At 43.7% G+C, this 288,358-nt stretch overlaps 9 protein-coding genes, 2 long non-coding RNA genes, 1 other non-coding gene and 2 pseudogenes across 26 annotated transcripts in view; 2 read left to right on the top strand and 12 right to left on the bottom strand.

The window, feature by feature from the left end:
* Positions 1 to 115,787: 115,787 nt before the first annotated feature.
* Positions 115,788 to 128,397, bottom strand: LOC139576160 (uncharacterized). Its single transcript, XR_011675073.1, has 3 exons — positions 127,939 to 128,397; positions 119,534 to 119,641; positions 115,788 to 116,848 (listed from the first exon to the last, which is right to left on the bottom strand). It is a non-coding gene; the product is annotated as an uncharacterized lncRNA (long non-coding RNA).
* A 4,779-nt stretch (positions 128,398 to 133,176) lies between these two features.
* LOC139576158 (forkhead box protein F1) lies at positions 133,177 to 137,193 on the top strand. The gene is made up of 2 exons (XM_071401896.1): positions 133,177 to 134,486; positions 135,987 to 137,193. The coding sequence occupies exons 1-2, from the start codon at positions 133,514 to 133,516 to the stop codon at positions 136,148 to 136,150; spliced, it is 1,137 nt and encodes a 378-aa protein (XP_071257997.1). The 5' UTR covers positions 133,177 to 133,513; the 3' UTR covers positions 136,151 to 137,193.
* Positions 137,194 to 139,944: 2,751 nt separating this feature from the next.
* On the bottom strand, positions 139,945 to 148,386 carry LOC139576157 (methenyltetrahydrofolate synthase domain-containing protein-like). 2 transcript variants are annotated; one of them, XM_071401895.1, is made up of 8 exons: positions 148,198 to 148,386; positions 147,941 to 148,044; positions 144,462 to 144,575; positions 144,027 to 144,140; positions 142,891 to 142,981; positions 142,659 to 142,771; positions 142,403 to 142,528; positions 139,945 to 141,240 (listed from the first exon to the last, which is right to left on the bottom strand). In XM_071401895.1, the coding sequence occupies exons 1-8, from the start codon at positions 148,223 to 148,225 to the stop codon at positions 140,326 to 140,328; spliced, it is 1,605 nt and encodes a 534-aa protein (XP_071257996.1). In that variant the 5' UTR covers positions 148,226 to 148,386; the 3' UTR covers positions 139,945 to 140,325. The 2 variants fall into 2 exon arrangements, with proteins under 2 accessions (XP_071257996.1, XP_071257995.1); XM_071401894.1 differs by lacking the exon at positions 144,462 to 144,575 and adding an exon at positions 144,292 to 144,405.
* A 290-nt stretch (positions 148,387 to 148,676) lies between these two features.
* Positions 148,677 to 156,363, bottom strand: LOC139575296 (fatty acyl-CoA hydrolase precursor, medium chain-like; annotated as a pseudogene).
* Positions 156,364 to 163,284: 6,921 nt separating this feature from the next.
* LOC139576159 (putative nuclease HARBI1) lies at positions 163,285 to 167,034 on the bottom strand. Of its 8 annotated transcripts, none has more exons than XM_071401899.1 (10): positions 166,269 to 167,034; positions 166,005 to 166,181; positions 165,853 to 165,914; positions 165,684 to 165,770; positions 165,313 to 165,596; positions 165,198 to 165,233; positions 164,545 to 165,099; positions 164,360 to 164,475; positions 164,152 to 164,263; positions 163,285 to 164,057 (listed from the first exon to the last, which is right to left on the bottom strand). In XM_071401899.1, exons 7-10 carry the CDS (start codon positions 165,014 to 165,016, stop codon positions 163,687 to 163,689), a joined length of 1,071 nt encoding a protein of 356 aa, XP_071258000.1. In that variant the 5' UTR covers positions 165,017 to 165,099; positions 165,198 to 165,233; positions 165,313 to 165,596; positions 165,684 to 165,770; positions 165,853 to 165,914; positions 166,005 to 166,181; positions 166,269 to 167,034; the 3' UTR covers positions 163,285 to 163,686. The 8 variants fall into 8 exon arrangements, with proteins under 8 accessions (XP_071258000.1, XP_071258002.1, XP_071258006.1 ...); XM_071401901.1 differs by having other exon boundaries at positions 164,545 to 165,233; positions 165,313 to 165,486; positions 165,555 to 165,596; XM_071401905.1 differs by having other exon boundaries at positions 164,545 to 164,714; positions 164,820 to 165,233; positions 166,269 to 167,033.
* Positions 167,035 to 175,902: 8,868 nt separating this feature from the next.
* Positions 175,903 to 184,443, bottom strand: LOC139576156 (dynein regulatory complex subunit 4-like). Of its 2 annotated transcripts, none has more exons than XM_071401892.1 (11): positions 184,217 to 184,443; positions 183,628 to 183,720; positions 180,459 to 180,656; positions 180,131 to 180,337; positions 179,933 to 179,987; positions 179,609 to 179,814; positions 179,090 to 179,257; positions 178,743 to 178,829; positions 177,135 to 177,344; positions 176,477 to 176,542; positions 175,903 to 176,275 (listed from the first exon to the last, which is right to left on the bottom strand). In XM_071401892.1, the coding sequence occupies exons 1-11, from the start codon at positions 184,217 to 184,219 to the stop codon at positions 176,126 to 176,128; spliced, it is 1,443 nt and encodes a 480-aa protein (XP_071257993.1). In that variant the 5' UTR covers positions 184,220 to 184,443; the 3' UTR covers positions 175,903 to 176,125. The 2 variants fall into 2 exon arrangements, with proteins under 2 accessions (XP_071257993.1, XP_071257994.1); XM_071401893.1 differs by lacking the exon at positions 184,217 to 184,443 and adding an exon at positions 183,871 to 184,136.
* A 569-nt stretch (positions 184,444 to 185,012) lies between these two features.
* Positions 185,013 to 185,085, bottom strand: trnav-cac (transfer RNA valine (anticodon CAC)). Its single transcript has one exon. It is a non-coding gene; the product is annotated as a tRNA-Val (tRNA).
* A 5,515-nt stretch (positions 185,086 to 190,600) lies between these two features.
* Positions 190,601 to 220,222, top strand: LOC139576154 (dysbindin domain-containing protein 1-like). 2 transcript variants are annotated; one of them, XM_071401891.1, is made up of 4 exons: positions 190,601 to 191,024; positions 198,818 to 198,961; positions 205,346 to 205,483; positions 219,102 to 220,222. In XM_071401891.1, exons 1-4 carry the CDS (start codon positions 190,994 to 190,996, stop codon positions 219,257 to 219,259), a joined length of 471 nt encoding a protein of 156 aa, XP_071257992.1. In that variant the 5' UTR covers positions 190,601 to 190,993; the 3' UTR covers positions 219,260 to 220,222. The 2 variants fall into 2 exon arrangements, with proteins under 2 accessions (XP_071257992.1, XP_071257991.1); XM_071401890.1 differs by having other exon boundaries at positions 198,818 to 198,973.
* Positions 208,959 to 209,747, bottom strand: LOC139576155 (uncharacterized). Its single transcript, XR_011675072.1, has 2 exons — positions 209,177 to 209,747; positions 208,959 to 209,049 (listed from the first exon to the last, which is right to left on the bottom strand). It is a non-coding gene; the product is annotated as an uncharacterized lncRNA (long non-coding RNA).
* Positions 220,223 to 221,581: 1,359 nt separating the features above from the next.
* LOC139576151 (mitochondrial inner membrane m-AAA protease component AFG3L1-like) lies at positions 221,582 to 234,194 on the bottom strand (annotated as a pseudogene).
* Positions 234,195 to 234,302: 108 nt separating this feature from the next.
* LOC139576152 (differentially expressed in FDCP 8 homolog) lies at positions 234,303 to 255,934 on the bottom strand. 5 transcript variants are annotated; one of them, XM_071401884.1, is made up of 12 exons: positions 255,609 to 255,930; positions 251,819 to 251,941; positions 249,612 to 249,709; positions 249,231 to 249,392; positions 246,902 to 247,043; positions 246,394 to 246,558; positions 245,584 to 245,711; positions 244,998 to 245,111; positions 244,390 to 244,470; positions 236,917 to 237,057; positions 236,661 to 236,770; positions 234,303 to 236,377 (listed from the first exon to the last, which is right to left on the bottom strand). In XM_071401884.1, the coding sequence occupies exons 1-12, from the start codon at positions 255,679 to 255,681 to the stop codon at positions 236,284 to 236,286; spliced, it is 1,431 nt and encodes a 476-aa protein (XP_071257985.1). In that variant the 5' UTR covers positions 255,682 to 255,930; the 3' UTR covers positions 234,303 to 236,283. The 5 variants fall into 5 exon arrangements, with proteins under 5 accessions (XP_071257985.1, XP_071257986.1, XP_071257987.1 ...); XM_071401885.1 differs by having other exon boundaries at positions 249,231 to 249,380; positions 255,609 to 255,927; XM_071401886.1 differs by lacking the exon at positions 255,609 to 255,930 and adding an exon at positions 254,605 to 254,744.
* A 6,197-nt stretch (positions 255,935 to 262,131) lies between these two features.
* Positions 262,132 to 269,284, bottom strand: LOC139576150 (tubulin beta-3 chain). The gene is made up of 4 exons (XM_071401883.1): positions 269,043 to 269,284; positions 264,169 to 264,277; positions 263,818 to 263,928; positions 262,132 to 263,523 (listed from the first exon to the last, which is right to left on the bottom strand). Exons 1-4 carry the CDS (start codon positions 269,097 to 269,099, stop codon positions 262,451 to 262,453), a joined length of 1,350 nt encoding a protein of 449 aa, XP_071257984.1. The 5' UTR covers positions 269,100 to 269,284; the 3' UTR covers positions 262,132 to 262,450.
* A 7,971-nt stretch (positions 269,285 to 277,255) lies between these two features.
* On the bottom strand, positions 277,256 to 278,648 carry LOC139576176 (melanocyte-stimulating hormone receptor-like). Its single transcript, XM_071401931.1, has 2 exons — positions 278,538 to 278,648; positions 277,256 to 278,388 (listed from the first exon to the last, which is right to left on the bottom strand). Exon 2 carries the CDS (start codon positions 278,361 to 278,363, stop codon positions 277,347 to 277,349), a length of 1,017 nt encoding a protein of 338 aa, XP_071258032.1. The 5' UTR covers positions 278,364 to 278,388; positions 278,538 to 278,648; the 3' UTR covers positions 277,256 to 277,346.
* A 7,288-nt stretch (positions 278,649 to 285,936) lies between these two features.
* LOC139576175 (ribosome quality control complex subunit TCF25-like) overlaps positions 285,937 to 288,358 on the bottom strand; it is a 38,246-nt gene continuing 35,824 nt past the window's right edge. Inside the window, exon 18 of the mRNA XM_071401930.1 lies at positions 285,937 to 287,184. Coding sequence (XP_071258031.1) covers positions 287,017 to 287,184 — 168 coding nt within the window. The 3' untranslated portion in view covers positions 285,937 to 287,016. The remainder of the gene's footprint in view (positions 287,185 to 288,358) is intronic.

Below are 288,358 nucleotides of genomic sequence, written 5' to 3'. Positions count from 1 at the left end.
TATAAGCATTGAAAAGGTCAAATTAGACACTGACAGATACACCTTCACTCATTCACACACTATATCCAAGAGAGCTCGCCTCTTCCTGTGTCATACACACAGACCCAACTGACCTACTGTGGCCTCATGTTTGTTTCTGTGTGTGTGTGTGTGTGTGTGTGTGTGTGTGTGTGTGTGTGTGTGTGTGTGTGTGTGTGTGTGTGTGTGTGTGTGTGTGTGTGTGTGTGTGTGTGTGTGTGTGTGTGTGTGTGTGTGTGTGTGTGTGTGTGTGTGTGTGTGTGTGTGTGTGTGACTGAGTGAGTGAGTGAGTGAGTGAGTGAGTGAGGGGACCTGTTAGGTAAACTGTTTGACATGGACGTGGAGGAAGTGATAAACAGGAAGTAAGGACCTCCCGCAGTGCTGACGCCCACACGCCTGGGTCACACCAAACATCCCAGTCATAAACACATGTTATATGTGGTTGTAAATATAGGAATATATATCCTGCCAGAATTTCATGTCAAGAGAGACAGAAACCTCACATACTGTGCCTTCAGGAAGTATTCAGACCCCTTGACTTATTCCACGTTTTGTTGTGTTACAGTATGAATTCAAAATGGATTACATTTTTTTCTCACATATCGACACACAATACCCCATAGTGACAAATTGAAACATGTTTATAGGCATTTTTGCTAATTTATTGAAAATGAAATACAGAAAATATCATTTACATAAGTATTCACACCCCTGAGTGTGAATACGATTACAGTTGTGAGTCGTTCTGCGTAAGTCTCTAAGTGCTTTGCACACTGGGATGCACACTGGGATGTTCAATATTTGCACATTAATCTTTAAAAAAATATTAAAGCTTTGTCAAGTTGGTAGTTGATCATTGCTAGACAGACATTTTCAAGTTTTGCCATAGATTTTCAAGCCAATTTAAGTAAAAACTGTAACCAGGCCACTCAGGAACATTCAATGTCATCTCAGTAAGCAAATCCAGTGTATATTTGGCCTTGTGTTTTAGGTGAATTTGTAAATTTAGGTGAATTTGTCTCCCAGTGTCTGTTGGAAAGCAGACTGAACCAGGTTTTCCTCTAGGATTTTTCCTCTGCTTGGCTCTATTCCATAAATGTTATCCAAAATCCCTAGTCCCTGCCGATGACAAGCATACCCATAACATGATGCAGCCTCCACCATGCTTGAAAATATGAAGATCGATACTCAGCGGTGTATTATGTTGGATTTGCCCTAAATATAACACCTTGTGTTCAGGACATGAAATTCATTTCTTTGCCACCTTTCTTGCAGGTTTACTTGAGTGCCTTATTGCAAACAGGATGCATGTTTTGGAGAAAATAAATATTCTTTACAGGCTTCCTTCTTTTCACTCTGTCATTTAGGTTAGTATTGTGGTGTAAGTGCAATATTGTTGATCAATCCTCAGTTTTCTCCTATCTGTCCTTAGGGTGAAATTCCTGAGCAATTTTCTTCCTCTCTGACAACTGAGTTAGAAAGGATGCCTGTATCGCTGATGCGAATCGGTGCATTTATACACCATCCAAAGTGTAATTAATAACTTCACCATGCTCAAAGGGATATTCAATGTCCGCTTTTTTTACCCATCTACCAATAGGTTCCCTTCTTTGCGAAGCATTGGAAAACCTCCCTGTTTTTTGTGGTTGAATCTGTTTTTGAAACTCACTGCTCGACTAAGGGACCTTACAGATAATTGTGGGGCGCAGAGATGAGGTAGTAATAACAAATTACATTAAACACTATTATTGCACACAGAGTGAGTTCATGCAACTTATTATGTGACTTGTTAAGCACATTTTTACTGCTGAACTTATTTAGGCTTGCCATAACAAAAGGGTTGAATACTTATTGACTCAAGACATTTCAGCTTTTACAATTGATATTAATTATTAAAATGATCTAAAAACATAATTCCACTTTTACATTATGGGGTATTGTGTGTAAGCCAGTGACACAAAATCTCAATTTAATAAATGTTCAATTTAGGCTGTAGCACAACAAAATGTGGAAAAAGTCAAGGGGTGTGAATACTTTCTGAAGGCACTGTATCTGTCAGACACTGATTAGCAGACCCAGCTGGGTCCCCATATTGTACTTCATCATCAGCATAATGTATATTCTGTAATATCTTCACTAATATGCTTCTCTGAATATGGTATTATTTACATACAGTGCATTCGTAAAGTATTCAGACCCATTGACTTATTCCCCATTTTGTTAAGTTACAGCTTTATTCTAAAATGTATTAAATCATTTTTTCCCCTCATCAATCTACACACAATAACTGATAATAACAAAGCAAAAATAGTTGTACTTTTTTTTTTGCAAATGTATAAACGGAAAAAAAAGAAATATCACATTTACATAAGTATTCTGACCCTTTACTCAGTACTTTATTGAAGCACCTTTGGCAGCGATTAAAGCCTCGAGTCTTCTTGGGTATGAAACTACAAGCTTGGCACACCTGTATTTGGGGTGTTCCTCCCATTCTTCTCTGCAGATCCTCTCAAGCTCTGTCAGAGTGGATGGGGAGCATCGCTGCACAGCTATTTTCAGGTCTTTCTAGAGATGTTTGATCACGTTCAAGTCAAGGCTCTGGCTGGGCCACTCAAGGACATTCAGAGACTTGTCCCGAAGCCACGCATGCGTTGTCTTGGCTGTGTGCTTAGGGTCGTTGTCCTGTTGGAAGGTGAACCTTCGCCCCAGTCTGAGGTCCTGAGCACTACGGAGCAGGTTTTCATCAAGGATCTCTCTGTACTTTGCTCCATTTATTTTTCCGTAGATCCTGACTAGTCTCCCAGTCCCTGCCGCTGAAAAACATCCCCACAGCATGCTGCTGCCACCACCATGCTTCACCGTAGGGATGGTGCCAGGTTTCCTCCAGACGTGATGCTTGGCATTGAGGGCAAAGAGTTCAATCTTGGTTTCATCAGACCAGAGAATCTTGTTTCTCATGGTCTGAGAGTCCTTTACGTGCCTTTTGTCAAACTCCAACCGGGCTGTCATGTGCCTTTTACTGAGGAGTGGCTTTCCGTCTGGCCACTCTACCATAAAGGCCTGATTGGTGGAGTGCTGCAGAGATGGTTGTCCTACTAGAAGGTTCTCCCATCACCACAGAGATGGGGACCTTCAATGATGCAGAAATGTTCTGGTAGCCTTCTCCAGATCTGTGCCTCGACACAATCGTGTCTACGGACAATTCCTTCATCCTCATGGCTTGGTTTTTGCTCTGACATGCACGGTCAACTGTGGGACCTTATATAGACAGGTGTGTGCCTTTGCAAATCAAGTCTGAATCCTTATGTAAAAGTAGTATTTCTGTTTTTTAAATTTTTGTTTATTTTTGTTTTGTCATTATGGGGTATTGTGTTTTTCTTATAAAATCCATTTTAGAATAAGGCTGTAACGTAACAAAATGTAGAAAAAGTCAAGGGTCCTGAATACTTTCCGAATGCATTGTGCATGTATGAAATGTCTATCAACCATAGCAGTCAATGAACTCAGCACATTTTATCAGTTGTGCTTCGATCAACTAACAAGTATAATCAGTATACAGTATAATCATGCCAGAAAGCTAGAGTAAGCTAATTGTCTTCTTGTATCTTATTTTCTACAGTAACATTTTATCTGGCATAGTATGAATTCTGCCCAGTGTGTACAAGAGTAAATTATGGGGCAGACTCCCCATCCTGTCATTGGTGTATATAGGCAGAGGGAAAGGGAAAAACAAAGGCTCCTTGGCTCTGAGGCCTGTTTTTGTGTGTGGCACCACGTCACTCTTCTCTGGCAGTCATGTGGTAAATATTGTGTTTCCTGTCTCCTCCTTAACTGTTTTGGAAATTGGCTTGTGTTAACCCTGTGACCTCATGACCCCAGGCCTGGCAGGAGGCGAGGGGATTTCTGTAGGCTGGAGGGGATTTGTGTGTGTGTGTGTGTGTGTGTGTGTGTGTGTGTGTGTGTGTGTGTGTGTGTGTGTGTGTGTGTGTGTGTGTGTGTGTGTGTGTGTGTGTGTGTGTGTGTGTGTGTGTGTGTGTGTGTGTGTGTGTGTGTGTGTGTGTGTGTGTGTGTGTGTGTGTGTGTGTTTGGGTGTGTGAGAAGGTGCATGCATGTGTGTGTATGTGGCAGTTGCAGTACGAGGGAGCAGGCCCTGGCGCTAGCTAGCTCACAATGCCCTCCCCTGTCTCCCTGGCCATAGTCAGGGCTGCCTGAGACATGGTTTACAGAGATAAGTGATCCCTGCTCTGCTCTGACTGCTCCATTCTCAGGCCATTTCAGAAGGCTATGCCAACTGACCACCTCCACCCAACTCCCCAGGCAGGGACCTCCTAGTAGAAGGAAAGACCTGAACCAAACAATGGAGAGAGGAGGGAGATTATCTCCATGTTGCTAAGATTGCCACTATAAAAATTACAAAATGATTGACTGTCCAGAGACTGACTACAACATTCTCTACTGTGCTGGTTACTGTCAATTGTGTTTTTCATGTTTTGTATACTAAATGTTTGAAACAAAATGACATTCTAAATGCTATGCTTACACACTATACAATCAAGCTGTCTTTTGGCAGGTCTATTGTACGTCTAATATACGTATGTGCATGTGTGTATGTACTGTAGTTAGTGACAGGAGGGCAGAAATCAAGGGCTAAAGAAGAGGAGCAATTAACCTCCCTGAGTGGTTGGATACAGAACAAATTAGTCATTAGGGAACTCCTCTGTGACCTCCTCTCCTCCTTTCATCCCTGTATCCAGATTAGATTGCCTGTGATGTGCTAACAAGCAGGGAACATGATAATGTTCTCTCTCTCTCTCTCTCTCTCTCTCTCTCTCTCTCTCTCTCTCTCTCTCTCTCTCTCTCTCTCTCTCTCTCTCTCTCTCTCTCTCTGTCTCTCTCTCTCTCTTACACACACAAAACATTACAGTTCTGTCAATTGTATGAACACTAATTTCCTGAAGTTGGAAGACAGTCTATTTTCTCCTGAGAGAAGGCCTTCAGACGAGAACACATAATGTGCTGAATACCACACAGACTCATGGGCATGCTAAGCACACACTCATGTCACCTGAATAATGTACTGAAAACAAATCACTGTCTTCTCACCAGTTCTTCATCCAGGCCATTGTTTCAGAAAAACCTCTATTCTGATCAAGGAGTCACCTCCAGAGCCAAAATAAGCATACATATCCTAGGTCTCAGTGATCAATGTGTGTTTATGCATACTGTATGCAAGTGTGTGAATGTGTAAGTGTGTGTATGTGAGCAAAAATGACATCACAGTGGGCCAGGTGGCCAAAAGTGTGCCGTCTCAGTCAGTGTCCGATTAAGTTGCGGTAACTTCCACCCTGACTTCCGGCTGAATTAGAGAGACACGGAGACACGGAGACACGGAGCAGCGTCCAAACACAACATCTCTCTGTTTCTACTGGCACCCTCCATACTGCAGCCCTGGACAACTCTCATCAGCTATCAACTCTCTTACAGTACACAGCTGTGTGTGTGTGTGTGCGCGCGTGTGTGTGTTTGTGTTCAGTGCATTCGGAAAGTATCCCCTTGACTTTTTCAAAATGTTGTTACGTTTCAGCCTTATTCTAAAATGGATTCAATTGTTTTTTTCCCTCATCTACACACAATACCCCATAATGACAAAGCAACAAAAAAAAATTGCAAAACAGAAATATCACATTTACGTAAGTATTCAGAACCATTACTAAGTACTTTATTGAAGCACCTTTGGCAGCGATTATAGCCCAGCTATTTTCAGGTCTCTCCAGAGATGTTCGATCGGGTTCAAGTCCCGGCTCTGGCTGGGCCACTCAAGGACAATAAGAGACTTGTCCCGAAGCCACTCCTGCGTTGTCTTGGCTGTGTGCTTAGGGTCATTGTCCTGTTGGAAGGTGAACCTTCGTCCCAGTCTGAGGTCCTGAGCGCTCTGGAGCAGGTTTTCATCAAAGATCTCTCTGTACTTTGCTCCGTTCATCTTTCCCTCATCCTGACTAGTCTCCCAGTCTCTGCCACTGAAAAACATCCCCACAGCATGATGCTGCCACCACCATGCTTCACCGTAGGGAGGGTGCCAGGTTTCCTAGAGACGTGACGCTTGGCATTCAGGCCAAAGAGTTCAATCTTGGTTTCATCAGACCAGAGAATCTTGTTTCTCATGGTCTGAGAGTCCTTTAGGTGTCTTTTGGCAAACTCCAAGCGGGCTGTCATGTGCCTTTTACTGAGGAGTGGATTCCGCCTGGCCACACTACCATAAAGGTCTGATTAGTGGAGTGCTGCAGAGATGGTTGTCCTGCTGGAAGGTTCTCCCATCACCACAAAGGAACTCTGGAGCTCTGTCAGAGTGACCATTGAGTTCTTGGTCACCTCCCTGACCAAGGCCCTTCTCCCCCGATTGCTCAGTTTGGCCGGGCAGCCAGCTCTAGGAAGAGTCTTAGTGGTTCCAAACTTCTTCTATTTAAGAGTGATGGAGGCCACTGTGTTCCACTTCTTGTGGACCTTCAATGCTGCAGAAATGTTTTGGTACCCTTCCCCAGATCTGTGCCTTGACACAATCCTGTCTCTGAGCTCCACGGACAATTCCTTCGACCTCATGGCTCTTTGCTCCAACATGCAATGCCAACTGTGGGACCTTATATAGACAGGTGTGTGCCTTTCCAAATAATGTCCAATCAATTGAATTTACCACAGGTGGACTCCAATCAAGTTGTAGAAACACCTCAAGGATGATCAATGGAAACAGGATGCACCTGAGCTCAATTTAGAGTCGCATAGCAAAGAGTCTGAATACTTATGTAAATAAGGTATTTCTGTTTTTATTTTTTATAAATTTTTATAACTGTCATTATGGGGTATTGTGTGCAGATTGATGTGAAGTGAAATACTGTATGTAGTTATCATTTACCCAAAGCAATCACAGTACTCATTACCAAGGGGAGGGTGATCTCACACATGTCAAAATAAATATTTGTGTCTGTGTGTAAGTGTAAGTGTGTGTGTGTGTTTGTACATGCCTGTGTTTGTGCGTGTTTACAGAAAGCAGAGTAGCATGTAGCCTATGTGGTGTGTGCATCTGTTACATTCCCACAGTGAGTTAGAATGGATTTTCCGCGATTCAGAGAGAAATTGTGCTGATGTCGAAAGCAATTGGCGAGTTTGAGTGCATTTTCCAACCCCCAAGGAATTGACATGCCATTGTTGATCAAAAGAGTCTCTGTAAGTTATACCAGACCTGGACAAGCAGGAAGCGACTACCTACCTGGCAAACAACTCTGTCAATATGCTTCTACTTTCTGGAATGAACAGTTTTCAAGATGCAAGTACTAACTATATATTTTGGTTAGCAATTCAGAGAACTTCTCTAACCCCCTCTTCATCACCATCACTTTGTCCATTATACGAGGGTTGGTTGTAAACAAGGCCTAACAGAGCGGTTGTGAACAGTATGGGTAGTCTGGTCTACATATGTTCCCTCTCTAACTGCTAAACTAATGCACTAGTAGGCACGTCATCACGCTAGGCATTACATTAGTCTCAGTGGATTCAATCAGTCTGTGTGATGGGAAAAACCCATGATGGTCTGAACCTAGTGACTCACCATTGGCCTAGTTATTCACGTACATGCACCACTTAGTGATAGTGACGCAAAATGATTCTCAACAGTACATTTATCACCAAGAATTCCCTGGATGTCACCATTGCCAAACAGCGTAAACAATTGAGAAAACAACGAGTCATCCTTTCGTGACAACCCAGTGTTTCTCCATGGCAAGTACTTCTTTAGGGCAGAGGAATGGGGTATTAGTGCCGTCCCATAGGGACAGCAGTGATATGAGGAGGACGAGTATTTGTAATTTCAGAATAGAAGAACCCCAGAGTGTAAACAGGGGCTGTGTGTTAGGACAGGACAAGGCTCGGCTCCTGCCAAGAGACAAGGCTCTCTGAGCTCACAGACTACTATTAAACAACCTACACTCAGAGAGAGAGAGAGAGAGAGAGAGAGAGAGAGAGAGAGAGAGAGAGAGAGAGAGAGAGAGAGAGAGAGAGAGAGAGAGAGAGAGAGAGAGAGAGAGAGAGAGAGAGAGAGAGAGAGAGAGAGAGAGAGAGAGAGAGAGAGAGAGAGAGAGAGAGAGAGAGAGAGAGAGAGAGAGAGAGAGAGAGAGAGAGAGCCTATGCCCTCCGCCCCACGTCCTCCTGGGTGGTCCCTGTTTCAGGGAGTATAAAAGACTGACAAACAGGCCGACTGTAAACTGTAAACCAGCCCCACAATACACTGGGCCAAAACACAGCTAGGACTGGCCATGGAAACACTAGCTGCTGCTGGTGAGGGCGGGGGAAAGAAGTGACCGAGAAACAGAGAAGGAGAACAATAATATACCTGACCCAACTGTAATGGAAGAAGACAGGGAGGATCGGGAAAAATAAGTAGAGAAAGATATAGCAGAGGCATCAAGTTCTGTCCAGGTTCTGCTTAATGCCTCTATTCAGACAACTGTGTGTTGTAGACCAATTAACATCACATACAGTACAGTAAAAGTACCACCTCAACAACTACCTGCAGGCCTGTTGTTATACTGTAATGTAGAATCAGGCCTGGTACACACTGGACTGCAGAGGGGAGGAAATTACACAATTTGCCCCTGATTCCAACTGTCAAACATGAGGATGTGGAGAGATGTTGACCCTTAAGATGAAAGCGAGCAGGGTAAGTCAGAGTAGTCGCCTAACTACTGTACCCTGTATGTCTGTAGTCTGTGGTTAGGGTTGGGGTTAGGACTCTGCCTCTGGGATAGATTTGGGGCGGCTCAATGACAATAGTTCATAGTTTAGGCTTCCCTGGTGGATATACGACCCCGGAACTACAATGTGTGGTTAGATTATTTCTGTTCCTCTGAATCTGATAGCTCAGTGGTCTGGAATGGGAGACATGGTTGGGAATGGGAGTTGATCATTCAGAAATGTCTCGACTCCCCCAGTGGATACCCAGGTTGTAGTTGTGAAAGAGGATTGGTTCTCATTGACTTCCTAAAGTGCAAAATGTAGTTAACACATGACACAAGAAGATGTCAGCTTGAGAGGCTGAAGAGCAGGTAGGCAGGCGCTCATTCTCCCTTACCACAGGACATTAAAACAAACCAGCAGAACCTCACATCCTGCCCACCAGGCCATGCCATGCTCTGTCACACACGGAGGAGAACATCACAGGACCAACAGAGCATTCTCTGTGTGTGTGCGTGTGTGTGTGTGTGCCAAACCCTAACCAGGGTGGAGGTTTCCAAATGGTCGGACCGAAAAAGACTAGTGTCTCTTGGTCCTGGTTGTGTCGCCTTGACAACAATGAAGCCATATTCAACATGACAGCTGGATTCTAGTCCTTTGCCACCCAGAGGGACACTGGAAACAAACACACACACACGAACACACACACACACACACACACAAACACACACACACGAACACACACACACTAAAGCACACGCACCACAATTTGTAATGGTTCAATTCAAATGTATTTTGTTTTATTTCTTTAATGTATTCATAATACAATAAGAACTGTTCTTTTATATATTTTTCCAGCTCATGCAGGTGCTGGCTGTGTTCAGACCCTGGCCATGTGTCTGAGCTGGAATGTCCTTGACACCCGGCCGTCCGCCTCCACCTGACCTGTCCATGATGCCACAGTCCATGCTACAGCCTGGACAAATAGCTGGATAAATTTGCTTATTTTTTTATTAAATGGATCAATCTTAGCAGAAGCAAGTCACACTTCTAGTCTGTGCTTTGTTGTCCCCCACGATGAAATCAGGGAGGGGACTGTTGATCTGTCTCCGTCGTCTTTTTGATCGTACTTTAGTCACATGTGATATCTCAGACCGCACTGGCCTGATTTTGACGAAACTTAAGTGAATGATGCATGTTGCCATAGAGATCTGGCATTCACAAAATTACACTGAATGGCCCAAGGTGGGAACTAGAGTAATTAACTGAAATTTGTTGGTCACACGCAATATCTCAATTGGCCCAAGGGGGGCGCTGCATCATTCGTGGGAGATGACATCTAATGTTAGCACTGCATCATATTCAGTCACACAAACACAAACGCACGTCTCTTCATAGACTTCAATCACTATGACAGCCATGCAGACCTTTCTAACTGTTTGAGTCTCTGTGTTGAACAAACCAGCCTTTCCTCTTTCCCTTCTAGTTGTCCTGCTTTCCTCCTCTTATTCTCCTCCCTAATTCCTCCCCTTTTCCTCTTCCTCCTCTTTCTCCACCTCCCCCTCAGGGGCTCTCAGGTTACCCCACGTTACAGGGCCAGATGAGATGGGGATTCTTTCAACAAGCAAATTACAGGCAATTAGGAGCCCAAAGGATAACATTCAGAATGCAGGGGAGGGATGGGGAGAGGACTGGGGAGAGGACTGGGGATAGGACGGGGGACAGGGCTGGGGAGAGGACTGAGGAGAGGACTGGGGAGAGGACTGTGGAGAGGACTGGGGAGAGGACTGGGGAGAGGACGGGGGACAGGGCTGGGGAGAGGACTGGGGAGAGGACTGGGGAGAGGACGGGGGAGAGGACTGGGGAGAGGACTGGGGAGAGGACGGGGGAGAGGACTGGGGAGAGGACTGGGGAGAGGACTGGGGAGAGGACGGGGGAGAGGACTGGGGAGAGGACGGGGGACAGGTCTGGGGAGAGGACTGGGGAGAGGACTGGGGAGAGGACGGGGGAGAGGACTGGGGACAGGTCTGGGGAGAGGGCTGGGGAGAGGACTGGGGAGAGGACGGGGACAGGTCTGGGGAGAGGGCTGGGGAGAGGACTGGGGAGAGGACGGGGGAGAGGACTGGGGAGAGGACGGGGGAGAGGACTGGGGAGAGGACGGGGGAGAGGTCCGGGGAGAGGACTGGGGAGAGGACTGGGGAGAGGACGGGGGACAGGTCTGGGGAGAGGACTGGGGAGAGGACTGGAGAGAGGACGAAGGACAGGGCTGGGGAGAGGGCTGAGGAGAGGGCTGGGGAGAGGACTGGAGAGAGGACGGAGGACAGGGCTGGGGAGAGGACTGGGGAGAGGATGGAGGACAGGGCTGGGGAAAGGGCTGAGGAGAGGGCTGGGGAGAGGACTGGGGAGAGGACGGAGGACAGGGCTCGGGAGAGGACGGAGGACAGGGCTGGGGAGAGGGCTGGGGAGAAGACTGGGGAGAGGGCTGAGGAGAGGGCTGGGGTGGGCTGGGGAGAGGGCTGGGGAGAGGACTCGGGACAGGGCTGGCGAGAGGGCTTGGGAGAGGGCTGGGGAGAGTGTGGGGAGAGGACTGGGAGAGGACTGGGGCGAGGGCTGGGGAGAGTGTGGGGAGAGGGCTGGGGAGAGTGTGGGGAGAGGGCTGAGGAGAGGACTGGGGAGAGGACTGAGGACAGGGCTGGGGAGAGGGCTGGGGAGAGGACTGAGGAGAGGACTGGGTAGAGGACGGAGGACAGGGCTCGGGAGAGGACGGAGGACAGGGCTGGGGAGAGGGCTGGGGAGAAGACTGGGGAGAGGGCTGAGGAGAGGGCTGGGGTGGGCTGGGGAGAGGGCTGGGGAGAGGACTCGGGACAGGGCTGGCGAGAGGGCTTGGGAGAGGGCTGGGGAGAGTGTGGGGAGAGGACTGGGAGAGGACTGGGGCGAGGGCTGGGGAGAGTGTGGGGAGAGGGCTGGGGAGAGTGTGGGGAGAGGGCTGAGGAGAGGACTGGGGAGAGGACTGAGGACAGGGCTGGGGAGAGGGCTGGGGAGAGGGCTGGGGAGAGGACTGAGGAGAGGACTGGGTAGAGGACTGAGGACAGGGCTGGGGAGAGGGCTGGGGTGAGGACTGGGGAGAGGATGAAGGACAGGGCTGGGGAGAGGGCTGAGGAGAGGGCTGGGGAGAGGACTGGAGAGAGGACGGAGGACAGGGCTGGGGAGAGGGCTGGGGAGAGGACTGGGGAGAGGACGGAGGACAGGGCTGGGGGGAGGGCTGGGGAGAGGACTGAGGAGAGGACTGGGTAGAGGACTGAGGACAGGGCTGGGGAGAGGGCTGGGGAGAGGACTGGGGAGAGGACGAAGGACAGGGCTGGGGAGAGGGCTGAGGAGAGGGCTGGTGAGAGGACTGGAGAGGGGACGGAGGACAGGGCTGGGGAGAGGGCTGGGGAGAGGACTGGGGAGAGGACGGAGGACAGGGCTCGGGAGAGGACGGAGGACAGGGCTGGGGAGAGTGCTGGGGAGAAGACTGGGGAGAGGGCTGAGGAGAGGGCTGGGGTGGGCTGGGGAGAGGGCTGGGGAGAGGACTCGGGACAGGGCTGGGGAGAGGGCTTGAGAGAGGGCTGGGGCGAGTGTGGGGAGAGGACTCGGGAGAGGACTGGGGCTAGGGCTGGGGAGAGTGTGGGGAGAGGACTGCTGCTGAACACTCAGACCCTCAGCAGAGAGAGCACAGGGAGAGATAGCCCCTCTGTGTGTGTGTGTGTGTGTGTGTGTGTGTGTGTGTGTGTGTGTGTGTGTGTGTGTGTGTGTGTGTGTGTGTGTGTGTGTGTGTGTGTGTGTGTGTGTGTGTGTGTGTGTGTGTGTGTGTGTGTGTGTGTGTGTGTGTGTGTGTCAGCCTGTGCTGACAGAGGGCAGAGAATGACCCCTCCTAACCTCCCCTCAGGCACTGAGGACATGGCCATTGCCCTGCCAACGACCCCAGAGCGGACACACGGACCTACACACCGCGCCAGTGCCAGATAAGATAACCAGGCCAATGTCTGAGGGCATTATGACACACACATTTGTCTGTGTACTGGGAATGGTACATTATCCAATCAGCGCTAAATGGAAATATATAAATAAGGACTGTCACACACATGATGACACTGCTAACTACCATATAAGAAACTGATGATGGCCCAAAAGAAATGGGTGTACATCCCCATACACACACCACTTCTGGTCAATAGCACACAAACATCCCCAAAAAATATTCACTTCACGTGATCAGCTGTTTGTCAGCTCTCTATTTACACTATGGATGTCAAATAGAACAATTTACAGTTGTTTAATGTAATTCTGTTAAATTACTGTAATTTCAGTGATTAATTAATATGATAAACATAAATGTTATAGCAAAAATCTCTGACAACAAAAACCTTCAAAAAATACAGCACCAAGGGTGGTTAGAGAGAATCTAGACCTAAAACAACCAAAGAAAATCGACAGAAACAGAGAATGAAAGTACAGATGTAGGATCTTAATTTGATCACTCTTTTGTTGCTGGGAGATTCCCAGCAACAAACATTTAAACTTGTTTTGTGTTCAAGGTTTAAAAAGGCTTCTAAAGTTTGTCATTTCCACTTTAAAATGTTTGACTTGATTTGCCCTAATGAAAAATATATCAACCCCTACAAAAAATATCCATTCATGAAATAATCAACATAATAACTCACATTTCCTGTTGCTGCAAGATTATTTTCCTGATGTTGCAAACATGCTAAAATTAAGATCCTACATCTGTAAAAGTCATAAGAATAGGTCTCCCACACAAAAGAGGCTGTAATGTTGCAACATGGAGGCCTGAACCACACTGGAGTAAACCGAGGCATTCTTCAGAGCTGAGACGACTGGAAACTAACATGCTCCTGGGTTAGCAATGTGTGTTCACAGCCGTCACAAATGTATCATTGTGAAACATCAGCGAGCAAAGTTTCAGGAGATTAGATCAAAGATGTGGATATATAATGAGAAGGGATGGAAAAATGTAGCTCACCATGGCTATGCTGCAGCTCTCTCAACAGCTCAAATGAGTCCAATTATGCCACAAGAGCTTTGTGGAGTTAGTGCTAAATGCCCAGTTGGTTTGTGTTCCGTCTGACTCGGGTGCAGAAGGTCATTCTCATCTCACTGATCACTGCTAATGAGAAGTTTCATCAAACAATAGGGAAAATACAGGGATACAAGCAAACGACTCCAGATGCTCATCCCTATTAGTCAGCATGCTTTGTGTACAGCGTCTACCTTTCAACAAAACTACATCTCTCCGCATTGTTTCACACAAACACAAAACATACTGGGAAGTTTCGTTGCCAGAAATGTGTTGGTGGGTGGGCCTGCAGCTAACCATTTTATACATGTTGCCATGGGGCAAAGAGAAAGATTTGCTGTTTTGAATGTAATTTCCTGCAATTCTACACATTTTGCCATGGGGCAGAGAGGAAAATGTGCAGTTTCATAGCTCATCTCATGTTATTCTACACAAAAGTTTAGCATTTTTAAAGCTAATTAAAGCAAACATATAGGTGTTGACTGTGATAAAGGCATTGGATTATGAGCTGTCTTGTTCACTAAATGAACAAATTAAATAGGCAGTGGCATAGAAGCATAGTGACATATGCCTGAATGCAGTCCTATTTGTGGCTTATTGGGGGTGTGACTTTCAGTTAGTTATTTTTGGCAACCCATGCCGTGAGATTGAATGTCATTCCAGTTCATCAGTTCTGTTATATTTCATCTAACCCTGTGCACTGCTTGCTATGGATTCTATCTGAGGGTGTTTGCATGTTTAGGTAAAAAGACAATGTCCAGGATGGATTTTTGGGTTTTTTTGTTCAGTCTGATTGGGTGGGCCCAGCTTCCCAGTGCCTATGCCCCTTGTACACATGTGGATGCCAGTCATTTGGCACGGTGTCTGTAAAGTGTTAAACATGTCCATTCTTCTGTTGGGGAATTAGAGAGCTCTTAAAACTGATCCCTGTGGATCCCTTGAGAGGTCTGAAGTGTTAGGAATAGGCACAGTAAAGTCTGTCTGAAGTTCACTAAACACAGTATGTGTGTGTGTGTGTGTGTGTGTGTGTGTGTGTGTGTGTGTGTGTGTGTGTGTGTGTGTGTGTGTGTGTGTGTGTGTGTGTGTGTGTGTGTGTGTGTGTGCGTGCGTGCGTGCGTGCGTGCGTGCGTGCGTGCGTGCGTGCGTGCGTGCGTGCGTGCGTGCGTGTGTGTAAGAGAGCCGAGAAAGAGTGAGAGAGAGAGAGAGAGAACTCTGCACACACCAATCCCACGAGGAGCCAAAAACATAATTCCAGGCCTATCATTGTAATCACAGCTCCATCAGAAAATGGATTTTGTCAGAGCACGTCAAGTCCATTAAGAACTGCCTCAGCAAGATGCTGAGCAGCTGTGTGCACTCTCTGTCTCTCTATCTTTGACTCTCTCTCTCTTTCTCACTCCCTCGTTCTCCCAGGGCTTAGGATACAGCCAGGTCACCCGTGAAACAAGTCAGTATTCGACGTTCATCCATGTCTGAGGACATCGGGAGATGATGTGGAAATTGGACACAGTCAGAGCTGTTACCTTCAAGTAGGTTTTGCGGATGAGGATGGCGGATGGGTGTAAACATCTGCCTCTGATTCTGTAAACATCTGCCTCTGATTCCAAAGGCTGCAAGATCGAATCCAGCGATAGGAAGTTGTTTTTTAGATTTTTTTTATATAACCTTTATTTAACTAGGCAAGTCAGTTAAGAACAAATTCTTTTTTACAATGACGGCCTACCGGGGAACAGTGGGTTAACTGCCTTGTTCAAGAGCAGAACGACAGATTTTTACCTTGTCAGCTCGGGGATTCGATGCAGCAACTTTTCGGCCCAACGCTCTAACCACTAGGCTACCTGCAGCCCCTTTAAATTAAACCTTGCCTTAACCATTCAGAGTTAATGCCTAACCTTAACCCTAAACAATTTTAAATGTAACATTTACAACAACTTAAAAATGTGACATTTGAGAAACATGGATGAACGACTAATTCTGACATGAGACTGTGATCTGACGTAAGGCTGTGAGAGCTAGTTGCAGGATGAGGGGGCTTGTTTACTTGTATGCAATTGTTGTTGTCTGTTGGATCGTCTGTATGTGTGTGTTGTGTGTCTGTGTGTGTGTGCATGCATGTGTAGCGAGGGAGAGAGGGAGAGGGAGTGAGGGAGAGAGAGGTGCAGGCTGGGGCTGGTTTAGATTAGCTTTGTGTCCTGTTGAATCTGACAGTGGTGACATGTGGCCTGCCCCGGTGGCCTCAGCCAGTAACAACAGTGTGTGTATGTATGTGTGTGCGTCAGGCAGATCGCTCAAGAGTGAAATTGGATGTCTATACTTGTCCTGAGGTTGTTGGGAAATGCCTTCAATACCGGACACTAGGAACAACAGTGAGTGCTATAACCATTTTGCTAAGGCGTTGTGAGTGGAGATGGTGAATGGGTGTAATCCCATGTCTCCGGATTACACACACGGATCAGTCACATGTTCAATCCCAGTGGTGGACACTCATTTTGATTTTTTTGTTGAACACTATTTTAACCCTATCCCAAACCTTAACCCTTAACTTCGAAATGGGATGTTTGGAGAAACGTGGATAAACTTCTAATTCTGCAATGAGACTGTGAGAGCTTCTTGGTGTGTGTGGTGTGTGTGTGTGTACCTCCTGCTTCACTGCCGGCCATACTGAATGCATGGAATGCTTCTGGCTCTGACCCCACCCCTGTCCTGTTGGCCCGGCCCGGCCCATTCCAGAGGGACAAGGGGGGGGGTCAGAGCCAGAAGCATTCCATGCATTCAGTATGGCCGGCAGTGAAGCAGGAGGTACACACACACACACCACACACACCAAGAAGCTCTCACAGTCTCATTGCAGAATTAGAAGTTTATCCACGTTTCTCCAAACATCCCATTTCGAAGTTAAGGGTTAAGGTTTGGGATAGGGTTAAAATAGTGTTCAACAAAAAAATCAAAATGAGTGTCCACCACTGGGATTGAACATGTGACTGATCCGTGTGTGTAATCCGGAGACATGGGATTACACCCATTCACCATCTCCACTCACAACGCCTTAGCAAAATGGTTATAGCACTCACTGTTGTTCCTAGTGTTCCTAGGGGGGGGGGGGGGGGGGGTAGCAGTGACAGCTCAGTAACACTCACCAGAGCCTGCCATCCCCCATCGCAGAGTGGCATTGCCCACCCTTTGCCAAAAGGGAGAGTTTTTGCTCCTGCTCTCCCCAGTGCCGGCCATAGAGGACCACCGAGCACGGGGCCCCTCTCCCTCTCTGCCTCTGCCCTGCCCCTCCACTCTCCTCCACTCCCCTGGCCCGGAAAGAGATTTATTGGGGGAAAACTAAAGAAAAAATATCTGTGACCTCCACTTAGCCAGGAGTAAACACATGACTGGTGTGGTTTAATCAGAAGAGCACAGTCTTCCCTCAGCGCTAGAGCACCAGGTTTATGGGACAGTTGTAAACAGGTTGTAATATGTGTTTCTCTGGCACAGACTGGGGATGTGAAGATGTTGGAGCTGTAATGACTACACTGCCATTTACAGTGGATGGTGAAAGTATTCACCCTCATTGGCATTTTTCCAATTTTGTTGCCTTACAACCTGGAATTAAAATGGAGGGGTTTGTATCATTTGATTTACACAACATGCCTACCACTTTGAAGATGCAAAATATATTTTCTTGTGAAACAAACAAGAAATAAGACAAAACAACTGAAAACTTGAGCATGCATAACTATTCACCCTCCCAAAGTCAATACTTTGTAGAGCCACCTTTTGCAGCAATTACAGCTGCAAGTCTCTTGGGGTATGTCTCTATAAGCTTGGCACATCTAGCCACTGGGATTTTTGCCCATTCTTCAAGGCAAAACTGCTCCAGCTCCTTCAAGTTGGATGGGTTCTGCTGGTGTACAGCAATCTTTAAGTCATAACACATATTCTCAATTGGATTGAGGTCTGGGCTTTGACTAGGCCATTCCAAGACATTTAAATGTTTCCCCCTAAACCACTTGAGTGTTGCTTTAGCAGTATGCTTAGGGTCATTGTCCTGCTGGAAGGTGAACCTCCGTCCCAGTCTCAAATCTCTGAAGACTGAAACAGGTTTCCCTCAAGAATTTCCCTGTATTTAGTGCCTTCCATCATTCCTTCAATTCTGACCAGTTTTCCAGGCCCTGCCGATAAAAAACATCCCCACAGCATGATGCTGCCACCACCATGCTTCACTGTGTGGAGGGTGTTCTCGGAGTGATGAAAGGTGTTGAGTTTGCGCAGGACATAGCATTTTCCTTGATGGACAAAAAGCAACATTTTAGTCTCATCTGACCAGAGTACCTTCTTCCATGTGTTTTTTTATTTTTTTATTTTTTATTTCACCTTTATTTAACCAGGTAGGCCAGTTGAGAACAAGTTCTCATTTACAACTGCGACCTGGCCAAGATAAAGAAAAGCAGTGCGACAAAAACAACAACACAGAGTTACACATGGGATAAACAAACATACAGTCAATAACACAATAGAAAAAGGCTATGTACAGTGTGTGCAAATGTAGTAAGATAAGGGAGGTAAGGCAATAAATAGGCCAAAGAGGCGAAATAATTACAATTTAGCATTAACACTGGAGTGATAGATGTGCAGATAATGATGTGCAAGTAGAGATACTGGGGTGCAAAAGAGCAACAAAAACAATAACAATATGGGAATGAGGTAGTTGGGTGTGCTATTTACAGATGGGGATTTTGGGGAGTCTTCCACATGTCTTTTGGAGAACACCAGTGTTTGCTTATTTTTTTCTTCAAGCAATAGCTTTTTTCTGGCCACTCTTCCGTAAAGCACAGCTCTGTGGATTCTACGGCTTAAAGTGGTCCTATGGACAGACACCAATCTCCGCTGTGGAGCTTTGCAGCTCCTTCAGGGTTATCTTTGGTCTCTTTGTTGCACCTCTGATTAATGCCCTCCTTGCCTGGTTGTGAGTTTTGGTGGGCTTTTGGCAGGTTTGTTGTGGTGCCATATTCTTTCCATTTTTTAATAATGGATTTAATGGGGCTCCATGGGATGTTCAAAGTTTTGGATATTTTTTTATAACCCAACCCTGATCTGTACTTCTCCACAACTTTGACCCTGACCTGTTTGGAAAGCTCACTTGGTCTTCATTGTGCCGTTTGCTTGCTGGTGCCCCTTGCTTAGCAGGGGTTCAGACTCTGGGGCCTTTCAGAACAGGTGTATATACAGTGGGGAGAACAAGTATTTGATACACTGCCGATTTTGCAGGTTTTCCTACTTACAAAGCATGTAGAGGTCTGTAATTTTTTATCATAGGTACACTTCAACTGTGAGAGACGGAAGTGGCCTAGCCAGTCTCCAGACCTTAACCCAATAGAAAATCTTTGGAGGGAGCTGAAAGTCCGTATTGCCCAGCGACAGCCCCGAAACCTGAAGGATCTGGAGAAGGTCTGTATGGAGGAGTGGGACAAAATCCCTGCTGCAGTGTGTGCAAACCTGGTCAAGAACTACAGGAAACGAATGATCTCTGTAATTGCAAACAAAGGTTTCTGTACCAAATATTAAGTTCTGCTTTTCTGATGTATCAAATACTTATGTCATGCAATAAAATGCAAATTAATTACTTAAAAATCATACAATGTAATTTTCTGGATTTTTGTTTTAGATTCCGTCTCTCGCAGTTGAAGTGTACTATGATAAAAATTACAGACCTCTACATGCTTTGTAAGTAGGAAAACCTGCAAAATCGGCAGTGTCTCAAATACTTGTTCTCCCCACTGTATATACTGAGATCATGTGACAGATCATGTGACACTTTGATTGCACACAGGTGGACTTTATTTAAATAATTGTGTGACTTCTGAAGGTAATTGGTTGCACCAGATCTTATTTTGGGGCTTCATAGCAAAGGGGGTGAATACATATGCACGCACCACTTTTCAGTTTCCTTTTTTGTTGAATTTTTGAAGTCATTTTTTTTCATTTCACTTCAACAATTGTTACTATTTTGTGTATGTCCATTACATGAAATCCAAATAAAAATCTATTTAAATTACAGGTTGTAATGCAACAAAATATGAAAAACGCCAATGGGATGAATACTTTTGTAAGGCACTGTAGTAGGCATTTATATCATATTTTTGGTGGGTGGTGGTTTTCTGTTTTTCTCTAAGCAAAGTGTGTGTAGATATACTCAGTCACCTCACACTAGTCCTTACATCTGGAATTAAAGTGATGCTCCAAAGGTTTTGTATAATTTCAGTGTTCACTAGCCAAAACGGGTCCCCAAAAATTGTGCACAATTGTGTACTACGTTTTATTTATTTTTTTATACGAATTCCAATTCATACAATATTGTACGCATTTGTAAGTGCTTAAGATCCCGGACTGCATCTTTAAGTAAGGCTAAAATAATTCTAACTATACTATAATCCTAAATTGAAGGTGATATGTTACGGTTATGGATTTCAGTCACATCAGTTCAAGCTCTTGCTTGCTTATAGTTATAGCTTTGTAAAATAGGACTACCAATCATTCAGAGTATCTCCCTCGGAAATCAAATCCAATCTTCCTGTCTGACAATTAAAACACATGGTTGATGACTATCTCTTTGACATCATATTTATTTGACATGGGGGAATGCCCTACCACTTGTTTGGCTTGTAAAATCCAGTGCTCAAAGAGTAGGCTTGGACTGTGTTTTCTCTAGACCTGTGGTTCCTCCAGCATCCCAGATGCCTTTGCAGCAGGGATAGGACTGATACTTTGTAATTACATTATATATTATACTTCAATAACCTATGAATAGTACCTAAACTGAGTTTTGGCAAAAAACATATGGTGACGAAATGATTTGGTGTCACAGAAATGTACAACGTTAAACACAAACCGATGCCAAAAAGTTAGTTATTCCAACAGGATGTCAAGAAAACAGGTGTGAATACATATTGATACACTGAGTGGGAGTGAGATGAGATATTGTGTTAACCGACTGTTATTACACAACTACTCATACCAATGCCAGTGATTACACAATTAGGAACAGTTAGTCAGACAGTTCAGTGGAAGAATGCAGATTCTCTGGACTATTGATTTAGCTCCCCACTCTGCTCTCCTTCCCTTCCTCCTCCTTTCCATCTTTCTTCTCCTCTTCTACTCCTCTCTTCTCTTCTCTTCTCTTCTCTTCTCTTCTCTTCTCTTCTCTTCTCTTCTCTTCTATTGTCCTCTCCTTTCTCCTCTTGTCCTCTTCTCTCCTCACTCTGACCTCAGTCTCTGACAGCTTCTCGGCTCTGGGACCAATCAGCAAACATGAGGACAGACATCTCTTCTGAGAAAGCTCAGTGTGAGAATCCTGTGAATAGAGCTGAAGCATGAATAAGCCATTTTGAACAAACAGACTGTGGGTACATACAGTACACAACTAGGGCAAAACAAACAGCATGCTGCCTCCCAGGGGCTCGGCAAGCGCTGACCCAGCCCCAAGATCAGCTCCCTCAACAGGGCCATGGTTGTGTGGGGCTAGGCATGGTCCTTCCTGTCTAGACCAGGGGAGATAGGGTTAATGAAATGCTCAACGCCGTCTGAGCGCTGTCTGTGGCATCCATCCTCAGCTCGTTCCCTCTGAAGCAGACCGTCACAGCTAGGGAGCCAGACACACACACCTCCGTCTCTTTCTCCCTTGGTCTCTTTCCCTCGCTCTCTCTCTCTCTATTTCACCCCCATCTCCTCTCCATCCCCTCCACCCTCCTTACACTCTGTTTCATTGTGGAATTCTAACTCCCCTCCAGACGCCTACACCTCTCTCTCCTCTCTGGCCTCTCTTCTCTCTTCCCCCTCTCCATCTCTCTGTCAGTGAAGAAGCATCGTTTATGATAGTCTGAGAATAAGAATAAATGGTGGTCAATAGTTCAGCGTGTTGGCTCGTCCAGCTTTGTAAATATGGATGACTGGGCCCAGCCACGGTGGGGAAATGTGTGTGTCTCAAGAAGCAGCAACAGTGGGCGGTGGGTGGCCAGGCCTGCCAACAGAGCACCTGGACGGTGTTAATCATAGCATAGCATAAACACTGCCCCGGACCGGCCCGCCTCGGCCCCAGACACCCAACATACGGCCCAGCGAGCTGTTCCTCCTTTACTGCATACACACGCATCCAAGCAAGCATGTAGCGTTGCACATACAATAACATGCATCTACACACACATGTACAAGTACGCATGCATATCAATACACACACACGGACACATGTACAGATACCGACATACTGCACACATACAGATACATATTTAACATCTGGCTTATCATTTTATACAGATGTAGGATCTTCATTTGATCCCCCTTCATTTAATTTCCAATTTTACATTTCAGACTTGATTTTCCGTTACGAAAAAGGTATCAACCACTACAAAAATGTCCATTCATTATAATCCATGTATTAATTCACATTTCCTGTTGCTGCAGGATTATTTTCCAGCTGTAGCAAAACGGCAAAAAAATATTAAGATCATATACCTGTAGTACAAGTCATGTTAATTTCACATTTTACATACCAAATGTACAACATATCAAATATACAACATGCCAAATACACAACATACCAAATATACAACATACCAAATACAGGACATATATCAGAAAGCTGCTGAAGGTAATGTCTTACAGTATCTTCACTTCAAGTGCATCAGTCTGAGCAAAGCAGACTGTCTGTCCACCATTTGGATCCCAGAGGGCAGACATCAGGAGGAAACAAGGCTTCATTTCAGAGAGGATCCATTTTGTGCTCCAATGCCCAGCAGTAGAGACCTCCTCCATTAACTAAGAATGCCATTACAGTCCCACTACCCAAGTACCCACTGCTAAGCACTTCTGGGCAGTGGAAGGCAGTGTGTACAGCACTATATGTGGCTCAATGGCATAGTGTACCATTTAGTATGAAAGTATATTAAAACTTAAAATCTGATTTAGATGGAGTCGATAAATTAGTGGATTTGTAGTGGTATCGCTGTGCTTTGTTTGGCTGTTTTGATGAATCCCATGAAATTGTAATAGTTTATTTTTATACAACTTTTTATGTATGCTCTTTTGGGGAAAGGATACCAAATGAACTTCTAAAAATGTGAATCTGATTTCATTGGACCTCAACTCGCAGCTCAGTCATTTCATTCAGGGTAAGTGGAGATAGCCGTGAGTACGCCTGCCCACAGGACAGGTTAGTTCTGAAGGATTCATTGCCATAGAAGTGTAGCTGGCTAAAAGGTGAGCCACTTTTGTATGACCGGTTATCCAGAGTTTAACTCAGCGTTGACCAAAGTTACCTCACTAACTCCTCAAACCTGCTTCGTAGGATACCCCTCTAGTCTTCTTCAAGTCCGCATATGTTGGTTCCAGTTTCAGAGCTGAATGTAAGTATTTTAAGTAGCTCTCTCACACACTACCTAACCTCACCAACACTATTGTTTCACTATCAGAGACATTTCCTTCCCTGTCACAAAATGAAATACAGCCGTTTTCAGTGTCATATTTCACACACACACACACACACACACACACACACACACACACACACACACACACACACACACACACACACACACACACACACACACACACACACACACACACACACACACACACACACACACACACACACACACACACACACACACACAAACACACACACACACACACACACACACACACACACACACAGGCACGCATGAACACACACAAAAAGCGCACACACACAGACACACATTCACACAGAGGAAAAATACCTTTTCGCTGAGCTCCTCACTTTAACCTCGCCTGACCAAAACAGTGTAAATCATCACGGTGGCTCACAGCCACAACAGTGTTTATCTCTGTGAGTCCTGGAGAAGGATAATGTATCATCATCACTGTCACTTTGCATAAAGTCAACCTTTTAATAACTAAACACACAGCCACACTCACAGAGGAATACACATCAGACAGCCAGGACTCTCCACGCTCTCCAGAGGAGGGGGCCCTTGGTCAAGTGCAGCTCCCCAGGATAGGGGAGGGTTTCTGGGGTAGAGGAGTGTCCATGCTTTATTGCAGTGTGTCTGGGATGGGGTAAACACAGTCAACCTGCCATGCGAGGGAGGAGATGTGTGTGTGTGTGTGTGTGTGTGTGTGTGTGTGTGTGTGTGTGTGTGTGTGTGTGTGTGTGTGTGTGTGTGTGTGTGTGTGTGTGTGTGTGTGTGTGTGTGTGTGTGTGTGTGTGTGTGCTGGGGTGTATGTGTGTGTGTGCTGGCGTGTATGTGTGTGTACCATATGGGGGAGATGTATTATCTGTTTACACTGCCTCAGCACAGCTTGGCCACACAGCAGGCCAGCAGATTATTACAATCTTACACAACCTGCACCCCTCTCATATCTGCCATAGTTAACATTTTTGGAGGAGCACAACTGTTGGATTACATTCCCTATGAGTCAATGATCCAACCTGTCAGTGTGTGACAGAGTGGCCCATGCAACCAAACCTACTCCCAGTCTAGCTTCATCTGTCTATGCTGCTGTGAAGAGAGACCAAGGCCCTGTTAAACAAAGTCCTGTATTCACAACTACCATCCCCCATAATCCTGAGCTCATCCATCTTTCCAGCCTGACCTGACTAAAGGGACAAGATGCTGTATATTTCTCCTCAGGAGTCTGAAGGTACATTCTAGGAATTGTTTGGTTTCCCTCCTATGGGAATAACCCATCAATCTGGCAACCGCAGCGTCCAGCCATAAACCTGGCAACTGCAGCATCCCGACCACAACCACACAACACCAGGCAGACCTCAGTTTGCAGGACAGAGGAAAAGACCCACAGCTTTCTGTGGATGGAGATGATGAGAGTGAAAGGGGGGAAAGGGAGCCGAGAAAGAGAGAGAGAGAGAGAGAGAGAGAGAGAGAGAGAGAGAGAGAGAGAGAGAGAGAGAGAGAGAGAGAGAGAGAGAGAGAGAGAGAGGGAAAGAGAGAGAAAGAGAGGGAAAGAGAGGGAAAGAGAGAGAAAGAGAGAGAGGGGGGGGAAGGAATGAGGGAAGATCTGAGCCACGCAGGTAATTTTAGCAAAATATCTGATTTCCTAGCAAAAGACATAGGGAGGGGTGGGGGCGAAGGGGTTGGATGTTGGATTACCGTCAGTGGAATAAGAATTGGGTAGAGCTGAGAAGAGTCATCGACAATATAGAAGGGGAGGTGAACACATATGATTTTTACACCTCTTCTCCACTGCCATCTCAAAGCAGCTGCAGTACCTTGCTCTCAGCCCATTGGAGCATCTTCACTAATGCCCCACATTGATGCAGTACACTCAGAGTCATCACTGATACCCCACATTGATGCAGTACACTCAGAGTCATCACTGATAACCCACATTGATGCAGTACACTCAGAGTCATCACTAATACCCTACATTGATGCAGTACACTCAGAGTCATCACTGATATCCCACATTGATGCAGTACACTCAGAGTCATCACTGATACCCCACATTGATGCAGTACACTCAGAGTCATCACTGATACCCCACATTGATGCAGTACACTCAGAGTCATCACTGATACCCCACTTTGATGCAGTACACTCAGAGTCATCACTGATACCTCACATTGATGCAGTACACTCAGAGTCATCACTGATACCCCACATTGATGCAGTACACTCAGAGTCATCACTGATACCCCACATTGATGCAGTACACTCAGAGTCATCACTGATACCCCACATTGATGCAGTACACTCAGAGTCATCACTGATACCCCACATTGATGCAGTACACACAGAGTCATCACTGATACCCCACATTGATGCAGTACACTCAAAGTCATCACTGATACCCCACATTGATGCAGTACACTCAGAGTCATCACTGATACCCCACATTGATGCAGTACACTCAGAGTCATCACTGATACCCTACATTGATGCAGTACACTCAGAGCCATCACTAATACCCTACATTGATGCAGTACACTCAGAGTCATCACTGATACCCCACATTGATGCAGTACACTCAGAGTCATCACTAATACCCTACATTGATGCAGTACACTCAGAGTCATCACTGATACCCCACATTGATGCAGTACACTCAGAGTCATCACTGATACCCCACATTGATGCAGTACACTCAGAGTCTTCACTGATACCCTACATTGATGCAGTACACTCAGAGTCATCACTGATACCCTACATTGATGCAGTACACTCAGAGTCATCACTGATAACCCACAAGCACAGGGCAGTGTCTACCACAGATTACATGTCTCACACACATCTTCTGCACCCTCTCAGCCGACAAGGTTAAGCTCCAGAGGTTGCATATCTGTAACACACACACACACACACACACACACACACACACACACACACACACACACACACACACACACACACACACACACACACACACACACACACACAGTGACCCGTATAGCTGTGAGCCCCAGCCCTGCTCCATCCACTCACACATTGATTAACCCTGCGAGTGTTTGCCCATTAGAGCCTGATCTGCACAAATCAAACCAATATGTGAACTCTGTGATTAGAGTCAGAAGTATTAACACGCTTTTCACTCAGAAACCAGAGCCAGGCGCATTCCATTGGCTCTCGCCTATCTTTGGAATAAAATACAAATATGTCACGATGAGGGAGGGAAAATGTTGGGGGGTGGTGGACTTTATCAGGTGGTACATTTTTATGATTTGGGAGCACACACACACATACACACACATACACACACATACACACACATGCACACATGACCAGAACCCCCCCCCCCCCCCACACACACACACACACACACACATACACACACATACACACACATGACCAGAACCCCCCCCACCCCCCCACCCCCCACCCCCACACACGCACACACACACTGACACATAATCAGTTGTGAAAATATTTTTCTCATGTCAACTATCCAGAGGCCACTTAAGCTGCGCTGCTCTCCCAAGTGGGCTCCAGATCAGAGGAGAACACTGTAGTTTACCCCACCTTCTCTGCTGACAGACCTCCCTGAAACCCACCAGCCTGCCCTGGCCAGACCTGGCTGCCTTTCACCTGTAAAGACTCTGGCTGCTCTAGAATACGAGCCAATAACCCTGCAGGGCGAAGGGAAGCCATACAACAGTCTTTCTTAGTGTACAGACAGAGACCCCGACACTGAGATACTGCCAAAGACATAAATGCCCTTTGTATCGTTTACACTGTCCAAAAACCTCAAGCAAAAGAAAATAGGGAGAGAGGGAGACATTGGAGTACAATGGCTGCATAGTGAAGTAAAGGGGAGGTAAGGGGGAAGTTGTTTGACCACACTGTGTGGGTGAGGCCACAGAGACGTTAGGCTACAATGGCAAAGTGAGGATGTGTATTTACTCTGGGGGAGATATTCCTCTGCCCTTCCTCATCCACACGCTGACTCAATGGCTAATATGAGTGGAAACTATTGGCCATTCACTCTCTTTCCGTCTCCTTTCTACCACACCCGTATTTTAACCCCTCAATTGACTTGTCTGCGACTTAAAAATCTGTTTGCTATCTTGAATCAAAGCGAAAATATGGTGTATTCCCACTTCAGAATAGTTCTCTTTTTTCCTTTTTTAAATGGTGCAAATTGAAGAGTCATATTTTGGCGATGGACTGATATGATGATATCACCCATCTCCAAGAAAGCTGGTTGGCATGGATGTTAGACTGAACGGGAAGTGAGCATTAGGAACAAATTGGTAAGAGGAAGGAAATGTTTAAGTCCAGAGATGATAGCTCGCTGGTGATTCTCCTGCAGCATATCAGATTGTTACACAACCATTTAGTTCATCTGGAGGCCAGTAACGTGCCTCAGATAAGAGCAATACACACAACCTAGTACTTGAAAAAATTGCAATATACAGCAATGTTGTACGTGATTGTTCAAGGTACGATACCATCACAAAGAGATTCATGCAAGTTGGAAAAACGTGGACGGATTTTGATTTGTTAAATTATTTTAGTTTATTTCTGCAGAACAGGACTGTACATATTTCTGCAGCACAGGGCTCAAAGTGAAATAAAATAAGATAATTAAGCAAATCAACATTCGAGCGGTCCACTTTTGTCATTTTATGCAAGTTGAGGATAACAAGGTAATTTATGTTAACAAAACAAGTTAATTCTCTCCGTTCAATATCTAACTTCACCAGTGCTTTGATGTAACCTCCTATTTCATCCACTAGGAACACCTTAGATCCTCATAGATCCTCAACACCTTAGATCCTCATAGATCCTCAACACCTTAGATCCTCATAGATCCTCAACACCATAGATCCTCATAGATCCTCAACACCTTAGATCCTCATAGATCCTCAACACCTTAGATCCTCATAGATCCTCAACACCTTAGATCCTCATAGATCCTCAACACCTTAGATCCTCATAGATCCTCAACACCTTAGATCCTCATAGATCCTCAACACCTTAGATCCTCATAGATCCTCAACACCTTAGATCCTCATAGATCCTCAACACCTTAGATCCTCATAGATCCTCAACACCTTAGATCCTCATAGATCCTCAACACCTTAGATCCTCATAGATCCTCAACACCTTAGATCCTCATAGATCCTCAACACCTTAGATCCTCATAGATCCTCAACACCTTAGATCCTCATAGATCCTCAACACCTTAGATCCTCATAGACCCCCCACTTCTGGAACCATCACCCATTCTCCGGATCCCCTACCTCCCCCTTTCTCCCTCCATGGGGTGGCCAGCCGAAACGTGTCCCATCAGCCAGCACGGTGAATGGGAATGGGAGGACACGCTAAGGTCTGGCACTGCTCTCCGTTTACACGTTCATTCAGGTGGATTTGGATCCTTGGCCAGATACCGTATGTACGCTGGACACCGACACCAAAACACTTCACGTATGACTGGACTGAACATCCCTACCCACACTCAACCCACACTGCTTTTTCCTTTCTCTCGTACCTTTACTACCTACAGTTCCTATATCCCTGCCAGCCTCCTACACTCTGACTGACTGGGAGATTCCATTGACCTCTGTGCTGTGGCACCGGGGGGTAAACGATCATGGCATTAAAGTGCATAGCAAGGTTGAGCATGGTAGGTCAACCAACTACCATTGATGGCTCAGCAAACAACTGAACAACACCATATCAAACCATGAGGGTATGTAGTGTCAAGCTCCACACTAAGGGCTAATAGGCTAACATCAGTGGTGGGCCGTCAGGGCCTGCAAGGCCTTCTCTGCTGGCCTAAACATCATCAGAATATAATTTTTTTTAAAATATATTTTCCCACAAATATGTATTAAATTATTCCCCAGAGTAAGAGTTATACTCTTCATTTCATAGCTTTCCTCTTGGTTGCACTGCTTCCAGCCCCAGGTTGAGATTTGGAGGGCTGGTCTTTATGTTAGATCTTTTATCCAATCATATTCAGCCATCATGTGTTGCCAGGGGTCTAAAATCTGCCCTCAGGCCTTCAGAATCAACAGTGCGGGCGCTTGTAGCTTATAGTGAATGGAAATGAAAATTTAGTGTCAACCAATCAGCTTTAGAGTTGGCTATTGTACGCCTGCTAGCTGGCTCCAGTGTTACACAGGAGCCAGCTAGCAGGCGTAGTGCGTGCACGTCTTTTGATTGGATTACCAATATTGAGAGGCAGGTCCTATGGGCAGGTCTATGCAGATCTAGGAAACTGAATTTGATAAACGAATTAATTCACGTACTACTAAGCTGTTTTTTCAACCCACAATGGCGGAAGGAGGAGAAGATATCGATTTGGTCGAGGATATAATTATAACGCCATTCTCAAGACGAACTTTTCAAGAAAAGTAAGGAGAGGTCGCCCGACGCCACAAAACCTGTCACAGGCGGGAAAGCCACTTTCAAAGTTTCAACTACGAGCGCTGTCAATGGCTCACAGGCTCCGAGAAGCACTGCAAACTGTACTGCTGGGAATGCCTATTATTTGCAAGTGATCGATTTGGTGTTTGGAGCCACACTGGCTTTGCAAACTTGAGTTGTCTAACCAAGGCAGCAACGAGACTCCAAAGTACGGCTGGGCACTTACAAGCAATTGTGCTTTTGAAAGCTTTTGGGGACACCGGAGTGGATCTACAGCTCAAAAAACAAGCGCACAGGGCAACGGAGCTGCACAATGAAAAGGTGAAGGGAAATATTGAAAAGACTCATTGATTGTGTCATGTTTTTGGGTAAACACTGTTTACCCAAAAATGTCAATTTGTCAATTTCAAGGTGACGCAACGCCTGGTTATACTGCGTTTCTGTCTAAATGTATAGTGTCTAGAGCCATGGCATCATAATGATGGTAATAAGAGGTGGATTAATTCGGGCGGGACTGTGTAGTACCTCACTGAAGGCCCAGGCCCCAGGCCCACGGCACGCCACTGGCTAACATACAGTAGCCTAAATGAAGTCAAAGTGACACATTACGTAAAGGCTACAAGGCTAACGCTGATGTTATGACCCACACAGTCAGTCTCTACCTCTGTTATTCCAGGAGGGGAAAAAGTTGGAGTCAGTCTACCAAACAAAAGACGTATTTACAGTTGTCTGCCCTAACCACCGTTTCCCCCTGAACCCTTTTCCCCTACCCCTCCCTCACCAGTGTGACGCAACATTCCTACCTTATTGACAAGTTTTAGTTGCAGATGGGATGTGTAACGTGGCGTGCCCACCCGAGTGGGCGGTAAGGTGCACATGTGGGCAGCAGCCCTGTAGAGGAGGCAGTCAGGCCTGTAGCTGTGGAGTTCTGGAGAATCTTTCTCCACACAGGTTTAGTCTAGCAGCCCGGTGGCCCCACATCTGGCCACTCTGACCACCAACACCATCATCACAACCACCACCTCCACAACTACTTCCACCACAGTAAGGCACGTGTGACCCTCTACCCAGCCCTGAGCAGCCTAGCTCAGCCCATACAACCCCTTCCCTGCTCCATTATCAAGACACACTTATAATAAGAAGATTGTGGTTGCAGCTTTTGACATCATCGATCATAGTCTGCTGTTACGACTTTACATCAATAACATGCCTGTCAATCTCTCCTGGCTTAAAGAAAAGGAGAGATTGACTGCATCACTACTTGTCTTTGTGAGAGGTATTGACATGTTGAAAGCACTGAGCTGTCTGTTTAAACAGCTCAGACATCCATACATACAATGTTTGACTTTAGAATGTTGTTGCTAAGAGTCAGAGTTAGTGTTGATCTGAAACCAGTCTATTTCATTTCCATGATGATTCTAAATCATAAGAATACAGCACATTGATATTTGAGTAATGATATACAGTGTAATTATTTATTTTGTTGTAGTGGAAGTAAGATAAGATTCAACATGATAGGATGAGATAAGATATATTATCAATTTCTTTATGAATACCTTGTTAAAAAATCTATTATTTTATTTAACTATTAAAAACAGTGGTGTGTCTTTTTTGAATATGTGTGTGTGTGTGTGTGTGTGTGTGTGTGTGTGTGTGTGTGTGTGTGTGTGTGTGTGTGTGTGTGTGTGTGTGTGTGTGTGTGTGTGTGTGTGTGTGTGTGTGTGTGTGTGTGTGTGTGTGTGTGTGTGTGTGTGTGTGTGTGTAAGCAGTAGCAGTGAGGGCTCAGTGAGGGTGTATGGGGTTATAAACAGGGATTGAGCGGAGCCGTCTCTCATGGTCTGCATGTGTCCAGGCCTCTCACAGTTCAGCACACACAGCACACGAGGGACAACATTCTGAACCTGCTCCCATACACTCCCTATCTCCCTCTTTCCATCTCTCCCTCCATCTCTCTCACACTCTCTCCGGTAATCCTATTCCTTACTACATCCCAACCTACCCAGTCCTCAACCCAATGGTCAACTATTTAGCATACAGTGAGGGAAAAAAGTATTTGATCCCCTGCTGATTTTGTACGTTTGCCCACTGACAAAGAAATGATCCGTCTATAATTTTAATGGTAGGTATATTTGAACAGTGAGAGACAGAATAACAACAAAAAAATCCAGAAAAATGCATGTCAAAAAAGTTAGAAATTGATTTGCATTTTAATGAGGGAAATAAGTATTTGACCCCTCTGCAAAACATGACTTAGTACTTGGTGGCAAAACCCTTGTTGGCAATCACAGAGGTCAGACGTTTCTTGTAGTTGGCCACCAGGTTTGCACACATCTCAGGAGGGATTTTGTCCCACTCCTCTTTGCAGATCTTCTCCAAGTCATTAAGGTTTCGAGGCTGACGTTTGGCAACTCGAACCTTCAGCTCCCTCCACAGATTTTCTATGGGATTAAGGTCTGGAGACTGGCTAGGCCACTCCAGGACCTTAATGTGCTTCTTCTTGAGCCACTCCTTTGTTGCCTTGGCCGTGTGTTTTGGGTCAATGTCATGCTGGAATACCCATCCATGACCCATTTTCAATGCCCTGGCTGAGGGAAGGAGGTTCTCACCCAAGATTTGACGGTACATGGCCCCGTCCATCGTCCCTTTGATGCGGTGAAGTTGTCCTGTCCCCTTAGCAGAAAAACACCCCCAAAGCATAATGTTTCCACCTCCATGTTTGACAGTGGGGATGGTATTATTGGGGTCATAGGCAGCATTCCTCCTCCTCCAAACACGGCGAGTTGAGTTGATGCCAAAGAGCACCATTTTGGTCTCATCTGACCACAACACTTTCACCCAGTTGTCCTCTGAATCATTCAGATGTTCATTGGCAAACTTCAGACGGGCATGTATATGTGCTTTCTTGAGCAGGGGACCTTGCGGGCGCTGCAGGATTTCAGTCCTTCACGGCGTAGTATGTTATCAATTGTTTTCTTGGTGACTATGGTCCCAGCTGCCTTGAGATCATTGACAAGATCCTCCCGTGTAGTTCTGGGCTGATTCCTCACCGTTCTCATGATCATTGCAACTCCACGAGGTGAGATCTTGCATGGAGCCCCAAGCCAAGGGAGATTGACAGTTCTTTTGTGTTTCTTCCATTTGCGAATAATCGCACCAACTGTTGTCACCTTCTCACCAAGCTGCTTTGCGATGGTCTTGTAGCCCAATCCAGCCTTATGTAGGTCTACAATCTTGTCCCTGACATCCTTGGAGAGCTCTTTGGTCTTGGCCATGGTGGAGAGTTTGGAATCTGATTGATTGATTGCTTCTGTGGACAGGTGTCTTTTATACAGGTAACAAACTGAGATTAGGAGCATTCCCTTTAAGACTGTGCTCCTAATCTCAGCTCGTTACCTGTATAAAAGACACCTGGGAGCCAGAAATCTTTCTGATTGAGAGGGGGTCAAATACTTATTTCCCTCATTAAAATGCAAATCAATTTATAACTTTTTTGACATGCGTTTTTCAGGATTTTTTTGTTGTTATTCTGTCTCTCACTGTTCAAATAAACCTACCATTAAAATTATAGACAGATAATTTCTTTGTCAGTGGGCAAACGTACAAAATCAGCAGGGGATCAAATACTTTTTTCCCTCACTGTACTTGAAGGCATTACTGATAAATACATCAGAAATATACAGTATTTTTTATATATTATATGAGAATGCACTTCTGTAAATATAAGATAAGCTGGGACCCCCCCCGCCACCCCCCCCCCCCCCCCCCACACACCCATCTTCCTCCTCAAAGTGTGTATTTCCCCCAGTCACCTCACACATAAGACTTATGTTCCAGAACCTCTTTTTCCCAGTCATCAGATCATTTTCCACTACCCTCCATCCCGCCTGAGTCTCCTCTCACATACACACGGGAGATCGGGAGTGCCGGGGCTCACATGCAATGGCAGAATTCCAGCTGTGTTGTTCGGATGTCCTCTCTTCCTGCTATTCTATACATGTCACCAGGCTGTTCTGTATGGTGCTCTTATGGGAGACGAGCTGGCGAGAGGTTTGTCTGCGTCAAGCCCTGAGAGGTGCTCATACACACACACACACATAGCCCCTGAGGGGGGAACAGTGAGTGATCCGTCACTGGTCCCAGGTCTGTTGTAGCTGCAGGCCTGGTGTCTCCAGCCTGATGGCTTACTCTGTCTGAGTCCCTGACTTACAACATGGAAAGGCCAGCCTGGGAGATCCCTGGTCTCTGGCTGATGGCTGATGTGATAGGTCAAGGCAGAATGTGTTTCCAGTGGCAGGGTTCTAACCTCACGACACAACAGGCTGAAGAACCTGTCGAGGAAGTTCTCATCACCCTATGGCCCTCTCTGTCTCATTGGAGTGTGTTACTCCATGGCGTAACAGTAGTCCAATGTTGGACATGTTTCCTACCAAAGGTCTCTACCTCAAGTGTGTTATATCTCCACCGACTAGTTATAGATCTATCAGCATTTGGCATTGAGCTCAATGTTGACAGAACATCACAGCCAGATTTCTCTTTCTACCTCTGACCATGTTCAACATTTATTATGTTAACAGGAATCTATATACAGCATCTGACAGCCTATAAGAACAGTAAAGTACCATACGGTGTTATATTGGCCAGACGAGTCTAGCAGGAGTCAGACAGTGTTGTAATAGATGTCATTTCTCCCTGTAGCTCTCTATAAATCATAAAGGCTCGTTATTCATCAATCATTTCCATTCAAAAGCCGTCCGGCGTTTTAATTGTTCCCATCTCGCTGCGGGCTGAGTTCCTCTGACAGGAATATGAATCGCTCCTGTGGTTAATGAGCTCTGACCATCCATCCCAGCCTAAGAAACACGCACAGCCCCATGCCTTCACTCATGTATTCCTACCTCTCTTTTTTTTCTATATTTCTCGCTTTCTCTGTATCCCTCTCTCTCACTTTCTCTCTCTCCATACCCCTCTCTCTTTTTCTTTTTTGTACCCCTCTCTCTCCCTCCTGTACCTCTCCCTCTCGCCCCGGCCTGCTGATAGAATTAGGCAGCTCTTGAACCATACTGATCACACTTCCTGATGCAATTACCGTTAACCTGTGTGGGCCAGTCGTCCCAGCATGCCCTGGGCTCAGGGGGGGGGTGTTTAAACAGCGCTCTGCAGGGAGCAGCGTGCCACCCACCCACAGGAGGAGCGTGGAAAACACTTCAGCAGACAGAAAGAGTTTCATCAGGGGATGGAGAGAGAATGGCGCTGGAGGTGAGGAGGGGCGAGGGGGCACTGATCTGTTTTCACAGGGTGAGAGCAGTCAGGAATTACCCACTTGGAATGAAATGTTAGGAAATGTTACATTACAGACAGATGTCCTTCAGTCTTATGTGGAAACCCTGGGGTCCAGTTACACACACTGTATACAGAGAGACAGGGAAGGAACCAGAGATGAAGGGAGAGAGGGAGAGAGAATGAGAGAGAGATAGAGAGAGAAAGAGATAGAGAGCGAGAACGAGAGAGAGAGAGAGAGATGGAGGGCTTTTGAGGTGTAACGAAAACCAGGATTCTTTAAATTCCCAGTCATTTGGGTGTTGCTTACAGAAGAGAGATTCCCCCCTCGGTAGTGTATGCATGTTTTTGTAATTATACCTGAGAAACTACCATACAGGTCGGAAAGCTGAGTTCTGAGGTATGACATTAAGCTACTACTATGTCAAAATGTCAGAATGGCTCCAAGTGCATAACAACAGAATGTATTTTATTAACCGTTTAGAGCCTCAGGTTAGTTCTCTAGCGCTCTATATTCAGGACATTATCCAGATAGTCATATGTAGAGCTCTATATTCAGGACATCATCCAGATAGTCATATGTAGAGCTCTATATTCAGGACATCATACAGATAGTCATATGTAGAGCTCTATATTCAGGACATCATCCAGATGGTCAAATGTAGAGCTCTATATTCAGGACATCATACAGATAGTCATATGTAGAGCTCTATATTCAGGACATCATACAGATAGTCATATGTATAGCTCTATATTCAGGACATCATACAGATAGTCATATGTATAGCTCTATATTCAGGACATCATACAGATAGTCATATGTATAGCTCTATATTCAGGACATCATACAGATAGTCATATGTATAGCTCTATATTCAGGACATCATACAGATAGTCATATGTAGAGCTCTATATTCAGGACATCATCCAGATGGTCATATGTAGAGCTCTATATTCAGGACATCATCCAGATAGTCATATGTAGAACTCTATATTCAGGACATCATCCAGATGGTCATATGTAGAGCTCTATATTCAGGACATCATCCAGATAGTCATATGTAGAACTCTATATTCAGGACATCATCCAGATGGTCATATGTAGAGCTCTATATTCAGGACATCATCCAGATAGTCATATGTAGAGCTCTATATTCAGGACATCATCCAGATGGTCATATGTAGAGCTCTATATTCAGGACATCATCCAGATAGTCAAATGTAGAGCTCTATATTCAGGACATCATACAGATAGTCATATGTAGAGCTCTATATTCAGGACATCATACAGATAGTCATATGTATAGCTCTATATTCAGGACATCATACAGATAGTCATATGTATAGCTCTATATTCAGGACATCATACAGATAGTCATATGTAGAGCTCTATATTCAGGACATCATCCAGATGGTCATATGTAGAGCTCTATATTCAGGACATCATCCAGATAGTCATATGTAGAGCTCTATATTCAGGACATCATCCAGATGGTCATATGTAGAGCTCTATATTCAGGACATCATCCAGATAGTCATATGTAGAGCTCTATATTCAGGACATCATACAGATAGTCATATGTAGAACTCTATATTCAGGACATCATCCAGATGGTCATATGTAGAGCTCTATATTCAGGACATCATCCAGATGGTCATATGTAGAGCTCTATATTCAGGACATCATACAGATGGTCATATCGTCGTGGGTAGATGCGTATTTCATCCATTAATTCAGACAAAATATTTAAATATTCAAACAGGTCTTTAGAATACTATGCAAAAACTGGCAATCATATGTAATAGCTCAAATCTTCCAGCAAATAGAAAATATACAAAAAAAATTGTTTAGGGCGTTTTCACATGAAATTCGGTTTGTGAGATTTCTACAAAATACTTTTTACTTTCACAATACCTGACTATAACCGGTTTAGAGTACAATTTGCGAAACGCACATTCTACAAGCTAGCTTGTTTACAACAGTCAAAAATGTCCACACTACCTGGTTCTCAGATCCTGGATATTGGACCGGCTACTCACGCAGATCCAGGATTTGTTTCAGCCAGGGTTTGTTTGCATATGACACATGCTTATTAACGCGGATCAGGGTACCAAATGCTCTGGAATCGAGATCATACCTGGGATATGTGAAACAAAATCTCTCCAGTCCTGTCATTTAGCCAGTCTCCTCCAAATCAGCGTATCGCTTTATTCATTATCACACTCCACTGGACCAACTTAAATATTATCAGGCTGTTTGTTTTCGGAGCGGTCTGCTTTCAATCTAATTAGCACAGCATCATGATGGCCACTCAGAGCCAGCTGAATCCCCTGCAGCCTCGGACCAGGACCGGACCAGGAAGCAGGGGAATGCGATCCCCAGAGGTCAGCGTTCCAGTCTCCTGGGTTACGGGTTCTGCTGCGCCGGGGCGGGGTCGAAGGTCAGCAAAGGCTGGCTCATTCTGCTCTGCCCTGGCGCCTGCCGGCACAGCCCTCAATTTGTAAAGAGGCAGAGGGCAACCCCAGAGGGCCTCCCTAAGCTTTCCTGGCCAAACACAGGGCTTAAACACTACCTCCTGTCTTTACCCTTGCCTCCCCCTACCTCCCCTCTGTCCTCTCCATGTCTTCTCAAGCCCTAAAACCAGTCTAGAGCCAACCCCCCCCCACTCCCATACCAAACCACCCTTAATAAGAGGACTTACCCCAGGCAGGGGGCAGGGTGGGGGGTGAGGGGGGCAGGGTAGGGGGTAAGGGGGTAAGGGGGGCAGGTATGCCGGTGTTTCCGCCTCATTACTCAGTAGATTTACGAAGGATTGTATATTCTGTGTGTGGTGGCACACTCGGCCGCTTAACTCCTTGACCCGCACTGTAAATAAGGAAATTAATAAATAGGAAGTTAATCTATCTGGGGATACACAGCTCTAATACACCAGGGAGAAGAGCAACACACATCTCACAATATTTCAGCAGATTTTGTGCGTTTTGTGTGGCTTAATTTGTGTAAAAATACAATAATTTTTTTAGACTTAATTCATAGGAAAATACCTTTTTGGGGGCCAAACTTCAGAACAATCTTTTGAAAGTTATTAGAGCAGTGCATGATGGGCAATGGTGTTCTACACTGCCTTTTTTGTGTCCCACATTTATATTTAAAAAAAAACTTGTTAACAACCCAATATTGTTAATCAACCAGGTTATCATCAAAATAATTGGAACATGTAACGATTGTCCTGGGAAGAAGGAGTGGACCAAAACGCAGCGTGGTAAGTGTCCATGTTAATATTTATTTTAACTCAGAACACTAAGACAAAATAACAAAAATAGACCAACACGCAACAGTTCTGTCTGGTGCAGACACAGAGACAGAAAATGACTACCCACAAAACCCATGTAGGCAAGAGCTACCTAGGTATGGTTCTCAATCAGAGACAACGATAGACAGCTGCCTCTGATTGAGAACCACACCCGGCCAACCAACAAAGAAACACAAAACATAGAACACAGAACATAGAATGCCCACCCCAACTCACGCCCTGACCAAACCAAAATAGAGACATAAAAAGGATCTCTAAGGTCAGGGCGTGACAGTACCCCCCCCCCCCCCCCCCCAAAGGTGCGGACTCCGGCCGCAAAACCTAAATCTATAGGGGAGGGTCTGGGTGGGCATCTATCCACGGTGGCGGCTCTGGTGCGGGACGTGGACCCCGCTCCACCTTAGGCTTGGCCCACTTAGGTGGCGCCTCTGGAGCAGGGATCCTCGCCGCCGACCCTGGACTGGGGACCCTCGCCGCGGGCTCCGGACATGGGGGCGACTCCGGCGGCTCCGGACAGGAGGGTGACTCCGGCGGCTCCGGACAGGAGGGCGTCGCTGGAGGCTCCGGACTGAAAGGCGTCGCTGGAGGCTTCTTGCCATGGATCATCACTGGAGGCTTCGTGCCATGGATCCTCACTGGAGGCTTCGTGCCATGGATCATCACTGGAGGCTTTGTGCCATGGATCATCACTGGAGTGGAGAGACACACAGGATGCTTGGCTCTGATAGAAGGCACAGGACTCACCAGGCTGGGGAGACATGCAGGAGGGTTAGGGCTTAGCACAGGCACAGGACTCACCAGGCTGGGGAGACATGCAGGAGGCCTTGTCCTTGGCCGAGGCACCGGATACACTGGGCCGTGGAGGCGCACTGGAGGTCTTGAGCAAAGAGCCTGCACAACCCGTCCTGGCTGGATGGTGACTTTGGCCCTGCACGTGCGGGGCGCAGGCACAGGACGCACTGGGCTGTGCAGACGCACTGGAGACACAGTGCGCAGAGCCGGCGCATGATATCCTGGGCCGTAGAGATGTACCTGAGGTCTGGAGAGCAGGGCTGGCACAATCCTTCCTGGCTGGATGCTCACCCTAGCCCGGCAGATTCCAGGAGCTGGGATATAGCGCACCGGGCTAAGAACACGTACTGGAGACACTGTGCGCTCCACCGCATAACACGGTGCCTGACCAGTACGACGCCCGCCACGGTAAGCACGGGGAGTTGGCTCAGGTCTCCAACCTGGCTCAGCCAATCTCCCCGTGTGCCCCCCCAAACATTTTTTGGGGGCTGCCTCTCGGGCTTCCTTGCCAGCCGTGTTCCCTCATAACGCCAGTTCCCTTTTCCTGCAGCCTCCGCTCTCCTGGCTGCCTCCACCTGTTCCCATGGAAGGCGATCCCTTCCAGCCAGGATCTCCTCCCATGTGTAGGATCCCTTGCCGTCCAGGATGTCCTCCCATGTCCAGTCCTCTCTTCCACGCTGCTTGGTCCTGTATTGGTGGGTAGTTCTGTAACGATCGTCCTGGGAAGAAGGAGTGGACCAAAACACAGCGTGGTAAGTGTCCATGTTAATATTTATTTTAACTCAGAACACTAAGACAAAATAACAAAAATAGACCAACACGAAACAGTTCTGTCTGGTGCAGACAGAGACAGAAAACAACTACCCACAAAACCCATGTGGGCAAGAGCTACCTAAGTATGGTTCTCAATCAGAGACAACGATAGACAGCTGCCTCTGATTGAGAACCACACCCGGCCAACCAACAAAGAAATACAAAACATAGAACACAGAACATAGAATGCCCACCCCAACTCACGCCCTGACCAAACCAAAATAGAGACATAAAAAGGATCTCTAAGGTTAGGGCGTGACAGAACATAACAGTAGCCTTAAGTCGTTTTTTTCTTTTATTACTGCCAATACTGTTTTCTAGGATTGTATTCTCTTAACACTTTGGGATACTGGTGCACTTGTAGTCAGAAAGGCCTTTTTTCCGTGTAGGCAACAGTAGGTCTACACGATTTTCTTCATAACGCATTTCATATTTCATGTAGCCTACATTACAACATATTCTTCATAATGCATTTAATACAAGGCTCCACCTCTTCGCGTACATTACACCATCTCTTTCATAATGCATTTTATACAAAAGCTATGTCGATTTTTATGAGGGTTGCCAGATTGGAGAAAAAATACAGATAATTATTTTGTATAATTTTTTTGTATCGATGAAGGTATTTGATTGGGGAATGGTGATACATTTTTATGATGGGAAATTATAGTACAGACCATAATACACACACACACACACACACACACTTACACACATATACACACACTTTGTTTGTACTCATGTTATAGCCAACTCTTGACTTTTGTATGAATTATTTATAAAAAATATTTGTATCAAGTTATCATGTATTCATTATCTTAAATGTTTGTAGTTTGCATGTTTCAGTAATGATTAACATGGTTAAATAGTCGTAAATCTCTGCATGATTTAGCTTTTGGTATATTTGGCATTTTTATACATATTCTGTATTTCCAGTGAGGAAAGCAATAATTAATCATCACACTATCCCAAAATACACTATCCCATCACACTATCCCAAAATTATCACACTATCCCATCACACTATCACACTAACGGGTAGTGTCCATTTATCCCAAAGTATTAAACGAAAGCAAGCACAGAAAACAGCATTGGCATTAATCAAAAACAAAATAAAAATGTAAGGCTGTCACGCCCTGGCCTTAGTTATCTTTGTTTTCTTTATTATTTTAGTTAGGTCAGGGTGTGACATGGGGGATGTATGTGTTTTTGGCATGTCTAGGGGTTTTGTATGTTTATGGGGTTTCGTCTAGTCTAGGTGTTTGTATGTCTATGGCTGCCTAGATTGGTTCTCAATTAGAGGCAGCTGTTAATCATTGTCTCTGATTGGGAACCATATTTAGGCAGCCATATTCATTGGGTATGTCGTGGGTGATTGTCTATGTGTAAGTTGCCTGTGTTTGCACTTGTTTAAATTATAGCTTCACGTTCGTTTGTTGTTTGTAAGTCTGCTTAAGTATTCTTCGTTACGTTATAATAAATAGAAGAATGTATTTATATCACGCTGCGCCTTGGTCCTCTCTTCCACATTACGACGAACGTGACAAAGGCTACTATTATATTATAAGTATTTCGGTGACAACCTGGTTGATTAACAATATTGGGTTGTTAACACGTTTATTTTTTAATATAAATAAATGTGGGACCATTGCCCAAAATGCATTGCTCCAATAGCTTTCAAAAGATTGTTCCCGAAGTTTGACAAACAAAAAATGTAATTTCCTATGAATGAAGTCGCTATTGGAGCGATGCAGAGCAAGAGCATGTTTTTCAGGAAATTGGTCTTCTCACGAAAATGTGACCTACAAACCACTCTATGGAAAAGGAAGATTCTCACGAACATGATGGTGTTCTCGTTTTGCTCTACTGGTTGAAAAAAATGTATGGAAGTATGAAGGTAGTTTTGCGCCTACCCCCAAAAGCGGTTAAATATATGTAAAAAAAATATATATATATAGAGTACCAGTCAAAAGTTTGGACACACCTACTCATTCAAGGGTTTTTCTTTATTTTACTATATTCTAAATTGTAGAATAATAGTGAAGACATTTTAGATTTTAGATTCTTCAAAGTAACCACCCTTTGCCTTGATGACAGCTTTGCACACTCTTGGCATTCTCTCAACCAGCTTCACCTGGAATGCTTTTCCAACAGTCTTGAAGCAGTTCCCACATATGCTGAGCACTTGTTGGCTGCTTTTTCTTCACTCTGGAGTCCAACTCATCCCAGACCATCTCATTTGGGTTGAGGTTGGGTGATTGTGGAGGCCAGGTCATCTGATGCAGCACTCCATCACTCCTCTTCTTGGTCAAATAGCCCTTACACAGCCTGGAGGTGTGTTGGGTCATTGTCCTGTTGAAAAATAAATGATAGTCCCACTAAAAGCAAACCAGATGGGATGGCGTATCGCTGCAGAATGCTGTGGTAGCCTTGCTGGTTAAGTGTGCCTTGAAATCTAAATAAATCACAGACAGCATCACTAGCAAGGCACCCCCACACCATCACACCTCCTCAACTATGCTTCACAGTGGGAACCACACATGCAGAGATCATCCGTTCACCTTCTCTGCGTCTCACAAAGACACGGCAGTTGGAACCACAAAATCTCAAATTTGGACTCACCAGACCAAAGGAATGATTTCCACTGGTCTAATGTCCATTGCTCGTGTTTCTTGGCCCAAGCAAGTCTCTTCTTATTATTGGTGTCCTTTAGTGGTGGTTTCTTTGCAGCAATTCGACCATGAAGGCCTGATTCACGCAGTCTTCTCTGAACAGTTGATGTTGAGATGTGTCTGTTACTAGCATTTATTTGGCCTGCAATCTGAGGTGCAGTTAACTACAATGAATGTATCCTCTGCAGCAGAGGTAACTCTGGGTCTTCCTTTCCTGTGGCAGTCCTCATGCGAGCAAGTTTCATCATAGCGCTTGATGGTTTTTGCGACTGCATTTGAAGAAACTTTCAAAGTTATTGAAATTTTCCGTATTGACTGACCTTCATGTCTTAAAGTAATGATGAACTGTCATTTCTCTTTGCTTATTTGAGCTGTTCTTGCCGTAATATGGACTTGGTCTTTTAACAAATATGGCTATGTTCTGTATACCACCCCTACCTTGTCACAACACAACTGATTGTCTCAAACGCATTAAGAAGGAAAGAAATTCCACAAATGAACTTTAAACAATGCACACCTGTTAATTGAAATGCATTACCTGATGAAGTTGGTTGAGAGAATGCCAAGCGTGTGCAAAGCTGTCATCAAGGCAAAGGGTGGCTACTTTGAAGAATCTAAAATGTTAAATATATTTCGATTTGTTTAACACTTTTTTGGTTACTACATGATTCCGTATGTGTTCTTTCATAGTTTTGATGTCGTCACTATTATTCTACAATGTAGAAAATAGTAAAAATAGAGAAAACAAGCAATCTATAATGTAGAGAATCATTGTACCATCCAAACTGCTGTGAAACATCTTTTCAATAACCCAAAATATTGTATTTTCAACTGTTTGAAGCTGCTGTGCAAAACCGAAAGGAAAAGATGCATAGAATGGGAAAGCATAGAAATAGTGCACATAGAGCATATCTACCGCTTCTAATACTTGCTTTCAACGAGAATGAAAGATGTATAACTCACATTTCTATGTGAATTTGGTCAGGACTTCCAAAAAGTTACACATTGAAGCTGTAAGTGCCAAATAAAAAAACAGTGTTCACCATAACTGGGTTGACAATTTAGTCTTAAATCAATACGTACCCTAGTGACCAGCAGCGATTCTACCCCCCCCCCAAATAGCACCATTCTGCACTAACTGTAATTGTTATTCAGACATTTGGGGAACAACACAAATAAATAATCATAACATTTAAAACTGTATAAATATCAAAATATATACAAAAATAAGACTCGCAAATATCAAAAAGAAGTAACAAAACAAATGGAAACAAATTGCAGTATATAAATGCAAATAAAAAAAGAGAATCGAATTATTACACTATTACCCTATTGCTAAAAAACACACAAATAAAACTAAATTGCACAAATCCCATATCACACAAATACACAAATAGAATAACACACTTGTAAAGAAGAGAACCTGATTACTACACTATAGCCCTTCAAACAAGAAACACACTAACTAAATTGCACAACTAATTGCATTACTAATTGCATTAGTACTGTACAAAGTTAGAGGTGCGCTTTTGATAGACTCCCCACCTCCCCCTACCTTGGGCTTCCAGTGGGGAGACCTGAAGTCAACCTACCACCACCCCCACCCCATCGCGTACTTCTGACTGGGAGACCTTCCCAGGCAGTAGCCTGCCTAGCTCACAAACTAGAATCAGGGCGCCCACTCCGACATGGTTAATTGGCCCACAGTTCCACACGGTGACATGATATCATTGACGCGATGTGCAAATGAGTGATTGAAAACCGATCAAGCAAATGTCACCATTCGGAATATTTTTGGTATTTTGTATATTTTTATTTAAAAGAATTGTGCGGGTGCCCCATGCCGCCCCTGGCAAGATTCCGCCCTGGGCGGCTGCCCATGTTGCCTATGCCTAAATCCGCCACTGCTAGTGACAGGGGGAATTGAAGCTTGTTGTGTGAAACAGGGAGTGGCAATTGAATGCAAGATTCACTCCCCCCCGCCAAAAAAATTGACATTTCTAGCCTGTCTATAGGTAACATGGTTGACGTGTTATGCTCGACCCAGTCAGTTTTCCACCACAAAACACCAGACAATGGCCAAAAAGAGTAGAACCAGCTCACCTGCTTTGACACTAGGATTTGACCATTAGATGTTCAATGTTTCTTTGGAAAGAAAAATGTTTTAAAGGAATAGATTCACCATATTAAAACGAGAGTTACAGTTCATGTAACAGGGTGGACTTTAAAATGAGGGACAGACGTAAATTAATCACTAATCACATGAAACAAATAATCATCTTTAGGAATGACTTTGTCAAAATAACTTCAATGATGGTGTTGGGGTTAAGTGGGTTAAAATCTTCCTAGAAGTCACAGAGTGTGCACAGAGGGACATGTCAAAATGCTGAATTTTGGCACTTCAGCATGTCTTTATTCATATAAAACATCTGATTGATTAAAGGCTCAGGGCATTCGAAAACTAGATTTTCCTATGTTTTATATATATTTCCACACTATGAGGTTGGAAGAATACTGTGAAATTGTGAAAATAAGAATGCCTGAATTCCAGCCTGTTTCAGTGGGATGGAGTTTTGGCCGGCCGGGTGACATGTTTTTAACCTGTATTTTACTAAGCAAGTCAGTTAAAGTTAAGAACAAACTCTTATTTTAATGACGGCCTGGGAACAGTGGGTGTTCAGGCGCAGAACAACACATTTCTACCTTGTCAGCTCGGGCATTGAACTTTCAACCTTGCGGTTACTAGACCAACGCTCTAACCACTAGGCTACCCTGCCGCTTCCAAAATCACAAGGCTGTAAATTATGACCCGATTCAGACTTAGGAAATGTACACTTTTCCTACACACGCCTTTCTTATGAAAACCCCACAAGAAAATTTGTTGGCCAGCAAGTGGGAGGGTATTCAGTGGTTGAACTACATTTATTCAGTGTGCGCAAAGGAACCATACCTGCAAAGCCGGTTAATTAGGCCTACCTGTATAAAGGCATCTGCATGCTTCCAAGCCGAAACAGTTCGGAAGACATCAGGCATAAATTATGACGACATTTTGTGACGTTTATGTTCGTTATGGCACCTGACATTTTTCCTAGAGGCAAGCCAAAGTTCGGAGCCGAAGTCTATGCCCCTTCACTGGTGATTAGTCAACAGTAGGGATTCATCAATAAAGTATTTGTTGTCATTCAATGAGGCATGACTCGTTTTCCTACAGATGTTTTTATTGAGAAATACTGCACCCAACATCTTAGTTAGATGTAAAATTGGGTGACTGAGATCTCCTCAACAAATATGTAAAAATTAATGACAGATTTCTTGAGTTATTTTAGATTCATTCTGACTATTATGAGGAAGCATATATTGGCTATGGGTTTTTCAAGCAACGGTATTTTAAGGGAGTATGCAAGTACACTCTGAAAGGTAAGTCTGAATACCAACTACTGAGAAGTGCATTCAACAGGGTTTTCATTACATTTATTTAAAGCCATCCTTTTAAATTTGGTGTACCTTTAATTAGAATTTTCTCGACAGACTCGAATATATGGAGAGAACAGTTTAGAATATTAGGGATCAATGAAAGAAAGACATGTAAATACAGGTATATTCATCTCCTTTCTTGTATATTATTTAGGGTGATGAAATTATTTATGAAAAAAACAGGTTTGGAAAGCCTTTAGTGCGAAATATATTGGTGATTCAAAAATACAGTGGTTTGACTTGTCCTGAAAGTTGACATAATCAATTGTTCAATTCATGAAATATTGTAAGGTGAGAAAAGTGTACAATAAGGGTTGAACAGTAGTCCTATAAATAAACCCTAGTAATCCTCACTAATCATGGAACTGTGATGACAAAGGTCCAGTTGTCCTGAACCCTGTGCCAGACTCCAGGTTTAATGGTCTGCGTTCCATAATGATTCAAATAGGCTACGTGTCCCAAATTATTGCACAACTTGTAATAAGTTAGCCTAATACTGTATTAGGCTATCAGGAACCACCACAGGAACGTGACAGAGAAAAGAAAGGTAAACTGACGATGCAATGGAATGATGCAAAATGTAAGGAAACGAACACTAAAGTGACAGCTAGAAATGTCTGTGGGTTTAACTGATGGTGGCTAACGTGATATGTTGATGTACTGTACTTCAGTTTGCTGCATTGTGACTGGTTTCACATTTGTCTCCAGCGATCATAAGGTCAAATTCTATCAGGAAGAAAAATATTAGATGTCCCATGAGGGTATTAAGTCAAGGTCAGAATATGGCCATGACTTAAGACCCCCCCCCCCCCCCTCAAGGACAAAATACACATAGAGAGAAATATGCATAAAAAGGGAATTACGTTCCATTTCTGCGATCGTAAATCGGGTCGGAATAACAGTTCGTCTTCAGTTTTCCCCTCCACACTCAGACCACTCCCAGACAGTACCACTCCCAGACAGTGCTAGATACATTTTTGCTTGAGAACTTTTTCATAGCTAAGAAGATATATATATATTTTTTTTTAAACATTTTATTGAAAACATTCAGAGTAAGGTACTTAGTTGTAAACCAGAAATGATTTGATATTGCGGTAAAGACGGCTGCATTGGACCTTCTCCATGTGGTCTGTATTAAAGGACACTTCATTTAATATAACAGGCTTTTAAAATTCCATATTTGTGCACAATTTCTACTTAAAATATCACAGGGAAGCAGAAGGCACTAATTTTGTGGAGTGACCCATCTATTATAACAGGGAAAGTATAATATTGCTAGTATTATGTCTGTATTTTGTCAGTCATTTTTTTACCACATCTAAGCAGCCAAACCAGCAGACAAGCAAAACATTTCCCCATTGAAAAGAACTCTATGGCTTTGGTAAAAAGACTATTGTATGGTAAACCTCCACCTCGCCTTCTCCATTTCTGAATGTGATGTCAGGCTGTGTGTTTCCCTGAAAGAGATGCAGGGTACTGACTGTTTCTGATACTTTCTGTTACAGCTACATCAATTACCCTAGCCAATGAAGACTGGCCTCTGACAACATAATTACAGACACAGAGGCACTGCTCACAGCACAGCAACCATATGCCTGGCTATGGTACGACTCTATCAGTCATAGACTAAAGTACAGGGGATGGAAGGGAGAGAGAGAGGTGGCATGTGAAGGGATTGGAGGCACCCTGATCCACCAGGGGCCCCTGTAGCTGTCTTGTCCCAGGCCAAGGGGCCGCTCCCCGGGCTGAAACGGGCCGGGGGCTGGGGCCTGATTTGGCCCAGCTGCAGGAAGCGGGCGATCAGAGTTCAGTTGGTGCAGATAGAGCTAAAGTAAACAGCCGTGGTCACTGGGCAGGCCGTTAGCAGGCCTCGGACAGATGAGCGGGGGACCAGGAGGACCACACACACACAACACACAGTCAGACCACACAGGGGCTGGGGGGGCGGGGCTCCGGGGCCTATGAACGCAAGCGCACGCCCCATCGGCAGGGCTCCCCCATGGGCAGAAGCAAGCTGCAGATCAGGGTGGAGCGGAGGAGACCATTGAGGAACAATCGACTGGCATGGATGTGATCTGACATTACACGCCCTCAACTTTCACATGTTCATCTCAATATGAAGAAAACATAGTAATGGAGGATCTCCTCTGTTTTTCCCATCGTAGCAGAGAGAGATGTGATGGTCAACACAAACAGGAAGAGGATCATGAGTGAACCGCTCGGCTGCCAGATCTTAAAGTGTTGCTTAGAGAATAAGGCTCCAAGACAGAGACACTCAGTCTATTCTGTAGGACACACACAGGGTGGGAAACATATGGAAGGCTCAAACTGAACCAGACCACAGAGGCAGACTAAATAAGTACGATCATTTATTTGTGTCCAAAATGTTGTCTCCAATTCAAGTGTTATTTTATCGAAAATAAACAAGAAAATTTGAGTATGATAAATATATATTGCTACAAGTGCTACTAAATATAAGCTCCACAATATCACCAAACAAAATTCTGTGATATTTGTCATGCTTGAAAATTCCCATGTTGTGAGGAATTGTTCTATTTTTGAATGTACTTTCGTGTAAGGTAGTTGTGTTGTAACCCCCTTAAAACATCCCACACAAAACCTTTTACACACACTGTAAATCATAAGCAAACACATTCACACGGAGGTTGAACACACACACACCCACCAAACACACAAGCATAAATACGCTGTGGTGAAGGTTCTACAGGCCGCATGGACATCAGTCTTCCAGTTTATCTGGACAGTGTCAGAATAACCCATGGGGGAGACTGACGAGAGTGTGTGTGTGTGTGTGTGTGTGTGTGTGTGTGTGTGTGTGTGTGTGTGTGTGTGTGTGTGTGTGTGTGTGTGTGTGTGTGTGTGTGTGTGTGTGTGTGTGTGTGTGTGTGTGTGTGTGTGTGTGTGTGTGTGTGTGTGTGTGTGTGTGTGTGTGTGTCAGGCTGACCTAGAGGGCAGAGTGAGGAGTAATGCTCTCAATCATAATTACTCCCCTCCGCCACAAATCACACCATCTGCCTCTCTTCACCTCAATACACACACACACACACACACACACACACGCACACACACACACACACACACACACACACAGTCAGAATTTCTGTGAAAGATGTGCTGTCAGTGAGAAGGAGGTAGAAAGAATCCAAACTCACCTCGGTAGTTTGTCTAGTAATGGACACAGGGCTGCAGCCAGAGAAGGGCAGGGTTAGAGAAGGGCAGAGTAGCCACCACACACTCTTCTGGGCATCAATAACTCTCTACACCCTCCCTCCATCGCCTTTCATCACTTATCCCCTTATTAAATATCACATTTATGATCAAATATGACAGCAGGTATGGACTGTGATCACTCCTCATCACGCCGTCATTTCATAATGGTACGGCCTGCATTTTTCCCCAAGGCATAAGCTGCTCTAACGGCTGATAAATCCTCAATGCAGGGTGGGCCAACAACTCACTAAAATACTTTCTGGCTGTATGAGGAACAGTTGAGAAATAAGTGGTGGTTTTCACCATATGAAATATTTGTGGTGTTTCTGTGTTCGTTAAACAGGTTGCTGTGTGTATGTATATGTGTGTGTGTGTGTGTGTGTGTGTGGGGGGGGGTTCTTATATATATTGGTTAGAGGATAGACATAGACAGGGTCATTTTGGCCAATTCCGTTCTACATCAATCCCAAAAGGGTTAGCACTTTCCTGTGCAATTGTGGTCATTTTAGGTGTGTGTAAGTTGTTTGAACACTTGTGAAATTGACTGTGTGTGTCCAGGGATCAGGGTTGACAAGGACACCGGGGTACTTTAGTGTCTGGACAGAAGGCGGGGTCAGGGTGTCTAGTCTGGGGGTCACAATTGGCCAGGGTCCTGGATGTCTGAGTTGAATAGGTTATCAGGATGAGCAGGAGGGTAAGGGCTACGTGTGGGGGGTTGAAGAGGCTGGGGCTTGGGCTGGGGTCCTATATGTCCCTGGATGTGTGGGTCTGGTGCTACATGGGGCTGTGGGTGTGGGGTCCTGTCAGGTCCTGGGTCTGAGGTCCTGGCTCTGTCTCTGTGGGGGAGCAGGGAACTTGTCTGTGTGCTGGTGAACTGGTGAGCTGGTTAAGGTCAGAGAACAGAGCAGAGCAGCAGTGAAATATGGCTGTCTGTCAGGTAGAGGGGAAGAATAACACAGACTCTGTCCTTCCTGCAGCACCGCAATCGTGTCTGGGTCCCCGCCGGGCGGCATGGGGGTCATGCCCCGCTCCACACTGCAAGGCACTGCTGCTCACACACACACACACACACACACACGCACACACACACACACACACACACGCACACACACATGCGCGCACACACACACACACACACACACACACACACACACACAGAGAGAAATCACAGGGAAATCACAGTTTCTCACACCAACTAGCTCACATTGAAACACACACACTCTGTGGAAAATAAAATACTTGCTCACACACACTCTCACACACCATGGGAACTAAAGGGTAACTCAAAAGCCATATCTTAACTTTTTGCAACTTTGCAACTGTGTACAGGATGATTTACATTGTTGGTGACCGGGTTACTCACAAGGATGTTGTATCCAATTTAGTTTTCACTTGCAATGTTCATAATGAATGTGTAATAAAAATTCATGTTTATCACAAATATATATTTACAGTAGACTATTTAATATATACAATGCATAATTAAATATCATGTGGTACAAATTAATACATTTTACAATACACGTTAATTAATTATAGCAATGGGGAAATAAAGAATGGATAGCATTTTTATAAATGTATATATTTTCTCATTTCATTCTAGTATAAACAGTAAACTTACTGAAAATATATACATTTTTTGTAGGCCTAATGCTTAAATGTTCCCTTTTATTTTTAGTATTGTATATATTATTCTAGTAGGCCTATTGAACATTTAACGGAAAAGTATTGTCACTTTTGTATTACATAAGATAACTACTTCAAGAGGTGATCTCCTGTAATTCATTACATACATGTTTATTAAATGCATCTTTCATATAATTAAACTAATTCAATATAGAATCAGAATACATCCGTGTATGGGATTTCAGAATAGTGTTGAATATTAGGAAATATTAAAAACAACATTAATCACATCAATCTGATATAATATATATATTTATTTTTGAAATAACAAGATAGCCTATTGCTGTAAATTGTATAATTTGAAAACTTACAAGTTAAAGTACTTTTTGGTATGGTATATTTGAAATTATGAAGTTAGCATTTTATTCGAAAGATTTTGAATAGGATGTTGTTAATACCTTAATTAATATGTTTTAAAAAATCTGAAACGAATTAAATCAGAAACCTGCGTTTTAAAGTATCAAATGGACGACGATAGGCCTAATGTAGGCCTGCTTCTTTCTTGACCGTGTGTGTTATATCATTCGTATAGCCCATAGTGGAGCTGGCTTAGTGCCATCTATTGTTTTATATCGCGGGCGGCAGTAAAATTGGCTACTTGACATTTTCTGGCTCTCTGAAACAACGCAGTCTGAGGCTCGCACATACTTTCCCTTGACCCTGCGCTCAGGGGAGATCTCGAGGCCTGTCGTGCGGAAAAGGCGGCCCAACTGGCTAGGAAACCTCGGGTAAGAGAGAACCGCGACGCAGGAAGACTTAAGGAAGTGGTGACTCGCTTTCTTGTTTTAATTTTGACATTTTGTTCTGCTGAAAAATGTTTCGCGATTCCTTTGTCTGTGACCACGCGTGAACTCAGGAACTGCGTCCATGCCAATGGTTCTCCGTAGCGTGATACCAGTGGCCCTGCGAGGTGCGCGTGGCTGACCTCCGGTTTGTGAAACACAGACAGACATATTTTGAGACGGATGACCATGATGCCTCTGCTTTAGCACAGAGTTAGTGAAATAAGCCTATATGTTTGTCATTTATTATCGAAAGCATTGCATATTGGAAATATCGAGAAGAAATGTAGGAATGAATGTAGTAGAAACAATTCATTTCGAAGCGCAACACAGTTATTATATGTATGATTGTTTATCTAAATTCAATAAAAAGGACAAGCTGTTTCCTGAGTATTGTGGTCATTGGAAATAAATTCATGCATCATACTTAATCATCATCATGTAGGGCCCAGCCTATAGGCTATCATTCTCAACTTTCAATTGGAAGACATTATTTGTATGCATTATTATTATTATTATTATTAGACTATATCAAATGCATTAACAGTAATATCGTTAGAATGAGTATAGCCGATATAACCGTAATCCCCAGATTACCTGGCTAGTAGGACAAATTAAATATGCCCTTAATCAATCTGGATATTTTGTTCAACTGGGGTAAAAATACTGTAATAATATTGTATTGAGTTAATACTTTCAATCATATCATACAGTGAAAGTTTGTTTTGATACACTGATATTTTACAGATTAATAGATTTTATATCAATGCCTATATCATTTGGAATGACATTTTATGGGTTTACCAATCCCAAATATTGGAAACTGTTTATTAACATGAATATGTCAAATCGACACTTATATTTTATATGGACCACAATAAATGGAAAACCATGCATGTGGGACTAAATAATGCGGTTAGAAGAAGATATTCCTACATAAAACTGTCTGACAGCCTTGAACATCCACGGAGAGAGAAAGTCCGACTGCGGCCCACGTCTGGCTACGACCGGTGAAAACGTTGTCCAACTTTCACTACTTTCCAGATGATGGGTCTTCTGTGTTTATTTTGGTGCAGGTGGCGCCTGGTCTCTCGGGATCTTTCTGACAGCCACAAAAGCCGATCCAACTACCCGGGGAGGCTTCGCACGGGTTATCGCCAATACGTCATAAAAAATAAACAATGTTTAAAAAATCACCTGTTTTATTATGGAAGATGCTTCGTGCTTACAGGTTCGTAAGCCCATCCTAAAAATGGAGTGTGTCAAATATTAGGGCTTATGACTTTTGCTGGGCTGTAGGTTGGATTGTTGGCATTGCATATATTCATACATCTATATTTTTACTATCGTGTTTTATACTTTTCAGTTTAGAACAAGTTGCAGATTTCCAATAACGTTGAATTTAGGCCCATATACTATATGTCTACAAAATTAAATAGGCCTATTATATAACTTTAGTAGAACATATAGGCCTACCTGAGAGAAAAAAATCGACAGCAAGAAATACATTTTAAAAAACTCCATGATTCTAAAAAAGCATTCGAGGAGAGGTGAAATTAACAGGCCATGGAACCTAGGCATATCTTTATTTTAAAATGAGCAAACATTATTATTGTTCCTCTGAATTTGTTGGCATATAAAATATCGATTGATTTGTTTAATACTTTTACAAATAGGCCTATTAGTGCGTTTCTCTTTGCATTTCTTCATTGCCGTTGCGTCAAACTTTGCACCGGAGGGAGTTGGCTAACAGAGGTCCAGTAAAGTCTAAATAGCTCGCTTTAAACAATTCCTTTTCGGATGTAAACATTCTGACAGCCAAGAAGAGTAGCGCTCAGAAAAAGGGTATCCCTCCCTCGAACCTCGGTTATTTTTAAAGCTCATGTAGACAAATCGACGGAAACGCGTTTCCACCATGCTCTAAATAGCTGGGCTGTTGGAGTGCTTGGTGTGTGGCGCGAATTGGAGTGGGCCCACACACACAAACACACACAACCCACTTACCACCCACGCTGGTATTACAACTCCCCCAACTCCACACACACACACATACACACATACACACACACACACACACATATATATATATATATAAAATACAGGGAGGGTATTATTGGGCGTGCTGCTCTACTGATAAATCCCTCCAGATGGCGTTAATCCACTTCACAGGGTTTTAACTTTAGTACTGATTAACAGCTCATTTGATGCAACAGCAAATAGGAACTCGTGTTATATGTACCCTGAGAACAGACAATTTTTTTATCAGCTGAAGCAGAAGTAGAAAAACTGTTCCATTAAACAATATCACTCACTCACTCACTCACTCACTCAATCACTCACTCAATCACTCACTCACTCACTCACTCACTCACTCACTCACTCACTCTCCTCTCTCTCTCTCTCTCTCTCTCTCTCTCTCTCTCTCTCTCTCTCTCTCTCTCTCTCTCTCTCTCTCTCTCTCTCTCTCTCTCTCTCTCTCTCTCTCTCTCACTCACTCACTCACTCACCCTCCTCTCTCACTCAGCTGATGCACACGCACACCAAATCAAATCAAATGTTATTTGACATATGCCTTTGTAAACTACAGGTGTGGACTAACAGTGAAATGTTTACATAAGTGTCCTTTTCCAACAATGTGGAGTTAAGATAAAACAGATACACTGTATATAGAAATAGTAACAGGAGGACTAAATACACAATGAATAATGAATAACAATAACGAGTAAAAGTAAAATGGCTATATAGGGAGTACCAGAACTGAGTTGATGTGTAGGGGTACGAGGTAATTGAGGTAGCTATGTACATATAGTAAGGGTAAAGTGACTAGGAAACAGGATAGATAATAGACAGTAGCAGCAGCATATGTGGTGAGTGTGTGTGTGTGCGTGTGTGTGTGTGTGTGTGCGTGTGTGTGTGTGTGTGTGTGTGTGTGTGTGTGTGTGTGTGTGTGTGTGTGTGTGTGTGTGTGTGTGTGTGTGTGTGTGTGTGTGTGTGTGTGTGTGTGTGTGTGTGTGTGTGTGTGTGTGTGTGTGTGGCGTTAGTATGCATGTGTGTGGGCATATGTAGTGTGTGTATGTACAGTACCAGTCAAAAGTTTGGACACACTTACTCATTCAAGGGTTTTTCTTTATTTGTACTATTTTCTACATTGTAGAATAATAGTGAAGACATCAAAACTATGAAACAACACATATGGAATCATGAGGTAACCAAGAAAATAAATCAAATATATATTTTATGTTTGAGATTCTTGAAAGAAGCCACACTTTGCCTTGATGACAGCCTTGCACACTCTTGGCATTCTCTCAACCAGCTTCATGAGGTAATCACCTGGAATGCATTTCAATTAACAGGTGAGCCTTGTTAAAAGTTAATTTGTGGAATTTCTTTCCTTCTTAGTGCATTTGAGCCAATCAGTTATGTTGTGACAAGGTAGGGCTGGTATACAGAAGATATCCCTATTTGGTAAAATACCAAGTCCATATTATGGCAAGAACAGCTCAAATAAACAAAGAGAAATTACAGTCCATCAGGTCAGTATATACAGAAAATGCCAAAAACGTTGAAAGTTTCTTCAAGTGCAGTCACAAAAACCAGTAAAAACCAGTAAGCACTATGATGAAACTGGCTCTCATGAGGACCGCCACAGGAAAGGAAGACCCAGAGTTAGAAATTGCAGCCCAAATAAATGTGACCGACCGACTTGATTTGGTCTTATGTACAAAATGTAAAATTGGATACATTGGATAAAAGCAGAGACACAGAGCTACAAAATGGTATTTCATACACTGCATTTGAGGAACAATGGGAAAGTAATTCTGCTTTGAAAGTTGATAAACTTTTAATCTCACTTTTGAGAAAATGGCCTTTGAATCTTTTGGTACCTACTGGAGAGCTGTTCTTGGTTAACACTGATTCAGCATCGTTCACACACTCTTAAGCTTTACCCCCACCCATCTCTTTAAGTGTTGATCCGAGCGTTCTGTCCTAACATCAACAGTCAAGCACCCAAGCTAACTGGCTAACATTGGCTAGCTTGCTAGCTACTTCCAGACACAAATGAAAGAACAGCTCACTGACCATTTTACTCACCCTAGCAGAGCTGGTTAGGCTGTTTTTATGTTATCCAGAGCGTTGATGACTGCAACTGAGCTGCTGGCAACAATTTATGTTTTTTTGCCAATGTTTACTGACACCGGCCATATTCAACGGGTGTTGAGCGTTTTGTAAATTCGTCAGTTGTTCTGCACTCTGACACACTCAGACGAGAGTGCTGTGAAATCAGAGTAGATAGCAAGAGCGAATTTACCAGCTACGTCTATCAACAGTTGTCGCAGTGACATTCTATTGAAATGGATACTTGCATAGTGGAGTCTTTTGTTAAGACATGTAGCTAGCTAGCTCAACAATGAACCATAATCCCAACTCATGATGTTACTACCTTGCATGAACCTGCAGGTAGCTAACCAAGCAGGTTCAATGTTAGCTAGCTAACATTAGGCTATAACTACCAAAGCAAATGGCTTTGAGATACAAATAATAAGAGGATACGTGTATCGTTAGCCAGCAAGCCAGCCAGCTAATGTTAGCTAGCTAGCTAATGTTAGCTAGCTAGCTAACAATACACTTTGACTTGAAATGAAAACAACTTTCTGTCAAAATTAGAAATGTGTAATATCTAAAATTGTAGCTAGCTAGACTATCTTACCCATATACATAATGGATGGACGGTTCTCCCGGTCCCGGATGCCATGGTTGCCCTTAGTTTGAAGATGTAATCCGGAGACAGGTGTTTTCTCCATCTCCTTAGCTATCATACTCTAATTCCACTGATTTCAAAACTTGGCCCTCCAGAAAGTGGAGAGCAACACTTATGCAGTTCTACTCCATGATACATTTTTAAATAAAACATCGTTAGACAGTATTACCTACACATACTGACCAGCTCAGATCGAGAGAAGCGTGCTATAAGGCAGAGCAATCCGAACTCATCTCTCAGCATGTCCAGCCCACTCATTATCTCAGCCAATCATGGCTAGCAGGAAGGTTACTGACTTTTGTGTGGCTTATTAACCAACTAGGCTCGTAATTTAACAATTTTATTTATATTTACTGATGACATACAAGTCTGTTATAAAGGCACATGAAAGTTCACATGTTCCAGAAGGCATTTCTGCCAAAAATGCATTTTGATTAAAAAATAAGTACGTTCAAATGGCTCTCCTATGAAGTAGCAACCCGCGACATACGCCTAGTTTCCAAGTAACAGACACATCTCAGCATCAACTGTTCAGAGGAGACTGTGTGAATCAGGCCTTCATAGTCGAATTGCTGCAAAGAAACCACTACTAAAGGATATCAATAAGAAGACTTGCTTGGGCCAAGAGTCACGAGCAGTGGACATTAGACCGGTGGAAATCTTTCCTTGGGTCTGATGAGTCCAAATTTGAGATTTTGGTTCCAACCGCCGTGTCTTTGTGATTTAAAATTCAAGCCACACTTAAAAACTTCTTAGGGCTAGGCCCCTTTTCTCTCAATTTCCGCCTGAATGACGTGCCAAAAGTAAACTGCCAGTTGCTCAGGCCCTGAAGCCAGGATATGCATATAATTGGTACCATTGGAAATAAAACACTTTGAAGTTTGTAGAAATGTTAAAATAATGTAGGAGAATATAACACAATAGATATGGTAGGAGAAAATCCAAAGAAAAAACAACCAGATGTATTATGTTTTTGAGAGCCCATGCTCTAAGAAATGGAAAGTTTAGGGGCATACTGAATTCTGGCTTCCACAGGGTGTCAGCAGTCTATGTTCAAGGTTTCATGCTTGTAACTTCCAAAACGAATAAGAAATATGAGTTTTAGTACAGGGACACAGTCTTGGAAATGTGTGTATGTGTGCGCAATGAAGACAGAACGCACCTGACAAAATCGGTTTCCTATTGAACATACTTCTTTCCGTAAGAAATATTCTAGTTTGATTACATTTTAGGGTATCTGAGGAGTACATAGAAACGTATTTTGACTTGTTGAAACAAAGTTTAGGGGTAGATTTTCAGGTTCCTTTCTTTGCATGTTGAACGAGTGGATTACTCAAATCGATGGTGCCAACTAAACAGACTTGTTGGGATATAAAGAAGGATTTTATCTAACAAAACGACACTACATGTTATAGCTGGGACCCTTAAGATGACAAATCAGAAGATGATTTTAAAAAAGTAAGTTAATTTTTAATCGCTATTTGTGAATTTATGAAACCTGTGCCGGTGGAAAAATAATTTGATATGGGGCGCTGTCCTCAAACAATCGCATGGCATGCTTTCGCTGTAATGGCTACTGTAAATCGGACAGTGCAGTTAGATTAACAAGAATTAAAGCTTTCAACCGATATAAGACACTTGTATGTACCTAAATGTTTAATATCCATAATGTCTATGATTATTTATTTGAATTGCGTGCCCTCCAGTTTCACAGGAAGTTGCCCAGCTAGTGGGACACTTTGCCCAAACAGGTTCCACCAAGGCTACCACAGCATTCTGCAGCGATACGCCATCCCATCTGGTTTGCGCTTAGTGGGACTATCATTTGTTTTTCAACAGGACAATGACCCAACACATCTCCAGGCTGTGTAAGGGCTATTTGACCAAGAAGGAGAGTGATGGAGTGCTGCATCAGATGACCTGGCCTCCACAATCACCCGACCTCAACCCAATTGAGATGGTTTGGGATGAGTTGAACCAAGTGAAGGAAAAGCAGCCAACAGGAGCTCAGCATATATGGGAACTCCTTCAAGACTGTTGGAAAAGCATTCCAGGTGAAGCTGGTTGAGAAAATGTCAAGAGTGTGTAAAGCTGTCATCAAGGCAAAGGGTGGTTACTTTGAAGAATCTCAAATCTCAAATATATGTTGATTTGTTTAACAATTTTTTGCTTACTACATGATTCCATATGTGTTATTTCATAGTTTTGATGTCTTAAATGTCTTAATAAAGAAAAACCCTTGAATGAGTAGGTGTGTCCAAATGTTTGACTGGTACTGTATGTGCGTGTTAAGATATCAGTGTAAGTATGTGTTAATTTTTAATTCATTTTATTTTTATTTCACCTTTATTTAATCAGGTAGGCTAGTTGAGAACAAGTTCTCATTTACAACTGCGACCTGGCCAAGATAAAGCACAGCAGTTCGACACATACAACAACACAGAGTTACACATGGAATAAACAAACATACAGTCAATAATACAGTGGAAAAAGAAAAATATATTTACAGTGAGTGCAAATGAGGTAAGACAAGGGAGGTAAGGCAATAAATAGGCCGTGGTGGCGAAGTAATTACAATATAGCAATTAGACACTGGAATGGTAGATGTGCAGAAGATTAATGTTGCAAGTAGAGATACTGGGGTGCAAAGGAGCAAGATAAATAAATAAATAAATAAATACAGTATCGGGATGAGGCAGTTGGATGGGCTGTTTACAGATGGGCTATGTACAGGTGCTGTGATCTGTGAGCTGCTCTGACAGCTGGTGCTTAAAGCTAGGGAGGGAGATATGGGTCTCCAGCTTCAGTGATTCTTGCAGTTCGTTCCAGTCATTGGCAGCAGAGAACTGGAAGGAAAGGCGGCCAAAGGAGAAATTGGCTTTGGGGGTGACCAGTGAGATATATCTGTTGGAGCGCGTGCTACGGGTGGGTGCTGCTATGGTGACCAGTGAGCTTAGATAAGGCAGGGCTTTACCTAGCAGAGACTTGTAGATGACCTGGAGCCAGTGGGTTTGGCGACGAGTATGTAGCGATGGCCAGCCAACGAGAGCGTACAGGTCGCAGTGGTGGGTAATATATGGGGCTTTGGTGACAAAACGGATGGCACTGTGATAAACCTCATACAATTTGTTGAGTATAGTGTTGGAGGCTATTTTATAGATGACATCGCCGAAGTTGAGGAAAAACTGATGGTCAGTTTTACGAGAGTATGTTTGGCAAAATGAGTGAAGGATGCTTTGTTGTGAAATAGGAAGCCGATTCTAGATTTAATTTTGGATTGGAGATGCTTAATGTGAGTCTGGAAGGAGAGTTTACAGTCTAGCCAGACACCTAGGTATTTGTAGTTGTCCACATATTCTAAGTCAGAACCGTCAACAGTAGTGATGCTGGACGGGCGGGCAGATGCGGACAGTGATCAGTTGAAGAGCATGCACTTAGTTTTACTTGCATTTATGAGCAGTTGGAGGCCACGGAAGGAGAGTTGTATGGCATTGTGTATGGCATTGAAGCTCGTCTGGAGGTTAGTTAACCTGTTAGTGAATAGGGGGTGCTATTTTCACTTTGGGAAAAAATATCGTGCCCAAATTAAACGGCCTCGTACTCTGTTCTAGATCATACAATATGCATATTATTATTACTATTGGATAGAAAACACTCTGAAGTTTCTAAAACTGTTTGAATTATATATGTGAGTAAAACATAACTAATTTGGCAGCAAACTTCCAAACAGGAAGTGAAAATTCTGAAAATGGGGCTCTGTGTCAGGGCATGCCTATTCAACTGGCTTATATTTATGGATCTGTATGCACTTCATACGCCTTCCACTAGATATCAACAGGCAGTAGAATGTTGAATGGGGTGTCTAGCTTGATGTGAGACCGAATGAGAGCTTTTAGAGTGACAGGTCCGCTCTATTGGCAGTATTCAACTGCGCACCAGGGAACCCCACGTTAGGTATACACGACGAAATGCTCCAGCTCGGATTTTATTGGATACATATGAGAAAAACATCATAAAGTTGGATTTTCAACCGAGTTTGACCAGTTTATTCGACGTTTATTGGGACTTTTGGAATTTTTTGTTCCATGCGCTAAGAGTTCTTGGACATGTGCCCTCCACATGGCTAGCCAAAGTTGCTAATTCGACAGAAGAAATGGACATTATAAAACAAAACAACGATTTATTCTGGAACTAGGACTCCTTGCACTACATTCTGATGGAAGATCATCAAAGGTAAGAGAATATTTATGATGTTATTTCGTATTTTTGTGGTTTATGTTGGCTCCAACAAGGCGGAGAAGTGTTGGGCGCTGTCTCACAATATTGCATGCTGTACGTTGTACTAAAGTTATTTTAAAAAATCTAACACAGCGGTTGCATTAAGAACCAGTGTATCTTTCATTTGCTGTACAACATGTATTTTTTAGTAAAGTTTATGATGAGTTTTTTGGTTAGATTACGTGACTGTCCAAAATTTCTCCGGACAATTTGGTGCATTATGGCTACGTATTCACAAGGTAAAACCACGATTTGTACCTCTAAATATGCAAATTTTCGAACAAAACATAAATGTATTGTATAACATGATGTTATAAGACTGTCATCTGATTTACATTTACATTTACATTTAAGTCATTTAGCAGACGCTCTTATCCAGAGCGACTTACAAATCTGATGAAGTTGTTCAAAGGTTAGTGATTAATTTTATCTCTATTTGTGGGTTTTGTGAAAGCTATGTTGGCGGTGAATAAATGGCGTTGTGTGTTTGGCTATTGTGGTGAGCTAATGTAAATATATATTGTGTTTTCGCTGTAAAACAATTTAAAAATCGGACATGTTGGCTGGATTCACAAGATGTTTATCTTTCATTTGCTGTATTGGATATATTTTTGAATTTCGCATGCTGCGAAGGCAGCGGAATGTTGTGGGTGTTCCGCTAGCGGAACCCCGGGGCGAGAAAGGTTAACACAGTGTCCAAAGAAGGGCCAGAAGTATACAGAATGGTGTTGTCTGCGTAGAGGTGGATCAGAGAATCACCAGCAGCGAGAGCAACATCATTGATGTATTCAGAGAAGAGAGTCGGCCTGAGAATTGAACCCTGTGGCACCCCCATAGAGACTGCAAGAGGTCCGGACAACAGGCCCTCCGATTTAACACACTGAACTTTACCAGAGAAGTAGTTGGTGAACCAGGCGAAGTAATCATTTGAGAAACGAAGGCTGTTGAGTCTGTCAATAAGAATGTGGTGATTGACAGAGTCGAAAGCCTTGGCCAAGTCGATGAATATGGCTGCACAGTAATGTCTCTTATCAATGGCGGTTATGATATCGTTTAGGACCTTGAGCGTGGCTGAGGTGGACACATGACCAGCTCTGAAACCAGATTGCATAGCGGAGAAGGTACGGTGGGATTCGAAATGGTCGGTGATCTGTTTGTTGACTTGGCTTTCGAAGACTTTAGAAAGGCAGGGTAGGATAGATATAGGTCTGTAGCAATTTGGGTCTAGAGTGTCTCCCCCTTTGAAGAGGGGGATGACCGCGGCAGCTTTCCAATCTTTGGGAATCTCAGACGATACGAAGGAAATGTTGAACAGGCTAGTAATAGGGGTTGCAACAATTTCGGCAGATAATTTTAAAAAGAGAGGGTCCAGATTGTCTAGCCCGGCTGATTTTTAGGGGTCCAGGTTTTGCAGTTCTTTAAGAACATCAGCTATCTGGATTTGGGTGAAGGAGAAATAGGGGAGGCTTGGGCGAGTTGCTGTGGGGAGTGCAATTTGGGTGAAGGAGAAATAGGGGAGGCTTGGGCGAGTTGCTGTGGGGAGTGCAGAGGTGTTGACCGGGGTAGGGGTAGCCAGGTGGAAAGCATGGTCAGCCGTAGAAAAATGCTTATTGAAATTCTCAATTATAGTGGATTTATCGGTGGTGACAGTGTTTCCTAGCCTCAGTGCCATGGGCAGCTGGGAGGAGGTGCTCTTATTCTCCATGGACTTTACAGTGTCCCAGAACTTTTTTGAGTTTGTGCTACAGGATGCAAATTTCTGCTTGAATAAGCTAGCCTTAGCTTTCCTAACTGCCTGTGTGTATTTGTTCCTGACATCCCTGAAAAGTTGCATATCACGGGCGCCACAGGATGTTTTTGTGCTGGTCAAAGGCAGTCAGGTCTGTAGAGAACCAAGGGAACCAAGAACCATCTGTTCTTGGTTCAACATTTTTTGAAAGGGGCATGCTTATTTAAGATGGTGAGGAAGGCACATTTAAAGAATGACCAGGCATCCTCTACTGACGGGATGAGGTCAAAATCCTTACAGGATACCCGGGCAAGGTCGATTAGGAAGGCCTGCTCGCTGATGTGTTTTAGGGAGCTTTTGACAGTGATGAGGGGTGGTCGTTTGACCGCAGACCCGTTACGGATGCAGGCAACGAGGCAGTGATCGCTGAGATCTTGGTTGAAAACAGCAGAGGTGTATTTGGAGGGCAAGATCAAATCAAATCAAATCAAATGTATTTATATAGCCCTTCTTACATCAGCTGATATCTCAAAGTGCTGTACAGAAACCCAGCCTAAAACCCCAAACAGCAAGCAATGCAGGTGTAGAAGCACGGTGGCTAGGAAAAACTCCCTAGAAAGGCAAAAACCTAGGAAGAAACCTAGAGAGGAACCAGGCTATGAGGGGTGACCAGTCCTCTTCTGGCTGTGCCGGGTGGAGTTTATAACAGAACATGGCCAAGATGTTCAAATGTTCATAAATGACCAGCATGGTCAAATAATAATAATCACAGTAGTTGTCGAGGGTGCAGCAAGTCAGCTCCTCAGGAGTAAATGTCAGTTGGCTTTTCATAGCCGATCATTAAGAGTATCTCTACCGCTCCTGCTGTCTCTAGAGAGTTGAAAACAGCAGGTCTGTGACAGGTAGCACGTCCGGTGAACAGGTCAGGGTTCCATAGCCGCAGGCAGAACAGTTGAAACTGGAGCAGCAGCACGGCCAGGTGGATTGGGGACAGCAAGGAGTCATCATGCCAGGTAGTCCTGAGGCATGGTCCTAGGGCTCAGGTCCTCCGAGAGAGAGAAAGAAAGAGAGAAAGAGAGAATTAGAGAGAGCATACTTAAATTCACACAGGACACCGGATAAGACAGGAGAAGTACTCCAGATATAACAAACTGACCCTAGCCCCCCGACACAAACTACTGCAGCATAAATACTGGAGGCTGAGACAGGAGGGGCCAGGAGACACTGTGGCCCCATCCGATGATACCCCCGGACAGGGCCAAACAGGAAGGATATAACCCCTCCCACTTTGCCAAAGCACAGCCCCCACACCACTAGAGGGATATCTTCAACCACCAACTTACCATCCTGAGACAAGGCCGAGTATAGCCCACAAAGATCTCCGCCACGGCACAACCCAAGGGGGGGCGCCAACCCAGACAGGAAGATCACGTCAGTGACTCAACCCACTCAAGTGACGCACCCCTCCTAGGGACGGCATGAAAGAGCACCAGTAAGCCAGTGACTCTCAACCCCTGTAATAAGGTTAGAGGCAGAGAATCCCAGTGGAGAGAGGGGAACCGGCCAGGCAGAGACAGCAAGGCCGGTTCGTTGCTCCAGAGCCTTTCCGTTCACCTTCACACTCCTGGGCCAGACTACACTCAATCATATGACCCACTGAAGAGATGAGTCTTCAGTAAAGACTTAAAAGTTGAGACCGAGTCTGCGTCTCTCACATGGGTAGGCAGACTATTCCATAAAAATTGAGCTCTATAGGAGAAAGCCCTGCCTCCAGCTGTTTGCTTAGAAATTCTAGGGACAATTAGGAGGCCTGCGTCTTGTGACCGTAGCGTACGTGTAGGTATGTACGGCAGGACCAAATCGGAAAGATAGGTAGGAGCAAGCCCATGTAATGCTTTGTATGTTAGCAGTAAAACCTTGAAATTAGCCCTTGCATTATCAGGAAGCCAGTGTAGGGAGGCTAGCACTGGAGTAATATGATCAAATTTTTGTGTTCAAGTCAGGATTCTAGCAGCTGTATTTAGCACTAACTGAAGTTTATTTAGTGCTTTATCCGGCTAGCCAGAAAGTAGAGCATTGCAGTAGTCTAACCTATAAGTAACAAAAGCATGGATACATTTTTCTGCATCATTTTTGGACATAAAGTTTCTGATTTTTGCAATGTTACGTAGATGGAAAAAAGCTGTCCTTGAAACTGTCTTGATATGTTCGTCAAAAGAGAGATCATGGTCCAGAGTAACGCCGAGGTTCTTCACAGTTTTATTTGAGACGACTTTACAACCATCAAGATTAATTGTCAGATTCAACAGAAGATCTCTTTGTTTCTTGGGACCTAGAACAAGCATCTCTGTTTTGTCCGAGTTTAAAAGTAGAAAGTTTGCAGCCATCCACTTCCTTGTGTCTGAAACACAGGCTTCTAGCGAGGGCAAGTTTCATTGAAATGTACAGCTGTGTGTCATCCGCATAGCAGTGAAAGTTAACATTATGTTTTCGAATGACAACCCCAAGAGGTAAAATATATAGTGAAAACAATAGTGGTCCAAAAACGGAACCTTGAGGAACACCGAAATGTACAGTTGATTAGTCAGAGGACAAACCATTCACAGAGACAAACTGATATCTTTCCGACAGATAAGATCTATACCAGGCCAGAACTTGTCCGTGTAGACCAATTTGGGTTTCCAATCTCTCCAAAAGAATGTGGTGATCGATGGTATCAAAGGCAGCACTAAGGTCTAGGAGCACGAGGACAGATGCAGAGCCTTGATCTGACGCCATTAAAAGGTAATTTACCACCTTCACAAGTGCAGTCTCAGTGCTATAATGGGGTCTAAAACCAGACTGAAGCATTTCGTATACATTGTTTGTCTTCAGGAAGGCAGTGAGTTGCTGTGCAACATCTTTTTCTAAAATTTTTGAGAGGAATGGAAGATTCGATATAGGCTTTTTCAAGAGAGGCTTTATTACTGCCACTTTTAGTGAGTTTGGTACACATCCGGTGGATAGAGAGCCGTTTATTATTTTCAACATAGGAGGGCCGAGCACAGGAAGCAGCTCTTTCAGTAGTTTAGTTGGAATAGGGTCCAGTATGCAGATTGAAGGTTTAGAGGCCATTATTATTTTCATCATTGTGTCAAGAGATATAGTACTAAAACACTTGAGTGTCTCTCTTGATCCTAGGTCCTGGCAGAGTTGTGCAGACTCAGAACAGCTGAGCTTAGGAGGAATACGCAGATTTAAAGAGGAGTCCGTAATTTGCTTTCTAATGATCATGATCTTTTCCTCAAAGAAGTTCATGAATTTATTACTGCTGAAGTGAAAGCCATCCTCACTTGGGGAATGCTGCTTTTTAGTTAGCTTTGCGACAGTATCAAAAAGACATTTCGGATTGTTCTTATTTTCCTCAATTAATTTGGAAAAATAGGATGATCGAGCAGCAGTGAGGGCTCTTCGATACTGCACGGTACTGCCTTTCCAAGCTAGTCGGAAGACTTCCATTTTGATGTGGCACCATTTCCGTTCCAATTTTCTGGAAGCTTGCTTCAGAGCTCGGGTATTGTCTGTATACCAGGGAGCTAGTTTCTTATGACAAATGTTTTTAGTTTTTAGGGGTGCAACTGCATCTAGGGTATTGCGCAAGGTTAAATTGAGTTCCTCAGTTAGGTGGTTAACTGATTTTTGTCCTCTGACGTCCTTGGGTAGGCAGAGGGAGTCTGGAAGGGCATCAAGGAATCTTTGTGTTGTCTGAGAATTTATAGCACGACTTTTGATGCTCCTTGGTTGGGGTCTGAGCAGATTATTTGTTGCGATTGCAAACGTAATAAAATGGTGGTCCGATAGTCCAGGATTATGAGGAAAAACATTAAGATCTACAACATTTATTCCATGGGACAAAACTAGGTCCAGAGTATGACTTTGACAGTGAGTAGGTCCAGAGACATGTTGGACAAAACCCACTGAGTCGATGATGGCTCCGAAAGCCTTTTGGAGTGGGTCTGTGGACTTTTCCATGTGAATATTAAAATCACCAAAAATTTGAATATTATCTGCTATGACTACAATGTCCGATAGGAATTCAGGGAACTCAGTGAGGAACGCTGTATATGGCCCAGGAGGCCTGTAAACAGTAGCTATAAAAAGTGATTGAGCAGGCTGCATAGATTTCATGACTAGAAGCTCAAAAGACGAAAACGTATTTTTTTGGGTTAGGATGATATCTATGAGGGTGCTCATGTTTACGGATTTGGGGTTGTACCTGGTGGGTTCATTGATCATTTGTGAGAGATTGACGGCATCAAGCTTAGATTTTAGAATGGCCGGGGTGTTAAGCATGTCTCAGTTTAGGTCACCTAGCAGCACTAGCTCTGAAGATAGATGGGGGCAATCAGTTCACATATGGTGTCCAGGGAACTGCTGGGGGCAGAGGGTGGTCTATAGCAAGCGGCAATGGTGAGAGACTTGTTTCGGGAAAGGTGGATTTTTAAAAGTAGAAGCTCGAATTGTTTGGGTACAGACCTGGATAGTAAGACAGAACTCTGCAGGCTCTCTCTGCAGTAGATTGCAACACCGCCCCCTTTGGCAGTTCTATCTTGTCGGAAAATGTTGTAGTTATGGATGGAAATTTCAGTTTTTTTTGTGGTCTTCCTGAGCCAGGATTCAGACATAGCTAGGACATCCGGGTTGGCAGATTGTGCTAGGGCAGTGAATAAAACAAACTTAGGGAGGAGGCTTCTAATGTTAACATGCATGAAATCAAGGCTTTTACGGTTACAGAAGTCAGCAAATGATAGCGCCTGAGGAATGGGAGTGGAGCTAGGCACTGCAGGGCCTGGATTAACCTCCACATCACCTGAGGAACAGAGGAGGAGTAGGATAAGGGTACCGCTAAAGGCTAAAATAACTGGTTGTCTAGTACGTTCAGAACAGAGAGTAAAAGGAGCAGATATATGGGCACGGTAGAATAGATTCAAGGCATAATGTACAGACAAAGGTATGGTAGGATGTGGATACAGTGAGGGTAAACCTGCGCATAGAGTGATGATGAAAGATATATTGTCCCTAGAAATATAATTCAAACCAGGTGATGTCACCGCATGTGTGGTAGGTGGAACTAAAGTCTTAAATAAGGCATATTGAGCAGGGCTAGAGGCTCTACAGTGAAATAAGGCAATAAATACTAACCAAAACAGCAATGGACAAGGCATATTGACGTTAGCGAGAGGCATGCGTAGCCGAGTGATCATAGGTATATTGTCCCTAGAAATATAATTCAAACCAGGTGATGTCACCGCATGTGTGGTAGGTGGAACTAAAGTCTTAAATAAGGCATATTGAGCAGGGCTAGAGGCTCTACAGTGAAATAAGGCAATAAATACTAACCAAAACAGCAATGGACAAGGCATATTGACGTTAGCGAGAGGCATGCGTAGCCGAGTGATCATAGGAGTCCAGTGAGTGGCTTCAGGCAGCTTGCGGGCAGGGGCTAGCAAGCTGACAGAAGGGCCTTGGAGGGACGTCGCGACGGAAGAAAGTCTGTTGTGGCCCCCTCGTGCTATTACATCGGCAGATGGATCAGCAGGGCTCCGTGTGGTAAACCAGGCCAATTGGCAGAATAAGTATAGTGGCCAAAGAATTTGTCCGGTGGGCCTCTTAAGCTAACAGTCCGAATGTGTGGGTGGAGTCCAGTGTGTTTGCATAGAGTCAGTGCAAGAGAGTTAGTGCAACAAAGGGTAAATGCAGGTAGTCCGTGTAGCCATTTGATTAACTATTTGGCAGTTTTGTTTAGCAGTCTTATGGCTTGGGAGTAGAAGCTGTTTAGAGTTCTGTTGGTTCCAGACTTGGTGCACTGACACCGCTTGCTGTGCGGCAGCAGAAAGAATAGTCTCTGGCTTGGGTGGATGGAGTCTTTGACAATTTTTCTCTGACCACACACACACACACACACACACACAGAGAAAGATACTGGTGACCGGGGCATGTAGGAGAGACACTTTAGTGTTCCTGTTGCCCTTTCATCTATCTGCTCCACTAAATGGTCATAATTGATGCATCTTTCTTTCTGTTGGAAGCACATGATTTGGCTGGGCCTGTCTCTGGGGACCCCAATAGCCTTCCAGACCCTCATTCCATGCTTTCAGACTTCTGAATGTCCAGAGTCACAATCTACAGTTCCAGAATTTTGTAGTTAAAGGGCCAGTTTTCCGAACCCAGATTAGGCGTTTCCCAAGAATACACTGAAATGGAGAGTTCCTTGCAGAATTGTATTGTTCCAGAGTTGTGTGTCCGTGAGCAGACACAGGGCTCAGAGCGAGCCAGGTTTCACCCACCCAGAGGAAGAGGAACAGTGCTCACTGTGGACCAAATAACAGCACAACATAGTCCTGCTCCACAGCCAAACTATCTGTTGATAAGAATCTGCTTGCTAAGGTTACGGTCAGGGTTAGGTTTAGGTTTAGAATAAGGTTTAGGGGGCTGCCGAGTGGCGCAGAGGTCTAAGGCAGTGCATCTCAGTGAAAGAGGCGTCACTACAGTCCCTGGTTCAAATCCAGTATCACATCTGGCCGTGATTGTGAGTCCCATAGGGCGGTGCACAATTGGACCAGCGTTGTCTGGGTTTGGCCAGGGTAGGTTACTGATAGTCTGTATATAGAGCATCTACAGATACAGACTATCCAAATAAAGACATACCAGCAATTTATATAGCCAGGAATCCAGTGCTTTAAGAGATAGCTACCATAAAGTGTGTTGCATTGACCTTATGGAGCAATAAATGAGAAAGAGGAGATAGTTGGACTGGGCTGTTCTCATGCTACAAACAGGCGTCTGGCTGTTTACGAGGGGGGTTCTGGATGCTTTTGGTAAGGACCTGATGGAGTGTGCTGAGAGGGTTTTTTGGGGGGGGGGGGGGGGGGTGTCCATGGAAAACAGTAACCAGAGAGTGTCCCTGGAGCATTCGAGGTAGAGGGGGGCTCCTGTGACCCATCACTGAGGCAGTGTAGATGACAAGGAGCCCTTATAACAGTGCTGTCACAAATTAACAAGTACAACGTTCTACACACACACACACATTCTAACTCTCTCAGCCCGTGCCCTGTGCCCCTCACAATCCATTGTAGGTTTGCCAAACAGAGCTGTGAAAGGGCTGCTTTCCTCTACAGTGAGTTTCTGTGTCAACGGCTGTTTTCCCTCCATACATCACGGCCAGGAACAAAGACGGACTAACTATCCACGACTCTATTTGTTATTCATCCATCTATCTATTTCCTGAATCAGCAGAGCAACACGTAGGCACATGCACACATACAGCTGGACATAGATGAGTTTTAAGCATAACCAGGTTCGACTGAAGCCAAAAGCAACCATTAAGAAATTAGAGGCCATTAACGTGTGAAAATGATGGCGAAAGATGTGTGCAAGTTGGGGAAATACTTTCCTAAGGAAAAAGTTCAGATTTTTGAGTGTGATAAGTCTGAACAGATGGAGATTGATGTTAAGGAGGTCTCAGTTTTTCCAAATTCTAAGTTTTCCAAAACAGTATTTTCATTGAAATCCCACACAAGGATAATATAAATATGAAGCAGGCCCATTAAATTCAGATTGAACTCAAGTTATATGAATATTACATGTAAAATCGAGCACAGGAAACATAGATGTGTGTGTGTGTTTGTTTGTGTGTTTGTTTGTGTGTGCGTGCATGCATGCATGTGTGCATGTACATGTGTGCATGTGTATGCATGTGCGTGTGAATGTGTGTGTGCACCCACCCACGTGCATGTGTCTGCTATAAGTGGGGGGCACAGCATCAGGACTCAGGGCTTAGTTAGAAAGCTAATCAGAGAGTGCTCAAATGTCCTCTTTCGTGACGTGTGATCCATAAATATTTTAAGTGGGGCTGCGCTGTGATGGAGGGCAAATCAAATTAACCCACATCTTCCTCAGGGTTCCCCCTGTCTGTGCAGCCTACCTGGGTGTCTCCAACATTGCAAATTCACCTCCCTAAAAGGGTTTAACTCCTGAATTAAACCACTCAAACCGTTATACATAAATCAGTCAAGTTTAATAAAGAGCTGATTTAATCAGCAATGAAGCTGACAAGAAGTAGTTGAGGGAAAGAAATGCAGATTTTTGGCTTCCTATGTCCGAGCTTTTATGTTATAGATGTGATTCAATAGTTAGTCATCACATAATCATGAAGTTGGCTTACAAATACAATCCCTTAAACATCAAGCAGTTTTCAGACCTAATATTAACTGAATATTAATATGAATGTGAACTTCTGGTCATAAAGTACCGTGTCATATTTCTCTTGGCACAGAGGTCCATCAGATGATATCCTGCATTTACACAACACAACCTCTGTGGTGAAACAGAAAAGAAAGGCAAAGACAACCATGTAATCCCTCTCCCCTCATCCCTCTCCCCTCATCCCTCTCCCCTCATCCCTCTCCCCTCATCCCTCTCTCCATCCCTCTGTCTAATCATCATCATTCTATTCTCCATATTCCATTCAATCTATCACATTCTCTTATCCATCTCTCTTTTAGGAAGTTTCATTGATCACTCCCCACCCACCCTCCATCCATCTATCTCTCTATCACAATCCTAATATCATCCAATCATCCGCATATCTTTTTCTCTATCCTTCCCCCTCTCATTCCCCACCCTGATCCTTCTCTGTGACTTGCTATCCCTAATAATCTCCTTCTCCCCTGTCAGAAAACACATGATTTCCAATAACCGACTCCTGCCACTTCTAAGACAGAACCCAGCCCTTTTAACAAGACCTAAGGCCTTTCCTCCATAGAGACACAGCAGTGGCTAGACAGTACTGGAGAGCCCAGCGAAAACATTGGCTTTGGTGAGGATGTAAAGGAAATAAATAGCAGTGTGCCAGTCTCATTCCTGAGGCCTGGGGTTGCTGATTTCATTAGAGAGCAACACACTATTAGAGCTGCCTCAGTTTGCTTTGCTGCTGCACACAGAACCCCACATTTCCATAATGCAGCCGGAGATACGGTTTCACCCAAGTGGGCCAAACACAAACCACTTCCGCTGCAAACCGCTCTCTTTGGTTATTATATATTCTCACAATAAATACGATGGAGAATGCGGCGAGCGTCTCGATGACGGGGTTCACTTTGGACTCGGGTCAACGCAGACTGTTCTGTAATGTGTGCTGTACAGGGCCCTCATTATATAAAGGGAAAATCATTCAAAGTATTAGCAGTTTGGCTCTCAATATTTTTCAAGTTTTGTCTTAAGATGTCAGTTTGTCTGTCTATGTTTCAGTGGAAACATACTACGTCCACAGTAGTATACATTAGTATTTACACTCAAATAGGTTCAAATAAGGTGACCTAACTGCTGGCGCTCATCTGACACTATATTGTCCTCCTTAAATGCCAGCCGCATACCACCCTGCATACCACTGCTGGCTTGCTTCTGAAGCTAAGCAGGGTTGGTGCTGGTCAGTCCCTGGATGGGAGACCAGATGCTGCTGGAAGTGGTGTTGGAGGGCCAGTAGGAGGCACTCTTTCCTCTGGTCTAAAAAATATCCCAATGCCCCAGGGCAGTGATTGGGGACACTGCCCTGTGTAGGGTGCTGTCTTTCAGATGGGATGTTAAATGGGTGTCCTGACTCTCTGAGGTCATTAAAGATCCCATGGCACTTATTGTAAGAGTAGGGGTGTTAACCCTGGTGTACTGACTAAATTCCAAATCTGGCCCTCAAACCATCATGGTCACCTAATAATCCCCAGTTTATAATTGGCTCATTCATCCTCCTCTCCCCTGTAAATATTCCCCAGGTTGTTGCTGTAAATGAGAATGTGTTCTCAGTCAACTTACCAGGTAAAATAACAGAGAATTAAAAAATATGTCTCCTAGGACCAATAACCTCATAGGATATTACACCACTACTGGTTGGGGCTCCACAACCACCTGACAACAGTTATTTAACCCCCAGCCAGAGCACTAGCTCCTGCTCCCCAGCCCTGCCAGATGTTCCAACACAAGATAAGAGGGGAGAATTAGATGAGACCTTGAATCAAAAGGCATTACACATTACACAAGGCATATAGTGAGCTTCCTCATAACCCTTTAAAGTGGTATTCCATTTCACTGCATACCACCACCAGGGCACTACAGAAGCAGGGGATTGGAGAAGTGAGAGGGACCAATTAGGAACTGTTTAACTGGGGTGAGGAGTCTCAGAACAATGTAGCCTTTCTTCAGTCTTGCCAGTAGCAGGGTTAGGGTAATAGCAGTAGTATTTCCATGGGTGTGTAAGTAGGGCCTTGCAGCGTGGCGATGGAGTTATGTGAGCGACGCACGTTAGCTAACAGGGAGAAGAAGAAGTGTGTTTCTTCTCCTCTGCTGACGTGTTGTCCTGACATGGCCAGCGATGATTCAGTGCAACCCTCCATCCATCTCACACACACTCAGCCATAGTCAGAGTGGTTACAGTACAGGCAGCTCAATGTGCCAAACTAGAGGAATGAGGGTTCACAATGAGATCATCAATGTTGGCAGAGATTTGTTTTAATCTAGACTTTTTTAATTCTGCTTTTTAGCAGAATAATGAAACTGAGTCTCAATTCAGCTTTAATCATACTAACCTGAACACAGCAACTCAACAGGAGTCTAAGGTTATAAAACAATGGCTATGGCCAGGTATATCAAACTATGTTTTATCCCTACTGCTATAGCCTCTGTACCAGCCTATCTAATGAACCGCTTGGCGTAGTTACAGGAACTAGGAACGTTTCATCAGTCTCCATGCTTGAGTCTAATGAAGGCAAACACTTTCAATGTAGTTATTTTTGAGAAATGAAAGGTAACAATGACTTGTTTAGTCTAAGAGGCCAGTCCAGTCAGACCACCCCAGGCCCTGTGGAGAGAGAGAGAGAGAGAGAGAGAGAGAGAGAGAGAGAGAGAGAGAGAGAGAGAGAGAGAGAGAGAGAGAGAGAGAGAGAGAGAGAGAGAGAGAGAGAGAGAGAGGGGAATGTACAGGCGGAGTGTACAGGGGTGCACTATTTGCTTATGTCTGTGGGTCCCCCAGTGACAGCGGTCCACTTCATTGTGTACAGTAGTCAGAGGAAGTGCACTTTGTCCAAAGGATTTGTGAATCTTAATAGCTTTCTATTAACACAATATTTACTACCACAGGGCAGATGCCAATTAATCACCAAGCCTTATGGACTCACACTATACCCCTCTAACGCAGTGGGCATTTGTGTGTGACCAGTGACCACCAACTTGTTCTGGTTCTAGATGTTGGTGTTCCGCCCTGTGTCTGAATTTGCATCGGTGGGAACGTGAATGAATCACTGGGGTGTAAACAATGGCGTGACGGTGAGATGGCATGAAAGACTTTCCCAGGCCAAACCCACACTCTGGCCAGTCTAACAGTTACAGCACAATCACACATCAGCACCCTAACAAATACACAGTAAAAGGAGGGAAATAGCACATCTTAAGTTGTAAGATAAAAAACTATTTTCTTATTTGACTGATAACAGTGACAAGCTTCAAAGCACTTCTTTGTAGATAGTACTGTAAAATGGCTTTAACCAGCTCCTGAAAACAATACCCAAATGGGTAAAAAATTATCTGTCTAACAATAATGTTCTACCCTTCTCTCTCTCTCTCTCTCTCTCTCTCTCTCTCTCTCTCTCTCTCTCTCTCTCTCTCTCTCTCTCTCTCTCTCTCTCTCTCTCTCTCTCTCTCTCTCTCTCTCTCTCTCTCTCTCTCTCCCTCCCTCCCTCCCTCCCTCCTCCTCCTCTGCCTCCTTCCCCTGGTTTATCTGGAGGTATTGCTAGATGGCGAGACAGTGACAGATCATAGAGGGAAATAGAGGCCTTGCATGCCATGGAATCCAGTCAGATAAGGACCCACAGTGGCTGTGTGTGTGCGTGTTTAGCATGGGGTAGTCTGGCTTCTGATTGCTAGTACCAGGCTTCCCACATGAAAGTGGGCCTCTGCCCCAGGGAAGAGATTCCTGGCTGTTTGGCAAAAAGAGGGGGGGGGGGGGGGGCTGGGAGAAGGGAGTAAAGTGTGTGTGGAAGGGGAGAGTGGAGTAAGGGGCAGGGAAGGAATTAGGTGAAGGAGGGTTGCCCAAAATGACACACAGACACATACACAAAGACAAACACACACAGGGACACAAACCCACACACACACACAAACACACACACCCTACCCGCCTCCCCTCCATACCCCCCCGCCACATGTTGCTAAGTGAGGACCGCACAGGGGCTTGCCCCCCTCCCAACCGCCCCCTCCCCACATCCCGTCCCTCTCTTCCCCCTCTCAGCTTTAATTGAGAAGACAAATGGATCTTTCAGAGCCCACTACTGCGTCCCCATACATCAGTCATGACAATGTTAGCTTTATGACGAGACGCTTGCCTTGACCTGAGCCATATGTTTCAGCCCGCGCCACACGCACGCACACTCACCTCCGTACCATGCTAATGGCTCCTTGGTAATTGCCTGTTGTTTTATTATTAAAGGTAATTTAGGCCTAATGCAATTCATTCAACTTTGTGCAGCGGCCCCACCCTGGCTGGCTGGCTGGCCCTACTTTGTGGTTGTGTTACAGAGGCTTTTCCTGTGCTATGGATCAACAGCCTCTCTATGTATTAGAACACAATACCATATCAGTCTACATGACCAAAGAAAACATATACACCATATATACAAAAGTATGTGGACACCCCTTCAAAATAGTAGATTCAGCTGTTTCAGCCACACCCGTTGCTGACAGGTGTATAAAATCGAGCACACCGCCATGTAATCTCCATAGACAAACTTTGGCTGTAGAATGGCCTTACTGAAGAGACTTTCAAAGTGGCACTGTCATAGGATGCCACCTTTCCAACAAGTCAGTTTGTCTTCCCCTGCCCTGCTAGAGCTGCCCCGGTCAACTGTAAGTGCTGTTATTGTGAAGTGGAAACGTCTAGGAGTAACAACAGCTCAGGCCTGAAGTGGTAGGCCACACAAGATCACAGAACTGGACAACTGAGTGCTGAAGTGCGTAGCGCGTAAAAATCGTCTGTCCTCGGTTGTAACACTCACTACCGAGTTCCAAACTGCCTCTGGAAGCAATGTCAGCACAAGAACTGTTCGTCGGGAGCTTCATGAAATGGGTTTCCATGGCCGAACTGCCGCACACAAACCTAAGATCACCATGCGCAATGCCAAGCATCGGCTGGAGTGGTGTAAACCTTGCCGCCATTGGACTATGGAGCAGCAGAAACGCGTTCTCCGGAGTGATGAATAACACTTCACCATCTGGCAGTCTGACGGATTAATCCTGGGTTTAGCGGATGCTAGGAGAATGTTACCTTCCCCAATGCATAGTGCCAACTGTAAAGTTGGTGGAGGAGGAATAAAGGTCTGGGGCTGTTTTTCATGGTCCAGGCTAGGACCCTTAGTTCCAGTGAAGGGAAATGTAAACGCTACAGCATACAATGACATTCTAGACAATTCTGTACTTCCAACTTTGTAGCAACAGTTTTGGGAAGGCCCTTTCCTGTTTCAGCATGACAATGCCCCCGTGCACAAAGCGAGGTCCATACAGAAATGGTTTGTCGAGATCAGTGTGGAAGAACTTGACTGGCCTGCACAGACCCCTTATCTCAACCCCATCGAACAGCTTTGGGATGATTTTAGACACTGACTGCGAGCCAGGCCAAATCGCCCAACATCAGTGCCCGACCTCACTAATGCTCTTGTGGCTGAATGGAAGCAAGTTCCATCAGCAATGTTCCAACATCTAGTGGAAGCTTCCCCAGAAGAGTGGAGGCTGGTATAGCAGCAAAGGGGGAACCAACTCCATATTAATGCCCATGATTTTGGAATGAGATGTTCGACGAGCAGGTGTTCACATACTTTTCATGTAGTGTACCATCCATATGGCATTACATTACTAAAAGCTGAGTCATCATAGATAACTTCTTGTGAATAGGGGGCGCTGTTTTCACTTTGGGAAAAAATCGTGCCCAATTTCAACGGCCTCGTACTCTATTCTATATCGTACAATATGCATATTATTATTACTATTGGATAGAAAACACTCTCAAGTTTCTAAAACTGTTTGAATTATATCTGTGAGTAAAACAGAACTCATTTTGCAGCAAACTTCCAGACAGGAAGTGAAAAATCTGAAAACGATGCTCTGTTCCAGGGCCTGCCTATTCAATTGCCTATATTTATGGATATGCATGCACTGCATACGCCTTCCACTAGATGTCAACAGGCAGTGGAAGGTGGAATGGGGTGTCTAGCTTGATCTGAGGTCGAACAAGAGCTCTTGGAATGACGTGACCAGAATTTCCTTTCTCTACCTAGGCGCGGGAAGTGCCTCCATGGTGTCTTATGATAAGCGTTCAGTATACACGGCTAATATCTCCGGCTCTGTTTTTATTTGATAGATATTAGAAAAACATCATAAAGTAGGTTTTTTCAACCGAGTTTCATCAGTTTATTCAACGTTTAATGGGACTTTTGGAGTTTTCCGTTCTCTGCGTCGAGAGAAATTGGGAACGTCATCAACATTGGCTAGCCTTGTGGAGCGAATTCGACAGGAGAGAAGGACATTCTAAAACCAAACAATGATTTATTCTGGACATAGGACTCCTTGTACAAGATTCTGATGGAAGCTCAGCAAAAGTAAGAACAATTTATGATGTTATTTCGTATTTCTGTGGAAAATGTTGAGTCCTATTATTCACCCTTTTTGCGGGCACTGTCTCGCTATAACGTAAGCTGTTTGTTATGGTAAAGTTATTTTTTTAAATCTAACACGGCGGTTGCATTAAGAACTAGTGTATCTTTCATTTGATGTCCAACATGTATTTTTTAGTAAAGTTTATGATGAGTTCTTTGGTCAGATTAGGTGAGTGTCCAAAATATCTCCGGACAATTTGGTGAATCGATGCTACATATTCACAATGTATAACCACGGTTTGCAGCTCTAAATATGCACATTTTCGAACAAAACATAAGTGTATTGTATAACCTGATGTTATAAGACTGTCATCTGATGAAGTTGGTCAAGGTTAGTGATTAATTTTATTAACCTTTTGCTGATTTTTGCGAATGCTATCTATACGGTGAATAAATGCGGTTGTGTGTTTGGCTATTGTGGTAAGCTAATATAATGCTATATTGTGTTTTCGCTGTAAAACACTTAAAAAATCGGAAATATTGGCTGGATTCACAAGAAGGTTATCTTTCATTTGCTGTTAACCATGTATTTTTCATAAATGTTTTATGATGAGTATTTAGGTATTTCACGTTGCTCTCTGTAATTATTCTGGCTGCTTTGGTGATATTTTTGATGGTAGCTGCAATGTAAAACTATGACTTATACCTCAAATATGCACATTTTCGAACAAAACATAAATTTATTGTATAACATGTTATAAGACTGTCATCTGATGAAGTTGTTTCTTGGTTAGTGACTAATTATATCTCTATTTGGTCGGTTTTGTGATAGCTACCTATGCGGTAGAAAAATGGTGAAAATCGTTTGCTATTGTGGTTAGCTAATAGAAATACATATTGTGTTTTCGCTGTAAAACATTTTAAAAATCGGAAATGATGGCTGGATTCACAAGATGTTTATCTTTCATTTGCTGTATTGGACTTGTGATTTCATGAAAATTATATTATATGATATCCCTGTCGCGTTAGGCTAGGCTATGCTAGTCAGCTTTATTGATGAGGAGGATCCCGGATCCAGGAGAGAGAAGCGGTAGAGGATAATACACTTGATCACTATCAGTTTACAAATGAGGAACTGCAGCGTGAGTGTTTGTGTGACATGGTTGTTGAGATGAGGAAAAGAAAGAAGTGAGAGTGAGAGAGAGAGAGAGAGAGAGAGAGAGAGAGAGAGAGAGAGAGAGAGAGAGAGAGAGAGAGAGAGAGAGAGAGAGAGAGAGAGGGAGGGAGAGAGAGAGAGAGAGGAGAGAGGGAGAGAGAGAGCGAGAGAGGGTGAGTTGAGGTGTGTAACACTGAACTAGAAACAAGCTAGTGATGTAGTACTATATAGCTCACTGACAGTGTGGATTGTGGAATCTACACTAGATAGATGTGATTCAGTGCAACCAGGCCAGTGCAGTCAGTTAGTGGGTGACTTATGACAGGGTAGATACAGGAACAGTCATGTGAACATGATAACTCCGAATACTTCCTGCCTAGCCTCTCCGATACAACAACACTGGGGTCACCATCTTAAAGAAAAACAGATAGTCTCTGGTCGTGTGAGAGAATTCCAGATATGATCTACAGACCCAGATTGTAACACACATACAGTATATCTAAATATGAACGTGGTCTAGTATGATGGAGCTCCTTTCCCCTATCATGAATGACCTTATTTTGATCTCTGTCAGGATGGAAGAGGGTCAGGAAAAAAGTTCATACATTATGCAGGAAATAAAGAGGAGCGCTAGGGAGGGTCTTGGTCTGGTCTCCTGGGTTGCATTTCAATAGTTTCAAGTGGATTCCTCTTCTTGTCTTATGTTCTATATCTACACTGGTTGAAAGAAAAGTCCCCATTTGGCAACCACCTATTGTCTTCACCAACCTGTATTTTCAGATCAGTGCAGTTCAGGGAGAAAAAACTAGAGAGAGAAGATAACTTCAGACAATGGTGATGCAGTCTGTGCAGTAGTGCTTACTCACTCTGTCCCGCCTTGCCCCTGAGAAAGGAGTCATCGCTCTGTCTGTCACTGTTCAGCCAAGAAACACATACACACACAAACACAGGCATGCTCACACACACACACACACACACACACACACACACACACACACACACACACACACACACACACACACACACACACACACACACACACACACACACACACACACACACACACACACACACACACACACACACACACACACACACACACACACACACACACACACTGTGTTCTCCCCAGGGTTCACTGTCCTCTTTCCCCTCATTCCCTTCCTCTCTCCTTTCTTAAAATAGATTCTCCACCCCTTTTCCTCTCTCTCTCTCTCTCTCTCTTCCTCTCGTTATCAGTCTATTCCTCTTTTCCCCATTCTTCTTCTATACCTTCCCCCATTCCTTCTCCCTCTTTTTCTGTTTCATTTTCTTGTACTCTCTCTCTCTCTTTCAATGGTTTTATAACTTTTATGTTATGTCTCACTCAGTTTTTTCCGGGATGTTCTTCCTGGTCACCTCAGGGTCTCTGCTGTCCGGATCTCAGTAGCTTCCAGCATGCCTATCTTCTGACAGACACCCTACTCTCATCTGAGGCCAAAAACACTCAAATAGACCTCCTTCTTCCCTTCATAGAGTCTTTCCCCCGCTTTCAACTCCCTGGAAGTCTCCTAGTGACATAGTTCCCTGAAAGACTCATGAGATATTCTCATGGGACGGTCATTGGTCATCCTGACCTCCAGATCATGTGATGTCCACATTATATCATGTCTGTTAGGTACACTCTTAGGAAAAAAGGTGCTATCTAGAACCTAAAATGGTTATTCAGCTGTCCCCATATGATAACCGTTTGAAGAATCATTTTTGGTTCCAGGTAGAACCCTTTTGGGTTGCATGTAGGACCCTTTCCAAAGAGGGTTCTACGTGGAACAAAAATGGGTTCTCCCTGGAACAAAAAGGGTTCTCCTATTGGGACAGCTTAAGAGCCCTTTTGGAACCCTTTTTTCTAAGAGTGTGGTGTGAGCGTTAGCTGGTGGAGTAGTGATTCCCATCTCTCTCTCTCTCTCTCTCTCTCTCTCTCTCTCTCTCTCTCTCTCTCTCTCTCTCTCTCTCTCTCTCTCTCTCTCTCTCTCTCTCTCTCTCACCCCCACCCTCTCTCTCTCTCTCTCTCTCTCTCTCTCTCTCTCTCACCCCCACCCTCTCTCTCTCTCTCTCTCTCTCCCTCGCCCCCACCCTCTCTCTCTCTCTCTCTCTCACTCTCTCTCTCTTTCTCTCTCGCCCCCACCCTCTTTCTCTCTATCTCTCTCTCTCTCCCTCGCCCCCACCCCCTCTCTCTCTCTGTTCCCAGCAGTGGGTGAACCCCGGCCAGGCTTTTATCAGAGGATTCCAGCTCCAGTAGAGCTCAGAGCTCTGTCCGGCTAGCGTTGTGCTTTCCCAGGAGAGGAGACTACAGGAAGTCGTAGGATGATAAAACTGGGCCATTAGAGGGCCAGCTCAGGCCCCCGGGGTTCATTAAACCCAACCCCTAATCTCACATAACACAGGCCGAGGAATCCTGAACGCGCCTCTAATTCACATATCATAAGGAACTCTGAACAGGCCTTAATCAAATATAAACTCCCTGTACATATTAAAACTCAAAGTATACTCTGTCTGTAGTACTTGAAGGTTTTAGAAGGTTTAGTTATGGATGCATTCTTGTGAAAACAGATATAAGAGACTTTGAAGAGTCCAACTGCTGGATGTTAAACTTATTTTTTTTTTGTGGAATACAAAATAATGTTGCATGAGATTCATACTAAAACAACATGACCAAGCCTTCAAAGGAAACAGTGGCTGAGACTGGTACACAGACATTATCATAGTTACTTGTTTTCCTCCCCTCAGAAACAGCAAGGCGAGTTGGTCCTGTTATCTTGTTGTCATCTGCGTTTCATTCAGCCTCACTAGGACAGAGGTCTTCCAGTTGAGAAAACAAGGAAGTGAATCTGAGGCAAAGATGACATCACAGCAACCATATTATAATGTATTACACAGCTGCATCAGAGGTGATGTCACACTCCCAGAACACCACAGGGACATATTCATTAGGGAGCAACGGTACAGAACATTTGAATAGATACAGTATATCTAGCTGTAATAGAAGTGACTCTCAATGGGAAGTCCAGAGGTTCCAGGAGTGATGACAGCTGATAGAGAGAGGAGCTGGTAGTGACAGCTGATAGAGAGAGCAGCTGGTAGTGACAGCTCCCTCAGACCACAGCACACTGCACCACTCAACAACAACACACTGACTGACAACACAGCAAAACACACAGCGAGGGAGGGAGGCAGGGAGCGAGGCTGGGAGGGAGGCCTCAAATAGTAGGAAGAAATGAAAAACTCCCTTGGAGCGAAAGTCATTGACTCAGTGGGACTAGAGCTGTAGCTACTGTCTCTATTACACTCACTACATAGTAGGTAGGCTACATTCACACACACATCAATAATGTTTCAAGAGTTCTGAAGTAGTACATATAGAGATATTGCTGGTTTGAATCAATCACACATATCTATGACAGTAGCTTACAGCCAGTAGAGGGGCTCATGCCACCCTCTAGTCTGTTTATGTGTTCATGACTACAGTTAATGATGCACACACACACACACACACACACACACACGCACACGCACATGCACACGCACGCACGCACGCACACACACACACACACACACACACACACACACACACACACACACACACACACACACACACACACACACACACACACACACACACACACACACACACACACACACACACACACACACACACACACACACACACAGTCCTGTTTCCTCCCTGTTGTGCTGATCTCTAACTGACGAGGCACTGACATTCCTTCCACAGGCCTGGGAGAGGGCTGACAAATGAGCCCATGTTCCCCTGGTGTTGCCTGGGCCTCCTTATCCTCCTTATCCCTGTTATCCTCCATGCCAACAGATTAGCCCAGGGCTCAGGGCTGCCTGGGAGAATGCCAGTCACCACTCTTATCTCAACTGCACTCAATTAGCCCTCGGCACAGAGAACATTTGAAGCCTCTCACCAGGGGACAGACCAGGGGTCACCAAGGGCCGCGGTGAGGGGGTGGGGGGAGCGGGCTGAGCTAGGGAGGTTATAATGGCCCTTTAACCCCTCCAAATACAGAGATAAGGGATGAGAATGAGTGTGTGTGTGTGTGTGTGTGTGTGTGTGTGTGTGTGTGTGTGTGTGTGTGTGTGTGTGTGTGTGTGTGTGTGTGTGTGTGTGTGTGTGTGTGTGTGTGTGTGTGTGTGTGTGTGTGTGTGTGTGTGTGTGTGTGTGTGTGTGTGTGTGTGTGTGTGTGTGTGTGTGTGTGTGTGCAATGATTCCCTGCGTCATGAGATAATGCCTAGGAAATGTGGAGAGAAGTTATTTCAGAGAGATTTCTTCGATATTTCCCTGCTCTCCCTCTCAGTAACATTGAAATCCAGATGCCCCCTATGCTCCTGAGCCCTAAGCAGGCCGTTTCCTTCCACCCACTGTCCCAGCACAACCTATTCCCACAACAACACCCACAAACACTAGAACTTTCTGCTCAGACAGTTTATGAGCAGGCCAGCTCAAGAAAATCCAGAGTCCATTTAAGGCCTAACAGTAATGGTGGGGGGGTTAGAAGTGGGCACAGGGCTAAGCGATGCTAGTCCCTTGACCGACTCCTCGAAAAGAGATTCCAGTAAGCAGAACAGAAAAACACAGTCAGAAACAGACCCTGTACTATACTAGCTAGTCTTCAGAGTTGGGTAACTCTCCCACAGTGTTACTGGAAGACATAAAACTAAGTATAACCCCATGGACAAAATAAACAGGAGCTAACTTCTGTCTAGTCAGACATTTTCTTGTTCAGCTCAGAGGCCTCTGGAGAGGTAGAGCATTCATTTAATGAATTCCTCTTTCCTTCAGGCCAATCTAAGGTTATCTGCACCCACAATATGTGCAATATTCCCCTTCTGCGAGTTGAAGTCATTACCAGGACAAATTCCAACACATCTACTTGCAGTAGGGACATAAAAGGGATACAGTCAAAAAACTAAGCTATTATTGCAGTGAGAGCAGGGTGGGGAGAGTTCACTCAGTGTGCCCAGAGCATAGTGGCTCTGTCTGACTGGGTAGAGTAGGGTAGAGTACAAGGTGTTTGGACTGAAGACCTGTCCTGTCCTATGCCTAATGTACTCCTCCAGGGAAACACTGGCTTCTATTCTGGGGAACAGCATGTATCAGCTTGCTGATGGGAGACAGCAGGAGAGAGAGAGAGGGAGGGAGGGAGGGAGGGAGGGAGGGAGGGAGGGAGGGAGGGAGGGAGGGAGGGAGGGAGGGAGGGGACGGGGAAGAGAGAAAAAGAGAGGAGAGGAGTACGAAGGAAGAAGGCAGATATGACAAATAGAGAAACAGGGATAAAAGGGGACAGAGAGAAAGCGGTAAGAAAGAGAGAGAAGAGAGAGAACTTACCCTCTGGCAGGTCTCAGTGTGTCTGGCGGATGTTCCCCTCCTTGTAAGGCAGTGGTGATGCTCTGATGCTCAGCTCTGTAGCGGTGCAGCTGTGAAGAGCTGTGAAGGGCTGTGAAAAGAAAGCTCACACTTACCAACTTCTACACTGCTCTTAATCCCCCCCCTACCACCCTCCAATCCATCAACCCATCACTTCAGATTCTCTGCAACCCAGCCTCCACCCCATCACGGCATCTTCTCTCCTCCACCCCTCTAACCCACTACTGCTCATCCATCTCTCCATCCCTCCATCATTCAGACACACCTCTGAGGAGGGTGAGTAGGTTCTATTATGCCACTCCATCACTTTATCGTCCAGAGATATGCCCTTATCATTCTGTCAACACCTCCATGTTGGTATCAACCATCCCTCTCCCATCTATCCACCTATCATAGATCAGCTGTACTGTGAAATCACCTGGAGTCAATGAGTAAGTCTAAATTTGTTCATTTTTTATTCAGCCTTTATTTAGCTAGGCAATTCGGTTAAGAACAAATTCTTATTTACAATGACGGCCTACCCCGACCAAACCCGGACGACGCTGGGTCAATTGTGAGCTGACCTATAGGACTCCCAACTCCCAATGTGATACAGCCTGGATTCGAACCAAGGACTGTAGTGACTGAGATGCAGTGCCTTAGACCGCTGCGCCACTCAGGCGCAAATGAACACCCTAATCTTATGAGGTGGCTCTGGTCAGAGGTAATGTACTGTTGGGATGGAATAGAGTGAGATTAGAGATACAGCAAGATTGACACCCACTGATTAGAGAAGAGAAGAGAGGAGAGGAGAGGAGAGGAGAGGAGAGGAGAGGAGAGGAGAGGAGAGGAGAGGAGAGGAGAGGAGAGGAGAGGAGAGGAGAGGAGAGGAGAGGAGAGGAGAGGAGAGGAGAGGAGAGGGTAAAGGAACTGAGACCAGGTGCTAGTGACCTGCTGTGTTTCATCCTCAATCAGCCTGACACTCTGACTGAACAAAAGAGCTGATGACAGAAGCCGAGGACTGCCTCTTGAACATGTCTTCAAGTAGGAGCACTGTCACAGTGAGACAGTGTAATACTGGAACACCCCAAATCATCTAACATGGTATTGTCCTGCAAATTATTAAGCATTTTACATTTTTGGAAAATGTTGAATACGTGAGCAAAGCCAATGGATTTATCAGATGAACCTGCCACTTGTTACAGTAGTACCTCAGATGGAGAGAATCTGATTATATAATAGGACCCGAAAGAATGAGGTAGGATGATTAAAAAATATATATATATATTTCACCTTTATTTAACCAGGTAGGCCAGTTGAGAACAAGTTCTCATTTACAACTGTGACCTGGCCAAGATAAAGCAAATCAGTACGACAAAAACAACAACACAGAGTTACACATGGAATAAACAAATGTACAGTTAATAACACAATAGAAAAATCTGTATACAGTGTGTGCAAATGAAGTAAGGAGGTAAGGCAATAAATAGACCAATAGTGGCGAAGTAATTACAATTTAGACATTAACACTGGAGTGAAATATGTGCAGATGAGGATGTGCAAGTAGAAATACTGGTGTGCAAAAGAGCAGAAAAACAAAAACAAATATGGGGATGAGGTAGGTAGTTGGTTGGATGAGCTATTTACAGATGGGCTGTGTACACCTGCAGCAATCGGTAAGCTGCTCTGACAGCTGACGGTTAAACTGAGTGAGGGAGATATAAGTCTCCAACTTCAGGGATTTTTGCAATTCGTTCCAGTCATTGGCAGCAGAGAACTGGAAGGAAAGGCGGCCAAAGGAAGTGTTGGCTTTGGGGATGACCAGTGAAATATACCTGCTGGAGCGCGTCCAGCATGAGTGAAGGATGCTTTGTTGCGAAATAGGAAGCCAATTCTAGATTTAACTTTGGATTGGAGATGCTTAATGTGAACCTGGAAGGAGAGTTTACAGTCAAGCCAGACACCTTGGTATTTATAGTTGTCCACATATTCTAAGTCAGAACCGTCCAGAGTAGTGAAGCTAGTCGGGCGGGCGGGTGTGGGTTGAAGAGCATGCATTTAGTTTTACTAGCATTTAAGAGCAGTTGGAGGCCACGGAAGGAGTGTTGTATGGCGTTGAAGCTCATTTGGAGGTTTGTTAACACTGTGTCCAAAGAAGGACCAGATGTATATAGAATGGTGTCGTCTGCGTAGAGGTGGATCAGAGAATCACCAGCAGCAAGAGCAACATCATTGATATAAACAGAGAAAAGAGTCGGCACGAGAATTGAACCCTGTGGCACCCCCATAGAGACTGCCAGAGGTCCGGGCAACAGAACCTCCGATTTGACACACTGATCTCTATCTGAGAAGTAGTTAGTGAACCAGGCGAAGCAGTCATTAGAGAAACCAAGGCGATTGAGTCTGCCGATAAGAATACGGTGATTGACAGAGTCAAAAGCCTTGGCCAGGTCGATGAAGACGGCTGCACAGTACTGTCTATTATCGATGGCGGTTATGATATCGTTTAGGACCTTGGGCGTGGGTGAGGTGACCCATGACCAGCTCGGAAACCAGATTGCATAGCGGAGAAGGTACGGTGGGATTCGAAATGATCGGTGATCTGTTTGTTGACTTGGCTTTCGAAGATTTTAGAAAGGCAGGGCAGGATGGATATAGGTCTGTAGCAGTTTGGGTCTAGAGTGTCTCCCCCTTTGAAGAGGGGGATGACCGCTGCTGCTTTCCAATCTTTAGGAATCTCAGACGATATGAAAGAGAGGTTGAACAGACTAGTAATAGGGGTTGCAACAATGGCGACGGATGTCACTTGCACATCGTATAGCAAGCTAGCCAACTAGATTAGGTTGGCCGTTAATAGTTAGTTGATAGAAACAAAACCATCAGTACCACCAGGCCCAATAGCATTTTAATTAATATTTTTGCCTCAAATTTCCAACTTCAATAGGATCAACCAAGTTGACAACCAGCAGAATAAGTTCAAATCAAATGACAGTTTATTCAACATTCTGACTTGTATGGACTTCAAGGGGATCTTTCTATTTTCGGGCATCTAGCTATTTAGCGAGGAGTGCGAAAGGCTAGGCCTACATTACGTTGGACATTTCCCTCCATTTCTCCCCACACAGGCTGATTGTTTGGTACAAACATTGTTGATTAGGGTATTTTGCTAACCTAACTACGCTATCGCTAGTCCCTTCAAATATCCTTTATTATACCATGTAAAATAACAAACGCCAGAGTCTGGTTATCATTATCATTTACTTACACACGTTTAGCATTGTTTAGTCTTTGTTTGTTATACCAACCCGCTAGGCTACTCACCAACTCCCCTGTGAACCAGCTCCTAGGTGAGCACACAACATCACGTTCAAGGCTTTATACCACAAGTTTATTTATTTAATTTAAACTTTATTTTAACAGGGAGTCATGCTGAGAAGGTCTCTTTCACAGATGAGCTCTGTATGCACATCAACACACATCAATATACACATCAATACTAACATCAATACACATCAATATACACATCAATACTAACATCAACACACATCAATATACACATCAATACTAACATCAACACACATCAATATAGACATCAATACTAACATCAACACACATCAATATACACATCAATATACACATCAATACTAACATCAATACACATCAATACTAACATCAACACACATCAATACTAACATCAACACACATCAATATACACATCAATACTAACATCAATACACATCAATATACACATCAATACTAACATCAATACACATCAATATACACATCAATACTAACATCAACACACATCAATATACACATCAATACTAACATCAACACACATCAATATACACATCAATATACACATCAATACTAACATCAATACACATCAATATACACAGCAATACTAACATCAACACACATCAATATACACATCAATACTAACATCAATACACATCAATATACACATCAATACTAACATCAATACACATCAATATACACATCAATACTAACATCAATACACATCAATATACACATCAATACTAACATCAACACACATCAATATACACATCAATATACACATCAATACTAACATCAATACACATCAATATACACATCAATACTAACATCAACACACATCAATATACACATCAATACTAACATCAATACACATCAATATACACATCAATACTAACATCAATACACATCAATATACACATCAATACTAACATCAATACACATCAATATACACATCAATACTAACATCAACACACATCAATATACACATCAATATACACATCAATACTAACATCAATACACATCAATATACACATCAATACTAACATCAATACACATCAATATACACATCAATACTAACATCAACACACATCAATATACACATCAATATACACATCAATACTAGCATCAATACACATCAATATACACATCAATACTAACATCAACACACATCAATATACACATCAATACTAACATCAATACACGAAAAGCAAAACACAATTATAGAAAACAAACACATCAAATCAAATCAAATGTATTGGTGACATACAAACAATTATTTAGCAGATGTTATTGCGGGTGTAGCGAAATTCTTGTGTTCCTAGCTCCAACGGTGCAGTAGTATCTAACAGTTGACAGCAATACACACTAATCTTGGGTAAAAGGTCCCCGATCAGCCTTCTGAATTACCCTAGAAGCCCTAGGTTGCATGCCTCTCGTGGTTTCTTCCATTTCAGAGGTGTTTACGAAGTTTATTATAAACACTCATATTAATACAAATTATACCTTTGTTTTCATTAACATGTTAATATTGATCATTGTAATGTAAAGTGTGTATTGCCGTTAGTGTATTAGAACTGTTCATTGAGAATGTACCTGTTTAACTGTGTGAATGTTCCATGTCAGGTTATGGCAGGCCCTTTTAGGAGGCTTGCGGTCTTCTCATTCAGGTGAGCTGCTTCATAACATGCTGTTACTAAAGCTGCCATACACAGACATGTGAGTTTATGCGGGTTTGGCCCCGTGTTTGAGGTGCTTAACCTTTTTATTCGAGTCAAGGTAACTTGCTATTGGCCAATTTATTATTTTGCAACAAGTTAATGGTCAAAATTTGTTCCATTCTTTTATTTATTATTAAACCTAGATTTTGTAAATAATGTCTGGACCCTGTCCTGATCGTCACCTGGACTCTAAAGAAGCAACACTTATTTCTCCAGAGGTTAGGACAGGTGGAGAGGATTTTGAACGTTCCTCTTAGTAAGGCTGAGTGCTTCAGTGTGTTAATGCAGCAACGTTTAAACAACTTTATAAAAACACACACTTCAGTCTCAGCTCTCTCTGAGACATTACAGGGAAATGTTTCTCTTCTTCCCTTCAAAGGTTCTCTGAGCAGAAAGGTTTCATTAAAAACACATTTCCCACTGGACAGCATTCGCTGTATATACCAGACTTACACCAGTCTATTTTCAGACAGACTTTTATCTCTGAGGAAAATGAATGAAAGAAGAATTAGAGGTGGTGGTGTCAGACAATACCTTTGTCATTATACTGTATTACTACAATATTATGTTGGTGTGTATATGTGTGCGTGTGTGCGTGTATGCTTTCACTCATGCCAGTGTGTGTGTGTAAGTGTGCGTGTGTGCTTGCGGGCATGTGTGCTTTCACTCGTGCCTGTGTGTGTGTGTGTGTGTGTGTGTGTGTGTGTGTGTGTGTGTGTGTGTGTGTGTGTGTGTGTGTGTGTGTGTGTGTGTGTGTGTGTGTGTGTGTGTGTGTGTGTGTGTGTGTGTGTGTGTGTGTGTGTGTGTGTGTGTGTGTGTGTGTGTGTGTGTGTGTGTGTGTGTGTGTGTGTGTGTATAAAACATAGTGATTGTGGCAGTAGCCTCAGCCCTCTTAGCTTCATGTGTGTTCCACGTGTTCCAGCCACATTCTTACAAATATTTATGCCTGGTGTGAAACGCTCTTGATCTCTCTCCTCTATTTACTCTCCTCCTCTTTTACTCTCCCACTCTCACACTGACCTTTATTCATCCTGACTGAGACTGACAGGAGGAGGAGGGGAGAGAGGGACAAACAGAGGGGGAGAGAGAGAGCGAGAAAGAGAGAGAGAGAGAGAGAGAGAGAGAGAGAGAGAGAGAGAGAGAGAGAGAGAGAGAGAGAGAGAGAGAGAGAGAGAGAGAGAGAGAGAGAGAGAGAGAGAGAGAGAGAGAGAGAGAGAGAGAGAGAGAGAGAGAGAGAGAGAGAGAGAGAAAGCAAGTGAGAGGGGAGAGAGTGATGAGGAAAGTAGAGAGAGAAAAAGCAAGTGAGAGGGGAGAGAGTGATGAGGAAAGTAGAGAGAGAAAGATAAAGAGAAAGCACACTGATGGAGTGAGAGCCAGAAGAAGGAGGGGGAGGAGTGCTCACTTTGATGGATGACTTGTCATCTCGGAGAAATCAAAAGCCCAATCGAGTGAGCCCTCTTTTAGAGAAAACCACACAGTGCGGCAGCCCCGCAATGAGGCCCATTGGGCTAATTGTAGAGTAATTGAACATGTGTTGACGTCTGACTGAGTGTTAGGTATGGAGGGAGCCGAGAGGGTGCCGGTGTAATGATCCCCACTTGATTTCTAAATTGTACACTGTCAGACGATACACTGATGCCCTGCTTCAATGCACCATGCAGGCCGATACACTGATGCCCTGCTTCAATGCACCATGCAGGCCGATATACTGATGCCCTGCTTCAATGCACCATGCAGGCCAATACACTGATGCCCAGCTTCAATGCACCATGCAGGCCTCTGGAGTTGGAGGAAACATAGTGATTGAGTTACAAGACAGACACTGGTGGATTCTGATCAATGAGGCCCCAGGTGATGTTTAACCATAGTGAGTGATTGTGTTTTCTAAACCCCATCAATTGTGTCAGTGTGTGGCCCCTGTGTAACACTCCGGAGAGGTCCTGTCATTGGGAATGGAGCTGGGGCTTGACTCCCTCTTTAATCCCACTTCATCTAGCTAGTGCTCAAGGCATAAAGGTGTCTTTTGGTCATGTGTCATCTGAGGGGTGGGAAAGTGTATTCTCATAAACATAGAAATCATGTAATATATATCTAGAATGTAGAGGAAGCCAGTTAACAGTATTGAAATGCAGCCCTATGTGAGCACAGATATTCCGTATGATATTCCGTTCTGGGCAGTCACTCTACTTGTCTGTACCATATCAGGCTAGAGGGGGGTGTTGGGGAGGGGAGGGGGGTGATAATCCCCAGTATGTTTACATGAGGACAGCTCCCTGTGGAGAGACAGAGGACCTCCAGGTCAGGCCCCCCACAGTGGGAAAGAGAGACCTCAGCTCTGTAAGCTCTGGCCTGGGGAGAGGTTATTGGTGTTCCCCATGGCTCCACTGTAAGTGCCCTCAGTGCAGTGATACTGTGACTTCTGAAGGGTTACTGCACTCTGTAAGGTCCTTCTCTCTAGGGGATGCTGTAGCTTATCTACTGCACTGCTGTAGATGATGATAGGGTTTCTCTCTCTATTGTACAGAAATATGCTACTGTATTCCATCAGATGAAAACACGATTCTCCTCTCCCTATCCAGTCTGCAGCCTCTGCATGTGTTCTGGGCCTCTCACAGTAAGCCAGATGTAGCAGCTGAATTCCTCTCCTATGTGTTGGCTGGCTGTGGATCAGGCCTTATGATCATTAGTGGACCTGGTATGGGAAACCCAGGGATCTCTGCTAACACTCTGCCGTTATTCACCAAGAAAGAACACAGCTATTCTCTGATTTTAATCGCTGCCATTTTATTCTGTTTTAAATGGCAGCTGTCAAAATATCAGGCCGTTGTGAGGGGTGCAGAGCACGCTCCAAACCTCTGCCCATAAACGGTGGGCTGACCACGGTATGTTGGAGACCAACATCCTCCAACATCCTCCTCCATCAGCCCGACCTTGCTGGAGGGCTATGGGAGACACGCACTGCACACAATGAATCTACGTCAATGAGACGTTTGCACCCCTATACTCACTCCGCTACCCCTTCTCTGTAGTGTCTTTGTGAACAGTTGGCCTTCAACCCACCTCCAACAACCACCAGATGGAGGTGCTCATGTCAGAGACAAAAGAGAGAGAGGGAGTCGGAGTGAGAGAATAGGAGGATCAGAAAGGGGGAGATGGAGAGAGAGCGAAGGAAAGCGGGAGAGATAGAGAGAGAAGCTGTTCTCTCTTTGTGCCAGCACATGACATCACAGCACTCCCAGCTTCCATTAGAGCCTAATAAATGAAGGCCTAACGAGGCAGAGTGGGTGGGAAACAAGAGAGGGGAGGAGAGGGGGAGTGGGGTGGAACCCTGCCACCCCACGCCTCTGTCAACCTCATCAGGAACACTCAAAGGAGGGGGAAGGAGTATGGAAGGGGGGGAGAGGGGCGATGCGAGGGTGGGGCGAGGTGAAAAACCTCTCGACCCGTTAGAGAAATCAGGCCGGGACTCTAAAAACACCCGGGGAGCAGAGGGGCTGAGTCGCGCTGGTGTAAACAGTGGGTGGGTGGCAGCCCCCGAGCGCTCTGACGGCCAGCGGCGGCCATGATGGATCTGTGGAGTTATCTCATTTTCCACTGTTTTAATTAGAGGCCAGGCTGAGCCCCGGCAGCTGGTTCCGCTGTACCGACTCCTGCTGCCTGACAGAGAAAAATGTCTGCCGACTACACTGCCAAGCTCAGGCTGAGGTTCGGACTGTACAGAGAAAAAAACACAACTTATGGGATGCAGAACCTAAGGTTTCCGGGCAGAGTGCACATGTTCTTTGTTTCTCTTTCTATTTCTTTATTTTCTTTGATTTCTGTTGTTTTGTTAATCTCTTTCACAATGTGTTTTGCTTTTCAGAATATTGTTTAAATGAGAAAACCCTGTGATCATAATTAGGATAGTGAGGGAGCAATTACCTGTAGCTATACGGCTAAATAAAGCTACGCCACTTTGGAGACAATGACAGGATGATTAAAGGTATCAGGTGTCTGACCACACTATGTCCTCACGGTCATATGCATAAAGATACCCTATCATTAGATGGCACACGCAGGTGGTTAGATGGTGGAGCACAATGCCAACCCGCTGGCATGTTTATAAAGCCATAGAGATGGGAGTCAAATGAGGTTCTGAGACAAGGGGTTAAATGCCTCACACAGTGGTACAGGTCAGAGAACGGGTACTCATTGGAAGGGTAGTGTAGAAACAGGCACCTCTCTCACCCATCAAATAAAATGTATTTATGCCAGAGAAATAAATACATCTCAAAAATGTTAACTTGATCCTGTGACTTGTTAACACAGGTATAAACAGATCATTCGTTTGGTATCATTTAAACTTCAATACCAATGTTATTTATGAAACTAATGACCACACTCATTCATTTACTTATTTTCTAATGTTTTCATGATTAATGTTGGTTGTTTTAATTAATTACAATAAAGGAAACCCTTACATTATCATAATCATTAATTATCATTTTGTAATATTCATTATCACAGTAATAAATACAAAGCAGTTCACCGGAGTTTTTGCAAAAGGGGATGACCTGAAAATCACCAGGTACATTTTCAGAAGTATCACATCAAGTCCATGCCTGGAGCCATTAAGCTTGATAAATACGTCTGCGTTACCCAAACAGAACTGAGGCAGCACTCCTTATGATGATGAACTTAGCTTGTCTGGGTAAAAAAAGACTCGGAGGCAGCAAACCTGAACTTTGTTGTAAATATGTGTAGTGTCCATGCAATTAATTTGAGCTGCGACGTTGCCAATAAATTCACTCCTTTGGATCAGGGGTAGAGAGGATAGTGGGTGTGGGAGGATAGTGGGTGTGGGAGGATAGTGGGTGTGGGAGGATAGTGGGTGTGGGAGGATAGTGGGTGTGGGAGGATAGTGGGTGTGGGAGGATAGACGGCTTTAGAGAGCGGTTGGCTCTCCCCATAAAACCTGTTGACATCTGACTTCAGCTCTATTCATGATCTGTTATTCTGAGGTGATGGGATGAAATGTTCAACTAGACCGCTTCGGCCAGAAAACGGGATAGCAAGCAATTATTGAAATGCTGCATTTCTCGCTCGCTGAAAAAGGGAGAGAATAAAGGGATGGGTGAGGAAGAGTGTAAAAGTTTTACAGAACACTGGAGAGACGGAGGAAAATAAAATCCTTCCGTCGTTGTTTACACTGGACCCGCCAAATTATGGAGTGTGTGTGTGTTCCATTGGCTTCCACAGGAGCTACATGAGGGTCAACACTGACTTAGGCTTCTGGGGGATATCTGCAGTACACCACAGTCAGAAAATCACTGAAAATTATATTGTTCATCAAAGTATTGATTGCAACAAAATAATTGTGATAATTCTGAATTTGAACATGGCAAATGTTTACTTTCTTTGGTAGGCAAAATACAGAGAAAAAGGAACATTGTCACGGCTGTTTAAAGAAGTGGACCAAGGTGCAGCGTGGTGAGCGTACATTTTCATTTATTTAAGAAAAATGACACCAACAAAACAACAAACGAGAAACAACCGTGAAGCTAAAGGCTATAGTGCCAACAACATAGACAACTTCCCACAAAGACAGGTGGAAAAAAAGGGCTACCTAAGTATGGTTCTCAATCAGAGACAACGATAGACAGCTACCTCTGATTGAGAACCACACCCGGCCAAACACAAAGAAATACACAACATAGAACATAGAATACCCACCCCAACTCACGCCCTGACCAAACCAAAATAGACATAAAAAGGATCTCTAAGGTCAGGGCGTGACAAACATGCTTTTCAGGCATGGTTAGGGTAAGTATAGTTTACTTCACATTCACTTTAGAAATGAAATGGAACGTAGAATTACGTAATTTGACAGTAACCATAATGAAGATAGCTAAGACCAAACAAAAGATGTGAGCCATAATTGAGATTATTCTGTAAATTACTAGATACAGTACATTCGAATGGTCATTCATGCAGCACCAACAGCTGCTCTAGCCCGGCGACATATACATCCAAACAGCAGAGAGATCCATCATCTTTAACATGTGGGGACAGCTGGACACTTACTTTAGGCAGAGTGCTAATTCAAATCAAACATGTTTATCAAGGAAGACACACAAGCACAAATTGCATACTAAAGAAGTCATGGGCTTCACTAAAACCGCTTATTTAAAGCCATGATGCGTACATGCGCACACACAAACACACACACACATCCTGGGGACAGGTGCTTTATGACCTTAGGGAGGTTATTAATGTGTGTATCGACCTTCACCATGTAGTGGACTTCCTGCTCTCCCAGTCAGTCCAGGAACCTGCATCAACACAACAATACAATAACTGGACTGTAACCTTTACACAAACCCAACCTTACACTTTACTCCCCCACCTTATCACTGGTCAACCATGCCCAAGCACCAAGCACTCCCTCCCCCTCCCTACAGTACCTCCCTGTTACCTCCCTCCATCCCCTTTCCATCCTTTCCTCCCTCTCTCCCTTCAGAATGAATGACTCTTATCTCTCTCCAAGGGAGACCTTGAACACTACATCTTTCCCCCTAAACCTTAACCAGTATAGAAATATGCGGCCACTGTTGCACTAGCAGTAAAGCCACGTTGTGGAGTATCCCACATACATTTGAACTTGGGGATCCCAAAGAAAATCACATTCCCAGGGCCTTTTACACAATGGAAGAATTTGCACATACTAAAACAGCTACTGTGTGACTCAATGACGCACACACACACACACACACACGCACGCACGCACGCACGCACGGCACACACACACACACGCACGCACGCACGCACGGCACACACACACACGCACGCACGCACGCACGCACGCACGCACGGCACACACACACACACACACACACACACACACACACACACACACACACACACACACACACACACACACACACACACACACACACACACACACACACACACACACACACACACACACACACACACACACACACACACACACACACACGTTCAGTAAAGAACATCCAGTAAAGATGAGCAGTAGTCTAAGAGAGTACATCTTGCTCTGTACCACTGAATTCCAAACAGCCCAGTGTTATGACAGAGGTTTACTGATGAATGCCCTTAAACTGGGAGGAGCGCACACACACACACACACACACACACACACACACACACACACACACACACACACACACACACACACACACACACACACACACACACACACACACACACACACACACACACACACACACACACACACACACACACACACACATCCCACTGATATCTTCCTCCTTAATGCTGGGTGTCCAGATGGGGCTCATCCCTGCCAGAGGACTTCATTTTCACTGTTTATTTCTCTTTATCTGGCCTTTGTTAAGGCCTGCCTACCTCTATTAATAGACTGGGATAGCTACATGTGTTTAGAGAGAGAGATGTGTGTGTATGTGTGTGTGTCCGTACGTGCGTACGTGTATCTGCATGGGTGTGTGTGTGTTTGTGGCCATTGGCCTGTTTCAGAGTTTGAACTTGCTGACCTGTGCAGGTGTGCCTCTCCTCTCCTCAGCCCCGTCCTGCCTGGTCCAGACATCTGTTTGTACACATGAAGAGTTACTGTCAGCCACAGCAGGATGTTTAGTGTCTGGAAGTGTGTGTATGTGCACATATTTTTGCAGCGTGCAATGTGTGTGTTTGTAAGTATGTGTGTGTGTATGTCTGTCTGGTCTGTGTGTTTAGGACCAGCGAACCAAGATAATTTTTGGATGTTGTAATTTGGTGGACGTAAGGGAAATTACTCTCTCTTCATCTCCCTCCATCTTTTGTCCCCTTTGTGTCATGGGAGTCATATGGTCAACTAGGAGGAGTAGTGTGAATTCATTGAAGTCGATGATGTCTCCTAAATGCATTGCTACCATCATAATGGCTCAAGAGGGAAAAAACACATTTGAAGCTGAGAAAACGGTGGAACAATTTAATGGGGGGGATGTAGTGAGGAGGAGTTGAGACTAATTTGACCATTGTCTTCCTCTTCACATTTTCCACATTTACCGTGTAGCTCCTTTGATGCCTGGTGGAAGAATGCTGGGTGAGAGAGAGAGAGAGAGGAGAGAGAGAGAGAGAGAGAGAGAGAGAGAGAGAGAGAGAGAGAGAGAGAGAGAGAGAGAGAGAGAGAGAGAGAGAGAGAGAGAGAGAGAGAGAGAGAGAGAATAAGCAGAGAGTGAGTTAGCTCCCTGGGCGTCCTCACTCTGTGTGCGATCATTTGGGTTGATTTGGATTAATGCTTTAATTGGGAAACACACACAGACCGTGAACATCTGCACCCCATAGCTCTCGAGCCGCCAAGACAAACCCTTGCTGCGTCACACTGCCAGACTTCCCCCAGAAACACAGGCACTTAGAGAAAAGGTCTCGTGTGAGAGACACAGGGGCGTAATGACAGTACAGACAGGCTGACCTTTGGGGATGGAATCAGGATCATTATGGTGGCACTGCCAACCCACAGCTAAAATCACACACACACACACACATACTACAGTTTTAATTCACACAGATGCCCACTCACACATGCATGTGCATGAACACATACACACATTCACACCGACCATGTCTTACAGAGGACCCCAGTGCCAGAGCAGAATATCTGCACATCTGTTTTCACAGTGGTTTCTCAATGCCACTCTGGCCCGCCCATACAAAAGGAATCCAGCTCTGATTCATTTACAGTTCCCTTAAATGACATTAGCTTGTTAAATGCAGTAGCCCTTAAACTTTACCATTTCTATTAAATAATTTCACTGTTTTCATTCCTGGGAACAAGTCTAGTGAAAAAAGACAGTCGGCAAGGAGGCCTGAGGGGTCAAAGGTCAAACAAACATTTTATTTCCAAGATGGCTGCCCATATGGTTAGAGCCAGATGGGGCTGTATGAGGCATGGCTGGTCCCTGGAGCTTCACACACTGGGGCATATAAAAGTTTACAGCAAAGTTTACACATTCCCCATGGACCCGGCTGTAATTCTTTATGATACAGTCAAACTGCTGAGGAAGGATATGCTGTCTGGGAGTCTGGCTACAGTCAGCTGTCTGTATCTACACTTAGTGACCAAACATTAGGAACACCTTCTCTTTCCATGACATAGACTGACCAGGTGAATCCAGTTGAAAGCTATGATCCCTTATTGATGTCACCTGTTACACCCACTTCAATCAGCGTAGATGAAGGGGAGGAGACTGGTTAAAGAATAATTTTTTAAGCCTGGAGACAACTGAGACATGGATTGTGTATGTGTGCTATTCAGAGGGTGAATGGGCGAGACAAAAGATGTAAGTGCCTTTGGTAGTTTGGTAGTAGATGCAGGTGGTATGGTAGTAGGAGCCAGGCGCACCGCTTTGAGTGTGTCAAGAACTTCAATGTTGCTGGGTTTTTCACGCGCAACAGTTGTGTATCAAGAATGGTCCACCACTCAAAGGACATCCAGTCAACATGGGCCAGCGTCCCTGTGGAACGCTTTTGACACCTTGTATTGGTGCAGTTCTGAGGGCAAGGAGGTGCAAATAAATATTAGAAAGGTGTTCCTAATGTTTTGTGCACTCAGTGTATATTAGGAGAGAATGAGGGCTTATCTCCAGGTGTTTCAGTGCACCACAAGAGGGTGGGCTCCGCCAGTGAATTCTGCTACTAATTCCGTTAATCCAATTGCATGAACAAATCAAACAAATCAAATGGAATTGCTTTCTTGAAAGGTAAAATCCAACCAAAAATGTTGGTTATGTAAAGTGCCTTCAGAAAGAATTCACACCCCTTGACTTTTTCTACATTTTGCTGTGTAAAAGCCAGAATTTAAAATGTATTACATTGAGATTGAGTGTCATTGGCCAACACACAATACCCCATAATGGACTTTTGTTTTCAGAAATGTTGACAAATGAATTAAAATTAAAATCTGAAATGTCTGGAGTCAATAAGTATTCAACTCCTTTGTTATGGCAAGCCTAAATAAGTTAAGGGGTAAATAATAATGAGTTTAACAAGTCACATCATAAGTTGCATAGACTCACTCTGTGTGCAATAATAGTGTTTAACATGATTTTTGAATGACTTCCTCATCTCTGTGCCCCCCACACACAATTATCTGTAACGTCCCTCAGTCGAGCAGTGAATTTCAAACACAGATTCAACCAGAAAGACCACAGAGGTTTTCCAATGCCTCACATAGAAAGGCACCTATTGGTAAAAAAAAGCAGACATTGAATATCCCGATGAGCATGGTTGTCAAGGATTCCCCCGGTACTGCTGCCCTCTCGTCCTGTGTATTTGTTAGAGGTTTTACCTCGCTCTTTTGTTTGGGTTACATCCCTGTGTTTTTGTATATGTGTGTGTTTTGGGCTTCATCCCCGTGCCTTTTCATGGCATGCTGTATATTTTGGGTGGAGTATTAAACCCACCTACTACGGATTCCTGCACCTGTCTCCAATCATTTATACAACATGCCAATGGTGAAGTTATTAATTACACTTTGGATGGTGTATCAATACATCCAGTCACTACAAATGTACAGGCGTCCTTCCTATCTCAGTTGCTGAAGAGGAAGGAAACCGCTCAGGGCCAATGGTGACATTAAAACAGTTACAGAGTTTAATGGCTGTCATAGGAGAACTGAGGACGAATCAACAACGTTGTAGTTACTCCACAATACAAACCTAAATGACAGATTGAAAATAAGGAGGCTTATAAAAAATATTCCAAAACATGTATCCTGTTTGCAATAACACTGAATACAAAGTGTTATGTTTTGGGCAAAAACACAACACATCACTGAGTACCACTCTTCATATTTTCAATCGTGGTGGCTGCATCATGTTCTAGCTTGTCATTAGCAAGAACTAGGGAGTTTTTTTAGGATAAAAAAAACAGATTAGAGTTAAGCACAGGCAAAATCCTAGAGGAAAACCTGGTTCAATCTGCTTTCCATCAGACACTGGAAGACAAATTTACCTTTCAGTAGGACTCTGAAGACTTATGTAAATGAGATATTTCTGTATTTAATTTTTAATACATTTGCAAAAATATTGAAAAACATATGAATATGATTATGGTGTATTGTGTGAGAAATAAACTCAATGTAATCCATTTCTAATTCAGGCTGTAACACAACAAAATGTGGAATAAGTCAAGGGGTATGAACACTTTCTGAAGGCAATGTATGTCGCCGTCTTTTTGACCTCTCCATCTCCTTCTACACCTCTCCTCCTCTGTGGTCTTCTAGTGGTGTATGATGGCATCCACATATCTGTCAGACACAACATGGGAAGACACAACTGAATAACTCTGACACACACCCTTCCATAATCCCATGTTCCACACACACACACACACACACACACACACACACACACACACACACACACACACACACACACACACACACACACACACACACACACACACACACACACACACACACACACACACACACACACACACACACACACACACACACACACACACACCACACTCTTCATCGTTGTCCCTGGTCGCTGGAGCCCCATGGTGCCCATAAAGAGAGGGGCAGTAAAAAGTTAAACGGTTAAATGGGAAGTTAGTGGCCTGTCTCTCTAAGTGCATCTGAAACGTTACCTCTGTGGCCACTCATGACCAGGCCTTTCTCTCTTTTACTACAGGCTGCTTTACTAACTCTGTTTGATAGCCAAGCAGTAAGACCATCTGATGCTTTTGTTTCTCAGACTCTCTCTCTCACCACCTATGGGTTTGTAAAATGGTTGAAAAGGTTTGGGGGAACTGAGCCGGTTATGTTCTGAACAGAGGGATAGGGTTTTGTTTAAAGCAGGTGACTCTGCACCAACACACACACACTCATACTCAGAGACAATCGTGAGCACGCTGTGTAATGTGAGCACAAATAAGGGTGTGTTTCCTCTGCTACGCTGCCTGTCTATATGAGTCAGAGACCCCAGAGAAATGTGTGTCCATGTGTGGCCCTCATGCCCAGTCCAGACTGGCGACCCCAAATCATGAGGATGACCTCCTTTATCATACCTGTCTATCACAGAGTTCACACCTACTGTACACACACTCCTCTCACTCTCTCTCTCTCATAAACACACACTTCTGATAAAAGAACATACAGTGTGAAAGCCTGTTAACACGCACGAGGCAAACAGGAGACAGAGAGAAGAGAGTCAGGTGTCAAGGCCTGAGCCTCAGAGCAGCAGGCCAAGAAATCAGACCTTGTGGACGGAGATTAATACAGCAGAAAGTCTGGGCTTTGGAAGTGACCACAGCATCCAGACTGTATTACAGCTAGCCTTGGACAGGCACACACAGAGGGAACGGCTTCTCTCACCCAGTCTGACTGCCAAGTCAGCTCTCCCCTCTGCTCCCTGTACGGTTTCACTCCACAGCCCTGTACGGTTTCACTCCACAGCCCTGTACGGTTTCACTCCACAGCGTTTGATCATATGAGCCTGTCACACACTCACATCACTGCATCTAATCAACAGCGAATGGAATAATATGCATACTGTATGCGTGCACATACGCATGCCCGTGCGCATGAAGACACAGATTCTTGCATGCATACACACATACAGTACCTCTCAGTCAGCTGGGCTGTCCCACACCAATGCAGAGTTGAGATGGTCGCCTCGCTTCACGTTCTTAAGAAACTATGCAGTATTTTGTTTTTTTATGTATTATCTCTTACATTGTTACCCCAGGAAATCTTAAGTCTTATTACATACAGCCTGGAAGAACTATTGGATATAAGAGCAACGTCAACTTACCAACATTACAACCAGGAATACGACTTTCCCGAAGCAGATCCTCTCTTCAGACCACCATCCAGGACAATGGACCTAATCCCAGCAGCTGACCGAAAACAACAGCGACGCAGAAGGGGCAGACGGAGCGGTCTTCTGGTCAGGCTTCGGAAACGGGCACATCTCTCTCCGGTCCCGAGTATAACACTCGGCAATGTCCAGACTCTTGACAACAAGGTAGACGGAATTTGAGCGAGGGTTGCCTTCCAGAGTGACATCCGAGATTGTAACATTCTCTGTTACACAGAAACATGGCTCTCTCGAGATATGTTGTCGGAATTGGTTCAGCCACTGGGCTTCTCCATGCATCGCGCCGACAGAGATAAACACCTCTCTGGGAAGAGGAAGGGCGGGAGTGTATGCTTCATGATTAACAACTCATGGTGTACTCATAACAACATACAGGAACTCAAGTCCTTCTGCTCACCCGACCTAGAATTCCTTACAATCAAATGACGGCCATTCGACCTACCAAGAGAATTCTCGTCAGTTATAGTCACAGCAGTGTACATCCCCCCTCAAGTGAAAACCAAGACGGCCCTCAGGGAACTTCACTCGACTTCACTTCACTCGTAAACTGGAAACTATATATCTGGAGGCTGCATTTATTGTAGCTGGGGATTTTAACAAAGCAAATTTGAGAACAATGCTACCTAAATTTTATCAGCATATTGATTGCACGACAGGTAGGGCTAATACTCTCGACCCCTGCTACTCTAACTTCCGCGATGCATACAAAGCCCTCCCCCGCCCTGCCTTCGGCAAATCCGACCACGACGCCATCTTGCTCGTCCCGGCTTATAGGCAGAAACTCAAACAGGATATACCAGTGATGAGAACCATTCAACGCTGGTCTGACCAATCGGAAGCCACGTGCCAAGATTGTTTTGATCACGCGGACTGGAATATGTTCCGATCAGCCTCAGAGGACAACATTGACCTATACGCTGACTCTGTGAGTGTGTTTATAAATAAGTGCATTGGAGACGTCGTACCCACTGTGACCATTAAAACCTACCCTAACCAGAAACTGTGGATTGATGGCGGCATTCACGTAAAACTGAAAGCGCAATCCACTGCATTTAACCATGTAAAGAGGTCTGGAGATATGGCTGAATATAAACAGTGTAATTATTCCCTCCGCAAGGCAATCAAACAAGCGAAATGCCGGTACAGGGACAAGGTGGAGTCACAATTCAACGGCTCAAACACGAGACGTATGTGTTCTACAGGAAATCATGGAATACAAAAACAAAAACAGCCACATCACGGACACCGACGTCATGCTTCCAGACAAACGAAACACCTTCTTTGCCCACTTTGAGGATAATACAGTGCCACCGTCGCAGATCTCTAACAAAGACTGCGCCTCCCCCCTCTCCTTCTCAGTGGCTGACGTGAGTAAAACATTCAAACTTGTTAACCCTCGCAAGGATGCTGGCCCAGACGACATCCCTAGCCGCGTCCTCAGAGCATGCGCAGACCAGCTGGCTGGTGTGTTTACAGACATATTCAATTTCTCCCTATCCCGGTCTGTTGTCCACACATGCTTCAAGATGGTTACCATTGTTCTTGTTCCCAAGAATGCAAAGATAACTGAACTAAATTACTACCGCCCCGTAGCACTCACTTCTGTCATCGTGAAGTGCTTTGAGAGGCTAGTCAAGGATCATATCACCGCCACCTTACCGGCCACCCTAGACCCACTTCAGTTTGCATACCGCCCCAACAGGTCCACAGATGACGCAATCACCATCACACTGCCCTATCCCATCTGGACAAAAATAATACCTATGTAACAATGCTGTTCATTGACTACAGCTTAGCATTCAACACCATAGTACCCTCCAAGCTCATCATCAAGCTGGAGGCCCTGGGTCTCAACCCCTCCCTGTGCAACTGGGCCCTGGACTTTCTGACTGGCCACCCCCAGGTGGTGAAGGTAGGAAACAACATCTCCACTTCGCTGACCCTCACCACTGGGGCCCCACAAGGGTGTGTGCTCAGCCCTCTCCTGTACTCCCTGTTCACCCACGACTGCTTGGCCAATCATCAAGTTTGCAGACTACACAACAGTAGTGGGCTTGATCACCAACAACGACGAGACAGCCTACAGGGAGGAGGAGAGGGCACTCGGAGTGTGGTGTCAGGAAAACAACCTCTCACTCAACGTCAACAAAGCAAAGGAGATGATCGCGGACTTCAGGAAACAGCAGAGGGAGCACCCCCCTATCCACATCGAAGGGACAGCAGTGGAGAAGGTGGAAAGTTTTAAGTTCCTGGGCGTACACATTATAGACAAACTGAAATGGTCCACCCACACAGACAGTGTGGTGAAGAAGGCGCAACAGTGCCTCTTCAACCTCTGGAGGCTGAAGAAATTTGGCCTGTCACCCAAAACCCTGACAAACTTTTAGAGATGCACATTCAACAGCATCCTGTCGGGCTGTATCACAGCCTGGTACGGCAACTGCACCGCCCTCAACCGGAATGCTCTCCAGAGGGTGGTGCGGTCTGCACAACGCATCACCGGGGGCAAACTACCTACCCTCCATGACAACTATAGCACCCCATGTCACAGGGAGGCCATAAAGATCATCAAGGACAACAACTACCCGAGCCACTGCCTGTTCACACCGCTATTTACATTTACATTTAAGTCATTTAGCAGACGCTCTTATCCAGAGCGACTTACAAATTGGTGCATTCACCTTATGATATCCAGTGGAACAACCACTTTACAATAGTGCATCTAACTCTTTTAAGGGGGGGGGGTTAGAAGGATTACTTTATCCTATCCTAGGTAATCATCCAGAAGCTATCATCCAGAAGGCGAGGTCAGTACAGGTGCATCAAAGCTGGGACCGAGAGATTGATAAACAGCTTCTATCTCAAGGCCATCAGACTGTATAATAGACATAACTAACTCAGAGAGGCTGCTGCCTACACTGAGACCCAATCACTGGACACTTTAATAAATGGATCACTAGTCACTTTAACTTTTTAGGGATAGGGGGCAGCATTTCCACTTTGGATGAATCACGTGCCCATAGTGAACTGCCTCCTACTCTGTCCCAGATACTAATATATGCATATTATTATTACTATTGGATAGAAAACACTATGAAGTCTCTAAAACTGTTTGAATTATGTCTGTGAGTATAACAGAACTCATATGGCAGGCAAACTTCCAAACAGGAAGTGGAAATTCTGGGGCTGGTTGATGTTAAACTCATCGTCTATTCACATCCCAGTAAGATTTGGATCTGTTCGCACTTCCTACGCCTTCCACTAGATGTCAACAGTCAGTAGAACGTGGAATGAAGCCTCTAGTGTGATGTGGGGCCGGATGGCAGCTATTTGAGTCAGTGGTCTGGCAGAATGCTAGTTCCTGGTCACGCGCGCTAGTCATGATATGGCCATGTGTTCCATTACTCTGTAGACAAAAAATGAATGCTCCGGTTGGAACTTTATTGGATATATATGATAACAACATCCTGAAGATTGATTCTCTACTTAATTTGACCAGTTTTTTGGACCTGGAATATAACTTCTTTTTTTTTCTTCTTTTTTTATCCCCTTTTCTCCCCAATTTTCGTGGTATCCAATCGCTAGTAATTACTATCTTGTCTTATCGCTACAACTCCCGTACGGGCTCGGGAGAGACGAAGGTCGAAAGCCATGCGTCCTCCGAAGCACAACCCAACCAAGCCGCACTGCTTCTTAACACAGCGCGCCCCCAACCCGGAAGCCAGACGCACCAATGTGTCGGAGGAAACACCGTGCACCCGGCCCCCTCGGTTAGCGCGCACTGCGCCCGGCCCGCCACAGGAGTCGCTGGAGCGCGATGAGACAAGGATATCCCTACCGGCCAAACCCTCCCTAACCCGGACGACGCTAGGCCAATTGTGCGTCGCCCCACGGACCTCCCGGTCGCGGCCGGCTGCGACAGAGCCTGGGCGCGAACCCAGAGACTCTGGTGGCGCAGCTAGCACTGCGATGCAGTGCCCTAGACCACTGCGCCACCCGGGAGGCCCCTGAATATAACTTTTTGAAGTTTTCGTCCGAGTTCGCCTGGACCGGCGCCAGCGTTTGGACATGTGAACTAAACTATCGAACAAAACAACGATTTATTGTTGAACTAGGATTCCTGGCACTGCATTCTGATGAAAGATCATCAAAGGTAAGGGAATATTTATGATGTAATTTCGTATTTCTGTTGACTCCGACATGGCGGAGAAATGTTGTGTATTTCTGAGCGCCGTCTCAGATTATTGCATGGTATGCTTTTTCCGTAAAGTTTTTTTAAATCTGACACAGCGGTTGCATTAAGAACAAGTGTATCTTTAATTATATGTAAAACATGTATCTTTCATTAAAGTTTATGATGAGTATTTCTGTTATTTGACGTGGCTCTCTGTAATTGGTGATCTAACATAAATATATTTTGTGTTTTCGCTGTAAAATATTTTAAAAATCGGACACGATGGGTAGATTAACAAGATGTTTATCTTTCATTTGCTGTATTGGACTTGTTAATGTGTGAAAGTTAAATATTTCTAAAAAATATTTTTGAATTTCCCGCGCTGCCTTTTCAGCGGAATGTTGGGGGGAGGTTCCGCTAGCGGAACGTGTGTCCTAGAAAGGTTAAACAACGTCACTTTAAATAATGCCGCTTTAATAATGTTTACATATCTTACATTACTCATTACTCATATCACATGTGTATACTGTATTTTCTACCATCTACTGCACCTTGTCTATGCCGCTCGTCCATCGCTCATCCATACACTTATATATACATTGTCACGTTTCTGACCTTATTTCCTTTGTTTAGTCTTTATTTAGTTGGTCAGGACGTGAGCTGGGTGGGTATTATCTATGTTGTCTGTTTCTATGTGGGGTTTCTGGTTTGGCCTGATATGGTTCTCAATCAGAGGCAGGTGTTAGTCATTGTCTCTGATTGGGAACCATATTTAGGTAGCCTGTTATGTAGTGTGTTTTGTGGGTGAATGTTCCTGTTCGTGTGTTCATCTGGTCTGTGTTCACTAGTTCGGGATTGTAGCGTCTTCGGTTCTTTCTGTCAGTTTGTTGTTTTTGTTCGTTGTTTAAGTAGCCTATTAAAATATGGATTATCATCACGCTGCAGTTTGGTCCTCCTCTCTTTCACCCGAAGACAGCCGTTACATACATATTCTCATTCAACCCTTTAGATTTGTGTGTATTAGGTAGTTGTTGGGGAATTGTTAGATTACTTGTTAGATATTACCGCACTGCTGGAACTAGAAGCACAAGCATTTCGCTACACTTGCATTAACATCTGCTAACCATGTGTATGTGACCAATACAATTTGATTTGATTTGATTTGACTCTCACACACATATACACATACACACACACACTCTCCTAACCTAACCCTAACCTGGGTTCATGTCCCAGTAGGTCTGCCAATCAGAGCTCTGTATTGTTCAGGATAATTAAACCTGTCACCTCAGACACGAATGGAAACCAACAGCACAACAAACACATCAAAGGAGGAAAAGAGGCAGCAACGGTTTGAGAGCCAATAAGGAGTTCATGGAGCAAAGACCTTGAGATGTTTACTCTTCACAGTGAAACACTCTACGGACTCTGGATCTGTTGTAGGAGATCAGGGTCCCCTATCAAAACAACTTGAGGGTGTTCAATATGGTGAAGACGAGAGAGAGAGAGAGAGAGAGAGAGAGAGAGAGAGAGAGAGAGGGAGAGAGAGAGAGAGAGAGAGAGAGAGAGAGAGAGAGAGAGAGAGAGAGAGAGAGAGAGAGAGAGAGAGAGAGAGAGAGAGAGAGAGAGCAAAACAGAGGTCTCTGACAACTTCATGACAGTTTAATGGCTGCCCTTCTCTCCCACAGTGTAACCACTTCTCTCCACACAACTACAGCAAGCCATGTCTACTACCCTTAGTTCCCTCTGAGGGGAATGTAGGAGAGCCCACCCCGAACCTCACTGTACCCCTCTCTGGGGCTGGGCTTCATAAACCCCTCTCCCTCTCTGGGGCTGGGCTTCACTCCATAAGTGTAAAAATATAGCATACCATTACATGCCTTGTTAGAGGGAATGTTTACAACACATCTGAAACCAGACAGATTTGGAATAATCACAATATGGGGAAATTACCACCTCTTTCTAAGCTCCCGTCCTCAGCAGCAACACATTCAATAACTGAAATAATTTACTCTTGGTTTGTTTAGTTTTCCTGGCTGGGCTTGGGGCCAAGGGCATGCCTGCTGTTCCAGTGGAGCGGCTAGCACTGTCTGATTAGGGCCATCATTAACTTAATGATGCGGCCTGTTCGCTCTGAGTTCCGCCGTAATGGATTGACTTGGAGGATGAGGGAAAATATACAGTTAGAGAGGAGAGTCGGCCGTCTGTACGTCTGTCTGTCTGTCCGTCTCTCTGTCTCTCTGCCTGTGTGTCTGTTCTCTGTGGTCAGCAGCAGTGTCCCCCTCATCCACCAGAGAGAGGAGACAGAGAGGAGGCCCCTAAGTGTAAACAGTCTAGTGGGCGAAATTACGGGTGTCAAAAAGAGGCAGACGGAGGCGGTTAGTCTGTGCCCATTTCCTCTCCTAAAAATATGCTACCCGAAGGCTTGAGTGCCCGCTGTGGTGTCAATGGAGGCTTGATTAATGATCAACACCTTAAGTACAGGAACAAATCCACCCTCACCTTATATAACTTAAGTCAACACATAGGCAATGGTAGATCACAAAAGTCCACATATTAACAGAAAAAAAGAAGGTAATCCCTTTACATACCATTAAGACTTTTAATTAAAAATAACTAAATGCACAGTCAACCAGTCAAACCTCTTCTAGCAATATGAAAAAAGTTTGAGGATATTGATCATGTGTTACCATGAGTCCAAATGCACTGAGAGAGTTTGTTACTGTATATTACCTTATTAATGTCTGTATTTACGTATGTGTAGGTCCTTTGAGAGGTTTACATAGTAGAGCTAATAGGATAACTCAGGCAGGACGAGGAGCAACAAACTTAGAAACAGGTGTTTATCTTGTCAAAGCTGTTGTGAATAGTCGACCTCTAACCCCTGTTTCTGAGCCAAATGAGAAATATAAAGGAGAAGTAGGAGTAATAACAGTCAGTCTGCAGGGGTAAACACACAGGCCTTACAGTGTATGAACAGCAATTATACACACAGGAAAGGTCAGGAGGAAGATGAGTCATTTCACAGGCATTTCCCAGAATGCTTCACTTCCCCTCTCCCGTGCCCTTCGGCAGCCCTCATTGGAGAGTGGGAGAGAGGGAGAGTGGGAGATGAAGAAAGAGAGAGTGGCAAAGTGAGAGAGCGAAAGGAAGAGCGAGAAGAAGAGGGATAGAGGCAGAGAAACTGTAAACTGGGGTCCCTAGTGGTCTGTGGGGGTGGGGGGCTAGGAGCCCCTCTGTGTGGGGTCTGGCGTGCGTGCAGCGCTGGAGTCTGGTTATTGATTTTCAGGCATGAAGCAGGAATATTGTCCAATGTTTACTCTGTTTGCCAAGCCTCTCCCCACCCAGCCTCCTCCCTTTACACACCGGCCTCAGACACTCTAGCGCTTCAATCATACAAAAACATATAACAAAAATCTATCCTTCTCTCTCACATACAACATAACCGCCTACACACACACACACACACGCACACGCGCACACGCACACGCACACGCACACGCACACGCACACACACACACATACACACACACACACACATATTGCCACAGTTAGCCTCTCACATTGGTCAAGGAGAGGAATCATTTGGAGAGCAGGGAGGAATCCTGAAACGTCAGGCTAATCAGGGCTGGTGTTCAGCATGCAAGTGAATACAGATGTGAGAACTTTTTAGACACTTTGATTTGAATTACAGAATGTACTACCAGACACACACGTCTGTGAGCAGCACCGGGCTAAAAATAACACCATCGAGCCTCACCTTGAGCATAATAACATCACACAATTCTAAAACAACACACGTGTACACACACATTCGTATACACACATTCATACCCACGTATATATAAGCATGCAATCATACACACAGATACACACACCACCACCACCAGCCCAATGTCTACATAATAATCCATCATATTCCGTTTCTCTTTACGATGGGGGAGATCATTTAACACTGAAGCGATGGTTACTCCCTCATAAGAACCCTCTTACAGGAACATGAAAGCAGCAAGAAGGAAGACAGGATGCTGCCACAACGCTCAAAGAACCTGCTGAAAAATGTGTGGCCACTCCACACATACCAGGGGCCAGAAATAACACTGGTTGGTCTGTGAGGTGGGAGAAAATCCTTCATGTTCATACTTCCACACATCTCACACTGTGTGTGTGTGTGAGAGAGAGAGAGAGAGAGAGAGAGAGAGAGAGAGAGAGAGAGAGAGAGAGAGAGAGAGAGAGAGAGAGAGAGAGAGAGAGAGAGAGAGAGAGAGAGAGAGAGAGAGAGAGAGAGAGAGTGTCAGCCTGGCAAGCAGCTCACAGACTGCCAGCCTTCTCAGGCGTGACTGTAGTGAAGTAGTGTTGTATTGATCTAGTCACACACCACGGCCCACATCTCTCAGACTGGTCTAATTCACTCTGACACGGTGTGGTCATCAAACAGAGTTTTAATGGTAGAATCATGAAATGTCCAGAGGGCAGGACATTGAGTGAGATGTCCTACAGCAAATAGGATATGAATCATACCAACGTAGCTTCTCATCATATCTGTCCACTTTTGTTTTCCTTTTTCTAATCAAGAATGCAGGCGTGCACACACACACACACACACACACACACACACACACACACACACACACACACACACACACACACACACACACACACACACACACACACACACACACACACACACACACACACACACACACACACACACACACACACACACACACACACACACAAACACTCCGAAATGTAAAAACAATCTCTTTTAGAAGCTGGGTGGTAAATTAGGCTAAGCCAGAGAGTCTCTCTCCAGAGTAATCTCCTAGTTGTGGAGGGTTGGGGAGAGCAGGCCAGTGTTGCTGTGGCCAGAGGGCTGAGGGGCAGATCTGGGGCTGGGCTGATAATGAGAGGGGGGATCAGGGAGAGTTATGGAGGTCTTAACACCCTGTGCCCCCAGGGTCATACTGAACTGCTGGTGGTCAGACACCACACACCACAGACCCTAGTGCGTGATTTATTGATTATATGATTCAGGACTGATTCATTTATAATTCATCTATGTTACACTCTTAGAATAAATATGCTATCTAGAACCTAAAATGGTTATCCTATGGGGACAGCCGAAGGACACTTTTGAGTGTATCGTCCTCTGGGAAACAATTGTCACTGTTTCCCAGAGTCCTTGAATCAAAACAGACACAAGCTAAACCTCTGGGCTGTATCCGCTTTGGGAGTGGACATCAAATCAAACTTTATTTGTCACATGAGCTGAATACAACAAATGTAGACTTTACTGTGAAACGCTTACTTACAAGCCCTTAACAGTGCAGTTCAAGAAGAAGAACATATTTACCAGGTAGACTAAAATAAAAAGTCACAATATGTCGTACACCCAGGTAGGGTGACTCTGGTGGGGGTCAGCAGACCATAGGCTGCCCCGAGGCCATGAGACCCACTCAGCACTCATCCGTTGAGACCTGGCTGTAGCTCTGCAGGTTAGCTGGCAGGCTGGGTGGCTGGCTGGGTGGTGGTCAGAGAGTTATGGAGGTTTAACCTGGTGTTGTGGTGGTCAGACCTGAGGCTGTGATTTGTTAACATGCTCAGACAACAGACTGACGATACTCAGAGTAAATCACTCCCCTGGCACCAGTGACAAAAGTTAGGCTGTCAGTCCCCCAGTCCCTTCTTTAATCACTCTATTCACCTCTCTTCATTAACTTCAACTCTACCCATGCAGAGACACACACACACACACACACACACTACTCCAGCCAAGTCAAACAGGGCTGCACCATTGAGCATGTTTACCCTCCCACTCATGGATCTGAAGCTGTAGTAACTAAGACCTGGCTCTACCACCTCCCTCTCCTCCTCCAGACCAATGACCACACACACACACACACACACACACACAAACACACACAAACACAAACACACGCACACACGCACAAACTCACGCACGCAAGTACTCATGCACGCACACACGCACACTCACACACACACAAACTCACACACACACTCTCATCCAAATCCCAGCACAATTAAACCAACACCCCTTGTTCTCTCATCATTAGTCCATGGCTCCTCTGGGCCAACAACATCTCTCTGTGTGCCATTCAGAGAGAGAAGAGAAAGTCCTGAGGGGTGCCATTTTATTTTCCTTAAGGGCTAACCAACCTCCTGTACCGTGAGACGTATTAGCAGAGCTGGGCCTAGTTTGGACTGGCACAAAGAAAATAGGAACAGTGGAACGTGTGTGAACACACGAGAGAGAAGAGGGTCAGTTTTACAAGGTGAGGGAGCCAGGATGAGGCAAGCGTGGATTGTCTTACCATTACTATTCTAACTCTAGGCAGAGTACAGCCACGTAGGTTGATGAAAAGATCAATTGGAGGAGATTAAAAAGCCATTTGATCCTTCTGAGATTGATTTAATGACCTGTTTAACACAAACAAATATCGTCTGCGCTTAAAATAGGAGCGCTGTGATCAAGAACAGAGCTTCTCTGTCATAATGGCTTTGATTTAACTTGTAAAGCACTCTAACACAATAAAGAAGAGTAGCGATGCAGAATAAAATCCTACATAGAATGTCTCGCACAACAAAGGGATGAACACAGAATTCCACTGCTAAAGACTCCCAGCCGAAGTTCATCAATGTTTCCTTGGCGACTGATACATAACACAGCAGACAAAACATGAGCGGGACTTGTTTTCTTCGTGTGTGTGTGTGAGAGAGAGCGTGTGTCTGCGTGTGTGTGTGCGTGTGCGTACGTGAGTGTGTCCGTATGTCTCCCATTATGGGTGTACTTTGACAATCGAAAAACCCTGACTGCTTGCCATTGCTTTATTTATTTTTCTAACTTTCATCTGCAGGCCACTTCCAATCTTCCTTACCAGACAAACCTCTTCTGTCAGTCCCAGAGGTGTCATTAAGGATGGATCCCCATGTTTCACCAGACACATGAAAGGGCCTATGGCTGTCTGACTGTCTGACTGACTGTCTATGTGGTTGTCTCTGTCTGACTGTCTGTTCTTCACAACACCTGTTCCTAGAACTGAAAATGTGACTCACATTGTCCCACACAATTTGAGCTGAAGTTTCCCCATTCAATAGATAAAGGATAACACACACAAACGCGGTCTACTGGCCTGGTTGGTGGGCCTGCCTGTGTTTCAATGGGGTACAGTAGGCTGGGCTGGGGGTGGAGGGCAGATCAAAATAACGGGCTAACTACAGAACGGATCACTTTCCAACACAACATGCTCCCAGACGTCTGAGGATAACACACAACCACCCATACTGGAGATTCACTTCAACAAGGTCTTTCATCAGGCTTCATCAGATCAGCTTGCTCTCAACATTCATTCACACAAGACTATGTGAGAGGTGTAGACTGTTATGTATGGCTGTGTTGTTGTTGTGGTATTTTAACTAGCTGTCATTAACTGGGTTCTAACACAGACAGCACAAAGCAACTGGAGCCTTCTGTATTTCTACACATCCTTGAGCGTAGTAGGCTACTATTTATTCAGTATTAGAGGCCAGAATGATAAATTAAGCAAAAAGGGAACTCCACTCATATCTGATTCGAGATAGCGGCCTGAAGGGGCTCCTGTGTTTATCCCAACTCTAATTATTTCTCCTGATGCTAAAACGTTTTCTAATGAAGCGTATCCACTTAACCAAGACGAGCAAACAGTTCAGGTCTCCACTATAGACCTTGTTCAGGTTCTATTTTCCCCCTACACGCTACAAAACCAATAAATGTCCAAATCCTGCCATAATAAATAACTACAGTGTAAACACTGATCCGCTCTACGTTCTCCTCTCCTAAGGAGAAATTCACCAGAAGCAGACGTTTAAAGTGTGTTTGAATTCCTGTGCTTTCCGTGACCTTTTTGGACTGCGAAAAAAGGAGTTATACCAAGGTAGTAGAATCCAACCCCTCACTGATCACATGTCCTGAGATGTTTGCAGCCACAGGTCGTTTATGATCATCGTACATCACACTGCATTAATGTGGGAACAGGATGCACAGCCAAGTCTTCATACTGTTTAAAAGGAGGGAAGGGTTTGTAGTTCTACTCCGTTCAGTAAGATACGTATTAGGGACTATAGGCTGCAGATGTCTACTGGTGTGAGAGGGCAGAAGGTCAATACCTTAGACAGGTCCTAGTGGTAATAGAGTTAAAGTAAACATGGGACCACCAGAATGTTTCATTAGTGTTGAATTTATTCCAGCCTATGTTTATCTTATAGCCCAAACACATTTGCAGAAAGACAGGGAATTTATCGTCAGATCCCTAAGTGTCTCTTTCCCCCAGTTAGACAAAAATACTAGAGAACGAGGAGGAAGCCAGGGACCACTGACGTGCAATTCATTAAATTAGACACGTAAACAAATACACACTTTGCACGCACACACAACCAGGGAAAAGCCCATGGTGGTATTTTAAAACATATGCATGTACTGTATGTTGTCTTATTCACATATTTTCAGTTATTTTGTTTTGCTTGTTCGGAGTTCACAAAATACAAACCTAAACTGAAATGAACAATAATTTTTGTTCAAATGAGTAATTACCTGTAAATTATTCACTTTATTTAGTACACAGTGTACATTAAAAAAAGGCCAGTACTTTTCTAAGGAGGGAATGCATTAATGACGTTATCTACAATTCCGTATCACCAAATCTCTTTTTATGAAACCAACTCCTAGTCTGCCTGCCCACCTGCACTCTTCCCCACCTGTGGTACTTCAACATATCACTCATTATAGTGGTTCGGAATTAGCAAGAATATTCTTTACCTCTTATCCCAGATGTTCATCCTCAACACCCTCCTCTCTCATTGGCTCGTTAAAAGCCATGTGTAGCCGTGCTTAGCAGTGTGTTGCACCTACACCGACGATCCTACATGAAACATCTGCCACTTGACTGATTCCTGAATCAAATCGGCCATAGCAACAGAATGAGCTGGGGCTTTTAAAAGAGCCATTTTGTCCTAATACATGGCCCATTGCCAAATGGCCAATCATCAAATGAACCCTGCCTCCAGAAGAGAAACCTGGCAGGGACCTCCTGAATAGTGTCACAGGGCTCTCTCTGCTTTCTCACTGTCTCCAGTCAGGACACACTCAGCATGTCCGCTGTGGCACCACTGTGTTTACCTCTGGGGTATACAGACAGATGCAGGCCAGCCGGACAGGCAGAGCTTCAGGCCATAGCTGCCAACCTGGGTGAGAACAGGAGACCCAGGCTGCTGCCTCACAGAATTTGGAGGGGGTTTTCCTACATAATATGTTGTAAACATTCCCTTGGGGGAAATAAAGTTGTAAGATTTCTAAGATAGAATATTAAAATAGGCTTGGGCTTCGTTTTAAGAAATTACTAGTGAAATAAAGAGCTACCATTACAGGGGAGTATTCCATGTTGTTACTGTATGGATATAATATGTCATCGTGGTTGCATTTGTCTTCTCTCACAGAGACCCAAGTGTAGCCATAAACTCAGTGGTGGACAGACACACAGATTCTCCTGGTCACTAAGGTCCACTGTGGAAAAGAATACAAATATAAACACACTGTCTCACACACATTCAAAAAACACAAAACTATGTTTTTTTACAGGACTCAAAAAATAAACACTTATCCCAAGTCTTTAATTATAATGAACTGTGGTGAGCATGATTACTTAATAATATGGTGATAAACACAACTATCAATCAAACCGCCTGACAGTCCTTAGAATTCAGGAGAGACTGTCCAAAATAAGAGCTGCTGACTCTCTCATTGTGGCTGTGTGTGTGTGTGTGTGTGTGTGTGTGTGTGTGTGTGTGTGTGTGTGTGTGTGTGTGTGTGTGTGTGTGTGTGTGTGTGTGTGTGTGTGTGTGTGTGTGTGTGTGTGTGTGTGTGTGTGTGTGTGTGTGTGTGTGTGTGTGTGTGTGTGTGTGTGTGAGAGAGAGGTGGAGACACTGGTCAGTGATGATGTTCTCCTCTCCAATATAAGGATGAAAGAAAGTAACAGAGGATGAATTGTCAGCTCGGAGCACATATTTATTTACAGAGTAAAACTAACAGGGGCACTTGCTCAAAAACAACAATTGCGCAATCACACAAGCCCACGGTGTGGAAGGCTACAGCGTGACGGTAGGCCAGGACATTGTATTTTAATCACAGGCGTTGGCCACAGTTGCATACTCATTTCAGTTTCAACAGTTTCAAGAGCTCAATGTAAGTTCAAGATTAAAACAATGTATTTGGGAGTGCAGAGATTTCTCCTTCAAAGCATATTGCAAGGGATCTTCCAGATATAATCTATATCTTGGAGTCAGAAATATATTGCAATAAATTATTATTAAATAGAAAAATCACATACACATAATTTATGATTGTTGCATGAGACAAAGGAAAATACTAAATCTCTCCAAATTTCATTGGGCATAGCAACAAAAATGACTGCAACAAACAACAGAAAATGATGACAAAAACAATACATGTTCGGTCTATTAGCAACATATTACACAGTGATAGCAAAAATAAGTTGTATCCACATACTGCAGTACATGGATCATTTCACTCAATGAGTTGGGGTACGGATCAGACTTCAATTACAGAATTACACTATTAATCTCATACCTTATATTTTCATACAGTACGCTATATTGTAGACTTACTCCCTGTTTTGGCTGATCTGTAGCTAGTCTCCCTACAGTAGTGAATAGGTTAAATAAACCCAGTGTAACGGTACAAGAGGCCAGTCACAGTGAGATGAATCAGGGCTCTGCTCTAATACTGCTGCTATTCTCTCTCACTTTGCCACTTTTAGAAGACCGTGCCTTATTTCCTTCCTTGCGTGACTCCAGAAGGTAAACACACTGCTGGAGTGACTCATTACGATTTCTCACGTTGATGACCTGATACAAACACAGGCCGGGGTCAGGGGTCAACTAGGAGGATTATGAGACGTTACAAGGTACAGTAAGCCCCCCCCCCCCCCCCCCCCAAGTCGCATTCTGGGCCCTGACACCCTCTGTTCTTCAAGGAATTCACGGCTTCCTGTGGGCAAACCCGCACGTCTGCCCACTCCAGCCTACAAAGATAGAGAAAAACAGAACGTTAGAAAAAAATAAACATTTGGGGTGATGGATCACCCTCTTCGCCAGGCCACTGTTCGGCGAAACGGAAAGAATGCTGTCCTGATGAGCGTGTATCTATTTTCTGCCCAGAGCCCCGGGGCCTGCCGAGAGAGAGGGAGCAGCCGGAGGCAAGGTGGGGCGTCTCTGGGCTCGGGTTCAACCGTCTGCGTGGCGTAAATGAGCTTCATCCTGTTTCATGTAGTGGTGAATTGATTTACGAGTAGTGAAAAGCCTGTTTACCACCGCCTGCCAAGTTGCCTTTTCGGGCGATTGGCTCTTTTTAAAAAAGGGATCTGGGAGAAAGGCCTGATCAGCACTTTGCCCTCTGCTAAGCCCAGTGTTAGAGGGAGAGGAGGTGGAGATGGTAGTGGAGGGGGTTGTAGTGTTGGTGGTGGTAGGGGGGGGGGGGGGGGGGGGGTTATGCTGCTGTTAGCAACTTCCCTTCAAAGGCCCCTATCTGAAAAAGGGCCAAACACAATCTAGCATCAATCTCTGTGCTGTCACCCTGCACTCTGCTGCCTTTCCAGCACCATTGTTATAGAGCAGACCAACGGAAAGAGGCCGGGAGCAGGTGGAAATAAAAAGCCCTTTGACGACTGGAGGGGAAAGATTCCTCCTGAGATCCTCACGACATTTACACAAGCCCCAGGGAGCAGGGACTGGCTGTCCACGCCAGTCTGGATACACACACACCAATTCATAGGTCTGGACAAACACACACACACACACTGACACTGACAGATATACTGTACTGTCCAATTTCAGCCGCAAAACCTGTCTGCTTCACACTTTTCAACACTGTCTGGTCTACTGCTCTCAACCAAAGTATTAATCACTGTTACCGTTGCTTAGTATCACGTGTTACTAAGCAAAGTTATATTTCAGGCCTTCAGTTAACTGGATATACTCAGAATCATTCTGACATGCCTGTGCTGTGCCAAAATATTCACTACATTGTCTTTGCTGTGGTGAGAAGGTACAGTCTTTTAGAATGTATGTAGGATACCCAACACTGCTGCACAGATTATTGCAGGTCTTTCAGTAGCAGTGGTCTAAGAACTCCCAGTCTTCCACGTGGTCTCAGTGACCTCTCTGGAGACCTTGACAGTATATACTGTTTATTCCTCACAGATACAGTGGAAGGCACTTTGTTGTGGGCAGAAATTAGAGACTGTGAAGTCCTCTTCATGAAAGTCGTAGTATAACACACTCAGACACTCATCCAAACCCAGCCAGCCAGCCAGCCAGCCAGCCAGCCAGTCCAGACTGCATTACTTCACTCAGGGGAAATTAAAGATGTACGTTTTAGCAGAATGTGCCTCTCCCCCTGACTCCCCTTTAATGCCTCCAACCTCATCCCTCTCTCATCCCAATGCTTCCCTCTCACCTCACCCCTCTGTCTTTCTTGCGTATCCCCCTCTCTTCTGTTCCAGCTTCACCCTCCTCTCCCCTACCGCATCCTTCTCCTCCAATCGGGATCATGGGCTCAGGCCTGGCGGGATCCCCGTCACATGATGCCAGTGAAGTGTGATGCTTCGCTGGGACCCCCCTCTGTTCAGGAAATGCTCTTGGCCTTTTTCCCCACCCTAGCCTTCCGCTGTGTTACCATTCCAAAGCATTCCTGACTGATTCCGACCACTGCTGGGCTATGGGTTCCCACAGACAAGGAGGATCTGCTCCCCAACTCAAACAGTGGAGTGGAGGCAGGGGTATCATGTTGTGGGCTGCCAAGCCTGTTTATGGTAGAATAGCAAGGCCTAAGCTCCACAATAGGCAATTACCATCCCCACTTAGCCCACACCCCACAAACCACCTCCCCATAGTTTCAATTTGTGGTTTGTATGTAGGTTGGTTCTGCTCTCTGGGCGGATTAAATATAGCCGGGGACCGTTTCAGAGGAACACCGTAAGGGACTGACTTGGATTCGGGACTTGCATTGCAGAACGACGTCTCCTATTGTTGTGCACTGTTGGGAATTCTTAATAGCTTTTTCCGAAGCGGCTCGCCACAGGAAAATCCTCCTTCAGAATGGGGGGGGGGGGAGGAGAGAGAGAGAGAGAGAGAGAGAGAGAGAGAGAGAGAGAGAGAGAGAGAGAGAGAGAGAGAGAGAGAGAGAGAGAGAGAGAGAGAGAGAGAGAGAGAGAGAGAGATGGTGGGCTGTGAGTAAACACGCATCATATAAATCTGAGTACGCTCCAATCAAAGTCCCATCAGCAACTATCAAAGCCTCTGTAACTAACCTGTATCAGAGCTGGCTGTGGCCTGACTTCCCTTTCTCTGTTATGTCCTACTCTGACCGTTTCTTCTGGTTGGGTTCTCCCTGCTGATATATTCCCTGGCATCTGTAACAAACTGCCCTGGACTGGCCCTGTGTTGTGTGTGAGGCTGAGGGAAGGGGGACACCAAAGGAGGTTGCGCACACACAGTGACATTACCCATTCACTCTCTGCCCTGTGTGGGGCAGGCTGGGAGGCCTCCAGCAGCAATATAGTATAGAGCAGAGTAGAAGCATGGAGTGTAGAACAGTGCAGGACTAAGCAGGGCGGTGGTGAGAGGGGAACATGGTCATCTCATAGCGGTTTCTCTGGTTTTCCGCTGGAGGAGAGATTACAGCCATACTCAATCTTTTCGATCCGTACCTCTCAATTATCATTAGCACTGTCTGACAGACGCAATCCCCCGGTGGAGGTCTGGTTGTCATAGGAACTGTTGCCATCACTGGAAGACCTTCTCTCCCTCACAGAGGGCTGAAATGGGAAAAAGAAGAGTTGTGTTGGTTATATGAGCAAACTTTCATTAAACTGTACATTATATAGATATGATAAGAAGCAGGGTTGTGAATTATTAAAAGAAACAATAACATGACCGTATGGGGAAAATGAAAAGGAACACCTGATCATTGAGTAGGTCTATTGAAATGCAATCCATATTTCAAATGTACTGAAACTCCATTTAATTTCAAACAGTTGAACTGTTATGTGGTTCATCAAAGACATTAAAGAAAGGTGTCTATTACATTAGCTTGAGGGCTATTGAGGATTATTATAATTTAGTTCAATGACTGGATGTGCTTTTAGGCTGATTTTAAATGACCATAATGGTCTGTTATAGTGGATGAGTCAGAAGAGATGCAGCTCTGGTTGAAAACATGGGCATCAATAGGGGGGTATAGCTGAGAGGTAATCAGACATTAGGCAGCACTCTGGTTTGGTTCAGCGCTATTTAGCTCTAGGAATGGCACACTAAGTTAATAATAGTGTGCAGAAAATAATAAATGCCTTGTCAGATGTCTCACTGTTAAACGATCTTGATTAAAGCATGCAGCTACTGTCCTGACTTGGCAATATTGTAAGGCAGACATAAGTAGAAAATAAACATTTGAAAAAATACATATGAAAAACGTTAAACATCTAGAGGGACTATTGTACTTTAATTACTTAAGCGACTATATCAGGTATAGTTTACAGATCGAGAAACTGGAGATAAACAAGAGTTGACAAAAGCACTTGAAAATAAGTGCAATAATATACAAAACCCTGCCACAATGGAAACAAAATCCACAATCACAAAAACGAAACGTTTCTGGTGTTTTTCTTTATCACAATGAGCTTCAAAAAGTCTCAAATTAAAAAAGAATAAGGACTAAAAGAATAAGGACTAAATTGTTGTTTTAGTGACCATCTTCTTCCTTATGACGATTACAAATTAGTTTAGTCTTCTTTTGTCCTATAAACATGCTGTCAGTCAGTGGCTAAAACGTCAATCGCAGATATTTGACATGTTGGAACATTTTCCTTCTCGCAATGACCACATTTGGACAGTTTTGAGTTTGTAAAACTTCTGGAACTGACAACTCTTCAACACTCGTGTCCTTCAGTCATGTCAAATAATGTTGTGGTAGTGTAAACCGAGCTTGTGTGATCACAAAATAAGACAGAAGGAATATTACATATGCCTTTATTCATATTTTTATTCCCTGAAAGCCGTATTTCCCTCTGAAAATACGGCTGTCAAAAATGATTCAAAGTTCAGAGAACATGAGGACTATGTTACGAATAAAATACGCAGTTGAAGCCTATTGAGAGGAATAAGTGGAGCGGTTTACGGATTGACAATACCTCAGGGACGGTTGGGTGAGGGTTGTTGTTTGGTTGGCGCGCCAAACTTTCCTGGGAAGCCCGGGGTTCTCACACAGCATAATCGCTGCGCGCACAAAATGACTCATCTCGTGTATTTGGGGTTTGCGGGTTCTCTATATTTAAGGATAACAATACAGAGTTTATTGTAGCTTAACGAGCATAAAAACGAAATAATTTGCCAGTCTCAAATGAACCAAAACATTAAGGATATAAACAAACTGTGCAACTGAGTTCCAGGGGCTATGTAGAGAACGCATAGGGTGGTATATATTCATGTAGCCTATTTTTAAATGTAAGAGTTCTTGTTTTGGTTTTGGTTTCTGGGTGATAATTAATCGAAAGCCGGCTAATATTCTCTCTCATATTGATAATCTTACGAATTGGCCTACCTAACTCACTCACACAAAACATAGGCTATAAACAAATACAGTTCACATGATTAGCTATCAATGTCGTGCAGAACAAACAAAATGTCAACCAGCTATAAAAAAAATTAAAATAATAATAAAGATGATGATGAACTTTTCAGGTTAACCTGCATTGAATAGGAATTATTTTGTTTGATAAAATGTAATATGACAATGCATATTTAATTATTGCATTATAAATAGTTAGTTATCCAAGAGACACTTCAGGTGAATGCAGCTGAAACTGCGAAATATACCTTGATAAGGGAAATGTCAGCACTGAACAGCGCATGAGGGCGAACGAGTGTCCAAAGCGAAATCCAAAATCCAATGTCTCTCAATCATCAACAACAAATTACCATGCCAACAGAATATAAGACCTACAAATATTGAATGAATGTATTTTCCATCTCTCGAATAATGCAGTTTTAATTACATTTTGACTTCTAAAACGGGTCACACATTCTCCATTTCATGCGTCTGATCACAAAAACAATCAGTTGCATTTACTGATCAGTTAACTAAAGGCCCATTATCTCAAGTTAATTATAATTCATGTCAGTAGCCTCAGTCAATAGTTGAAATAAATTGACAAATAGAGCTTTCATATAAATCTATAAATGCAAGATTTTTCAATAGGAGAATTTGCCCACACACCGAACACACAACACAGTGCAACATGAGATTCCTGTTTTAGTTCGAGACATGAATGACCAATGGACATGTCACACACTGTAGTAGGCCACCATGAAGAATCCTCGTCTTGGACTCTTTTTGCATGTTAAGCCTTCTAAACAAAGAGATGGAGAGCAAGGCGAGGTGATAGGAATATGACTGAAGAGTGTCAGATACGAGATTAATATGTGCCCAAGAGCGGAAACTGACCATTGAACTGAAAGGGTCTGTTGTGTGCCATGTGCTTATTGGCTCCCTAATTCTAATCAGAAAAAAGGTGTAGGGCCTTCTATTAACCAATCCCCATCTGGATGAACCAGTAACATCTTACTGTGGGATGCATTGCAAATAAAATAGGTCCTGCTCATAGGCTAAACGGCAAGCGTATCAGCAACGATATCTGAATACCTTTATCACCGACAACTTCACTAAGAAGATAATGCTATGGAATTAACAGAAAGCTGGAATGGCCTGAAACATCCCACCCTCCACACCACGTTATTTCAAAGTGGAAATGTGGGTAATTTATCGTTGAGATGTTGATCAATGAGATTTCAAACATTATTCGCCCAAAAAGACAGGCAGAAGTTTGTTGATTTCCCAATGTGTTATCACTATGCTTTAACCTATCTAAAAGCACAACCACATTCTAAACGTCAAAACAATGTATGATTTATTTTATTTTAGTTGTCATCTAAATGTCGAGAGTTTGGGGCTATAAGGTTATATGTTCAGTAATATGACTCAGAGATAGAGATAGATAGATAGAGTTCTGAAACCTCATTGGTGTCAGCAATATTTTTTTTATCTAGTATTCTTTTGAACTTGACATGCATTGGGGGTATTTAAAGTACTCTATAGGTAGAGAACATTGAACAGAACAAGGCTATGACAATAATTACATTTAGACAAAAATGCAGATAGAACCTTATAGTCCCAAGCTCTCCATGTGTTATCATTGCACTTTCAACCATTTAAAAGCACAACAATTCAAATGGGAATACAATGTCATTTTTGTATTTATACAACTGCTTAAATCGTTATCATTGTGCTTCATCTAATAGCACAACAGAATGACCTGGATTGTATTTGTATTACATTAAAAGTGCATAGTGCAAGTGATCAATGCTGTTTGAGATTTTTCACAGATATTTATATTGTGAAGTTCTCCACAGAGCTGGGATCTTGAACATGCTATGAACATGCACGCTTTCTATGATGACATAATGAGACTTTTAGAGTTACAGTAACCTCAACATGTGGCCATGGATGTGTTACTCATTTTAAGGTTGAATAAAAACTGTTAAATTAGTTTGTAAGATGGCCTTCATTTTAGGCTATTTACTATCTTACACAAGTCATATTGAATTGTATTAGGTTGGCAAGCAACCAAATATCAACATTTATAGGAGACATATCTAATGCTGGGATAGCTTCAATTGAGCCACTGGCGTAATCATATTCTTTCACTTTTATTTTAGTTGGAGATGTGAATTCAACATATTTGTTAAGTTAATATACTATTTACTATATTGCAAAAGTGATATTGAATTGTGTTTGGTTGTCAACACAACCAAATTACATTAGAAGGAGATGTATATTTTGTGCCACTGACTTAGTCTGACTAATTCCAGTTTTTCTACAAATTAATAATTTATATGTTGGATTCATGTCTCCATCTCTACCAAAAATCTAAGTTAAAGAATATAACTAAATCAAATCCAACTTTAAATGCACTTTAAAACAGTTTGATTTGATTTACTCCTATTCTTTAACTTAGATTTTTGGTTGAAATGGAGAAGTGAATCCAACATATTCATTATTAACTTGAAGATTAAATTTGACATCAACCAAAGCTTGAAATCCTAGGCCTATGTATTGTCTGTTTTTAGTTGAACAGTGTGTTGAATTGAAACAATAGCTGTTGATGACTTCACAAATGCTATATAGGCCTAAATAGTCTCATTGATGATGTAAGACTTATAGAGAGAGTATGGTTACATTTCATTTGCTCTAATTACCCTTCAGAATGACTTCAATAGCAACAGTTTATATATTTAGTTAAGATATCTCTCAATAGTCATTATCACTATAGCACATTGGTAGTAGTCAGTGGAAAATATCAAAGCTAAGCTGGGCTTGGTTAAAACACTGGATGGGAGATCTAATAGATAGCTGTAGACAGATCAACTCTCCTGTAGGAGGTGCTGCCCAGCCTATTGTTTTATGTTTTTTCTGATAGTGGATATAATGTTGAAGATCTGATGTTGTTCCAAAAGGTACAAATTCAACATAGACAAACCTTGTTGAAAATTGGTTAACATTATGACAATTATAGTAACCTGGTACACCCTGTAAATAGCCTCGTTATTGTTATGTTATTGTGTTACTTTTAATTATTTTTTACTTTACTTTATTTAGTACATATTTTCTTAACTCTTCATGAACTGGTTGGTTAAGGGCTTGTAAGTAAGCATTTCACAGTAAGGTCTACACTTGTTGTATTTGGGGCATGTGACAAATAAAGTTCGATTTTTTATTTTATTTGAATTATGTGGTTGAAATTTCACTCTCAAATCAACTGTTTATGTTCATGACTTTTTGCAAATCCAATGTATTTTCCAGGTCGATTCAACGTCACAATATGTTGACAAATTACTTTTAAACAAAGTTGACTCAACGAGTTTGTGCCCAGTGGGATATGGTGTATTCGTTTTCTTCATGGTAGATGTGTGTGCGTCCTGTTTTAGCCTATATACCGTGGGTAGTGTCCTCGGTATAGTGGAAAACTGAAGTTACAGCACCAAAAGGACTCCCGTCTCCCTCGCCTTTACGCACACCGGCGCGCACCTTGGAGGTCCAGCAGCGAGATCTTGCCAAGTAAATTAAAAAGTCGTAGAACGCGATTCTATAGTTCTGTTGATTGCATGAAAGGGTGGGGCCCCTCAACTATACCGTTCAGATCAATGTAGCGGCCCAATGAGCGCAATCAGCGGTCTGCTAGCAATCCAGTCCTTTCTCATTCACATAAACACCACTTGAACAAAAATATACACGGCCACCTACCGCGCCAGAGAAAGTGATGAGGGGGGTGCACACACCTCGACATTATACTGTTTTCAATTAAAACGACAACGCTAGATGGCCTAAGCGACGCATGAGACGGAGATATCTAGTTTCAGACCATTGGAAATGGAAATCTGCAGTAATGTATATACTGATGATGCATTGTTCCGAAAATAGCCACGAGTGTAAAAGGGAATCAACATTGTTTGTGTTCTTGGGACAATGACAGGTGAAATGTCGCCCAAAATTGCTTAAAATTCAACTTTACATTCATGTGTATATTTTATATTGTGCTTTGTCCATGAAAGTAAATCAGAATATTACTGAAAGGACAAATTGTTGTTGATATTACAACGATTTTCTTAAATGTGGCTAGTCATAAAACAAAAGGAAAAAAACAAATTATGCATACCTTTGTTGATTTCGTTGTTGGATTTCAAATTGTACATTAACAAATAGGCTACACATGTGGCCACGGAAAGTATGAATGAGTATTTTCATTGTAATGTATCAAGATATCTGCACTCGTTCTTGAAAAACGAAATACTTATAGGCCTTGGCCAAATGATGCATTGTGTAATGATTGTTTTAAAAGACATGTGCTGGGAACAAAGACAACATTTTCAATTGTTGAACTGTTTTCCATAAAGTGCATTACAGCAACATAATGTGCATGTTATATGTACCCTCCACGTATCCTGCTGGTATTGTACACTGGATGCTTCTGTACGTAATTAGGCTACATAACGGCATTACCTGACTGAGCGCATGTGCATATTTTTCCTCTCTTTGTTACCATGTTTCCCTTTAACTACTCATTAAGAAATATATCACATGTAAATATTGGACAAAAGTATATATACCCATAGGCCTACATATTTGGCAATATGGATAGCCAGGTTTAAAACATGTATTTGCCTTGGCATTCTCACACAACGCCCTGAGTTACATAACATGCACAATATGTGTTTTATTACAAATATGCGTATTATTTCATGTAAGATATAATATGTTGGTTTCAGGATTTCAGAATACAATTTTACCAAACTATTACTTCCATTGTTGTTCAAATTGAGATCTTGTATTCATTTAATAACCTTTATTTACTCAGAACCATTTTGAGAATGATATATCTACATTTAGCAGCGGCTACAGAAAGAATTCACACCTTCCCTTTTTCCACATTTTGTTGTGTTACAGACTGAATTTAAATTGATTAAATCGAGATTTTTGGTTTGTTACTGGCGTATACACACAATACCCCATAACATCAAAGTGGAATTATGTTTTTGGACATTTTTTTTAAATTATCCAAACATGAAAATGTAATGTCTTGAGTCTAAGTATTCAACCCCTTTGTTATGGCAAGCCTAAATAAGTTCAACAGTAAAAATGTGCTTAACAAGTCACATAAGTTGCATGGACTCTGTGTGCAATAATAGTGTTTAACATGATTTTGACTACCTCATCGCTGCACCCCACAGATACAAATATCTATAAGGCCCCTCAGACGAGCAGTGAATTTCAAACACAGATTCAACCACAAAGACCAGGGAGGTTTTCCATTGACTTACAAAGAAGGGCACCTATTGGTAGATGGGTAAAAATATATGGTGAAGTTAATAATTACACGTTGAATGGTGTATTAATACACCCAGTCACTACAAAGATACAGGTGTCCTTTCTAACTCAGTTGCCGGAGAGGAAGGAAACCAGTCAGGGATTTCACCATGAGGCCAATGGGGATTTTAAAACAGTTACAGAGTTTAATGTCTGTGACAGGAGAAAACTGAGGATGGATCAACAACATTGTAGCTACTCTACAATATTAACCTAATTGACAGAGTGAAAAGAAGGAAGTCTGTACAGAATAAAAATATTCCAAAACATGCACCCTGTTTGACACAAGGCACTAAAGTAATACTGCAAAAACTGTGGCTAAGCAATTAACTTTATGTCTGGAATACAGTGTTATGTTCAGGGAAAATCCAATACAACACATTACTGAGTACCACTCTCCATATTTGCAAGCATATTGGTGGCAGAATCATGGTATGGTTGTCATTGTTAAGGACTGGGCAGTTTTTCAGGATAACAAAAGAAACGGAATGGAGCTAAGCACAGGACAATAACCTAAATCACAAGGCCAAATCTACACTGGAGTTGCTTACCAAGACAGTGAATGTTCCTAAGTGGCCAAGTTACAGTTTTGACATAGGGTTTTTCTTTATTTTTTACTATTTTCTACGTTGTCAAATAATAGTAAAAATTTTGACACACCTACTCTTTCAAGGGTTTTTCTTTATTTTACTACTTTTCTACATTGTAGAATAATAAAAGACATCAAAACGATGAAATAACACCTATGGAATCATGTAGTAACAAATAAAAATATATTTTATATTTGAGATTCTTCAAAGTAGCCACCCTTTGCCTTGATGACAGCTTTGCACACTCTTGGCATTCTCTCAACCAGCTTCATGAGGTAGTCACCTGGAATGCATTTCAATTAACAGATGTGCCTTGTTAAAAGTTAATTTGTGGAATTTTGTTCCTTCTTAATGCGTTTGAGCCAATCAGTTGTGTTGTGACAAGGTAGGGGTAGTATACAGAAGATTTCCTTATTTGGTAAAAGACCAAGTCCATATTATGGCAAGAACAGCTCAAATAAGCAAAGAGAAATTACACTCCATCATTACTTTAAGACAAGGTCAGTCAATTTGGAACACTTCAAGAACTTTGTGCAGATGCAAAAACCATCAAGTGCTATGATGAAACTGGCTCTCACGAGGACCGCCACAGGAAAGGAAGATCCAGAGTTACCTCTGCTGCAGAGGATAAATACACTAGAGTTAACTGCACCTCAGATTGCAGCCCAAATAAATGCTTCACAGAGTTCAAGTAACAGACACATCTCAACATCAACTGTTCAGAGGAGACTGTGTGAATCAGGCCTTCATGGTCGAATTGCTGAAAAGAAACCACTACTAAAGGAAAGTGATGGAGTGCTGCATCAGATGACCTGGCCTCCACACTCACCCAACCTCAACCCAATTGAGATGGTTTGGGATGAGTTGGACAGCAGAGTGAAGGAAAAGCAGCCAACAAGTGCTCAGCATATGTGGGAACTCCTTCAAGACTGTTGGAAAAGCATTCCAGGTGAAGCTGTTTGAGAGAATGCCAAGAGTGTGCAAAGCTGTCATCAAGGCAAAGGGTGGCTACTTTGAAGAATCTAAAATATATTTTGTTATATTTAACACTTTTTGGGCCTACTACATGACTCCATATGTGTTATTTCATAGTTTTGATGTCTTCACTATTACTCTACAATGTAGAAAATAGTACAAATAAAGAAAAACCCTTGAATGAGTAGGTGTCCAAAATTTTGACTGGTACTGTATATAAATATTTGTTTTTACAAATGTTTGAATTTTTCTTCCACTTTGACAGAGTATTTTGTGTAGATCGTTGACAAAAAATGACAATTACATACATTTTTATCTAACTTCGTAACAAAATGTGGGAAAAGTCAAGGGGTGTGAATACTTTCTGTAATGACATTTGCATAGTACTAGCATTATGGGCTTTACATTAGGTTATTTTGTGTGATCACGTTGGTTAATTGACCAAGATGCAAGAGCCCATAGCCCAGCCCAGAAATGGGTCAAATAAGAGAAAGGTCAGAACTGCAAAGCGTAATTGATATTCTGCAGTAAATCATTGAATAATAATATTTAGGCATGGCACAACTATACCCTAATATTTTTTTTCAACATTATCCTATATTTAGCATCAAAACAAATGCATCTCTTGACTTTTAGAAAATGCTTTAATAAGTAAACAAGCATAATTCCAAATCATGCACTCAAGGTTCTCTTCTAAAATCCTGAGGCGTGCAAAGAAGCGACTTCAAGTGCATCCAGATCCAATGAACTTGCGGCTCTAAGGTGCAGCTATACATTTGATCGATCAATTGTCACAAAGCTCTCCAAACAACTCTGCTGCAGCCTTTTGGTGACCCTCCCCGTCTCCACTCCAACACTGAAGCGGTAACACACTGATGTCTCAGTGTCGAGACCGTCATTTCAGTTTCTAAACAAACTCAGGACTAATTTTGTTTATCAATTATATATTCCCAAATGGCCTATAAGACTAATTACAACAGTAGTTTGTTAAACGTCCAGTAGCCTATACAGTTTTTTTTTGTTTTTTTTAATGACCCCTTCATCAATAACAATTAATTTCTGTTCTGGAGTCTCGTTTTCCCATCACCAAGTTTTCTGAATGGTTATGGCAGCTGCAAAAAAAACAAAGAATAAAGTTTAAATAAATAATCTTTATATCTAAAAATATTTTTATCAGATTTGGCACAGTGGTTGTGTTGGGTAAAACAGTATGTGACATGCTGAGGTTTCTCTCTAATAGCATTGTCGAGGAATCACCTCACAGTCACATTAACTACAGACAGTAGCAGTTCTAATGTATAACTGGGTGAGTCTTGGACAAGCTATGATAGGCTATATGATATAAAGTAAGTAGGCTAATTCAAGGTTTAGGCTGAATTACATCTCCCTCGCAGTGACTGCAAGATAAATAGACTCCGAGTGTATCACCGTACGATGCACAGCTTCAGCAGTATGCCGATCACCGTTGATTGAAATGTCCAGGCACAGAGTGCTGTAGTTGTACAACAAAGGTTGCTAAAATAAAGGCCATGTGTTTAAAACGTGTGGTGTGTGCATGTACAGAAAAAAAATCAAAACCACCCTCAACAACATAATGCATCATTACGTCCATATAAAATAAGATAAAATATTAAGTCCATGTAAAATAAAATAAAATAGGCCTTTGGGTCAAATTTCGTCGATTGGATAACAATAAGACCATTTGGAGAGGCTCTCTGTTGAGACAAAAACGCATACTGCTGGGCTGGCCGAATGATGTGGAATTCCTCCACCTAAGTGGTCGAACATTCCCGAGGATGCAACGCTGTCAAATATTTCATTGGAGGACGTCATGGAAAAAGTACATGAAATAAACTACGAGGGGCAAGTGGTGACCTCGGATTGCCATAAAATGCCGACAAACACAATCCTCCAACAGTGACATTACAAGCGTAAATCTATACCATTGGAGTTAACCCTTTCCTCGCGCTTTACAATACGTCCATGTAATCATTAGGCTGCATGTTATCTAAGAAACATATATTTCATAGAAGAGATATAGCCAATGTGACTTCAGCCAATGTTGTATAATAACTGAATTATACAATGTACTATGGAAAGAAATCAATAGAATTTAGAGGACACCATAACTCGTTTAAAACCACGTAGTAACAATAATTTGACTGACGGAAAATCGTCTATAATATCAACTGAGAGTCCAGAGGGACCATTAATAATTATGCGTAGCTGTCAACGGCTTTTTGCGGAGGGGTTTAACAACGCGCCAGTCATCGGAGCGTCCCCCTTCAAAGATCAATGGAGCAACTCGCGTCCCACTAGTTTGGGTAAACATTTAGGGATCAATTAGCCGTGGACATTAGTTTTTCAAAGTGCATGTCAAAGATGAGTGGCGGGGTTAAAGTGTGTGAGAGGGCCATTCGGCGTGGGGACGGGCACGACGTGTTGAAACAAGGCGTGATTCTCAGAATGAAGTCATCAACGTAATTAAATGCAGGGGGAAAGAGAGGACGCAAGCGCGCCTGCCCCCTCTCTCTGCGCGCTGGGTGGTCCGCTCCCCTGAAAAATGCGTGGGCCTCATTCCAAGCGAGCGCCCGGTGTAGGGACCGGTTAAAACAATACTACTACCTATATACATTTCTTTACCTAGGTTCCAAACTCAGCCGCAACAGCAAATCTCACCATTTGTACCTCTCGCATGCCCTGTGTAATTGACAACGGAGATTCTAATCTTTTCTTATTTTCCTTTGGCAAAAACGTCACGAAGGAGCCAAGCCAACAACGGCATTTACGGCGGTTTGTTGGATAACAGGCTGTCCTGTTATGTAGGCCTATACACGCTTCAGAACATCATCTTACGGTTTAGATAGGCCACATCAAAATGACATGATTTTAGTTTTCGAAGTTTGATAAAAATTAGTAGGCCTAAATAGCCTCCTCTAGACGCATATTTGCAGGACCACTACAGTTGATTGTAGAATATTTTAATTCCAAAGACTGTTCAAAACTCTTAGTCAAGAAAAAACAGTAGCCTGTATAACCTACTTTTATGACACCCAAAATGTATTAAGACATTTAGTATTTACAATTTGCCAAAGTATCTGTGACTGATTTGCGTTATTGCCTATCTAATATGTGCATTCATTACAAGATTGCAATAGAATATAATAAAATTGTCTAACAACCCGGCAAAACCAAAACAGCAGAACCACCCGGGAGAGTGAACCCGCGCACCAGGAGCGCCTGAGTGAGGGTTGGGGGGTTGAGGGGCTGAAGGCTTGTGCGCTCTCCGGGGAACAATGAACAGTCTACTGTCAACAGATTTAGTCTATGGACCGGCGGCTCTCCACTACACACATACATATAGCCTACCGGTTCAAGGCTTAAATTAATAGCCAAAAACTGGTTACATTTAGAATGGTGGATGAGGTGCAATGAAGCGCTTGAAGACCTATAGTAAAAAGTCCTGCTTAAAACATTACATTTTCTAAATGTAGCCTAATTAATAATTTTCTTATTCTAATTTTCTAAATGATAAGCCTGCAAATTATGAGCCTAAAACAGTTCTTTGTTAATAAGGAATGCGCTTCGAACTTTTCAAAAAGGAAAATAAAGTAGACCTATGTGCTACATCGCTTAACTTTGTAACTCAGATGATATTTGTTACTATTTTTCTGTGACACTATAGTCTGGTTAGGCTGCCCACCACATTACAATCAAATGACTAATTAGACCATCATATGGCGTCCAATCTAATTCGCACTTCTAACTGCACAACAGGTCTAGTAAATCTCGATTGGAACTAAATTGAGACGACGGCCCGCAGCCATATCGCTGTCTTGTTTTAACTGACAAAAGTTTAAAGTGACTTACCTTGATTCGAGCACCATTCTGAGGGGAGAGAGTTTGGTGGGCGTCGATCTGAAGTCCTCATCCGAGTTTCAGTGCCCAGTATTCGGCTAGGCTCAGGGAGCTGTTACCCTCAGTTCTACTGTGTGAACATAATAATTATACATGATTGAAATCCCTTTCTGCATTTACGTTGAAAAGTCCTATCCATACACAAGGAGCTGTCTAAAACGGACATAATGCATCAGATTGAGTATGAGCTGATCTAGCGGGGCTTTTTGCTTGATTTTTTATTTAAAGAAGGCCAGGGAAAATGTTTACATTTTGCAGTATAAACATCCTGCCCATGTTCCTGTCTATCGTTTAAAGAAATCAGCTGCGTGGTCTTGAATAGAGGCATTTTCTTTCAAATAAGCGTATTTTAAGCAACATTTTAAACATACTTCACACTTTAATAGGTCAAAGTCAGTGAAATGTGCTATGGTGAGGTTGGCCTGCTGTATCTGTCAAGTGGAAAACCAGTTTTATATATCACGGTAGTTGTGCATACAAGCTTACTAAAAACATACATTTTCAAAAACACTGTTTGGAAGAAATATTGTCGTTGCGAAAATAAAGACTATTCAACGTTGCAAAGTTCAAGCATAGGCCTCTGTAGCCTGTTGTATTAGGCTACCATTTACATTCTGAAAACAGATATTCTAGTTGGCTATGTCCTATATTTGAAAATAAGTCCTGTTTCACGCCATTCAATTTTAAAAAATGATAATTTTCTGTTCAATAAAATGTCATTTTGAGTGTTAAGAAAGACCCACTTCACTGATTCTGAGTTGGAAAAAAACTGCTCCCAGACAAACTAAAGCCAGGCAGATGTGTGTGAGTGGGAGGGGACTGGGCGGGCCCGGTGCGCCAATGACGTCCTGATGGTCAAGCGCTCGAGCTAGCAAGGCGCTGATGGCAACGGATAAGTAAAAGGCGAGCTCCTCCGGACGCACGAGAACACACCGACTGAAGTTGAAGTAGCTCCCGTTTCTCCACGATTTCAATTTGGACAATCGCTACGGATTTCAGGGTTCACATTGGCTAAGGAATTTAGGCACCAAAAGGAAGAGCGCAACAACGCACGGTTTACAGAAATTCAGCTTTGCATTTGACCGTGCGTAGTTCCACAGCATCGAGATTATTGGTAACCATCTTAAACTTTTCTTTGATTATTTATACGAAGTTTCTAGTACTACTTCAAAACGAGGACGTGGATATTTTTGTCAAACTTTTTTGCCATTGCGCTGATAGTCTAACTAATGACGGCAGAGGTCCAGCAGCCCCCAGCGCAGACTCCTGCCCAGAGCAGCCCGATGTCTGCCCCGGAGAAGCCCCACGGACAGACCACTGTGATGGAGACCGCCTCCTCCACCACCAAAACCAAAAAGACCAACGCGGGGATCCGCCGCCCAGAGAAGCCCCCCTACTCTTACATTGCGCTGATAGTCATGGCTATCCAGAGCTCTCCCACCAAACGCCTGACGCTCAGTGAAATTTACCAGTTCCTACAGAGCCGCTTCCCGTTTTTCAGAGGCTCTTACCAAGGATGGAAGAATTCCGTGCGTCACAACTTGTCCCTGAATGAGTGCTTCATAAAGCTGCCCAAGGGGCTCGGGCGGCCCGGGAAGGGCCACTACTGGACTATCGACCCAGCCAGTGAGTTCATGTTCGAGGAGGGATCCTTCCGCAGGAGGCCGCGGGGCTTCAGGCGTAAATGCCAGGCGCTGAAGCCCATGTACAGCATGATGAACGGCCTGGGATTCAACCACCTCCCCGAGTCCTATAACTTCCAGGGGAGCGGCGGGGGCCTGTCCTGTCCGCCCAACGGCTTGTCTCTGGACAGCGGGATTGGGATGATGAATGGACACTTGGCAGGCAACATGGAGGGGATGGGTCTGGCCGGGCACTCCATGTCCCACTTGTCGGCCAACAGCGGACATTCCTACATGGGAAGCTGCACAGGATCCACGGGGGGCGAGTACCCCCACCACGACAATTCAGGCTCGCCCCTCCTCACCAGCGGGGGAGTGATGGAGCCGCATCCCGTCTACTCAAGCTCGGCCTGGGCTCAAGCGCCTTCATCCTCTCTGAATAACGGAGGTTCTTACATCAAGCAGCAGCCACTGTCTCCCTGCAACCCCGGGGCGAACCCGCTGCAGCCCAGTTTACCCACGCATTCCCTAGACCAGTATAATCTTCATCAGAACGGACACAGTAACACGGATTTGCAAGGTAAACTAACTTCGTAAATGATTACGCATGCCTTTTACAGTCAGTCATACCCAATAGCGTAAAATGTGTACAAAATAAACACTAGGCCTATTCTATAGCTCACCATTTCCTTTGAACAAAATCAAAACCTTTTAATTTAAATTACAAACGAGGTGAAGAAAAACAAAAATATCTCGGTATATGGAGCATTGCTTCGAAGAAAGCAGATACAAACGTAAATGAAGATTGCATACAGTAGGCCAATAGCAATAATGTAAAGGTCTTTATACATACATACATACATACATACATACATACATACATACAGTAGGCCAATAGCAATAATGTAAAGGTCTTTAATAATGTAGCAGCCTTCGCCTACTGCAATCAGTGCAGTGGGCAAAGATAGGGACTGGGCACTGGGCATGCTCAGTGCATTTGTATTCACTTAACTCCAATATGCCACAGTTTTTGGCGGATAATATTGGTTAGAATTGATGGTTCTGTTATCTTGGAAATAAGGAAATGGACGCAAGAAACAATCGTCTAATTATCCAGTAAGGAAGTTAAGTAATTCAGTTTCCTGTCCTCATTTAACTGGCCAAGGAGTGGGACAACTAACAAACAGCAGGTTTAACCCTCACTCTGTTTTCCTAATAAATTCCTGGAGGTGGTTTCAGGAAGCACTCGGACGGCCCGTCTTCTGGGACTTGTGTTTAGAATGGTGCCAATCTGGAGACAAAAACAACAAGCGCGAGCCGGAGCCAGCCAACTCAAGTCCCGGAGGCACCGGGTCCTCTGGGATTCGCGTGCGAGCAGGCCACTGTCAATTAGAACTATCCCACCCTCGAGCTCTCCAGACGGTTCTCAGCCTCAACAGTTCTGTACGACAGCCCCAATCAGAGGGGTAGACAGACCGGGGGTTTCACAAATTAAATGAAAGATTGTCTACCCAAATTACAATTAATTGTTCCTGAAAGGCAATTTAGGACGAATTTAGCCTCTACAACAATATTCTGAAAAGATTTAGGTAATACTAGTCCTACTTCAATTGATTTTTATATCATAGTATAGTAATATTACAATAATATAGGCTAAATAATACGATGCACAATATTACAATTCACACTATAAATAACAAATTATTCCAACATCAAAAAGCTCAGAAGTCACTTTTGAAAATAGGCCAATTTTTGTTATTACATTTTCTTTCTATAGACAAAGGTAAATGTGTATTATTATTATTATGGATAATTTATGGCTATATGCAATCACCCAGTGGCAATACTAGTTTATTATTTTTCCTTGCACCCACAAATATGTATTTCTAACTAATTTGCTACCACCTTTTCTTTAAAATGCTGGCCTATATCCTTCTCGACTTGTGGTTCTCACTAGCCCATTCAAAAAGACAACTATACTGTTTTTGGCAATTGACAGCAACACATTCACATTGGGTTGGCATGCTATATGGCAAAAGGTGAACAAAAATATGATTTACTCTTGTATCTATATTCTTAGGTATTCCACGGTACCATTCTCAGTCTCCCAGTATGTGTGACCGGAAGGAGTTCGTCTTTTCCTTCAACGCGATGACGTCTTCAACGATGCATTCGCCCAGCAGCAGTTCCTACTATCATCACCAACAGGTCGCCTACCAGGACATCAAGCCCTGCGTCATGTGACAGCACTTACAGTGAATAACGGACATCACTGACTTGAGCCACTAAAGCCAAAGCGGCTGCAAGGCTGAGACGAGGAAGCAACCCAACCCTTGGAGGTAGGAGAGAAGGCAGGCCCTGGAGCGCGCTGTAAGAGAAGCAACAGTCACGCCAGAGAACCCATAAACTAAACAACTTTTCACACAAAAAAGGATTTGGTACAGAAAAATAAATACGTGCAAATGCAGATTTAGTTCAACTTCAATGTTTATCTCTCTCAGAAACCAAAAAGGGTGTGGGAATATCACAGAACAACCTTGTGGTGTAGAGGCCTAAGCTGTAGGCTATTTTCAAGAAATGTCTGTGTGCCACACAAGAGGTAAAGCAGAGACCGGTTGACACTCACCTCATGCATCTCAACCCCAGCTGCCGCTTGGTACTATAACTCTGCGGGCGGATGACTACCACTTGAGAATATTTTACAATGTACAATAATGTGTATTATTTTTGTTATGCATTCAAAATATATACTGCGGGGACAACTTCATTGCTCATTTATCCGGGCTAGGCTACTCGGCTCCATCGAAATGATAGTTAGATTTTTATTTGATATTCTGAGGAGTTTGGACTAAGCTATTAGGCTACACCATGCATTAAAAAAATGTAATCAACAACAAGACGATCTGAATTAAGGAAAGATGAAGGCACTTTTTAAATAGTAAAGCGCAACTTCTTATTTATTCTGTACATATTTTTAATTGTACACTTATAGCCACAATATTGAAGTATGCTTTATTGGCAATATTTGCCATGACGCGTTCTTATTTGTTTTAAAACGGAAATTGAAGATATAGATGTAAGCACTGTTAGTTACATGTCTATTTAGGTGTATATATCCGTGTAGACACCCGTTATTTTTCAGCACTGTATAAATTGTAAATGATGTTATGCTGAGTATTGGCATACTCGAGTGTCTTTAGATTAGTCTGTATATTACTACACACAATTTGTATAAAATTAAACGTATTGGCATGCAGTTTGTTTAACTGGCTGAAATACCTATACAATTATGTCTGTTTCCATTATTTTGACACTTGTCGAATGTTCTTTTCCCCCCCATGCAGATACAGTTCAGTCTATTCTACTGTGTGGTGCAACAGGAAGGCCGTCACATATTTTCGGGGTGTTCTATTTAAGTTGTCTTGAAAATCGAAAATATTCGTCATAACACAGTCCTTAATATTTAAATATTCTGGTCATCAACCAAATATTTTCATGTGAAAAAAGGCCACACACATTTAGGAATTGATTCAGGTTTAGACAAGAACAGGCCTATAGGTGAACACAATGCATTAGTATATGCTACATCCATTAGCCTAATGACGCTCATGTTAAAGGAATTAGCTAAAAACACAATAGCCTATGGTTGGATATAAAATAAGACAAATATCTGTTGGAGGTCGAAAACTCCTGTCCAATGTATAACTGTGTAATCGGAGTGTGTTGCAATTAACCCGTAACAAATCAGAGCCAGCAGTTACGGGGGGAGGGCGAATTCGCCTCGGATACGGTTTCAAAGAGAGGGAGGAAAACGCGTGCCCACCGCCGAGAAACATTTATCCTACTCTTATAAAGGCACAACGGGCTCACAGACTGCCTTTTCTCAAATATGGAATTCTGGGTGGGAGGTTGTTTTTACTGGAATATAGTATGCTGTAATAAGTTTAGCCATTGCTAAATAACATTTAAATGGGAGTTTTTATTTTGATGTGTGGGTTGTCTTTTTTCAACCTTGAGATTATGGGTTTATTCTCATTACGTTATCTGGTTTGCAAATTATTTGTTTTTAAAGTATCAACATGCTGTAGATGCTTGTAGGCCTTGCCTAATTAGCGCTACATTGCATGACATCTGCTGCCCCCCAAAAAATACATAGCGAATCACACAAGGCTTAAATCAGTATAAAGACAACTAAAATAATATAGGCCTAAGCATTTCTCGTGCATTATAAGACACCGCGGTTTTATTTCCATTTTTTAATCTAAAGGCTGGACTGCAGAAGAGCCGGTCAGGCTTGGAGCGACTGTTAAAAATATTAACATTCACGATCTGAAATGATGCCATTTTTACACGAAAACATGTCGATGCAATCTTTCAATTTGTTACTTTGGAAATGTCATATTGGACCGAATGTATGCCTGTTTCAGCGCCGGATCTAACTTGAAATCGGCATGCTTCATTTGACTTAAATGCGTAATTTATGCACAAATCCATTATACGCAAATAGAAAAGCACTGAATTTCCAAATAACTTCCTTAGGTGTCGCAAGCTATAAAGAACACTTCAACACTATATACTAGAACTAGTTAAGTAAAACATATATTCGAATCAAACAATACAACAAATGTTGCATTCACTATCAAAACGTTGACTAATATTGAAATATTGCCTGTTCAAATGTACCGTTTAAACCATTAGTGTAAGAAAAAAGATTCAGGCCTACTCATTCTAGAAGAAGCCCTATTTTATATATATATATATATGAAAAAATGTCTCCAATTGCAAAATAACAAAGTAAATCACACAAATATTATATTTTGCATTTCAATAGTCACTTCAACGTGATGTTATTGTTCTTATTATATTAAAGTAACCACTTTAGTTGCACTATAACGTTACCTACAAGAACAAATACAGTAATACAACTTAAGTGTTTTGGAAGGGAAGTATTGTTATAATAGCTTATTCTCAGTGATATTCTCACATTGGGCCCCATGCCCTGCTGTGTATATGTTGGAGTTTCGGTGAGGCTATGTATGTATGGAGCTGTGTTATCTCACGAGGAGGTGACCACTCTCTGAACTCCAGTGAAATTCCCTTGTATGAGCAGAGCACACAGGGGCAGCAGGCCCAGTCGCTCCACACTGCAGCGGAGGGACCACACATTAGCATGCTGATAGCATGCTGATGACGTGAGCCGGGGCGCAGCACCTCTACAGGGCTGGGATTCCTGCTGGGGCTCCACAGCTGTTCCCCGGCCTGGGCTGGATGACAACTCCATAAAAAGCCTGCCTGGGTTCTGGTCTGGAGAAGCAGACATGCTATGTGCTTGTCCCTCAGCCTGAGTCTAAACTACTCTGAACTGTAGGACACCTCTTTGGCCAAGCCGAGCATTAGCACAGCAGCTATAAGTCACTGTGTTCGGCCAACCAGATGCACACAGGACGTCATCACAGGGTTAGAGCACTGCAGGTAGCTGCAGATAGAACCTCAAACTGTGACCAAGCTAGGTTCAAATATCTAAGCCATCAGACATGTCATGCCAACCATAAGGTTTACCTGCTGGTTATACAACATATCTCTAGCAATAGATAGCTCAGAGGTTAGCACATCCAGTATACTACAGCTAGTCCTCTTAGCTCCTGCTCCCCACATACCACCCTCAGTCAGACTAATTGAACGTGTCAGGCTCTCTGGTAGGCTATACCATGTGTTATGCCATAAGCTACCCACTAGCAAGAGGAGTGCTGAAAAACAGTTCAATACTGCCAAAAGACATAAACAGGGTCCTATGAGAGGCTTGGACACTTGATGAAGGGTTAAACACACCAGCTCACCATCCATCTTGGTATACTATTTTCCTCATCCGTTTTAGCTTTAGGTTCATATTTTCCCCAGATTGTTCGTCAGTAGGATAACTTACAACAATAGGAACACACAGTACTGACAGACTAGCGGTGTATGGTGTGTACCCAGATCATCATTTGACAGTCAGGTTGATCAGTCCTGGGTTTTGAGTTATAAAGAAGACAAAATGGTTAAAACTATGAACTCAAAGTATGGTTTATTTAGTACAGAAAATATCCTGTGAATTCCGATGGCATTACATGTAGGGCATTAAACATTGCCCCTGCACAAAGAGACTAACAGGGAAAACCTCTCCTTCCTTTGTGACTGACAGACAGGCCTGTGTGGATGAAACCTCTGTATAAGAACATTTCAAACGTAAATGGGGTTACGTGTTATCAATACCAACACTAAAAACCAGAACGACAAACCAAACTCTGCTTAAGGCATTAAACATATTTTCACACTTCACATTGGTACAGTGAAAGTAGCATCCTTCCCTTTCATGAAACACAGCCTTTTCTTTCTGCTGGCTTGGCTTCTGTTACGGAGATGGACAGAGAAGCAGGCAGTTACTCGTTATGGTTGAGCTCCTGCTTGGGGGAATCTGCCTCTGGTTCACTCGTACTCTCTCTACTTTCTCTAGCTGTATTTTTGGGACCTGTATTTGGTCTGGGCCTCCGGTTGCTTGGACCTGGCCTCCTGCCTCCCCTCTGGCTCTTGGCCAGCTCAGCCTGCAGGTCGTGGCCGTTCAGGGAGAGCCCCTCCAGGGCGGTCAGGGCCTGGTCTGCAGCCTGGGGGTCTAAGTAGTCCAGGAAGGCCCGGTGCTGAGCACCCTGCCATGTGAGACGGATGGGGGCTGCCTCCCTCTCCCGGAGAGCAGTCTTCAGCTCGCTGACACGCAGCCCGGCAGGGATGCCCCCCAGGTACACTGTGGTCACGGTCAGGGGGGGCCTGCGCTCACGGGGCTCGCCACCTTCCTCCCTGCCTTCTTGCCTGACCCCATCCCTGTCCACCTCTCTTCCCCTCCCCCTGGCCCCCTCCCGGCCTCCTCTGCCTCTCCCCCTGCTTCCATCTCTGCCCCCCTCACGGAAGCCCCCATTGCGGAATCCCCTGACCCTCCTACCCCCCTCTCTGCCTCCCTCCTGGCCTCCCTCCCCGTCACCATCCCTACCCCCCTCTCTGTCCCCCTCCCTCCTCACTCTTGGTGGGCGTCGTCTGGGTTTCTGCTCTGTCTCCTCCCTGGACTCCCCGTTGGGGTCCCTCTCAGAGTCCTCTTGGGTGTTCCGTCTAGGCCTGCGCCTGGGCTCACGCCGGGGTCTATCACCCTCTGACCTGGGCTCTCTGTCCCTCCGGGGCTCCCTCCTGGCCCTTTCCCTGGGCTGCGGGGGAGGGTGGGTCCCCAGGGTCACGTCCTTCCCTTGCTCCTCCTCCAAGGCCCGGAGCTTCTTCAGCACGGGGATCTTCTCCAGCATCTCAGCGTTCAGCTGCAGGTATACAACAGGACAGGCTCAGGGCTGCTCAAGGTCATATCACAGCAGGGTTGCTCAAGGTCATATCACAGCAGGGCTGCTCAAGGTCATATCACAGCAGGGCTGCTCAAGGTCATATCACAGCAGGGTTGCTCAAGGTCATATCACAGCAGGGCTGCTCAAGGTCATATCACAGCAGGGCTGCTCAAGGTCATATCACAGCAGGGCTGCTAAAGGTCAGCAAAGGCACTGGGTTAAGGGCAGCCCAGCTCTGGGTCATGCCAAGAAGAATGGGGTTTAGTAAAGTGATGGGGTATAAACACAATCAAGAAAGCTGATGTTTGGCGCCTGCTCATGCTGTTTTAGGTGACCATGCAAATGTTCAGTGCATGCTAGATTGCTTATGAATTACACCAAAACCCATGCATGACTAGACTACTCGACTAACCTCAAAGGGCACAACAACCAACTCAACAGTACTCCATAACACATCCATGCTTACAGTACATGAACGCAGAGGAAACAGACTGACAGAGTCTTCAGGAGCGCTGATAACCTCTCTGACCGTATCATCTTTATTCTGGGGGGATATTCCACTTCCCTGGTAAGCTATATAAAGACCGCTCTCTGATTTCCCAGGGCAGAGTGGGTCTGCTAAGGCTGTGATGGCGGCTGCTCCTGTACAGGATATAATGGGCTATTGTTTTTACCTTGGCCCCGGTGCCCTCTCTTTAACTGGGCCCTGCACAGCCAGGCTGGCCCGGTGGAGAGGCCTTTGATGATCAGACATGGCCTTCCTGTCTACGAGGTCAGCATGGGTCCTCAGGACGGGCATGGTGGTCTTAAGGGACCCCAGAGGTAGCGTGTGTGTGTGTAATGGGTATACTTCTACGGGAAGGTGAGCAAACAAAGCTCAAGCAACACGGTTTGAGGTGCAGCCAAAAGTCACTGGAAAACTACAGAAGACGGGTGCAACTTTGGCCTCATTTTCAAAGCTGTTTTCTAGCTCAAATCATTGAGGTTTCAGCCACTCAGCAACATACAGCAACTAATAGCAGTCGTACTTGTAAAACCAGCAGCAGTAGCTAGCAGCAGCAACAGTAGTTAGAACAACTGCATAAGCAATGGAATGAATCATATTGAACGACAGTAACCTGGGTGAGATTTAGTGCTGTACCTTAGTCCAGATGACGCCCTGGGGCTTGGGGCGTTGACAGTCTGTCTTGATGACTCTGGTCGGGGTGAGGATGTAGTCCACAGTGATGTCATGGCTCTCAATCAGATCCTCTGGGATGTCAACAACCTGCAGAAATACAGACATCAAGCACAGATACACGTTGCAAAAGAATAGGAATCTGGAGCATGAAGCAACACTTATCCAGGTTAAGACCAAACACAGTGTGTGACTTCATGTTGTGGGATAACAGGCTAACCTGGCAGTCATGGACGATAGTAACCACCACAGTGGATTCCGTCACAGCCCCCATGCAGAGCATCATGGCATACTCCATGTCAGCAAAGCCCTCTCCTTTACCTATCCGGTAACCTGAGGAGAAAGGAGAGATGAGATTAATCCTAACAGTATCGGTGTTGATGCTGAGCCGGAACCTTCCTGGACCAGGGTAAGTGTCCACAGCCCACAGGGTTCTTTCTGCGGGCTCTCACCTTTCTCAGACACGGCCACAGAGCCAACCACTAGAAGATCCACCTGAACCTTGGAATCCAGACCCACAGGGACACTGAACTCCTTCACTCCCTGGAGAAGAAACAAAGAAAAGAAAGAAAGGAAAAAGAAAATAAAGAAAAGTAAGAAAAGTAAGAAAGAAAGAAAAGGTGAGAACAGGTGCACCAGATCACAAGAAACATTAGATTCAAACATTTTACATTTGAAACCCGACACTCCAACTAGTCTGGGAACAAAGCATTTGGTCTTCTATGGTGGATTCACCAAGTTGTACAGAGTGACAGCATGTTTATGGGGATAATGAATGGGAAGTGATGAATGAAGGAGGTAAAGTGTGATGTTGAATCCATGTGCACTGGGGCTGGATGGAGAGGGATAGGTAATGCGGCGTCGGGGTGGGTGTTGGGGGAGAAGTAGTGTTGAGCGATTAGTGCTTTTTGAGGTTGGTTCAGTTTATTACTACAAGGTTTTGATCATTTTTTAAAACATGAAATGCACTATGCATTATGTGCATTGAATATTGCAACAGAACACAACTACTAAAAGTCCCATGATGGTAGTGACTGCTTATCACTTATTAACCAGCAGTTATTCACATGACTTAAATATTTTAGTTGTGTATATTACATTTGTTTTATTTGATGACTTTATTATTTAATTCCAAGTCATCCTCTCATCTCTATAGAGCTGCTGCCTATGCTGTCTGACAACATCACTATCTCAGTAGGTCTTCAAAGGAAATAAAGCACGAAGCAACTGCTCTCTATGTATCCCCTCTTGATCGCTCATTCTTCTAGAATGCTTCTACGTAGCAGGCGTAAAAGAAACAGACCGGACAAGTAGCCGCACAATGGATTATGTTCATTGTATTTAATTATAAAGTTTTCTGTACTAAACTATGTAAAACTTTGGCCTGTTGGAAACTACAACGTTGCAGTTTGGGCAGGATCCGATTTATCTCTAGAGAAACTGCAGCGCAATGAGCTCACAGAAGAAAAAAAACGGAACTAAATGGAATTCAAATAATTGAACTGAAGTCAATTAGTTATTTAAAAAACAAAAAAATACCCAACATTTCATTTAATTGCTCAGCACTAGTGAGAAGGGACTGACTCACCTGCGAGGTGGAGCACACTCTCAGTTCTTCTTTGCTTGCTCCCTCAGGCGGGACAATCTTATTGAAGAGTCCTGTGCGAAGGCGAGGGGTCGGCACCAGCAGGGTTTTCCTCGCCTAGAAGCAAGAGGCCAGAGTTTAGTAAGCTAAGAGAATACACCATAGACAGATGAGTAAAGGGCATCTAATACAAATAACCTAAATCCAGCACTCCATGGTTATGATCTGGTGATGAGACAACACTACTGAACCAGTGGCCCAGGGCTACCTGCAGCACGGCCAGCCTTGCCCCCTCCAGCGGCTTGTCAGGGTCCACCTTCACCTCGTCAGTCTCACTGAATACCTGCAGCTCCGACACCTTGGCGCAGGCAGTGTGGGCACCCTGGGGGCAGAGACGGGGAGAGGGGGTAAGGAGAGAAGATGTGAGTGCACACTTACATCCAGGGTGATGTAGCGGGCCTGCTGCTGGGGTCGGTCCGGGTTCACTTTGACTGTCTGGCTGGACTTGAACTCCTGCAGGGCTGAGAGACGGTCACAGGCCGGGACCGCACCCTGACCGCATAGACAACCACATACAGCAAGACAAGCACGCACCCACCCACACACAAAGGATAAGGGGTTCAAAAGCATGTGTGTCAAAAATAGGTTTTCTGAAAATAGAGATTTTACCACAGGTCAAAGACAAAGGTACTATGATAGCTACTAGCTTACAATATGACATATCTAATAAGGTAGTTAGGCTAGCAATAACCTGAAGAACCCAAGTTGAATTGCATAGAATTCAGAAATTAGCATTTAGATCAGGAAAGTTTCCTCTCACTTCTACATACCGGTTGTCTGTCTGGTTGGTCCTTTTCAGGTAGGAATGTGAGATAAAACATCTACAGAGTAGCGTTATCAACCTGACCTTCCGTGTGCTAGTCGTCTGTATATCGTTTGTATTTTCAATACTGATGCAAATTGCACGTGACAAAACACTTGTACAATATGGCCGAGCGTAACCGAACGACAAACACAGATAATTGTGAGAAAATGTGCTTCAGTTGACTGAAGGTATGGCAAATAGGTCTGGCAGCACAACTGATTAGCAAACATACTGAACATTTAGAAATTATGTGACTAAACTGAATAAAAAGGAACAATACTATGAAATAAAAGATAAACAACATAAAGAATGATAGTAAAAAGCTTTGGAGCAACTTAAATGAAATTTTGGGCAAAAAGGCACACTTGGCTCCATCATTCATTGAATCAGATGGCTCATTCATCACAAAACCCACTGATATTGCCAACTACTTTTTATTTTATTTTCATTGGCCAGATTAGCAAACGCTACACATCCAAGTATAACTGACCAAATTATGAAAGACAAGCATTGTAATTTTGAATTCCGTAAAGTGAGTGTGGAAGAGGTTAAGAAATTGTTGTCTATCAACAATGACAAGCCCCCGGGTTCTGACAACTTGGATGGAAAATTACTGAGGATAATAGTGGACAATATTGCCACTCCTATTTGCTATATCTTCAATCTAAGCCTACTAGAAAGTGTGTGCCCTCAGTCCTGGACAGAAGCAAAAGTCATTCAGCTACCCAAGAATAGTAAAGCCCCCTTTACTGGCTCAAATAGCTGACCAATCAGCCTGTTACCAACCCTTAGTAAACTTTGGAAAAATTGTGTTTGACCAGATACAATGCTATTTTACAGGAAACAATTGACAACAGACATTCAGCATGCTTATAGGGAATTACATTCAACAAGCACAGCACTTACACAAATGACAGATGATTGGCTGAGAAGAAATGATAAAAAGATTGTGGGGCTGTTTTGTTAGACTTCAGTGCGGCTTCTGACAATATCGATCAGTCTGCTGCTAGAAAAACGTATGCGTATATATCCACTTCAGCTACTACAGCGACTGAAATGACTGCAACACTTAAAGAGCTGTGGTTAGTTTCAGAATGGTAGCAAGGAATAAGTTAGTCCTAAATATTTCATAATACAATGCTTTTAGTTTGGGTACAAAAAAACAAACCACATTAAATCTTGTAATGAATAATATGGAAATTGAGCAAGTTGAGTTGACTAAAACAGCTTGCAGTAACCCTGGAATGTAAACTGTCATGGTCAAAACATGTTGATACAACAGTAGCTAAGATGGGGAGAAGTCTATCCATAATAAAGCTCTTCTCTGCCTTCTTAACAGCACTATCAATAAGGCAGGACCTAGTTTTGTCGCACCTGGACTACTGTTCAGTCATGTGGTCAGGTGACAATTTGCTCAGAACAGGGCAGCAAGGATGGCCCTTAAATGTACACGGAGAGCTAACATTAATAACATGCATGTCAGTCTCTCATGGCTCAAAGTGGAGGAGAGATTGGCTTTAACACTACTTGTTTTTGTAAGAAGTGTTGACAAGCTGAATGCACTGAGCTGTCTGTTTAAACTACTAGCACACAGCTCAGACACACATGCATACCCCACAAGACATGGCACCACCAGAGGTCTCTTCACAATCCCTATGTCCAGAACAGACTATGGGAGGCACACAGTTCTACATAAAGCCATGACTACATGGAACTCTATTCCACATTAGGTAACTGATGCAAGTAGCAGAATAAGATTAAAAAATATATCAAAATACACCTTATGAAACAGTGGGTACTGTGAAGAGACGCACGTACAGACACGCATACAAACGCTAGCACACGCACTCTACACACACACACATTGTAATAATGTTGTATGGCGGTATTATACATTTTGTATTTTAGATATGTAGTGGTGTAATAATGTTCTATAAAACCCTCATAGGCCTCACTCCCCCCCCATATCTGAGATATCTACTGCAGCCCTCATCCTCCACATACAACACCCGTTCTGCCAGTCACATTCTGTTTAAGGTCCCCAAAGCACACACATCCCTGGGTCGCTCCTCTTTTCAGTTCGCTGCAGCTAGCGACTGGAACAAGCTGCAACAAACACTCAAACTGGACAGTTTTATCTCAATCTCTTCATTCAAAGACTCAATCATGGACACTCTGACAGTTGTGGCTGCTTTGTGTGATGTATTGTTGTCTCTACCTTCTTGCCCTTTGTGCTGTTGTCTGTGCCCAATAATGTTTGTACCCTGTTTCATGCTGCTACCATGTGTTATCATAGGATGGCAGCAACAAATGTCTTCGGTCTCTCTTGTCGTGATGTGCGTTTTGTCCTATATTTTTTACTTAATATTTTTTTTTTTTTATCCCAGCCACAGGAGGCCTTTTGCCAGGCCGTCATTGTAAATAAGAATTTGTTCTTAACTGAATTGCCTAGTTAAAAAAAGATTAAAAAAATTTTTTTAAATATGTACTGTGTTTATCTTTTGTTTGTGATGTAAGTGCCTTAATGTGTTTGGACCCCAGGAAGAGTAACTGCTGCCTTGGCAGAAGCTAATGGTGATCCCTAATAAATACAAATGCATTCCGCTATTGTTAACATATTGTGCAAAAAGTCGGGTAAACAACACTTTCCTGTTGATACCTGATCTCAACCTCCTACAGCCAAAAGGACCAACAGCATGTACAACCGGTAAAGTGTAAATATTATTTTCTTCAACATTGTCTTGTAGAGACAGTCTTTTTTACAGCTACTTTGACTGACGTCATGGAGTAACCATGGTAGCAGTCTGATGTTTAGGTAAGGCTAGCTAGAGACATTTATTAGTGCAGACCAATGGCTATGGAGAGCGCACAATGAACATTTTACAAGACTTTTCAAAATGGCTATATGGGACCTTACCAGCAGCACATGCAAAAGATAAATTTAAACTACAAACATGGTTTCAAACTTGATATTTTGACAAATACTAAGAGGGTTAGCGTTAGGAATAATTCAATCAAATTGCAGTACACTGAACCTCCAGAAATGCCCTACCTTAAAATTGGGGATTCTGTTGTGCACAGGCCTTGGAAAGTTTGCAAGATTCTTAGCTTCAATGTAATCCCAAACTTTCTCTCGGATGTCCCATTTCGTGGCACCTAAACAGGAAACAATTCACATGCTTGATGAAATGACAGTTTTGAAGAAAGGGTAATGTAAATCCCAACTTCATAACGGGAACTGCTAGGCTACCATCCATTGGCATGCGTTAGCATTAGTGACTTTTCGCTAAACACGCAGCAATCATTTACCGGGATTAATCGTAATAACGGCCTCCATTGTCCTCTCGTCGAAGATGCAGAAAATTCTCACAAATCACTGACGATTAGTCAAACTATCACAAAGTGACCACAGATTGATTTACGCACGTGGGAGTTCTGTAACATTGTAGCAACAGCTGCTTGTCAGGGATGTTTTTTTCTGTATGGTAGCTCGGAAAGACCAAACCTTACACCGTCAAAAGCAAACGTGGGGTGCATTCATTAAGCCGATTCTGTTACAAAACGTATAACGCAAGCAACCGTAACTAACGGGGAAGGACATTCATAAATTTGTTCTAAAGAAACTATCGTTTTAGAACGTTTTGCAACTGTTTGGACTATTGATTGCACATGTCGATTCTCCACTGAGAAATCGCACACTGCACACAGTGCTTGAGACATTGATTTTCGCCTATCAGATAAGTGTCTAACTAAAATGTTTTATTACTAAGCAGAAGGACATTCGTCTAATCAGTCACAATTATTTTATGGCTTTAATGGACATATGAACACAGCAAGATAAAAATAGACAACATAAATGGTAAAAAATTGCTAAATAAAATATTTAAAAAAAGACCAAACCATGAAAGAAAATCTGGAATATTAAAATAGCCAAAATATGACACAAAATAAGGAAAAGGCAAAGAAAGCCTCATATACTGTAACCTAATTGCAAACTGCTTGGCATCACTGGAGTGGAGGGCAACAACATGGACACTCCTAGAACAACATTTTGACATAGTGAACATTCAGTTCTACAGGTCACTCTGTGCGTCTTTGTGTCCAGCAGTCTGCAGTCCTTTGGGGAAGTCTTCTCTCTAGAACTGGGCTCTCTTCTTTTCTGAGACACTGCCCAGCCCGAGGTTGGCCTGGATCTGTAGTGAATGTCGGCCAATCAAACACACTCTCTCCATTAGGGTTACTACAGGAACAGAGAGAGAGACAACCCATTGGCATCATATGAGCTGGTGCACTTATGAATACTTCATTTTACATACAGTGTATTCAGAAAGTATTCAGACCGCTTGACTTTTCCACATTGTTACATTACAGCCTTATTCGGAATAGATTTAAGACAACAAATCCTCAATCTACACACAATACCCCATAATGACAAAGCGAAAACATGTAGAAATTTTTGCAAATGTATTAAAAATACAGATATTCCTTATTTTCATAAGTATTCAGACCCTTGCTATGAGACTCGAAATTTAGCTCAGATGCATCCTTGAAATGTTTCTACAACTTGATTGGGGTCCACCTGTGGTAAATTCAATTGATTGGACATGATTTGGAAAGAAACACACTTGTCTATATAAAAAGGTCCCACAGTTGACAGTGCATGTCAGAGCAAAAACCAAGCCATGAGGTCAAAGGAATTGTCTGCAGAACTCTGAGACAGGATTGTGTCAAGGTACAGATCGAGGGAAGGGTACCAAAACAATTCTGCAGCATTGAAGGTCTCCAAGAACACAGTGGCCTCCATTCTTAAATGGAAGATGTTTGGAACCACCGAGACTCTTCCTAGAGCTGGCTGCCCAGCCAAACGGAGCAATCAGGGGAGAAGGGCCTTGTTCAGGGAGGTGACCAAGAACCCGATGGTCACTGACAGAGCTCCAGAGTTCCTCTGTGGATATGGGAAAACCTTCCAGAAGGACAACCATCTCTGCAGCACCACCAATTAGGCCTTTAATGGTAGTGGCCATACAGAAGCCACTCAGTAGAAAGGCACATGACAGCCCGCTTGGAGTTTGCCAAAAGGACCTAAAGACTCTCAGACCATGAGAAACTAGATTCTCTGGTCTGATGAAACCAAGATGGAACTATTTGGCCTGAATGCCACACATCACATCTGGAGGAAACCTGGCACCATCCCTACGGCGAAGCATCGTGATGGCATCATCATGCTGTGGGGATGTTCTTCAGCGGCAGGGACTGGGAGACTAGTCAGGATCAAGGGACAGACAAACAAAGCAAAGTACGGAGAGATCCTAGATGAATACCTGCTCCAGAACACTCAGGACCTCACTGGGGTGAAGGTTCACCTTTCAACAGGACAACAACCCTAAGCACACAGCCAAGACAACGCAGGAGTCGCATCGGGAAAAGTCTCTGAATGTCCTTGAGTGGCCCAGCCAGAGCCCGGACTTGAACCCGATTGAACATCTCTGGAGACATGAAAATAGCTGTGCCGCAATTCTCCCCCTCCAACCTACAGAGCTTGAGAGGATCTGTAGAGAAGAATGAGAGAAACTCCCAAAATACAGGTGTGCCAAGCTTGTAGCGTCATTCTCAAGAAGACTCAAGGCTGTAATCGCTGCTAAACGCGCTTCAACAAAGTACTGAGTAAAGGGTCTGAATACTTATGCAAATGTAATATTTCCTTTTATACAATTGCAAAAAAAATTTAACCTGTTTTTGCTTAGTCATTATGGGGTATTGTGTGTAGATTGATGTGGGGGAAAAAACGATTTAATCAATTTTATAATAAGGTTGTAACAAAATGTGAAAAAAGTCAAGGGGTCTTAACTTTCCGAACACACCATACTACTATGACCCAACGCAATTGGTGGTTGAGCTACTATAAATGTCCTATATAGAGTAACCACTAAGTAGATATGAAAAGCATACTTGGTACATAGTAGCAAATATTTTTTTGCATACAGTAGGGAGTCTTAAACTGTCCTTTGTTTAATATGAACTCTTCTGTAACTTATTTAGAAATCTATTTACTCAGAAAACTCAGAACTTCTGGCGGTATGAAAACTTGATTACATGGCAGAAATCTGGTTCTTGTTACATGTATGTGTTGAAGCTTCTCCAACTAAATACACAGTGAGAGAGAACAAGGGATCTCTCACCCTGTTCTGGCAAAGTTAGTCCAGTATTTCATCATGGTCCTGCTAAGCTGTCGTTCCTCCTCTGTCGTGTTATCTATGAGTGGAAAACTTTTTTAGTTCTGTTGTTTCCAAGAAAAGCTGCAGAGATAGTTACAGGCTCAGCAGAATGAGCTTGTCCAAATATAATCTTCCTCAGTCTTTTTTCACCTAATAGTATTAACCTCTGACTATGTTATTTCACAGTAACTTGTTACTCATGTTATTGTTATGAACAGTTCCCCCAGAATTTGATATAAAAACAAGGTTTTCAAATATATTTAGCCTACAATATCTCCAGAATATTTTTTTAACTACCATTCACTGTCATCTGTCCAAAAGGTGGCAGCAAACACAAAGCCTACCTCAGTGGTCTGCTTTCACAAAGCCTGGTCTGCTGATGTGACCATGGAGGGATGCTGCTGGAACTCATAGTAGATCAAGCAACCAGAATCTTGCATAGACACGTGTGTAATGTATCTGTGAATACCAACAGAGCATGTCTGTCAATTACAAAAAGTCTCAATCATTTAGATAGCTCTTAAAATTATTTATTCATAATTATTAAATAATGTCTTCCAGGAGGTTTCTAAAGAGAATAAGAAAAAATAAAATAAAATAGGGCATCTGATTGGTATAGTTCCCAGTGTATGCCTCACCTCTACACCCCCTGGGACCACAATCAGTAGAGGCATCCCTGTTCCCCACGGGGTCATTCATGTCACCATGTCTCCTCTACGATGATCCCCAGGGCAGAGTCTGGCTGATGCTACCAGGGAGATACAGGGTTTAAAATACAGCTCATGGACCAGACTGTTAGATGTTTTATTATAAAGCTGCCACCAGGGTTGGGGAGTAACTGATTACAAAATAAAGTGTATTAAGTGTCACTAGTGGATTTTTAATATACCATGTATTTATGTATGTCTGTATACATAAACACTGTATATACAGTACTGGGCAAAAGTTGACCCACCTACTCATTCAAGGGTTTCTTTATTTTTACAATTTTCTACATTGTAGAATAATAGTGGACATCAAAACTATGAAATAACACATATGGAATCATGTAGTAACCAAAAAAGGGCTAAATCAAAATATATGAAATTCTTCAAAGTAGCCACCCTTTGCCTTGATGACAGCTTTGCACACGCTTGGCATTTTCTCAACCAGCTTCATGAGGAATGCTTTTCCAACAGTTTTGAAGGAGTTCACACATATGCTGAGCACTTGTTGGCTGCTTTTCCTTCACTCTGCGGTCCAACTCATCCCAAACCATCTCAATTGGGTTGAGGTCGGGTGATTGTGGAGGCCAGGTCATCTGCTGCAGAACTCCATCACTCTCCATCTTGGTCAAATAGCCCTTACACAGCCTGGAGGTGTGTTGGGTCATTGTCCTATTGAAAAACAAAATGATAGTGGAACTAAGCACAAACCAGATGGGATGTCGTTTCGCTGCAGGATGCTGTGGTAGCAATGCTGGTTAAGTGTGCCTTGAATTCAAAATAAAGCAGACAATGTCACCAGTAACGCACCCTCACACCTCCATGCGTCATGGTGGGAACCACACACATGGAGATCATCCTTTCACCTACTCTGTCTCACAAAGACACGGCGGTTGGAACCAAAAATCTCCAATTTGGACTCAGACCGAAGGACAGATTTCCACCAGTCTAATGTCCATTGCTTGTTTCTTGGCCCAAGCAAGTCTCTTCTTCTTGGTGTCCTTTAGTAGTGGTTTCTTTGCAGCAATTCGACCATGAAGGCCTGATTCACGCAGTCTCCTCTGAACAGTGGATGTTGAGATGTGTCTGTTACTTGAACTCTGAAGCATTTATTTGGGATGCAATTCCTGAGGCTGGTAACTCTAATGAACTCCGCAGCAGAGGAAACTATGGGTCTTCCTTTCCTGTGGCGATCCTCATGAGAGCCAGTTTCATAATAACACTTGATGTTTTTTTGCAACTGCACTTGAAGAAACGTTCAAAGTTCTTAATTTTCCGGATTAACTGACCTTCATGTCTTAAAGTAATAATGGACTGTCGTTTCTCGTTGCTTATTTGAGCAGTTCTTGACATATGTTAATTTGCCTGTTAATAAAAATGCATTCCAGGTGACTACCTCATGAACCTGGTTGAGAGAATGCCAAGAGTGTGCAAAGCTGTCATCAAGGTAAAGGGTGGCTATTTGAAGAATCTCAAATGTAACATATTTTGATTTTTTAACACTTTTTTGGTTACTACATGATTCCATATGTGTTACTTCATAGTTTTGATGTCTTCACTATTATTCTACAATGTAGAAAATAGTCAAAATAAAGAAACCCTTGAATGAGTAGGTGTCCAAACTTTTGACTGGTACTGTATATTTCCCAGAGCGTACAGACTTGTTTTGTAGATCCTTTAGAATACTAAATTTTTCAATGTCAAGCAGCTGCAAAACCTGTTTGTCTTTTTCGACAAATCCCAATCTTTAGCCTGCCTATTATCAGACAAAGGTCATTTATATTTTGCATAAAGCCTACCCACCGTTCTATATTAACCAATCAAGTAGCAGTCTTGTGTGACAATCAAAGGAGGAACTCTAGGATCTCCTCTTAAATCTACAGGTTGATAATACTCTGTCATTATCATCCCAGTGTGTATTTTCCTGCGTACATCATGGTATTAAAAAAGTGGAAGTGAAGTTCCCGATTGTTCTTTCACCAGCAAAAATATTGTAATCAGATTACAGATACTTTTAAAAACCTAAATTATTCCTTCGCGGATTACTTTTAAATTCAGAAAGGATGCTTTTTGAAAAAAAATACATTGACACCTTTCTGATTTCTCAATGCCATTCAATTCAGCATTGAAAAAAGGCGCAAGTTTAAGTTAATTCCACCTAAGCGAGTCTGACCACAAGTCAGAGGCCACCATGATGACACACCAAATGCATTTGATGGATCCTTTTCTTCGTCTTCTAATGCCTGTTAATTAAGGAGAAAGTAATCAAAAAGCAACTGAAAGTAATCTGATTACATCACTGAGTTTGGGTAATCCAAAAGTTACATTACTGATTACAGTTTTGGACAGGAAACTAGTAACAAAAAAATGACATTTAGAAAGTAACCTACCCAACCCTGGCTGCCACCATACTTCACTAACCAGTTTTTGAAGCATAAACACCAGGATCATAATCATCATGTTTTCATGGGTCATTCCAAGATCCCAGCCAGGAAACAGGAAAAACTGGTAAAAACAAAATGATAAAAGTACATTTACCTGTAAAATATATGACAGTTTTCATATCTTCATGCAGGGACATACATGTGGGAGCATCCAGCCATACTCACGGTTGTTGATCCCTAGGATGCTGGGGAAGCCCAAGAAGCTCTTGGTCTGCAGGACTTCCTCCAGGTTGGTAGGGATGACTGTTCCATCCCTGTGCACAGACAGAATCATCCCCCCCTGTGGAGAGAGAGGATGGGCCCCAGAATGGAAGTCAAACAACAGCCATGTTGTTGCATTCAACCACACAAAACAGTATAAGTTAGCTAAAGCAGAAACAGCCTGGCATTCAGATACATACACCCCACACACTGTAGGGTGAGTGTGAGGCTCAGAACATATCTACTAGTGCAGGTGTAGCCACCTCTCTGTCCTGTGGGCTGAGGGTACTGAGGCAGGTCATGAGCTCTGCAGAGTCATCACTGGGACAGCCTGCTCTCTGTGCCACCAGCTGGAGGAAGGAGAGATTGAAACCAGAGCATTTGAATGACTAATTACAACACATTAAAACCACTGAAGGTTTTACCAGTTCTGATATTGTATATGAAACAATGTATGGGATCCTTGAGACTTGCTGTTATGATCAGCACACTGTGAAACAGCAGATCACCTGTGCAGCAGGTTTGGGGTCATCCTGGATGAACATAGAGATGAGGGGTTCTCCACTCTGACTGATGGCCCTGTGGAACAGTCCTGATGACAGACAGAACCATGGATCAGTGCCCAAAGTAAGCCTACATACAGACAGCCAGTGCATCTTTCTGTATCAGCAAATATCTGTTTTCCTAGATACACAGTACACACGCAAAAAAGACAGCAACACCACCAGCAGACTCTCTAAAAATGGTGACAGATCCTGGGTCTCCCCCAAAACTGCTGATGGTCTCCTGCACCCAGCACAGGGCACACACCTGGTCCAGAACACCCACATTCCGGGGTACTGGCCATCCCCAGTGCTGGACAGTCACACAGATATTAGATCAGATATGCCAGGGTTGTGTTCAGTAGACACCAAACAGGAGAAGATGTTACTGACCTTAATTTGTGCATTGATCATATTGACCAAATGAGGTACATAGAAGTGTACCTGAGGAACCCTGGGATACCCAAACAGTATTGGAGGATGACTAAGTCCCTGAAGGCAGCCAATGAGGAGCCATCAGAGTGAAGCCCCTCCCATGAGGACCACCAAACCAAAGACATGTTTGTCTACTCTTGAGGTAGATATGAGTACATTCTCATGTCTCTCCTCACTGGTAGTTTCCTTGGGTCCCCAGGTTTGACTGGTGTGTAGATATTCAGGTAAAGGCAGTCCTCTGAGCTGGTTAGGACAGGGAACTGACCTCCGTACAGGTCCCCCATCTGTCTAGTGTGGTTCATGTTCTGCAGACACCTATGTGTTAAGAGGACAAGAAAGGTGACATTTTATTACACTATCAATAAAAACGTGAATGGCAGAATGTTAATCAGAATAAGCATGATTCAGAGTTCCCCATAAAACAGTATAGGCTGTTTGTCGGTCTTCCTGCCTGTCTCTCTCGCTAACACATTACTGCTTAGGCTCATATAGAGGGGGAATAAGCCTTGGCGTCTCTCAGTCTCTGCCACACCCGGGGAGGCTGGGGGCCTGGAACTTCAGCGGCCCGACAGGGGGCTCAGCGAAGGGGATCCCCAGGTAGGCAGCCTCCCTCTGGCTCTCACTCTGACCAGTCTGCCCTCCAGCTGACCATATCTAGTATGAAGCTGGATGAGGCTCTCTCTGTCCCCTGGAAAAGATTTACATTATAGAAAAGGGATTGTAGTAGTCTGTCAAAGGATGCATTAGTTGGGAAAGGAGCCATTTACAGCCATTTACAAGCATATCATATTTATTTTAAAAAATATATATATATATAGCTTTTTGTTTACAGCTAATCAATGCATTTCATAGTTGCTAAAATGTGAATTAAACAGGACATACATTCTTACCTGCGACTGTATGGAAACTCACAAACAGGCTCAGACTTATCCATGCGAGTAGGACTCTTCTGCCCTGACCCATCATAGTGGTGCCAGAGAGATTATCCATTCACATCTGTAGAATATCAAACCACATTAAGATCTATTTCAGCAGTTGCCGATTTACATAATCTCTATACATTAATGCACATTACATCCATATCCAGTGAGTAACCAAATATCAATACAGAGAGAAAAGTATGCCTTCCAGCTAAAGGAATATGAACCGTATGGAGCCCCAATTCAGTTAAATGCCTTCAGTAAATCTGTGGGAGACTGAGGATTGAGCTGCTCTTTATATCACAGGCTGGCATTGGAAACTCCAATGCAACCTGTTATGGATTTTCTAAAAAGCCAGCCGAGTTGATTCAGTCATGATCGAATGTCAAACAGCAGTTTGAAAAGGCTGAGTCCTCTGAAAGAACATCCTGGTTCATTTTAATCTGCTATAGCTGCCTGGACATGCACTATGAAATTAGATGTCATGCTACCAACTCCACTTATTTATCTTGGGTCTACATTTCTGCCAAGTTCAGAGTGTGCAGAACATCAATAATGACATGATATCAGGCAATCAACTATGAGTAAATTACCTTCAGCTTGGCTCAGGACAGGACTAGACCTTGAGCTAACCTGGACAGAGATTACATTGAACTAACATCATTGGCAATACAGTAACCTAAAGTGCTGAAGTTACAGCAGGCTGTAATGTACATTTTAAAAGTCCCTGGTATCACGTATATTCCCTCTACAACGCTCTAGGTCACAAGGCTGCTCATTATTACGCACACCTGTCACCATCGTTTCGCGCACCAGCGACTCATTAGACTCACCTGGACTTCATCACCTTCCTGATTACCTTCCCTATGTCGGTCACTTCCTTTGGTTCTTTCCCTGGGCGTTGTTTTTTTTCTGTTTCAGTGTTTCATGTCTGTACTACTCTTGTTTTGTTCATTTATTTATTAAATACACTTCCTGAACTTGCTTTCCGACTCCCAGAGTACTCATTAGACCTGGTTTTAATGGGATGTGGAATAAGCAATGCATCAAATAAATTATGGCATTATAGTAAACTAGTTGAATGCAATCAACCCACAATAAATACAGTTTATAGGCTAGGCTATAATAGTATTATAGTCAACTTACATCTTCAACTATCATGCATTACAGTAAAAGCAGAACGAGAGGCAGCTACTTCAAATAATTTGCTAAATAAAATAAGTATCTTGGCTCACCAGTGAAAGCTGCTCTCCAATTGATAACTCGGTGCAATATCAGGTATTGACATTATTAAAGTCTGCTGTTTAGAAATGCCATAACCTGACAATCTTTCAATACGAAGGAACCAGAAATCAGTTTTAGTCTACTGGAATTCTGTGCAGTTTGGTTGTTTTCAGTAATAAAAAAAAAGAAAAGGCGCATGCCCAATGAGGCAACAGAGGATCAATTTGACCGATTTTATGTAAATCCTTGACTGTCGCCTAGGGATAGTCACGTGTGTCCACTAGAGAGTTCCTGCACCCAGATGCCGTTACCATGGAAGTAGGATAGACTGAGGCAGTTGTGCTAAGTGCCGACAAAGGCATAAAAGACAGAGTCCTCAGGCTAGCAGGCTCGTGTAAAATGGATGTCTATATTCCATTTAAGTAAATCAAGCTGCAATCCACAACAGAAAAACACACCCACCACGGAACTTCTACCCCCAAGCCATGAGACTGCTAAATAGTTAACCAAATAGCTACCAGGACTATCTACATTTACCCTTTTTGCACTAACTCTTTTAACTCATCACATATGCTGCTGCTACTGTTTATTATCTATCCTGTTACTTATATGTACATATCTACCTCACTTACCTCGTAACCCTGCACATATTTTATGTATTTTTTATTCAATATTTTATCAGGGAGTCATACTGTGACCAAGGTCTCTTTTACAGATGAGCCCGGAATTACATACATTACAGAAAATACACACATCAAAATATAAATACAAAATGCAAGCAGAAAGAAAAACATGGTCATAATAACAAACACAGCAATCAGTAAAAAGGTCCTCAATCAGCGTTGATTGAGGAACTTTGGCCTAGAGGCACCAAAACATCACATTTAAGAACATTTTGAAGATTGTTTCACAGATAAGGTGTAAAAAAACTCAACGCTGATTTACCTAACTCATTAGAGACCAAAGGAATTTCCAGAGTTAGCCATCCTTGAGCTCGGGTGTAGTAACTCATATGTCTAAAGTTTAGTAATGATGTTACGTACAATGGGACTTTTTTTGTAAAAAGGCTTTATAAATGAAAACATATCAATGTGTCAACCTATGTGACATCAAAGAGGGCCAACCAACTTTCTGGTAGAGAATGCAGAGTACTAAAATTGTCACCCGCAATAAAGCGCAGTGTGCTAGGATAAACTGGCTTTAATGAAGTGGCAGCTACGTTCATATAGATGATGTGGCCATAGTCTAGGACCGATAGGAACTTTGACTGAATAATCTGCTTTCAACTATTAAGAGAGAGGCAGGACCTATTTCTATAGAATAACCACATTTTTATTCTCAGCTTCTTAACTAACTCCTCAATATGCTTTTTAAAAGATAGCTTTTCATCTATCCAGATGCACAGATATTTGTAAGCATGGCTCGATCAATATGGGCACCGTCCAAAGTACATATGCTTAAATCATCAGAGTTATTTTTATGTGCTCTTGAGAACAACATATACTTAGTTTTACCTGCATTCACAGGTAGATCGCCATGCACAATGCCAAGCGTCGGCTGGAGTGTTGTAAAGCTCGCCGCCGTTGGACTCTGGAGCAGTGGAAATGCATTCTCTGGAGTGATGAATCATGCTTCACAATCTGGCATTCCGAAGGACTCATCTGAGTTTGGAGGATGCTAGGAGAACGCTACCTGCACGAATGCATAGTGCCAACTGTAAAGTTTGGTGGAGGAGGAATAATGGTCTGGGGCTGTTTTTCATGGTTCGGGCTAGGCCCCTTAGTGAAAGGAAATCTTAACGCTACAGCATACAATGATATTCTAGATGATTCTGTGCTTTCAACTTAGTGGCAACAGTTTGGGGAAGGCCCTTTCCTGTTCCAGCATGACAATGCCCCCATGCACAAAGTAAGGTCCATACATAAATGGTTTGTCGAGATCGGTTTGGAAGAACTTGAATGCCCTGCACAGAGTTCTGACTTCAACCCCATTTAACACCTTTGGGATGAATTGGAACGCCGACTGCGAGCCAGGCCTAATCGCCCAACATCAGTGCCTGACCTCCCTAAAGATCTTGTTGCTGAATGGAATCAAGTCCCCGCAGCAATGGTCCAACATCTAGTGGAAAGCCTTCTCAGAAGAGTGGAGGCTGTTATAGTAGCAAAGGGGGGACCAACTCTATATTAATGCACATGATTTTGGAATGAGCTGTTCGACGAGCAGGTTCCCACATACTTTTGGTCATGTAGTTTATTTTACTGGTTTGTGACTCACTGACACTGCCCCCGGTTAGAGGAAAATAAAGCAGCCCAAGAGTTAACACACACAGGAACTTTAATCACACACAATAATTTTAATCACACACAAGAGAAGATGAACATGGGTATGTACATGGGTATGGTTCTGTAAAGGTACAGAAACAGAGAGACAATGAATGTACACATGGAATGCAATGAATGGAGCAGGATGAATGTATGCATATCAAATGAGGGACACGAGTAAATAAAACTAGAACAGAACAGCACAATAGGTAAGGACTTTATCTAATAGCCAGGTATTAAATAATAACAACAGCAGAGTTAATGTAAACATATTTTACCTTTATTTAACTAGGCAAGTCAAATTCTTATTTTTAATGATGGCCTAGGAACAGTGGGTTAACTGCCTGTTCAGGGGCAGAATGACAGATTCTGACCTTGTCAGCTCGGTGATTTGAACTTGCAACTTTTCATGTACTAGTCCAACGCTCTAACCACTAGGCTACCCTGCCACCCCAAATATTACATAATACCCTACAATGTGGATATACAAATGGGCAACATAAATAGTAGCGGTGTGTGGGTAAAATATGTGGTTGTCCATGGTTCTGATTTCTGTGTGCGTGTGTGGATACGTGCATGCGCTTTCATCCAAGTAGAAAAACATGTTGACTCACCCTACATGTAGAGAAACGCCAATGCCATCCTCCTCTCTTTCATGTTGATGAAACGGTCTGTCATACAGTACACACTTTTATTTGTTGTTGTCCTAGGCTACCTGTCTAAAATGCTTGCTCGCTAGCCTAACTTCCATTCTTGGGCAACGTTAGCTAGTTAACATCAGCCTTCTACATCTAGCTACATATATAGCTATTGATAACAAATGTGTATTTTGTGGTTGTGACCCAGAAACTCATGACCATTTATTTCGGGACTGTTCTTATGTCAGAAGATTTTTGAAGTGAGTTAGAATATTTTATTTAAAAAGAAATGACTATTAATGTTAATCTGAGAGACTCTGATATTATGTTTCATTTTGATCCAAATAATATGGATCCTGATTTAACTTTCATTGTTAATTTGTTTATCTTTCATGGAAGATTCTTTGTCCATAAAATGAAGTGGGCAGAAAACAAACCCCTCTTCACATTATTTAAGATAGAATTTAAATATTATTTTGAAATTATCAGTAAATGTAAAAACAAAAAGCAAAAGCATAAAAGTATTTAACAAATTGAAAATTAATATTGATATGTAATACCCCTGTCTGTTAGGTTTATGTACTCTTGTTTGTATATTTCAGTTTTTTGTATTTGTTGTGTTCATAATTTTTTTTTTTTAACATCTAGCTACATATTGAACTTCCATCCTCTCAGGCCAGGGGCACAACAACAATGTATGAATGGTTGGGTCAGAATTGCCGTTAAAATCATTGGCCAGTACGGAGAATTAAGTAAAACCACAAGTCCAAATCCATATCTCCAACCATGGCTAATTTAGGAAAGGGTCAATTTTAGCTAGCTTGCTAGCTAGCCACCGGAGGACAACAGCACAACGAGATTCAAAAATTAACGTTTTTCTGTCAATGATGTATGCTCTCAATGGAATTTGAAAGGAGTGACGCCAAATCCAAGATGGCTTCCCTTTACACTTTTTTTTGGTACGCCAGGACCATTAACAGTTGAGCTCGCTCAATTTAGCTCAACGCTGACTGGCTAATTATGTATACTTTTTTGGTCAATGGAGGTCAGATGCTCGCAGGCTTCCCTTGACTTCAATGCTACGAGCGGCAACAATGTCATACTTGTTTTGACCAGACAGCATCAGACAGATGACTTACACGTAGAGAGACAGAGGGGCTCTGTTTTGCTCACTCGGATGCTTTCTCCTGTGAGATGCGTCCAGCCTCTTGCGAATTGAAGGAAATTATGAAGCACAGAGAGACGAAAGATAAATAACTGAATGCATTTTTTTCCTTTGTCCATTTTTTGGGGAAGCCTGGCTTCCCTTGGCTCCATGAATACACGCCACTGCACTAAAGGTAATGTAACGACCCTGGGTTTATAAACGCGGAAATCAACTTTGCTGCATGAGTATGCTTTTGCGGCACAATCGATAGCGCGCCGGACCTCGGGCTAGAAGGTCGAGCCTGCTCCCTGCTGTTTCATTACATTGATGTCAGAAGTGATTGGACCTTGCACCCACGACAGTGCGTGTGCTTGGCCGGTGAACGCGTTCCTGTGAGAAATAGAGTCGCAAGCTAGCGCGAGGACGCGCTCTTTGAAAGGAGGGAGTAGTGTAACGAACCTGGGTTTATAAGCGCGGAAATCGATTCTGCCGCACGAGCATGCTTTTGCGGCACAGTCGATAGCGCCGGACTTCGGGCTAGAAGGTCGAGGGTTCGAGACCTGCTCCCTGCTGTTTCATTACAGTAATAATAGCCAATACTAATAACAACTTCAGCATAAAACATTGTACTTAGCTACGTAGTGATATACAAAGCCAAGCTAATCAACAACAACAACAACTTACTCTGTTTTCACGCATTCTATCCACATATGTCCACCCACACAGACTGGAATAACATGTTCAGTAATGGCAATATTTACTCCGTTGGAGAGTGTGGGTCAGGCTGGCTAGCCAATCAGGACCTGGAGAGACTGCATGGCTAGAGCGTGCACAAGGGTGAGACATGGCTATTGTCCGATTGGCTGAAGCCATGAGCTGGGGCCTGTTGCACAAAACTAGGATAAGGGATTAAGCCAGGATATCTTGGTGATCCTGGCTCAATTGATCCGTAATCCGGTTGCACTAAAGATGGATAGGGGGCAGGAGGATATGTTATGGTATAAATTACCATGGAGATTTATTCTGTGGAGCTAGCCTGCTCCAGACCAGGCTAAATTCCAGGATCTATTTAATCTCATCCCTAATGTCAGTCAGCAGTCACCACAAATGGAAACCAATAGTTATTTCACTGCTCACTATACATTGTTATCACATATAACTAGACCCACTGTTATTATTTAAACGTTTGTGATCATTAATTTCAATGATTTTGGATAAAAAATGATTTTTAGATGATGTTGCTATCATTAGATAATTTACAGTTTCCCATAGACTATAAGGCTATATATAAAATGATAGAATATTAGGGCCACAGAGGGGAAAAAAACACAAGTCATAATATTGTAACCAGTTGTTTTAAAGGAGGACAGTTGTTAAAATGACAGATGTGGGGCATTTCGTGAAATTGTACTTCAGTATGGTTTCATAAACAAAGACATGCTGATGTGCCAGAATATTAAGTATCACATTGTCATAAGTATCAAAACTGTAAAAACAATATGTAGCTTTTCTGCAGAAAGAACCAGCCTCATAAATTTATGACTTTATCCTTTTTCTTCAGTGTGGCCCTAGTACTCTGTCATATAAACAAATACACATTCCATATGAATATAAAAACACAATGTGTAACATTATGTTCCTTTATTGAATAAGGACAAAACAAAGCAGGTAAACCATCAGCTCCTTTCGAAACTGAAGTCACAGTGACTCTACAAGATGGAAAGCACAGAATCCAAGCATATTATACAAAATGATACATACACATTCAAAGGTCTGTATATAACACACCCTGCATGTCTGCACACTAAAATAAATGCAGGACAAATCCATACACATCAACTGAACAGACAAATGAATGGATGCAGTAGCCTCCCTGCAGCCTTGTATTACACACAGTATACCGCACAAACATCATAAGAGGCCAAATTCGTCAAAAAACGAACCCAAAAAACCCCAAATTCCTCTGCCACCGCAGGACATATTTAACCAAAATTGAAAGCACACATACTAACTAAAATAATTCAACACATATTGGTCCCTCAGCAGCCGACCACTGTCGTCATCAGGGAAGATTGCCGGATTGTCCCAGTCCATGGCTGGTGGCACTCTGGGGGCCCTCTCCTTCCTCAGGCAGGCCACATTGTGGAGGACAGCACAAGCCACAGTAATATCACATGCCCTAACAGGGCTGACCCTTAATTTGTGAAGGCAGTGAAAGCGTGCCTTCAGGAGGCCAAAGGTCATTTCAACTCTGGCCCTGGTCCTGGCATGGGCATGGTTGTAGGCCTGCTGTGCTTCCTGGGGGTCTGTGAAAGGTGTCAGGAGAAAAGGCTGGCAGCCATACCCCCTGTCTCCCAGCAACACACCAGAGAATTCACCTGTCAACACAAAATCTCATCATTACTACCTCATAAACACAGTGATATTCTTGACACAGCCATGATGGTTATAAATAGGGGTTGTGTGGCTTACCTTGTGATAGGCACTGATAGATTTCAGAGGCCCGAAAGATTCTGGAGTCATGGACTGAGCCAGGCCATTTTGCCACAACATTGCTGATCACACAGTCAGCATTGCAGACCATCTGAAATCATAAGATGAGGAATATTACACCAATCAATGCACATCACTGGCAATGCAGAGTGTTCGTCAATGGACAATATCAAAAAGTTATGTTCACCTGAACATTAATGCTGTGAAAGGATTTCCTATTCACAAAATCGGCCTCATGGGCACCTGAGGGGGCTTTTATCCTTATGTGTGTGCAGTCCACTGCACCAATGACATTGGGGAAACCTGTCACACAAAGTAATGAGTATCCTACTATGTGTTAACAGTTGTCCTGTAATTTGTAGATCCTCTTACCTGCAATCCTATAGAACTCCTCTTTGATGTCACAGAGTCTTCTGTGGCCAGGGAAGGAGATGAAGACATCTGCTAATGCTTTGATAGCCAGACACACACTCCTTATTGTGCGGCAAATTGTGGCCTTGTTCAGCTGTTCTGCATCCCCCACTGAGTACAGGAAGGCTCCACTAGCAAAAAAGCGCAAGGCCACACAAACCATTTGCTCCACACTCAGTGCATGGCTCCGTGCAGTGCGGTGCTTAATCCTGGGACCCAGTAGTCTGCATAGATACCTGATGCCATCTGCAGAAAACCTGTATCTTTCATATAGATGGTCATCAGGGAAGGCCAGTGGGTCCAACCGGTCCCTGAAGACCCTTTCTCGCCTGAAGGCTCTCCTCAGCACAAGTGCTTCTTCATCCACCACATCTCGCACGAATGGGCATGCCATTGTCAGAGCAGAAAGGAACACACAATTTTGGGCCTTCATATAGGCTAGTGGCCACACCTGGTGCTGGGGGGGTGGGCAAAAGAGGGCGATGCCTTATAACGATGACTTGGTTGTACTGATTGCTGGGAAAATAAAAAAAACCTTAGAAAGATGCCACCGTCCTGTGTGCTCACAATAAGAGCTCATATGTCATGGCTCACTTGACTTTACGAGAATATACCTAATTTTTATTTTGAGCTGTGTCATCTTCTTGGAGCTGGGGGAGGAAAGAAAAATAATGATTAATACATTTGTGTTACAGTTAGCATACAGTGTACATTGAAGGCATATCTCACCTCCCTCTCAAGTTTTTTTATTTCAAGGTCCAGTTTCCTAATTGTCCTCTTTTTTATTTCGGACTCCAGTGCAAGATTTTCCATCTTTTTCTTCTTGTACTGAATGTCTATGTCTGCCAGTTCTATTTGGCGCCGGAGGTGGTTGCCATACAACTTTCTGATAGCTTGTGAGCTCTGTGAACACAATACAATTAGCGCAGCTGGAATTTGGCAGGATGTGGTGTCCTTTTATTAATACGCACTATGTTGCCAGGCTGGTTTTCCCACTGTATAGCATCTGGGTCCTGTAAAAGAAATTAGATTTTTTGATTTTGATGAGGACTCCTCACCATTGTAGAGTAAATAGTACTTTCACAGTCTTAACATGATACCTCATGCCTTCTGGAATCCAGAGAGATGGTCTCCTCCTCATCATCGTCTCCATCATGTGCTGTTGCTGCTGCACTGGGGCCTTCACCCTATCACATTTAATCGGATTCATATTGAAGCTAGTAGACAAGACATGCCAGGCCTACAGTATGCCTTTGATGGAGTACTCACTGGATCAGCATCGTCTGGTGCTTGTGCTGGTGGCTCTTACAGGAACACAGTGCTGCCAGACACTGCAAGGCAATAGGTAAACCAAAGTCAGACAGTCCAAATTGATTCAATATGAATGTGGTTGTATCCCATGTAGAGATGGAAGGACATACCTTGAATGAAGCGGGTGGCATCTTGGGAGGAACCTATGCTCGTCTCTTTCCCCCCAGGGATCCCCTCTAAGACGGGCCTGCCTTTATTTAGCTCCAAGGCCATGTCCTCTGCTGGGGTAAGGTCAGCCTTTGGTGACCCACCACCCGTGCCTTGTCTGTGGGTATTCTTTTTCACTGCTAAAACAGTACAGACAATGTGTGAGCAGGCACCTTCTGGGTACAATATATGCTTGTGCTTTGTTAAATATTAGTCAGGGACCATACCATTCTGCAGAATGTTCTTGTATTTGATTTTGACCTGCTGCCATGTCCGTTTTGGTCCGTTCATGTTTAAGCTACACACACACACACACACACACACACACACATTTAATGGAGTCACACTGCAAAAAATTACTTGGTATTTTTGTCTTGTTTTCAGTAAAAATATCAAAAAATTTATCATGGCTTTATACAGTGTGATGGAGTTACTTTACACAATTTCACTCATATCTGCAGTGCATTTCAATTAAAAATTTAACCGTTTCATAATTACAGTACAACTGCATTTTTGGAGATGTGAATTAAATATTTGAATTGTAATTGTGATGTTTCAGCGGAGCGGTGAGTGTGTAATTGTGCACTACTTACGCATTCAGGCGGTCTGCAATACTTTGCCACGCTTTTTCTCTTTGCTTTATCACTGTGGCGGTGTTGCCTTTCTTCTTAATTATATCTTTTACCTCCTCGTATGCCTCCATGAGGATTTGTGCTTCCGACGGGGAAAAGTACGCGGCTCTAGTTGCCATGGTAAATCAGTTAATCTGTGATCTGTGGCGGGGTCTATTTGAGTGAGCCGTGAGCGCGCACCTATCCAGGATTGGTTTCACCTGGCTTAATGAATCCGTGTCTGCTCATCCTGGCTTGGTCTTGTGCAACCAATTAAGCCTGGACGCACATGTTTTGGCTTCATTGAGCTCAGCTGAGTCATTTATCCCGGATGTCTTAATTCTACTTTTGTGCAACAGGCCCCTGGAGGAGAGATGGCGCGGCTCCAGAAAAGCAAATAAACAAATGCTCACGTAAACAGTGATATAGCGCCCTCGGCAGGGGGATTCTGTAACAGACACTGCCTGAATGGCAGTAGTGGTGCTCCCCGCCACCCAATGTAGTTACTCCATGCAGCCTCTCCATCAGCTGCAGGTCAGGAACAGCCAGAGGACAGAGGGCTTAAAGTGACCATGCGGGTTGCACGTTGGAGTAGGGCCAGACCACTATTACAAACCAGGTGCCGGGGGGAGGGCCCCCGTGTCCAGGGCCGGGGAGAAGAGCAGGCCCAGTGGTGGCGGCTCCCCAACTGAGGCAGGCCAGACCCAGCAGAGGAGAGCAGGCACGGCGGCAGAGGTTCCCTAATTGAGGCAGGCAAGTCCCCCAGTGCAGGGACCAGAGGAGGACCAGATCAGGAGGCAGTGCTGGTGAGTCCAGGGCAGATGGTGGATCAGCTCGGACTCCAGGAGCAGGAATAGGTAGTACTCCTGGGACAGGACACTGGAGTGCGAAGTCTGAGTGGTCGGCCCCAGTGAGGTCTGGTGTGTCCCCCACAATCACGTCGGGGGTTGAGTCCAGCGGCAACAGGACCAGGATTGGAGCTGGGTCAGGTGGTGCACGTTGGGCAGGGACATCCTGGACACAGAACAGGACCCAGGGCTGTGGCTGGGTCAGGTGAAGCTGTACTGTCAGTAGCTGGTGATAGTGCTGTGGCTGGGTCCCCCCATGGGTCCAGGTCATGGCTGGACATCATCGGGGTAAGCATTAGACAGGTCCGGTGCTGCTGGAGGGTGCCTGAGTGCAGGGACAGGCAGAGAGTCAGACTCGTCAGGTAGCTTTGACTGGTGATGATCTGGCGGCGATGCTGCTAGCATCACATAGGCCATCCGAGCCGAGGAGAGGGTTCCACAGACTCCACAGCAGTGGAGGGGGGATCGGGAATTATATACTGTGTGGGCTCAGTTTCCGTAGAAGGCAACTGCTGAGCACCAGCGAGGGCCAAGGACATGACATGTCCCTGCCCAGTCTCAGTCGAAGCCGTGCCCGACAATGGTGTCGGGGCAGGAGAGGCAATATAGTCACACCCGATGGTCACAGTCACCCGATGGTCACCTGATAAAATTGCTGTACAATATGATCTTGTTGCCATCTGATGCACATTCAGATGTCATAAATCAGCACAGCAGAGCTCTCCCTGTACTATGCCGTGCCTTGATTGTATTACTGTTGATGATATCTGGAAATGTGAATGTACACCCTGGCCCATCTACAGTTGCTAGCCCCAATTCTGACTTGTGCGTTGATATCTGCTTCACTGATTTCTGCTCACGTAAAAGTCTGGGTGTTCTGCACGTTAACACTAGAAGCTTATTACCTAAAATGGATCAATTGAAGGTGTGGGTTCACAGCTCCAATCCAGATGTGTTGGTCATTACTGAGACGTGGTTAAGACAGAGTGTTTGAAAACTGACGTTAACCTTTCTGGTTATAACCTTTTTCTGCAAGACAGATCTTCCAAAGGTGAGGGAGTGGCAATCTTTACCAAGGATCACTTTCATTGCTCGGTTGTCTCCACCAAGTCTGTCCCCAAACAATTTGATTTGCTGGTTTTAAGCATTAAACTTTCAAATAGCTCTTTGTTGACTGTTGCTGGGTGCTATCGTCCTCCATCAGCACCGGCCTGTACCCTACCTGCCCTAAGCTCTCTCCTGGCCGCTTACACTAAGTGAATTTGTCCTGCTAGGTGACCTAAACTGGGACATGCTTAAACCACCTGACCAAGTCCTAAAGCAATGGGACCCCCTAAATCTTTCTCCAATTATTCCCAACCCCACAAGGTATGACTCCAAACAGCCAGAAAAGGCTACTCTCCTCAATGTTATCCTCACAAATAATCCTGATAGGTATCAGTCTGGTGTTTTCTGTAATGACCTTAGTGATCACTGTTTTACAGCCTGTGTTCGTAATGGCTGCTCAGTGAAATGACCTGTCTTGATTTGTCATAGACGCTTGCTAAACAACTTTAATGAGCAAGCCTTCCTTCATGAACTGGCCTCTGTAAAATGGTATAGAATCAGCTTGATCCTCTCTGTTGAAGACGCTTGGACCTTCTTTTCAGTGGTATTGTTAACAATCATGCCCCAATAAAGAACATTTTAATTAAAACAGGTTCAGCCCCTGGTTCGACCGTGATCTTGCAGAGTTACTGTAACGCACTTCTATGCGTAGTGGGTGCGAAGTCAGGTGCAGGAAGCAGAGGGTAAAGGACAATGTTTTATTCCGGCGCAGGAAAATGGTCACGCCAAAACACCAGGCGCAATAACAAGACCGGCCCAAAACCAGGACCCAACCAGTCCGGAGAAAACAAAGAAAAACGCACAACCACAAACATGAACAGAGGAAAATAATCCCGCACAAAGAGCAGGCGGGCATTACCGGCTTAAATAGCCCAACTAAAACCTAAACAAGAAACAGGTGTAACCAATAAGACAAAACCAACAGAAAAGGGAAAAGGGATCAGTGGCATCTAGTAGACCGGTGACGACAACCGCCGAGCGCCGCCCGAACAGGAAGAGGAGCCACCTTCGGTGGGAGTCGTGACAGTTACTCCACCCCGCTGACGCGCGGCTCCCGCAGCACGCCGACACCGGCTTCGAGGGCGACCCGGAGGGCGATCCGGATAGAGGCGATGGAAATCCCTCAACAGTGACGGATCCAAGATGTCCCCCACCGGTACCCAGCACCTCTCCTCCGGACCGTACTCCTCCCAGTCCACGAGGTACTGCCGGCCCCTCACCCGGCGTCTAAAGTCCAGAACAGCACGTACTGTGTACGCCGGGGACCCCTCGATGTCCAGAGGGGGCGGAGGGCCCTCCGTCACCTCACCTTCCTGCAGGGGACCAGCTACCACCGGCCTGAGGAGAGACACATGAAACGAGGGGTTAATACAATAGTAAGAAGGGAGTTGTAATCTATAACACACCTCGTTTATCCGCCATAGGACTTTAAATGGCCCCACACACTGCGGCCCCAGCTTCTGGCAGGGCAGGCGGAGGGACAGGTTTCGGGTCGAGAGCCAGACCCTGTCCCCTGGTGCAAACACGGGGGCCTCACTGCGGTGGCGGTCAGCGCTCCTCTTCTCCCGTCCACCAGCTTGCTTGAAGGATTCCTGGACGGCCCTCCAGGTCTCCCTAGAGCGCTGCACCCACTCCTCCACCACAGGAGCCTCGGTCTGACACAGATGCCACGGTGCCAGGACCGGCTGGTAGCACAACACGCATTGAAATGGTGACGTGTTCGTGGAGGAGTGAGTTCTGAGCCACCTCCGCCCATGAGACGTACCTCGCCCATTCTCCTGGCCGGTCCTGGCAATACGACCGCAGAAACCTACCCACCTCCTGGTTCACTCTCTCCACCTGCCCATTACTCTCGGGGCGATAACCCGAGGTCAGGCTGACAGAGACCCACAGACGCTCCATAAATGCCCTCCACACTCGGGACGTGAACTGGGGACCCCGATCAGAAACGATGTCCTCAGGCACACCGTATTGCCGGAAGACGTGGGTAAATAGGGCCTCCGCAGTCTGTAGGGCCGTAGGGAGACCGGGCAACGGGAGGAGACGGCAGGACTTAGAAAACCAATCCACAACGACCAGGATCGTGGCGTTCCCAGATCGGTAAGATCGGTAAGAAAGTCCACCGACAGATGAGAACACGGCCGTTGTGGAACGGGGAGGAGCTGTAACTTCCCTCTAGGCAGGTGCCTAGGAGCCTTACTCTGAGCGCACACCGAACAGGAAGAGACATAGAACCTCACGTCCTTAACTAAGGTGGGCCACCAGTACTTCCCCCTAAGACCCCGCACTGTCCTCGCCACACCAGGATGACCCGAAGAGGGTAGCGTGTGAGCCCACCGAATCAATTGATCACGAACACCAAGCGACACATACTTAAGACCTGTAGGACATTGTGGAGTCACAGGTTCCAACCGTAACGCCCGCTCAATGTCCACGTCCACCTCCCATACCACTGGTGCCACCAGCCTTGAAGCTGGAAGGATGGGAGTAGGATCGATGGGCCGATCCTCTGTGTCATAGAGACGGGACAGCGCGTCGGCCTTCGTGTTGAGGGAACCTGGTCTATACGAGTAAGTAAATCTAAATCTGGTGAAAAACATGGCCCACCTTGCCTGACGAGGATTCAGTCTCCTCGCTGCCCGGATATACTCCAGATTACGATGGTCAGTCCAGATGAGGAAAGGGTGCTTGGCCCCCTCAAGCCAGTGTCTCCACACCTTCAGGGCCTTTACCACAGCTAACAACTCCCGGTCCCCCACATCATAGTTTCGCTCCGCCGGACCGAGCTTCCTCGAAAACAAAGCGCAGGGGCGGAGCTTCGGTGGCGTGCCTGAGCGCTGTGATAGCACGGCTCCAACCCCAGCCTCGGCCCAACTAAAACCTAAACAAGAAACAGATGTAACCAATAATACAAAACCAACAGAAAAGGGAAAAGGGATCGGTGGCAGCTAGTAGACCGGTGACGACGACCGCCGAGCGCCGCCCGAACAGGAAGAGGAGCCACCTTCGGTGGGAGTCGTGACAGTTACTCCACCTCAAGAATTGCATTTGGCGAAAGGCTTGGCACACGAATACTCAGGCTGACTGACTATCGTTCAGGCAAATGAGAAATAAGTGTGCTCAGGCTATCCGGAAGGCCAAAGTTAGTTACTTTAAGGAGCAGTTCTCTCTCTGTGGGTTTAACCCCAAGAGGTTCTGGAAAACGATTAAAGACCTGGAGAGTAAACCTTCCTCCTCACAGCTGCCCATGTCCCTTAATGTTGATGATGTGGTTGTTACTGACAAGAAGCACATGGCTGAGCTCTTTAAACACCACTTCTTAAGTCAGGATTCCTACTTGACTCAGCCATGCCTCTTTGCCCGTCCAACATTTCCTAATCTCCCACCCCTTCTAATGCAACTATCCCCGATGCCTCTCCCTATTTTTCCCCTGCCCTGCTACAGTTTCTCCCTGCAGGCAGTCACTGAGTCCGAGATGCTAAAGGAGCTCCTTAAACTTGGCCCGAAAGAACCATCTGGGTCAGATAGTTTAGACCCTTTCTTCTTTAAGGTTGCTGCCCCTATCATCGCCAAGCATATCTCCAACCTTTTAACCTGTCTCTCCTTTCTGGGGAGGTCCCCATTGCTTGGAAGGTAGCCACGGTTCATCCTTTATTTAAAGGGGGAGATCCTAACTGTTATAGGCCTATTTATATTTATCAAAAGAGTTGGAAAAACTTGTCAATAATCAACTGACTGGCTTTCTTGATGTCTATAGTATTCTCTATAGTAATCTGGTTTCCGCTCAGGTTATGGACGTGTCACTGCAACCTTAAAGGTCCTTAAGGACGTCACCATTGCCCTTGAATCTAAGCAATATTGTGCTGCTATTTTTGTTGACTTGGCCAAAGCTTTTGATACGGTAGATCATTCCAAACTTGTGCGCCGGCTAAGGAGTATTGGTGTCTCTGAGGGGTCTTTGGCCTGGTTTGTTAACTACCTCTCTCAAAGAGTAGGTGTATAAAGTCAGAAAATCTGCTGTCTCAGCCACTGCCCGTCACCAAGGGAGTACCCCAAGGCTCGATCCTAGGCTCACGCACTTCTCAATCTACATCAACAACATAGCTCAAGCAGTAGGAAGCTGTCTCATCCATTTGTATGCAGATGATACAGTATTAGAGTCAGCTGGCCCCTCCCCAGATGTTGTGTTAAATGCTCTACAACAAAGCTTTCTTAGTGTCCAACAAGCTTTCTCTACCCTTAACCTTGTTCTGAACACCTCCAAAACAAAGGTCATGTGGTTTGGTAAGAAGAATGCCCCTCTTCCCATAGGTGCTATTACTACATCTGAGGGTTTAGAGCTTGAGGTAGTCACCTCATACAAGTACTTTGGAGTATGGCGAGATGGTGCACTGTCCTTCTCTCAGCACATATCAAAGCTGCATGCTAAAGTTAAATCTAGACTTGGTTTCCTCTATCGTAATCCCTCCTCTTTCACCCCTGCTGCAAAACTAACCCTGATTCAGATGACCGTCCTACCCATGCTAGATTACGGAGACATAATTTATAGATCGGCAAGTAAGGGTGGTCTCGAGCGGCTAGATGTTCTTTACCATTTGGCCATCAGATTTGCCACCAATGCTCCTTATAGGACACATCACTGCACTCTATACTCCTCTGTAAACTGGTCATCTCTGTATACCCGTCACAAGACCCACTGGTTGATGCTTAAATATAAAACCCTTTTAGGCCTCACTCCCCCCTATCTGAGATATCTACTGCAGCCCTCATTCTCCACATACAACACCCGTTCTCCCAGTCACAGTCTGTTAAAAGTCCCCAAAGCACACACATCCCTGGATCGCTCCTCTTTTCAGTTCGTTGCAGCTAACGACTGGAACGAGCTGCAACAAACACTCAAACTGAACAGGTTTATCTCAATCTCTTCATTCAAACACTTAATCATGGACACTCTTACTGAGTTGTGGCTGCTTTGTGTGATGTATTGTTGTCTCTACCTTCTTGCCCTTTGTGCTGTTGTCTGAGCCCAATAATGTTTGTACCATGTTTTCTGCTACCATGTTGTGTAGCTACCATGTTTTTGTTATGTTGTGTTGCTGCCATGCTATGTTGTCTTAGGTCTCTCTTTATGTAGTGTTGTCTCTCGTTGTTATGTTGTGTTGTTAGCATGATGCATTGTCATGTGTGGCTGCCTTGCTATGTTGTTGTCTTAGGTCTCTCTTTATGAAGTGTTGTCTTGTCTCTTGTTGTGATGTGTGTTTTGTCCTTTATTTATATTGTATTTCTATTATATTTTTAATGCCAGGCCCCCGTCCCACAGGAGGCCTTTTGCCTTTTGGTAGGCCGTCATTGTAAATAAGAATTTGTTCTTAACTGACTTGCCTAGTTAAATAAAGGTAAAACAATATATATATATAAATATCTGGCAACGGTGCTGGTTCCGAAGAGACAACCCCTTACATAATGCTAAGAAGACTCTGTATATTCTGTTCAACACTGGAAAAATGGGCCTCCTGCACACCATACGACATATCCAGCGATGTCTACGGTGCTGCAACCCCCGGGACTCGAAAGCAGAAGACAAATCCATGCGCTGGGTTGCCGGGGATGCGGCCCCACATGATGCTGAGTAGCATCTTACAGGTGGAGGAGAGAGGACATAGGGTCCATGTTGCACCGTTGGCAGGCGGGGGGTTTCCATAGTCTCCAGAGAGAAGGTATAATCCAAATGGTAGTCGTCCACTGGATACCCCGGAACCATACTCCACTGGACTGCAGGTGGGCAGTGCGGAAAGTACCCTGTGTAGTCTCTGTGGGCTACCATATTGTAGTGTTGTCAGCAAAAGTCACAAATCCGGCGAGTCAAAGGACCATGAAAGAGAGCGACCCGGCTCTACATATTTACTGGTTTGAAACTCACTGACACCGCCCCTGGTTAGAGGGGAACAAAGCAGGAACTTTAATCACACACAATAACTTTAATCACACACAGGAGAAGATGAACATGGGTATGTACATGGGTATGGTTCTGTAAAGGTACAGAAACAGAGACAATGAATGTACACATGGAATGCAATGAATAGAGCAGGATGAATGTATGCATATCAAATGAGGGACGAGAGTAAATAAAAATGGAACAGAACTGCAATAGCACAAAGGGTAAGGACTGTATCTTATAACCAGGTATTATTGTTATGTTATTAATAGTACAATAATAACAACAGCAGAGTTAATATTAACATATTACCTAATACCACACAAACGGGCTATACATTCAGGTAAAACATATGGGTTAATGATTCAGTAACAGGGGGGCAGAGAGCTCCAGCAAAAATTCATCAAGCATACCAGCCCTAGTGGATTTTTTTTACATTCATCTTAAGCAAGGCATCTAGCACATCACAAATAGTAAATTGTTGAAATTAAAACAAAGATTCACTTGAAGTTGACTGGTTAACCATCGAGTCAGCTGGAGACTGGCAGAGGGAAGAGCAGTTGATTGACTGACCAGGGTCAATCACTGTTTTTCTCAAATAAAAAGCCTGCTGAGATAAAATGATTAAAGCATCACTTATCCTATTCTTCTCAGTTATGATGCCAGTGTCAGACAGAACTTGCTTAGGCAAGGAAGATGAATTTGTGCGCTTTAGTCCATTTACTGTTTTCCAAAAATGTAGAAGGATCACCAGAGTCCGAGCTTTAAAAAGTAGCTTGATTTAACTTTCTTACTTGAGATAGAGTGCTTATACGTTTTGTTCTATGCGATATCAGTCAGTTAACGTGACCTTTATGAATTAAGAAGCCGTTGGGTGTTGTTTTTTAAATTTTATTACATAAATGCTTCAAAATTCACAAAAGTGATGTTAGCTGATGACGATTATCTTGTAGAACAAAATATATAAGATCTCCTAAGCCTGTGTTTACCACAGCCCTTATTTTTGGCATTCATTCAAAAACCCTGCAAAAACTCCATTCATTTTCCCATAGGCTTCGCTCAACGCACCATGCTGGAATTAGTGCCTACAAAAATACGCCATTACTATTGCTCTCTATAGCAGGCTCCTCAGAAAAATAACTTTGTTGGCAGTGAGACTCAGGAAATCCTGTTTGAGTTGGGATTTGATAGTCCTGATGATATGCTGATCTACCCTGGTGTCTATGTTATAGGTTTTTGCCTGCCCTTCAGATTTAGTGAGATGACTGAACAAACAAACATGGATCTCATCTCGGCATAAAAACATACATATTGTTGTTCCTCCACCATGTGTGAGTATATACACATACAGCAGCTGAGATACTTTTAAAAATATGTTTATTTGGAAATGTTTACAGTGTAGTGGAAAAAGACCAGTTCATCTTCGCAAACAGAGAGTTGCTGTTGATCTTCAGTAGTATTTCTATCAAACGTTACAATAAAGAGAGAGTGAGATAGAAAGAAGAGTCACATTAGCACTGCAGTAAGTGATAGTCTGTGTGGGTGAGGGGAGTGTTTGTGTCTCTGAGCCCAACCTGGGGGCCTCATGTGGGGGCAGACACCAGGCCTGCAGGGCCCTGGCCCAGGGAGTGTCCAGCCACACTGCTCTCCAGGGGCTTGAAGCCCAGCTCCTCCATAGGGATCCCAAAGGCCTGCAGCTTGGCCTCATAGGTTTTCAGCAGGTCATTATGGGCCTGCCCATCAGACAGAGATGTTAAAATATTTATTGAGAGTAACAGTATATCATCACTTTTGCCTATAATGATGAGAATGTATTGATTTTGGATTGGTTAGTTATTCTATTACATAGTTATAATACTGTTGTTTTCCGCTTAATGTACAAAACTAAATAGGGTTCAGACCCAAAAGGCATTGTATTCAGCCAACATTCTCACCTTACAAACCCGCGCCAACTCATACTGCAAGTCTTTGATCGCAATGTTCTTGGAGTCCAAAACTTCCTGCAAGGAAAAAACAAATAGAGTTGTTTGGCTGCAGAATAGTCTACCGTAAGCTTCCACCAGTATAACTACGCTCACAGGCAAGGTTTGCAATTTGATGTGGTTGAAGCCATATGATAATCAGCTTCTAGGACAGTAGGGTAGAGAAACCTGATAGCAAGGACTTAGCAACAGCAAACATAGTCAAACGATGGAATGAAGATCACAGTTTTCTGTTAAGAACACTTCTCTGTTTTAATCTTGAATGACAACTTGGCTTGTATCCAGTATCCACCACAAAGCAGGTATGATGAGGTGTGGTGCTAGTTGTTTTCACAACTGTACTGTTAGCTCAACACAAGAGAGTAGGGTACTAGTGTAGCTTCTTTGGTATGATGGAGCTGTGTAGTCTTGCGTAGTCAGGGTGGTTTGGGTTAAGGCTGAACCAGGATGTGGACATAAAGCTACAGTTAGGGTTGTGGTTGAGAGTTAGGGCTGAACCAGGATGTGGACATAAAGCTACAGTTAGGGTTGTGGTTGAGAGTTAGGGCTGAACCAGGATGTGGACATGAAGCTAGGGTTAGGGTTAGGTAGCACAGGGAGGGTAGCATACCTCCAGTTTGCGTGTGACCACGCCGAGGGCGGTGTGGTCCAAGTTGGAGGCAGACAGCACCTCGTTGAGCTGAGCCTCCTTCTTCTCCAGGGTGTTGGTCAGAGCCCCCAGTTTCCTCTCCAACAGGAGGTTCTTAAAGCCACTCTTCTGCTGCACCTCCTGGATGGCCTGGGTGAACTTCTTATACAGGTCATCACGCTCCACCTGGACCTGCACCACACAGACAAAAGGATTGGCTCAGCTCAGTTAGAAACACAGATCAGTTAAGCATGGATCAATTTGATAGAATTACATTTGATTCAATTCAGTTCCCTTTTTTGGGTGTGTGAGTGCATAACAGAGGCCAAGGGACTGTCCTTCAATAGTAGCCATTGTATGGGTGAAAAGTGTTCAGTTACTAGGAGGTTTTTAGTCAACCTAATAAACGGTCTGTGTAGTTAGTTTGTGCTGTGGTCTCCTGTACACAGGGTAAAAGGGCAGAAGGACTCATCCTTGAACTCCTCTGTAATCACGTCAAAGGAAACAATGGTCCAAAAACTCATTTTTTTATTAGATTGGAACACAGATTTCAGTGTCGACACCTTTTCAGTTCTAACCCTTAATAATTGGCACTGTGTTCATGAGAGTTTCTCAGATTCTTCTCTGTATCAAATTTGAAAAGGCTAAACTTTCTGTTGTTTTGCATGGGTCCTCAGATCCTCAAAATGTTCTACAGCTGCACCATCGAGAGCAACCTGACTGGTTGCATCACTGCCTGGTATGGCAACTGCTCGGCCTCCGACCGCAAAGCACTACAGAGGATAGTGCGTACGGCCCAGTACATCACTGGGGCCAAGCTTCCTGCCATCCAGGACCTCTTTATCAGGCGGTGTCAGAGGAAGGCCCTAAAAATTGTCATAGACCAGCCACCTTAGTCATAGACTGTTCTCTCTGCTACCGCACGGCAAGCGGTACCGGAGCGCCAAGTTGAGGTCCAAAAGTCTTCTTAACAGCTTCTACCCCCAAGCCATAAGACTCCTGAACAGCTAATCAAAGGGCTACCCAGACCCCTCTTTTACGCTGCTGCTACTCTCTACTTATAATCTATGCATAGTCACTTTAACTCTACCTAAATGTACATATTACATCAACTAACCGGTGCCCCTACATATTGAATCTGTACCGGCAACCCCTGTATATAGCCTCACTTGTTATTTTACTGCTGCTGTTTAATTATTTGTGACTTTTATTTTCTATTTTCTACTTATCTATTTTTTTTTACTTAACTTGTTTTTTTCTTAACTTCTTAAAGCATTGTTGGTTAAGGGCTTGTAAGTACGCATTTCACTGTAAGGTCTACTACACCTGTTGTATTCGGCGCTTGTGACAAATAACATTTGATTTGATTCAATCAAGTGACAACAATTTATGCAACATGTGAGGACAAAAGCCTTTGTCATAACAAACCAGAGTTTGTGTGCATGTGTGTGTGAGTGCACGCTTGGACGTGTGTGTGTGTGTGTGTGTGTGTGTGTGTGTGTGTGTGTGTGTGTGTGTGTGTGTGTGTGTGTGTGTGTGTGTGTGTGTGTGTGTGTGTGTGTGTGTGTGTGTGTAATTGTAGCTTCTCACCTTACTAAACCTCTGTTCCAGCACTTCGTGTTCCCACTTCAGGTCTTTCATCTCCTTGTCTGCGACCTTCAAATGTGCTTTGGCCCCCTGTCAAGAAAGGCACCATCACTCCTGTTTACTTTCACCAAGTACCCTACTACATTTCTATTCACTCTCAGATACACCCAACACAAACCATTCATTATAGAACATTTGAGAGAATTTTACTTTTCCATGTTGCTATATGAATATTTGTTATGCATATCTGTCATACTGCTACATTGTTGCTTTTTGCTATAAATCTTCTGTATAATGACCATATAACCAGATATCATGTATTCTATTCTGTGTTTGTGTGTGTAACCCACCGCCAGTGAGGTCTTGTCCTTCTCGTAGTTGGCCAGTTGTTTCTGCAGCTCGGTCACCTCCTCCTTGGCCTTCTGCAGGGGCTCCGTCAGGCGCTTGTTCTGCAGCAGCACCTCTGCCATGTCCTTCTCCAGACGCTCCTCCTTCCTCTTCATCTCCTCCATTTGTTCCTGACAGACACACACAGGCCATGTAAACAACTGGCTACTAGCTTGTATTGGATTGATGTGTCAGTGTAACAGTTTGCCCTCCAGGACTCTAAACCCTGGCCACTGTCAGTCAGGCACACCACACAGTGAACCCTTCTGCTAAAGATCAGGACCTATCAGTAATCATACACCTCTCTGTTATCGTCTTGTAATACACAAGTAAGTTGTGAGTTGATGAGGCCTAGGTTAGGTTTGATGATACTGTACGTTGAGGAATTTCTAATCCTCAGTCAGTTGATTGGGCATAGGTTATTGTTATTGAGCAGAACAAATACCTTGGTCATTAGCTGATATTGTTGTGGTATTGCTAACCTTGAGTGAGTTGATGAGGGCCAGGTTGTTGAGGGTGATGTCGTTGTAGTAGTTCTTGATGTCGCTGAAAGCCTTCTCGTGGTTCTTCATCAGCGTGTTGATCTGGCTGTTCTTCCTCTCCTCGATCTCGTGGATCTCTGTCTTCCTCCTCAGGTCCTGCTCCTGACGCAGCATCTGCATCTTCTTCTCATACTTGGCCTCAATTTCTACTCAGCAGGTCAGACAAATGGCAATAGACAGAGAGAGATGGCTATGGTTCATATTTTGGGTATATGTACGCATGTGAGTACAGTTTAACGACAACACAGGCACAGCTATAATCACCTTGCACTTGTCTCTCAAAGTCATTTCTCGTTTTGGTAATTTCCTGGTCGTTTTTCTGTTGAAACAGAAATTGAAAGAATTGACAATCAATGCAATGTCACCTAGACGTGTGTGGAAAGCAAATGTAATAAAAAGGCACAACTTTGATCTGGGTGGTGAGAAGCTCATATTGACAGAGAGAGCGAGGACGCCATGCACCAGTTTGAGGCCCTTGATGAGGTTCTCGTTGGAGAGCTCCTGCTCCTTAAAGTCCACTTTGAGGGTGCGCATGCCCTTGCAGAGCTCGTTCTCCAGCTCGGCGTGCTCGTTCTGCATCAGCTTGTTAGAGACCACTCCCTCTCCCTTCAGCTCTGAGATGCTGTTCTGGTGCTCATACAGCAGATGCTTCACTTTCTGCTTGTACACCTGAGGAACAGGAACAGGAACAGGAACAGAACAGTAAGGACCCTGATAACTATTCTAATGTGGTTAAACACTGTTTGTGTGTCTGCTACTGTATGTGTGTGTAGATGTGTGTGTGTTATACCTTGATCTCTACTTGGTGGCGCTCCTCAGCCTCTTCCATCTCCCGGTCTCTGTTCCTCAGGTCTGCCTTCCTCTCATCCAGGTGTCTCTTGGTGATCTCCCAGAAGGTGTGGATCTTGTCCCTCTCCAGCTGGAAGTAGTTCCTCTCCTCCCTCTCCCTGTCCAGCTCCTCCCGCAGCCGCACAATGTGCTCCTCCAGCTAACACAGAGAACATCATCATGTAGATTCAGATAAATATATGCTATGCAGCATAACCCATGGATTATCAAGCAAATTGTTTATTTGATACACTCTATCAACAGGACAGAACAGCAGCCTCTGGTAAGACACGGGGCGGGGGCCTATGCATATATGTAAACAATAGCTGGTGCACGATAACTAAGGAAGTCTCAAGGTTTCGCTCGCATGAGGTAGAGTATCTAATGATAAGCTGTAGACCACACTATCTACCTAGAGAGTTTTCATCTGTATTTCTCGTAGCTGTCTACATACCACCACAGACCGATGCTGGCACTAAAACGGGACTCAATGAGCTGTATTCCGCCATAAGCAAACAGGAAAACGTTCATCCAGAGGCGGTGCTCCTAGTGGCCGGGGACTTTAATGCAGGGAAACTTAAATCAGTTTTACCTAATTTCTATCAGCATGTTAAATGTGCAACCAGAGGGAACAAAATTCTAGACCACCTTTACTCCACACACAGAAATGCATACAAAGCTCTCCATTACCCTCCATTTGGCAAATCTGGCTATAACTCTATCCTCCTGATTCCTGCTTACAAGCAAAAATTAAAGCAGGAAGCACCAGTGACTGTCTATAAAAAAGTGGACAGATGAAGCAGATGCTAAACTACAGGACTGTTTTGCTACCACAGACTGGAATATGTTCTGGGATTCTTCCGATAGCATTAAGGAGTACACCACATCAGTCACTGGCTTTATCAATAAGTGCATCGAGGACGTCGTCCCCACAGTGACTGTACGTACATACCCCAACCAGAAGCCATGGATTACGAGCAACATTCGCACTGAGCTAAAGGGTAGAGCTGCCGCTTTCAAGGAGCGGGACTCTAACCCAGAAGCTTATAAGAAATCCCGCTATGCCCTCCGATGAACCATTAAACAGGCAAAGCATCAATATAGGACTAAGATCGAATCGTACTACACTGGCTCCGACACTCGTTGGATGTGGCAGGGCTTGCAAACTATTACAGACTACAAAGGGAAGCCGAGAACTGCCCAGTGACACAAGCCTACCAGACAAGCTAAATCACTTCTATGCTCGCTTCAAGGCAAGTAACACTGAAACATGCATGAGAGCATCAGCTGTTTCGGGTTGACTGTGTGATCACGTTCTCCGCAGCCGATGTGAGTAAGACCTTTAAACAGGTCAACATTCACAAGGCCGCAGGGCCTGACTGATTTCCAGGACGTGTACCCCGAGCATGCACTGACCAACTGGCAAGTGTCTTCACTGACATTTTCAACCTCTCCCTGTCTGACATGTTTCAAGCAGACCACCATAATCCCTGTGCCCAAGAACACTAAGGTAACCTGCCTAAATGACTACCGACCTGTAGCACTCACGTCTGTAGCCATGAAAGGCTTTGAAAGGTTGGTCATGGCTCACATCAACACCATTATCCCAGAAACCCTAGACCCACTCCAATTTGCATACCGCACCACCAGATCCACAGATGATGCAATCTCTATTGCACTCCACACTGCCCTTTCCCACCTGGACAAAAGGAACACCTATGTGAGAATGCTATTCATTGACTACAGCTCATCGTTCAACACCATAGTGCCCTCAAAGCTCATCACTAAGCTAAGGATCCTGGGACTAAACACCTCAGTCTGCAACTGGATCCTGGACTTCCTGACGGGCCGCCCCCAGGTGGTAAGGATAGGTAACAACACATCTACCACGCTGATCCTCAACCCGGGGGCCACTCAGGGGTGCGTGCTCAGTTCCCTCCTATACTTCCTGTTCACTCATGACTGCACAGCCAGGCACGGCTCCAACACCATTATTAAGTTTGCTGATGACAAGAGTGGTAGGCCTGATCACCGACAACAATGAGACAGCCTATAGGAAGGAGGTCAGAGACCTGACCGTGTGGTGCAAGGACAGCAACCTCCCCCTCAACGTGATCAAGACAAAGGAGATGATTGTGGACTACAGGAAAAGGAGGACTGAACACGCCCCCATTCTCATCGACGGGGCTGTAGTGGAGTAGGTTGAGAGCTTCAAGTTCCTTGGTGTCCACATCACCAACAAACTAACATGGTACAAGGGGGCACGACAAAACCTATTCCCCCTCAGGAGACTGAAAAGATTTGGCATGGGTCCTCAGATCCTCAAAACGTTTTACAGCTGCACCATCGAGAGCATCCCGACGGGTTGCATGGCAACTGGTATGGCAACTGCTCGGCCTCCGACCACAAGGCACTACAGAGTGTAGTGCGTACAGCCCAGTACATCACCGGGGCCAAGCTTCCTGCCATCCAGGGCCTCTACACCAAGCGGTGTCAGAGGAAGGCCCTAAAAATTGTCAGACTCCAGCCACCCTAGCCATAGACTCTTCTCACTGCTACCACACGGCAAGCTGTACTGGCGTGCCAAATCTAGGTCCAAAAGGCTTCTAAACAGCTTCTACCCCAAGCCATAAGACCCCTGAACAGCTAATCAAATGGCTACCCAGACTATTTGCATTGCCCCCCCCCCCTCTATGCTGCTGCTACTCTCTGTTATTATCTATGCATAGTCACTTAATAACTCTACCTACATGTACATATTACCTCAATTACCTCGACACCGGTGCCCCCGCACATTGACACATTGACTCTGTACCGGTACCCTCTGTATATAGCTCCGCTATTATTATTTACTGCTGCTCTTTAAGAATTTGTTATTCTTATCTCTTACTTTTTTTCTTCTTCTTAAACTGCATTGTTGGTTAAGGGCTTGTAAGTAAGCGTTTCACTGTAAGGTCTACACCTGTTGTATTCGGCGCATGTGACAAATAACATTTTATTTGCTATAGTTGCTCAGTAGCTAGTACAGTACTTGTTTGCACAATGTATGTTTGCACAGTTAGCTATCACTGACCTAGTAATGGAGCATCAGAGTGTAGCTAATGTGTAGAGGTGCATGAAATAACACCTACCTGCTCCTTCGACATCTCCTCCGTGGAAAGGCCATCTACTACTGTGGGTGTCTTCCCTTTGGCAGACTTGGCTGCAGCCTTCTTTTTGGGTGGCTGTAATGCAACAACATCTAAAAATGTTACTTCTAACTACCGAGCTAGATAAAAGGTAGCGGATTAAACTCATAGCTAGCTAACGTTACATCGATTCGCCCAAGGTCAATAACGTTAACAGTAACGTTAGCTCAAAAATTAAACGCCCACCTTTGTTTTTCCTCAGAAGTGTCGTGCCTTTGTTTGCTGAAATACATACTATAACTGTCGTTACAATACTTTTTCAATAAAACTTAATCAAATACAACCACCGACTGGTCTCGGCTCCACTCCGCGGTGAAGTTAATTCTAAACTTCCTTTACCATTGCGTGGAGTTTAGTATGTTTACGTTAGCTAGCTACAATGCAGACATTGCATGTATTCATGAAGCTAGATGAACATTACAGTACTAGTAGCTAGCTAACGTAAGTTAGCTAGACGCTAACGTGGCCACACTGCAGTGAGTCTAACTGTAACGCTTTATTATATTGTTGAAAAGATAATACACGTACGTACCATTCTGAAATACTGCTACCACGCACAGATATAGCTGAAAAGGGACTATCTTTGAAAAAGTAAACAGCTAGCACGCTGCCTAGCTAAACACATTAATCTGTGATAGCTCAAACGACAACAGTGTCGTCATGGCAACGTCGATGAATATCTCGCGAGACTGCTCTTTTTATTTTATTTATCGTTATTTTACCAGGTAAGTTGACTGAGAACACGTTCTCATTTGCAGCAACGACCTGGGGAATAGTTACAGGGGAGAGGAGGGGGATGAATGAGCCAATTGTAAACTGGGGATTATTAGGTGACCGTGATGGTCAGATTGGGAATTTAGCCAGGACACCGGGGTTAACACCCCTACTCTTACGATAAGTGCCATGGGATCTTTAATGACCTCAGAGAGTCAGGACACCCGTTTAACGTCCCATCCGAAAGACGGCACCCTACACAGAGCAGTGTCCCCAATCACTGCCTTGGGGCATTGGGATCTTTGTTTTAGACCAGAGGAAAGAGTGCCTCCTACTGGCCCTCCAACACCACTTCCAGCAGCACCTGGTCTCCCATCCAGGGACTGACCAGGACCAACCCTGCTTAGCTTCAGAAGCAAGCCAGCAGTGGTATGCAGGGTGGTATGCTGCTGGCGTAACTAAACGTAACTCTGTAACTAAACTTTTCGTTTGGCCACTTTTGTAATATCTCTCAAGAGTGCACGTTCACTATGTTTTAGATTATCATTTAATGTAACATTTGCCGAAGAAATTAAACAACTTTTGTGTACCGATATGCATTCCAACAAAATAAATGTTTCCGCCCGGTTTCGAACCGGGGACCTTTCGCGTGTGAGGCGAACGTGATAACCACTACACTACGGAAACCGATATATTTGTGTCAGCTGAATACCCTTTCATGGTTACTCCTGTCTTCTTTTCTCATCTAATTGTTTTTGAGAAAGAGGCATGAAGAGAGGATGTGAGGAATCAAGAAAATATACTTTGAGATGCACCCATGGACTGATTGAAGTATATCAGAAATCTGTATATAATGACGACGTGCTCATGTATCCGCCCTGATAATGCGAGTCAAACCCATAGCCCATAGAAACGCATTGGGTTTATTTTGCACAGATTTTTTTGAGATAGCTAACTCTCTCGCTTCACCTCTCCTTCTCAAGCTATTCTATGGACTATAGTAAATTCAGTTTTCAATGTAAATTCTAACTAAAATAATTCTAACAGATTAGGTTTTCATTGGCATGATGATGGGAGCTAAAATATCACTTTTTTAATCAACATGACAAATGTTTGAACTTTAGCTATATTTTCAACATCGACTTTCAGGGTGGGATCGCAGCTACTTTTAGAGTTATGATCCAATTTGTAAGCAGAGAAAATGTGATGATGGATTCAAAATGATCGCCCTCTGCTGGTGGTTTGCAGGACGTGCAATGATACAAGTAAAAGGAGGGTATATTATACTGAACAAAAATATAAACGCAACAATGTCAAAGATTTTGGTGAGTTACAGTTCATATAAGGGCTCTTTCTCTTCCGGAAAATTCAGCGTGACCGACGTTTCGTGTCTGTTTAGACTTAAAAATGCGTTACGTGTCCGCTTACCTCCTGCCTGTGCTCGGTGGCAACACCAGCCCCTCCTCCAAGGATATCAAGACCATTTTGGGGAGTGTAGGAATCGAGGCCGGAGTTGAGCGCCTAGACAAGATTGTCAATGAATTTAATGGGAAAGACATCAATGAAGTCATGAACTCTGCGCTCTAAAGTGTCCTCCGTGCCAGCAGGCGGCGCTGTGGCAGCTCCTGCTGCTGCTGGGTCTGCTGCAGCTGGCCTTTCTCCTGCTGCTGCGGAAGAGAAAGAGGGATCTGATGATGACATTAGATTTGGACTCTTTGATTAATCTTCCTTCCGTTAGAAGTTCAAAAAACAATAATAAAATGGAAATGGTTAGAAAAATATAAGGAAATCACTCATAGGCCCACCCACTTGGCAGTCAGGCCCACCCACTGGGGAGCCAGGCACAGTCAATCAGTTTTTCCCCACAAAAGGGCTCTATTACAGACAGACATAAATAAAATGTTATATTTTCAATATTTGTTTTTATTTGACTATATTCCTCAATTATTTTTTTATATTTTTTTATTGAAGTCAAAATACTACTCATATTACAGAGCAAGCGGTAAAGCTTCATATGACTAACATTTTTGCTTTGTAGGACCTACAGATGAAACGTTATGGTCTTAAAGGAGGCCTGGGTAAGGCCAAAATGACAATATGTTTTTTTTCTGTAATTGGTATTTTAACCAATCATATCAACTCTTAAAAAAATATGATGTGAAAAGATCTGATGTGATATGTCAAAAGACCTATTAGTAGAAAAAATATCAGAATTGGGCTTCCTGTGTAAATGCAGCCAATGTCACAAATGTTCCAACTTCAATCATTTATTACTCAATTATGCTTTAAAATACAATTGTCAAATATATGTCAACAATCCTTCATCCAAAGGACCCTTCTATGGATTACATTTTGAGAAAATCCCCAAAAGTATGGTCTTTTTTTGTTCTAGTAACATTAAAAAGCAAAACTCTCTGACAATATCTTCATCTGTTATAAACATCTTCATTTGAAGCAAACACGTTTTATTTTAATACTTCCTATAGAAGCATTAAAGCTACTCCTTGCATTTACCTACCTCACTTTCTTCTTCTTCTTTGGTATCATGGCATTCGCACATTTAGTTTATGCATGTGTTGTGTGTGGTCAATCCCATTACATTTTTTCAAAAAATAAAAAGTAAGAGGTGAAAAGGAAAAAATTGCACCACCAACTAACCCTCTACCTATATACCACTATTACATACCACCACTATTACACACTCACCGACGAATTCTCACAAGGCACCCAGACCTGCGTTAAAGAAAAAATCTTTGTCCAGTTCGAGGTGAGTAATCGCTGTTCTGATATCTAGAAGCTCTTTTCGGTCATAAGAAATGGTGGCAGAAACATTATGTACAAAATAAGTAATAAACAATGCGAAAAAACACGCAAAATAGCACAATTGGTTAGGAGCCCGTAAAAATGTCAGCAATCTCCTCTGGCACCCTTCTATTATCCCTGGCAACTTCAATCTATGTGAGAATGCTGTTCATTCAATTCAACACCATAGTGCCCTCCAAGCTCATCACTAAGCTCAGGACCCTGGGACTGAACACCTCCCTCTGCAACTGGATCCTGGACTTTCTGACGTGCGCCCCCAGGTAGTGAGGGTAGGTAACAACACATCTACCACACTGACCTTCAACATGGGGCCCTTCAGGGGTGCGTGCTTATACCCCTCCTGTACTTCCTGTTCACCCACAACTGCGTGGCCGCACACGACTCCAACACCATTATTAAGTTTGCTGATGACATGGTGGTGGTAGGCCTGATCACAGACAATGAGACTGCCTATAGGGAGGAGGTCAGTGACCTGGTGGTGTGGTGCCAGGAGAACAACCTCTCCCTCAACGTCAGCAAGACAAAGGAGCTGATTGTGGACTACAGGAAATGGAGGGCTGAGCACACCCTAATCCGCATCGACGGGGCTGTAGTGGAGCGGTTTGAGAGCTTTAAGTTCCTCGGTGTCCACATCACTAAGAAATTAACATGGTCCACACACACCAACACAGTCGTGAAGAAGGCACCCTCAAGAGGCTGAAAATATTTGGCATGGGCCCTCAGATCCTCAAAAGGTTCTACAGCTGCACAATTGAGAGCATCTTGTCTGGTTGCATCACCGCTTGGTATGGCAATTGCCTGGAATCCAACCACAGGGCGCTACAAAGGGTAGTGCGTATAGTCCAGTACATCACTGACGCTGAACTCCCTGCCATCCAGGACCTGTATACCAGGCGGTGTCAGAGGAAGGCCCTAAAAATTGTCGAGGACCAGCCACCCAAGTCATAGACTGTTCTTTCTGCTACAGCATGGCAATCGGTACCGGTACAAATTCTGGAACCAACAGGACCCTTAAAAGCTTCTACCCCCAAACCATAAGACTCATAAATAGTTACCCAAATGGCTATCCAGACTATCTGCATTGACACCCTTTTGCACTAACGGTTTTGACTCACATACTCTGCAGCTACTGCTTATTATTTATCTTGTTGCCTTGTAACTTTACCCTTACCTATATGTATATACTGTATCTACCTCAATTACCTCGTACCCCTGCACAATGGCTTGGCACTGATACGCTGTGTATATAGCCAAGATATCGTTACTCATTGTGTATTTATTCCTCGTTTTTAATCCATAATTTTTCTAGAATTGTTATATTTTTCTGTTGGGAAATAAGCATATCACTGTTAGTCTACACCTGTTTTTTACGAAGCAATTGACAAATCTGATTTGATTTGATTTGACACACACACACAGACCAAACTCGTGTGTCCATCCATGTTTTGTCTCCTGCACCTACAGTACTAGTCAAAAGTTTGGACACACCTACTCATACAAGGGTTGTTCTTTATTTTTACTATTTTCTACATTGTAGAATAGTAGTGGAAATATCAAAACTATAAAATAACACATGGAATCATGCAGTAACCCAAAAAGTGTTAAATTTGAGATTTTTCAAAGTAGCCACCCTTTGCACATTCTTGGCATTCTCTCAACCAGCTTCACCTGGAATGCTTTTCCAACAGTCTTGAAGGAGTTCCCACATATACTGAGCACTTGTTGGCTGCTTTTCCTTCACTCTGCGGTCCAACTCATCCCAAACCATCTGAATTGGGTTGACGTCGGGTGATTTGTGGAGACCAGGTCATCTGATGCAGCACTCCATCACTCTCCTTCTTGGTCAAATAGCACTTACACAGCCTGGAGCTGTGTTGGGTCATTGTCCTGTTGAAAAACAAATGATAGTCCCACTAAGCACAAACCAGATGGGATGAGTAATGAGTAGATGTGTCCAAACTTTTGAAAGGTACTGTATGTTAGAGAGTGATGTACTGTTGTAGGATATTAATTTGAGCCAGTTAGCTACAGCAGGAAAATAATCCTGCAGCAAAAGGAAATGTGAATTATTATGTGGATTATAATAAATGTACCTTTTTGTAGGGGTTAATACAGTTTTCGTAAAGGAAAATCCAGTCTGAAATTTCAAAGTGGAAATTACAAATTTCAGAAGCCTTTTCAAACCTCAAATACACTAAATGTTTTATAATTCCTACATTGCAGGGAAGTTCTCCTGCAACAGGGTGATCAAATTAAGATCTTACATCTGTATCCACATTTCCAAAGGCGAATGGGTATAGTCCCATCTCTCTCTCTGCCCCGTCCCTCTACTAGAGTAAATAATTTTCAGTACTGTTGTCCTGTGCTTATCATCCTATTTTTATGCTTCTGTGGGACAAGGCTTAAAACTGGAGTGTTAAGATGTTTACCTAATAAGGTGTATGCACATTCGCATACACCAGTGGAGAACGACTGCCCCCTCTCATTGAAGTCGCGGATGTTTAAGGCCAACTGCGGTACTGCAGGCATTTGCAGAAAAATGGGAATCTTTGTGTAAATAATCATGGTATCAATAGTTGCCTTTAATACACCAGATGTACAGTATGTCCTTGAACCACTTGAATTACTTTAAAATCACACAGAGAAGAAGGTATAAGGATAATTTAGTTGCTGAGAAGAAGGTAAAAGATAATTGAATTGCTAATGGCAGCCTGCTGTACCATAGTCAGCCTTCAACTTGAGTTTCTCCTTTTAAATTTTTTTTAACTAGGCAATTCAGTTAGGAACAAATTCTTATTTACAATGACGGCCTACACCAGCAAAACCCAGACAACGCTGGGCCAATTGTGTGCCGCCCTATGGGACTCCCAATCACAGCCAGTTGTGATACAACCTGGATTCGAAACAGGGTGTCTTCAGTGACACCTCTAGCAGTGAGATGCAGTGCCTTAGTCCGCTGCACCACTCGGGAGCCCATTTAGAGTGGACAGCACTGAGCAAGCTGGAGTAGCTCCACTTCCTGGAGTAGCTCAAACTGCGCATGTTATGTCTCCATGATATGCCATCTTAACTGACTTCATTTGGCTATTGAGTCTTCACATAGGATTGCACGGTGTCATGTGATCAGTGACTTTGTCCATTCATATATGCAGTCATTGGCACACACAGACACACACGCTCACACTCATAGTGACTGTGATACTTCACCACCCATGTGGTGTATCCAACTCTCCCCTCCTTCCCTTTATCCAAAGCCCCACCAACACCCCTCCTAGAGCCCCCCCCCCCCCCTCTCTCTCAATCTGGGCAGTCTGCCAGTGTGCCCATCCTGCTCTCTCTCACTTTCTCACTATCCCCCCTCTTTTTCTCCCTCTCTATCTCTAGATCTCTCTGTATTCTGCATTCGCCGAGCTCTTTCACAATGTGCTTATAGAACATTGCTGTGTTCTCTTTCTTTCTCTCTCTCTCTCTCTCTCTCTCTCTCTCTCTCTCTCTGTGAGGCAGGCAGGGCAGCAGAGCGGTGAACTCAGTGTGTTCTCACATCTGTATTGGGCAGGCTGGTGAGTGTGTGAGAGAGCACTGAGCAGGGATGAGCACCAGGCAGTGAGGAAGAGAACGACAGAGGAGTAAAAAAGGAGTGAAGCTGGAGTCGGATGCTGTGGTGAACGAGAGCTGGCATACCTCTCTCTCTCCCTCCATCTCACTCTCTCAGTCTGTCTCCCCCACTCCCATGCTGTTGTGATAGACAGCACGGCACTCTCAGCTCGGCTGCATGGAGGCACAGGGAGGGGCAGGGAGCCCAGGTAGGTGTAGCTTTACGTTATTCACTGTTAGCATAGAATCCATCAGCCTAGACCAGACTGTTCATCACCATGTCTTTCCAGACTGACTCTATGTTATGTTATGTCTATTCATGGTAGTCTATCATACCAGCCTCTTTTACTCTATTGTCACATTTAAATTCTCTGTTAGCCCAGACTTGGTTTCTGAGAATAGGTGCTCTGTTTTACCCCAGACATATACTCTAGCATCCTAGATGGTTATGTTAAGTCACATACTCTGAAAGCTTTGACTGTATATTAGTGCAGTTCATTCTCTTATCAGTGGGTTCTGTTAATCTATTAGCCCACATGCAGTGCACATCAGTGGACTGCAGATGATACTGTAGAGTAGAGGAAACCGTAGCCAACATTAAGGATGGAAATAACATAGTGGTGGATGTTTCTACAGGTCTGAATTGGAGAATATATAAAGTGTTAATGAATCCCTACTATTCTTAGTATATTTAGACTAAATGCATATGAAATATGTGTTGAATGCTCACGTGTAATGACATGGTTGGGAAGGAAAGGAAGATGAACACGTGGATGTTTTCAGATATGGAGGATGTTGTTGTGTGTAGAGCTATTTCAGTGACCCGTGTTGACACAATGTACTTAATAAGATGTGATAAACCAGATATGATTTGTATGGTATCAATTAGACACAATACCTTAATGACATTGATATAACGGATCATAGCAACATCCTTTCCCGTAGGATGGATTGTTATCTGTGACTAAGGAAAAAAGGATGGATATTAGAAGAGAGAAATAACAGTATGGTGGGAGAAGGGTGTGGAGAGACTTACTTCCTGTTGCCATTACTGTTGAAAGAAGATTGATTTGAACCGATATGTTGAGTTTGATTAAACTATTGTGGTGAATGCAATCAGTGTGTGTGGGTGTGTGTGAGAGAGAACCTGATTCAGAGGTAGTCATGCGTGATTGCTAGGAGCAGTGTGAGCCGAAGCCTGAAAGAGTGGCCTTTCAAACAGCACACTCCAGTCCTTTCACTGTTGGCTGGTGGTGTTCACCATGTCCCATTAAACATACTGTGTTCGGATGGTGCTCAGTCAGTAGGCATTTACAGTAGGGCACACTGGGTCAAGAGGAGCATGAGGTGGTGTCAGCTCATTTGTGTATGGGTTGATGGTCACTAGACCTGATACGGAATGTTATGGATTATTCTCATATCTGTTGATAGTGATTGACGCCAGACTGGAGGTACAAGGACAGAGGACACTGACTGTTATTGTATTCTGTGACACTGTGTGATCCTGTAGCAGCTGATTTTGTGACTTCCTACAAGCCTCTCAGTGGGTGTTTACGGAACATTGGTGCTGTGAGATTAGAATATGTTCTCTGCTTCTGTTCTGGAGGAGTTGTATTAAACCAGATTGATTTTGATTGACGTCATCTGTGACTGCTCTTCTTTTTTATTCACCTTGAAAATCCCTACTACACTTTCATTGAATACTATATGTGTGTGTCTATGCATGTAAAGCATGTACACGACTACACTTGGCAATTGATATGAGGCGTAAACCACAGGAGGTTGGTGGCACCTTAATTGGGGAGGATGGGCCTGTGGAAATAGCTGGAGTGGAATGGTTTCAAATACATCAAACACATGGTTTCCATGTGTTTGATGCTATTCCATTCACTACGTTCCATCCATTATTGTGAGCCATCCTCCCCTCAGCAGCCTCCACTGGCGTAAACATTAATTGTGTGACTATGAGGCAGATTGACATACAGAGGGGGGTAACAGACATGGGGAATGAAGCAGCAAACGGTAAATAGTATCACCACCTCATTATAGTGAAGGGAAAGTGGAGCTGTATTCTCTCAGCTTGTTTGGACCCTTGCTGCAAAAAAATAAATCGATAGCCAACAGCAAGCCTTGTATCCAGGGTGAAATGGGAATCCATCATTTTTAGTCTGTGACTTGCTTTGCCAACCCTTTGAAATGCCACACCCTTCTCTGTGTGTGACACACACACAATCTGTGACAAAGATGCTCTTCTCCATTCCTAAGGACGTGGATGTTTCCACAGTGATTGTGCAGTCTGAGGGACAGCATGATGATGATGTCCAACAGGGGGCTTGGGGAGGGCAGCCCAGCAGGGAGTTAGGATGTTAACCTCTAGAACGCTCCTGCTGCTACTTTCTCACCTATCTCTCTCCTCTTTTCACCCACACCTTCATCCCGCTCTCCCTCTTCTTTCTCACCTATCTCCATCCCCCTCTCCTCCCTGTCTGCTGTGTTCTGCGCTAACGCTTGTTGCTGCAGAGTCAGTGAGGTGGCAATGTGCCGCATGACTCAGAGGAATCTGGAGATCAAATCAAATTGTATTTATCACATGCGCCGAATATAACAGGTGTAGACCTTACAGTGCAATGCTTACTTACAAGCCATTTACATTACATTTACATTTAAGTCATTTAGCAGACGCTCTTATCCAGAGCGACTTACAAATTGGTGCATTCACCTTATGATATCCAGTAGAACAACCACTTTACAATAGTGCATCTAACTCTTTTAAGGGGGGGGGGGGGGTTAGAAGGATTACTTTATCCTATCCTAGGTATTCCTTAAAGAGGTGGGGTTTCAGGTGTCTCCGGAAGGTGGTGATTGACTCCGCTGACCTGGCGTCGTGAGGGAGTTTGTTCCACCATTGGGGTGCCAGAGCAGCGAACAGTTTTGACTGGGCTGAGCGGGAACTGTACTTCCTCAGAGGTAGGGAGGCGAGCAGGCCAGAGGTGGATGAACGCAGTGCCCTTGTTTGGGTGTAGGGCCTGATCAGAGCCTGAAGGTACGGGGGTGCCGTTCCCCTCACAGCTCCGTAGGCAAGCACCATGGTCTTGTAGCGGATGCGAGCTTCAACTGGAAGCCAGTGGAGAGAGCGGAGGAGCGGGGTGACGTGAGAGAACTTGGGAAAGTTGAACACCAGACGGGCTGCGGCGTTCTGGATGAGTTGTAGGGGTTTAATGGCACAGGCAGGGAGCCCAGCCAACAGCGAGTTGCAGTAATCCAGACGGGAGATGACAAGTGCCTGGATTAGGACCTGCGCCGCTTCCTGCGTGAGGCAGGGTCGTACTCTGCGAATGTTGTAGAGCATGAACCTACAGGAACGGGTCACCGCCTTGATGTTAGTTGAGAACGACAGGGTGTTGTCCAGGATCACGCCAAGGTTCTTAGCACTCTGGGAGGAGGACACAATGGAGTTGTCAACCGTGATGGCGAGATCATGGAACGGGCAGTCCTTCCCCGGGAGGAAGAGCAGCTCCGTCTTGCCGAGGTTCAGCTTGAGGTGGTGATCCGTCATCCACACTGATATGTCTGCCAGACATGCAGAGATGCGATTCACCACCTGGTTATCAGAGGGGGGAAAGGAGAAAATTAATTGTGTGTCGTCTGCATAGCAATGATAGGAGAGACCATGTGAGGATATGACAGAGCCAAGTGACTTGGTGTATAGCGAGAATAGGAGAGGGCCTAGAACAGAGCCCTGGGGGACACCAGTGGTGAGAGCACGTGGTGCGGAGACAGATTCTCGCCACGCCACCTGGTAGGAGCGACCTGTCAGGTAGGACGCAATCCAAGCGTGGGCCGCGCCGGAGATGCCCAGCTCGGAGAGGGTGGAGAGGAGGATCTGATGGTTCACAGTTCACAAGCCCTTAACCAACAATGCAGATTTAAGAAAAATTGTTGTTAAGTAAAAAATAGATAAGTAAAAAAAACAACTACAAAAATGAATAATAGTAATTAAAGAGCAGCAGTAAATAACAATAGCGAGGCTATATACAGAGTCAATGTGGAGGCTATATGCTATATACAGAGTCAATGTGGAGGCTATATACAGAGTCAATGTGGAGGCTATATGCTATATACAGAGTCAATGTGGAGGCTATATACAGAGTCAATGTGGAGGCTATATGCTATATACAGAGTCAATGTGGAGGCTATATACAGAGTCAATGTGGAGGCTATATACAGAGTCAATGTGGAGACTATATACAGAGTCAATGTGGAGACTATATACAGAGTCAATGTGGAGACTATATACAGAGTCAATGTGGAGGCTATATACAGAGTCAATGTGGAGGCTATATACAGAGTCAATGTGGAGACTATATACAGAGTCAATGTGGAGACTATATACAGAGTCAATGTGGAGACTATATACAGAGTCAATGTGGAGACTATATACAGAGTCAATGTGGAGGCTATATACAGTCAATGTGGAGACTATATACAGGGGGTACCGGTACAGAGTCAATGTGGAGACTATATACAGAGTCAATGTGGAGGCTATATACAGAGTCAATGTGGAGGCTATATACAGAGTCAATGTGGAGACTATATACAGGGGGTACCGGTACAGAGTCAATGTTGAGGCTATATACAGGGGGTACCGGTACAGAGTCAATGTGGAGGCTATATACAGAGTCAATGTGGAGGCTATATACAGGGGGTACCGGTACAGAGTCAATGTGGAGGCTATATACAGAGTCAATATGGAGACTATATACAGGGGGTACTGGTAAAGAGTCAATGTGGAGGCTATATACAGGGGGTATCGGTACAGAGTCAATGTGGAGGCTATATACAGGGGGTACCGGTACAGAGTCAATGTGGAGGCTATATACAGGGGGTATCGGTACAGAGTCAATGTGGAGGCTATATACAGAGGGTACCGGTACAGAGTCAATGTGGAGACTATATACAGGGGGTATCGGTACAGAGTCAATGTGGAGACTATATACAGGGGGTACCGGTACAGAGTCAATGTGGAGACTATATACAGGGGGTATCGGTACAGAGTCAATGTGGAGGCTATATACAGGGGGTGCCGGTACAGAGTCAATGTGGAGACTATATACAGGGAGTACCAGTATAGAGTCAATGTGGAGGCTATATACAGGGGGTACCGGTAAAGAGTCAATGTGGAGGCTATATACAGGGGGTATCGGTACAGAGTCAATGTGGAGACTATATACAGGGGGTATCGGTACAGAGTCAATGTGGAGGCTATATACAGGGGGTATCGGTACAGAGTCAATGTGGAGACTATATACAGGGGGTACCGGTAAAGAGTCAACGTGGAGGCTATATACAGGGGGTACCGGTAAAGAGTCAATGTGGAGGCTATGTACAGGGGGTACCGGTACAGAGTCAACGTGGAGGCTATATACAGGGGGTACCGGTAAAGAGTCAATGTGGAGGTTATATACAGGGGGTACCGGTACAGAGTCAATGTGGAGGCTATATACAGGGGGTAAAGGTACAGAGTCAATGTGGAGGCTATATACAGGGGGTACCGGTAAAGAGTCAATGTGGAGGTTATATATAGGGGGTACCGGTAAAGAGTCAATGTGGAGGCTATATACAGGGGGTACCGGTACAGAGTCAATGTGGAGGCTATATACAGGGGGTACCGGTACAGAGTCAATGTGGAGACTATATACAGGGGGTACCGGTACAAAGTCAATGTGGAGACTATATACAGGGGGTACCGGTACAGAGTCAATGTGGAGACTATATACAGGGGGTACCGGTACAGAGTCAATGTGGAGACTATATACAGGGGGTACCGGTACAGAGTTAATGTGCAGGGGCACATGTTAATTTGAGGTAATTGAGGTAATATGTACATGTAGGTAGGGGTAAAGTGACTATGCGTAGATAATAAACAGAGAGTAGCAGCAGCGTAAAAAAGGGAGGGGTGGGACAATGCAAATAGTCTGGGTAGCCATTTGATTAGCTGTTCAGGGGTCTTATGGCTTGGGAGTAGAAGCTGTTAAGGATCCTTTTGGATGGGCTAGAGTTAGTACAGGACACCACCCTGAGACGTGTGTGTGTGGATGTGTGGGTGGGTGCGCGTGTACACTTACATGTGTGAAAATGTGTGTGTGAATGTGTGACAGTTTGATCAAGTGTGTATGGATTTCTACTAGAGTGGGGAGTGTGCTCTGTAGATGACTGTGCATATGAGTTTACCGAATGTTCAGGTGTATATAGGCATGTGTGAGAGACTAGAGGCTGTGTGTTGGTTTGTGAGTCTTCTAAGATACACCTCATGACTCAGAGCCTGGTGGAATGTAGTCTTCCTCCAAGGAATGTGTTGTCTCAGAAAACCAGATGAGACAGCCGTTTTCAATTTAAACCTAATTGAATGTCCAACTCGGCCTAGTACACAAGCACATCCACATCAGTCTCTTTCCATCACTGTCTGTACAACACTGGAGGAGATCTAAATTACCTTTACACACAACTTCATACATTCAAACACACACACACACACACACACACACAGAACATAGATACTGTGCATACTACATTTATTTCTAGATAAGACAGGGAGTGTATGTGTAAACATGTCTATGGTAAAACCCACAGCATGCAGTGTTAAGGAAAAGGAACACAGCTATTCAGGGGTTAATGTGGATACAGTAGGTGATGTAATAACCTGGGGATTAATGTTACTGTAGATTATCATCAGTACTCATGGTTAACCTTCTGTTCAACCCCTCCTATTACACTAAATATTACACTAGATGTGAGGGAGTTATTCAATAGAAAGTGGATCATTTAACTGTGTGAGCCTGGTAGAATTACCAGTATTATGAACTTTGATAAAAATCTCATTTTGGTGCCATTTCATCCCCTTAGCCTCTTTGAAAAGCTACACAGAATGACGGCCCTGTGGTAATTGCAGTCCAAAGGGATAAAAACCTGAACTCTGAAATGAGAGAGGAAATAAAGGGACAGAGAACCACAGTAAAAAGGTTTAGTGAAGTGGATAAAATGAGAGTTTCAGAGTTTTAACTCCTTAAATAAAACATGTGAGTGAGTATAGGGAGGCTCTGAGGCGGTGGTTCATTGAAACGGAGGTAGTGAAACTGAAACAGTAGAGCTACTGTCACTAGACAGCCTTTTACATAACAACACACATTCTCTTTTCCCTGTGAGCAAAGCACAGCACAGGACAGTGAAACAGGCTCTGTAGAAAGACAGGAGCACCAAGATATCTGAAAATAGAACAAGTAAGACAAACGGTTTCTCATCTGACAATTGAAATGTTATAAAAACAGAATTTTCCACTTTGAAATGTACACTTTGGGGTTATATTGCAGAAACGTAATAATTATTGATTTTTCAACACATTTTGAAATTCTAGATTGGTGGTTATATTCTTTCTGTTGCAACCCAAATGCCAATACTGGTATTTTATGAAGTGTTTATTTACTGTGTGTGTGTGTGTGTGTGTGCGCGTGTTTATTCACGTATGTGTGCACGCATGTGTGCAAGTGTGTGTGTCTGTGTTATACAGCATTGTGCACAGCAGGGTGGGTCCATAAACAAATGTCACATAAGACATCCTCAGGAGAAGATGGATAGGCATGGTCACCCAAAATAGCCTGTTTGTCACGCACTGCTTCCTGAGGCTAGATGCACAGCGGCTAAATATGATTACCAGCACACAGCATAAATGCATCACAAAACACACATGCCAAACATGAATAAAAGGAGATCATGGATGCTGGAAGGGTTAGACCGTGACAATGAACACTCACTCTTATCTGTCTCATTTGCTCTCTCCCACTGTTTCTGTGTGCGTGTGTACTTACATGTGTGTGTGTGTGTGTGTGTGTGTGTGTGTGTGTGTGTGTGTGTGTGTGTGTGTGTGTGTGTGTGTGTGTGTGTGTGTGTGTGTGTGTGTGTGTGTGTGTGTGTGTGTGTGTGTGTGTGTGTGTGTTTGCCACCACAGAGCCCAATAAAGACATCCAGAAGTTGCTGAAGACTTCCAGCTCAGGGGACCTTTCCAAGGAGTTGTACCATCACCCAGTGGGGGAAGAGGAGGGAGGGCTTCCAGGACACACCGCTGGCCTGCTGCACGTCACCGAGAGGAGACGTGAGTACCGGGGTAAGGGGAGCGATGGAGGAGTGGTGGATTAATGGATGGAGGGAGGGTGGATTGGATGGATAGAAAAAAGGAGTGGGGAGGATGGAGAGGATATTCATTAAGGGATGGCTAAAGGATGGTAGTTGGATGAAATTTTAACAATATAATATGGCTAGTAAGCCAACATTTTTAAAAACTGTACGGTTCTACAAACCTTTAGATTGAGAAAAGTTATTTATAGAACCAACCAAGGGTTGTAACCATAGCGGGACACTTTTATTGCTATATGGAAACTTTTTTTAAAGGTTTTATAAAGAACCATGAAAAAAGATTCTATATACAGTAGCAACAGAAAAGGACCTTTCTCAATCTCAAAGGTTCTTTGTAGAACCGTAGCGTGGTTTTTATTCTGGTTTACTAGCCATATTATATTGTTAAAATTCCATTGCAGTTTTTATTGTGTTTTATTAACAAGTTAAATCAGGTGTGTCAGCTCTGGAATGGCTGTGTGTCCCTGAGGAGATTATTGATCACTACTGACTTAGTCAATCATTCTGAATTGACACAAGGCCATATGTGAATCTTTCACAAGATAACATCACTGGCCTTAGTCATATATAATATTTAATAGCGTAACACAACAGATTAGAACAACTGGAATTACACTCTCACTCACGGTTGCAAAACAAGAGCTGTGAATAAACCACTCCCCAAAATATTCGAATGAGCCGCCGCACCTACATTTTAATTATCACTAAAATAAAATAAAATTGAGCTGCAAAAAACCATTGAAGGGCTCAAAGGGTTCTTTGGGTCAGGATGGTTCTATATAGAACCATCTCCCTTCCCAAAGAACCCTTGAGAAACCTTCATTTTTCTTGTGTGTAAGAGGTGGGTCATTTTTTTTGTTTGGCGTTGGGGCACAGGTACACACTGTGGTCAGTTCGTCACTTCCTCTGGGGTTAAATTGGAATATATTGCACCCATCTTCCCAGTTCCCCTGACCCGACTTCCACCCTGTCCTGTACCCATCCCCACATCCAATCCCCGCGCTATAAGGCATCATTGTGTGTCTGTCCCCCCACAGAGGGAACCATGTGTCACTGTGCCTATCTGCACCAGGCCCAGGGGCTGAGCCAGAGGCAGACAGACACAGAGACAGACACAAGCCTCACAAGGAGGTCTTTATCTAGACAACGACTAAACACCCATTCAGGGAGATGGCCACTACAGCCCAGTATTTGTGTCCTTCTGCCTTAATGAGACACTTGGGGCAAAGTTACCCTACAGACAGAGAGGGAGGGAGGGGGAAATGTGGTACTCTGTCAAATCCCATGTGTGGTGCTTTACAAAAACCCTTTAGTTACATCATAAAACTAGTACATTTCTTTTCTACAACAGTTTATGAATTGTGGGGAGCGAATAGGATAAAGTTGTTAATAGCCCTCTTGCTGAGTTTGGCTGGACCCAATGACTTTGTTACCTCTAGATAAGGCCAAGTCCAGTTTACTGGCTCTGAGCCATGCATCACACTGTGCACTATAACCAATCCTACTGAGACACAGTGGAAGCCCCTGTTAAAGCCTGAGTGTATGAGAGTGTTTGGGAATCATTATAGCCTCATTACAGGCTGTTGTTAAGACTGACTGTTCTATAATGTGCTCATCGTTTTGCTAAAGGGGGAGACCCTTACAACCATCTCTCTAGCTTACCCCGTCTCCCCCCCTCGATCCTCATTATAGGCTGCTCTGGCTAGGCTAATGATCAGTGCGCCATGGGGAGGCTGGGGGGCCTTAGGGGGGGGGGGGGGGGGGTCAGATACAGAGGCATTCTACTTTTTGATGGAGCCCCCAGTCTCTCCACTGCTCCGCTCAGCCAGACTACTGCTATTGACAGCCCAGCCTACCAGGCAATTATCTCAGTCTTCACTAAGGCAGATTACCCCTCTTCTCCCTCATCTTTCTCTCCCCAGATTTTGTTTTCCCAAACTTTCTTATCTCTCACTCTCTCTCAATTTGTCTTTCCAATTGAGTTTGTCCGTTCCTATTTTCCATTACATGTATACTCTTCCCTCTCCCCTTATCTTACATTCTATTACATTTTCAATATAGAGTACATCCTGGCAGAGAGGAGAGACAGAGAGATCCCTGAGTACAACCACAGAGAGTGGAGGGGAGTGAGAGAAGGCAGAGCGAAGAGAAGAAGGGAGAAGAACAATAAAAAGGAAATACCTGAGGCTGCATTTAAGTAGGGGCCAAAAGCCAAAGAAACAGCAAAAGTCATTTCTAAGTCCTCTTTATTTTTTTCTCATTTTCAATTTGTAACCGTCAGCCAAAAATAGCAGGACAAGAAGGACAAGTGGTTGGTTTGGGTGTGTGTGTGCGCTTCACAAGTGGGCTACCGCTTAGCATCCTTTAAACAGCTGCCATACTAGTCTACTGTATAACTGACACCTTTCCTTCTCAATGTGAATGTATTATGGGTCTAGTCCCGCCAATGGGCTCCCAGAGAGACACTTAATGAGTTGAGAGAGAGCAGCAACCGTTTCTCTCCATCTCTCTCACCAACCTTGCTGGGAGGGAAAATGTGTTACTGATCAATTATTCAAGGAGAAATGGGGGTGGGAGAAGACAGGAAAGAAGAGAGGAGGGGTAGAGGAGGGGTTAGAGGAGAGTAGAGGAGGGGTAGAGGAAAGAAATTAACAAAGGGGACTGGGATGACTAACTAGTTTAGAGAGAGACAGAAAAAGAGAGAGAAAGCGGAGGTGGCATTTCTTTATAACCCCTTCTGTCTTCATCTCCCCTCCATCCCTCTCTCTCCTAACTCATTTTAACTACTTCTCTTCCCTCCCTCCCAAATCTCTTTCTCTCCCTTCCTCTCTCCTGCTCTTGTTGGGAGATTCAAAGAGACAGACAGCCATGGACAAGCCTATTTCGGGCCTCTGGGGAGAACTCATCCAGTAGAAGCTATTCTCAAAGTCTGATCTTAGGCCTGCCCTCCCTCCCTTCATCCCTCCCTCCCTTCCACACACATAAACATTGTACCCTACATCCCTCTCCCATATTCACACTTCCCCTCCATCCCTCAATACATTCTTAAACCCAAATAATTTTGTCAGGGAGGGGTTGCACCTCACGAATGCCCTGAGGGTGTGTCGGCTTAGAGGACTGATGAAGTAGAATATAGTATGGGGGTATTAGAGTACGACAGCACCCTCCATATAATAGATTTTGTAGATGTATTAAAATATGCATGGGCACATTTCATTATCCAGCTTGCTCAGAATCTAGTCTAATGGCTAGAATATAGCCAAAACCATGCTACATACCAGGTCTTCATTCAGAATCAGAGCTGCTCTGCTGCTGTGTGAGACCGCTGACAGCTGTGGACGAAGGCTCTTTCATTCCCCCATCTAAACCAATATGGGGCAGGTATTGCTTCTTTCAGGTCCGTTACTATGGCTATCATGACCTTTTTAGCCTTGTGTTATCTCAGCCTCAGAGTCTGAGCGAGGCTAATATCATGCTGTTACGCCTGACAGGCTTCGGTAATGCATTTTATTAAAGTCGTAACGTGGGTGACCGGACCAGCTTTATATCTGGTCAGGTAGTTAAAGAGTTAAAGAGCCTGGCCTGCACAGATCTAATGGCTCTGCTTAATACAGTCGTGTCCAATTCAATTCCCTGTGTACCGTGTTTGTGCTCGGCTACTCAAACCATTTCACACCATTATATCTAATTGACCTTATAAGCCCATGTCATCCACGCTGGTAAATATTGCTACGTTATTGCATGTCACAACCAGCTAAATACTAAAGATTGTTTACAGAGATGGGCTTTTTTTGATGCAGTGCATCTGAAGCATGGTAAATGGATTCCGTTGATTAATAACATAATCATATATTTTATATAGCGCTTTTCATACAGAATCTCGCTTAAAAAAAACATAAAAAAAGAATTCAGGGAGCTGGCAGTTCATGAGAGATGGTCTTCCACAGCTGGATGATGATACAGTAAGTACAGGAGTAGCTTGAGTGGATGGTCGTTCAAATGTAGATTAGCCAAGTGAACCAAGCAGGCCTGTAGAGATTTACTCTGAGGAAACAGTTAGCACACCATGGAGACAGAGGTCTTGACATCCCATAATGCTAATCAGGCCTTTATCACTGCATATGGTTCAGCTGATGCTGTGGAGTTCAGTTAACCCCTCAGACACACACTGACTGACCCGTAGTCTCCCCATCTATACGGATCTAAGGTCAGTTGTGTGCTTTTCCATGTAAGATGATTCTAGATATGTACAGCAGGCTAGCCCAAAGCCCTAGGGAGGTAGAAGTTGCCCTTAACCAATTATCGAGGATCAGCTTAACCTAGCCTTCACCATTATGGTTGGATAATGTAGAACTAACCTTTGATAAGTGTCTAGTGGCAACTTCCTCCCATTCAGTGAGGGAGGAGTAGTGCAAAGGGGCAGCCTGAGCCTCCCACGTGGTTAAATGACTGGTTCATTAAGCGAAGGTGAGACAGGAGTGTCTGCTTCTCTGTCTCTGATCCTCTACGGCTGCAGTTGTCTCATTAGAAGACTTCAAACCACAGCGGAATGTCAACCCACAATATCTTTACCTTCCTCTCCTCTCGCCTCACTGGCGTTCCTCTCATCTTTACTGTCTCCCACTCCTTCTCCTCTCTCGTTCCACTTGTCCCCTCACTTCTCCTCTCATGGGAGCTAGTGTCTGGGACACACAGGCAGATGTAATCAGTATTTGTACTGTCTGTGGACAGGTCTGGTACAGAGGAACAAGACAATAGAGATTGTTGGATGATTTTATTTTGTACTTTTCAGCAAGTACTGTACAAAATGTCTCTTGTTGTAGACGTGTGTTGTTGTGAGTAGCAGGGTATCCCAGGCAATGCAAGGCCACCACTCACTGTAAGAGCCAAAGGTATACAGAGTTTGGCAAACCGTCATCCATGTTGGCACCAAGCATTCAGTGACAATAATACTGTAATCCACAGAAGGGCTTACCAGGAAGAACTTCCAAATTCAAGGCGGAAAGGAGTTGGAGCAGAGATTGATTTATTTGAGCTCACTTTAATCCATTGTTCAGGACAATTTATATTGTAGAATTCAATTGTCTGGGAACTTCTGGCACCCAATGAAATTCTCCATCACAAATCGTCAGTGTAACTCTGCCCATGTCTCCTCACAATGTGTGAAATACAGCAGAACCACCAACAGGATTATGATTTAGCATGATTATCAACTCTCTCTGACTTATAATAATATGGTTAAAGGTTTTTATCTTCTTAAATCAATGTCTGCGCTATATTTATCAAGAGAGTGAGAGAACAGTGAGAGAATGGAGCTGTGCAGCAGCGGAACAAAGGAGTGTTGAGGAGAGGGCTGTGATCCACCCTGTGGCAGTATACTGCCTGGCTGGTAGAGAGAAATTAGCTGGGAAACGGTATCCTTAAAAACCATCCACCCCGCTCTCTCTCTACACTCAGACACACAGCTATATATACCCACTCACAAGCCAAAAATACTAGAAGTGTTCACAGAGATATGCCTCCACAGCACATACATAAACACACACACATCCATGAAGTACATACAGTCCCTTACTATTAACACCACATAGATCACACGGTCAGCCGTTATGCCAGCTCCACCCAGCCCAAAGCATTGTGTCAGACAAGCATGGGGCTGTAACACTTCATAGATGCTTAGCAAAGCATGTGTAACTAAAATATACATTTAACTGCCATACTGCATGAATGCTGCCAGTGTGGAATGTTGGGACTGTCATGCTCTTTTTTTAACGTGAATAAAAACAGTACATGTTAACGGCAGTCGTGCTGCTCTGGTGTATCAATAGACATTGGAGCAGGGTCTGGGGTATCGGTGACTTTTGGAATCAAGAACAGGTGCCATACACTCAGGACAGAGGGTGAGGAGAAGGAACAGTCTAACCATGTTGTTTGTCGTGATGCTCCAGTCAAACATTGGCTGTTAAGATTGGCATCATTCTGACACAGAGACCCATATCTCTTCCACAGGACAGCTCAGCACACAAAGCCAAGCTGTCTCTCTGTGAAACAGATAAAAGAGAGGCCTTCTTTTTATCTTTCTATTACAGTATGGCACAGAGCATCAAAACAACACAAGAGATAAGTTCCACACCACGGGGCACTGAGAATGTGAGGGAGGGTCAGGGGGGTGTGGGGGTTGTGTATGTGTGTGTTCTGGGTGAGTTGTGTAGACAGCATTGAGTTGTAGTGAGATATTACACATCTACTGGGTTATTATTGAGTTTATCATAAAACCCACCAGCTACTCCATAACAGTCCATAACTATGACCTTACTAATTTCCTCTCTCTCTGACCCTGCAGAGCCTCTGAGCAGCGTGTCCTCCCTGGAGGTGCACTTTGACCTCCTGGACCTGACAGAGCTAACCGACATGTCTGACCAGGAGCTGGCTGAGGTGTTCGCTGACTCTGATGAGGAGAACCACAACGAGTCCCCAGCAGGTTAGACCATTTTCAGATACTCAATTAATCAACCAATTAACCAATCAATCTACTCAATTCATTAACCATTGAATGGTGGATTTGACAACCCCCATGTTCTCTTACCAAGACAACCCTAGTGTGATGGACTGGCTAAAACATTGTCTTTGTTCGCCTTGAGAGAATCATTACCCAAATTGAATTTCCTCCTACTTTGGTTGAACACAGTTGGATGTTAGAGTGAATGTTTTTCTCTCTGCAGGAGACAAAACAGAAACACTATCTCTGTTTACTCTGTTCTCCCTCTAAAAACTCTGTCCACTAGACAGACTCATTTACATATCACCCCATTCTGTAGCATACGACCCCATTGTCAGGACCCGGTGCGAGAAACAGTCACTAATAATCGTCAGAACCCAGAAGATGAGGCAGACACAGCAGTACTAGAGATGGTGGTTTAATTAAAGAACAAAATCTTCAGGCAAAGAAACTAAATCCACAATGTCCAAAAATAAAGCCAAAAGGCACAAAATGGAAATCCTCCAAAATACAAAAGAAACTCCACAAAGTGGTAAAAAACAGCAGGGAAAAACAAACCTCAAAAGACTACTCAAATAATACACAAGAACTAAACCAGAGAACCTCTGGAAAATCCAACAAGAGAAATATCTGAATAAAACAAGGCTTGGGCTGGGGCTGGGGCTGGGTGCTAACTTACAAACACTGAGCAAGGAACTGAGGAACACACAGGGTTTAAATACTAACAAGGGAATGACCTACAGGTGCAAACAATAATTAGAGCAAGAAAAACAAAAGGTACAAAAAAGGTGCAATGGGGACATCTAGTGACCAAAACCCGAACAGTCTTGGCCAAAACCTGACACCCATTACATCAAAATCTAAAAGGTTTAGCTGATCGCAAATGTGTGTGTGTGTGTGTGTGTGTGTGTGTAGAGCAATGAGCACTCTAATAAAAAGCTTACAATTGTGTTCTCTTTGGCTGCAGGGAACGGGACACATGGGAGAACCCAATAAAACTTCAGCAGCACATTGGATTGAACCTTCCTCTGAATTCTTACTGCAATTCAAGCAGTTCTCTATATTTTGTGATATTGACCAAGATACGGTATTTTCCTGTTATGCGTCTCTGGGAGATTCTCATTTCAGTTTGTGCCCATGTCAATGTTGATAGTTATTGGCACCAGATCCCAGGCTGGGCACAATAGACTACTGTAGCATAGCGCTAATTAGCATTAGTTAGAGGGAAGTCTGAATAACCTGTGATCAGGGACGCGTCCGGGCCCAGCAAACCCCCCTCTTCACAACCAGAGGAAGCAGGAAATCCATCCAATGTATTACTTATGATCCATAGCCCCATGTTTCCTGCTGAGAGGGAGAACGATCCTCATAGAGCTCCACATCATCACTCCGTTCAAATGCTTTACGCTCACAACTCATCTCTCTTAAGAAGAGATATGTATGCACTCTCAGGAGCTGACTTGAGAACAGTACTAAGATGTTCACTATACAATACACCTGTTCTAAACTCATGTATGTTCTCGGCATGGGGAACCACAGAGAGCTATGTTCAGCTCTATGTGCGGGATATTAAAATGACCTCACAAAGGTGCACTTTAAGAAATACAGCAATCTTGCTTAGATATCACCCACGCTCCTTCTCCTTACCCCCAGGATTGACCCATGCCAATTTATTCCATTACTCCCCATAAAAAGGTATTGTGTTGCTCCCTTGTCTGACCTTAGCCCGTAAGTCAGGGGTTCCGAAACTTTTTTGGCCCACGACCACATTTTGATACTGGAAAATTCTCACGACCCCAACCATGGGGGGGAAAAATGATGTAATTAACAGCCAATGTCAGCCCCAAATAAAAAAGTTATTGCAGTCAATCGAAAAACATTCTAACAGTATTTTTGATTGTCTTCTCAACTCACCATCACATACTTTTCATGTGGGGCTATGACAGTCATCTGCAAATGAGTCTGACATAATGTATCTTTTCTCACCACCACTAATGAGATGGTTGTACTTGATGCAAGTGGCGTCGGAGCTTCTCAAAGTCCGGGGACACGCTCGACAGTGCGCACCTCATATCTGCTGTCACATCCAACCTGGACTGATATTTGGTTTTTAATGCAGACGTGAGCACAGAATCCAGCTTCATAAATATATAAGTTGGCAAAGGGTACCATGAGTTTAATGGTGCTTTTAAGACAACTGGGAACTCAGAAAAAAACAAGGTCAAATAATAATGTCAGTGATCTTCAGGTCGGAAAGTCAGAGCTCTAAGAGGCCAGAATTCCAGAGTTGGAATTCCGAGTTGGATGACCATTCAAAAAAAAAAAAAATCCAGTCGGAGCTCATTTTTTCAGTTCACTTGAACGCACTGAAGTCGGAATTCGGAAATTGCTGAGTTCCCAGTTCCGAGTTGTTTTGAACGCGGCATTAATGTCAGAGGGAGATGGCAGGGTATTCCCTTTGAGTCAGGAACCAAAACTCCTCTGTAGTGATCTGTGAATGACAGCTTAATCAGCTATTCAATTTCCCTTACCAGCATGTCAATTGAGCCAGGATCACAGTCAAATGGATTGAGAAGTAGGTGCCAAAGTGCTCTTCCAAGCGTTGGAGGTGAGCAGTCATCACTTGTGTGGGACACTTACTGATGCTGTTTTCTGTTAGAAACATGCACAGCCGAGGGAAGGAGGCATGGTTCACTTTTGAATGACTCTCCAATAAGAATCCTTTCCTCTGAATCCACTGATTCGTTCACTCATCTGTAGAAGGTTTTTTGTATTTCCCCTGCATGCTTGCGTTCAGTTAGTTCAGTTTCCCAAATACGTCTGTCACAGGCAAGGAGACACATTTTCTTTTCATTACACAGGAAGTCAACCAAGTCTGTTTTTATTTTTTACATCCATTGTGAATGACAACAGTTCTCTCAATGCACAAAATCTTTCCAACACTCTCCCTTGATAACCACCACGCCTCGGTGTGAAATAGAACATTGTCATGCTCTGATCCCATATCTCCACATAGTTTTGTGAACAGGCGTGAGCACAGTGGATGTTATTTTATGTAGTTTACAATCAAAGTTACCTGCTGCAGTATATCTCTGAGTTCTGTAATCATCTTTTTCCCCCCAATTGCTCTCGGTGTGTCATACAATGCGTCCATATGGCAGAGGGAGACATTCTTAACTAGAGTGTGGCGGCCTGCCTGCCGTCCTGCCATAGATGGAGCCCCATCTGTACAAAAGCCCACCATTTGATCCCATGGAATCTGTTTTTCGTCAATATAGCCACACAGCACACTGAACATCCCCTGTGCTGTTTCATGCTCGGGAATCGTGAGGCAGAACAATATGTCCTCGTGAATAGCATCCCCTGACATGTATAGCGAACAGAAGTCAATGCATAGGTGTAGCGTGGTTCATTCTGCGTTGTGTATTTTTTAATTAGGACGCTGCCACAACTGATGGTCTGCTCGTTGAAATCTTTTTATTTGCCCTGCACACGAAGAGACAACACACACGTTACCCTTGGTGCAGTCACAGCTCTCCGGCACCTTGCTAGCCGAGGGTCAGGCAAAAGAGCGCCAAAAGGAATTAACAGGTGCTGCGTGCACACACTCGCTGCACAACAGCATATACAAGTAAAACTATACAGAACATAATTCTGACAAAATAAAAGACATACCTGCACACGAAGAGACAACACACACGTTACCCTTGGTGCAGTCACAGCTCTCCGGCACCTGCGCGAGCACATGGACACTCACTCAACCACTGTCACAAGTACTCAGAAGTTACAACAGATACTCCAGTCAGTGAGCTATGTGAAACTTGTTAACATAAATTCCTACACTGTCCACACTATAACAAACGTATGGTTGCAAAACAGTACATTGTATAACCTTATGACGGTTTTATATTAAACAGTTTCGGAGCCAAGGACAACATACCTTGCTAGCGGAGGGTCAGGCAAAAGAGAACGATAAAGTGGTATGGGAATACAGATAACCCGCGATGGGCCAAACCAAAATATACAAAACTTTTACAATCACTTGTATGTACAATATTGGTATGAAAAAGTGTTTGTACACCAAATAAAAACATTAGCTATGCAGCTGTAATTAAATAAAAAAATACACTGAATTATTATTATTATTATCAAATTATTAACATCCCCTCTTGACCTGGCCTATTTGAATTGGTCCTTGTGTGCAATTTGGTGCGTAATCTAGGGGAACAACATCACACTGCTACATAGGCATCTCGGCCCTCACAGCTAACGTCCATTTGGAGAGCATAAACTGGTGAGTTTTTGAGTCGTTCAGTCAGAGTTTCCTCTTGATTGCTAGCGATAGCATAAACTCTTTGTTTATCAGTGTTATCTGACAAAGGTATTGATGTGAATTTCTGTGCCTCTGCCTGTCCCCACACATTGTTTTCACCATATCAATAGCGGCCGGTAAAATCAACGTCTCTGCAATAGTGTGTGGTTTCATAGCATAGCGGACCTAGCCATTCACCGTGGGAATGATTCAAGTGCAATGGTCAAGTGTAGCCTTTTTGCATGATCTATATTTTTAAGGTTAACCACATTACAATGATTTTGAGACACAAAGACGATGTTATAAAAGATAAATATTTATATTTGGCGGGGATTTTGGAAATTTTCCCGTGACCCCATTTTCATATCAGGCGACCGACCCCATACCGCCATACACACACACACACACACACACACACACACACACACACACACCTCTCAGGCTGCTTTAATCACTGCATTGTGCTGTACCCCAAAACCTCCTCCTAGAATAATCCCACTGAGGGTAGATCAGTGTGCTAGGTAGATCAGTGTGCCGGGGACCCCTAGTGACAGAGAGAGGCGGGAGGCGGAGAGGGAGAGGGAGCATTAAAAAAGGGGAGAGGGATGGAGAAAGGGAGAAACATGAAAGAGAAATACATGAGAGGTGGTGATTCCCTCTCCACCCCAGCAAGGTTTCCCATTTCTCCACAAGAGACTGATGGCTCCCTGAGCTCCAGTGAATATGCCAGATATCCTGGTCCTGACGGCAGGACCTCACCACAGGGCTCGTATAAACCCACCACAGAGCTCGTGCGGTGAGCACCACAGCCATAAAACTCACAGGAAGAACAACAGTATATCCCCAGCCATCCAGCCATAGCCTCTGATTTAGTGCAGCAGTTTTACTGACGAATCGGACAATAAAAAGCCCAGCAGGAGGAATAAGCAGCGTCGGAATAAGCAGCGTCGTGTGATGGCCATAATCTCACTCAGTGGGGTGATACTGTCGAGGAGGTCAGGGACCGTGCGGAGTTTTAGGTGTTGTATTAAGACCTATGGCTGGTGAATAGGAGTCAGGACTAGGATACTAAGATAGCAGAGTGGTGGTAAATGTGATCAAAACACCAATAATATTGTCTCACTGTGTAATACAGACCCTGATAAAAGTGTTTATTTTCACATCTACACAGTGCATTCAGAAAGTATTCAGACCCCTTGACTTTTTCCATATTTGTTTACGTTACAGCCTTACTCTAAAATGGATTAAACCATTTTTTCCACTCATCAATCTACACACAATATTCCATAATGAAAAAGTGAAAAGAAAATGTTTTTTTGCAAAAGTATAAAAAATAAAAAACAGATACCTTATTTACATAAGTATTCAGACGCTTTGCTATGAGATTCCGAAATTGAGCTCAGGTGCATCCTGATTCCATTGATAATTCTTGAGATGTTTCTACAACTTGATTGGAGTCCACTTGTAGTAAATTAATTTGATTGGACATGATTTGGAAAGGCACACACCTGTCTATATAAGGTCCCACAGTTGGCAGTGCATGTCAGAGCAAAAACCAAGCCATGAGGTCGAAGGAATTGTCCATAGAGCTCCGAGACAGGATTGTGTCGAGGCACAGATCTGGGGAAGGGTAGCCAAAAATTATGCAGAATTGAAAGTCCCCAAGAACACAGTGGCCTCCATCATTCTTAAATGGAAGAAGTTTGGAACCACCGAGACTCTTCCTAGAGCTGGCCGCCCGGCCAAACTGAGCAATCGGCGGAGAAGGGGCTTGGTCAGGGAGGTGACCAAGAACCTGATGGTCACTCTGACAGAACTCCAGAGTTCCTCTGTGGAGACAGAATAACCTTCCAGAAGGACAGCCATCTCTGCAGCACTCCACCAATCAGGCTTTTATGGAGAGTAGCCAGACGGAAACCACTCCTCAGTAAAAGGCACATGACAGCCCACTTGTAGTTTGCCAAAAGACACCTAAAGGACTCTCAGACGATGAGAAACAAGATTCTCTGGTCTGATGTAACCAAGATTTGGTCTGAATGCCAAGCGTTAAGTCTGGAGGAAACCTGGCACCATCCCTACGATGAAGCATGGTGGTGGCAGCATCATGCTGTGGGGATGTTTTTCAACGGCAGGGACTGGGAGACTAGTCAGGAATGAGGGAAGGATGAACGGAGACAAGTACAGAGAGATCCTTGATGAAAACCTGCTACATAGCGCTCAGGATCTCAGACTGGGCCGAAGGTTCACCTTCCAGCAGGACAACGACCCTAAGCACACAGTCAAGACAACGGAGAAGTCGCTTCGGGACAAGTCTCTGAATATCCATGAGTGGCCCAGCCAGAGCACGGACTTGAACCCGATCGAACATCTCTGGAGAGACCTGAAAATAGCTGTACAGCAACACTCCCCATCCAACCTGACAGAGCTTGATATGATCTGCAGAGAAGAATGGTAAAAACTCCCCAAATACAGGTGTGCCAAGCTTGTAGCGTCATACTCAAGAAGACTCGAGGCTGTAATCGCTGCCAAAGGTGCTTCAAAAAAGTACTGAGTAAAGGGTCTGTATACTTATGTAAATGTGATATTTCAGTTTTTTATATTTAATACATTTACAAAGATGTCTAAAATCTGTTTTTGCTTTGTCGTTATGGGGTATTGTGTGTAGATTGACAAAGCAAAAAAACTATTTAATCAATTTTAGAAGAAGGCTGTAACATAACAAAATGTGTAAAAAGTCAAGGGGTCTGAATACTTTCCGAATGCACTGTATGTAACCAAAAGTATGCCCCATTACATTATGTTGAATTGGATAAAGTTGGTCTTCCTCCACTGTGATCTATCTGAATTCAGTAGATGTATGCTGGTTTGCATCCTATCTTCATTGCCAAGTAGCTCAAAGTGCTTTGTCATTGGCTGGTGTTTTCTCTATTTCCCACTCATAGATCAGATAGTGACACTCTGACTCACTCCAGCAGTGGCACAATGTGCTCAGATATGAGTGTGTTTTGCTTTCGGAATCAAGAAGGGATACAGAGATACACATACCCATGCAAACACACACACACTCATACACACATGCATGACTTACGACTACAGCTGCTCCCCAGTGTCCAGGCCAGACTATCCAGACTGTACAGCTGCTCCCCAGTGTCCAGGCCAGACTATCCAGACTGTACAGCTGCTCCCCAGTGTCCAGGCCAGACTATCCAGACTGTACAGCTGCTCCCCAGTGTCCAGGCCAGACAATCCAGACTGTACAGTTGCTCCCCAGTGCCCAGGCCAGACTATCCAGACTGTACAGCTGCTCTCCAGTGTCCAGGCCAGACTATCCAGACTGTACAGCTGCTCCCCAGTGTCCAGGCCAGACTATCCAGACTGTACAGCTGCTGCCCAGTGTCCAGGCCAGACAATCCAGACTGTACAGCTGCTCCCCAGTGTCCAGGCCAGACAATCCAGACTGTACAGCTGCTCCCCAGTGTCCAGGCCAGACTGTACAGCTGCTCCCCAGTGTCCAGGCCAGACAATCCAGACTGTACAGCTGCTCCCCAGTGTCCAGGCCAGACTATCCAGACTGTACAGCTGCTGCCCAGTGTCCAGGCCAGACAATCCAGACTGTACAGCTGCTCCCCAGTGTCCAGGCCAGACTCTGTGTGTGTGTGTGTGTGTGTGTGTGTGTGTGTGCGTGCGTGCGTGCGTGCGTGCGTGCGTGCGTGCGTGCGTATGAGAAAGAGGGAGTTGTTTATCAGGGGTTAGTGTTACCTTACCCAGGGAGGACAGGACACATCTCAGCTGTGAGATCCAGCTGTTCTGTTACTTCCTTGTTATATCTGTGTTCCCTTAAAGCTCCTTCAGTATCACCACCTGCTCTAATGGGAAAGAACAAGCTCTGTAGCCAGAGGTAAAGAGTGTAATACAGTGAAGGAAGAAGGTGGCTTGCTTGTACAGTAAATGTATTGTCTAACTGCTTATCAAGGTGAAAGGATCTCAAGACCTTGACATGGCTACATGAAGGGAATGTATGGGTGGGTAATGTGCATAATATGTATGTAGACTGTAGTCTGTAAAGGTCAGAGTGGCTGGGTATTCCATAGGAGTGTGTTGTCAACCTAGGTCAGTAGGGAGTCATTTCAGTCAGTGTAAAGCCGTGGGAAAGGAGAGGGTGAGTTGGGGGGGTAAGAGTAGATTGGCTGGGGAAAAGCGGGTGGAGGAGAAGGTGAGAGAGGGTGTTGGGGAAGAGGGTGAATGGAGGGTTAGTCAAAGGTAAAATGAGAGAGGGGAGGAAGAGGAGGGGAAGGCCAAGGGGAGAGTGGGATAGTGAGATTGGTTTGTGTGGGAAATGGAAGGGGAGGAGGAAAGGAAGATAGGGGAGGCTGAGGGAGTTCACTCTGAATGGAGTCCTGAATTATTTACTGTTCTCAGCTGGATACAAGGCCAGGACTCTCCTGAGCTGTAGATACTGTTATCATCATCATTATCATATCAATCATCAAACAAACTGACTACACACTTACACATTATTTATGTATCCCTCTTATTTTCTTCTGTTTTTCCTGTTTTCCATCCCTTTCCTTTCCTTTCCTTTATTTTATTTTCCTCTCCTCTCCTCTCCTCTCCTCTCCTCTCCTCTCCTCTCCAACTGTATACTGGACAGACAGGGGTAATGGAAGCTGTGTGGGCACTTATGTTTCGGACACCTGCCAGTCAGGACAGCCCAGGGATCAGAGTTGGTAGATGAGATGGTCAGGAGAAATGGAGGGGATGGGGGGATGAGGAGGGGATGGCGGGATGAAGGCCAGAGAGGGTTAGAGAAGTGAGGGAGGACCAGAGGAGAAAGGGAGGAAAATAAATTAGATAAGCTAAATGTGTACAGCTGCATTGGTAGGCCCCCACCCCTCTGTACAGTCAGTATCTGCATCTGCTCTGTGTATGTGAAATAGATATATAACAAGAGGTGACATACCAGATCTATACAGAGACTACAACGCCCATTATGACCATTATCACCTCAAAGGTCCTTTTTAAACTACAAACCCCAGGATCACTTTGACCACCTTTAAACCCATCTGAGGAGGAGTGAGGCAGTAGAATGGAGTTGCCCCTAGACACTGATCTATGGTAAATTTTGTGTGTCCCCCCCCCAATGGTTAAGGTTAGTATAGGGGGAGGGAAAGTTGATCCCAGATCTGTGTGGGAGTGAGTCATCTCCTCTGGAGTGTTCTCCGGGAGAGCCCAGGCTCTGACAGTCACACCCTGTGATGACACAGGAGGACAGAGGGAGGACACTGCAGCTCTTACACTGAGGTTACCACTTTACCAGAGACAGTAACTGGCTAGGTGGTCTCATTACCATATACAGTAGCATATACCCTTTTGCTGCTTTCAAATCTGCTACCATCGAAGGAGGATGGGCAACGCATGGAGAAGGGGCTTGGTGATGTTTCCAGATCGATCCAATATGTGTGTTTTGATGCTGTGGTTCATCAGTGTTAACAAGGCAGGTTGAAGCTTTCCAAGCAGACAAAAATAACACAACCACCCACTATACTGTAGCAGCAGCTGTGGGCAAGACTGGGGGAAAACATTTCCATTCAGGGTAACTGTAGTAGTCTTGCTCATAAATCTTTAGGAGTCCACTGGAGCCTCTGAAAGGACTGCACAAACAAGGGCACCATAACTGACGTCCCAGTCCCAACATGAAACACACATACACATTCGCACGCACGCACGCACACACAGTAACCAGGTGTAACATACACAGTACACACAGCGTGTTGGCACCATACTAGCATTGTGCTTCCGTGGTTTAAGAGCCTTTGTAAAGCACAGGCTGGTGTTTTCTGTGGACTTTGTTCTCACAGCAACACACTTGTTGTGGAATCTGATGGAGCCAACAGCACAGAAGGGCTTCTTAGACAGAGGGGTTTAGCACAGCGAGACACTGCAGACATGGTGGCAGGGAGGGAGGGAGGCAGAGAGGCAGAGAGGGAGAGAGACACTACAAGGATGAGATAGAAGGGGGGGGGGGTGCCTTTGTGCTGATGGGGGATTGAGTTAAGGAAATTGGATTTGGATTGTGCAAACATAACTGAGTGAAGCTGCATGAACTAAATTCTATTCTGAACTAAATGGGAGGACTCTCAAGGGAGTTGGTTATGAGTAGGTCCTGAGCAATAGGGAAAGGGGTGGTCGGTGGTCCTGACATGAAGGTCTGAGGGTACAGGATGTTCAATGAGAGATAGATAGAGGTGTGTGTTTGTGTGGTGAGAGTCTCATTCTCTGATCTGTCTCTGTCAGCACCCTGCAGGGAGAAGAGGAGGCTTCTCCCGCATCCATATTCATAGAGCTGTCAATCACAAAACCCTGACCAGGGATGGGCTGACTCATACAGCGACTATAGCATTCTAGTCACACACAGACATAGACAAGGACACAGATAGAGACATACTGGTAGAGATGCAGAGACACGTCATGAAAGTAGGGACACACACACACAAGGACCAGCGTGGCAGATACAAAGTTGAATTAACAAGCACTCACGCAAACAGAGCCTTTCAGGATGCTGAGGAGGCTCTTGTCCCTCCCATTAAAATCCAATGGAGACACCATCAATCTTCAGGGATCAATACTGTGTGTGTGTGTGTGTGTGTGTGTGTGTGTGTGTGTGTGCACGCACACGTTTTCATGTGTACGCTTGTGTGATCATACATCACTGCTGGTTTATCTATAGTTACAGCATTTAACTTATAGAGAGTGAGAGCTGGGACGTGCCTTATTATTAGACAGTAATTGCATTGATGTGTGTGCAGTTTAAGGAGGGTTAAAAAGCTACACCTATTAATCCTGTGATCTCTGTAACAGTGAACAGCACCACCAAGTGGTGTAAAGAGGCAGTGCTTTATTTCATATGCCCCTCCATATGACCAATATTCATTTACATTTACATTTTAGTCATTTAGCAGACGCTCTTATCCAGAGCGACTTACAGTAGAGTGCATACATTTTATTACATTTTTACATACTGAGACAAGGATATCCCTACCGGCCAAACCCTCCCTACCGGCCAAACCCTCCCTAACCCGGATGACGCTATGCCAATTGTGCATCGCCCCACGGATCTCCCGGTTGCGGCCGGCTGCGACAGAGCCTGGGCGCGAACCCAGCCCAGCCTGGGCGCGAACCCAGAGACTCTGGTGGCGCAGCTAGCACTGCGATGCAGTGCCCTAGACCACTGCGCCACCCGGGACCCATATTCGTGTGAACCTACTTGACACTGGTCCCTTCTGTGCACTCAAGGACATGCAGATTAACACATATGATGGGAGGGGTTGATTCAAGATTAAAGAGAGCGGGGAGATGGACACAAAGAAAGAGAGGCACCGTAGGAGAGAGACAGAGAAAGAAAAGGTGTAGTAGGGGAAAGAGAGGTACAAGGGGAGAGAGACAGAGAAAGAAAGGGTGTAGGAGGGGGGGAGAGAAAGAGGAGAGGGAGATGTCAAGGGAGATGAAGTGCAGCAGATCAAGTGCAGCATCCTATTTGCCAAAACATTTCACAAACACATTCCTCTGATGTCATCACCTCATCACCTAAACACCAATCAGCTTCTCATTTCTACTCCCCCTAGTAGTTAGCGAACCAATCATATTCTCTATCCATGATATCACCACTCTACAAAACTGAAGTAGTAGAATCTCTATCTAGCATGCTGATGGCTATAGACCAAAATGACACCGGAGAGCTGTGTAGTGGTTCTGTGTAGTGGTTCTATGGGGGAGTTCTGTTGCCTCGAGACACTGAAAAATAAGTGTGAGACAAATGTCTGTGACAGCTAAAACAAGCAGCCATTGTGAGCATAATGAACTGGAATAAACAGCCAGCAGGCTAAATGGAGCTGATGATTGGAGGAGAGGTGACCATGTGACTGTTTTAGAGCAATAACAATGACCGGAGAGGAGAAGCAGAGAGAGATCAAACTAAAATGATCTATCATCTACTACACATGTAGTCACATGCACGCACTTACACATGCACACACACGCACGCACACAGAGCTCCTACTTTTCTAAACTCCTCCATTTCTCTTGGGATTCAGTGTCTTTGAGACACATACATGTATAGGATACACATTAACATACACTAACACATACTCAGCTCACTGCACACTGCCTCTCTGACAGAGTACTTCATAGTTTCATCTGCCTCAATATTCAGAGTAATGATATCATGCTGTAAGGACCTGCAGAATCCCAGAGGAATAGGTCATGTGGAGCTGCATGAACTAAATTATATTCTGTTCTTTACGATCGGGATGCCTTTAAACCATAGCATATTGATCTATTCTACAGTAGGGAAACAAACTGCACTCACCACTGCATGCTGTTCTAAACTATTTTTGGAGAACCTTGGGCAAACATAATTGAGTGAAGTGGCATAGAGAAAGGAAGCTTTTAGAGGCATTAGGTGACTTCAGGGAGTTGACAGCCCCTACTGACTTGATTTACTTTGTTAAATGAGTTACAGTATGGTGACCATTGGGGGAGATAGCAGGTAGACTCGCGGTTAAGAGCGTTCCACAGGGATGCTGGCCCATGTTGACTCCAATGCTTCCCCCAGTTGGGTCTAGTTGGCTAGATGTCCTTTGGTGGTGGACTATTCTTGATACACATGGGAAACTGTTGAGCGTGAAATACCCAGCAGCGTTGCAGTTCTTGACACAGTCAAACCAGTGCGCCTGGCACCTACTACCATATCCTGTTCAAAGGCACTTTCAAATTTTGTCTTTCCCATTCACCCTCTAAATGGCACACACACACAATCCATGTCTCAAGGCTTAAAAATATGTAATATTTCTTTAACCTGTCTCCTCCCCTTCACCTACACAGATTGAAGTGGATTTAACAAGGGATAACAATAAGGGATCATAGATTTCACCTGGTCAGTCTATGTCATGGAAATGTTCCTAATGGTTTGTCCACTCAGTGTATATGCTATACGTGACAGACAGGAAGGTGCGGAAACTTAATCCAGGGCCTCTGGGTTACGTGGTCAGCATGTTTGAGCTGTATAGAGCAGTTCACAACATACATGTCCCCTAGGCTGTTTTTTTCCCATAAAAATATCAGGATACGTGAGAGGCGTGCACTTTGACCTCACCTTGTGTGTACATGAGTTTTATGTTTGTGGTTAAGAGACGTGCATGTTTGTATGTGTGTGATCCATAACTTACCCACCCTCTCATCACATGTATGTCATGTGCATAGCTTGACCCTTCTCCTCATTATCATCCCCAGGCCACCAACAGCCACCCCTGCCCAGAGGAGGTTACATGCGCTCCCCCTCGTGGACCCGTTGCAGCAAGGCTGAGCCCCGCAGGGAGAGGAAGCACCACAGCGACTCCGACACCACCGCAGAGCCCTTAATGAAGCTGGAGAGGCCTAAGCAGCCCTGAGAGCCTGTGGGTCTGGAGGAGAGGCCCAGGGCCCGGAAAGAGAGAGGACCAGAGTTGAAACACCGAGAGCGGACACAGAGACCACACCAACTGACCCAACCCCTGCGCCGGGCACTGAGACAACCATGGTGCTAAAGACACTATAGACAGACTGAGCTCTCGATGCTGTGCACTGTATTATAAACTTAACATGAAACGATGTCTGTGAGTGAAATACACACAAAATCACACACACGTACACACATACTATTATTGTGTTTTCCATGCAAGGGGTTCCACTGGCACAAAACACTGGAGGGCCAGTGTGCTTTTTGAGGCTTTGTTTGGGGTGAACAACAGGGTATAAGGCTGTCCCAGTGTGGGGAGAATGCTTGGTCAAAAGCCTCCCCATCCCTGCAGCATCTTAGGGGTGGGAGAGTAGATTTGGAGGGGTGGGACGGACCCTGAAATCTGTGACAACCTCGGCTACAAAATATCATGTGGCAAAGTTAACGAGAATACCCACTCCAGTCAAATAAATTACTGGAATATGGATGTCATTATGCGATAGTACAGCAGGCAATCTGGAAGTCTTCTTTGTAATTAGAATAAGAGTCCAACCTGAATCTATTGCACAATGTTCTTCCTTAAAGTGCCAGGGCCATCTGCTCTCTCTGAATTACTTTCTGCAGGCTTTCTGTAGGTTGTAACTAACAGGAGGCAATGGGTAGCGTTTCAGTGGGGCCACTCTCCATCGCTCTCTTTTCTTTCCATCCTCTCTCTCTCTCTCTTCTTCTACCTCTCTCTACCTGAGAGGAAACCGGTGTGGCCACAGTAAACTAAATGTATTTGCAGATATGAGATGAGATACGACAGCAGCCCTTCTCACCAACATTACATTCAACACTGTGGATCTTGTCCTTTGCCAAACCAAGCGATGTGGGGATGGGTGGTGAAAAAAATAAAGAATTTCATGCAAACAAAGTGAATTTTCTCTGTGGGAGATTTTTGCGTTAGAGCACTAACCAAACATTGTGCAGCTGTAGGTTGTCTGATAGGGTATTACGAACAGCAGTCTGAACTTTCCATTATTTATGCTCAACAGACCAAACAAACAAACTCTCTCGGATTCCTGCCAGGAACACTGTGGAAGAAAACCAGCATCAGCAACATGAAAACAGTTCAATTGAAACCACATTGAAATACTTCAGAGTACACACTTAATCACACAGTGGACAGAGAAGTATTGAATAGCAATAATGTTTAAATGTTCAAAGGAATAACTTTAATTTACTCTTGTCAGCTTCGCCAAAATCAATGGGCTCTGGCAGCTCTGTAGAGGTTTAAAATGTCTGCTTTTTAAATCGTGACTGCAGGTTCCTAACTGAGCAGATAGAGGGCAGAACAGAATAAAGTGGGGAATGAGATAGACTTACAGTATACAGTCATACACATATCCATAAACAGCTTTATACCATGGCGTTTTTTAATACTTGTTTCTGATTGGCTTGAAGTACATTCTAGAGCGTGCATTATTTAAGTGATAATGTCCAAGAAGCTGGTGTTTGGAGGATATATTGGTACAGGTGTTAGGCCCGAGACGAAGTGGAGGGCTGGCAACCCGTGCCAAAATATCCTCCAAACACCGGCTTCGAGGGCTTTATCACTTGTATACAACGGGTTACCAACATATTATGGGCTCTCCAGAGGGTGGTACGGTCTGCACAACGCATCACCAGGGGCAAACTACCTGCCCTCCAGGACACCTACAGCACCCGACGTCACAGGAAGGCCAAAAAGATCATTAAGGACAACAACCACCCGAGCCACTGCCTGTTCACCCCGCTACCATCCAGAAGGCGAGGTCAGTACAGGTGCATCAAAGCTGGGGCCAAGAGACTGAAAAAAAGCTTCTATCTCAAGGCCATCAGACTGTTAAACAGCCACCACTAACACAGACAGGCTGCTGCCTACATACAGACTTAAAATCATTGGCCAATCTAACAAATGGATCACTAGTCACTTTATTAATGCCACTTTAATAATGATGTTTACATATCTTGTATATACTGTATTTTACACCATCTATTGCATCTTGCCTATGCCACTCGGTCATTGCTCATCCATATATTTATATGTACATATTCTTATTCCATCCCTTTACTTATATTTGTGTGTATTAGGTAGTTGTTGTGGAATTGTTAGATATTACTTGTTAGATATTGCTGCATTGTCGGAACTAGAAGCACAAGCATTTCGCTACACTCGGAATAACATCTGCTAACCATGTGTATGTGACCAATAAAATTAGATTTGATATTCAAATAATGATTGACAATTTCATTAAAAACCTTATTTCGATGAATTTATTCATACTATTTCATCCTTCGACAAGATACAGATATTCATCCTTCCCGACACAAATCTAGGGTTGCTACCCAAGCCGGCTGGTCGTTCGTTCTATCGGTTCTGTTGACAGAGAAGCAACCCAGTCGTTCAGCCTTTTTGTTCTGTATCTATGACAGAGAAGCAACCCAGTCGTTCTAAATGTTCCATTGCCATACTGGCTGGCAACGTCTTATCCCTTGCTTGCTAGCTAGCCAACTACGGCTAATTTACAGTCACATCAAAAAGTGCAGCCAGAATAACAGCAAAGTAGCCACATTTATATGAACCATATATATAGGACCCACAGGAGGCTGCTGAGGGGAGGACAGCTCATAATAATGGCTGAAATGGAGTGAATGGAATGGTATCCTTGGCAGCAGATAATGGGGATCCATAAGAAATACAAATACCATTTCATTTATTCAGTTGCAGCCATTACTATGAGCCCATCCTCCCCAATTAAGGTGCCACCAGCCACCAACACACAGAGGCATGGACTGTGTACATGTAACTGCCAAAATAAAGGAAACACGAGGAATGAGTAAATGAGTAATAAAAGGTATATAGAAAGCAGATGCTTCCACACAGGTGTCCTTCATGAGTTCATTAAGCAATTAAAATCCCATCATGCTGAGGCTCATGCATAATCTTGCTGGGAAAGCCATTCTTTTTGGCTCCATCCACAGGGCAGGAGTGCTCACTGAATGGTTTGATGAGCATTAAAACGATGTAAACCATATGCCATGGCCATCTCAGTAACCAGATCTCAACCTAACTGAACACTTGTGGGAGATTCTGAAGCAGCACCTGAGACAGCATTTTCCACCACCATCACCGAAACAATTCCAAATGATGGAATTTCTCGTGGAAGAATGGTGTCATCCCTCCAGTAGAGTTTCAGACACTTGTAGAATCTGTGCCAAGGTGCACTGAAGCTGTTCTGGCTCGTGGTGACCATGCACTCTACTAAGTCACTATGTTGGTGTTTCCTTCATTTTGGCAGTTACCTGTACACTACTGTATATAAATCAAATCAAAATGTGCCCCCTGTTCCTATGGAATGGGATTTCACATCCAGTATAACCAGTGGCACAAATACTCCTGATTTAAGTCATCCTTACAGCACTGTGAGGTCAGATAACTAATAATAACAACTCATAGATATGCATTCACACTGGGACATAAATTCTGATTTTATTGGTGAATGTCAGATGTTGATAATATATCACATAGCAAACTAAACATTTATGGATGTATTTTAGTGTTGACTTTTTTGTTGTTGCATTGAAACAGTCATATACACATTCCTTATAGTACTTTAAGCAAGATCACTAGATAAACTGAGCCACAAGAACCAGTAGTCAGTCAAATCAGGCAGAAAAGCAGGATTGGAATTTAAACACAGTTTAGGCTACACCAAGACATCTGGAATATACTCTAAATACATCATATTTTTTGTTTACGGTAACCCACACAACTAGGCATAGAAGTAGAAATATATTTTTTCATACATATGGTCCGGAGTGTAACAATGCAAATTTTTTGTATAAATCCATGAATCAACGTAGGTAATTGCGGAGTTCCAAAACTGGTCAGAAATACTGAGATTGAGTGAAGTAGTGACACCTTTATTTTCAGCAGTAAAAGGTTAAAAAACAACCTTCAGAAAGTGCAATGCAGATCGGTACGACATCATCTCATTACTTCTCCCAAAACCCAAATACCCTCTATTCTGAGAAGTGGAAACCAAAACCCCTCTACAGGGTTTCTACAGGGGTGTGGAAGTAAGCATGGCTCGGCTGGCGTTGCTATGGAGATATATAGTACCAGACAAAAGTTCATACATACCTACTCATTGAAGAGGTTTCCCCCCCCCAAAACTATGAAATAACACATATGGAATCATGTAGTAACCAAAACAAAGTGTTAAATAAATCAAAATACATTTTGTTTTGGTTACTACATGATTCCATAGTTTTGAAACTGAGGACTTTTTCTGTCTGTAATAAATCCCTTTTGTGGGGAAAAACTCATTCTGTTGTTCTGATCAGAAAACTGTTGTTCTGATTAAAGAAGCAATAAAACTGGCCTTCTTTAGACTAGTTGAGCATCTGGAGCATCAGCATTTGTGGGTTTGATTACAGGTTCAAAATGGCCAAAAACAAAGGACTTTCTTCTGAAACTCGTCAGTCTATTATTGTTCTGAGAAATAGAGGCTATTCCATGCAAGAAATTGCCAAGAAACTGAAGATCTTGTACTACGCCCTTCACAGAACAGTGTAAACTGGCTCTAACCAGAATAGAAAGAGGAGTGGGAGGCCCCGGTGCACAACTGAGCAAGAGGACAAGTACATTAGTGTCTAGTTTGAGAAACCGATGCCTCAAGTCCTCAACTGGCAGCTTCATTAAATAGTACCCGCAAAACACCAGTCTCAACAACAGTGAAGAGGCGACTCCGGGATGCGGGACCCCTCTTAGGGTTAAGAGATTTGGACCACCTCTCTCTAGCCCTCTCCATATGTCCCTCCTCTGTCACCATCTCTCTCCTACATACCCCTCTCTATCCCCCTCACCTTCTCTACCACGTCTCTCTTCTCAGTGATGAGCTGCTGTGTGCGTTGGAAGGCAGCGTCGATGAGTGAGCGGACCTCCTGGTCTATGAGCTGGGCCGTGGGCTCGCTGTAAGGCTTCTCCATCACCATCTCTCCCTGCCTGGGGAGCTCAAAAGACACCTGGCCCACCACCTCACTCATCCCAAACTGAACCACCTGAGGGATCGAGGGGGAGAGAGAGAGGTTAATTAGAGTGTGTGTGTGTGTGTGTGTGTGTGCGCGCGCGCGCATGCGTTTACCTGTGCGTAGGCAGACTGCGTGACCTTCCGGAGGTCATCCTGTGCCCCTGTGGTGATCTTCCCAAAAAATACCTGCTCTGCCACACGTCCCCCCAGCATCATACACATCCTGTCAAACAGCTGCTCCCGAGTGAACAGGTACTGCTCCTTAGGGAGGTACTGAGCATACCCCAAACCCTTCCCCCGGAGAATGATTGACACCTGGGACAGGAGAGGAAACAAACAGGTAAGAGCCTACATTCTGCTCAGGGTGAAATTGAGGGATAGGTAGGGTAGGTAGGATAGGTAGAACAGGGACAGTAAGAACAGAGAAGAGACAGTGGGTGGGGATAAAAGGTAAAAGAAGAGAGGGTAGAAGAGAATGTTATTGAGGAGGGAAGAGGGGAGGAGATGGCCGCACACCTTGAGCAGAGGGTCAGCGTGTTTCAGGTGCCAGCCCACCACAGCATGGCCAGCCTCGTGGTATGCTACAGTGGTCTTCTCTAATGGCTGTAGTACCTGGGTCTTCTTCTCCAGGCCTGGGGGGAAAGGAGGGCATGTTTACAACCACAAAGTGTGTGTGAGTTTCATGTCTCAAGGCTGCACATGTGTGTGTTAGGGGAGGGGGCTTGGTCACTTGTTCAGGAGTAAAAGAGTGGCCTCACTGGCCCCGACAGACAGGGCAGGAAGGTCATGTCAACACCAGTCAGTCTGACAGTTACATTCCAAAGATGAACTCCCTGTTGGAGCCCTGACCCCTGACCCCTGACATCCACTCCCCCCACCATCCCCCAGTCAGTGACAGTAGCTTACCTCTGATGACCCTCTCGATGGCCTGCTCAAAGTGATTGACGTTGATAGACTCGTTAAGGTAGCGTGCTGCTATCAGGGCCGCCTCATTACACACGTTGGCAATATCAGCTCCTGTATGTTGACAGAACCATGTACTGTGTTAATGTCATCATTACTTTTAAAAGGATAGTTCGGGATTTTGGAAATTAATCCCTTTATCTACTTCCCTCACGAGCAAATTCTAACTAGATTATCACAAAGACTGGAAGTATTTGGGTAAAGCTAGTGCAAAGTCAAAGTCTCGCTAATGCTAGTTAGCATTGGCCTGCAAAGCCACCTCTAACTTCCTTCCTACTGGACACGGAGACATAAGAATGGTATCCATGAGTTCATCTGACTCTATGGAAGTAGATAAAGGGCTTCATTTCCAAAATCCGAACCATCCCTTACACAGCTAGCTGTCAACGTGCACACAGACAAACACACCTGGCCCTGCACTCACCAGTGAAGCCAGGTGTGAGGGGAGCTAGTTTCCTGGCCAAAGCTTCAGAGTCTATACTGGAGTCCAGCTTCAGAGGCCTCAGATGGACCTTAAAGATGGACGCTCTGCCCTTTATGTCTGGTGGACCTGAGAGGAGAAGAGAGAAAGAGAATTTGAATTAGAGTAGGGATAGAAAGGGAAAGAGATGGGGATCAGGTTTGACAGGGAGGAAGTGTAACATATTTATGGGGACGGATCACTGGCTCAGGCTGGAGAGGAAGAGGGAAAATATTGACACCCTAGTCAGAGAGCCCAGGGGAGCAGCTTGCCTCCTATCCCTAATGGTTACTGTCCCCCGGTTACATAACCCTTCGGTTTATAGAAGCTCTCGCTCAGGCTGCAGTTAGTTTCCATGACAGACAGAAGAATGCAGGCCAGTGAGGCCAGGTCAGAGCTGCCTACCATTGTACAGCTGGACTGGACTTGGGGGGAAACTGGATCCCAGCCGTAAGAAATAACCTAGATCAGCCATCTCACCTCACTCACAAAGGGTACAACCACATCCACACAGCTGACATAACGCAATTAGGCAAGTTATGATAGTACTGATGGCAAAAACATTTTGCACAGTCAGTGCTTCTGCACCTGTACTTTTGCCAAGAATGTGACCAAAAATATGTTGTTGTTTTTTTATCTCTGTGCACTTCAAGTTTCCACTTCTAAAATGGCTTGATAACAAGGACTAATTGCGAGGACAAACACCAGGCAAGCTTTTACTGCATTGCTGAAATGGGGTCATGTCAAATTCTAATCATGTCGGCAAGGGCTGTAGGAAGTGGTTTCACTACCCAAGGAAAGGTGACAAAAAAAAGCCTGTATATTAACCACATTAATTTCAGCCAGGGCTGTCTGGGACTAGAATATGGACCAGGAGTTCTCAATGACCACAGGACCCAACAGCAAAAAACTCTGGGCTCTAGTTAGAATTTATAGCACTGAGTTTTTCCTGTTCAGGTCAAACTCCTTTCCCCAAACTCACAGGGCCAGGTTAGCTCGTTACTATGGTAATGGGGGTCAGGTCAGGAGAGGCGGAACTTGACAGACATGGCGTGCTAATGTCATGAGCTATGCCGGCCGGCTCAGGCTGGGTAATCCCTCAATAGACTGCGCTGAAGATGCTAATCCAACGACAGGGCAGAAAACACATTCTGTTTGTGGGCTGTTGACCAGAGAGGAAGAGTTGTCAGAGAGCAGAGCCAGAACAACACCAGAGCAAAGAAAGCAACGCTAATACCACGTTAATCCTGGAGACTCTAATCCAGGTAACCATGTTCAATCCAGGTAAACTATGTTTAATCCAAGTAAACTACGCTCTTTGAGTGACAGTACTGAACACACTGATAAAGCACTGTTAAAGTACCTTTTACTGTAGAAATAGACAGCATTGTGTATACCGTACAGCGGCTAGGTAAAGGCATCCACATACTGTGGCTTATATCTAGAATATATATATATTATTTTACCTTTATTTAACTAGGCAAGTCAGTTAAGAACAAATTCTTATTTTCAATGACGGCCTAGGAACAGTGGGTTAATTGCCTTGTTCAGGGGCAGAACAACAGATTTGTACCTTGTCAGCTCGGGATTCAATCTTGCAACCTTTCGGTCCAACGCTCTAACCACTAGGCTACCTGCAGCCCTGTATATGTGAGGTACTGATAGAGCTGGACTCTGAAAGAGGGGCCAATGAATTGTCTGATAGTCTATAACAATGGCTGTGTTGATTTTTGGCGACAGGTAGACACAGATTATGTCCTGCAAAAGTTAGACTATCTGTACCTACTACAGTATTTAGATCATTGACAGAACAGAGAGCTATGACAGAACAGAGAGCTATGACAGAACAGAGTGCTATGACAGAACAGAGTGCTATGACAGAACAGAGTGCTATGACAGAACAGAGAGCTAGGACAGAACAGAGTGCTATGACAGAACAGAGTGCTATGACAGAACAGAGTGCTATGACAGAACAGAGTGCTATGACAGAACAGAGTGCTATGACAGAACAGAGTGCTAGGACAGAACAGAGTGCTAGGACAGAACAGAGTGCTATGACAGAACAGAGTGCTATGACAGAACAGAGAGCTATGACAGAACAGAGAGCTATGACAGAACAGAGAGCTATGACAGAACAGAGTGCTATGACAGAACAGAGAGCTATGACAGAACAGAGAGCTATGACAGAACAGAGTGCTATGACAGAACAGAGAGCTATGACAGAACAGAGTGCTAGGACAGAACAGAGTGCTAGGACAGAACAGAGTGCTAGGACAGAACAGAGTGCTATGACAGAACAGAGTGCTATGACAGAACAGAGTGCTATGACAGAACAGAGAGCTATGACAGAACAGAGAGCTATGACAGAACAGAGAGCTATGACAGAACAGAGTGCTATGACAGAACAGAGTGCTAGGACAGAAATAAACAGTTCCAGGCCACACAGACTTTATTTATGGAGTGGACTGACTGTACCTATATAAATCTGTCTGTCGAAGCGCCCAGGTCTCATCAGTGCTGGGTCCAGGATGTCTGGTCGGTTGGTCCCAGCCAAGACGACCACGTTAGTGCTGGTGTTGAACCCTACAGAACCAACAGAGAAGTGATGAAATAAACAGTTAAGATTGTATAGAATTAGCTTCCAATACTCTACTCAGCAAACTAGATGCAGTTTATCATAGTGCCATCCGTTTTGTTACTAAAACCCCTTATACCACCCACCACTGCGACCTGTATGCTCTAGTCGGCTGGCCCTCGCTACATATTCGTCGCCAGACCCACTGGCTCCAGGTCATCTATAAGTCCATGCTAGGTAAAGCTCCGCCTTATCTCAGTTCACTGGTCACGATATCAACACCCACCCGTAGCACGCGCTCCAGCAGGTATATATCATCCCAAAAGCCAACACCTCATTTGGCCGCCTGTCCTTCCAGTTCTCTGCTGCCAGTGACTGGAACGAATTGCAAAAATCGCTGAAGTTGGAGACTTTTATTTCCCTCACCAACTTTAAACATCTGCTATCTGAGCAGCTAACCGATCGCTGCAGCTGTACATAGTCCATCTGTAAATAGCCCACCCAATTGACCTACCTCACCCCCTTACTGTTTTTATTTATTTACTTTTCTGCTCTTTTGCACACCAGTATCTCTACTTGCTCATGATCATCTGATGATTTATCACTCCAGTGTTAATCTGCTAAATTGTAATTATTCGCTCCTATGGCCTATTTATTGCCTACCTCATGCCTTTTGCACACAATGTATATAGACTCATTTTGTTTTTTTCCCTACTGTGTTATTGACTTGTTTATTGTTTACTCCATGTGTAACTCTGTGTTGTTGTCTGTTCACACTGCTATGCTTTATCTTGGCCAGGTCGCAGTTGTAAATGAGAACTTGTTCTCAACTAGCCTACCTGGTTAAATAAAGGTGAAATAAAAAAATAAAAATAAATAGAAGGGTCACATAATAAACAGGACACCGATAACTATGGTTAATTAAACATGGCACATTCATTGCGTGTCTTTGGGAATCATTTCCCTTTTTTTGCTTCATTTAACCTTCATTTAACCAGTGTAAGACCACCAAACCAGACCTACCATCCATCTCCACTAGCAGCTGGTTGAGTGTGTTCTCCTGCTCACTCTGTCCCCCAAAGTTCCCTCTGCCTCTCTTCCTGCCCACAGCATCTATCTCATCGATGAACAGGATGCAGGGAGCGTTCTTACGGGCCATGGCAAACATATCCCTCACCTGGAAAAAGGAAAGGCATGGGTTACATTACTGGGTAGGTCCACAGCACAACAAATCAACACTTTAGCAAAGTTTATCATTCTTATTGTATAAAACTCATGTCAATACAATGATACAGAGACATGTATTTATTCCCATAGAGGAGTGAAACAAGTGCGTGACCTCAAAGCAAATATTTAGACAAAGAGGAAAAGCTAACAGAAATCCACCCTGTAATCCAACTGTCCGTCTTCCTCCCCTCTCCCCTGGGGTAGTACTCACCCTGGCTGGGCCCACGCCAACAAACATCTCCTGGAACTCAGATCCGTTGACGGTGATGAAGGGGACATTGGCCTCTCCGGCTGTGGCCTTGGCTAGCAGGGTCTTCCCTGTGCCGGGGGGACCCGACAACACTGCACCCTGGGAAGCACATGGTCATAGCTGGTATAAGTGGACACTCTTGTGAGTACTTAGAGGTTAGAGTGCAGTGGTAACTGAGATGCAAAGGAAATGTCTATGCAAACAAACAGCCAATTAACTATAATCTCAGCTTGTCATTCTGCATAGACAAATTCAACTGCACAGTGTTTTCCTGACATGGCCATGAAATCCAACACACTGCTATTTTTTCTCTTGGTGGGCATCATCCTGTACAACAGGGTAATCTGAGTAGTGTTTCAGATGCTGGTATGGTATCTAAGGAAAGAGTTACCTTGGGGATCTTGGCCCCCAGGTCCTGGTACTGCCGGGGGTTCTTCAGGAAGTTGACAAACTCTAGGATCTCCAGCTTGGCTGAAGGGGTTGCCCCGCCCTCCGCCACGGCCTCCTGCCATTGGTCCCTGGCGCATGGTGAAGAGCAGGAAGCCAACCAGCAACAGGGTTGGAAGAATGCTCATCAGGAAAGTACTATATATAAATAAAAGAGAGGAGAGATTAGCATTAAGGGGCCAATCAATCTATCAACATATCCAGGGTCAGTGAGCGCATGATAGAGAGGACCTTCAAATGAGCTCCAACCCCACAGCTCCTAATCTGAACAACATTCAAATAGTCTTCCTGTTCCCACAGCTCTCCATCCATCCCATGTCCTAGACCTCATGGTGTCTCACCCATCCCATGTCCTAGACCTCATGATGTCTCACCCATCCCATGTCCTAGACCTCATGATGTCTCACCCATCCCATGTCCTAGACCTCATGATGTCTCACCCATCCCATGTCCTAGACCTCATGATGTCTCACCCATCCCATGTCCTAGACCTCATGATGTCTCACCCATCCCATGTCCTAGACCTCATGATGTCTCACCCATCCCATGTCCTAGACCTCATGATGTCTCACCCATCCCATGTCCTAGACCTCATGGTGTCTCACCCATCCCATGTCCTAGACCTCATGATGTCTCACCCATCCCATGTCCTAGACCTCATGATGTCTCACCTATCCCATGTCCTAGACCTCAAGGTGTCTCACCAATCCCATGTCCTAGACCTCATGATGTCTCACCCATCCCATGTCCTAGACCTCATGATGTCTCACCCATCCCATGTCCTAGACCTCATGATGTCTCACCCATCCCATGTCCTAGACCTCATGGTGTCTCACCCATCCCATGTCCTAGACCTCATGATGTCTCACCCATCCCATGGCCTAGACCTCATGATGTCTCACCTACCCATGGCCTAGACCTCATGATGTCTCACCCGTCGCTCTCGCTTCCATAGATCACAGGTACTCTGTGTGTAGATTCCAGGCCCATCTCCTGCTGGGCCAGCACTAGATTGCTTTGAAACGTCTCCACGCTGCCGATGTTGAACCACAGGTAGCTCTGTGACACACAGAGAGACAAGGGGATGTGAACACACTTACAACTGTTGGCATTCCTCATTGGTTAAATTCCAAGCAAAACATTATGGAACATAAGCACATAAGACATCTAAATCCAAATGCATATCTTACTAACTTGTAAACTCTGTACATGTCTTGAATTCCAAAGAAAGGGGACCTATGGATAGTGTAAAAAAAAACAAGGCTCCCAAATGTCTCCCCTGTGATTATTTGGTACATACCACCTCTGACGTATTGACTCCATGCACTGGGATGACTCTGACATACTGTTTGTTGACTACCTCCAGACGGTCCACCTGTCACCAGACACATCAAAGAATGAAGACCTCAGACTCACTGTTCCACACACAAACAATGACATAACAGCTCCAGGCATGAAAACACATTCAATAATACTTTACTTATTGGTCTTATAAAATGTTATTACATAGTAACTAGTGAAGAAAAGTAACCATATCCCCTGTCTCTCACCAGTCCTCTAGCCAGGTAGCTATTTACAAAGTCCTTCCAGGAGACTTCCTTCCCAGTCTCTCGGAAGTAGAAATACAGGAACGCAGAGGCCATGCCGGCAAATCCGATCGCGACATTGCGCATGGTCTTCTCATCCCAGGGGAAATCATTCTGTCAGATTCAGAGAAAACAATGAGAGGAAATGATGTATACAGAAGTCTCATCAACACACACACAAGCGAACACACACAGACACAGTGTCTGAGTGGAAGCAAGCAGAGTGGTGCTCTGGCCAGCGTCTGCCTCCCTCTCATGCAAACTGTCAACCCCCCCATTAGCAGTATGATAAAAGGTGACCCTTTATCCTCTTACACAGCAGCCCTTTAGAAATAGAAACACAACTTTTTTTAAACTTTCCTCTCTCATCAATTACATAACACGCTGCCAAACAAGGCATTATTGACTGACGTGTTTATGTAGTGTCTCTGGTTCAGATCAGGTAGATTAAGGGGTGGAAAATCAAACATGAGTGATGACAGAGTGCTGTTGCTGTGGAGAAAACAGGCACACCTTGTTTGTTTACATGTCTGATCTGTAGAAAGTGGAGGCTTTGAAACAGACCTGGAAGCGTGTCCACCAGTCTGAATCATCCTTCCTTCCGCCTCTCTTCCCCTCTCTCTCGCCACTTTCATTTGGTCCCTCTTCTCCTCCGCCCTGAGATTCTGTCTCTTTGTTCTTCTCATCTAAACAAGCAAAATGGCAAAATAAATTAAATCCCAGACAACTGGCTGTCCATCATTGACATCCCAGTGTTTTAAGAGTGGGCCAGTAGAGACAGGATATAGGTCATTAGTCATACCTCCGGTCTCTTCAGATGATTTGTTCACTCCAGGAGTGTCCTCACTCTTTGGGAAGAACTTCTCAAATCCTGAAGCAATTAAAACATCTAATTAGCATAGGGATTGAAGATGTAGGACACAATCAAACAACAAAAATGAATTGCACAGTCATCTGTAATTGCCATGGTCATTACATGCATAGATGATAACATCAACATATTCCTGGTGTTAGAGTGATTTACCTCGTGGGGGTTTGAAACTGAGCAATCGAGCCAATGTGAAAGTGCATTGATTTAATCCCATGGGATTGATTCGTTTTAATGCAGAACACTGAGGAGACAGCAGGATTGGATTAACACAGCCTACCTTGAATCTCATATTTGAAAGGGTTAAAATATCTGCATTAGGCTACTGATATTCAACAATACACAGTTGAAGACTATTCAGATGTTATTCACTGAATATTCTAATTATGATCCCAAACATTTAAATGGGTATAGCAACCGACTTTCTTTTTATAGTTTACTCTCCGTTAGTCAGCCCCTCTACAAAACATTTTTGGGTGCGCATCATTTTTACCCCTTTTACTATTCATTGAATATACAACACATCCACACATAATAACTGAAGCAGGCAAACTGATTATTATTACAGTAAATAATATTAAAGTCCTTAATAAACAGATTAACTCATTGAATTTATGTTAGGCTATAAAAGCATCGATTTGGCAAAAGGCCTTTGAATGTTTCACACAATTTGGGTCAAGGCTAGAATAATACGAAAAGCTCCGAGACCGTTGCGACAGGATCCAGTTGGTCAAATTTACGTCAAAAGTAAATTTGCAAAAGTTTTTTGCATTTTATCTAACGCTAACAAATTGTCCTAACCTTAACCCAATTATCCTAAAATGATAGGTTAATTCTCCCAACCTGCTGAATAAGTTATCCTAACCTGCTACGAAAAATCAAATCTGACGTTAATTTGATCAAAACTGAAGTGATCGCTTCTAGCCATGACTCACAATTTGCTGCAGCTGCCCCCTTCCCCACAGAACGCAGCAACTCGCTATGTTATGAAATTAATGAGGGGTAAAATGTTTCATAAGCAAGGAAGGGATCTTTATGTAAGAAACTCTTTATAACAAAGTTCATCAAGTAAAGACAAACAAGGCTTAATCATGCATTTTTAAATATATTGTAAATCTGTCATCAATGTTGTGTGATAGCATGACATGGTTCTTTTGCAAGTTGACGGCGGACGGCATTATTTAAATAAATGACACCCTACCTTCGATAATGAGCTAAAGTTACTATAGCGGAAAGCTGCATGGATGGTTGCGCAGCCTCTGCCCCAAGCCTGCACCCCGTTCCGCAGGGGCACAACACTCACTGAAAGCAGCCCCATCATGTGAACCATACTTCGGCTGGAGCAGGCAGAGTATCCCCGCTATTGCGGTGGATCAACTCCCGAGCCTCAACAGTTTAAAACTAGCTACGATTACGCCGAGTGAGATAAACCAAGTCAACAAACGTATATAATGCCTGACGTAAAATAATTTAAACAAAAAATAACATTCACAAATATGTATCTATGCATGTATCACTGCTGTCAATCATTCTTTTTGTGAATTGTACAATAAGGACATTCAATTTATTCGAGTTGAAGTATTCACATTTTATTGTATTTATGTTCGTGCATACCCACGACCTCATCGGGTCCTTCGAAGGGCTGCTTTGCGATTGGTCAATATGCGTGGAATGATAACAAGTGACGTTAATGAAAATGAGGCAGTTCTATTAACCTGAGCCGCGGTGCACCTGTCAATGGCCCGTGACGTGCAAAAGCGGTGAAGGAGCGCCCTTCTCAAAACCTTACAGTAATCTGTAAGGTTGCCAACAAGGTCTATACATTTACATATCCTGTCCATAAGATATATGTTCGAATTTTCTAACTAGTTTTCATTGGGATGGGAAGGCAGATAAAGCGTTTTTAAAAAAATAAATCACTTCTGCATGTGAAAATACCAAATCCTACTCTTTACTCCACGTGTTTGATCTAGCGTAGGCTGTCACTTTTCTTTGGAGCCGTGGGCTTTGAACCACTGAGGTTGGGGGCAACTGGCTCACGCCCGGGAGTCAGCCCGGGTCCAAAACGAACGCACAACTAAACAAACTCCTCCCACCGGGCCAGATAATTGAATCCCCTCATTCACTGGTCACATTTTCCACGATGATCAGATAGAAACAATCCCTCTCAATACTTTTTAAATACAGTTTGTTGGTTCCTTTTTAAATACAGTTTGTTGGTACACTGTTCAAAACAGCATTCAGTATGGCCAAGGTACACAGTAACATTTGCATTAGCCTCTGCCACAGGCCGGGAGCCGAGGGCTAAATTGGCAAAGGCTGCCACAGTGTCAGCTAAAACACTCACAACATAGAATTTATTAATACATTATTCATGCTTAACTTCACATGATCTTACAATTCATGTTTATATCTGGATTTTCACTAACACATGGAACATTACACTTGCATGTTATGAAGATCATTATGTAGAGAAAAACTTAACACAGCCAAATACTCATTATTTTAAAACAAATAATTTGTCAACATCAACATGCTCATGTGTCCAGAAGTATCTTTTGTCAGCTTTCTCATCTCTGAAAATAATGTGCCATACCTTGAGGCAGGCTGCAAAACCCCCCACAAAAATACTGTAAATAGATCACATGATCAATGGGTAAATGCAGTGTTCAATTAGAATTCCAAATATGTCAGCACACAGTGTGTCAACTTAAGATATAGTTAATCAGCACATCATAATGAGCTCTCCTTCACTTTACCCGCTTGACATTGTTTACATGGCTGCCCAATAATTCTACTGTAAAAAAAGGTACTACATTAAAGTTCCCTAAGACATAACATACAAACCACATGTTCTCTTAAGTGTTTCAGGCAGATAATTCTGTGGTGTTTAAACAAATAAACAATAAAAAACTATTTTAGTGTCATTGTCCATCACGTGACGCATTGTTTAACAACAGGGGGGTGAAATACCTCATGCCCTCAGGGAGGAAGTCTTGAAGAGCTACGACCTAACCTCACTAGAAATACCTGGCTCTTGTTATCAATGTCAGTTAAGGCCTGGAGGTGAATGGTAGTTTTGTTAAATGGATTTGTTTCGATTAATTTGGAATTTAACACCTACTTCAAGGTAGTTAAAGATATTTGATTGTTAAGAAGTAAAGACAGTTATGTGACCCACATTGCAATTCATGCCTGCAACATGATGCCCATACTCTCACACAGTAACACACATACTGTACAACATTGGTTTAGTGCTCAGGGTGCGTTTCTGTGGGCTATACAATGCAGCCAGTCTCAGAGTATCACACTTCATTACCGGATCATATAAAACTCTTGTATCCTGCTACCATCTTCTGTAGTCCACTGAACTGGAACAAAGTAACTTAACAACATCCCCACAAAACAACAGAGAGAGAGAGCAAGAGGGAAAGCTAGTCATGTTTGTGTCATAAAAATGTCTTGATGGTCCTCAACATAGGAAAAAGTGCCATGGCCACTCCCACAGGTTGTCAGTCACAGTGACATGGTTAGATCGACAGGGCTACTTGTCTTTCGGATCCGGCGGATCGTCGTGCTTGCGTTCGGTCATCCGGGCACATTTCGGGCAACTTGTGGAATTGTCATAGAAACAGTCCCTAAAGAGAAACAGCACACAGGAAAAAAGGCAAGTGTCAACCAATCACTGATAATATACATGAACACTGATAAACGTGTCTGCCAGTGGAAGCTGGTGGAAGGAGCTATAGGAGGACTGGCTCAATGTAATGGCTGGAATGGAATAAATGCAACAGAGTCAAACATGTGGTTACCATATGCATGATGTGTTTGTAATGGATGGAATGGAACGGTATCAATGAGCTCATCTTCCTATAGCTCCTCCCATCAGCCTCATCTGGTGTCTACAGATAGGGGACTGACCTGTGGAAGACAGCAGAGCAGTCGTGGCACACTGAGGTGTGGCTGTCAAACGGGAACAGGATGTCTCCCTCCTTACACAGCTCACAAACAAAGCCTTTGGCTTGGCACCGCTGGAGAGGTCAAAAGACAGGGTACAGGTCAGTATCACAGGTCTCTACAGCTCAGTAAAACATCTGCAGGCTCAATTGGTTTTCTCCCCAGAATGATGCCTGTTCTTCCTCACCTTTGTGATAGACAAGTACAGTATAAAACTCACGTCACAGTCCAGTTTGATGTGCTTGGCAAAGGTAGTGTGGATCTCTGTGAGAGAGCAGCTGAGTCTGCCACTGGAGATGTCAATCAAATCCTGCAGCGAGTACATGTCATTGTTCTCCACAAAGTGCTGGCGATCATGGAGCTAAGAGAGGACGGGAGATTCAAATATATATAGAGAGAGAGGGAACTGACACATTTCCATATCCATTAAATTAGGTTAACTGACTTTAAACCAACTGAATGTTAATTCACATAATGAAATAACTAAAAGCATTGCCTGAAATTTGAGCACCTTTCCCTGTAAAAACAAACCCTTACTTGGGACAATATTTTCATATGCATATGAATATTTAATTTGCATATGAACTAGAATAATCCCCTCTTGCTGTATGTATCATATACCATAACTGCTCACAACTAAGCAGACATACATACACACACGGAAGTTTACATACACTAAGGTTGGAGTCATTAACTTCTTTGGGCTGCAAGCCCGAAGTCGGGCACAATATGACAACAGCCGCGCAATGTGCAGGGCGCGAAATTCAAAATATATTTTTTAGAAATATTTTACTTTCACACATTAACAAGTCCAATACAGCAAATGAAAGATAAACATCTTGTGAATCCAGCCAACATGTCCTATTTTTAAAATGTTTTACAGCGAAAACATCACGTATATTTATGTTAGCTCACCACCAAATACAAAAAAGCACAGACATTTTTCACAGCACAGGTGGCTTGCACAAAACCAACCAAGAACCAACCAAACTAACCAAGAAACAACTTCATCAGATGACAGTCTTATAACATGTTATACAATAAATCTATGTTTTGTTCGAAAAATGTGCATATTTGAGGTATAAATCATAGTTTTACATTGCAGCTACAATCGGAAATAGCACCGAAGCAGCTAGAACAATTACAGAGACCAAATTGAAATACCTAAATACTCATCATAAAACATTTATGAAAAATACATGGTGTACAGCAAATGAAAGACAAACATCTTGTGAATCCAGCCAATATTTCCGATTCTTTAAGTGTTTTACAGCGAAAACACAATATAGCATTATATTAGCTTACTACAATAGCCAACCACACAACAGCATTGATTCAAGGCAACAGCAGCGATAGCGACAAAACCAGCAAAATATATAAATTATTTCACTAACCTTCATAAACTTCATCAGATGACAGTCCTATAACATCATATTACACAATACATATATGGTTTGTTCGAAAATGTGCATATTTAGAGCTGAAATCCGTGGTTATACATTGTGAAAACGTAGCAAATATTTTCCAGAATCTCCGGATATATTTCTGACACTCACCTATTCTGACCAAATAACTAATCATAAACGTTACTAAAAAAGACTTGTTGTACAGCAAATGATAGATACACTAGTTCTTAATGCAATCGCCGTGTTAGAATTCTAAAAATAACTTTAGTACGGCATGCAGCTTACGTTATAGCGAGACAGCGCCAAAAATCAAGGCGGAAAACGCAACAACACATTTGACAGAAATAGGAAATAACATCATAAATGGGTCCTACTTTTGTTGAGCTTCCATCAGAATCTTGTACAAGTGGTCCTTTGTCCAGAACAATCGTCGTTTGGATTTAGAATGTCCTTTTTCCCTCTCGAATTTGCAAGCAAAACTTGCCAAGTGGCGCGAAGCTGTCCATCGTCAACAAACGCAGAGAACGGAACACGCCAAAACTCCCGAAAAAAATTCAATAATCTGATTAAACTATATTGAAAAAACATACTTTACGATGATATTGTCACATTTATCAAATAAAATCAAAGACGGAGATATTAGCTGTCTATAACAAAAGCTTTTCAGAAGCCAATGCGGAAGTCCTTTCCGCGTCTTCCTGAACAAAGGAAATTGGGGTCCTGTCATTCCAAGCTCTCTCTTTTGACCATAGAAATATATATACACTCCATTTCACCTCTCACAGCCTATTGACATCTAGTGGAAGGCGTATGAAGTGCATGTATACTAATAGATTTCAAGCAAATGATTAGGGAGGCCCTGGAACAGAGCCTCGATTTCAGATTTTTCACTTTCTGACAGGAAGTTTGCTGCAAAATGAGTTCTGTTTTACTCACAGATATAATTCAAACGGTTTTAGAAACTTGAGTGTTTTCTATCCAATAGTAATAATAATATGCATATTGTACGAGCAAGAAATGAGTACGAGGCCGTTTGAAATGGGCACCTTTTATCCAAGCTACTCAATACTGCCCCTGCAGCCATAAGTTTTAAAACTCATTTTTCAACCACTCCACAAATTTCTTGGTAGCAAACTATACTTTTGGCAAGTCGGTCCGGACATCTACTTTGTGCATGACACAAGTAATTTTTCCAACAATTGTTTACAGACAGATTATTTCACTGTATCACAATTCCAGTGGGCCAGAAGTTTAAAAACACTAAGTTGACTGTGCCTTTAAACAGCCAAGACCTCAGAAAAAAAAATGTAGACCTCCACAAGTCTGGTTCATCCTTGGGAGTAATTTCCAAACGCCTGAAGGTACCACGTTCATCTGTACAAACAATAGTACGCAAGTATAAACACCATGGGACCACGCAGCCGTCATACCGTTCAGGAAGGAGACGCGTTCTGTCTGCTAGAGATGAACGTACTTTGGTGCGAAAAGTGCAAATCAATCCCAGAACAGCAGCAAAGGACCTTGTGAAGATGCTGGAGGAAACAGTTACAAAAATATCTATATCCACAGTCAAACAAGTCCCATATCGACATAACCTGAAAGGCCGCTCAGCAAGGAAGAAGCCAAAACCGCCATAAAAAAAGCCAGACTACGGTTTGCGACTGCACATGGGGACAAAGATGGTACTTTTTGGAGAAATGTTCTCTGGTCTGATGAAACAAAAATGGAACTGTTTGGCCATAATGACCATTGTTATGTTTGGAGGAAAAAGGGGGATGCTTGCAAGCAGAAGAACACCATCCTAACCGTGAAGCACGGGGGTGGCAGCATCATGTTGTGGGGGTGCTTTACTGCAGGAGGGACTGGTGCACTTCACAAAATAGAAGTGAGGTATCATGAGGTAGGACAATTATGTAGATATATTGAAGCAACATCAGTCAGGAAGTTAAAGCTTGGTCGCAAATGGGTCTTCCAAATGGACAATGACCCCAAGCATACTTCTAAAGTTGTGGCAAAGTGGCTTAAGGACAACAAAGTCAAGGTATTGGAGTGGCCATCACAAAGCCCTGACCTCAATCCTATAGAAAATTTGTGGGCAGAACTGAAAAAGCATGTGCGAGCAAGGAGGCCTACAAACCTGACTCAGTTACACCAGCTCGTTCAGGAGGAATGTACCAAAATTCACCCAACTTATTGTGGGAAGCTTGTGGAAGGCTACCTGAAACGTTTGGCCCAAGTTAAACAATTTTAAGGCAATGCTGCCAAATACTAATTGAGTGTATGTAAACTTCTGACCCACTGGGAATGTGATGAAATAAATAATTCTCTCTACTATTATCCTGACATTTCACATTCTTAAAATAAAGTGGTGATCCTAACTGACCTAAGACAGGGAATTTTTACTAGGACTAAATGTCAGGCATTGTGAAAAAACTGAGTTTAAATGCATTTGGCTAATGTGTATGTAAACTTCCGACTTCAACTGTACATATCTACTTCCATTTCCCCGTACCCTTGAACATCGACTCAGTACTGTGCATTCATGTACACTGAACAAAAATAAAACGCAAAATGCAACAATTTCAAATGTTTTACTGAGTTACAGTTCAAAGGAAATCAGTCAATGGCTATGCGAAAAACGCTGGATATTGGCGGGAACTGGAAAATGCTGTTGTACACGTCGATCCAGAGTATCCCAAACTTGCTCAACTGGTGACATGTCTGGTAAGTATGCAGGCCATAGACTGGAACATTTTCAACCTCCAGGAATTGTGTACAGATCCCTGCAACATGGGGCTGTGCATTATGCTGAACCATGAGGTGATGGCAGTAGATGAATGGCACGACAATGGGCCTCAGGCTCTCGTCATGGTACCTCTGTGCATTCAAACTGCCATAGATAAAATGCAATTGCGCTCATTGTCTGTAGCTTATGCCTTCCCATACCATAACCCCACCGCCACCAGCAAACCACTCACTCAATCGACACCATACACACTACACTGTCTGCCATCTGCCCGGTATAGTTGAAACCGGGATTCATCTGTGAAGAGCACACTTCTCCAGCGTGCCAGTGGTTATTGAAATTGGTTACGATGCCAAACTGCAATCAGATCAAGACCCTGGTGAGGACGTTGAGCATGCAGATGAGCTTCCCTGAGATGGTTTGAGAGTTTGTGCAGAAATTCTTCTGTTGTGCAAACCCACAGTTTCATCAGTTGTCCGGGTGGCTGGTCTCAGATGAACATGTAGGTCCTGGGCTGGCGTAGTTACATGTGGTCTGCGGTTGTGAGGCCAGTTGGACATACTGTCAAATTCTCTAAAACAACAACTTATGGTAGAGAAATTAACATTAAATTCTCTGGCAACAGCTCTGGGGTGACATTCCTGCTGTCAGCATGCCAATTGCACACTCCCTCAAAACATCTCTGGCATTTTGTTGTGTAACAAAACTGCACATTTTAGAGTGGCCTTTTATTATCCCCAGCACAAGGTGCACCTGTGTAATATTCATGTTGTTTAATCAGCTTCTTGATATGCCACACTGGTCAGGTGGATGGATTAACATGGCAAAAGATAAATACTTACTAACACATTCATGCACAGCATTTGAGAGAAATATGCTTTCTGTGCATATGGACAATTTCTGAGATCTTTTATTTCAGCTCATGAAACATGGGACCAACACTTTACATGTTGCGTTTATGTTTTTGTTCAGTATTTACAGCCAAGCTATCATTGCTCATTGTGTATTTATTCCTTGTGTTAGTTTTTTTCTATTATTAAACATACAGTACCGGTCAAAAGTTTGGACACAATTACTTATTCAAGGGTTTTTATTTGTACTATTTTGTACATTGTAGAATAATACTGAATACATAAAAACAATGAAATAACAGATATGGAATCATGTAGAAACCAAAAAAAAGTGCTAAACAAATCAAAATATATTTTATATATTTGAGATTCTTCAAATAGCCACCCTTTGCCTTGACGGCTTTGCACACTTGGCATTCTCTCAACCAGCTTCATGAGGTAGTCACCTGGAATGCATTTCAATTAACAGGTGCGCCTTGTTAAAAGTTAATTTATGGAATTTCTTTCCTTCTTAATGCGTTTGAGCCAATCAGTTGTGTTGTGCAAAGGTAGGGGGTATTGTTAGGGTTCGTTCCTTACGTCCTTCTTTGTCAATCATTGGTTCATTGGTGAAATTAGCATTATGACGATATCTTTAATTAAATCATTCAAAAACCTTTATTGATGCAATTGCAGACAGAAGTTGACAAACAGGAACATAGCACGCATGTTTCTGAGTAAGTTCTGCCCCCACCAAAAGGACTCCAGTGGTTTTATTAAACCCTAAGTCGCGCCCTGGCGACGTCACTACCTATATCATCATCCTCTACTCCTGGGACCAAAACCATCCCTACAAAGCTGTATAAACAGGGCCCTTATTGTTAGCTAAACACTTAGCAGTAAATGTTCCCTTCCCCCAAAGTTGACCCATTGTGGAATGTTTACCTAGTCTTATCTCCTTCACTCGCCTGCAGAGTTCTGTCTGGCCTCTTTATAATGAGGCAGAAAAAGAGAGAGAGAACTAAAATACAAATGTAGAACAATACTACATTTCTACAATGAATATATATATTGTTAATCAGCAGTCTAAAACCCTATAAATGTAAGGAGGGAGGGGTCTTTTAACCCCTCCCCTTCTATTAATATAACATAAGCATAATCAATTATTCTAATACACCAAACATTTGTACAGCCCCAATCATGACCCCTAGGTAAATCCTAACAGTATACAGAAGATAGCCCTATTTGGTAAAAAAACAAGTCCATATTATGGCAAGAACAGCTCAAATAAGCAAAGAGAAATGACAGTCCATCATTACTTTAAGACATGAAGGTCAGTCAATACGGAACATTTCAAGAACTTTGAAAGTTTCTTCAAGTGCAGTCGCAAAAACCATCAAGCGCTATGTTGAAACTGGCTCTCATGAGGACCCCACAGGAATGGAAGACCCAGAGTTACCTCTGCTGCAGAGGATAAGTTCATTAGAGTTATCAGCCTCAGAAATTGCAGTCCAAAAAAATGCTTCAGAGTTCAAGTAACAGACACATTTCAACATCAGCTGTTCAGAGGAGACTGTGAATCAGGCCTTCATGGTCAAATTGCTGCAAAGAAACCACTACTAAAGGACACCAATAAGAAGAGACTTGCTTGGGGCCTGGAGTCCAAATTTGAGATTTTTGGTCCCAACCGGGTGTGGGTGAACTGATGATCTCCGCATGTGTATTCCCACCGTAAAGCATGGAGGAGGTGCTTTTCTGGTGACACGGTCTGCGATTTATTTAGAATTCAAGGCACATTTACCCAGCATGGCTACCACAGCATCCTGCAGCGAAACGCCATCCCATCTGGTTTGGGCTTAGTGGGACTATAATTTGTTTTTCAACAGGACATTGACCCAACACACCTCAGGCTGTGTAAGGGCTATTTTACCAATAATTAGAGTGATGGAGTGCTGCATCAGATGACCTGGCCTCCACAATCACCCGACATCAACCCAATTGAGCTGGTTTGGGACGAGTTGGACTGCAGAGTGAAGGAAAAGCAACCAAAAAGTGCTCAACATATGTGGGAACTCCTTCAAGACTGTTGGAAAAGCATTCCAGGTGAAGCTGGTTGAGAGAATGCCAAGAGTGTGCAACGCTGTCATCAAGGCAAAGGGTGGCTATTTGAAGAATCTCAAATATATTTTGATTTGTTTAACACTTTTTTAATTACTAAATGATTCCATGTGTTATTTCATAGTTTTGATGTCTTCACTATTATTCTACAATGTAGAAAATTGTAAAAATAAAGAAAAACCCTTGAATGAGTAGGTGTTCTAAAACTTTTGAACGGTAGTGTATATATATTTTCTTTATTGTATTCTGCAATGTTGGGAAGTAAGTAAACATTTTACTTGGTCTACATCTGTTGTTTACAAAGCATGTCACAATTTAAACTTGATATGATTCTTATATCAGTATGTTATTAATAAAAGGCCAGAGAGTGGCGCTGTTGCAGCACATACTCAGCCATGACATCAGCAAAAATTGGTTCCTCTGGGTTGTTTAACAATACTGCTGCAAGACCCTTATGCAAGGCACTGGATGCAAATGCAATGTTCTTTATACAGAGATTGGAATGTGATATTTATGTGATGCTATGGCTGTGGTGAAGATGTCGTAGGGGTGTTGGGATGATGTTGTGTTGATATTGCGGGGATGTTGCTGACCTGCAGTAGCAGCCGTGCCTCCATGGCCTCCTTACAGGTGATGAAGTAGGGCTTCATCAGTAGGATGTCCTGACGGAGCTTCTGCAGGGAGGAACACATTCACACACTAGCCATTAGTCACACCCTGATTCCATGGGCCAATGTCAGACAAAACATGTTCTATGGGAAATCGCTTTTGAATGTGCCCCCCACTCCATATTTCTAATTTCATGGAACTATCTGATGAAGCTAGTTCTTTTATATACCATAAACAAGTGTCTTTCTTCTCTGGCCTGACAATCTCCCCAATGACAGAAACAGCTGTCTATCTGCCTCAGTATTCTAATCCCTCACCACAAAACACACTGGCACAAATAGAACTGCTGACTGGTGAGAATCTCCTGAAAACAAAAGCCTGGTATACTGCGTGATAGTACAGACAAGGAAGATCTCCCCAAACAAGTTCTATAGCAAACCCAGACTTCATCCCATTTTATGGAGTGGAAATGGAGTGCAAGACAAAACCAAAAACTGTACAAAAAGACAAAACCACATTTTAATGAATTTATGTCACAAACATTCAGTACACACTACTCATGCAGAGTCCCTGTTGCTGATATGTCACCTACCCTGATCTCCACTAGTTCCTCCACAAAGTTGAAGAGCAGTGGGTTGACCTCCCTCAGTTTCAGTACAGGCCGGGGTATCATCAGGGCCAGGTAACGCATGGAGGAACGACATACCTGACCAGAGAGCAGGGGACACACTGTTAGAGATAGAACTACACAGAATGCAAATAGTCAAACACAGAAGCTAAGAAAACACAATAGTGTTTTAATGTGTTCTGTCTCCATGTGATACACTGTGATAGAGTTCTATGCTCTCAACATCATAGGATCATTATTATTCCTGGCTTCAGGCCTGGTTCTCCAGTGATTTTTATCCATTACACGGTCACCAAAGGAAACAGCGGTGCATTCTCTTACCAGCTGCTCATCATGTAATATAATGTAGAGTTTGTTGAAGTTCCTGGTTGTGTAAACATCATGTAATATAAGGTAGAGTTTGTTGAAGCTCCTGGTTGTGTAAACATAATGTAATATAAGGTAGAGTTTGTTGAAGCTCCTGGTTGTGCTAAATGACTTAAATGTTGTGTAAAAAATCTATATTGATAAAGGAAAAACAGTGTGCTATTAGCATCTCTCTCTTTGGTACCTTGCGTGGCTCAAACTCCCAGTTGTGGATGACGCGTGCAGGGATGACAGCGGTGTCATTCCAGTGGCAGGTGCTGCAGTAGTACTGGCCCGTGTAGTCACACTGCCTGGCCTCGCTGGGCACGCCCCCTACAGGACAACACAACACAGTGCAGTGCAGCATGGGGCTCCGTGAGGGATTACGACACCATACCACACAACTCTCACTGACATAACTGTCTCAGAGACAACTCACTGATCATGCAACTAAGACTGTCACACAACACTCACTGACACATTACGGAACATATATTTTCCTAACCACAACATAATTAAACTCTTAATGAGATACTACAATTCAGCATAGCTTTTGATTTACATTCAACATCTCCCAGGGAGGAGAATCCTGGCAAGTAACTATTGCTGTAACTTTTAATGATCACATTACACTATCAAAGCTGATTTAACTCTCCAAGCTCGATGTGAGTGCATTAGATTAGCAGGCTGAGTTAAGCACCATCTGCTATATTAGCATAGAGAGTGGATGAGAATGACTAAGTGCTCTAGCTAAATCTCTTTAGATCCACACAGAGGAACACTAATACTTATTGGGCTCCAGGTTTACCTTGTACAGTACAGTAGGTTTAGTCACATTAGTCTGTGAGAGGAGAAGAATGTCCACACAGCCCATTGACCCAGAGGTTAGGCATTGCTTTTATAACTGTGATTGTGTTAATACAACAAGGGTCCATAGACATCATGCCCATATATTTCAATTTGTGCTGACTGCTAATTGGCTATCAAGTCAGTCTCATAAAGGCTGAACACTCACTTAGTGACACAGGCATGCGGCACTCGGCACAGCGGTAGTCCTGACGGTCCAGCCCGATCTCTGGGCAGATGCTGAGCTCGTACTCTGACTGGTGGCTGACCTTTGACCTCACGCAGGGCTTGTTGATGAGGTTCAAGCACTTGCTATGGCAACGGTAGTAACAACCTGCGAGAGGGGCAGGGGGACAGAGATATTAGTCAACAGCAAATTACCCTTTTAAAATTCAATATGTGACTTAAGATTCTGGAGAGAAAGTTGGCCATACGGTACACCAATTCAATTTCTCTCTCCAACTCAATTAATTCACCAGGGCCAACGTCGACCAGAGGAGAACAGAAGGTCTCAGGAGGGCAGTGTTGCCTAGCAACTGAACGCTATTCAGTTTTGGTTCTTTAGCAATGCTCTCTTTCATATGTTTACCCAAGTTCAGTCATACAGCTGTAACCGTTCAGTGTCCATGAGGTTTTACCACCGAGAACATTTTGGCTTAGTTTTAATGCACTCCCACCTGTGCAGGTGTACCAGGTCTGGATGAGGCCCCAGATGATAGTGCTGCACTTGTCACACGTCTGTTTCACACTCTTGCTCTTCTCCTTGGAGAAACGATGCTCCAATAGTACCCTCAGGTTTGGCTCATCCTCTTCAGGGTCCTGTTGAGTGACAAGGAGCAGAGTCAATCAGAACGCAGCACAAGAGCACAGCATTGTGTCAGAGACCTACACTACAGTCTGTTATTAATCAACTGGACGAGTTCACTGCAGCACTTTCAACCCACTCATTCTCACAGTGTGTGAATGACACCAAAACAACCCATATTTAAAACAATTCAGGCAATCCCAGCAGAATCCAGACACTGCATGAGCTATAAGGGGTGGTTTCACATGATTTTTTAAAGTTAAAAGACAACCACCTTTAACTTTTTAAAGTTAAAGACAACCACAGAGAGAGACTGACATAAAATGAGGAGACATGGACACGAAGACCAAAACAAGACGTACATTGCCTTCAGAAAGTATTCATACCCCTTGACTTATTCCACATTGTGGTTACAGCCTGAATTAAAAATGGATTAAATGGATTTATTTTCCTCTCACCCATCTAAAGACAATACCCCATAATGACAAAGTGAAAACATGTTTTTAGAAGGTTTTGCAAATGTATTGAAAATGAAATACAGAATTCTCTCATTTACATAAGTATTCAGACCCCTGAGTCAATACATGTTAGAATCACCCTTTGCAGCGATTACAGCTGTGAGTCTTTCTGGGTAAGTCTAAGCGCTTTGCACACTTGGATTGTACAATCTTCAAAAAATTCTTCAAGCTCAATAAAGTTGGTTGTTGATCATCGCTAGACAGCCATTTTCAAGTTTCCATAGCTTTTCAAGCTGATTTAAGTCAAAACTAACTTGGCCACTCTGGAATATTCAATGTCGTCTTGGTAAGCAACTCCAATGTATATTTGGCCTTGTGTGTTAGGTTATTGTCCTGCTGAAAGGTGAATTTGTCTCCCAGTGTCTGTTAGAAAACAGACTGAACCAGGTTTTCCTCTAAGATTTTGCCTGTGCTAAGCTCTATACCATTTATTTTTATCCCATTTTTTATTTATTTTTATAATCACTAGTCCTTGCCGATGACAAGCATACCCATAACATGATGCAGCCACCACCATGATTGAAAATATATAGAGTGGTATTCAGTGATATGTTTGGGGCAAACAGAACACAACACTTTGTATTCAGTGCATGAAGTTAATTTCTTAGCCACATTTTTTGCAGTTTTACTTCAGTGCCTTATTGCAAACAGGATGCATGTTTTGGAATATTATTTTTCCGTACAGGCGTCCCTTCTTTTCACTCTGTCATTTAGGTTAGTATTGTAGAGTAGCAACAATGTTGTTGATCCATCTTCAGTTTTCTCCTATCACAGCCTTTAAACTCTAACTGTTTTAAAGTCACCATTTGCCTCATGGTGAAATCCCTGAGCGGCTTCCTTCCTCTCCGGCAACAGAGTTAAGAAGGACACCTGTATCATTGTAGTGACTGAGTTTATTGATACAACATTCAAAAGTGTAATTAATAAGTTTACCATGCTCAAAGAGATATTTTAATGTCAGATTTTTTTTCTTACTCAACTACCAATAGGTGCTCTTTGCGAGGCATTGGAAAACCTTGCTGGTCTTTGTGGTTGAATCTGTGTTTGAAATTCATTGCTCGACTGAGGGACCTTACAGTTAATTGTCAGTGTGTGATACAGAGATGAGGTAGTCATTCAAAAATAATGTTAAACACTATCATTGCAGACTATTATTCAGTCCATGCAACTTATGTGACTTGTTAAGCAAAGGTGTACTCCTGAACTTATTTAGGCTTGCCATAACAAAGGGGTTGAATACTTATTGACTCAAGACATTTCAGCTTTTCATTTTTATTTAATTTGTAAACATTTCTAAAAACATAATTCCACTTTGATATTATGGGTTATTGTGTGTAGGCCAGTGACACAAAATCTCAATTTAATACATTTAAATGTAGGCTGTAAAACAACAAAATGTGGAAAAAGTCAAGGGGTGACTACTTTCTGAAGGCACTGTACGTTACACAGTAATATTGTATTGACATTTACAGAGGTAGTGAATGATTTGTGAATGGCTTTCATGCATACACAGTTCATGTTCACAAGTAAGTGCTCTGAATTTTTTTTTTTTAGTTGGTCGACTCTTCTACGTAGATATGACTACTGCCATCTACCTCCCATGACTAATTCCTTTCCCCCTTAACTCATGGCCTCTGGGTAGTTCAATACTTCCCTCCAGCCTCCCCTCTCCCCTGGTCTTACCTTGAGCTCCTGTAGTTTGAGGCGTAGGTGGATGAGTTTGACCACAGTGTCCTTCTGTCTCTCTGAATGCTCAGGCAGCTCCAGGATTAATCTCTTACACTCCTCTATGGCCATCTTCAGCTGCTCAATGTCCGACGCTACAAACGAGCCCTGCACGGGGACATACAGTAAAAACACACAAACACACATAAGTCCATGCATGAGCAGACACGGGCACCAAATCTCACATTAACACATACTGATTGCCATTTAAACTGCACATAGACAGACAAATGTATCCATCACAGTTGTGTTTTCAATAAGAATTACTTTTCATGCAACCACACCGACTGGTCAGTGGTTCACCAACATCCAAAATGGCCGTATAAGGATTGTTCTTACGACAGGTCGAGAGAAGTGGTCCTCTGCCAGTCCCAGGTCCATGGCTCGGTCCAAACTTTGGTTTCTGCTCTTAGAGGAGAAGAGCTCAGGTCTCAGCTCTGAGGAAAGACAGACAAGAAGTACTGTAAGCATTGTTCTCTCTCACTCACACACACACACACACACACACACACACACACACACACACACACACACACACACACACACACACACACACACACACACACACACACACACACACACACACACACACACACACACACACACACACACACACACACACACACACACACACACACACACACACACACAACCTTTTACAGAACACACATTTGTCTAAAAGGAGTTTCACCCTCTGAGTGGGTAAAGCAGTCACAAGATACTGTTTTTATACAAATACGTGCTCTGTTTAAAACCAGAGGGAAACAGTGAAGGACTACTGCCTTTGAAGTGCTAAAGGTTGCTAGGTAACAGACTTAAGCCTATACAGCCTCAAGATTAACAGGCAGATATGATTAATCTAACAGTCCCACTGTACGGATGTGGGTATGGATGTGGGCCAGACATCAGCTTACGCTCCAATTTACACCTCACCTATTGGATTTAACAAAGGCTATCTTCCTTATTTGCAATAATCTTATTCTTCTTCGTAAAATTATTTGGGACAAGTTTATGCTACTTCATTGAAGTACAAAGAACTTAGAATTATAGTACAAAGGCAAGTCATGGCAGATAGAAGCTTTATTCTCTGACACCAACTCAAATGTGGGTTTCTGTATTATCAGACTAATCACACAGATCAAAGCAATCTGACAATCTGATAAAGAAATTCTCCTTGGTTTATCTCGGCTCCCAACTTCAGCACCAGAGCATACACAGTTCAGCTCTTCAGTCTTTAAATCAAACGGAGTGCTGGTAGGCCTGGGGGCATGTAAACTGATCAAATATTTAAAGCCTTAGAGGAACCAGAGAGAGGCTTTAAGCCATTTTGTGTGGTTTTGTGCCAGGGTACCAGATATTGGCTGAGGGCTAGCCTCTTTGAAACGCTAAGCTTCTACATCTCCAAAGAACACTTCCTGATAAAAAGCTGCTTCCCAAAGCTTTTACTTTTGGCTGTAACAGACGCCTCAACACAGTAAGAAACGGATCAATTAGGCCTAAAGATCCCGAGGGACAAGATTCCCCTCCTATCATCATAAAAAAATATATATATTATGAAAATACAGAGATGCTACATGTCACGTGCTATTAAATCAGCAGTTAGCCTGGACCACAAACAGATGTCTACCCCCAGCAATAAGCATTTTGGATGTCTAACAACTGACTAGTTCCTCAGATAGACCTAAAGCTAGAACATATCATTACAAACAAACAACATTCAGCAGGTAGGAGTCTCAAGTTAGCCTGTATCAAGTAAACCCATAGCTAATCTCACTATCTAGGCCTGCATTTTGTTTGTACCTGCATACACCTCAGATGACATCATGGTAGCGAGAGACAAGATATCCTGAGTCGCTGGCTGCCAGAGAGTGCTGGAGAGGCAGACAGATGCAGCTGAAGCCTAGACAGTGTTCTAGTGAACTGAGCTAAGTGTAGGCATATGATTACAGGAATCGTTCTGAACCACAGTCCCACCTAATGCTCCTGTCTCAGTTCCTCTCATTACTTTTGGCCCACAACTACAGATCCAGGGTCAGTTGATGTTGTTGATGAGCTCATAATGGTTAGGGCGCTGTTGCAAGAGTGGTACTAAATCAGATATTAAGCAACTGAGATATGGAAAAGACAGCAGCCTTCCTCTTTCAGTCTATGCTGTTGTTTAGCTGTACAGTCAGTCACATCATTTCAAAATGTATAGATTGTTCCATCTCTTGCAGACTATAGTTCTGCAGACAAAGCTTGCTCTGGTACAGGTTGCAGCTCTAAACTTTCAGATGCAGACTGGCTGCATAGACAACATGAACTGACTTCCCACCAGGCTACTGCACTACTCCATCTTCAATAAGAGACTGCTGCAGTGTCATCAGGTTGTCGGCTCATCCATTCTCCAGGCCTTTGCTGAGATGAGTAAAACACACAGAATCTGCCTCTGCATTCTCTTTTCATCACATGGCAATCACATTCAGCACTGGTGTTAATTCATTTCACATGTATAGTGGGACCCATCAATGAACTAGGCTACTATTCAACCCGCCAGTCACACTCACCATCTCGAGAGGGGGTTTTACCCCCTGGGGGGCCGCCCTCCTCCTCACCCCGATCAAAGGGGTTGAGGCGGGCTTGGCGAAAAGAAGCAGGTCTCTCATGATATTCCATCTCACCGGCTACATCTGAAGACACACAACACATGGGCAAACAGTCATGAACCAGAAGGACAAGAGACACATGGACTTGGCTACGTCGTCCCACCAAGCCAAGCCTCAAGAGAAAGGGGGGGGGGGGGGGGGTCAAACTCGCTCTAACTTGACACTCCCTCAAGGACAGAGTGGTTATTTTCTATCCAGTCAATATGGCTGTACTGACATTTATTGCTTTGGAATTTGATCTTCCCTGTTTTATAGATGAAGGTGAGCTACCATAAGCATGAGGATATGGGTACAGAGAATTGGTACACAGGCATGGTTGATATGCCATGTTATGATGTCTTGTAGGGATCAGATATTGACACATCTAATATGCATTATCTTAGACACATAACCTTAGCACAGTCATCAGAGCTGCAGGATCAGCTCAGATGAGCGACTGCACTGTCTGAAAACAAGCAAGACTCCCATTAAAAGTAATAGTTTAGAGGGTTGTCACTGTTTTTGCTTTGATTTATAGCCTAAACATGTCCTCAAACACTGACGTAAACTCACCCCATTCCGTACAAATGTGCGCAACCGCAACATTCAAACAAGGCTACAAAGAAAACTAATGGGACTGTAGCGACTGTGTTGACTTCAAAATCGGAGGTGTGAACTAGGTTTCTATTCAAGCGTTGATCGACATGGTAATGGCTCTATAGTATTGGAGAAAAGTTGAAAAAACGGACCCTCCGTTACATCGTGACGTGTCATGTCGTAACGTACAGCACTCATAAAGCAACTATTTCTGTCTTACAATCTCTCTCCACCAGGTGTAGCACTTCTCTCATTGTTTAAAAACAAGTAATGGACAGTGACGGGGGTAAGGGGGGATACCTAGTCATTTTTTGCGTCATCATTGCATGCCATCATCATTCTCAAAGCCGCTGTTTACTTCTAAGATCACTTTAGCACCGCCCTAAAAACCCGATTCAAATTCGACACAAACCTTCAAATAGGTATGTAATGACACATTATATAAACTCTTTATAGTGTTTAATTTACATTTTAGAGGCGATAAGTTGGACAGATCGAGTGGAAAAAAGCAATTTTCCCACACAACATCTCTCCTTCTCACTATCACGCATTAGTTTCGCTTCCCCACACGCCATTTTTAAAAAGACCCGACGGGGCTCATTGCCTGCTTGAATTATGCAGAAACGGGCAGCGTTTAGGTCATCTAATTGATTCTGTTGGAAAGGGTAGAAATTGTGCTTTACAATGGTATTGACATTACAGTTGATCTGGAAGTATTACGTTTTTTGGGCGCTAAAATAAGGGCAATTGTACGGACCAAGGCGATGTACGAGTTTACGTTATATTTTATTATTTTACATGCATTTTAGAAGCTATTTTATTAGAGGTGGACCAAGTCACTATTATTTGAGTCACAAGCAAGTTTCAAGTCACAAGATGAGCCTCGAGTTGAGTCCCAAGTAGAACGGTTCAAGACTCGAGTCAAGTCCAAGTCGTGCATTCTACGAGCAAGTCAAGTCCAGTCACAAGTTTAAGTCAAGTCTCAAGTAAAAAAATAACTATACATGCAAACGACTTGTCCAACTACAAATCTTTGTCTATCTATTGAGGCTACCAGACAGCCCTTTCCATTATTTTGTCTAGAACACATTTTGACTAGCCTATGGAATAGTAAAATAGGGACCTTGTAGCAGTCATAAGGGCATGACATCAGCAGAAGACACGTCAACGTGCTCAGAGTGTAGACTTATTTACATGTCTTGGTGATCCAATGGTGAAAGCCATATCATACAAAATATACGAGTAGATTTACCAAAATATACACAGGCAATAGCCCAAAAGAAATAGCCTCTGTATCAGGCTTAACCTGTCCTATCTGAACGGACACAGGTCGAGGGCAAGACTGTACACCCTCCCCCTGAGAAACCAAATCTAACAGGAGCTCAAACAGGTAGGCCTACATAATATAAGCGCTTGGCCTGCATAATATAAGCGCTTGGCCCCCAAGACCATACAATTACCCAATTACAACCAATAAACTAGTTCTACAATGTAAAAGGCAATTTCCACATCCATTGGTACATTCGTCTTAATCAGACTTAATGATTATTCATGATATTTCAACCCCATGCATACATGAAACAATCATTTGTTCACACAACAAACATGACAGAGTCATAGGACACAGACACACAGAACTCCGACATAACCCAGGGAATATGAACAAAGGAAACCATACATTGAATTAAATAAACAGAACTTCTACTTCATGAGTCTTACGAACGTTAATATGCACTATACACATCCCGCCAACTCAGAGTAAGAAATGGTTGGCTAAATGAAATGGTATCAATCGTATGTTAATCAAACCAGAACCATACAATGTCTACGTGTTGCAATAAACGGTATGGGGATAGAATGATGAAACTTGAGCAATTATTGTGGTATTTGATGGAATATAGATTTACCTCATAGGGCCTATGCATTTAAACGTGTGAAAGCAACAGCAAACATTTTAACAACAGGAAAAAAGCGCTCTTCACTGGCAGGCAAGTGAATAGCCGCGCAGGAGGCTATGGTGCGTCTTCGCCACAGTAATAATTCATTTGAACAACAAATTCCAAATGCCAGCTTCATAAGTAAATTACCAATTTCAAGCAATTGATACATACCAAAACACCAGTAGGCATATGATAAGAAGTGTTGCCTCATTGCTGGTGAGTTTACAAAGTAAACCGTTAATATTCTTGATCACCACATTGTTTTGGAGCTGCATATTTATCGTCTCTTTTGCGCTGCACTCGATCGTATAGTGAGTGGTACAGCAAATCATCAATCGCTTCGCTAGCTCACCCGACCTGTGTTGATTGACAGTTTGCTGGTCCAATCAGAGTGCCGAGTGTGCGTTTCACTAGCCAATCTGTTGCAGTTTTTTTTGCAAGGGCGATGCTGCGGCTACTGCCTCTGGCTACGTGTAGAAGTCAATCCACAGTATAATCTGTGCCACAAAATATTACAAACCTGGCCAGATAATTTTTATTCATAAATCTCAGGTCAAAGTCTAGTGCGATGCTCCAAGTCAAGTCATTTTTCTTTTCTATCAAGTCATCAAATTTGTGACTTGAGTCAGACTCGAGTCCAAGTCATGTGACTGGAGTCCACAACTCTGCTTTATACAGAAAATTGGTATACAACCCGTATAATTCCATTACAATATTTTAGGTCGACAATAACTATCTTAAACAATTTGATATCACATGCCATACTTTTATTTTGCTGCATACCTAAAATCCGGTATGTTTCTACTGCCATGTATTCAATTTAGACTGTTTTGGATATCTCCCTGACAAATATGGCTGCCATATCACTCCATACTGGAACTACAAAGGTTTCTGACATTAGCCCTCTATCTAGTAATTTAATAGTATCTCAACTAGCTAGTTAGCTAACGTTACCTACAAAACGAAAGGGTAGCACGTAAGAAGGTTCCGAGTTTTAAAACATTGGAAGACTTGCATGAGCCAGGTAGCCAGTAACTATAAACGGCAATGTTATCAACAATGTTAGCTATGAAAACTAAAATCACTGTAAATATTAATCGCCAGCTTGCTAGTAAAACAGTCGTTAGCTTAGCTAGCTTACTTGCTAGCTAACATTCCCTAGACAGTTTACTTACCCCATTGTCGACCTTCAAACAACAAGATTTCATCCGTATATGATTGATGTTGGACACTTTGAACGCTGTGCATTCAGTTTTCTTCGCAAATATATCCTGTATCCTTGGGTTCTCTGTCATCACCATCACACAGAATGATTCCAATGTTTTTCTCTGTGTCAGCGCAGGAATACTTATTTGCAGCGATACCTCGCGGGAAATTTATGTAACAACAACCATGACTGGTGTTTTGCAGGCAATATTGGTATGCACTTGATGCATGCGTACATGATACAACATTAATAAATCAACCTGGATAACGTGGCATTTTGTTTCTTGAATCACTAGCTCTATCTCAACGCCTCAAAAAAAAGAGCTACACAAAATCTGAGTACCATTTGGTGAAGATTGCTTAGGGACAGTGTTTTTTTGTTCATTGTCTGCTTGTTTAAAACCAACAGGGTCATCGTCAGCTCATGAATGCCAGAGCAAGAAAGGAAAAGATGAATCTTGCATTTGTGTTGGGGTCATTATAGAGCCACCTCTCAAGTAGCTCTTCTTCTCATCTCTCCTCTATAATGTGTTAACAGAACTAGATATGGCCTTTACTTTGCTAGCAGTGTCAAATACTTTTCCTCTACCATTTTTGGCAGTGTTGTCTGGGTATCGCTTCCTTACTGTGCCCCTCTATTATCATCCTTCCTCCTTGTTTCCTTTGGCAGGAGAGAACAAATAGATCCATCTTCTTCAATGGTACTATCTAATCTAATTATTGCAACTGTTGCACTGAAGTCTCCCAATTGTTGCAGGATCTTGCTGCTGGATTATCTAAAGCAGGAAGCACCAGTGACTCGTTCAATAAAGAAGTGGTCAGATGACGCAGATGCTAAGCTACAGAACTGTTTTGCTAGCACAGACTGGAATATGTTCCGGATTCCTCCGATGGCATTGAGGAGTACACCACATCAGTCACTGGCTTCATCAATAAGTGCATTGACCACATCGTCCCCACAGTGACAGTACGTACATACCCCAACCAGAAGCCATGGATTACAGGCAACATCCGCACTGAGCTAAAGGGTGGAGCTGCCGCCTTCAAGGAGCGGGACTCTAACCCGGAGACTTATAAGAAATCCCACTACACCCTCAGACGAACGATCAAACAGGCAAAGCGCCAACACAGGACTAAGATCGAATCGTACTACACCGGCTCCAACGCTCGTCGGATGTGGCAGGGCATGCAAATTATTACAGACTACAAAGGGAAGCACAGCCGCGAGCTGCCCAGTGACACGAGCCTACCAGACGAGCTAAATCACTTCTATGCTCGCTTCGAGGCAAGCAACACTGAGGCATGCATGAGCGCATCAGCTGTTCTGGACAACTGTGTAATCACACTCTCCAAAGCCAACGTGACTAAGACCTTTAAACAGGTCAACATTCACAAGGCCGCTGGGCCAGACAGATTACCAGGACGGGTGCTCCGGGTGTGCTGACCAACTGGTAGGTGTCTTCACTGACATTTTCAACATGTCCCTGATTGAGTCTGTAATACCAACATGTTTCAAGCAGACCACCATAGTCCCTGTGCCCAAGAACACTAAGGTAACCTGTCTAAATGACTACAAACCCGTAGCACTCACGTCCATAGCCATGAAATGCTTTGAAAGGCTGGTCATGGCTCACATTAACATCATTATCCCAGAAACCCTAGACCAACTTCAATTTGCATACCGCTCAAACAGATCCACAGATGTTGCAATCTCTATTGCACTCCACACTGCCCTTTCCCACCTGGACAAAAGGAACACCAACGTGAGAATGCTATTCATTGACTACAGCTCAGCGTTCAACACCATAGTGCCCTCAAAGCTCATCACTAAACTAAGGATCCTGGGACTAAACACCTCCCTCTGTAACTGGATCCTGGACTTCCTGACGGGCCGCCCCCGGGTGGTAAGGGTAGGTAACAACACATCTGCTACGCTGATCCTCAACACTGGAGCCCCTCAGGGGTGCGTGCTCAGTCCCCTCCTGTACTCCCTGTTCACCCACGACTGCATGGCCAGGCATGACTCCAACACCATCATTAAGTTTTCAGACGACACAACAGTGGTAGGCCTGATCACTGACAACAACGAGACAGCCGATAGGGAGGAGGTCAGAGACCTGGCCGGGTGGTGCCAGAATAACAACCTATCCCTCAACGTAATCAAGACAAAGGAGATGATTGCGGACTACAGGAAAAAGAGGACCAAGCACACCCCCATTCTCATCAACGGGGCTGTAGTAGAGCAGGTTGAGAGCATCAAGTTCCTTGGTGTCCACATCACCAACAAACTATTATGGTCCAAACACACCAAGACAGTCGTGGACAGGGCACGACAAAGCCTATTCCCCCTCAGGAAATGAAAAAGATTTGGCAATGGTCCTCAAAAGGTTCTACAGCTGTAACATCAAGAGCATCCTGACTGGTTGCATCATTGCCTGGTACGGCAACTGCTCAGCCTCCGACCGCAAGGCACTACAGAGGGTAGTGTGTACGGCCCAGTACATCACTGGGACTAAGCTGCCTGCCATCCAGGACCTCTATACCAGGCGGTGTTAGAGGAAGGCCCTAAAGATTGTCGAAGACTCCAGCCACCCCAGTCATAGACTGTTCTCTCTGCTACTGCACGGCAAGCGGTACCGGAGCGCCAGATCTTGGACCAAAAGGCTTCTCAACAGCTTTTACCCCCAAGCCATAAGACTGAACAGCTAATCAAATGGCTACCCAGACTATGCATTGTGCCCCACCAACCCCTCTCTGTTTATCATCTATTCATAGTCACTTTAACTAATCCTACATGAACATATTACCTCAAATAGACCGACTAACTGGTGCACCCGCACACTGACTCTGTACCACCTGTACCACCTGTACAGTTGAAGTCCGAAGTTTAAATACACCATAGCCAAATACATTTAAACTCAGTTTTTCACAATTCCTGACATTTAATCCTAGTAAAAATTCCCTGTCTTAGGTCAGTTAGGATCACCACTTTATTTTAAGAATGTGAAATGTCAGACTAATAGTAGAGAGAATTATTTTTTTCAGCTTTTATTTTTTTCATCACATTCCCAGTGGGTCAGAAGTTTATATACACTCAATTAGTATTTGGTAGCATTGCCTTTAAATTGTTTAACTTGGGTCAAGTGTTTTGTGTAGCCTTCCACGAGCTTCCCACAATAAGTTAGGTGAATTTTGGCCCATTCCTCCTGACAGAGCTGGTGTAATTGAGTCAGGTTTGTAGGCCTCCTTGCTCGCACACGCTTTTTCAGTTCTGCCCACAATTTTTCTATAGGATTGAGGTCAGGGCTTTGTGATGGCCACTCCAATACCTTGACTTTGTTGTCCTTAAGCCATTTTGTCACAACTTTGGAAGTATGCTTGGGGTCATTGTCCATTTGGAAGACCCTTTTGCGACCAAGCTTTAACTTCCTGACTGATGTCTTGAGATGTTGCTTCAATATATCCACATAATTTTCCTACCTCATGGTGCCATCTATTTTGTGAAGTGCACCAGTCCCTCCTGCAGTAAAGCACCACCACAACATGATGCTGCCACCCCCGTGCTTCACGGTTGGGATGGTGTTCTTCTGCTTGCAAGCATCCCCCTTTTTCCTCCAAACATAACGATGGTCATTATGGACAAACAGTTCTATATTTTGTTTCATCAGACCAGAGGACATTTCTCCAATAAGTACGATCTTTGTACCTATGTGCAGTTTCAAACCGTAGTCTGGCTTTTTTATGGCGGTTTTGGAGCAGTGGCTTCTTCCTTGCTGAGCGGCCTTTCAGGTTATGTCGATATAGGACTCGTTTTACTGTGGATATAGATACTTTTGTATCTGTTTCCTCCAGCATCTTCACACGGTCCTTTGCTGTTCTGGGATTGTTTTGCACTTTTCGCACCAAAGTACGTTCATCTCTAGGAGACAGAACGCGTCTCCTTCCTGAGCGCTATGACGGCTGTGTGGTCCCATGGTGTTTATACTTGCGTACTATTGTTTGTACAGATGAACGTGGTACCTTTTGGAAATTGCTCCAAAGGATGAACCTTGGGTCTTCGCTGATTTCTTTTGATTTTCCCATGATGTCAAGCAAAGAGGCACTGAGTTTGAAGGTAGGCCTCAAAATACATCCACAGGTACATTGACTCAAATTATGTCAATTAGGCTATCAGAAGCTTCTAAAGCCATGACATTATTTTCTGGAATTTTCCAAGCTGTTTAAAGGCAGTCAACTTAGTGTATGTAAACTTCTGACCCACTGGAATTGTGATACAGTGAATTATAATTGAAATAATCTGTCTGTAAACAATTGTTGGAAAATGACTTGTGTCATGCACAACGTAGATGTCCTAACCGACTTGCCAAAACTATAGTTTGATAACAAGAAATTTGTGGAGTGGTTGAAAAACAAGTTTTAATGACTCCAACCTAAGTGTATGTAAACTTCCGACTTCAACTGTATATAGTCTCGCTACTGTTATTTTTTACAGTTATTTTTTATTTATCTATTGTTTACCGAATACCTATTTTTACTTTACTGCACTGCTGTTTAAGGGCTTGTAAGTAAGCATTTCACTGTAAGGTCTAAACCTGTTCTATTCGGCGCACGTGACAAATAAACTTTGATTTGATTGGCCCCTCCGTACGTTCTGTGTGTCGTGATCCAGTGCATCAGCCTAGCTGGTCTGTGCTGTGAGCTGTATATGTCTCTTTCCTCTACAGCTTGGCTGCAAGTGAGACACTGACTCACTAGGCCTCTCCCTACAGTCAACAGGCCTTCCTCATCTCTATGCTTCCCACATGAGAAAATACTACAGTTTACTATAGAATACTACATAGAATTCTATAGTAAACTGTATAATAATATACTACACCCGTGTCCCTTGATCATGTGTAGTACTTACTATAGAATGTTGTAGTATACTGTAGAATACTATAGTAAATACTACAGTATTATCAGAAAAAAAACTGTAGTAAATACTACAGTAATGTCCACAAAAACACTACCATTTTTCACTACAGTAAATATTACAGTATTTAATTTGCATACACCCTGCTCATTCCTCTCCTCCATATCGCAATTTGTGCCAGCCATAAGTGAGAAACCTACATGCCAAGTATAAACCATATATTGTATTCCCTACAGGTTATAGAAGAGAGCAGAAGCTCTGAGCTGTCCGTTCAGACTCCCAATCCTATTTACAGGTTATGGAAAATGTGCTATATTAGTATTTCTCCAAAAGGTTTCCTGAAGGTGAAAGCCTCCACTTCTATGCCAATTATAAAACAAATACACTATAGTAAATACTACAGTATAATACAGTCTGCAAAAACACTACAGTAAATACTAAAGTATACTACAATATGCAAAAACACTACATCAATTACTAAGGTATATACTACAGTTTCTTTTACCAGTGTTTATACTGTGTGTTCTGTGACACTGTATAAAGAGCTGCTCTGCTCAAGGACCCTTGCCACAGGCTCTAAGTGCTGAGGCATCGCCAGCATGTGATTCACCCAGCCGACTGGCCACATACATTGTATGAGAGCACAAACAGCCTCCATCTCTCTAACCACTTCTCCTGTTTCTTCAAGAAATGCAGGTGTTTTCTTGGGATTGTTGATTTGTTTTTGAACGTGTCATATTCGTGGCACTCTCCACATTTTACCTGTTCCTCCTTGTCCTTCAAATCAATTGGCTCTAACCATATGCACTAGAATTCCTGCCTCCTTTTAGAACAGGGGTAAGCGACTAGATTTTGTTCCAACAAGGCACCACACCTGACCATCTAAACTAATTGATCAGTTCAGTGATTGCCTCAACTCAACACACCTGGTCTTCCAGGTCGGTTAAATCCAAAACATGAAGTGATGTGACCCTCCAGGACCATGATTGCCTACATGTTTAAGACCATGTAGATAAGTATGTAATTGGAAGGCCTTCAGCAGGCTATCTTGTAGATCAGCAGTGTCAAACTCATTCCATGGAGGGCCTAGCCCTAGTGTCTGCTGATTTTTCCTTTCAATTAAGACCTAGACAACCAGATGAGGGGAGTTCCTTACTAGTCAGTGACCTTAAGTCCAAGTGAGGAGCAAAAACTGACACGCAACCCCTCTGTAGAATCAGTTTGACACTTGTTGTAGATCATCCACCATCTTAGCTCCTCACAGCCTGTTCTATCCAGACTCCACCCATGCTGCCCAAGGTGTGCCTCAACCTCCAGGGGACTGAGATCCAGTATTTTTATCCAGCATCTAGGTCACCTCCACATGGGACAGTCATGCAGCGGAGTCCAAGTTCAACAAGGCTCTGCTTTATCCTATTTTTCTAGAAGAAAGACCCCTAGTCATTGTACTGCAATACACTGTCCCCGTTTCCACTAAAAACAACTTCCGAAACCCTGAACACAGTGTAGCAAAACAAGAGGGCGTATAATATTATTCATGTTTAATATCCCCAACAAGTCAGAAAAAGCTAATTACAAAGTAGGCTTGAAGATGTTTATTATAAGAAATTAAGGGCTATTCGTCATCAGTTTATGAGACACTTTATTTCACCCATTCAACTTAGTGGTCTGTCTGGGAGGTTTTTATCAACAGGATAAATCAACAAGAGACCATGAGTTGGTCAGAGGACTAAGGGAAGTGGGGCTAACAGTTAGCAAAGACAGTGAGAGCAGGGGGGGGGGGTATAGGGAGGGAGGGTTATACAGTACAGTGTACATGAGGCAGATAATAACCCTGCTACACATAGACAAAGCTCTGTCGGCTGGGTTTACACAAGCTTGGCTCTTCTTCCAAGGTGTTCACCGGGCCTGGCTCTCTGACTCTTCCTCATCGTCTTCATACATCTCTCCCTCCTCCTCGGTGGTGGCGTCCTGGTACTGCTGGTACTCTGACACCAGGTCGTTCATGTTGCTCTCTGCCTCGGTGAACTCCATCTCATCCATGCCCTCTCCGGTGTACCAGTGCAGGAAAGCCTTGCGGCGAAACATGGCAGTGAACTGCTCGGAGATGCGCTTGAACAGCTCCTGGATGGCTGTGTTGTTCCCGATGAAGGTGGCGGACATCTTGAGACCGCGGGGCGGGATGTTACAGACGGCCACTTTGACGTTGTTGGGGATCCATTCGACAAAGTAGCTGCTGTTCTTACTCTGGATGGCCAACATCTGTTCGTCCACCTCCTTCATGGACATCTGACCACGGAACACCATGGCCACGGTCAGGTAGCGTCCGTGACGCGGGTCGCAAGCGGCCATCATGTTCTTGGCGTCAAACAACTGCTGGGTGAGCTCAGGCACAGACAGTGCATTGTAGCACGCACTGCCACGCGCCGTGAGGGGGGCGAAGCCAGGCATGAAGAAGTGCAGACGGGGGAAGGGCACCATGTTGACAGCCAGTTTGCGGAGGTCAGCATTGAGCTGGCCGGGGAAGCGGAAGGAGGTAGTAACACCGCTCATGGTGGCCGACACCAGGTGGTTGAGGTCTCCGTAGGTGGGCGTGGGGAGCTTGAGCGTGCGGAAGCAGATGTCGTAAAGCGCCTCGTTGTCAATGCAGTAGGTTTCGTCTGTGTTCTCCAGCAGCTGATGGATGGACAGGGTGGCATTGTAGGGCTCCACCACTGTGTCTGATACTTTAGGGGAGGGCACCACGCTGAAGGTGTTCATGATGCGGTCAGGGTACTCTTCCCGGATCTTGCTGATGAGCAGGGTCCCCATGCCAGAGCCTGTGCCCCCTCCCAGGGAGTGGGTGAGCTGGAAGCCCTGGAGACAGTCACAGTTCTCACATTCCTTCCTGACTACGTCCAGGACTGAGTCCACCAGCTCTGCCCCCTCTGTGTAGTGACCCTTAGCCCAGTTGTTACCAGCTCCACTCTGACCTATAGGGCAACAACACACTTCAAGATAGAGCTTCAGCAGTTATCAACGCTGCATTTGTACAGGAGCTACACATTTACATAATGTTTTAATGACATTTGGGAGCATTTACTGTAAGTAAATAAAAGCAAATGTCTTTAATGGAAATATTACATCAAACTATTTATGTTGTTAGTGATTATTACAGCAGAGACTGTAAATGGCAGATTGTGGTTAGGCAGTAACAGCCACTCTTCTAATGCTATCACTGAGCACTGTGGCCATATTTAACCCACATTGGATAGAGAGATACTGACCGAAGATGAAGTTGTCTGGTCTGAAGAGTTGTCCGTAGGTCCCAGAGCGAACACTGTCCATAGTTCCTGGCTCCAGGTCTACTAGGATGGCCCTGGGGACGTACTTAGAGGCTGGGGAGAGACAGCAGATGTTGTTGTTACCTGCAACGCCCTAATAAATACTACTGTATATCACAGTCAAGTTCAGTACAATAGGATTAAAGTGGATATTCTCAAGTCTAGATAAACCCCAAAGAGTGAGAGAGTGTTCAACTGAAACAGGTCATTACAAGTATTGAGTAACAGGGCTTTTAGTGTTGTGTTGTTTTTGGGCTTGTGTAGATGTGTATTTAGTTCCACTATCAGACTCACATGAGGCCTCATTGTAGTAGACACTGATCCTCTCCAGCTGCAGTGGGGAGTCGCCCTCATAGTTCCCTGTAGGGCTGATGCCATGTTCATCACTGATCACCTCCCAGAACTGCACAACACAAAGACACAAACATTACCAGTAACACATAGTTCTATACAAGCAAAGTAGATGGAAACTTCTAGGCAGATTTATAGTCGGGACCATATTGAACTATCAATGGGGTACTTGGAGGTGAAATTAGTGGGGGGCTCTAGTAAAAACTGTGGGCCAATGTAAGTTGGGATAGTGGGCATCTAGGCTTTGTCTGCCATCCGTCCTGGGTTCTGCTCCATGACCCCATTTAAGCCAACAGTTAGTCCAGCTGTCTCCACCCTTCCCCAGGGCCTTGGGCTGCAAGACTCATACTGAGGTAGAGGCCCTCTCAGAGGGGACAGACTCCATCTGGAGAGGATCTCTCTGCTTCAACACTCACACATACAGTGAGGGAAAAAAGTATTTGATCCCCTGCTGATTTTGTACGTTTGCCCACTGACAAAGAAATTATCAGTCTATAATTTTAATGGTAGGTTTATTTGAACAGTGAGAGACAGAATATCAACAACAAAAATATCCAGAAAAATGCATGTCAAAAATGTTATAAATTGATTTGCATTTTAATGAGGGAAATAAGTATTTGACCCCTTCTCAATCAAAAAGATTTCTGGCTCCCAGGTGTCTTTCATACAGGTAACGAACGGAGATTAGGAGCACACTCTTAAAGGGAGTGCTACTAATCTCAGTTTCTTACCTGTATAAAAGATACCTGTCCACAGAAGCAATCAATCAATCAGATTCCAAACTCTCCACCATGGCCAAGACCAAAGAGCTCTCCAAGGATGTCAGGGACAAGATTGTAGACCTACACAAGGCTGGAATGGGCTACAAGACCATCGCCAAGCAGCTTGGTGAGAAGGTGACAACAGTTTCTGTGATTATTCGCAAATGGAAGAAACACAAAAGAACTGTCAATCTCCCTCAGCCTGGGGCTCCATGCAAGATCTCACCTCGTGGAGTTGCAATGATCATGAGAACGGTGAGGAATCAGCCCAGAACTACACAGGAGGATCTTGTCAATGATCTCAAGGCAGCTGGGACCATAGTCATCAAGAAAACAATTGGTAACACACTATGCCGTGAAGGACTGAAATCCTGCAGCGCCCGCAAGGTCCCCCTGCTCAAGAAAGCACATATACATGCCCGTCTGAAGTTTGCCAATGAACATCTGAATGATTCAGAGGACAACTGGGTGAACGTGTTGTGGTCAGATGAGACCAAAATGGAGTTCTTTGGCATCAACCCAACTTGCCGTGTTTGGAGGAGGAGGAATGCTGCCTATGACCCCAAGAAACCATCCCCACCGTCAAACATGGAGGTGGAAACATTATGCTTTGGGGGTGTTTTTCTGCTAAAGGGACAGGATAACTTCACCGCATCAAAGGGACGATGGACGGGGCCATGTACCGTCAAATCTTGGGTGAAAACCTCCTTCCCTCAGCCAGGGTATTGAAAATGGGTCGTGGATGGGTATTCCAGCATGACAATGACCCAAAACACACGGCCAAGGCAACAAAGGAGTGGCTCAAGAAGAAGCACATTAAGGTCCTGGAGTGGCCTAGCCAGTCTCCAGACCTTAATCCCATAGAAAATCTGTGGAGGGAGCTGAAGGTTCGAGTTGCCAAACGTCAGCCTCGAAACCTTAATGACTTGAAGAAGATCTGCAAAGAGGAGTGGGACAAAATCCCTCCTGAGATGTGTGCAAACCTGGTGGCCAACTACAAGAAACGTCTGACCTCTGTGATTGCCAACAAGGGTTTTGCCACCAAGTACTAAGTCATGTTTTGCAGAGGGGTCAAATACTTATTTCCCTCATTAAAATGCAAATCAATTCATAACATTTTTGACATGCGTTTTTCTGGATTTTTGTTGTTGATATTCTGTCTCTCACTGTTCAAATAAACCTACCATTAAAATTATAGACTGATCATTTCTTTGTCAGTGGGCAAACGTACAAAATCAGCAGGGGATCAAATACTTTTTTCCCCTCACTGTACATACATATGCCTGCACACACCCACACACATACAGAAAGTGTGTTGCTAGGTAAAAAGTGAGGACACTGCCTAATGTAGTTAAAATATGTATACTGTCACTGAGTATATAGCCCAGTGTGTGTGTGTGTATCAGACAGAGAGACAGACAGAGACCTATGAAAGTCTAAAATAGAACAGACAGACCCCTGCAGGCCCACACAGTCATCACTATCAAGGGCAAACACAGGACACGTACTTGGAAGGAGGATGCCAAATGGACAATTTCTAATCTATGATTTGATATGGCCGTTTTACTGTGCTAATCTCAGTTTCTCATTACTATGCAATAGAAGGTCCTTATCAGCAAAGTGCTGTTCTCCTTTAAGCAAAAAACACCATCTGGGCATTCACTAAAAGCAGACAAACACCAAAAAGATACTGTGCACAATAACAATGGTCACTCAAAAGCCCCATTTCAATCCCATATTGGTATCAGTGTGTTAATCCCATATCTGTGTCACTCAACAGCCAGCCAGATGGAGTGACATTAATCCCATATGGTGTCAGTGTGTTGACAAAAATGACCTTTCCTCTATCCGGCTGTCTAGACTGCTGTGACCAAGGGCACCACACCCAGTATGAAGACTATTTTAGGTCTGAGTTCCGACAATGGTGTCCCTCTTCCTCTCCCCAGGTGAAGTACTCCCTCCCTCTCCTCCGCAGAAGATACTCCTTAGTTCTCTAATTATCTATCCTGTCCCAAACAGATGTCCCCTGCCATCTAAATCAGTAATTAAGAGTTCCTCTTGTTCCTTAATTATGGCTCTGTAACTTAATCTGGCAATATCTCTTCTAGGGTACAAACAAAGAAACAGAAAATAAATAAGAAAAGGAGAGACAGAGAGATTAAAGGGAACCCGCTAGACAGCGATAGAGAAAGAGAGTTAGATGACTAAATAGTCTGTAGGGAATTTTTGCGTTCTCATTCTCAGTTAGTATCGCTACACTGGCAAAAGTGTAGATTCTTCCGTTGTTATCTGACTTCATCATGTACTGCATTAGCAATGGCAGATGTGTGGTGCTAGTAGACAGACTGCCATATCATAGTTGAGCATCAGAATGAGGTCACCATTGCAGTATATCAGATGACAAAAGGTCCCACTCCCAACACATTCTCTCCCCCTCCCCATCACTCTGGGTTTCTCTTTGTTGGGAGTAACCTGAGCATTATGAACAAGTCATTTTCCCAACAACTGCCCCATTTTCCCAACAACTGCCCCGGTGGTCAGAATCAGCAAAAGAGCTGAGTCACTAGTGAAATACTCCAGAGGGGAGTGAAGGAAAGTGGACACGTGACACGTTCACTTGTTCAGCTGTGGTCAAACAAGTATGTTTCAGCTGATACTGTAGTTGTAGATTTGGTTCTGGGTAATGATGATTATGGTGATGAGGCTGATTATGATGAGGAGGTTACGTAGCTGTCCAAAATCACTACGGAGGCACCTGAGGCTCAGGAAAGGCTGCCTTAAATGTTATGAATAATAAATGAGACAGTATCATTAGCCCCCCTATGTCTTTCACTCTGAAATGATTGCCATTTATGATCCACCATGTTGAACAAATCCATGATAAATCGTCTCCAGCTCCAGTAGAGACTCAGATCATAGTGAACTAATGTAGGCTATCTCCAGATGGTCAAAACACAACAAAAGAGGGGAAGAACTGTAGACCGGTATAGTTTTAGATGGTCACATACAACATCACCTGATTGGCTGGCTGCAAGTGCAGGTGATGTCATCCAAAACAGAGCAACAACAAAATATGAAGCTGTCAACTGTAGGATAAAAAACTCCCTCACAGTCACGGACCATAAAAAAATGTATTACAGCTTTAGACAGAAAAGCTTTCAGCATTTAGGCAATACCCTTCCTGAAGACTCACTGTCTAATAGACCATCAAACCTGACAGCAACCCAAACCACTAGTCAGTGCGATTGTAGGCTATCTGCAGTGGTAATTTAGGACCAGTTATCATAATTTGATCCTCCGTTAACAAAACTTTGATTAACTGATCCATTCAGTTTGCTGCGAAGTCAAACATTGCCTATATAGATAGACGTATATGACATCAACTACCACATCTACTGGAGGCTGGCATGCTGCTTAGAGAAAGAGAGCTATACTTGTCATTGTTACAGCAGCCTGTAAACTGTACTCGGGCCCTCAGTGGAGTGTTTGCGCAGCGGGACCAGCCCCAACAGTCCGAGCCTTTGTCTGGCCCCCCTGCAGTCCACCCGAGGGCGTGGTGGTTTTCAACAGTGTCTCACCACGCCTTTCTGTGCGTCAACACTCGCGGTTTACAAAAGATGGTGGATCTCTGTCCGTTAACCATTAAAACAAATGGTCACAGTTCCGGTCTGGTTAAGGTGTGGGCTCTCCCATAGGCACCAATGCGACAGCATCTGGGTCAGGTCGGTTTACTCTATTGACTGTGTATGAACCAGAAAAAAGGAGCGAGTGAAATGGCCTCACTTCCTTTCCCGTCTCTGAGTTTAGTTCCATCTACCCGAACTACGCATCTCTCGCAATCTGCGACACAGGCGGGGATCCCAAACTATTCAACTAACCTAACGTTACTGAGTAAACCCGCTGCCCCACAACTTCGGTCTAACTAAATATATACGAATGCATTACATGAAAAAAAAAGATTATATCACAATGCTTTAAAATGGCACAACGGCACTTGCGTAAAAATATTATAACGGTTAAACTAGTCAGCTGTTGGGAAGATTTTTTTTTTTATACCTTGGCTCCGATCTGGTTGCCACACTGGCCGGCTTGAAGATGAACTATTTCCCTCATCCTGTCCTCTGTGTGTTATGTTCGTCTTCTTGTGGATGTGGGCGAGTCGGAGAGGGCGCTGGTCCCAGTCGCACACGGAAGCAAAGGGATTGGTATGTGCTGAGTGGAGGTTTTATCTTGCGCAGGTCTGCTGAGTGGCGAAACGGGTAGTATGTTCCACCAATTGCTGACGTCATCTATGTCCTGGAGAGAGACGGTCGCTGACCAATGGCAGACACTTGCGGCAGAGCATCCCAGTGTGTGAGTCAGGGAAAAACTAACGGGACGCGGCTGACTTGCAGACTTGCAAACCGATATTTCATTTTCGAATTGGTTAACATTTGGTGAATGTTAAGGTAAGGGTCAGTAATAGATTTTGTCTAGTCGTGGCTGTCAAAGGGATGCTGGTCAGAAACACACACATACACACACACACACACACACCACCACCACGAACACGCCCACCAACATTTGAAAAATCCCAGAGTCATGGTGGAAGCAACAACACAATTTAGTTAGATGTCAGGGAGATGAGAGAGGAGAGAAAATGATCTTCAACACTGAACAGTGTGACTGATTCTTGCTCTGTGTGCACATAGTCTTGTGGCATGGTGCATTGTTTCTATAGACTAGGAGATCACTCACACCTACATATCCTTAATGACAGAGATGAACAATTTCTTACAGCAAAATATATTTTTCCCAAAGTCAGTCCCATAACTGTAATCTCAGAAACATTAAGATTCAGTATCGGCAGATACAGGGAGGAAGAAGAGTGGAGCACAGTGAACACTGATGACCACAACCTTGCTGTGGCCCTTATTAACATGAACACTGATGACCACAACCTTGCTGTGGCCCTTCTTAACATGAACACTGATGACCACAACCTTGCTGTGGCCCTTATTAACATGAACACTGATGACCACAACCTTGCTGTGGCCCTTATTAACATGAACACTGCAATCATTATACAGTGAATAGTCTGGTCCAAGGATGTTTATCTATGCCTCAACTCTCTGCAGTCTCTACCCGCTGAGATATGTATTGATTGCTGAGTCAGGTAGCAGTTGTGGTTAAGTGCTCTGAGGAAGACTCCAGTGGCGCTCCTCATGGACAGATGGCCTGCCTATGAAGCAGGTCCTGTTTGTGTGCGTGTGTGTGCGTGTGTGTACGTGTGTGTATGAGACATCTACAGTACATGCATACAGTACATCTCACACTGTAAGTTGCGTCTGTTCCAGTAGCCGTGTATTCTGATTTCCAGAAACACGATTGTGATGAGCTATTAGTCTCTTTGGACGTCTGGGCCTGCTTTGTCTTCACACAGAGCCTGTGGAGAGGATGACAAGCCAACACCCGTGAAACCAACAGCTGCGGAAACTCTGCTCAGAGCACAGAGAGCACCAGAATGAGGCAGCCACCACAGCCCCCGCCCCTCTTCCCTGCCCCCTCAGTGTCTGCCATCCACTGCTGCTTAGCAACTAGATCCACACAATGTGAGCGAGCCTCTGTCGCTAATCAGCCACACAGTGTGGGATAGCTGTTGATTTCCTGTTCGTCTGATAATACAGCTGAGCTAACTGCTTTAGCAGAGGGGCGTTCACCTGTTAGAACATCAATAAACCATAGTGTCCCTCTAAAGATGACACTAACACCAATGATTACATTACTGACCACACTGCCATAGACAAGGGAGTGGAAAGCTAGATCAGAGGGATTATGTATGGAATCCGACTGGGTTTGAGAGCTGAGAGTTGAATCATGGACTATGTCACTGTTCTTTAATCCCAAAGGTATCCACATCCTGTGGGTCTCCAAGACCATGTCTGCAGAACACTGGCCTATGCACTGACAATTCTGGGGGTAGTGAGAAAAACTGAGGCTAAATGCTTTGCTTTGCTTTGCACTGGTCAAGAGTTGCTTGTCTGCCCCTCCCACGTCTCAAAGCCAATATGGCCATCTAGTGGTCAAAAATTGCCAGAGCCTCTCTAACATGTTTGATATAAAGGGCCCCAATAGTGGCACGGGGGCACAGAGCGTGGTGAAGCTGATCAAATTGATGTTACTGTCATATAACACTTCTGTCAAAATTATTAAATCATGCATCTCATAACTTATCTATCCTTCTCTGACTCTGCATTATGCCAGTAACGTTAGTGAGGAGGATTGCCATGATGAGTCACACAGCACCAGTTGACTTGATGACAGGGTTATCTGGTCAACAGTTGTAAAATGGCAGTTCACATTATGAAGCACTGTTGATGAGACAGTATCCATATTTGAAAGGTTTTAAGTGAGTTTACGACTCACTTCATTTTTGGTCGATTCTGAGGACCTCTTATTCATGACAAAACCACTGTTGAGATGTATTTTGAATTTCTTGTGGGAAATAAATTGTAAACCAATACGTCTGAAATAACCTCTGTATAACCTCTCATCTCAGAAAGGGACTGAATGTGGAGTTTTCAAAACCCCACAAACACAATTAAACTGGGCACTTGGTATGACCCCATACCTAACATTTTGTCTCCCTAAGAGTTTCAAACTGTCCTTTATCTAACCTCTCTTTAAAAATGAGCATACCAGCTAATTTCAGCATTTCCCAGTAATGTCTCACTTTCCAATTAACATATTGCTGAAGAGAATACTGTAGTTAAGATTTTCATGGAAGCTTCCATGCACAGAACTCAAACAAATACTTGTGCTATTTTTTTAAATTGGGGTCGTATCATACAGTTTACAGTTTCATACTTACGTTCAGTTGATTGTATAGACCATTGTTGAAAATATAACCTATACAGGGTTAGGCAGAAGGCATCAACAGGCAAGTAAGAATGTTGGTTACCTAATTTGATTCTAGTGTGACTAGGAGACATTGGGCTCAGACCAGACTTTCTTGGGGAAAACACGTACAGTATGGAGCCGTACAATGGAGCCTGTACAATCAGGTCAGGATTTCAAGCTCTCATTTGGATGCCAGCCACTAAATGATTACTGCACCCATCTCATCCCAATCTCAGTCATCCATCCATAACCCCTACATGCCTAATTGCCTCTATCGATGTTCTCTGATTGGATGTGGTGACCTCAGAGGCATGGCAGGGTGCATGCAGAGACACGCGTACATAAGGGGTGTGTTCCAGATACACATTTTCTGAGCAGTTTTCTACGTAGACCCTTACATAATATTTACATGGTTCCTGAGATTTTGCACTTCCACTGTCATTGTACTGATTTATCTGCACAGACCTGCATAGAATCCCTGTACTTGGAGCGCACCCAAGGTCAAAAGGGGCATGACTGAGGTTACACTATGTCCACATTGACTTCATCATGTACTACACTAAAACCGAAACTATTATAAAGCACTATGATGAATTTGAGTTTGTAGATGAAATATTCTTCATTTATAGGACTCATTTGTCAGGAAGGGGTTTAAGCTTCCTCCTTGGGTTGCAACAATGAGGGCAAGCATGTTGATTCTTCAAGCCAAAGCAGTGGAAGATGTGAACAGAGCAGCTTTGTGTAGCAGAGCTAATGGAGAAGACACCAGTTGAGTGTCAGCCCCCTCCCCCCCTATTGCTTCAGTGACAAGAATTCCTATTTGATGCCTAATAAAGGGCCCCCCCAAAAAAATATTTGTTGATATGAAAGCCCTCTGTTATTACAGTGCATTCCAGGCGCTCGGTCCTCCCAAAATACACAGCCTACCCCAGGGCCCACAACGACCGGCTACCACGTGGAGAGGGTCCATCAAGTTCCAAAGGTTACTGTATCATCACCACACTCTCAATCTCAGATGCTGCTCAACCACTTTTCTGTTTATTTGATAGAAGGCTCCTGTCACATCTTTGCATACAGCATATGGCTTTGGTTGATTTGGTTGCCAATTGAAGTCATTCAACAAACAATAGTGCAAAGGAAATCTAGAAAGCTCACAGACAAACACGCTTTTCATTTCACCCTGAAGGAAAGGAACTAGGTGATTTGTGAAGGTTATGGTTCAAAGGCTTTGATTTTAAAACGGGGATCAGAAAATTATCCAACTTAATTAAGACACCCATAAGCAGCTTTTAATTTCCCCCATCAGTTAAAAAATGTCCTCTTCCATTAAAAAGCACCCCGGGGTCAGCTAGTTGAATGGACCTTGTGTCTCAGTGGGCAGCTTAACTAAAAATAAATACCTCTCCATATTTAAAATCTCAATATTAAAAAAATGATTTGTCAATCCCATGATAGCAAGTATACAGCTGTATAGCCTGGCTCAAAACAAACTGTCCTCCTCTCTTCCTGGTCTTGTATCAGCCAGGCTAATACAGCTGTATATAATTGTATTCTTATATTAAAAATAGTGTCTCCAAATATATTGACACCTGAAATAGAAAAAGGAAGTAATTATTATATTTCAAAATGATTTAATAATATATTAAAAGTGATTGAAGCTTTCTTTGGAGGACTTAAAAGAGCAGTGGACTGTAGGCCTAGATAGAGACCTCTCCTCTTGTCTGAGAGAGGAGGCAGTTAGACAGACGGTCAGCCCAGGTTACACTGAGGACAGAGAGCTTGTGGGCCTTTATATGGACAAGAGAGACAGATACAGTATTTCAGAGGGAACTAAATTAATCCTCACATAACCACTTGTGGCTTGAGAAAGGTTGAAATTACACTTCTGGACCAAAATAGTTTTTTATGAAAATGTTTTTTTATCCACAGGATCACATGCTGACTAAAAGAAATGAGGATTGACAAACATTACATGATTAAGAAATGTATGACATGCAATATGTACACTGTACATACAATAACAAGAGCAATACATATTTTTTTATTAATTATGTTATTATTAGTATTGCAATAATAATAGTAATTATTAATGATCAATATTACAACAATATTATAGCAACAAATGATATCATGACAACAATAATGTTATAATTATATTGTTATCATGCGTACTATCACTGTCCTCATTACTGATGCTGTTATTAAATAATACACCATCATGAGCTGAAATAAAAAATCCCAGAAATGTTCCATACACACAAATAGCTTATTTCTCTCAAATGTTGTACACAAATTTGTTTACATCTCTGTAGGTGAGCATTTCTCCTTTGCCAATATAATCTATCCACCTGACAGGTGTGGCATATCAAGAAGCTGATTAAACAGCAGGATCATTACACAGGTGCACCTTGTGCTGGGGACAATAAAAGACCACTTTAAAATGTGCAGTTTTGTCACACAACACAATGCCACAGATGTCTCAAGTTTTGAGGGAGCATGCAATTGGCATGCTCACTACAGGAATGTCCACCAGAGCTGCTGCCAGAGAATTGAATGTCAATTTCTCTACCATAAGCTGCCGCTAACGTTGCTTTAGAGAATTTGGCAGTATGTCCAACCGGCCTCACAACTGCAGACCCCGTGTAACCACGCCAGCCCCTCCACAACTGGCCTGGGTGGTGGGTGGGCCTGGTTGACAAGTGGTTGGGCCTATGCTCTCCAAGGCTCAACTACGGCTGCACCCCTGATTGGCTGGGCCTGGCTCCCCAGTGGGTGGGCCTGGCTGGTAAGTGGGTGGGCCTATGCTCTCCAAAGCCCACCTATGGCTGCACCCCTGCCAAGTCATGTGAAATTCATAGATTAGGGCCTAATGAATTTACTTCAAATTAATGATTTCCTTATATAAACTGTAACTCAGTAAAATCTTAGAAATTGTTGCATGTTGTGTTTATGTTTTTGTTCAGTACATATAAGTACAATTTGACCATAGCAAGACCATATGTTGAAATACAGTAAAAAGTAATCAAATGTACACATTTACAACGAGATAAGTTTGAGCCTTGGTTTTGACACACAGCCATAAAATAGCATGGATTGTTTAAAGAGATGAATATTGATACCCTCGAGGCTTTTGAAAATGTTATAAATATGTTGAAACATTCAAAGTATTCAGTACATCCATAACACAATTAAAAAACATGCCTAGCCTACATTACATGGGCTACTTGTGAAATACATATTGAAATAAACATTTTGTTTCTGTCTATGCATACATTATTATTTGCATTAAAATGGTGAGGATAATCTTAAATTGTCAGATCTGTTTTAAGATTGCAATAAAACTTTTTACATGAAATCCCAAAGTTTTATTTCAATTTATAGGCCATTTTTGTCGAAGGCCTAAGTGGGCTAAGTTAGGCCTAAATCATACCGTGAAACTTCTTTGTACATACTTGGAAATTGGATGTAAACAAATAATGAGTGAATAAATAAAAATGCAACTCTCTATATAGACCAATTAGGCTATTATTGAACTTCACAATGCATTCATTTTATTTAATCAAAACGTGACAGAATTGTTTTCTTGTACAAAACAACTTCATGACTCATTTTTGTGCATCTTTATTTGACTCTATACAAAGCATCAGGGCTAGTGTATATCAGTAGGTCCATGGAATTTTCTTCAACAATAGCCTCTTTCAAACAACATCCTCTTCCCAACAACATTCCGGGAAATTCTTTCCTATTTTAAATAGAACACTTGCTATATCTTATTTAAAGTATATTTCCAGTGTTGGCTATATGATTAAAGCACAAATTACTATTTGTCCTACATAGTACACTGTAAAATAATCATGTGGTTTTTATGTTAACTTACTGGCAGCCAGTTACCTCTAAATTACTTTAACAAAATGTACAGTATGTTACCGTAAATTCCAAAGCAACTTTGGTTTAACAGTACATTACTGTAAAGTTTACAGTAATGTACTGTTAAACCAAAGTTTCTTGGTGCCTGAGAAAACTGGACCCGCAGCTTTTACAGACATTGGCATCTTTGAAAAAGTTCTGTCAGTTGCTGTTGTATGGAGATGATAACTGCACAGCAAATTTGAGGGTGTTAAAATCTCAGTGTTGAGGTAAAAAGTGTTGTGAGTGTTATATCTGAGTGTTGATTCTGGTGGGGATAACACCAGTGGGATTGAAATTTAAAAAACACCTGCCGTGAATAAATGAAGTTACTTGAATCACAGTGGAATCAACACTGTGTGGTGTTGTTGTTACTCGGCTGTGTTGAGTTAATTTCCGTTAATTCTCTCAGATTGAAGACATGGGAGGGGCCTCATTATTATATTTCCCAGCATGCTTTGTTGCCGGTTGCTTTTTAGAATAGTTTGTTTTAATATCTAGGCCTATGTTTCTGCATGCACCTTGATTGATTCATTGATCTTATACTAAACAAAGATAAATAAATAAAAAATCTAAACTAATCCAATCTGTAAGTAGTTGGCCTTATTTCACCCGCTATTGAGATGGTTGTTCCATCTCAAGATGGTTAAGGAAGTCTCATTTATCAATCTTCCCTGCCTTGGCAGTCACTCTAACTGCAGTTGTGGGTGTTGGATATCCAAACGGACTAGATTCCAATAGGAATTATACAACACTTTGAAAAACAGCATAATGTGACTTGCTAATGTGCCCTGTACTGGGCACAAACTTCAAATCAATGTTTACTCCATGTTGGTTCAACATAATTTAAAAAAAAGTAATGTATATGCATTAACATAAATAATAACATTTTTATGATCAAATATTCACTTAGTCACTCACTTGGTGAAGGCTAGAAAACTAAAAGCCCTCGAATGGAACAATCATGTCTCTGTCACTAACAAATACACAGAAAAATAGTAACACTGGGAAATAAATGTGCAGTCTTTACACCCTAAAGTGTTAAAATAACACTCCAAAATGAGTTACTGTAACACCAGAGGTGTTAATTCGTTAACACTGAGAAAGTGTAACAGCATCAGCCCGTATAAAGTGTTAATTTAAGTCGGAATTTGCTAGGGACCAAACACTTTTGGGGTGTTGATTTATCAACACATTTAAAAGTGTTAGTTTAACACTAGGCTATTTGAAATGGTTACATATGATTTCTAAGAAAGTGATACATTTAACACTGTGGGTGTTACAATTCTGATCACACATTTGCTGTGTATAATTAGATATAAATGCTTCAGATTATGACTCAAGTATTTATTCGACACGCAAGTATGGCATATATGTATGGCTTGGCCTGCAACATGGAAGAGGCCAGGGGTTGGTAAAAGGTCCCAAACGTGGCTGTGCCGTTGTGCGCAATCCAACCTGAAGTCTCATAGTTTATTAACTATGTATTTCAGTTAATTCAACAGCAACGGCAGGCATTCGCTTAATAGTGCCGCAAATATCAAATAATCTTTTATTCCTGAACAAATCCTGCAGTCATGTGAACTTCCATGGAAATAGACACTCAAGTATGGAATCGCATCGAAAGGTGAGGCAGGAGCAGAAGAGCAGCTCCTTGAGTGTCTTGCGCAGCTCCTGGCTCCTATAGGCGTAGATGAGCGGGTCGATGAGCGAGTTACAGATGATGAGGATGAGGAAGAGGTTGAAGTAGCTGAAGAAGCAGGTGCAGAAGGGGGTCGTGGGGCAGGTGAGGATGAGAATAAGGTGGAGGAAGAAGGGTCCCCAGCAGAGGATGAAAACCCCTAGCAGGATAGTGAGCGTGATGGCGCCCTTCATGCTCGTGCCCTGGCGGCGAGACTTGTAGATGGCCATGATGCGCCGCGAGTGCACGTGCGCCAGGATGAACATGTGCATGTAGAGCACAGCGGTGAAGACAAGAGTGATGCAGAAGAAGGTGACGAGGCATACAATGACGGCGGTGTGCGAGTGGTAGACGATGAAAAGTATGCTGGCGGTGATGCTGGTCAGCCACACCATCGCGATGATGGTCACGGCGCGCTGCGTGGTCATGATGCTGTGGTAACGCAGCGCGTAAAAGATGGTGATATATCGATCCGCGGCGATGGTGCACAGGAAGGACAGCGACGACACCACCGAGCTGCAGTTCATGATGTCGATGACGTTGTCCAGGTGCCGCAGCATTTCAGGTGTGACAACTAGCAGCCCGTGTTCGGTGAGCAACATGACTATGGTCTCCACCACGTTGGCGACGCTGACCAGCATGTCGGAGACGGCCAGGCAGCATATGAAGTAGTACATGGGCGAGTGCAGATTGCGGTTCTTGATGATGGCCAGCACCACTAAAATGTTCTCCACCAGACTAATGAGGCCCAGCGTCAGGAACAGCTCCTGTGGAATGCGGAGCGAGCAGGTCGTAGAGTTCTGCTCCCTGGTGCTGGTGTTGTTGGTGCTGTTCTCGCTGTACATGGTGAGGGTGCTCAGCTCCATGTGGTGGTGCATGATGAAGTTATGTTGAGACGTGTTGTCCGTCATGTCTGCTGCTCTCTGCTGTAGTAGGCTATTGGATGAGGTGGAAAGAAAAAGCCTTAAAATATTTTCTTTGTGGTCTCTATAGTGTAACAGAATTAACAAGTTATTCTATAGACATCATATCCTACAGGAAAAAAGAGAGCACAGAATGTGTGAGGTGAAAGTAGTTTAGCTCACGTTTATGTCGCAACCCTGAAATTGGAGTGATATTTTCCCACAAACGGAGGTCTCCAGAACGAACTTTAACACAGAGCGAAGAGCCCAGATGCTCACAGTGGAGAATCATCCATGTGAAATCGTCTCTTTCCCAAGTAACTGTTTAGATTCAAAGGTTTATCCAACTGTATTTTGCACATAGCCCATATATGGTACTTCCAAGTGATGAGAATCCTAGTCTGAATACAGCTCCTTGGTGCTGGATCGCATGCGAGAAAATCCTGTACCATTTGGACGTCCAAATAGGCTCCAAGCAATACAAATGTGTGAACTGAGGCCTATCCAACTGAGCTCTCAGGCACACAAAGTGACAGTGTGTTCTTAAAAGGGTCCACCGCCTCTCTAACTCCTCCTTTCTCATAGCGAAAGCCAACCGCATGATTCTCAGACTGACACAAACTCTAATGAACGCGTGATCCCGCATGGAAATATTTAACAAGATTAGGGAGTAAAATGGATGGAGAGTGTGTAGTATGTATGTATTTACTAATCTCCTGAGCATAATTAAGTAATTCAAAGATGTAGTTGAGAAAATGTTCCCCAGCACTAAAATATAATTTACCGCGCACTGTGCACAACTGATGTGGATGTGGCCAATTGATTTAGTCAAAGCATACTTCACATGCATCAAATACACGGTGTAAAAAACATTAGGAACACCCATGGGATACTCCAGACACTATGGAAGGGCTATTACTACACATTCATCTGCCTCGGCCCTGTGTCTTAGGCATTTAGCCTTTATCTTATGTGGTAGTCATGGTATACACTGCGTGTACAAAACATTAGGAACACGTGCTCTTTCCATGACATAGACTGACCAGGTGAAAACTATGATCCCTTATTGATGTCACCAGTTAAATCCTCTTCAATCAATGTAGATGAAGGGGAGAAGACAGGTTAAAGAAGGATTTTAAACCATTGAGACAATAGAGACATGGATTGTGTATGTGTGCCATTCAGAGGGTGAATGGGCAAGACAAAAGATTTAAGTGCCTTTGAGCGGGTATGGCGGTAGGTGCCAGGCGCACCGGGTTGAGTGTCTAGAACTGCAACGCTGCTTATGTCTCAAACTGTTGCAGTCTTTTTCTTATTTGATATAATTGCGAATTACATTTGTAATTACAATAAAGTTTTAAGAATAAATGTTGTATAGGCTCGCAAACAAGATGTTTGTTCTCTGCCAGATCAACGGTAACGCGCGCTATTGCCCAAAACAAATGGGAGGGGATTTGGATAGTCAAACCCGATTGAATGGGTTGGTTCATTACGCATGAGGGTTTTTGTAGTGACCTAGTTGCAGCAGAGCCACTAGGCATTTTGACAGGTTTTGTGTGTGTATGTGTGTGGGAGACTACCTGTCCTGTGTACGGAGCCGGTTATGACAGAAGGGCGGGCTCTTTTCTCCGCTGCATTGAATCGGAAGTTTTTTCTTCTTCATTACAATCACTATTTGAGTAAATGTTTTTATACCGTGTTGTAGAGCAACCAAGAAAGCCTTTTCCAACTTCAGAAACCCTTTGCCAACTTCAGAAACCCTTTGCCACACTACAAGCGGATCCTCAGGTTAATGATGACGCAAGACGCTGCCATTCAGGGAACACGTAGGCTACAGTAGCCTGCCTACACATGGACAAATTGAGTTCGTGTGTTGAACCTCATCCCAGCCACCCAATAACAACACACAGCGATCCATTCAGGACAGTTTTGTCTCATGAAGCAACATTACTTTAAACCAAACCTAAACCATAACATGAAATATATCATTTAGTTAACAATGTTCATTAAATATGTCCAAAACAAGATATATTCGTTAAAACTTGTGACAGCTGAGAAGTGAATACTCACTGCTGGAGGAAACCACATAAAGAGTTGTGAACAAAGTGCCAAGTGTTATGGCTTCAGCCTTTGAAACAATCCTTCTCAGTGCTTGCATAAGCAGCCTCTTCCTCTAGCGATTTCATGGGAGATATAACACACACAAACTGCAGTTTGTGCAAAAGGCAGCATTCTCTCACCTGTGGAGAGCAGCAGTGTCAACTGTAAACAGCCAGACTGTCCATAGTTAGAGTGTGATAGTGGGAGATAAGGAGAATCCTCCATTCACTCAGGGCCAGACACAGATCTGTATCAGCCTCTAGCTGAGGAACACCACTCCTACCTGGGACTACAACTTCAGACCTGACCAGACTGACTCAACATCTGGGCCTATCACACACACTCTGCAAAAGGGGTATCCAAGTCCCATATGTGTCTGGACTGTCACTCTGTCTGTCAAAGAGAGAGACAAGAGGGGTTGGATGGGGTAGGGGGGACCCAATAGGACAGATGATAAGTGATGTGGCAGAGCCCCACCTGCTTTTAGCCCCACATGTTTTGAATGTTATTTTGGCATTAATACGATGTAACAATGTAAAAAAAAAAAAGAATCATTGACTTAACAAAGCCACATTCAAACATCTCTTGTTTGCTTTCTTGAGGAAGGCAGCTCCAAAATGCAGCTCAATGCTTTCTGTGGTGGTGGGGCAGCCAGCGGAAAATACGGAGCGTAGGGGTTGGTAATGTTCTCTAGTTGTGCTGTGATTGGCTCACTGTTCTGTCACTCATGGGGACACTTGAGAATTCAAGCCCCAAGAAAGCTCAAGGTCATTAGCCACAGATAAAACGATGTCAAATCACATATCTACAGTAGCTTTGATTGGACTGATCATGTCAACATCATACTTTCAAAATATTAGCTAGCAAGATAGCCGTCATCATCATGAATCAAGTCGACAATCTGGCAAATCCTTTTCAATCCTTGTCGTAGGAAGAGAAATAATGAAGATACATTTTTTTGTGGTTAACTGCAAGCATTGCAAAGCAATCACTAGCCTGCTATTCAGTGGAGTGGGTGTGTTGTCCAAGTCTGCATTCAAGGGTCTCTTTTCCAAGCTTAAAATGATAAACATTCAACATTGGCAAAGCTGTCTATCCAGAATGACTTCAGCCGCGCTCAAAACTGGAAACTTGGAAGTGGAAAATCTCAGACTTCAGTGAGTTCAAGACAACTGTGAACTCTGAAGAAAATGAGCTTCCGACTGGGAAAATACGCTTTAAACGAGTTCCCAACGAGTCGGGAACTCGGGCTCCTTTCTCGAGCTCCGACCTGAAGATCACGGACGTCATCATGATTCAACCTTTTTTTCCCCCAAGTTCCCAGTTGTATTGAAAGCACCAATATTCCAGAGAATGCCAGACTTTGATGACAAAGTTTGATGACAAAATTTGCCCACGAAGGACAGCCGTGCCACCTTTCTGTTCAAGTGAGCACAGCACAGAGAGAATGCCAAGCGTGTGCAAAGCTGTCATCAAGGCAAAGGGTGGCTATTTGAAGAAAATAGTAAAAATAAAGAAAAACCCTTGAATGAGTAGGTGTTCTAAAACTTTTGACCGGTAGTGTACGTTAACCCCAGTTCAACCTCAGTACACCGTTAAAGGTCTATTACAAGTGCTGATCAATGTTCCTGCTGTTTCGCAGGGTGGTTCTTAGAACAACGTCTCATAACCAAATATAGTTATTTTACAGTGGCCTTGAACTAACCATGTAATAGTACATCCCAGCAGGCAAAACTACCAGCTTTAACTTTATAATTATAAACACTTACAATCAGGGGTGGATGGAAGAAGTCTGGGAACTCACCATTGTAAAATCTTCTACGTAACCCCCCCCCCCACACACACACAGTTTTACATGACAAAATTATTTCACTTTGGAAACTTTCTAGAGCATTCCCCACAATTCCACCCATGCTTATAATAAACCATTAGTAAAACATACGAATTATCACCGGTCTACATAATTGTAGGTGAAATGGAAAATATGTATGAATCATTTAAACTTTTCTACCCACAGTTGATAGAAGAAAGCAATATGGAGAATGTTACAAGGAGAAACTGAATAGATCAAGATTGACTGAATTTATCGATTTCCCTGGATTTAGTTATTTACAGTTCTGAATGTTCAGTAGTTTCTCTAATCCAATAGAGAAAGATTTACCCACGTTATAGATTTCTCTAGATTTAACGATGTACTGTGATGTAGGCCTTCAGTTAATTTTGAATGTTAGGAACCTTTGTCTTGCCCCAGAGGGAGATTTATTTGACAAATTATAGATATGTCTCTAATAGTCCCATCCTCCTCTGACCCCGAGGCTCACATAGAGCTGGGAATGTACTTCATATCACAGTGAACACTACCGACCATTTGCTCGTGGGGACATGTCATAGCAGGGAAGAGGGTAGACCTCACATGAACACCCCTCGTGACCCAGGCACTGCAGTAGCTCCAGGTAAACTCTGGAACAAGGCCCTTGTTTGAACAGCAGTCTACCAACTGCACCCACAGCATTACACCATGTGGTTCTATGCAAAAACAGTACAGAGTGGATGTATGTGTGTTGTTGATGTGGGTGTCTTTTAAGCGAGTATGGTTTTTGAGTGTGTGTGTGAGCGGCGGTGTACCCTTTGACTCTGCTTTCATTTATACATCCTCTGATAGAAAACAGCATATTTCTGGACTATTTCAAGGGAATGAAAACTAGGCAATTATGCAAATGAGTATCATGGGATGGTCTCTTCCTTTTGCCAGATGGTCTTTCAAGAACAAAACTTGGACTCTTTTAAACCCCCGGGAAACATCTCACTTATCAAATTACTTGGAAGAATCAGTGACACACAACCAAAAGACGAGGAAATAAAACATCAGAAGTAATATGATACAGTGGTGGACAAAGTACTCAGTTGTCATACTTGAGGAAAAGTAAAGATACCCTAATAGAAAATGACTCAAGTAAAAGTGAAAGTCAACCCGTAAAATCCTACTTTAGTAAAAGTCAATAGTATTTGGTTTTAAATATACTTAAGTATCAAAAGTAAAAGTATAAATAATTTCACATTGCTTATATTAAGCAAACCAGACGGCACCATTACATTTTTATTTATTTTATTATTTACATTTACAAACAAAGCATGTGTTTAGTGAGTCCGCCAGATCAGAGGCAGTAGGATGACCAGGGATGTTGTCTTGATAAGTGTGTGAATTAGATCCTTTTCCTGTCCTGCTAAGCATTCAAAATGTAAGGAATACTTTTGGGTGTAAAAAGTACTCAAGTAAAAAATACTTAAGTACTACTTAAATCGTTTTTTGGTGTATCGGTACTTTACTATTTATATTTTTTACAACTTTTAAAGTACAGATACCCCAAAAAATTACTTAAGTAGTACTTTAAAGTATTTTTACTTAAGTATTTTACACCATTGCTATGGAGAAGACTGATTCTTCCAAGTAATTTGATAAGTGAGATGTTGCCCGGGGGTTTAAAAGTGTCACGAATCCCGCTTCCTGAGTCTGTTTTTGCCTGTGTTCTGTCCTGGAGTGTTTTTTCCGGTGTCCTGGAACGCACCCTGTCTGGTTGCCGGGCGACGTAGCTAGTTGGAGGATCTCTGAGTACCCGCACCTGTATCCCATCAGCTATCTGCACACCTGGTCCTGATCATCACCCCTCCACTTCATAAACGCTGACCTGACATCCATTCCCTGCCGGATCGTTAGCCATGAACAGTATGTTGTGCCAGCGTATCAGCCTCCAGTTTGATAGAGTTTGTTTTGTACGTCTTGCTTGCCTTGAACTTACCTTCGTTTTTTCTGTCTACAGTCATTCACCCGGAACACTCATCCCATCCCTACCTGGTCGTCGGTGACTTCAGTTACTTCCTTGGATCTGCTTACTCAATTCCATCAGCTCACCTCCGCTGCCCGCTCCGCTACTTGGATTTTTCTATCACTACATTTAAACTTGTAAATAAATACTCACCTTCGTCTTACTCTCCTTGTCCTGGTCTGCTTCTGGGTTCTACTTTAGAGAACCGTGACAAAAAGAGTCCAAGTTATTGTCCTTGAAAGACTATCTGGCAAAAGTAAGAGACCATCCCACTTTTACTTTACTACATTCCTAAAGAAAATAATGTACTTTTTACTCCATACATTTTCCCTGACACCCAAAAGTACTCGTTACATTTTGACAGGAAAATGGTCCAATTCACACACTTATCAAGAGAACATCCCTGATCATCCCTACTGCCTGACTTGGCGGACTCACTAAACACAAATGCTTTGTTTGTAAATTGTCAGTGTGCCCCTGGCTGTCTGTCAATAAAACATTTTTTTTTGCCAATTGTGCCATCTGGTTTGCTTAATATAAGGAACTTGAATTGATTTATACTTTTACTTTTGATACTTGAGTGCATTTTAGCAATTTCATTTACTTTTGATACTTAAGTTTATTTAAAACAAAATACTTTGACTTTTACTCAAGTAGTATTCTACTCTGTGACTTTCACTTTTACTCATGTATGACAATTGAGTACTTTTTCGACAACTGGGAGACAGAACGTTTGGTTGAAAATAATATAGAATATTCTCCCCAAAATGGGGAGCGTAGCCAGCTAAAGAGGACACATGGCATCTTGAATTCATGAGAAATTACTGAATACAACACACCACGTTTCAACGAATGAAGTTAATTCTGAATATCATAAAGCTTCGGTGGACAGATACTCCGTTAGAAACAGGTTAGCTAAGGTCACCAACAAGAAGATCAAAGCAATGTTGTCAAAACAACTTTTGACACCCACGACACCAGACAGAGAGAGAGTGCTCATGAATGCAGGGTGGCAATATATGACTAATAAATATTCTGGTCATTGCAGGGTCATAAAAGGACACTAGGGAGAGGGATAGACTCAGTCATTTCCCTAGTAAACTGATATTGGAACAAGCACCAATAGAACATATGTAAGACTCTCTATTGCAGGGCTTCCCAAACTCGGTCCTCGAGACCCCAAGGAGTGTCCGTTTAGTTTTTTCCCCTAGCACCACACAGCTGATTCAAATCATCAACTAATCATCAAGCTTCGATCATTTGAATCAGCTGTGTAGTGTTAGGGCAAAAACCACGTGCATCCCTTGGGGTGCCAAGGACCAAGTTTGGGTAACACTGCTCTATTGTAACGGGAACCTGAGAGGCAGTGTCCTCAGATTGAGTAATGGCAGATGCATTAGCAACAACTGACTAACTGGTAGGTGTTATCTGATATGCAGTCAATCTTCTCAGCATCAAAGACTTCAAGAGAAGTGTAAGGACAGATATTTTGGGATGGTAGACACAGATAGCCTTGTTATTTCTAGACTGATTACCACTAACCGTGCAGCGAACACTCATGATCAGGCGGCTTGGGAGGCTAAGACACAGAATGAACCTCCTATTGGCCTGGAAAGAGATTAATTATGAAATAGAATATATTTTTACTCAAGTCAATATTGAACCATATGCACAGCAAGTTTATTGTCTTTACATTAGCTTGTGTGATAAATGATTTCTAAGCAGAGTATTTACAGTAGTGGGTTGGATGCAATCCCTTCCTGATATTAACAGATGACTTGGGCCAGGAGTTTTTCCTGCCAACGTGACCTCATTGGGACCAACTTCGGGCCCTAGTTAAGAAACAGCCTAGAATTGATTTCAGGTAAGGTCAAAAATACCTGTTCAAAGAGAATCACAACAGAAAAATATCCTGATCAGTTTAAATTTAATCCTCAAAATCAGATAGAATTTAAAATGCTGTTGTCTTAGCAATAATGAACAGGGTTAATTGGGAGTCGAAGTTAAAAATGAAAGTTGTGGCTAATATTAAAAATGGAATAAGAAGTTAAGTCCATTTGTTCCACTCATAAGGTGTATTACTGTATAATTCGGACTTTTATCAGACACTCATTAACCTTTAACCTGACTCTCATCAACCCATATGGCAGTAGACTGTCAATGCGTGTACGACGTTGAGTTGCTAAGACAACACCATAGGGATTTATTCAATCATAAACGATTCCACTTCAGATATACTGTAGCAGTAGGGCATCATTATCCTTCTAATGAAACACAATATTCATGTTTTTGATAAGCAATGTTCCTTTAAAAAAGATTTAAAGAACAACTGAAAGAGTTTTTGTCTTGATGAACGCAGCCTCCTGATCTTCTAGATCAGTAAGAACAACTGTTCTGAGGAAAGAGAATGGGACAACATGAGGAAGGAGAGAGGGCTGATGGACTGACTGACTATGACAGGAGGAAGAGGTGATACTACTGTGCCTATCAGAAAGGGAGAGTTGGTTTGATGTTTGGGTCATATAGATGACCTGCCATTTCTTTCTTTAAGGTTACAGTACATCTGTTATTGCTACCCTCACTGAATCTATTCCCTCACTCACTCTTCATCCTCCTACCACCCTGCTGTACTCCATCTCCATTCATCTTAATCAACCTTTAATTTTCTTCTATGCATTCCCATCTCTATGTACCCCTCCCTCAAGTCTCACTCCACCTCTCTCTGTGTCCTCCTCATCTCAGTCCCACTCCCCCTCGTCTCTGTCAGGGTTGTCCTCTCTAGGTGGCTCCTGAAACTGGATGTTGGCCAGCATGTCCCTCATGGCCAGCATCAGACGATTTACTTCCTGGTTCAGCTCCCGACCCGCCTGAGCTACTTCCAGGTCGTCCTGCGGCATCGGCTCACCCTGCAGAGACAGTGACTAGAGAGTGAGCAGTAATTATAATCATCACTGAACATGACAATACGGAAGTGTGTGTGTGTATACAGTACCTTCGGAAAGTATTCAGATCCCTAGACTTTTTCCGCATTTTGTTACGTTACAGCCTTATTCTAAAATGGAATAAATTGTTTTCCCACTCATCAATCTACACACAATACCTCAAAATGACAAAGCAAAAAAAGTTATATATTTTTTGTGTAAAAAAATAATGAGAATGATGGAGGCCCATGTGTTCTTGGGGACCTTCAATGCAGCATAAAATGTTTTGTACCCTTCCCCAGATCTGTGCCTCGACACAATCCTGTCTCGGAGCTCTACGGACAATTCCTTTGACCTCATAGCTTGGTTTTTGCACTGACATGCACTGTCAACTGTGGAACCTTATATAGACAGGTGTGTGCCTTTCCAAATCATGTCCAATCAATTGAATTTCCCACAGGTGGACTCCAATCAAGTTGTTGAAACATCTCAAGGATGATCAATGGAGGGGCCTCCCGAGTGGCGCAGTGGTCTAAGGCCACTAGAGATTCTGAGTTCGAGTCCAGGCTCTGTTGCAGCCGCCCGCGACCGGGAGACCCATGGGGCAGCGCACAATTGGCCCAGCATCGCCCGGGTTAGGGGAGGGTTTGGCTGGGCAGGGATATCCTTGTCTATTAGCGCACTAGCAACTCCTGTGGCGGGCCGGGCGCAGTGCACACTGACCAGGTCGCCAGGTGTATGTTGTTTCCTCCGACACATTGGTGCGGCTGGGTTCAGTGTTAAGTGGGCATTGTGTCAAGAAGCAGTGTGGCTTGGTTGGGTTGTGTTTCGGAGGACGCACGGCTCTCGACCTTCGCCTCTCCAGAGTCCGTACGGGAGTTGCAGCGATGAGACAAGACTGTAACTACCAATTGGATACCACGAATTTGGGGAGAAAAAGGGGTAAAAAAAAAAGGATGATCAATGGAAACACGATGCACCTGAGCTCAATTTCAATTCTCATAACAAAGGGTCTGAATACTTATGTAAATAAGGTATTTGTTCTTATTTTTTTATAAATTTGGAACAACAATCTTTTTTTATTATGGGATATCGTGTGTAGAAAATGTATTTAATCAATTTTAGAATAAGGCTGTAATGTAACAAAATGTGGAAAAGG

This window comes from Salvelinus alpinus, chromosome 5, assembly GCF_045679555.1.
Source record: "Salvelinus alpinus chromosome 5, SLU_Salpinus.1, whole genome shotgun sequence".
Lineage (NCBI taxonomy): Eukaryota > Metazoa > Chordata > Actinopteri > Salmoniformes > Salmonidae > Salvelinus > Salvelinus alpinus.
The sequence above is the reverse complement of the archived record's forward strand: the minus strand, read 5'-3'. Positions and strand labels throughout refer to the sequence as shown.

Bases quoted from the DNA above. Each gene is read 5' to 3' on its own strand.
- LOC139576154 (XM_071401890.1), top strand. From the start codon at position 190,994: ATGGAGGCACAGGGAGGGGCAGGGAGCCCAG. The intron at 191,025-198,817 runs GTAGGTGTAGCT...TTGCCACCACAG, and splicing joins GGGAGGGGCAGGGAGCCCAG to AGCCCAATAAAGACATCCAG. The intron at 198,974-205,345 runs GTAAGGGGAGCG...CTGACCCTGCAG, and splicing joins GAGGAGACGTGAGTACCGGG to AGCCTCTGAGCAGCGTGTCC.
- LOC139576152 (XM_071401884.1), bottom strand. From the start codon at position 255,681: ATGCACAGCGTTCAAAGTGTCCAACATCAATCATATACGGATGAAATC. The intron at 244,471-244,997 runs GTAGGTGACATA...TCCTCCCTGCAG, and splicing joins AGGAACTAGTGGAGATCAGG to AAGCTCCGTCAGGACATCCT. The intron at 236,771-236,916 runs GTGAGTTTTATA...TGACCTCTCCAG, and splicing joins ACATCAAACTGGACTGTGAC to CGGTGCCAAGCCAAAGGCTT.
- LOC139576150 (XM_071401883.1), bottom strand. From the start codon at position 269,099: ATGAGGGAAATAGTTCATCTTCAAGCCGGCCAGTGTGGCAACCAGATC. The intron at 264,278-269,042 runs GTATAAAAAAAA...TGTGTTGTGCAG, and splicing joins GCAACCAGATCGGAGCCAAG to TTCTGGGAGGTGATCAGTGA. The intron at 263,929-264,168 runs GTGAGTCTGATA...GTCTCTCCCCAG, and splicing joins CTACTACAATGAGGCCTCAT to CCTCTAAGTACGTCCCCAGG.
- LOC139576156 (XM_071401892.1), bottom strand. The intron at 180,338-180,458 runs GTATAACACACA...CCTGTTCCTCAG, and splicing joins GCCACCAAGTAGAGATCAAG to GTGTACAAGCAGAAAGTGAA. The intron at 178,830-179,089 runs GTGGGTTACACA...CTTTCTTGACAG, and splicing joins AGGACAAGACCTCACTGGCG to GGGGCCAAAGCACATTTGAA.
- LOC139576158 (XM_071401896.1), top strand. From the start codon at position 133,514: ATGACGGCAGAGGTCCAGCAGCCCCCAGCGCAGACTCCTGCCCAGAGC. The intron at 134,487-135,986 runs GTAAACTAACTT...CTATATTCTTAG, and splicing joins CAGTAACACGGATTTGCAAG to GTATTCCACGGTACCATTCT.
- LOC139576159 (XM_071401900.1), bottom strand. From the start codon at position 165,016: ATGAAGGCCCAAAATTGTGTGTTCCTTTCTGCTCTGACAATGGCATGC. The intron at 164,264-164,359 runs GTGAACATAACT...TTATGATTTCAG, and splicing joins TTCACAGCATTAATGTTCAG to ATGGTCTGCAATGCTGACTG. The intron at 164,058-164,151 runs GTAAGCCACACA...TTGTGTTGACAG, and splicing joins CTATCAGTGCCTATCACAAG to GTGAATTCTCTGGTGTGTTG.
- LOC139576176 (XM_071401931.1), bottom strand. From the start codon at position 278,363: ATGACGGACAACACGTCTCAACATAACTTCATCATGCACCACCACATG.
- LOC139576157 (XM_071401895.1), bottom strand. From the start codon at position 148,225: ATGGAGGCCGTTATTACGATTAATCCCG. The intron at 144,576-147,940 runs GTAGGGCATTTC...CTATGCGGTCAG, and splicing joins ACAGAATCCCCAATTTTAAG to GGTGCGGTCCCGGCCTGTGA. The intron at 142,529-142,658 runs GTTAGCCTGTTA...GTATTTCTGCAG, and splicing joins CTATCGTCCATGACTGCCAG to GTTGTTGACATCCCAGAGGA.